At 43.2% G+C, this 264,049-nt stretch overlaps 1 protein-coding gene and 1 long non-coding RNA gene across 40 annotated transcripts; one reads left to right on the top strand and one right to left on the bottom strand.

Moving 5' to 3' along the window:
* The first annotated feature begins 21,490 nt into the window (after positions 1-21,490).
* On the top strand, positions 21,491-248,953 carry EPB41L3 (erythrocyte membrane protein band 4.1 like 3). Of its 38 annotated transcripts, none has more exons than XM_042239487.2 (24): positions 21,491-44,486; positions 157,618-157,817; positions 161,418-161,615; positions 191,243-191,347; positions 192,829-192,871; positions 199,723-199,798; positions 201,943-202,161; positions 202,751-202,838; positions 208,419-208,571; positions 214,368-214,465; positions 215,467-215,642; positions 219,983-220,203; positions 229,415-229,468; positions 231,676-231,711; positions 231,903-231,968; positions 232,446-232,637; positions 241,164-241,865; positions 242,354-242,476; positions 243,071-243,454; positions 244,243-244,374; positions 245,651-245,749; positions 246,177-246,257; positions 246,527-246,643; positions 247,826-248,953. In XM_042239487.2, exons 1-23 carry the CDS (start codon positions 44,375-44,377, stop codon positions 246,635-246,637), a joined length of 3,669 nt encoding a protein of 1,222 aa, XP_042095421.1. In that variant the 5' UTR covers positions 21,491-44,374; the 3' UTR covers positions 246,638-246,643; positions 247,826-248,953. The 38 variants fall into 38 exon arrangements, with proteins under 38 accessions (XP_042095421.1, XP_042095422.1, XP_042095430.1 ...); XM_042239488.2 differs by having other exon boundaries at positions 246,527-246,650; XM_042239496.2 differs by lacking the exon at positions 241,164-241,865.
* On the bottom strand, positions 107,752-111,013 carry LOC105604471 (uncharacterized). 2 transcript variants are annotated; one of them, XR_003586709.3, is made up of 3 exons: positions 110,701-111,013; positions 108,659-108,765; positions 107,752-107,978 (listed from the first exon to the last, which is right to left on the bottom strand). It is a non-coding gene; the product is annotated as an uncharacterized LOC105604471 (long non-coding RNA). The 2 variants fall into 2 exon arrangements; XR_003586708.3 differs by having other exon boundaries at positions 110,954-111,013.
* Positions 248,954-264,049: the final 15,096 nt, after the last annotated feature.

The raw sequence follows: 264,049 nt of genomic DNA, 5'->3' as shown, positions 1-264,049 counted from the left end.
CAGGATTTCTTTCTTTCTCATGGCTGAATAATATTCCATTGTATAAACCCCACCTCTTCTTTATCCATTCATCCACTGATGGATGCTTGGGTTGTTTCCAAGTCTTGGTTATTGTGAGCAATGTTGCAAAGAACAAGAAGGTGCAGATTTCTCTTCCAGATAGTGATTTCATTTCCTTCGGGTAAATAACCAGAAGTGGAATTGCTGGACCATATGGCGCTTCTATTTTTAATTTTTTGAGGAAACTCCGCACTGTTTTCCACAGAGGCTGCCCCCACGTACTTGCCCACCAACAGTGTGCTAGGGTTCCCTTTTCTCCACACCCTCCCCAACATGTATCTGTTCCCTGTCTCTCTTTGAACCCTGTATGGGTGTCCCCAGATTACCTGAAGGTCAGGTATCATTTCCTGAATCACCTAGCAAGATGAAAGTGTACCCTGACCAACATCTAATCAACAATCTAACATTTTACAATCATGCCTTCTCCCTGATAAAAGTTTCAGTTAATCATTGCTTAGCAAGATAACCTTGGTTGGGAAGAGTCTTATTACTGAGGTGTGCCTTTTTTCTTTATCTTAAAAGTCGTTTCACATCTTTAAATGTAGTTTTATGTTATTAAAAACTCCCTAAACACGTCTCATTTCTTTCTGTTCTCCCCTCCATGTTTTACACCTTTGTTAATTACCTGAGGGATGCAGAAAGTAGCATCTCTACTTTAAAAGTGATGTTTTCCAATGCTGACAAATTAGATAGTTGCCAAGTGTTCAAAGGGAGGGAGGGAAAATGGGTAGGAATTAAAAAGTCACACCATTCTTAATAAATAATGAGAAATGTCTAACCGTTGATATGAGTGACTCATCTGAAGGATTGACACCCTAAGTTAGACACACAGTAATCCTGCCAGGGAAGACAAAACTCCACAGCAAGACCTGGCTTCCATATTCCTTGGGGTAAAATGCCAGGGGGTTGCCTGTTTTATTTTCAGGGGAGGCAATGGATGCTTTTATTGGCATCTTGGTGAAAGAATCTTACCAATCAATACTGTGATTTTGTACACGACTTTGGAAAGCAGAGTCTGGTCAGGAAGGAGTCACTTTCCTGGTCCTTGGTCTCCCTGTTACAAGCATGATTGTAAAATGTAGAACTGTTGATTAGATGTTGGTCAGGGTGCATCTGTTTACCCTCCAGCCCAACATGATGCAGAGAAGCACAAGGCTCAGCCATGCCTGCAGAATTCTGGGGGTGGTCTCAGGTGGTCAAGATCAAGCTGGGGCCCAAGGTGACAGTGAAGCTGCTGGTGTTCCCCTGTGCCTAGACTTCTGGTGATCTGGGGAGCAGAGAGCAGACAACCATCCTTATCATCAATATCCATGTGATATTGCTGGATTTGCTGGCTATCTTCCCTTCTATCACCTACTGAAAACAGTAGTGAAAGTATTAGTTGCTCAGTCATATCTGACTCCTTGCGACTCCATGAACCGTAGCCCGTCAGGCTCCTCTGTCCATAGGATTTTCCAGGCAAGAACACTGGAGTAGATTGCCATTCCCTTCTCCAAGGGATCATTCCAACCCTGGGATCAAACCCAGGGCCTCCTGCATTGCAGACAGGTTCTTGACCATCTGAGCCACCAGGGAAGCCCGCTCTCACTTATTAAGCAACTATTATTTCACCTTTTCAAAAATCACCGGGCAAAGCAGATATCAGGATACCATTCTCCAGGTGAGAAACTGAGTTCAGCAGGATGAAATATTTTTCCAGATTCACACGGTTATGAAGTAGTAAGTAGACTGTCAAACGGCTTCCCCAGTGGCTCAGTGGTAAAGAATCCGCCTCCAATGCAGGAGACACAGGAGACGCTGGTTTGATCCCTGGGTCAGGAGATCCACTGGAGGAGGGCACAGCAACCCACTCCAGTATTCTTGCCTGGAGAATCCCATGCACTCAGGAGCCTGGCGGCTCCAGTCCATAGGGTCACAAACAGCTGGACACTACTGATGCGACCAAGCACACAAGCGCAGACAGTCAGAGGCTGATCTCTAAACCCAGACCTTTCCATCCCACTGGGCTACTTCTCACCTGCATTACTGAGTGGCCACTCACTGGGTATAAACAGATCTGTGCACACATATCCTCACCCCCATTTGGCCTCACATTAGCCTGATCCATCTAATTCCTAAATCCACCACATTTCCTTGGAGTTGCTTGTTGCTGTGATAGCTCAGTCCCTTCTGGTTCCCCATGGCTTCTCCCTGGTCTCCAGCAGCAAGCTGAAGAAGGTGTTTGTTTGTTTTTTCTGAAATGCCATCAGTAGCCCCTCCCCCCATTACCTGCAGAATGAGTGTCCAAGGGAGGAATTGTTGTCCTTATTTTGATGGCATTTCAGACACAGGGCTCAAAATAGCCACCGAGCCCATTAACTGAACTGCAACACAGTGGCAAAAAATAAGAAGTTTTGTTTTCTCTGCATTTTTATCTGCTGTTTCTATACTAGCATTCCTTAACTATTACTGAAGATTCTGGTCTTGAAAGAGGACTAACTCTGTGAGATGTGGGAGGTGGGAAAAAATAGACTTTATCTAACTATGAGAAAAGGATCTTGAGGGTTTTTTTAAAAACCTTCCTTTTCTAAGCACCTTTCCCACCTACATTCTAAGTTAAGAAGAATGTTACCAAATATCTCTTCTTAAAATATGTCCTTTGGAGTCTGTGAAATGGCACTGATATAAAGAGTATAACAAGCTTTTTTAAAAGGAAAGGGGAAAAAGGGAGATTTTTTTCCAGGAGAATGTTTCTCAAAGTATGGTCCTGAAAACCCTGAGTAGTAACTGAGACCCTTCTAGTGGAAACCTTACAGTTAAAATAACTTTCGCAACAAAATTCACACATTATTGCCTTGTTTGCCCTTATTCTTTCATGAGTACAATCAAGTCTCCTGGGGGCTATTTGGCATGTAGTGACTATCATTTGACAGCTTGTATTCTGATGTTTTTTAAAACTCCAATTTGGTACATCCACTATGAAAAACAGTATTCATGATCATCAAAAACTTAAAAATAGAACTACCATACAATCCAGTAATTCCACTTCTGAAAATATATCCAAAGGAAATGAAAACATCAACTAAAGAAATATCTTCACCTTACATTCATTGCCACATTATTTACAACAGCCAAGAAACGGAAACCACCTAAATGTCCATCGAACGGATGAATGGAAAAAGAAGTTGTGATATATATTTCTAATGGAATATTATTCAGCCATTAAAGGTGAGGCAATCCTACCATTTGAGACAGCATGGATGGACCTTGAAGGCATTATGCTAAGTGAAATAAGTCAGACAAGGACAAATACTATATGATCTCATTTATATGTGTAGTATAAAACAAACAAAGAACCCAAGATCATAGACAAAGAGATCAGATTTGTGGTTACCAGAGTCCCACGATAGGAAGGGCAAATTGGAGGAAGGAACCAAAAGGGACAAGCTTCCAGTTATGGGTATCCGGGGTGTAAATTACAACATGATGGCTGTAACTGACACTGCTGTATTATATACAGAAAAGTTGGAAACAGAGTAAATTCTAAGAGTTCTCATTATAAGGAGGACATTGCTTTCCTTTTCCTTTTCTTCCTTGTTTTATTTTTATTGTACCTATATGAAAAGATGGATGTGTTCGCTGAACCTACTGTGGAAATCATTTCACAATTTGTGTAAATCAAAACGTCACGCTATGTACCTTAAACTTATACAGTGATGGATATCAGTTATTTCTCAATAAAATTGGAAATAAAATTTTCACTTTTATTTTCTAACATGATAAACATGATTATAATCCACATAAGCAAAATCTCTTTGGGGTCCCGAATGATTTTTTAATATTTATATTTATTCATTTATCTATGGGCTTCCCCAGTGGCACAGTAGTAAGAATCTGCCTGCCAATGCAGGATCCCTGTGTTGGGAAGCTCCTCTGGAGAAGGAAATGGCAACCCATTCCAATATTCTTGCTTGGAAAATCTCATAGACAGAGGAGCCTGGCAGACTACGGTCCATGGGATTGCAAAGAGACAGACATTGCAAAGAGACTGAGCAACTGAGTACACATTTATTTACTTAGCTGCCCCAGGTCTTAGCTGGGGCAGGTAGGATCTTTGAGTGTGGCACGCCAACTCTCAGTTGCCGCATGTGGGATCTAGTTCCCTGACCAAGGATCAAGCCTGGGCCTCCTCAATTGGGAGTGTGGAGTCTTAACCACTGGACCACCAGGGAACTCCCCCCAGTAGTTCTTTAGGAATGCAAAAAGATTGTAAAGCAAAGTCTGTGAGCCGCTATTCCAAGAAACACATGCTCGTTGGAAATTGGTGTCTCATGAAATATCCTGAAAGAAGGCACCATGTCACCAGGGTGGTGACTCTGGTGAAAGTCACGGGAGGAAAAGTATGAATTCCAGTATTCTCAAGGACGCTCCAGGGACATTGGGCTAGGACACACTTCTGGCAGGCTCTCTGTTCACACAGCAAACTGACGAGATGAAAACAAAAGAGCAATGATGGACCTGTGATCTGAACACTCATTCAGAGCTGGCACTGAGCAAAGGTGAGGGAGCTTCGTGGGGAAGCCAAATGACGAATGCAAATGAAAGTGCATGTCCACACACCCTGGGTTCCTATGGCCACACACAAGTCCCTGAAAGCAAGCCAAGGCACTAGGGTCTATGCTGCAGCCTCTGTCTGAGTCCAGAAAGGGAATCAGAGGCAAATGCTATGCCTGCCTGGCACCGGCTCTTCTTGCCTCCAGATGACAGTTGTGGAGGAAAGCTGCCTTTACAGAGAGTCCACCTGGCCTACCTCATTGAGGATGGTGCTCCTAGAACAAGTGATGGAATTCCATCTCAAGGCTGCCTCATCACCTGTCTGGCAGAAGCAGCCTAGATAGATATTCCTTGTGCCATCAAACAATACCACATTTTGTGGTTTTGTTTGCGCTCAAGGTTGCAATTATCTGATAAGAAGCAGCATTTATGTGCTAATTTCTTTGAAACTTTGGGAAGTTGAGAAGTATAAAGTACCTACTCTTAGAGGAAAGCAAAAGTTGTCTGCTGGTATTGATGGATGTACTTTATAGTGGCAGCTTTCAGGACTTCCCAGATGGTCCAGTGGTTAAGACTCTGAGCTTCCAGTGCAGAGGGCATGGGTTAACTCCTGGTTGGGGAACTAAGACCCCACATGCCACAAGGTGCAGTCACAAAAATAAATTAATTAGATAAAATAGATAACCAATAAGGGTCCACTGTAAAATAAGTATGTGTGTGTACTCAGTCACTCAGTCATGTCCAACTTTTCATGACCCCATGGACTGTAGCCTGCCAGGCTCCTCCATCCATGGGATTTCCCAGGCAAGAATACTGGAGTGGGGTGCCATTTACATTCAGTCAGTTCAGTTCATTTCAGTTGCTCAGTCATGTCTGACTCTTTCCGACCCCATGAATCGCAGCACGCCAGGCCTCCCTTTCCATCACCATCTCCCGGAGTTCACTCAGACTCACGTCCATCGAGTCCGTGATCCCATCCAGTCATCTCATCCTCGGTCGTCCCCTTCTCCTCCTGCCCCCAATCCCTCCCAGCATCAGAGTCTGTTCCAATGAGTCAACTCTTCACATGAGGAGGCCAAAGTACTGGAGTTTCAGCTTTAGCATCATTCCTTCCAAAGAACACCCAGGGCTGATCTCCTTTAGAATAGACTGGTTGGATCTCCTTGCAGTCCAAGGGACTCTCAAGAGTCTTCTCCAACACCACAATTCAAAAGCATCAATTCTTCTGCGCTCAGCTTTCTTCACAGTCCAACTCTCACATCCATACATGACCACAGGAAAAACCATAGCCTTGATTAGACGGACATTTATTGGCAAAGTAATGTCTCTACTTTTCAATATGCTATCTAGGTTGGTCATAACTTTCCTTCCAAGGAGTAAGCGTCTTTTAATTTCATGGCTACAGTCACCATCTGCAGTGATTTTGGAGCCCAAAAATATAAAGTCTGACACTGTTTCCACTGTTTCCCCATCTATTTCCCATGAAGTGATGGGACCAGATGCCATGATCTTCGTTTTCTGAATGTTGAGCTTTAAGCCAATTTTTTCACTCTCCTCTTTCACTTTCATCAAGAGGCTTTTAGTTCCTCTTCACTTTCTGCCATAAGGGTGGTATCATCTGCATATCTGTGGTGATTAATATTTCTTCTGGCAATCTTGATTCCAGCTTGTGCTTCTTCCAGCCCAGCATTTCTCATAATGTACTCTGCATAGAAGTTAAATAAGCAGGGTGACAGTATACAGCCTTGACGTACTCCTTTTCCTGTTTGGAACAAGTCTGTTGTTCCATCTCCAGTTCTTTTTTTTTTTTCCCATGTCTAGTTCTAACTGTTGCTTCCTGACCTGCATATAGGTTTCTCAAGAGGCAGGTCAGGTGGTCTGGTATTCCCATCCCTCTCAGAATTCTCCACAGTTTATTGTGATCCACACAGTCAAAGGCTTTGGCATAGTCAATGAAGCAGAAACAGATGTTTTTCTGGAACTCTCTTGCTTTTTCCATGATCCAGCATATGTTGGCAATTTGATCTCTGGTTCCTCTGCCTTTTCTAAAACCAGCTTGAACATCTGGAAGTTCACAGTTCACCTATCAATATCACAGTAATCCAAGTCTATGCCCCAACCAGTAATGCTGAAGAAGCTGAAGTTGAACGGTTCTGTGAAGACCTACAAGACCTTTTAGAACTAACACCCAAAGAAGATGTCCTTTTCATTATAGGGGACTGGAATGCAAAAGTAGGAAGTCAAGAAACACCTGGAGTAACAGGCAAATTTGGCCTTGGAATACGGAATGAAGCAGGGCAAAGGCTAATAGAGTTTTGCCAAGAGACCGCACTGGTCATAGTAAACACCCTCTTCCAACAACATAAGAGAAGACTCTACACATGGACATCACCAGATGGTCAACACCGAAATCAGAATGACTATATTTTTGCAGCCAAAGATGGAGAAGCTCTATACAGTCAGCAAAAACAAGACCAGAAGCTGACTGTGGCTCACATCATGAGCTCCTTATTGCCAAATTCAGAGTTATATTGAAAATGTAGGGAAAACCACTAGACCATTCAGGTATGACCTAAATGAAATCCCTTATGATTATACAGTGGAAGTGAGAAATAGATTTAAGGGACTAGATCTGATAGAGTGCCTGATGAACTATGGACAGAGGTTCGTGACATTGTACAGGAGACAGGGATCAAGACCATCCCCATGGAAAAGAAATGCAAAAAAGGCAAAATGGCTATCTGCGGAGGCCTTACAAATAGCCATTTACATTAGACCACCTTAAAAAAGGCCGGGGGGTGGGGGGTGGGGGAAGAGAGCTCAAACTGTAGTAAAGGAAAGACAATTTCCAAGGCAGGGCAGATGAAATGTGCCAAACCAAATATGACATGGCCTGAAATCAGCAAACAGAGATCCATACTGGGGTAGTAAAATGGATATACAGCTGTACTTTGAACATGAAGATTATTTTAAATCACCACGTGTATAGGTATTGTAAAACTCATCAAAAGACTTTGGCACCCTGGACTGTCCTTGCCTTACTGGGGAGCCAGCTACACAATCTAGCACTTAGCAGCAGCCATCCTTAGTGTCCAGGTTTGACTGCAATGCTTGCACAGCTGTTTGGGCTGTTTGCACTCATATCTAGATATCGGTTTGCAGAGTCAGTATTCTCACACTTGAGTCCTTGAGAGACAGGACCTAAAATCCAGGGCTACAGTTTTTAAAAATAGGTAAAAGGTGTTCTTATTGAGTGACAAGGTTTTCACAATACTTATTAAGTGAAACTAATCAGGTTATCAAGCAATATATAGAGTAAGATTCTATTTTTCCATAAGAAAAATATATATAGGCATAAACTTGTCAGAAGTTTAAAACAGCAAATTTGTTAGTGGGATGGTCTGGGGATGGGAGGTGGGAAGTGTGGAAAGATATACAGGCTTATTTTAAATCAGAAACAGAACTTACCAAACAGCAAATAAGATGGCCTTACATATAAAATGATTTTACGCATCTAAATTTAGTCAAGGAGAAACCAGCAGGACATTAATTATGTTCCAATCATCTAACCAAAATAGGTATGGGCTTGATTCACTGAATTAAGGTATAATTCTACTTGCAAAAGCCTTTTCAAAATTCAGTAAAACAGACAACTCACTCATGTCTTAAGAGAATTTGGAAATTATTAACATTATCAACCAGAGGATATTTTTCTTCAATATTCAGTGAGAAGTCTTTGTAAACATATGGATGCTTTCTATTAATATTTTAAAAAACTTGTTCCAGGATGTATGGTATGTGAAGCAAAAGTTGCTCAGTTGAGTCCGACTCTTTGTGATCCCATGGACTATAAAGTCCGTGGAATTTTCCAGGCCAGAATACTGGAGTGAGTAGCCTTTCCCTTCTCCAGAGGATCTTCCCAACCTAGAGATGGAAGCCAGGTCTCCCACATTGCAGGCAGATTCTTTACGAGCTGAGCCACAAGGGATATAATGGCATTTTAAAAATACTCAATTATTTTGCCCAATGCTAAGGTAAATAATTATTCATCCAAATCATAATTATCAGTATATGATTAGAAAAATTATTCCAACACAACAGGCTACATTAGCATTAAGGGTCACAGTGGTTTTTCTAAACTTTGTGAACCACAAAATGATAAATATGTTGTCATAAAAAATGGGCATGTTATGTAGAATAGCCATTAAAAATGCCAGGAACATTAAAAAAAAAAAAAAAGGCAGTACAGCTCTAGAGAGGTAATGTTTGAGCAGAAACAAATCTTACTTGTTATAATTCTCTCAATTCATGTAAAGGATTTATTCATTTAAAGAGAAAAAGAAACATCAAAAATATAAGTCCTTAACATTACTTGAGGCAGATTTTTCTGACATCAGCCAAGAAGCCAGCAAGTCTCATTGACTGTTTCTATGGTGACGTTTCTGATAAATACATTGTGATGACAATAAAACCATCTGAACAAAGAACAAAATATCTGTTTTCTTTTTATTAACAGATTCTCCAGACCCTTATTTCATTTTTCCATCACAAGAAAAGCCAAATTTGGCTCCTTGACTCAAACTTTATTACAAAGTTATAATAATCAAAGCAGCATGGTATTGGCACAAAAATAAGCCACATAGACCAATGGAACAGAACTGAGAACCCAGAAATAAACCCATACCTATAGGTCAACTAAAATTTGACAAGGGCTCCAAGAATGCGGCACACACATACAATGGAATATTAGCCACAAAAAATGAAATCCTGTCATTTTCAACACTATGGATGAACCTTGGGGACACCATGCTAAGTGAAATAAATCAGAGAAAGATAAATACTATTTTATCTCACTTATATGTGGAATTCAAAACACTGCACTGATCAAAACAGAAATAGAATGGTGGTTGCCAGCGGCTAAGGGCTGCATAAAATGGGAAGATGCTGGTCAAAGAGTAGAAACTGGCACTTACAAGGTGAACAGGTTTCAAGGAGGGCTTCTCAAGTGGCACTAGTGGTAAAGAACCCGCCTGCCAATGCAGCAGAAGTAAGATACATAGGGTTTGATCCCTGAGTCAGGAAGATCCCCTAGAGAAGGAATCGGCAACCCACTTTAGTATGCTTGCCTGGAGATTTCCATGGACAGAGGAGCCTGGCAGGCTATGGTCCATAGGGTCGAAACGAGTCCGACATGACAGAAGCGACTTAGCACGAGTTCCAGGGACTCTAACGAACAGCATGGTGACTCCAGTCAACAACATTGTGTTGTGTGCGTGAAAGTTGCCATGAGAGCAGAGATTTAATGTTCTGGCTAAAACAACAACAAAATGATAGTTTTGTGAGATGAAGCATGTACTAACTGATCTTATCGTGGCAAACACTTCACAATAAATACGTGTATCAAATTACCACATGACACACCTTAAGTGTACACAGTGGTATAGGTTAACCATCTCTCAAATAAATAAGAGGAAGAAAAAGAGCCACCAAATTTGGGGTTCTATGGGAGCCATTTTAGACAAAGTTTGTAAAGGAAAGTCAAAGAAAGTGTCAAAAAATATCCATGACCACATAGGAATTTATGTATACGGCAGGTCTGGCACTTTTCAGTGTTGTTTGTACTATCTTTTTGGATGATGTGAAAGTCATCTGAATCATGTAAACCAGGAGGATTTTATTTCCTCTAAACTCTGATGGCTTAGTGGGTAAAGAGGCAGGCAGGCAGGCTAAGTTGATTCCGTCACGTCTGACTCTGTGAGACCCTAGGCTCCTTTGTCCATGGGATTCTCCAGGCGAGAATACTGGAGTGGGTTGCCATGCCCGCCTCCAGGGGATCTTCCTCACTGGGTAAAGAATCCACCTGCAGTGCAGGAGATACAGCAGACATGGGTTCAATCGCTGGGTCGGAAAGATCCCTTGGAGGAGGAAATGGCAACCCACTCCAGTATTCTTGCCTGAAAAAATCCCCTGCACAGAGAAGCCTGGTGGCCTACAGTCCATGGGGTTGCAGAGAGTCGGACAATACAGAAGCAACTTAACAACAAGGGCAGAGGCACATCCGTTTGGAGAAAATGCATTTCAATCAGGTCTCCTGGGACACAGAGGTTTTGGCAGGAAGAAGAGATGCAAAAGAGGGAACTGGGCCAGTCCTGAGAAGGAGCTCAGGAAAAGCCTGGAGGTGGGCAAGAACTCACAGCCACCTTGGATGCCAAGTGAAGACAGAGCGCAGTGGGAGGAGGCATGATTCCTGGGAGGGCTGGTAGCCATCCCGGACTGGGTTCCTTTCGACATTTTCAAATTTTATCTGGAGTGAACCAAAGGTCTTTGAAAAGGACTAAGCAAAGGAAGAATCCCTGAGCTAGTATGAGAAAAATGAGCCGGAGGCAAAAAGGGTGGGGGCGGGGTGAGGGGGAAGCACCGCAGTTAGGAGCTTAAGACAGACCAGACAAGGGAAGATCAGTTTGGAAACCACAGCAATAGAAGAGGCGGACACCTTAACGCAGTGATCTGGAGGTGATCTGGCCAAACCTGACAGGTCTCTGGTGACTCAGGGGCCCCCAGGAAAAAGCTGAAACACTGGAGGAGAAATATCCTTTTCTCATAGGTTAAAAAAAAAAAATCTGGATTTTTATTTTTAAAATCAGCATTGTTCTTTTTATGGATCAGCCATATGTGAAAGAAGAGAACGCTAACAAGTTTGCTTAAAATCTGATGATGGAGCAAATTTCTGCAGCAAATCCTACCCTTTCAAGTGTCACTCAGACAGCATCTGCCTGGGAAAGTCTTCATAACCTAGTTGCTTACCGTTCCAAAAAAGACCCTCGCGTTTTAGAGACATCTAACACAGAGCTCTGTCACCTTCCTCTTCTGGCTTCTTGGGTCTGGAAAGTTCTGCACAGGCTCCTCACCAGTGGATGGTCCCACCACCCAAATAACTGACAAAATGAAAACAGCCAGGGTGAAGCCAGAGATAGAGACCAACAAGGTCCAGGAGCCTTACTAAATCTCACTTGGTGAAAAGGAACAACACCAACTAGCCACAGGACATGGCTCTTCTTGGCAAAGAATGTGGCTCTGATTTTAAAAGAGGAAGAGTAGAAACCAAAGTAGTGCTCAGTCCAGTTGTCAGCGCTGGCTTAAGGTGATACAGACATACACAACTACCAATTTTAAATCCATCGTATATCATATTTAGAAAACTTCTTGCTTTGTAAAACGTGGCAAAGAATCACTTTTCAGATGATTAGCTCCAATGTATTGCTAAGTTCGCATGCTTTGCCACAGATCAGAAAATAGCCTAAAGAGTTTCTGCATCTAGAGTGTTCTTTTCACAGGCTGGCATGAATCAAGCCAAGGAGTGGGAAACGGCAAGTCCTAAATCTTTAGAATGAGTTGATGAGTTGCAGTTATGTGGGAGGTTTATTGATCAGCCACTGCTGTTTGATATTTTGCAGCAAAGGGCAGAGCTTCCTATGGAAGTTTATGCTCTCTGCAACTTAGTGAAATTCTTATTATAATGGAGAGGTACTTATTTTATTTTATTAGAGTATAATTGATTTACAAGGTTGTGATAGTTTCAGGTGTACAGCAAAGTGATTCAGCTATATGTATATACATATTCTTTTTGAGACTCATATAGGTTATTACAGAATATTGAGTAGAACTCCCTGTGCTCTATAGAAGGTCCTTGTTGATTATCTATCTTACACCCAGTAGTGTGTGCATGTGAATCCCAAGCTCCTGATTTATGCCCCTCCCCACACATCTCCCTTTGGTAACCATAAGTTTGTTTTAGATATCTGTTTTAATTCTGTTTCTGTTTTGCAAAGAAATTCATTTGTACATTTTTTAAAAAATTGAATTGCAAATATGAGTGATATCATATGATATTTGTCTTTCTCTGTCTGACTTATTTCATGTCGCACGATAATCTCTGGGCCCATCCATGGTTCTGCAAATGGCATTATTTCATTCTTCTTTGTGGCTGAGTAATATTTCATCACATGGGCTTTCCTGGTGGCTCAGATGGTTAAGAATTTGCCCACGATGCAGGAGACTCTGGTTTGGTCCCTAGGTAGGGAATATCCCCTGGAGAAGGGAATGGCTACCCGCACTAGTATTCTTGCCTGGAGAATGCCATGGCCAGAGGAGACTGGTGGGCTATGGTCCATGGGGTCACGGAGTCAGGCACGACTGAGAGCCTAAGCAGGAATGCACACACGCATATTCCCTTGTATATACGCACCAGGTCTTCTTTATCCATTTACTTGTCAGTGGACATTGAGGCTGCCTCCGTGTCATGGATATTATAAAGAGTGCTGCAATGAATATTGGGGTGCATGTACCTTTTGGAACTCTGGTTTTCTCCAGATATAGGCCCAGGAGGGAGATTGCTGGGTCATATGGTAGTTCTTTAGTTTTGACTGTACTGGGTCTTCACTGCTGCTCAGGCCTTTCTCTAGCTGCGGCGAGCGGGGGCTACACTCTAGTTGCAGTACATGGGCTTCTCATTGCCTCGGCTTCTCTTGCCATGGAGCACACAATCCAGGGCACCCTGAGTTCCTTAGTTGTGGCGTGTGGACTCAGTAGCTGCAGCTCGCGGGCTCCAGAGCACAGGCTCAACAGTTGTGGCACACGGGCTTGGTTGCTCCGCAGCAGGTGGCATCATCCTGGACCAGAGATTGAAACCATGTCTCCAGCATTGGCAGCTGGATTCCTTACCACTGAGCCACCAGGGAAGCCCCTGTTGTTAGTTTTCTAAGGAACTTCTATATAGTTCTCCACAGTGATTGTACCAATTTACATTCCCACCACTCTATTTTTACAAAAAAAAAAAGGAAAATCATTCTAAGGCTGATGCATGCCGTGCCAAACCTAAGGAGTTCTGGAGGATCAGTGAAGATTCAGTGGTTTTAAGTATTACAGTAGGATTTCTCTTGGAGGAAAAGCTGGTTAGGAGGATGGGCATGTCTCGTACAGGTGTTCCATCCACAGCATCTTCAAACTTCTGATGTTATTCAGTTTCAGTCCTGGATTGAGAAGGAGGAGGCTGGTGATCGTGATGACAGCACACTGTCATTCTTGGGGCTCTTTCTTGTTTTCAAAGCCCTTTCATCAAATTATTTCATTTAATCCTATCTATTCAATGAGGTCTTCTATGCCATTCCCAATTTATCTAAGGAGATTGAGATTCAGAGAGGTTAACCCTGAGATCACACTGCTGGGAAGGAAACAGCACTGAGGAAGAAGCTGGAAGGCATTCCTGGAAATCACAACTTTATTTGACTTCTTGCTTCACGTTTTGAAGTTTGCAGGGTCAGGACAGCAGCAACAAGAGGAAATGATTTTTGCTGCAAAGGCCAGTCTCCAGTTTATGCATCAGGAGGCCACGGATGCCAGCCTTCAGTTTTGCCAGCCCTTGTGTTCGCAAAGATGGCTCCTTAGAGAAAACACAGGAACGTCTGCCTTTCAAAAGACTGCATAAACCAGCTAGGCCACTTCTGCAGAATCCAACATTCACCTTGAAGGCTTTTGCTAATGAGACAAATTTAAGAGAAATAATGCTCTTTTCAACTATCTCATTCCATTAAGGATGTGCTGAACAACTTGAATAGTTAGAATACCTAAAATTTCTATCAGAGCTGTATCTTTCATTTAATTCACTGTATTCTACCACAATATCTACCTGGATACGTTGGGGGGGGGGGGGATTATAGAAAATAAAAGCCACTTTTTGCAATTCCAAATATAAGTCACTGTATCTTATGTGTAGTCTCCAAGCAGAGTCATTAAATAATATAAATAGCAGGACTTTTGTTGTTTTAGTCACTAAGTTGTGTCTGACTCTCTGCAACCCCACAGACTGCAGTCCACCCGTCTCCTCCATTCATTGGATTCTCCAGGCAAGAATACTGGAGTGGGTTGCTCTTTTCTTCTCCAGAGGATCTTCCTAACCCAGGGATTAAACCCTCCTCTTCTGCATTAGCAGGAAGATTCTTAACCACTATGCCACCAGGGAAGCCAATAGTAGGACTGGCCTCAGTCAAACTTGCTCTCTGAATTGTTCTCAAACACATACTCAGATTCTCCTAAAGTATGCGGAACAAGGTACATTAAAAATGAGATGATTAATCAATGACGAAAATTTGTCCGATGTGCAGGAGTTTTCCATTTCATTTTGTGGAAATGTTTTCTAAGGACATAAAAACTTATAAAGCCCAAGTTTGACCCAGAGTTTTAACAGTATAAGAAAGGAATTCATTTCCCTTGTGAGCTGAGTTGCCACTTTGGAAAAAGACAGTGCTAAATATGAATGCCTTTAATGAGTTCCTTCTGCTCCAAGAGACTCTGTTTCACAAGAGGAAAGTGTCCAAAATCGTTTTAATAGACTCCATGATTTGAAAGAATATGTTTCAAAACTTTTGTTGAACTTTTCATTTTGATGCCTGGTGATATGTAATTTCACCTTTTGGCCAACTAAATGGTCAGATGATGGCTATCAACCTTTTGTTTGCAGATTACCTGCTTTACATCCCTTTCTTCAAGCACATAGTTATTTTAAGTCTTTTACATTCTTGATACCCTTTTACTTTACTCTGCTGTTTTTTTAATAATCTTTTTTTAAAGATTTTTTTTATGTGCACCATTTTAAAAGTCTATTGAGTTTGTTACAATACTGCCTCTATTATTTACTTTCTGGTCTTTTGGCCAAAAGGCATGTGGGATCTTAGCTCCCCGAGTAGAGATCGAACCCACGCCCCCTGCTCTGGAAGGTGAAGTCCCAACCACTGAACCACAAGGGAAGTCCCTACTCTGCTTTAATTATATAGGCCTTTCTATGAAACCTTTCAACCATCTGGCTTCGATCTCTTTAGTCACACTGACAACCACTTAACATGTGAATATATCAACAGTTGTAAATGTGTATATGTGTTCCTGGAATTTCACCCATTCATTTAATAAATATTTATTGAGACTCTAATATATGCCAGGCTCTGATATAGGCACTGAGGATACAGCAATAAACCTAAGAGGCTACAATCTCCTTTTTTGTGGGGTTTACAGTCATGGCAGGGGATAGGTTGACTGTAAGTAATTAATAAAAACCATCTATACTATGTTGGATTGTAATGCAAGCTGTAGAGGACAATCCAGCAGTGAGACAGAGAAGGTGTGTTGGAAGTAGGGGGTGTAATTTCAAATACAGCGCCCACAGGAGCCTTCACTGAGGAAGACCTTTGAGCAAAGGCCTGGTGGTGGTGCAAAGGAGGAGGATGCACATCAGGAGCATCTTGGAAGCCAATGACCTTGAGTGGGGCCCAGGGTGGAGAGCAGTAAGACATGAGGGAGAAGAGGCATTAAGACCAAAGGGGTGGTTCTGTTTGGATTTGGAATTTTTATGCTGACAAAGTAGAGGCCATGGAGTAGGGAGCTGAAATGACACAACGTATTTGAAAAGTATGATGTAGGCTGAGGGGCTAACGATAGTCTTCAGTAGAGCCAGGTCCAACACAGGGGACCGGTGATGAGGCTATTATGATAGTCAACACAAGAGATGATGTTGACCTGAACCGAGACAGTAGTGATGGAGGTGGTGAGAAATTTGGATTCTAGACCATGTTCAAGGTGGAACAAACAGGATCTGTTACAGATCAGGCATGGGGTGTGAGAGAGAGGGTGTTATCAAGCATGACTTTGGGATTTGACCTGTACAACTGGAAGGACAGAGAAGTCATTTTACTGATGGGGTATGGTCAGGAGCTGACAGCAGCTCTGGGGGCCCAGGAGCCTGAGACAGAAGAGGCTGCAGGAGCAGGGGGCAGCAGCTGGGGCAATAGGGAGGGGGTGGCTAATATGGTCAGAAGATGCTTACACAGTGGGACCTCCCTGGTGGTCCAGTGGTTTAGACTACATGCTTCCGCTTCAGGGGGCACGGATTCGATCCCTGGTTGGGGGAACTAAGATTCCACGTGCCGCACCATGCAGCCAAAATTTTAAAAAGATGGTTACACAAGGTGAGTCAGGAAAGTAAGTCAATATTCTGAGGGTAATGAGAGTCAGGTTACTCTGTCAGAGAAAAGATTTATAAATAAAGAGGTAGGGCTAGAATGAACCCTGAATGTTTGAGGCAGAATTGGGAGTATTGGTGTGCTATTTACATCTCTAGATAAATACAGGGATCAATTTACCTCTGTATGTTTTCACAGATATATACATATAAATGGCTTGATAGAAAAACAGATGCATAGATATACACACACGTAGCAATAGACATAAACGTGTGTGTCTGCTTGTGTGTGAACATTTGTCACTTACTTCCTTGCTCGCCCCACTGAGAGAGCCTAGAGGTTAGGACATGCTAGTAGCAGTGAGCACTCGGGTGCCCAGATCTCGTTCCTAAATGCCATCCTCTATGAAAAGAAACCAGGGCTCCTCAAAGAGCTCACTGATTCCAAGACTGGGGCAGGGAAAGTACAAAATGAGCCATCTTGATGTGCCAGAAAGTGAGAACCACGGAGGCATGGTCAGAGGGACTGAAGAGCCAGCTTGAAGAGACACCCTCTGGCCAAATCTGGATGTGTGAGCATCAAAATAAATAACGAAAGTAATAATACGATCTGTGGGCTAGAATAAGAATTCATGAGTCTATACTGCCATAAATAGATAAATGCAGGGAAGGGAACTATTGTTTTCATAGAATGCCAATACACAATTGAAAAAAAGGAATGATGCAAATGGGGGATAGTCATTTGGCAACCATCATAGCAGTGGCTGATTCAGGCCAAAGTTATCAATGCCTCTTAAGACTGGTTGAGTGAAGTTTCAATGAGAAACAGACAATTGATGTAGCTTAGGAGTATGTCCGTATACTTGTCAATTACAGGACAGAATACTGACTTCACACTGGAGGATTCCAGTGTCTGACAACCCAGGAGATTAAGGTTATTATCACAATGATGGGATGCTTCTGAGTGAACTGTCTAGAGCAGAGTAGCATTTCTTTGATGCATCCGACAAAAATGCACGACCTGGGTCAAACACGAAGACACATCAGATGGATCCAGGTTGAGGTCTCTGAAATCTACAGAATAAAAAGCATGTCATTTTCAAAGCCATCAAGGGCATGAAAGATGGAAGAACTGTAGCAGATGAAAGGAAAAGAACCGGATGTGTCACTTTCAGGAAACGTGTGAGCCTAGATTGGATTCAGGACCAAAAATGAAAATGAAACATTTTGTGGCAAATTGGGAAATCTGAAGGGATTCTATGGATTGGCTGTACTGTGCTTATGTGGGAGAGAATTCTAGTTTGGGAGAAACATATCCTGGAGTGTTTAAGGATAATGGGACATCACGTCCACACCTGCTCTTAAATGATTCAGACAAAGAATATTGATCATGAGTATCTACCCATCTAGAGAAAGAGAGGTCAATGTGAAATGGCCACATTTCAGAAAACTAGGACAGAAGGACTTACTGAGTTCTTTGTACTATTTTGCATACTGTTTTAAGTTTGAAATTGTTTCAAATCATTAAAAAGTGACTTCATTGGTCCCTGGGCCTAATCCCACCCTTTTACAAGAAGGAAACACTGAATGACATGCTGTGTCATGCTAAGTCACTTCAGTCATGTCTGGCTCTTTATGACCCCATGGACTGTAGTCCACGAGGCTCCTCTGTCCATGGTGATTCTCTAGGCAAGAATACTGGAGTCGGTTGCCATGCCCTCCTCATCATCCAGATCCAGGGATGGAAACTGTGTGTCTTATGTCTCGTCTCTCACGTTAGCAGGTGAGTTCTTTACTACTAGCACCACCTGGGAAGCCCGAATGACACTAGGAACCCCTAAGTTCTGAATGAGCAGTAACACATGAAAAGGATTTTTCAGGTATCAAGTGCCATTCTCCCATTCAAACCGAATACAAAAGTGCCACCCACGCTAATTGCAGCACCTTGGAAAAGGTATTTTGCTGGTAGATGGGGTGGAGCACTGCTTTCTTTTATAAGGAGGTCAGAGGCAATTTGGAGGGTAAGAAATGGTGAAAGATTGTGAAACCAGGTCACATGAGGAAAAGCTGGAAGCCCAGGGCACTTTCGTTTGGACGAAAGAAGTCACACAGGGGATCTGTTATTTGTCTCAAACAATCTGGAGGGCTCTCTTGTGACACAGGGCTCAGACATTTCTATGACTGCCAAGGGGAGGAACAGAACCAGAACCAATCAGTTAAAAAAAAAAAAAAAGGCGTACTGTTTCACATTTCATCATTTCGTCTTCAAGTAAGAAAGAGGGCATGAACAGGGGCTGGTCAGTGTCTCATCACAGGGAAAACACAAGCAGGGTGAGCAGTTGTCAGAAATACTCTATCAAAAGCAAATATGGAAAGGTCTTAGGTAACCTTTAAGCCCTGTTTAAACTCTGTTTACAGTAATAGCTACTATTCACTGCATGCTTCCATCTTTCCACAAGCAGACATTGGGCCCAGCATTGTAGACTGCGCTGCCTCAGTGAGTCCTTCCTACGGCTCCATCACACAGGACCTCTGATCCCCTTTACACAGATGAACAGAATGAGACTAACAACCTGTCCCACTTGCAAATCAAACACAGCACACGGAAAAATGGAACCTGGAGTCAGCCCTGTGTCTGTCTATTCCATAAGCCACTCTAAGTCCCAAGAACTCTCTCATACCTCCTCCTTCCAAATCTTGAGCCATTGGTATGTTCACTGGACCAAAGAGCATCCATTGATTTCTCACACTATTCACCAGTGCTCCAGTTGTATCTCTCCTTGCTTTCTCCGCCACTTGAGTCTTTAGCTCCTTCCCTACTATTAAGGAAAAGCCATCTTGTCTAGTTGTTTGTGCCTGGCCGGCCTGTCAACACATCAGATGCCTGGGTAGACTAATATTAGACAAGAGGCATGTCCCCCATCCCCACCCCCACCTCCACCTCTAATCAGGTATTCCTTCTGGTACTGAATCCAGTTGCACTCAAGTTTGAGGCAAGCCACACGTTCATTGAACCCTCAGTTTCAGCCAGTTCAGGTCAAAGTGTGATGCATTTAGCAAGCATTTAACCTGGAGCATGAAAAGACCTCCCGAGAATGTTTTGCCTCTGAATTGCGCCACCTTAGTCTCTTTGGGTTTCAAGTTTTAAGAAGATGGATAAGGACAGACTTGCCTCTTCTTGAGAAGTAAATGTTAGCATTTGGCTGCCAGGAGGGGAAAAAAAGTGGCTATCATTTTCCAAAGTGAACCCAAGGTGTGAGGATCTCATGAAACAAAATCTGCCTTAAGATGCAAGGAACTGAGGCTACGAAGCAGCATCCCAAGTCACTTAGCAATAAGTGGATAGCAAGAGTCTCCTTAACTGGTGACAACTGTCCCCTGACTTTCTTTAGTGGAGCCTCTTTCCTCCCCCTCCCCCTATTGAGGAGTCTAGAAAGCACAGCTAGAAAGGACCGCGTGCGTGTGCACACTTGTCACGCTTAAGAGTGGCACAACCGCCCTCACAAAACAGAGATATGTCCCTGATGGACTATAAAATGTGCGATTTGGGAAGTTAATTTTGAAATGTTATTAAACTAACAGGAAGTTGGCACTGTACCTCGCTCCCGTAGATATATCAGGGAGGGAGACGTTTCTGGTTGACTGGATCACTTCCTAGAGTGGGATTTTCATCTTTTTATGTTTTTCTCCTCCGGTAGACTTTACCCAAGGAATAGTCCAGAAAGCGTGACTTCAGGAGGTACTAAAATACAGAGGGAAGGGTGCGCATGAATGCCTGGGCGATGGCCCAGGAAAGTCCTGTCCCAGTTTCTAGGGAGGCAGTGGGAGGGAAAAGAAAGATCAGGTGCCCTCTGTTTACTTTAAAGACCCAGTTGTGCAAAACGCAGGCCTTGTGCATGCACTAAGTGTTCTCCGCCTAGACACCGAGGCGCAGAATCAAGCAAGCACGTGGCTGACGCGCTGGGCCTTCCTTCAGGCCTGGGGGCTCGATGGGTACCAGTAGGGGTGAGTGGCTAGGGGCTCCGCGTCAGTGGTGCAGGTTGGGTGAGAAAAGACCCGGATCCCAGGACTTATCTTCGTATTTTAGCGTTTCGTGTGACCCTGTGAGAAGCTTAAGCGGAAACAAGCCTCCGAACACTTAAGGACTCGCATCCCTGCCGCTTCTGCCGTGACTTGAACTCTTTTCAGAAACTGCACAGATTTAATACCACCAAAAGGAGCCGAGTTACCAGGTCCCCTTCAGGCGCGCGAAGGGCTTGTGTCACATCGTCTCTCTCTTCTCCAATCCCCGGCCGACACAAATTGCTCGTGTGTGTGCCCGATCCTTCCCTCCTTGCCAAAGCCCAAGCAGCTCGCAGCACTTGCTGGGTATAAAGCCCAGGGCTGCTGGGCAGGAACCCAGCACCTCGAACGCAGCTCGGCGAAGGAGCGGGGCGGGGCCGAGCGCGGGGACCGCCCGGGCGCGGGGCGCAGCCAACCAGCGGCCGCGGAGGGCGGGTCGGCGCGGGCAGAGGGGAGCGGGCTGTCACAGGCGCCTGGCGCGCGCTGCAGGTGGCAACTTGGAGGTGCCACCGCCGCCGCCGCGAGAGGGCCCGGGTCTGGCGGCCCCTTCCGGCCTCCGGGAGCCCTTTCCCGCCACCGAGCCGGAGATCGGACGCAGGAGAATCCGCAGGAAAAAGCCGCTGCGCAGGGACCCGTGAGCAGCCCTACCTCCCTTCTGCCCTTCCGCTACTTTTTTTCTTCGAGGAAGGTTGTGCCGGCGAGCGGCGAACAGGCTCCGGGAGAGGCCGGAGAGGAACACTCCCGGTGACCCAGGTGAGCGCCTTTCCTCCCCCTATCCCACCCCTCTTCCCAGCCGGGCGCAGGCCGGGACGCTGGCTCGCCCAGTGCGCAGGGGCCGCGGCGCGGGCGCCTGCCCTTGGCTCGAGGTCGAGGAGGGAGAAGGCGAGGAAGGGGGCGAGGCTGGCCCGGCCGGGGGCTGCTTGTCCGGAACCACCTGGAATGCGCAGATACTCTCGGTTGGGCACTTGCGGCGAGGGATGGACGGAGAGGGTCTCAGCGGTGATGGGAGGGCGGGCACCCTGCTTGCCGCGGGCCAGGATCGCCCCCGTGCGCGCCGTTCGGGAGCCGCAGCGGGAGCCGGGCGCGGCGCCTCTGCGAACCCCGGGAGTGAGCGCGCGGGTCCGGCGAGCGCACGAACCTTCAGTCTCTGCGAGACCCGGGCTCCGGTGGACGTCATCCCTCCCGGCCCCAGAACTCCTCCGCCCGTCTCGCCTCCACCCCTCCGCGCTCTCGGCGCAGCCTATTCGGAGATCCGTGCCTTGGCCGGCGCGTAGATGTTGCCGTCACTCCCCTCCCTGCCCTCGCCCGAGTTGGAGCGCCCCGGGGTCCCGCTCCTCTGCCCCGACCGCCCAGCAGCGCGCTGGAGGCGAGTGGGGCGGACCGGTTCTCCGCGCCGAGGGCGGAGGTGGCGCGGTCTCGCTCTTCAGTGCTCCCTCTGTCCATACCACCCGCCCCGCCTGCAGTTTGAACCGCTGGCCCAGAGAGTGGAAACTCTGTAGCCAGATCCTCGCTCGCTCTGGGAAACTGGGGGGCTTCCGGGGATGTTGGAAACCTCGGAGAAGAGGCGAGAGCATCTGCCTCCATCTGGGCGTTTCAGACCCTGCTGTGAATTGGACAGTGGCTCTGACCTCCGTGTCCGGGATCTGGCTTGGGGGTGCTGGCGGCCGTGAGCGTGTATGTGTGTGCGTGTGTGTGTTTATCCGTGAGGCAGAGGTACCGGGTCCGGCTCCCCCTGCCCGGCGGAGACGCAGGGCCCCGCCACCCGTCTTTGCCAGCCGCGCGCAGCTGCACCCAGCAACTCAGCGCTGCTGACTCTTCTCCGCTCCAGCTGCCCGCCCCCATCCCCACTCCACCTAGACCCGTCCGGGGGTGGCTATCATCTGGCCGGAAGGTGCGGACGGAGATCCAGTCTCTCCCGCGGTGAATGGGGCAGGTTTCCAAAATCCAGAGGAATGCTCCTGGCCCGGCTGTAGGGACCTCGGGAAGAGACCGGCGGAGGCGAGTCCGCGCTTCGCGGAGGGTGTCGTATCGCTCGGGAAGCCCGAAGTTGGGGTCGCTGAGCCGCCGAACTGCCTTTGGCGCGTCCGGGTCGGAGGCGGAGGAACCGGCCGGCGGGGGGCGCGCTGCGCGGGCGGTTGGGGGAGGGTGGGGACCAGCTGTGAAGGGCCCCCGGGGCCGCGCGTACAGGGGGGCTCGGCGCCGGTGTGTTTGTGGGGGGTGGGGGCGCGTCCGGGCTGCGTTGGGCTCCGAGGACGCCCACTAGCGCTGAAGTTGAGGTCGGGGTCGGTGCCGCGTGGGGATCGCCCTCGCGGCCGCTGCGGATCCCAAGCAGTAGCCACGCGGCGCGTTTGGCCCCCAACTCCGCCCGCCGGCCGCGGCTTTCGCTTTTCATTCTGCAGAGGTGAAGCTTCTACGCAGAGAAAGCCGGAGATGGCTGGAGGCGAAATCCTCCGGGGAGCGAGGGCGGCGCCCAAAGACGCGGAATGGGAGAACGCGGGTAGCGCAGTGAAACGCCAAAGATCCCCGAGGCAAGGCAAGGCTGGCCCAGGCCAGAGGTCGGGCTCCCGGCCCTGGCCGCCGCTTTCCTAGGGGACGGAAGGCTCCAGCCTCCCGCGCCCTCAGCCCCGGCTCGTGGTCAACTCCTGTGTAATTCCCTGCGAAGTGCACTGGATTAAGACTGGTCGGGGAAGGGGCTAGAAAGCACAAAATGAATGAAAGTGGAAAGGGCTGTAAATCCCAATTTTAATTCCGGCTTAAATCTAAACTCCATTTGATTAGAAACAGACTCTAATCTGGTCGCGCGGGGTCTGGATTCATTTCTGCTAATGATAGTTACTGGAGGCCCGGGCGAGGTTCGTCCTTCCCAAAATGGAATTGTCCGCAGATGGAGGAGGGAAGCGGTCAGTTCACGTTGGTTTGGAAATGACCTTGCAGGCCTTCTCTTATCTGTCACAGGCATTCCCTCCTGGATCAATTACATACGTTCAGAGACTTCATGACACCAAGGGGTTAAAATCCTTGCCTGTAAAGGTAGTTTCCAAGGAGGGCTTTTTAATGGGCTCCTTAGAACTGCAGTAACCCCAGGGAACATTTTCGGTTCCGAGAAGCACGGGTGTAAAACCAAAATTTTATAACTCAGCTATGATGTCTAAGTCCCCATAAGGGAGGTTTCCTCCTGACTGTGGTATAAGTTATTGAGGGCAGGGCTCTGTCTGATTCTTTATTCTCCAGGGCCAGGGATATAGTAGGTGTTCAACAAACACATATGGACTGGTACTTATAATTTAAAATGTTGGCCTGAAAAAAAAACATTTAATAATTTCTAGGATCAATCATTATTAAAAATCAGAATCTTAAACCAAGTGTTATAGTCATTTTGAGGCCTATTGTGTGTAGTTTAGTTACATTTTTTAAAAACCATTTGTGATTGATGAAATCACTTATGAGAATGAGCTTAGGATGTTGCTGTTCTTTAGTCACTCAGTTGTATCCGACTCTTTTGCAGTCCTATGGACTGTAGCCCGACAGGCTCCTCTGTCCATGGGATTTCCCAGGCAAGAATACTGGAGTGTGTTGCCATTTCCTTCTGCAGGAGAATCTTCCCAAGCCAGGCAGGGACCAAACCTGAGTCTCCTACGTTTCTTGCATTGGCAGATGGATTCTTTACTGCTGAGACACTAGAGAAGCCCACTTAGAATGTTAGGAAATTTAGAAATAACAGAATGACTGTTGCATGTTTAAAGCCTCTCTGTAACAGTCTCAGATTCCTCCAGAAACGGAGACCTCACTACTTTCACAAAGGTTCAATTCACTCTAGATAAACTCATTATTCAAATGTTGGGAGCTCAAGGTTGAATAGGACAGGGCCTCTGTCCTCACATGCTGGTTGGCAAGCCAAAAAGGAAACGTGATTTTGGTCCTGCTGTGTAGACATATGGGAAAGTTAAGAGATCTCAGTGCTTTGAGTGACAGCAGCAAGGGGCACCTGACTGAGGACGGTCCTGTGGTTTGGATTTGGAGGAGGAAGAGGACTATATAAACAGACTAATAAGAACTTTTCAGTACTTCCCTGGCAGTCCAGTGGTTAACACTCTACCTTCCAATAGAGGGTGCCCTGGTTCCATCCCCCATCAAGGAACTAATATCCCACATGTTGTGCAGTGTGGCAAAAAAAGAAAAATTATATATTTAAAAAAGAACTTTTTTGAAGCTTTGCCTGCCTGTCTATTCCTTCCTGAGCCATCTCCTGAGCTGTGACACTCACGCCCTCTCTCTCCTCCATGCCTACCCTTCTTCTCTGTAACAGCAGTCTCTAAGTCTATCTGTTTCTTCTCGAAGCCTAAGATTCTTCATGCTACACCTCACCCCGTGTAACCAGCTCACCTCACAGCACACTGAATATTAACATGCTATCTCTGAAAATTAAAAAATGGGGAAGAGGAGCAAAAACTCAAGCAGGGGATGATTTGTGTAGGACTTGAAGTCAGAGCGGTTGGCGGTGAATAGTTCATTAAAAAGATCCAGGGAGCGGGATGAGTCATGGTCCGTTCTGGGCAGCCACTTCCTGGTCTGGAAGGAGAGTAATCATTTTCACCTGCCATGCGGTGAGAATCCATTTATGGCTCCTGTGTTATCAGAGACGCTGGGAAGGCACCGGTGAGAGCGAGCACATAGAACCTAGAATTTCCCAATCAGAACCGGTTAACCAGAAATAGCAAGACCCACAATTAGTAAGAAAACAGGACTTTCCCTGGAGAGCTGCTGAAGGGGCTGGAGATGTTGAAAGCTATTGAACCAACCATGATCTTCACATTAAAGATGGAGGAAACATCAATGGCTGTTATAAAGTTTCTGATTTATCATTTTGCCAGGGAATCATTGAAACGGTGATGGAGAAATCAAAGCGACCACCAGATTGCTGCGGGGAAGATGATCATTGTTTTAATGCTACCTGAGTGAGGCTGCTTTTTTGGGGCAGCTTTTGGTGTCCTGATGACATGATGTAGAAAGCAGGTCAGATAGATGGACCACCTGTGTTCTGCAGGGCCACTGGTCATCAGAGGGCCCAAAGCTAATACTAGGGCTCCTATCCTGGTGGGATGCTGGACAGAATTCAGGACACCAGAGCTAAAAGTACAGTATCTTGGAATCCTCAGTAGCAGAGAGTGAGCAGCTAACTAGGTTAAGAGCAGTGATGTGATAGGGAATGGCACTGCATATAATCAGGGCCGATTAAGAGGGTTTCAGTCAAGTGGAATGAACCCAGATCAGAACCGGAGGAAAGATATGAATGGGCGCAGGAGCGCCTGTAGTACTTGGTGCCTAGGGACTCGGGAACAGAAGGAGGAGGAGAGCTGTCCCATCTCAGTGGGAAAGCAAGGGCAGGAGGTGGAAATCAGAGCCCTTGCTGCTGCTCCTGTATGTTGTTATGTAAGGTCTCTGAGCCACAGCATCTCCATCAGGAAAATGGGGATAAAGATGCTTCCTGGTGAGGAATCAGTACCATGTAAATGCCTCACATCTGGTCTGGCTTCTAGGTTAGCTGCCCTGGCAATAAGCTTCCGGTTTGCTAGTCTAGGAATGTAGGCTGACTGGATGAATTATCACCAGGTCGTTCTCTTCAGCCTCCATTAGAAGTCCAGTCTCACATTTTCAGCTGCCAAGTATCTTCCCTGATAGCTCAGTTGGTAAAGAATCTGCCTGCAATAGAGGAGACCCCAGTTCAATTCCTGGATCAGGAAGATCCCCTTGAGAAGGGATAGGCTACCCACTCCAGTATTCTTGGGCTTCCCTTGTGGCTCAACTGGTAAAGAATCTGCCCGCAATGTGGGAGACCTGGGTTCGATCCCTGGGTTGGGAAGATCCCTGGAGAAGGGAATGGCTACCCACTCCAGTATTCTGGCCTGGAGAATTCCATGGACTGTATAGCTCATGGGGTTGCAAAGAGTCAGGTATGACTGAGCAACTCACTTCCACCCACATTTTCAGCTGCCAAGTAGATATTTTTACCCTGCTATTCCACAGTTACTTGGACTCAATGGATCTCAGCCTTTCATTCATCTGTTTCATGCTTTTCTCCCTTATACCAGTATGTGCCCTCAGTCTCCAGGCAGGAAGCCTGGTCTTCATTTTCTTTGCCTTCCTCTTCTCACGTAGCTCCACTGTAGATACACAGAAATGCCAGTAGTCATGTTGTAACTCCCATTGTCGCTCCCTTCCCCAGTCTCTTCCTGCCTGGACTGTTGTGTTGTCATCCCAGCCTACTCTCATCCCACCCCCTAACCTGGGCTTCCCACTCGGTCCTTTGATTGGACAATTTTGATGACATTGCTACCTGGCTCCAAACCTCAAGTCTCTCCTATTTTCTGATAGCCCTTTCAATCTGGTTCACAACTCTGTGTCCTACATTCAGTGTGACCTCCCACTGGCCCCCAGCAGGAAACCCATTACACCTGTCCAGTTTTTTTTGTTGTTGTTGTTGTTGCACACCTTGGCATGTGGGACCTTAGTTCTCTGGCCAGGGGTCAAACCCACAGCCCCTGCATTGTAGGCAGAGTCTTAACCACTGGACCACGAGGAAAGTCCCTGTCCCTGTTTTGAATGTACATCTTTAGGTTTTGTGTCCACATCCTTTGCTCATCTATTTCTTTCAACCGAGATCCGCCCCCTCTGTATTTTCATCTTGATATCCCACTGGTTTTTCAAGGTCTAACTCAAATACCACCTCCCTTCTGAAGTTTTCCCTGATCATTCTCAGAAGGTCTCCCTTTCCCTTCAGCAGACCTATGCTTCTTCCTCATGCAAATACCATGTTTTTATTCTGTGATGTGTTCCTGTTGAGAACTTATTCATCTTTGTCTTCATCGTTGAGTGGTACCCTGCAGAGTGGAAGCTCCATCACTTTTCATTGAATGAATGATTGTGTCATGAAGCCTGAGAAAGACAATGAAAGAAGGATGCTCCAAACCCAGGTCAAGACGGTAGGTAGGAGGAAGAAGTAGCCTTGATCAGGTCTTTGCAGACAAAGTGGAAAAGAGGCAATTATCTGGAGGGTTCACAAACCACCCTCTACCTCCTTTTGGTCTAGTAACATGAGTAACTCAAGCTTTGGCAGCCGGAGGAACCTGTAGCATTATTGACATTCTTCATTGTAGAAATCAGCTTCTAGTCATGTGAGCTGGACAGAGCTTTCCAAAGCAGGCTGGAGTGTGGGAAAGCCAAGCTGACAGTGATTGGGCTGAAAGGAAACAGATATCCTGGGCAAGATGCCTGTAAATGCTGGATGCAGCCAGAAAGAGGCAAGATTCTCGGTCTGGGACTCAAGAATGTCTGATCTAGAATTCCTTTTAGGAAGCTTTTCATCTGATTCCTCTCATGGCTCCTTGCTTTACAAGATATACATACTATATTATCAAAATCTATAATCATGCATGTGTTCATTAGCATGGGTAGTTGTTTGAATGTTTCTGATGGAGAAGAATGAAAAGACTAGGTCGATCCTCCTGTGTATACAATATATTCGAGGACAGGTGGAAAAACAAGTTATTATAAAAAGCTTGCCAGTTTGCAAGTTCCAGGAACAGAAATGCTTCCAAACAGTCTTAAATATACAAGCTTTCAAACCTGAGAGGATAAATCCATCCTCATCAAATAGTTATAAACAGCCCATTGCACACGAGGAATGAACAAGTAGGAAAAAAATTGGGCACGATCAGGTGCTGAGGTTTTGAATAGTCAAGAATGAGACACTTTATTAAATGATGTTTGAATTATACTCTCAAACCTCTTCTGAAATCTGAGCAACTGGATGATCAAAGTGATGAAAAGCTGTTGTGTCTCTGCTATATAGACTTTAACACATGGTGTTTATATAGTTTGCATACATACATTACAAAATAGAAAAGATGTTGGTCATCCAGTGTGTGAGAACAGTTAGCCACATGTTTGATTCCTATCTAGGACACTGTCCGAACTGGCTAATAGAAATGATAGTGTTCTTTATCACAGAAACAACAACAAAAATACTGAATGGCATCTCAGAGTCACAGTATTTTAATTACTACTCTGATAGTTAAAAAAAAAAAAAAATCAGCATTTTGCCATACAAATTTCTTCATCTCTGTAACCTCCTCGATATAAAAGTCCATCGTGGAAGATTCACAAGAACTAATTCAAATACAAGCAAATATTTGTTTTTTAGGTTTTATTGAAGTATAATTGATTTATACTGTTGCATTAGTTTCTGCTGTACAGCAAAATGATTCAGTTACATGTATAAATGTGTGTGTTTGTGTATATATCCTTTTTCATATTATTTCCCATTATGGTTTGTCTCAGGATATTGAATATAGTTCACTGTGCTATATACCCTTTGTTTATCCATTCTATAATAATAGTTTGCATCTGCAAATGGAAAAAGAAAATATTTTTTTAAACAAATGTGGTTTCTTTTTGGCACTTTTCACATTAGGAAAAAAAAAAATTTTAACCAAAGTACAATTCAGTTAGGAAGATAAACCTACTGATTCTACTGCAAAATGTTTCTGCATTTTAAGATCAAATAGAAATGATTATTTTGTTGATATAACTCCTCTGCATCATTCATGTTGGAAAAATAATGTCACAGACATTTGTCTCTGCACTAAAATAATCCATGACAAATTCACTTAGACTCTGATCTTGAAGTGATCCACATTGATCATGTAATTACCAAGATAATTAGGTAAAACTGCTGCACCTTCTTTTTTCAACTGGGCAGAGCTGATCTGCTTCTTGAGAAAGCAGTTCAGTTTACAGTGGATGCACGAGTAAGCCATGTTTCGCAGGCCAAAGAGCTTAATAACCGTAATGCAACTCACTCTATGGCCACCTGCAATCGAGTTAGTTCTGAATAGAGTCAGATTTCGCCTACTGACCTTAGGAATCCCTGGGGATCACTCCCCGGCTTGTGAAACCAAATTCTTCTGGGCTGCCTGCACTCCACCATTTTCACTTGCTTTTATTCAGGCCACCATGATGTCAAATGATTACATTTGTCATCAAAGATCCCAGATGCACCCAAGGATGCTGTTAAACCCACCCTGACTTGAACCCAATAGAGAGGCGGCCAGCAGGTCACGTGCTCCCAGCTTTCCCAAAGTCTGGATTGAGTACAGGTTCAGTAGAAAAGTGGAGTGAAAGTGTCAGTCATTCAGTCGTGTCTGACTCTTTATGACCCCACAGACTGTAGCCCTGCCAGGCTCTTCCATCCATGGGATTCTCCACATAAGAATACTGGAATAGGTTGCCATTCCCTTCTCCAGGATCCCAACCCAGGGATCAAACTTGGGTCTCCTGCATTGCAGGCAGATTCTTTACCATCTGAGCCACCAGGAAAGCCCACAGTTTCCATGCTAGTAGTGATTGGATCACTACTCAGCTGGCAGTATTATCCTCATGGCTCCGTGAGGTCCAGCATTCAGCCCTTTGTCTTGGAGACACCACCACACAACAGTGCCTCTTGGCAGATTCTGTGATTGAGGTGAAGTGGCTCTTTCACTCAGGACCCAGTGTGTGAACAAGGATACCAAGCTTGTAAGCTTATGAAATCTGTGTGTCTGTCCACGCAGGCGCTCAGTCGCATCCAACTCTTTTCGATCCGTGGAGTGTAGCCCACCAGGCTCCTCTGTCCATGGGATTCTCCAGGCAAGAATGCTGGAATGGGTTGCCATTTCCTACTCCAGGGAATCTTCTTGACCCAAGAATCAAATCCACATCTTATACATCTCCTGCACTGGCAGACCAATTCTTTATCACTGCACCACCTGAGAAATCTTGGAGTTTATCAGATAGTCAATAGAGACCCATGGAAGGAATTTGTGTAAAAGAGTCATATAGGAAATTAGAAATAGAAGGCTTACTCTGGCTGTGGGCGGAGTAAGCTTGATGGCACAAAAGGGCAGAAAGTTAGGTGGGCAACCAGGAAGCTTTTCCACCTTCCACCACACTCCTTGCTGACCTTGGACTTTGAATCTCTTCCCCTTTGATCTGGGTTCTTTCCTGGGAGGCCCCTAACTTTTTCTCCTATGATTTAGATGCTGGAATCTAATCCAGGGCCCAGGTTCCATTATTATTAGATTCTGTTGAATCTAAAACGTAGAGATCTCATTCTTCAAAGGTTGGGTGGCTTAGATACTTTCCTTCATAAATTTTATGAATCTTGGGGAATATTATCATATTTCAACATCATCTACATTGTATTTATAAAGAATGAGTAACGTGCTATTCTTAGTCATTCGCTTTCTTTGGAAAACATATTAAAGATGAAAATGAATTAGGTAATTCAACAGTGAGTAATGCTGCTGAAGTCTATGTGCAACCCAGATGTCAAATCTTTTCACTCAGTGAAAAGTATCATTATGTTCTGATGTATGTCTTATACCTTCAGTATACAAGTATACACTTATCTTTCAGGTTATTTCACATAGTATTTTGTCTTAAGTGTAGTTTTGTCCACTCCCTAGATACAGTTAGGAGATAACTGTGTTTCATGAAAAATAAACAGTGATGTAATTTTCCAGATTGTGGGTTTATCAGCATTTAATTTCCCTGGATGACTGTTTATTCATCTTTATGATGGAGTTACAGCTGCTCCAGCTTTCAAATCTACAATCTAAAAACATCATCATAGATTTTAAAAACCTTTTGTTTTCTAAACCTGATAGCATCACATAAACTTCATGATCGATTTTACACGTCAGCATTATTGAAACATAATTTTGGCCCAAGGAAATGAAAATATCACTTTGCAAGGGTCTGCTATACAAAAATACTAAATTCACTGTATTGTAGAAATGAACACAACACTGTAAATCAACTACACTTCAGTAAAATAAACTACAAAGGAAGCAAGACCAAATACTAAACAATTCTTTAGTAACAATAATAATATTATTATTAGAAGTAGAGGTAGTATAGTTTTGTTCTCTGGATAATTGATCTCATTAGTCTGATGACGATGTCCTATTTTTTGGAATTGGCTCAACACTTTCTTTAACCACATTACCCAGAATTTCATTTTATTTTCCTCCCCTTTCACCTCTCCTCCTAGATTTGGATGGTCTCAAAGATATTCTAAGTAATCTTTACAAAGCCTGGGAAGATGATTTGCTCTCTCCTAGACTCCATTTGGCCTAAGGAAAGGAGGTGCTGGTTACTTCTGGCCAGCTGTTAGTCTAGTGGGAAGTCAGGGTCCATTGGGCAGGGCTGGAATGTAGCATTTGCGACTCTAGCCGTGAGCTGTTTGAAGTTTCAAAGAGCAGCTGGGCAGAGACTTCCCTGGGGGTCCGGTGACTAAGACTCCTTGCTCTCAATGCAGGGGGCCCAGGTTCCATGCTTGGCCAGGGAACCAGATCCTGCATGCCGCAACTAAAGACCCAGCACAGCCAAATAAATAAAAGAACAGCTGGGCTGAGCCACTGGTGACTTTCTATGGGAGTGCTGTTCACTTATTGCCTGGAAATGAGAAGATTTGGGGAAAGTGACCCATTAAATTATTGCTCTGACCAAAAGTATAATTTTAACAAGATTGAGAAATAGGGTTGAAAAATAGAAAAAACGAAACAAGGAAAATAACCATTTCCTCACATTATACTTCACTGTGTTGGATGAAAGTGAGTGCTGGGTATCATGGGTTGCGTAAAGCAAGTTGCGTTCTGTTCACAAAAAATTAGTCAGAGTCAAAGAAATATGCTCTTCCTCTTTCTCTGCCCACTGCTTCTGAATATTGCCCCAGACCTTGCCTCAAAAATAGCAACAACAGGGACTTCCCTGGTGGTCCAGTGGCTAAGACTCGGTGCTCCCAATGCAGGGAGCCTGGGGTCAATCCCCAGTAAGGTAACTAGATCCCACATGCTACAACTAAGACCCTGCTGCTGCTGCTAAGTCGCTTCAGTCGTGTCTGACACTGTGCGACCCCATAGACGGCAGCCCACCAGGCTCCCCCATCCCTAGTATTCTCCAGGCAAGAACACTGGAGTGGATTGCCACTTCCTTCTCCAATGCAGGAAAGTGAAAAGTGAAAGTGAAGTTGCTCAGTCAAGTCCAACTCTTAGCGACCCCACGGACTGCAGCCCACCAGGCTCCTCCATCCTTGGGATCTTCCAGTCAAGAGTACTGGAGTGGGGTACCATTGCCTTCTCTGAACTAAGACCCGGAACAGTCAAATAAATAAAAATAAATATTAAAACAACAACAAACCCAACCAAAACTCTTTTCTTTTTCTGATAGTTTTATTGAAATATAATTGGTCTACAGGGCTTCCCTGGTGGCTCAGTGGTAGAGCCACTGCAGGGGATACAGGTTTGATCCCTGGGTCAGGAAGATTCCCTTGGAGAAGGAACTGGCAGCCCACTTCAGTGTTCTCGCCTGGAGAACGCTGTGGACAGAGGAGCCTGGCGGGCTACAATTGCATGGGACCACAAAAGTGTCAGAGGTGTCTTAGTGACTAACCAACATCAACAATTAACCTACCACACTGTGTAAATTTAAGGTGGACAGCATAATGATTTGACTTACATACAACATGAAATGATGACCCCAGTAACTAGTGACCATCCATTATCTCATACAGATACAAAATAAAAGAAAAAGAAAAAACTTGTCTTCCTTGTAATGAGCAGTCTTAAGATTTATTCTCAATTTTCATATAAACTATACAGCAACATTCAGGTCTTCATTATATGTATCTTATTGTACATTATATCCTAGTGTTTCCTTATTTCATAACTTTGTACATTTTGACCACTTTCATCCACTTCCTCTTTCTCCCCCCACACCAGCTCAGGAAACCATACATCTGATCTCTTTTTCTGAGAGTGTTTTTGAAGCATAATTGACCTACAACGCTGTGTCTGCTCTTGGTGCACAGCGTTGTGATTTGATATTTGATGGCATCACCGACTTGATGGACATGAGTTTGAGTAGGCTCCGGGAGTTGGTGATGGACAGGGAAGCCTGGCGTGCTGCGATTCATGGGGTCACAAAAAGTCGGGCACAACTGAGCAACTGAACTGAACTAATAATAAGTCTAGTTACCCTTCTACACTGCAGGCAGATTCTTTACTGTCTGAGTCACCAGGGAAGCCCCAACATATTATACAAAGATTAATTACATCGTGATTGGTTATATTTCCCATGGTGTAGATTTTACCCCTGTGACTGGTTCATTTCACAACTGAAAGTTCCTACCTCTTAATCCCCAAATTTTCTGAATAGCCGAGAGCCAGATTTTTGTGAGGCTGTCCTTTTATATAGAGCACATGAGAGTGAAAGTGTTAGTCAGTCAGTCATGTGGACTCTTTGTGACCCCATGAACCATAGCCCTTTAGTCTCCTCTGTCCATGGAATTCTCCAGGCAAGAATACTGAAGTGGGTTCCCATTACCTTCTCTAAGGGATCTTCCCAACCCAGGGACCAAACCTGGGTCTCCCACGTTGCAGAGCACATAGTAGGCATTCAATAAATGCAAACAATCCTAAAAACTTGATTTAGCATCATGAACCAGGATGCAAACTCAGCGTGCCTGCTCATGTGTTTTCAAAAAAATTTTAGTGGCTGAGTTCATCAGAGTGATATTTTAAAGATCCTTGTCTCGCTTGTATCTGCAGTGAGGGGGTTGCATTTTCCTTTACACCCAACAGTCAGAGAGCTGTGAGCACGTGTGTTCCACCCAGGCTAAAAACACTGCGCTCAGTTCCAGGTGCCTTCTTGTCTCAATGATCCGATGGTCCAATGGTTTCCTGATTGTAGCCACAAGAAAATTTGTCCCTGTGAAGTTGCTTGCTTGAAATTGATGGTATGGTTCTCCCCTACTCTGCGTTGACTCTTCTCTGCTCATGGAGAGACACACTGAATTCAGAAATTGGCGTTTTGGGGCATTGACCTACCGAAGGATCAGTTTGTTCCTGATGTGAAAGCCAGCATCAGAGGTGTGAACAGGATGAGGTCAGTGACCTTGAACATCCTGAAGCCTTTTATTTTTCAGCTGTGCTCACACAGGATAGAAGCCTGGCTTCAGAAGTCCTGTGCCCTTTTGAAACAGGTTGAGCAATGTTGCCAACAGAGTCTTCTTCTTTTTTTTTTTTTCTTTTTGAGCCCTTGGTCTTCTTTGAAACATTTATACCTCCACCCCCCCACCCCCACCCAACCCCATAAGGAATTGGACTTCCCTGGTGGCTCAGCAGTAAGGAATCTGCCTGCCAATGCAGGAGACACAGGAGACTCAGGTTTGTTCCCTGGGTGGGGAAGATCCCCTGGAGAAGGGAATGGCTACCCACCCCAGTGTTCTCACCTGGAGAATCCCATGGACAGAGGAGCCTGGTGGGCTACTGTCTGTGGGGTTGAAAAGAGTCAGACACGACTTAGCAACCGAACACAAACTCATGCCACAAGGAATGCATGCATATACTTTGACAAGTTTCAGCACTTCTTTTTCTGAGTTATTTTTCAAAGCAGAAGGCGAGCAATGATCAAAGAGCCCTTTAATGGGTGTAGTGCGTTTTGTTTGTAACAGCACGGAAATGCTTACTTTCTTCAAACTCTGGCCTTTCAGCCCTAGGGGTGAGATGACTAGGCTGATAAAAGGCAGACACCTACTTTCTGAATGCAGTCATTCCCCATTTTACAGAAGAATTGTTTTTCCAAAAGTGCATTTGTTAGTATTTGTTTGAAATTTTGAATTCTTTGCCTGGAGAGAAGATGTTGAAAATTATGGTTAGATTTCTAGGCTAGTTCAGACAACTATACTCAGTCTGTGTCATGAGCATATGTTGGAATTATTAGTACCACTGGTGGGACTCAGACAGGAAGCCAGTGGTGCCTCATCATGGGGACAGCCTAAGGTGAAAATCTTTGAATTCGTATATAGCATCCCTTCCTGATTCCTCATTCATCTTCTCCTGCCCGCTTCTCTGGGCTCTGATGTCCACATACTTTCTTGAGTCTCGCTTCTGTGCTTTCCATTAGGCTTTCTTCCCCCAATACACTCCTTGTTCCAATTGTATTACCTTCTTTATTTCCCAAATAAAGATATCATTTCCTTAGTTCTGCTGATCAATCCTGATACTAGTAGGAAAGCCATCTGATTGAATTAACTGTAATTGTAGGTTTGTATGGGATTGATAACCCCATAGCCCTTTCGTGCTATTGCATTAAAAAGGAAAATGTCTCACAGATGGCCAACAGTCACATGAAAAGATGCTCAACACTGCTAATCAACAGACGAATGCAAACTAAAACTGCAATGAGGTATCATCTCACACTGGTCAGAATGGCCATCATCAAAAAGTCTGCATATAATAAATAGTAGGGGCTTCCCTGGTGGCTCAGAGTGTGGAGAAAAGGGAACCCTCTTACACTGTTGGTGGGAATTAAATTGGTACAGCCACTATGTAGAATAGTATGGAGGTTCCTTAAAAAGCTAAAAGTAGAGTTACCATTTGATTTAGCAATCCCACTCCTGGGCATATGTCTGGAAAAGAAAACTCTAATTCAAAAAGAACCCCAAAGTTTATATCAGAACAGTTTACAATAGCCAAGACATGGAAGTAACCTAAGTGTCCACTGAAAGATGAGTGAATAAAGATGTGGCAATATATATATGATGGAATATTACCAGGCCATAAAAAAGAATGAAACAATGCCATTTGCAGCAATACAGATAGGCCTAGAGACTGTCGTATTGAGTGAATTAAGTCAGAGAAATACAAATATTATATTATATCATTTATATGTGGACTCTAAAAAAATAACACAAATGAACTCATTTACAAAACAGAAACAGACTTACAGACACACAAACAAATATGGTTACCAAAGAGGAAAATGGAGGAGGAGGGATAAACTGAGAGTTTGTGATTAGCAGATATACCCAGCCATATTTAAAATAGATAAACAACAAAGATTTCCTATATTGCACAAAGAAATATATTCAATATCTTGTAATAACTTAATGGAAATATATATATATATATATATATATATATATATAACTGAATCACTTTGCTGTACCCCTGAAACTAACATAACATTGTAAATCAAGTATATTTTGATTAAAAAAAATAGAAGGTCTTGTAACTCAAATCAAATACAAGGTGTTGTATTTACTTCAATTTGATTTTTACTTATTTTTTACAAGCAAGGTACTGATGCAGGCCATGAAAATAAAAGTATAAATTAAAAACGGTGTTTATCATCTTATTGGGAGACAAATATATAAATGCCAATAAACATGATACAAAATGTTATGGATTTCTAAAGAGAATTTTATGGAAATATCAAATCTTATACCTCACTGGAGTGACGCAGATAAACTGGCAACGATAATACTGAAAAACAAGGGACTTCCCTGGTGGTCCAGTGGCTAAGACTCCACATTCATGATGCAGGGAGCCGGGGGTTTGATCCCTGGTCAGGGAACTAGAGGGGCTTCCTTTGTGGCTCAAACAGTAAAGAATCTGCCTGTGGTGCAGGAGACCTGGGTTCGATCCCTGGGTCAGAAAGATCCCCTGGTGAAGGGAATAGCAAACTATCTATCCAGTGTTTTTGCCTGGAGAATTCCATGGACAGAGGAGCCTGGTGGGCTACAGTCCATGGGGTCACAAAGAGTTGGGCACAAGTTAGCAGCTAACACTTTCACTTTCCCTGGTGGCTCAGCAGAAAAGATTCCACCTGCCAATGCAGGAGCCACAGGAGAGGAGGGTTCAATCCCTGGGTCGGGAAGATCCCCTGGAGGAGAGCATGACAGTCTACTCCAGTATTCTTGCCTGGGAAATCCCACGGACGGAGGAGACTAGCAGACTTTGCAATCCATTGGGGTTGCAAAGAGTCGGACATGACTTAGCGACTAAACAACAACAAAACAACATCCTAAGTGCATTCTTATAAGTGATTTCACCAATCCAAATAGTTCAAACGTTAAAATTGAAGAAGTTTCTAGAAGTCGCGTCGATCAAGTTACCACGTGCAAAGCTGTCAGGGGGACTTCCCCGGTGGTCGAGTGGTTAAGATCCTGCACTTCCACAGGAGAGGGCACAGGTTCGACCCTTGGTTGAAGAACTAGGATCCCATTTGCCATGCAGTGAAGCCAATAAATGAATGAATGAATCAGTCAGTGAATAAATAAAGTTGCCAAAAATCAGGTGTCAGGGAGGAGAGTTTCAACTGAATCATCATGAGATAGAGATTTCTATTTTTAATCTATTCACGAAGCACAGGCATCTGTCTTCACCATATACACATTCCTTCAGTTGTCTCTCTGTTACATGTAATGGTTACCTAAGAATTGAGCAGCTCTTGGATGGTGGGTTGTGATATGAAGAAAAAAAAGGGGAGGAAACCAAGAAAGGAACTGCCATTTACTGAGCACCTGCTGTGCTCTAAGTATTCTGACCTAAGTGCTGAAAATGCCCTTATTTCTGACCTTTCTTACAGTTCTACCGTGATGAGCAAAGACAACAAAATCAAGGCTTGCCCAGGGCAAGTGACTGGCCCACCCAAAGTCGATTCAAAAAGACAGACTGTCTCTGTGAAATCATACTGGTTCCCTCCTTGCTTTACACCCCTCAAAAAAAGAGAGAGAGAGAGAGAGAGAGAGAGAGAGAAACAGGGAACTATATTCAATATCCTATGATAAACCATAATGGAAAAAAAATATTTTAAAATGTATACAGGTATATAACTGAGTCACTTTGCTATACAGCAGAGATTGGCACAATGTTGTGAAAAAACTAAATTTCAATTAAAATAAATAAATTTTGAAAGGAAAGTTTTAGTTAGATCCACTCCGAAGTTTAGCTTCCCAAGTGACTCAGTGGTAAAGAACCCACCTGCCAGTGCAGGAGATGCAGAGACCTGGGTTTGATCCCTGAGTTGGGAAGTTGCCCTGAAGAAGGGAATGGCAACCCACTCCAGTATCCTTGCCTGGAGAATTCCATGGACAGAGGAGCCTGGCAGGCTACAGTCCACGGGGTCGCAAAGAGTCAGACACGACTGAGTGGCTGAGCACACACGCACGCACTGAGAAGTTTAATTCCTTGGGTGCTTTGCTCAGATGTCTTTAGCATTTTTTATAGGTCTGCCCTCCTCTCCTGACGTTCTACCATCTCAGTCTTGTTGGAAGGCTGGAGCACCTTATCAGTTTTGTTTTGTTTTTTAAGGTACAGACTGGCCCCTCAGTGATGCTGTTCCAGCAGGCATCCCTGGAGAATGCACTTTGATAAGAATATTTGATGTGACCGGCCTTGTTGCCTGGCTGCATTCCATCATCTCCTTCACACCCATTTCCTTACCTGGATATGCCTTAGATCTGTCTTCTCTCACTGATGTTACTAACATACAATTATTTTCTTGTTATTAAAATCATAATCACGCTTTTGGTTGCTATTTATTTCTGGAAATTGCATATTAAGGTAATTATTTTTATCTTGCCTACATTAACAGCTCATAAATTTTACAGTCGTAAATATTAACCCCTTAGCTGCCTGCCTCTAGCTCCTTGGTGAAGAGATAAGTGAGGTTTTTTTTTTCCCTAAGAATTAGGGGAATGCAGAAGGGACTTGAGGATGGATAAAGCTTGCAGCAGCTTCAGAGGTGACAGGTACCAAAAAGCCAATAGAGCTAGCAGAGGGGGTTCGCCGGCAGCACAGAAGGGCTCACTTCCTCATAGCTCGATTGATAAAGAATCTGCTATGCAATTCAGGAGACCCTAGTTCGAGTCCTGGATCGGGAAGATCCCCTGGAGAAGGGATAGGCTATCCACTCCAGTATTCTTGGGCTTTCCTGATGGCTCAGCTGGTAAAGAATGTGCTTGCAATGCAGGAGATCTAGGTTCTATCCCTGGGTTGGGAAGATTCCCTGGAAAAGGAAGAAGCTACCCACTCAGTATTCTGGCCTGGAGAATTCCATGGACCGTATAGTCCATGGGATCCAAAGAGGCGGACACAACTGAGCAACTTTCACTCACTCAGAAGGCCTCACTGAAGTCAGAAAGGACCACCTATCCTGGAAGCTCTATTTCTTCCCACCCCACGGAGCATCCTCAGAGTAGTGACTCTGATCTTGGCTCCCCTGGAATGCGGGCTCCTCTGTAAACATTTCCCACTTGCCAATTAACCATAAAGTGGGTTTCAAAAAATGAGCACAAGGCAGACATTGCACCAGCCACAGAGGGGAAGTTATTCTTTTTGAAAGCAGCCTTGAGATTCATTGTAGGGTGATGAAGCTTTATGTTGGAACTTTATGAATTCATCTTTCTATGATGAATCATTAGAAGGTAGAAAAGTAAGTTGAGTGGTGAGTAATTCTTAACATCCATCACAGGCAGGGAAAGACACTGTAACTGCAGCCTCCAACACATGTGGACCAGACTGATCTTGCTTTTTGGTTAAGACCAGAATCACACATATGGCCCCCGGGGGCTTCTCCTGCATCCTTCTCAGCCTCATCATTTACCCTTCACTATCCTGATTTCCGTTGCAGACACTGCAGTACCCAAGGACCTCTGTCCTTCAATCATTCTTAAAAATGATTGAAGAACCTTTGTTTATTCGTGCATACTTATTGATATGTACTACGTTCAAAATTACAACTGAGAAGTTTTTCAGATATTTGTTTTTAATTCACTTAAAAATAGTAAATTCCATACCATGTGAGTGTAAACATTTTTTAAATTTATGTTTAACTGGAGGTCAATGAACGTGAATATTTTTACGAAAGTTACCTATATTTCCAAAATAAGAATAATTTAGGGTAAAGAATGATACTGCAATTCTATTTAATGCCCAGCTTAAGAGAGTGAATTCTTATGTAGGTTCCTGCTTCCCACTTAGAAACTGAAGGTGAGACCTCATAGACCATTTAGCTTCCAGAAATGTCCACTGTGTGCAAAAGGCAAATGACTCTTTAGTATGACTAGGGAAAGGGCTTCCATGGTGACTCTGGTAAAAAAAAAAAAAAAAATCCACTTGCCAGGCAGGAGACGGGGATTCGATCCCTGGGTCAGGAAGATCCCCTGGAGAAGGAAATGGCAACCCACTCCAGCATTCTTGCCTGGAAAGTGCTATAAACAGGGGAGCTTGGCGAGTCAGTCCATGGGGGTCACAAAATTGTTGGACATGACTCAGCAACTAACAACAACAACATGACTGGGAAAACTGTTTTGATCTCATGGGCCTCCTGGAAGAGGCATAGGGACCTCCCGGAGTCCTGCACCCCACTTTAGGAATAGACTCAGGGGCCTTCAGGGGGTTGGAAATAAGCCTGTAGGGATGGAGAATGAGAAATACGATTGGAAGTTGAAGTTGAGGCTGCAGCATATCCTATTTCAACATTTCTGATCCAAGGAAGGGACTGAGCATCCTTGCTGAGAAGCGGACAATAAATACTCAAGCACATTCCAAAGCCCACTCTGAATTTTTCCTGCTTATTTCCCAAAGGTCTTTTCCAAACATCATTTCATTTCTTCTGCACCATAACTTGATGAGAAAACCAGGACCTTATTCTGCTTTTCCACTCAAGGAAACAGAGATGTTTAACAACTTGCTCAAGATTACCCCAGTTCCTTTAAAGGACCCCTGGACCCACACGTCAGATTCCCCAAGACCTCCCCTTGCTCTGACCCTCTCCCCTCACTGTGAGGTCAACCCAGGCACTCAGGGGCCAGGTTCACAGGGTGATGGAAACTGTGGGCAGAAGGTGATTGAAACCAGATGTGTAAACTCACTTCTGTGACAGTGACTCATATATGCACCTACGTATTCCTTTTCCTGAGTCTCTAGGAAAGAAAAATAGTCAATATTATTTTTATCCACCGAGAGGATCAGCTGTGTCCTTTGGCTATTACCAAGGAAATCTGTGTGTTCTCTCTGGAAAGAAAACACCATTCACTTTTAGAACTAGAGTAGATGAAACCAAATGCTACCCACAAGTCAAGTTCTTAAACTTTTTAAATATCTGGAGGACGTTAGGAAGACCTTGCAGGGGCACTTTGCAAGGTTCCGCGGACTTGGATGGATCGAGGGGGCTGTGGGCTGAGTGCTGACAGCTGGCTCCTCTCTGGTCTTTGCAGGCATGTCTGTCACACTTCATCCAGTGCCCTTTAAGTAACTGCTCTTGTCCCAGACCTGCTGAGAGGAAGAGCAGGTTTCTTGAGTATGTGCTAAGGCTGCTTTTGTTTCACAAACTGCAATATTTTTTAATGCTTTATGCTGAGCGTGACTTAGACTCTTATGCTTTCTTCTGAAGATTGGGTCTACAAGGGGTGACCAAATAGTTCTAGTAATCATTCTAGCAATAGGTGTTTTGTTCTTAAGTGTGGTAATGTGCGGACTCACTGCAAAAGACCCTGATGCTGGGAAAGGTGGAAGGCAAAAGGAGAAGGGGGCGGCAGAGGATGAGATGGTTAGATAGCATCACGGACTCAATGGACAGGAATTTGAGCAAACTCCGGGAGATAATGAAGGACAGAGGAGCCTGGCATGCTGCAGTTCATGGGTTCGCAAAGAGTCAGACATAGCTTGGTGACTGAACAACGATATGCGCATAACATAAAATTTAGTATCTTAATTATCTTTAAGTTCAAGAGTGATACATCCTTTTGCATTGCTGTGCAGCCAGCCCTGAGGACCCTTTTCATCTTCCCATTGAACTCCAACTCCCTGTTTCTCCCTCCCCGCAATTCCTGCCAACCACCATCCTATCACTTTCCTTCTCTAGGAATCTGACTACTCTAAGGACTTCACAGAAGTGGAATCACACAGTATCCATCCTTTTATGTCTGGCTTGTTTCATTTAGTGTAATGTCCTCAAGGTTCATTCATGTGTCAGAATTTCATTCATTTTTAAAGGTGAATAGTGTTCCCTTCTATGTATGGACCATGTATCTATGCATGCATTGACGGACACTTGGGTTGCTTCCACTTTTTGACTATTGTATACAGGCCTGCTCTGAACCTGGATGTCCAAATACTTCTTCGAGACATTGCTTTCAGTTCTTCTGAGTTGATAATAGCTTTTAAAGTCGTGGGCTTCCCAGGTGGTGAGGTAAAGAATCTGCTTGCTAATTCAGACGCAAGAGAAGCGGGTTCGATCCCTGAGTCCAGAAGATCCCCTGGAACAGGAAATGACAACCTGCTCTAGTATTCTTGCCTGGGAAATCCTACAGTCCACGGGGTCGCAAGGAGTTGAACCTGACTGAGCGGCTAAGCATACTTGGTAGTTACATCTGTAAGGCCGAGGCCCAGGAGGCCCTGGTCAAACCAAGGGTCACAGACTTCCTCCAGCGTGACTTTGGCATGGCCTGGCCTTCCAAGGTGACTTCCCTGTGGCAAGCCTGTAACAGATGCTCTGTTTTAAACTAAGCCTGTTTGGGGAGTTCCATTGGCTGGACGTTATGTTTCATGTGGCTTTACCTTGTGAAATTTCTTCCCTAATGGAGCAACTATTATGGCTGATAGGATTGAAAAACAACATAGCCTAGAAATTTTGTAGCCATAAAATTTTTTTCTGGCCCGTATAAAAAGATAATAATAATAAAACTTATTTCTGTGGTCTTTTCATTGACAAATTCAAATTCTGTTCTATGGCTGTGACCTGTAGCACATTCTAAATGAAAGTGAAATTCCTCAGTCGTGTCCGGCTCTTTGCGATCTCATGGACTATACAGTCCATGGAATTCTTCAGGCCAGAATACTGGAGTGAGTAGTCTTTCCCTTGTCCAGGAGCACATTTTAAAATGGGCTAGAATTTATATTCTTAGAAAAGGGATAATTGGAATTATTAGTCAAATGCTTGTGGGAGTATATAAATAATTTTACTGAGTTTTCTGACTTTGATTTTGAAATAGCCTAAGTCTTTACTTGGCCACAATGTGCCTGCAATGCAGGAGACCTGAGTTCAATCCCTGGGTTGGGAAGATGCCCTAGAGAAGGGCATCGTCAACCCACTCCAATATTCTTGCCTGGAAAATCCCACGGGCACAGGAGCCTGGCAAGCTACAGTCCGTGGGGTCACAGAGAATCAGACACAACTGAGTGACTAACACACTTACTTGACCACAGTCTCAAACTCCTCCCCCATTCTAGGCCACATTGCTTTCATTATTTTCATGTCCCTATGCGTTCATACAACTCTTTCGTAGTCTCTTTCTGGAAACGTCTATTATACAACTGTGGCTTGCATGTGTTTTCTCTTATTCGCAACTTATTTGTGCTCTCTTATCTGTTCGTTGAAAGTGTTAACAAGAGATCTCTTTGTGTCTCTCATGAATTATCTACCTTTTCTTTTTTTAAATTTTGAATGGAGAATAGTTGCCTTCTAATGTTGTATTAATTTCTGCCGTACAACTTGTGAATACATATACCCCCTCTTTTTCGGATTTCCTTCCCATTTGGGTCACCAGAGAACACGGAGTAGAGTTCTCTGTCTATACAGTAGGTTCCCATTAGTCATCCAATTTATACATAGTAGTATATATCTGTCAATCCCAGTCTCCCAGCTCATCCCATCCCCTTCTTTCCCCCTTGCTATCCAAAGTTCTTGACCTTGTTTTCCTATAGCAACTTTCACCTTAACCCACTGTGTCTTGGCAATGGGGCAGTTTCTAGAAAGGAGAGAACTCTTACTATCACGCTCAGAATGGGGATGCATTACCACTGGGTGTTGAATTGCTTCTAATCTATGTTTTCTCCTCCTTTTTGCTCCCTGTCTTGCTGCCCCTCGGAACATGGCATGGGACCTGCCCATCATCTGGAAACGTGTTATCTCTGGGCGTGCGACACGGACGATGTGGGTGAGTCATGAAATTAATGTTTAAGCTGTTGATTTCTCTCTGTGTTTGGAGAAGAAGAAAATCGCCAGATGAAACTGCTTGTTGGGAAAATATCTTCAGCATCCTGGTGCCCACATGCGTGCACCCTTTGCGCCTTCATGCTTTGCTCTTGGTTTTCTTTATTTCTGGAAGGAGGGGGTTTGTACGATTTTGAAGAATAGTTCTTTATAACAAGGTGGTTTGAAAATATCCCAAACAGTTTGAAATGGAATTTTCTAAGGCTCCTATTTGGTTGTTTCTATAAGTTATACACCACGGATATTCACAATTACCGTTTGTGGCAGATATGTGTGTTGGTTTTTGTGATGCTGGCATTGTTTCTAATATAAAGGCATTGGAAATGGTACACTGTGGATGTATTTATATTCAATGAGTCGTGAATTTGACATGAAATCTTCTCACTTTAATTAGTCCCACTTTAATTGGTCCTCAAGGTAGCAAGATTCAAAATATCAAACTTTGTTCTTCCAGAGCTGGGCAGTAAGGATGTACTGGGCACCCAGCTATTCCACCTGTGGGACCAGGGAGGGGAGAAAGGGTTGATGTCTCTTGGCGGATTTCTTGCTGTAGAATGGAGACCAGATGACAAGCAGGTTTTGAATACAAAAAGTAGAGTTTTAGTTACATTTCTTTCTAGTTATCAAGCATGTGGGAAATAAGATTCCTCCCCCCCCCCCCCCCCCAAAAAAAGGAGGCATTGATTAGCATGATACTGTAGGAGTGGCTGGTTCAATAGTGTCTATCCATTTTTAATTTCTTTATTTTTAATTGGAGGATAATTGCATTATAATATTATGTTGGTTTCTGCCATACATTAACACGAATCGGCCATAGATATATATGTCTCCTCCCTCCTGAACCTCCCTGCCACCGCCCACCCCATCCTACCCCGCTAGCTTGTCACAGAGCACTGGATTTGAGCTCCTTATGTCATACAGCTAATTCCCCCTGGCTATCTATTGTACATATTGTTCTGTATACGTTTCAGTGCCACTCTCACTTCATCCCACGCTCTCCTTCCCTCACCGTGTCCACAATCTGTTCTCTATGTCTGTATCTCCATAGCTGCCCTGCAAATAGGTTTATCAGTACCATCTTTGTAGATCCCATATATATGCATAAATATACAATATTTGTCTTTCTCTTTCTGACTTACTTCACTCTATATAATAGGCTCTAGGATCATTCACCTCATTAGAACTTCTATCCTTTTTTAAAAAAAAAATGCCTTAGCATGGCTAGTTCCTGGGAAAAAAAAGAAATCCTTTGGGGTATTCTTCTGTAGGAAAATCATTGTCTTGATTATCCATTCCACTTTCATCCTGGGTCTCCCTCTACATAAATTCCAAATAAATTTCAAATTGTCGTCTTAGCCACTTGAGATGCCAGGATTTCACTTGCTGGGAGCAAATGCATGTTACTGTTACAAATACATAATACCATCTGTTATTTCTGGAATCTCTAAAACTATATTGAATGTTAACATGAAATTTGGCATGGATGTTTGTAAGATTTTCTATTCTGGTGTAAGTAATTTGGGAATTTTAATCTTAGACGATTTGGTTGCCCGTAAATATCCTTAGGACTACGTATCATTTGAGTTTACTCTGTTGAGCTATGAGTTGTTGATTTGATGCAATTACCACCTAATCAGCAGTTTTGCCTTTCGGGTTATGCTATGATTTTTCAGTTCCACATCTCAAGTCCCCTTTTGGGATTCCCACTGTGTGTTTTCTTCTGTGTATGTCTATAGGTCTTTCCATTATCCTTCTCATTAACGAGCAGTCCTCAACCTGGCACGCAGGGATTGGTTTTATGGGGAAGACAATTTTCCCACAGACCAGGAGTGGGGGGTGGTTTTGGGATGATTCAAGTGAATTGCATTTATTGTGTACTTTAGTTGTATTATTATTACATTACCTCCACCTCAGATCATCAGGCATCAGATCCCAAAGGTTGGGGACCCCTGTTGTAAATGATAACCTGCTGGACAACCATCCTTAAAATCTCACTTTCTCATCCAGTAATAATAAGTAACTAGAACCTACTTCTTTTAAGTTAATCATGTGCCAAATACTGTGAATTCTTCTTTCTTCTAGGACTCAGAAAGTTTGGAAGATAGCACTGTTTGTGAGATGTTCAGGGAATCTTCTGAAATCTCTGCTCCTAGAAGCAGCAAAGTACAAGCCAGAGTGTTTGCCTGTTTTTTCACACTCGACTCCATTCCAGAGCATGTGTATCCTATCAGTTTCTCCTTTTCTTTCACTTTCTAAGGTTCCCTTCTACTCTATTTAGGAATCTCTGGATGTGTGTGTCATTTGGGCTTTTTAAATTTGTTTTTATTTCATGTATAGAGAGGGGACAGGCTGGGTCTGCAGCCTAAAGATTTGGTCAATCTGGGATCACTTTCTTAAAAAAAAAAAGCTAATGGGCTTGTCACTCGACATGGTTTCTTTTCTGGGATATGCAGGATCAGATACCATCAGCAGCCTCATTTTTGGCATCACCTTCATCCCTTCCTCTTTCCCAGGTGCTGGGCGATGGACTGCACATGTGTCTCATTTAATCTTCATAGCCACATGATAGGAACTTACCTATCATCTGATTTTATGGATGAGTAAACTGAGGTACAACTTACCTGCTAAAAGCCACCAGGGTCCTAGTCATCAACTGGTTTTGTTTAGACACATTTCCTTTTAACCATTTTAATATACTTTTTGACTCTCCTGTACCTTCAAAAACAGAATTTTGGTGCATCTCAGACAGTGTTTTGTCACATACAACTAAATTTGTCTTTCATTTCACCTGGTAGTTATATAAAGCTCTTTCCTTGTGCAGGGGGAAGGGGGATTAGAAAGGGTTATAGTAAAAAAAAAAAAAAAATGAGTCAATCAGTAGGGTGATTTGCCCTATGAAAGAGATTTCTGTTTCTAGAGAAGTTGCTATCCTCAACAGTATAATATTTTGGTAGAACTGATAGTGGTTTTGCAGGAAAAAAAGTCAAACAGAAACTAAATTTGTTTCCCAATTCATACAAAGCCTTGTACCTACAAATTCCATTTAGATTTTCAACTCTTGCTTTTGAGGGTTATTGAGCTTTTAAATCTAATCATGAATACTTCTCTAATAGCTAATTTTCTGCTTTATTAGTCAGGGTAATAAGGCCCTTCTCAAAATCAGAGAGACATGAAAAACGGAAACTTATCTTGGTTAGCTAGCTCTCCCTGCAGTCAACTCCCAAGGGTCTCCATTGAGAAGAATAGGAGTTGATGAAGCCAAGCCATAGACATCTTGGACCAGAAGACTGGGATTTCCAGTTGCCCGAGGTGTGCAGATTCTCCTCACATCTTACCTGGGTTTTGCAACAGCTTGCCAAATCCTTCTTTTCGTCTTTACGCTATCCTTCATCTGGCTCCAGAGACACATCCAAGCTATAAATCTGCCCATGCTTCCCTCTTGCTTTAAACACTCCAGTGGTTCCATCTTGCTTCTGGTCCTGCTTGTCCACCATAGTTTTGCAACAGCCTGGTGAGCATTATCGTTTGTGTGGGTGTCACAGGTAAGGGGCTGCTAATATAAGTCTAAGAATTAGAGCTTAAGAAGCATTTATTTCTAAAGTAAAATAGGCAGTGTTCAAGTTTATCTCTATGGCATTATTGTCTGTACTCACTTTTATTCTGTACTGTTTCATCTGTGTGTAAAATAAAGATCTGTTAATATCCATCTGTGCTGTGTGCTCAGTCGCTCAGTTGTGTCTGACTCTCTGTGACCCCCAAGGACTGTAGCCCACCAGGCTCCTCTGTTCATGGCATTTCCCAGGCAAGGTGCTAGAGTGGGTGCCCTTTCCTCCTTCAGGAGAACTTCCCAACCCAGGGATCAAACCTGCCTCTCCCACATTGGCAGGCAGATTCTTTATCATGGGCCAGCATGGGCCATCTATCTATCAGATGTCATATCTGGCTATGTACTGGGGATTGTATATAAAATCATCAGCCCTCCTTATTTGTCTCATCACCTAGTGGTTACTGGTGTGTAGCTAATAATTCTGTTTACCAAGAATCTCTGTAGCACTTGTGAGTTGTAACTTTGTAGTTATTGACTGGGTCTATGTAATTTTACTCATGGATAATTTATAGGTAAGAAGGAAGGCAACTATCCCTCGTAGCTCAGATTGTAAAGAATCTGCCTGCAGTGCAGGAGACCCAGGTTCGATCCCCGGGTCGGGAAGATCCCCTAGAGAAGGAAATGGCAACCCATTCCAGTATCCTTGTCTGGAAAATCCCATGGATGGAGGAACCTGGTGGGCTGCAGTCCATGGCGTTGCAAAGAGTCAGGCACAACTGAGCAACTAACCCACACACACACAAGAAGGAAGGCAAGGATAGTTGAGGAGAACTCCAACATTGTATTGTATGTAATGATGTTATAAACATTCTGACCCAAATGACAATAATTTCTGATGACCACATAAACATCAAAGTGATGATAAGAAGTGAAACTTTCAAGAGGACGAGTCATATAAATAAAAAGTTAAGCTCTGTACATTTGTTTCGGTAACAATAAATAATGTAGTTGCTCTTCAAGAGTCCATGTTTATTTACTTTTCTAACATTACCCATGAAATCGAGATTTGAAAAAAAAAGATAAAGTTCTTTTTTCAAAATACAGTGTTTTGAAAAATCTTATGTGCTGATGATTTTTCTTATAAAACATCTAATTCTGTGCATAGTAGATAATGTCAGAAGTCACACGTTTATGTAAAGTGTTGTCCGTACCACCCTCGTACTCCTGAAATGTCTGTGCCGCTTTATATTCCCAAGTAATTTTGGTGGAGGTGAGCAGTTGGGAAAATCTGGAAGTGTAGATTGCATGAAAGTCATCTGTCTATGTCTCCATCTATAAAAAGGTCAAGAACAAAGCTCTTTACCATCACCCGAAAGTTTTCCCTGATCCTGTTACCACCTACCAGATGCATCAGCCAGGTGGCTTTTGGCTCCAGGCTTGTGTCACTTGTTTCTCCTACTGTGCCCCATGTGTGTCCTGCCTTTAGCATCCCAAGGACTTGCTTGTATCCATGATTTTTCTCATTTTCTCTCTCTTGCTTTCAACTCCTTCCCTTGTCCTTATCTAGTAATTCCTGCTTGTCTTTTACACACAGCTCCTAAAAGAATTCTGTCCTAATAAGCATCCTCTTCTCCCATTCTCCTGGGTATGAGAATCCATCAGACTCTTTCAGCACCTGAGTGTGTCTCCTTGTATCTTTGCATGTCATAAGGAGTGATGGATTTACCTATATATGTCCCTGTTGTTTTATAAAACCGATAAAGAACTGAGACTTCCCCTTGAACAATTCCCTATGCCTAACACCTAAAATCTACAAGAATGTCATGGGTTATTTCTTGAGGATAGATTGTGAAATGGACATGGATAACCAAGATGTTTATTAGTAGGATATCCCTGAAACCAACACCAAGGAGGAAGGCAGGACAGAACAGAGGAAGAAGTAGTGATCGCTACAAAGGTCTCGGCTCACCCTATGGGGACCCTTAGAGCTGGGATGACCTCCAGGTTATTTCCAATTAGAGCAAGATGGCCCAAGCATCCTAACCTGCTCCACTGGAAGGATGTATGACACAGGCAAGGCAGCTGTCTTCAGTGGAGGCAACTCCACGAAGGGCTTCCTATTGACAGCACTTCGGAAGCTGGAGGATTAAATCGTTTGTTCCTGGAAGAATGTCATAGTGCCCACACGCATGCAAGCTAGCATCATCACTTCAATCATGTCCAACTCTTTGTGACCTGTAGACTGTAACCCGCCCGGTTCCTCTATCCGGGGCATTCTCCAGGCAAGAATACTGGAGCGGGTTGCCAGGCCCTCCTCCAGGGGATCTTCCCGACCCAGGGATCAAACCTGGGTCTCTTTCATCTCCTTCATTGGCAGGCAGGTTCTTTATTGCCAGCCTCACCTGGGAAACCCCTCATCCTGCCCAGTGTAGGGTTATCATGGTGTCCACTGTATAGCACAGAACTCTTGTGACATTGACTGAAGAAGGGCAAAATGCCTGTGAACTTGGGAAACTGGGGCTGAGAGGAGGAAATGAAACACGTGGGTGATTTCTATCTGCTCTATTAATAGAAATGGTTTTAATAAAAATGGATTTTTCTCTGAATAAGGAGATATGATTTTTTAAAGACCCTTTAAGCTCTAAGCCTTCCAGCCCTGAAAGCAGCAAATGCATTGTTTGTGACTGTTCCAAATATTGAAACTTCTGCTGCTCATTCCACAGACATTTATTGACTCCCTGAAAGATACACAGCACTATAGTAGCTGGTGAGGGACCCAAAAAATTGTTTAAATTAAAAAAAAAACAATCAAATATCCAGGAGATTTCAACCCATTGGTAGATAAGGTCATCTAGACAATGGATCACAAAGCAGAGCAGAATGAAACTCTGGAGCGAGATGTCACATGAGCTGAGCTTTGAACCTCCAGAGCCTTGAGTCTGACTCTTCCAGAAAATGGTAGCTTTTACTTTTCTCCCCGAAAAAATATCTCATTTGACTTTTGTAGCCTCTGCAACCAATGACCTCCATTTGTTGAAAAGAGGGGCACTCTTATCACAACCTACAGCAGCCAATGAAAACCGAATCATAACTCTTTCTTCTCTGTTCCATTCCCAGACTCTAAAAATGAAATGATGCTTGTGCCTTGTAGCTGTGGTTTCTGTTGGGAAAAAAAGTCCCCACATGTGGAGCTATATATCAGTTTCAGGGCTGGGCCTACAGAGGCTTATGGGTCTTGCTTGGTGACATTCGCTTCTAATCACTTCTGAGGTTCGCTGTGGGCTGTTGTCCCAACTGGCAACCCTGAGTCACTTGCAGGATGGAGGTGTGCCTCAGCTCATTTCCACTGTGTTTAAAAGAAAATGTCTTTGGGGACTTTCCTGGTGGACCAGTGGTTAGGACTAGTGCTTGGACTGCAGGGAGCGTGAGTTTGACCCCTGGTTGGGAAACTTAAGATTCCACATGCTGTATGAATCAAAAACGAATAGTGTTAAATATTACCAAAAAATAATAGTAATAAAAAATAAAAGAAAGTGCCTTTTCACCTTGCTTTTATAGAGGACTTCCTTTTAATGACTTCTCTGTATATTATATTTCCTTTCTTTCCCTACCTTATCTTTAATTGCTAAGATGGTGACAGTGCTGATGAAGAAGGCATGATTCTCTCTCAAAGGTTTAGTAAAAAGGAAAAAAAATGAAGCAAACTGAATTACAATGGCAGAGTTCTCAATTACGCTTATGAGGCAGTGTTGCTGATAAGGAAGTAGTTAAACATTACTTTGCTTAGGAATTCTTCACAGGACCAATACCAAGTGTCAGCAAAACAAAAAACAATTGATCTATCAAATTCTTTCCTCCTTGGCATATAGAGAATGAGATTATTAGCTTGGCAAAGTTATTCTACAGTCTATTTTAGTGTGTAGCTTTCTCTGCCCACCATTTTTTTCCCTGATGGTCCTGAAGTCCCATATTTTAAAAATTTTAAAACATCAGTTACCCAGTCTCCTCTGCTGACTCTTCTAAAGATGTTACCCTTGAGATAAAGAGAGGAGAGCTGAAGGGCTGTAAACCTGTCGAGTCTGTATTGATCCTTCCTGTTGAATTTAGCATCACTTTCCTGGTATCCATCATGCAGGAAGTAGATACGAGATGCCCAGGTCACCTATCTTTTAGGGAATAATTTGAATATAAGTTTTACTCCATGAGACTCTATCATCATAGTATCAGTACTGGCTAGAGGGCAGCGAGAGAAACGGGGAAAGCACAGTGTTTGGGGGAAGTGTGTGAGTGTATATTTTCTGTGCTACGGGGTGGATTTCACCCCACTGCCATCTGAAAAGCTAACTGGAAAACTCCAGTACATTGTAGCAGAAGGAATAACAGCATCAACGTGGAAACTTGGTATGAAAATAAAAGCTTAATGAGCAATCTTATATGAAAGTTGTCACTTTTAAAGGTATCGAAAAAGGCTCTTATAGTCTGTCCAGTTCATCTAGTCTTTGTTTTAGCCAACAAACAGCTTGAGAACCCAAAGCTCACATCATTTCTCTTCTTTAAAAAAAAAAAAAAAATCACCTGGGCTTCCCAGGTGGCCCAGTGGTAAAGAATCCGCCGCCAATGCAGGAGGTGCGTAAAATGCCGGTTTGGTCCCTGTGCCAGGAAGATCCCCTGAAGTAGGAAATGGCAACTCAGTCCAGTATTCCTGCCTGGAAAATTCCATGGACAGAGCTACAGTTCATGGGGTCGCAAGAGTCGGACGTGACTAGAGACTGAGGGCACGTACTGTCATCAGAGAAGATTACCCACTCCTCAGTGCTGTTCTTCTTTATCCTATTGATTTGGCTTCTGTAAACCATTTATGGTAGCAGAACAATTTGAATTTAGTAAATAATTTGAAAAGGAAAGGAGCGGCTTGCTTATGGACAATATGAAGCAAACGTCAAAAAACATGATATTTGATATCTGTTTTTTATAACTGTTCTCTTTAACGGGTATAAATTCCCAGTTCTGTTGATGCTGGATTCTTCGGGTAGTGCTAACTGCCTCCATGCCTACCTGACCTAGCCTGAACCTAACTCTTGGATTTTCTGGGGAAGAATTTATGTGAGGTCAATGATTTGTACTTGTTCAAAGATTACCGTACTACATAATTCAGCTGTCAGCAGAGCAGGTCTGTCCTGGCCCAGGACTGTGTATAGATCTGGAAAAAAAATAAAATAAAAACAGACTACACAACATTTTACTGCCCAGTAAACTGACAGAATCACATAGGCTATGTCAGCACAGGCTCTGGGCGGTTGGGCAAGGGTTCCTGCTGCTTGTCTGAACTTTGCAGTTCAAGCACGTGGCGTTGGAAAGACAGCCCTGAGATAGCGCAGGGGGAGCTGAACCAGCAATGATGCCCAGGAGATATTTGTGGGGCTATCATGGTGTTTTCATCCAGCAGCTGTGAGTGATGACTAAGTTTGGCCGGTTATCTCTGAAGTCTTATCTCCTCCAGCTTGAGTCCACTGATAGGCTCAAGACTAGACAGAGCCTATTTTTAACAGCAAGTCCTACAGACCCATAATTGAACAAGTGTGTGTGTGTGTGTGTGTGTGTGTGTGTGTTTCGGTTCAGAAGTCACTCCTAAACCGAAGTTCAGATATTCCTAAATGTCTGATTAGGGCTTCCTATATTTCTTAACCATGGACAACATAGAGATTTGAATGTATTTGGCTTTGGTTTTGTTTTACTGCAGTCTAGTTGATTTACGAGGCTGTGTTCATTTCTGCTGCACAGAATACTGATTTAGTTATACAAACATTCTTTTCCATGATAATTTATCCCGGGATACTGAATGTAGTTCACTGTACTATTAATTTGGATATTTTGTCTTTTACTCATGATGATGTTTTCCATCCTCCTCCTTGTTAGTCACTCAGTCGTGTCTGCGACCCCATGGACTGTAGCCCACCAGGCCCCTCTGTCCATGGAATTCTCCAGGCAAGAATGCTGGAGTGGGTTGCCATTCTCTTCTTCAGGGGATCTTCCCAACCCAGGGATCAAACCTAGGTCTCCTGCAGTGCAGGCAGATTCTTCACTGTCTGAGCCACCAGGGAAGCCTGATGATGTTTTGAGGTTTGTCTTTTACTTTGATCTTTTTGAGTCTTGTTTTTCACAACAGTGTGTCTCTAATTGGAATGTCATGGTGTATCTGAGGACTGTGCCCACTTTAGACACAGGAGAACATTAACATTGTCAAAATATTTTTACAAGTGTCCAGAAAGGATTTATTCCCCAATCCCCATTTGCCTCCTCCTCAAAGGGCTGCTGCCTATGGGGTCGCACAGAGTCAGACACGACTGAAGTGACTTAGCAGCAGCAGCAAAGGAAATATAATATTTGCATTGAATTCACATCCTTACAGCTCTTGACTCTGTAGCTTTGTACGTGGTGCTTCTCCATAATAAACACTAATGATCGTATTCATAGTCACGGTTTTTATTGTTAGAAAGAAAAACTCTCTTCTGATGATACTATAGATTTTAAGGATACGTTCTTTAAAAGTGAGAAAGTAAAAGTGCCTTTTGGGTTTTGCTTTCAATTGTTTTTTTCTTTCCCTTTTTAAAATCATTCCAAATCTTGAACGTGGGGCTCCACCTAGTGTAAGTTTTAGGTTAAAAAAAAATAGTATGAATATAAGGAAAGGGCAAAAATAACCAGAATGGACTTTTTTATGATAAAAATGCAAAACAAAAGACAGTGATATTTCATAAAACGCTTTTGTGGTTCCAGATGCTTCACGGAATTTAGGAATGCAGAAGCATTCTTTTTTGTTCCATAGTTTTCCACAAATTCTTACTTTTATACCTTTTTTTAAAAGCAAAAATACATTATAGATGCGTATAAATACAGTTTTAGGTTGTAAACGTTTTTTTTTGCCTATGGTAAATGGATTTAGATTCAATTTTCCAGTGGTGTAACAAGACAAGAATCTTAAATAAAACAGTTCGGGATGTCTTCACAGTTAGTAAAGTTAGAGTTGCTACCTGAAATTGCTTTTTTTTTTTTCTTTTAATAAACAAGGACTTAAATTTTAGGCTAACATTTTAATTTAATACTTTCCATAATATGATCTGATTATATTTTGAAAATATTTATATTGCATCCAGCTTAAAGATTGAGTTTGGTTTTTTAACTTAGTAGCCACTAAGTGGAGTTGTACTACTGTCACTAACATAATTTTTTTTACAACTTTGAAATGATCACTATAGTATAGTGTTCAGTATCTTTATACTTTGTTCTCATAGAGGGGAGTTTGCAGTGCTTATGTCTATTGTCCATGAGTTCCAACAGCAGACTGTATATACGTCTCGAAAGCACCCAGTACCAGACTGAAGTGACGCATACAGGAAACTGACCTAGCTTCACTATATCAACAGCCAAGAGATGCAGAGAGTGGAGAAATGCACTTGAGAAATATGTCCCCTCGAGTGTTTGGATTTTCAGATAGGCAGCATTTTCCCTAGAACTGACCCATGGTGGTTTCCAGGGGAATATTTCCCATGTGCCCCCTGCATGACAGGTGTTGTATATATAAGATGTATCTACTTTTCGTAGCACCCTGTGAATTAGGAACACAGAGCTATTTTACAGAGAAGGAAACAAGCTTAGAGCAGTCAAATAACGTATTCTGGGTTTGAACTCAAGTCTGTGTCTCTACATACTGTTTTTTCCTCTGCATCGTATTACTAAACTACGTAAAATTTCTGAAATCTTTCATGACAACAACTCTTTTTTAAGATTCCAATTAATCGCTATTTTTATTCAAGACTGAATATGTGCGAGGGGGTTCCAAGGGAGTCGATACGATTGTGTCCTTGAGAAACTTTCATTCTAGCTGAAGAGGCTGAGCACAAGTTGTTACTGTCGCTATTTAGTCTCTAAGTCACGTCTGACTCTTCTGTGACCCCATGGACTGTATGTAGCCTACCAGGCTCCTCTGTCCGTGAGGACTCTCCAGGCAAGAACACTGGAGTTGCCATTTCCTTCTCCAGGGGATCTTTCTGACTCAGGGATTGAACCCGACTCTCCTGCATTACAGCTGGATTCTTTACCACTGAGCCCCCAGGGAAATTCTAGATTTCAGGGAGATGAATTCACAGGTCCCAAGTCAGAAAAGAGGTTATATGACAGATCTAGAATGTGGATCAGAGATCCTAGAAAGATGAAAACCAAAACTGGCTTGAGGAGAGGCTGATGGCACTGGGGGCAGGGAGAGGGGAGTTAACAGTAGACTGAAGCTAGACCCCTGGCAGTCTACCGTGGGAGAAGACAGGTGAAACGCTGGTCAAAGCCAAGTCTTGTAGATCTTGCTATTATCTCTGGTCTTATTTAGTTATAGGGAGGGTGGCTGGGAAAAGATATTTCCAAATGCTGGAAAATATATTCCTTAAAAAAAATTGAAAAAAGAAAAAGCTTAGCTAAAGATTTATAGAAAAACATTGTCATTATTAGAACCCTATGAAAGTGACCCTATGAAAAGAATCTTCTCATTGCATTTTCAGAAGCATGACATAATGTTTTTGTTTCAAAAGAACATTTTAGCCACAACAATAAAACTGCCGCAGAAATTTGTCATTGAGAGGAAGGGAAAAAAATCAACAAAACTTTTCATCCTCTGCTTGGAATGAGCAGAATAAGAAATTCTTTTCTCTTCATATCCTCTATGATTTCATGTGAAACTAGCATTGCCAACTAGTCAGACACATTTTTTTTTGTGCCTGTGCTGGTCATCTACCAGTTTTGGAGACCCAGATATCACCACATCTGTGACCCAGATGTGGTCTGCTAATCAGAGGACCCCAGCATCAGAGTATGGTTAGAACCTGGGTCTCCAGCTTGGCAGTGCCACTTTGGGTAGGTCACACCCAGCTTCTGAAGATCTCCATCATGTATACAGCAGGAAATAAAAACTAGATCATTGGTTCTCAAAGTGTGGTCTATGGACCGACAGCATCAACATTGCTTGGAACTGGTTAGAAATAGGTTGCTGTATTTCTAACCAGTTAGAGAGGCCCCTCCCAGACTTTCTGAAGCAAAACCATAGGAGCAGGACCCAGAAATCAGTTCTGACATGTTCTGCAAATGATTTTGTGCATTCTACAGTTTTGAGCCATTAGCTTAGCTGATCTCTTAAATTCCTTCTAGTTTCAATGCTAGAAGATTCTAAGAGTCATGTGGCTCATTCTGGCCCTCAGGGAAATAGTTGTCTGGAGCCATCAGAACAGAGAATCATTTTTCTTTAATAAATATCCAGAAGACAGAGACTGCCACGAGTGGCTCACTGTGTTATTTAACCATTTCAAGCTGTTGTACCTTATTGTTTATTCAAAATATATGTAGGATAGTGATTTTTTTAAATGGATTTTTGGATTATGTTTACCTTAAAGACAAAAAGAGCTGTGAGGATTCTCCAGTGGGGAAGGTGATTGGGAGGGAAGGAGAGCCACATACTATAAGAAGCATGTAATTGATACACAATTTTAAGTGATTCACAGATGTCCTAACATTCATCCCTGGTACTAATTTAGACTGGGTTAAAAACTGACTTGGAAATTTTTCAGTAATTGTTAAGGAAAGTAAGGACATTTCTAGGGGTTCTAAAAGAGACTCATTCAATACATTTTCTCCAGTTTCCATCTGTTTGTCAAATCCATTTTTAATACTTACTGATGGGGAAAGTGCAATTCTGAGTCCTGGGGTGGGATATATCCTATTCTTTGTGGGCTTTCACACTTAGCTGCAAAAGTAGTCAGAACAAGTGCCAAATGGGCCACAGATTTCCTTCTGCCAGAAGCTATTTCAGTGTATGTGTTTGGGGGGGCACGGTTTTCAAAAGAGGCGGCACATGAATTGGCCTTGGAGATGAGCTAGATGGCATTTCCAAGCTGAGATGATGGCAGGAAGGAAAGCTGGAGATCCAAGGTCGTTCAGGAGGCCCAATTGATGGAGAAGCTTTAAACAAAGAGCCCCTGGCTCCTGAGTTTTCTTCAAGGGCTACATGGAAATTTCTAGAAGGAGATGAAGTAGAATCCTTTCCTTCCCTCATTGATGTTAACATGCACAGCTATCAATTCTCTGTTTTAGAGAACTTCTTCCAAGTGATATTGGATCTTAAACAATTGGGCTATACTCCTAAAAGAGCAAGTTATAACCACAAGACTTTTGCCCATAAGACTTTTCTGGTAATTTTAAGCTGTGTTTTTACTTCAGTTTTCAAGAAGCTAATGGAGGTGTGCATGCTCAGTCATGTCCAACGCTTTGCAACCCCATGGACTATAGCCCACAAGGTTCCTCTATCCGTTGGATTCCCCAAGCAAGAATACTAGAGTGGGTTGCCATTTCCTCCTCCAGGGCATCTTTCTGACCCAAGGATCAAACCCGCATCTCCTGCATTAGCAGGTGGGTTCTTTACCACTGAGTCAAGGAAGCCCTCAAGAAGCTAAAAGTTGGGCCATTTTAGAGAGCTAGTCACTAATCATTTGCTTATTCTCAAAGTGCCTTGTGTGAATTGATTAATTCTATGTACTTAACAGGTGCTCATAAGGCATAGCCTTTTAGTCCTTTAACAAGATTTTAATTAATTCTTGCAAGAGCGATAATTTTCTACTCATTTCTTAGACCTTTCCAATTATAATGACAATAGTTGTGTCTTGATGACCTCATGTGGTGCTTCATTTCTTGGTTGTTTAATTTCAGAAGGAGTAGGGCAGTATGAAAGTATCTTCTGAGTTGATTGAATTTTCATCCTTGGTATTCACTGCTAGACTATATTAGGACTTCATTACTGACAGAGACTGCTTACATTCCCTGCAAGGGGAACAAACAGTCTAATCTCCTGGAGTTTGCTCAGATTCATATCCATTGAGTTTGTGATGCTATCTAACTATTTCATCCTCTGCCATCCTCTTCTCCTTTTGCCTTCAATCTTTCCCAGCATCAAATTCTTTTCCAGTGTGTCAGCTCACTGAGCCACCTGAGTTTGGCCACATCAGGTGGCCAAAGTGTTGGAGCCTCAGCGTCAGCATCAGTCCTTCCAATGAATATTCAGGGTTGATTTCTTTTAGGATTGAGTGGTTTGATCTCCTTGCTGTCCAAGGGACTCTCAAGAGTCTTCTCCAGCACCACAATCCAAAAGCATCAATTCTTTGGCACTCAGCCTTCTTTATGGCCCAACTGCCACACCAGTACATGACTACTGGAACCATGTCTGGTGGTTTAGTTGCTAAATTGTGTCCGACTCTTGCGACCTCAGAGACTGGGAACCTACCAGGCTCCTCTGTCCGTGGGATTCTCCAGGCAAAAATACTGGAGTGAGTTGCCATTTCCTTCTCCAGGGGATCTTCCCAACCCAGGAATAGAACCCGGGTCTCCTGCATTGCAGGCAGATTCTTTACTGACTGAGCTACAAGGGAAGCCCAGAACCATGTCTACAGGATGCTAAAAAATCAAACAATACAATGTCTATACCGTTGTCATAGCCATCATTACAATCAACCAGGGAGTTAGAATTACTGCTGTGTGAGCCTCATCACTTAAGTTCGTGTCTCTGAAGCTGGGGCCCTGGTGTTGGTTTTTAACGGCTCCCAGGTGGTTCTCAAGTGCAATTAGAGCTGAGATCTCCTGGTCTTCATGAGACCTGCGTGGCTGTCACATTTGGGCAGTGATGTGATTGATGAAAAGATGTCAACAGTTACAGCCAGAAGGTATGTTTTTGTTTTTTTTTTTCTTTAATGGCAATTGACTTGAAAACATCCAGAGACTCTTACATTAAAGCAGGAAATAACATAGCGTGTCACCAGAGATATGACTCTCCAGGCCCCTGAAGTTCCCCGTGGTGATGGACAGCTGGGAGGGATGAAGCCCATGTGGAGTGAGGGTCTCCAGGGGTGAGGGAGAGCATCACTTGGGCCCTGAGTTCTGTGTTTCTGCTTCCCCATCCATATGCCCCCCGCCACCTCTGTTCTGGGTGAACTGGCTACCTGTTTGCTGCCAGTGCAACCTCCCTCCTCCAACACATTCCTAGGCTTGTGCTGAAAAATTAGATAGATCCAGAACCCCTGAGGGGCTCCCTGGCCAGCCCCCTCAGGATCTCCAGATAGCTGAGGGCCATTCTTGCAATGGCTAGTTTGCAGTCTATCTTGCTTCTCTCTTAAAAAAATATATAAAAATATAAAATTTTTAAAATTTATTTTATCTTTGGCTGTGCTGGGTCTTGTAATTGCACAGGCTTTTCTCTGGTTGTAGCCAGCGAGGGCTACTCTCTACTTGTGGTGCATGGGCTTCTCACTGTGGTGGCTTCTCACTGTTGTGGAGCGTGGGCTCTAGGGTGCTCGGGCTTCAGTAGTTGCAGCACATGGGCTGAGAAATTGTGGTTCCCCAGCTCTAGAGCACAGGCTTAATAGTCGTGGTTCACAGGCTTAGCTGCTCCAAGGCATGTGTGATCTTCCCGGACCAGGGATGGAACCTTTGTCTTCTGTATTGACAGGTGGATTCTTTACCACTGAACCACCTGGCGGCTCAGCTGGTAAAGAATCTGCCAGCAATGCAAGAGACCCTGTTCAATTCCTGGGTCGGGAAGATCTGCTGGAGAAGGGACAGGCTACCCACTCCAGTATTCTTGGGCTTCCCTGGTGGCTCAGCTGGTAAAGAATCCGCCTGCAGTTCTGGAGATCTGGGTTCGATCCCTGGGTTGGGAAGATCCCCTGGAGAAGGGAAAGGCTATTCTCTCCAATATTTTGGCCTGGAGAATTCCATGGACTGTATAGTCCATGGGGTCACAAAGAGTCAGACACGACTGAGTGATTTTCACTTTCACCAGGGAACCCCTTTTAGCTTCTCTTTTAAAGATTGGGATAATTTTCCTAGAGTTTTTTGGGTGGCAAAACGTTTTAGGTAAATTATTGATCATAATAATTAAATAGCTCATTTCTCTTTGTTTTTAAAAAATGAGAGACAATGAGGAAGTTCATTATAGCTTGAAGCATTTTTAAGTCTAGACCATGCCTAGCTTAGTATTCTTTCGTAGGCAATTATTTCATTTTTCTGGCAATTATTTCATTTTTCTGGGAAGGGGAGAGGCTGTAAAAGATGACATCATGCATCTATTTCTTGGTGTTCTCCCTTTCCAGAAAATTGCATATTGAAATCTTTTTAATGTTTTTATTTGATTTCTCTTTTCTTTCACTTCTGACATTTCTTTTTCCCCTATACTTAGAGATCAAAATAAAGGTGAGATTTTCACATAAGTTTTACCAAACACAAAAGACAAATTCAAACTTTTAGCAATCATTGCAAATCCCAATTGAAATTTTGCTTTCCTAATATTTCTTCCACTGTTTTTTCTCTCAAGCAAATGATTCTCATGCTTGCTCACCACAAAAGCTTTGTGGCCTTGGTCGATGTACTTAAGAAGAAGATATCCATGACTGATGAGCATTAGATGTATCCTCAAGTCCAGGGCTGTGAGAAGATAGTAAGCATTATAATAAATTTTTTGTTGAATAAATGATTGGATCTACCATTAAAATTTTTCTTTTTTGCTCAAGATGACTACACAGAAATGTTTCTGGGATGTACATATCCATATATTTCAAACTTAAAATTATTTTATTTCATCATAATAACATAATATTCTTAGCTCACTTGCTTATAGTTGGAAAAAGGCCATTTCCACATTATGGACGGTATATTGAAAACATCGTTATGCACACAACTCTTTTCGCTTTCCATTGCATCTTGAAGGTACCGATTCTAAAGTTGGAATTACTGGGTCCTGGACTGTGGACTTCCCTGGTGGCTCAGCTGGCAAAGAATCTGCCTGCCATGAGGGAGACCTGGGTTTGATGCCTGGGTTGGAAAGATACTCCTGAGAAGGGAACAGCTACCCACTCCAGTATTCTGGCCTGGAGAATTCCATGGACTGTATAGTCTGTGGGGTCGCAGAGTTGGACAGGCTTGAGCGACTTTCACTTTCACTCTTCAGGCTGTGCTCAACATCCTGACTCTTTTTGAAGACTGCATGGTTGCTTCCCAAGTTATTGCACTCCTTTACAGGAATTCATAGGGCTCCTAGCAACTCCTGCCAACATTAGATTTATTATTTTAATTCATGTTTCTCAGCTCGGTAAGTGTGAGATGGTACTTTATTTAAATGAGTGCTGTCTTCGTTGTCTATGAGGCTGAATATCATTTCAAAGTGTCTTAATTTTAGTGCCTCTGTGTGTGAGCCGCATTTCACTCTTGTCAAATTGAGGTTAGGTATTATCTTAAGGGATTTAAGGAGGTATTTCTAAGAGGCTTACATTCATAATATAGAGAAATTTATTGTGATCATTGCAGCTGTCTTGATTTTCATCTTAGTTCTCATTTTTGTGTCCTACAGAATTATTTTATTTCATTATGTTAAAGCCACTAATAGATTATAAGAGTCAAGCAAACTCTAGCTGCTCTCCAGAATTAAACTTCTCCATCTCCCTCTCTCCCTATTTCCGGTCTCTCTCTCCACCTTTTAAGCTTTCATTGGTTAAGCTTTTACATCTTAAGGACATTTCATGGATGTCATGTGGGGGGACAGAATCAGGAAGGGAAGAAGGCTGTGTGTGGTCTGCCTTGCCTGGGCATTCAACCCTGGATGGTCTTTTTCTAATTATAAGGCCCATTGCTGTTTGATTAATTTCTAACTTCTCTGCTTCTTCCTGATAATCCCTGTTTCTCAAAGTTGCATCAAAGTATTCTTCTTACTAATTGATTTCTACACATAGTGACAGATGTGAGTTACAATTCATTTCCAAGATGTATGTCAAAGTCTCTTCACTGAATTTTTTAAATGTTATAAACCCAAATCTGTAATTTATTCACATTTGCTCAGGACACTTGAACAAGTTGAGTTCTTGCCATTGTTTTCTGTGGATGTAAAAGGCTAAAGAATTGTGAAGGTTCTGAAGATGTTAAAAAATGACTGTAATTACCTAGGACACCAAGGGTTTGAATACCAACTGTTTTTCCAGCATCTGCCTATAAATATATCATGTTGTCAGGCTTCATGGAGCTCACTGAATAACCAAGCTGCCAAATAATTATCTTTGGAAATCATTTAAATGACCACACAGGAAATCCTATTTATCTTAAACAGTACCACACACAGAAAAACACAATGCAATATAATTGTTGACATTTAAGAATATTTAGACCACTGATTCATAATGCACGATCCTTGAATCTTTCAACTTCTCTGCCTAACATGGCTTGGTCAAATAAATGACTTAAAAATACATGACATATGACAAAATGCAGAATTTTGCTCTGGATGAATTATTGAAGTACAGAACAAACACAGTTTAGCTATCTATTAGCTTCATCTGTGGATGTAGCCATCAGGACTGCTCCAGGAAGCAGGAATGAATTTCTCCACGCAGCTATGAATTTCAGCAGGGAATTTTATAGACGCCAACAAGAGATGTTGAGGCACCAAGACCAGAAGAGGAGGGAGCCGTAACCACCCCAGGCTGACATGGTGAGGGGAGGAAGCTTTTGACAGCATTCACTGTGAGCGGAAGATTAGGAGAGAATGCATCCAACAAGAAAGGTGCCAACAATATTTCCTTCCAGTTTAGGTCCCCACACAGCACTAAGTAGAGTTCCCTGCGCTGTACAGTAGGTTTTCATGCAGTTCAGTTCAGTCGCTCAGTCATGTCTTACTCTGCGTCCCCATGAATCGCAGCACGCCAGGCCTCCCTGTCCATCACCAACTCCCGGAGTTCACTCAGACTCACGTCCATCAAGTCGGTGATGCCATCCAGCCATCTCATCCTCTGTCGTCCCCTTCTCCTCCGGCCCCCAATCCCTCCCAGCATCAGAGTCTTTTCCAATGAGTCAACTCTTCACATGAGGTGGCCAAAGTACTGGAGTTTCAGCTTTAGCATCATTCCTTCCAAAGAAATCCCAGAACTGACCTCCTTCAGAATGGACTGGTTGGATCTCCTTGCAGTCCAAGGGACTCTCAAGAGCCTTCTCCAACACCACAGTTCAAAAGCATCAATTCTTCAGCATTCAGCTTTCTTCACAGTCCAACTCTCACATCCATACATGACCACAGGAAAAACCATAGCCTTGACTAGATGGCCCTTGTAAATAATGTCTCTGCTTTTGAATATGCAATCTAGGTTGGTCATAACTTTCCTTCCAAGGAGTAAGCGTCTTTTAATTTCATGGCTGCAGTCACCATTTGCAGTGATTTTGGAGCCCCCCAAAATAAAGTCTGACACTGTTTCCACTGTTTCCTCATCTATTTCCCATGAAGTGATGGGACCAGATGCCATGATTTTCGTTTTCTGAATGTTGAGCTTTAAGCCAACTTTTTCACTCTCCTCTTTCACTTTCATCAAGAGGCTTTTTAGTTCCTCTTCACTTTCTGCCATAAGGGTGGTGTCATCTGCATATCTGAGGTTATTGATATTTCTCCCAGCAATCTTAATTCTAGCTTGTGCTTCTTCCAGCCCAGCGTTTCTCATGATGTTTCTCTGCATAGAAGTTAAATAAGCAGGGTGACAATATACAGCCTTGACATACTCCTTTTCCTATTTGGAACCAGTCTGTTGTTCCATGTCCACTTCTAACTGTTGCTTCCTGACCTGCATATAGGTTTCTCAAGAGGCAGGTCAGGTGGTCTGGTATTCCCATCTCTTTCAGAATTTTCCACAGTTGATTGTGATCCACACAGTCAAAGGCTTTGGCATAGTCAATAAAGCAGAAATAGATGTTTTTCTGGAACTCTCTTGCCTTTTCCATGATCCAGCGGATGTTGGCAATTTGATCTCTGGTTCCTCTACCTTTTCTAAAACCAGCTTGAACATCTGGAAGTTCACGGTTCACCTATTGCTGAAGCCTGGCTTGGAGAATTTTGAGCATTACTTTACTAGCGTGTGAGATGAGTGCAATTGTGTGGTAGTTTGAGCATTCTTTGGCATTGCCTTTCTTTGGGATTGGAATAAAACTGACCTTTTCCAGTCCTGTGGCCACTGCTGAGTTTTCCAAATTTGCTGGCATATTGAGTGCAGCACTTTCACAGCATCATCTTCCAGGATTTGAAATAGCTCAACTGGAATTCCATCACCTCCACTAGCTTTGTTTGTAGTGATGCTTTCTAAGGCCCACTTGACTTCACATTCCAGGATGTCTGGCTCTAGGTGAGTGATCACACCATCGTGATTATCTTGGTCATGAAGATTTTTTTGTACAGTTCTTCTGTGTATTCTTGCCACCTCTTCTTAATATCTTCTGCTTCTGTTAGGTCCAGACCATTTCTGTCCTTTATCGAGCCCATCTTTGCATGAAATGTTCCCTTGGTATCTCTCATTTTCTTGAAGAGATCTCTAGTCTTTCCCATTCTGTTGTTTTCCTCCATTTCTTTGCATTGGTTGCTGAGGAAGGCTTTCTTATCTCTTCTTGCTATTCTTTGGAACTCTGCATTCAGATGCTTATATCTTTCCTTTTCTCCTTTGCTTTTCACCTCTCTTCTTTTCACAGCTATTTGTAAGGCCTCCCTAGACAGCCATTTTGCTTTTTTGCATTTCTTTTCCATGGGGATGGTCTTGATCCCTGTCTCCTGTACAATGTCACGAACCTCTGTCCATAGTTCATCAGGCACTCTATCTATCAGATCTAGTCCCTTAAATCTATTTCTTACTTCTACTGTATAATCATAAGGGATTTGATTTAGGTCATACCTGAAAGGTCTAGTGGTTTTCCCTACTTTATTCAATTTAAGTCTTAATTTGGCAATAAGGAGTTCATGATCTGAGCCACAGTCAGCTTCCGGTCTTGTTTTTGCTAACTGAATAGAGCTTCTCCATCTCTGGCTGCAAATAATATAATCAATCTGATTTCAGTGTTGGCCATCTGGTGATGTCCATGGGTAGAGTCTTCTCTTATGTTGTTGGAAGAGGGTGTTTGCTATGACCAGTGCGTTCTCTTGGCAAAACTCTATTAGCATTTGCCCTGCTTCATTCCATATTCCAAGGCCAAATTTGCCTGTTACTCCAGGTGTTTCTTGACTTCCTACTTTTGCATTCCAGTCCCCTATAATGAAAAGGACATCTTTTTGGGGTGTGAGTTCTAAAAGGTCTTGTAGGTCTTCATAGAACCGTTCAACTTCAGCTTCTTCAGCATTACTGGTTAGGGCATAGACTTAGATTACTGTGATATTGAATGGTTTGCCTTGGAGACGAACAGAGATCATTCTGTCGTTTTTGAGACCGCATCCAAGTATTGCATCTTGGACTCTTTTGTTGACCATGATGGCTACTCCATTTCTTTTGAGGGATTCCTGCCCACAGTAGCAGATATAATGGTCATCTGAGTTAAATTTTAGTCCATTTTAGTTTGCTGATTCCTAGAATGTCAACGTTCACTCTTGCCATCTCCTGTTTGACCACTTCCAATTTACCTTGATTCATGGACCTAACATTCCAGGTTCCTATGCAATATTGCTCTTTACAGCATCAGACCTTGCTTCTATCACCAGTCACATCCACAACTGGGTATTGTTTTTGCTTTGGTTCCATCCCTTCATTCTTTCTGAAGTTATTTCTCCACTGATCTCCAGTAGCATATTGGGCACCTACCAACCTGGGGAGTTCCTCTTTTGGTATCCTGTCATTTTTCCTTTTCATACTGTTCATGGGGTTCTCAAGGTAAGAATACTGAAGTGGTTTGCCATTCCCTTCTCCTGTGGACCACATTCTGTCAGACCTCTCCACCATGACCCGCCCATCTTGGGTGGCCCCACAGGGCATGGCTTAGTTTCATTGAGTTAGACAAGGCTGTGGTCCATGTGATTAGATTGACTAGTTTTCTGTGATTATGGTTTCAGTGTGTCTGCCCTCTGATGCCCTCTCACAACACCTACCATCTTACTTGGATTTCTCTTTCCTTGGACGTGGGGTATCTCTTCATGGCCGCTCCAGCAAAGTGCAGCCGCTGCTCCTCACCTTGGATGAGGGGTATCTCCTCACCACCGCCCCTTCTGACCTTGAACGTGGAGTGGCTCCTGTCGGCCTTCCTGTGCCCACGCAGGTTTTCATTAGTTACCTGTTTTATACATAGTAGTGTGTACATGTCAATCCCAATCTGCCAATTCATTCCACCCCCCACTTCTCGCCTTGGTATCTACATAGTTGCTCTCTACGTCTGTGTCTTTCTGCTTTGCAAATTAGTTCATCTGCATATGTCTTCCCTGGTGGCTTCGTTGGTAAAGAGTCTGCCTGAAATGTGGGAGACCTGGGTTCAATCCCTGGGTCAGGAAAATCCCCTGGAGAAGGAAATGGCAACCCACTCCAGTATGCTTGACTGGAGAACTCCATGGACAGAGGAGCCTGGTGGGCTACAGTCCATGGGGTCACAAAGAGTCAGATGCTTCATCTGCACCATTTTTCTAGATTCCACATATAAGCGATATTATAGGATATGTTTTCTCTTTCTGACTTACTTCACTCTGTGTAACAGTCTCTAGGTCCATCCACATTTCTGCAAATGGCACGGTTTTGTCCCTTTTTAGTGCTAATATCCCACTGTATACATGTACCACATCTTCTTTACCCACTCCTCTGTTGATGGGCATCTCAGTTGTTTCCATGCCTTGCCTATTGTAAATATAGCTGCAATGGACATTAGGGTGCATGTGTGTTTTTGAATGATGGTTTTCTGGTTATGGGTTTATGACCAGGAATGGGATTGCTGGGTCATATGTAGTTCTGTTTTTAGTTTTTTAAAGAACCTGCAAACTGAATGGTCCTTGGAGACATATGCAGCCCCTAGGAAGCACATGGCATCATAGCCAGGAGGAAACCCAGGGAAAGTACCCCAGCCTATGTCTCCTCTACTTCAGTCCTGATGCTGTCTCTTAAAGTCAAAGTCAACCCGAGCAGAAGGTCAGGCAGCCTGAGTGATGGCGCTAGGTCCTAGGAGTAGACCCTCACCCCATCCCCAACTCCCTGGTATGGAGGCATGTGGAAAATGGATCTGGGTTCCTATGGGGAAATAATTAGCATGAAAGAATTTTGAGTTCCCTTTGAGGATAAACACATTCAGAAGAGCAGTATACAAGAGAATCATCTATCTTTTAAATAGATCTCTACATGCATTCAGAGAAGGCAATGGCACCACACTCCAGTACTCTTGCCTGGAAAATCCCATGGACGGAGTAGCCTGGTAGGCTGCAGTCCATGGGGTCACGAAGAGTCAGACATGACTGAGCGACTTCACTTTCACTTTTCACTTTCATGCATTGGAGAAGGAAATGGCAACACACTCCAGTGTTCTTGCCTGGAGAACCCTGTGGACAGAGGAGCCTGGTTGGCTGCTGTCCATAGGGTCGCATAGAGTTGGACACGACTGAAGCGACTTAGCATGCATGCATGCATTGGAGAAGGAAATGGCAGCCCACTCCAGTGTTCTTGCCTGGAGAATCCCGGGGATGGGGGAGCCTGGTGGGCTGCCGTCTATGGGGTCGCACAGAGTCAGACACGACTGAAGCAACTTAGCAGCAGCAGCAGCAGCAGCAGCAGCAGCTACATGCACTGGGGCTTCCCTGATGGCTCAGTGGCAAAGAATCTCCCTGAAAATGCAGAAGACGTGGGTTCAGTCCCTGGGTCAGGAAGACCCCCTGGAGAAGGAAATGGCAGCCCACTCCAGTATTCTTGCCTGGAGAATTCCATGGACAGAGGAGCCTGGTGGGCTACAGTCCATGGGATCACAACAGCAACAACGACTCTAATGCATAATGTGATAATAATACAAAATAGTATTAGAATATAGCTTCTTTAGAACCGTTAATATAGAAAGAAATTCTTGTTAAATCTAGTGTTAATGACCCAAGAGGAGACTTAGTGACCGACTAGCACCAATAGTATTTGCATTACTTGTTTCAAAGATAAATATTTAAGCTCTTTGAAAATTATTTGAGTAGCAGGAATAAGTAGAGAGATGATCATGTATTGTCAACAGCATCCACTCCTTGTAAATTACAATTGTAGACACCGATTGGGCGAATTTATAAGTCAAAAAACAGCAAAAACTGAAATTAAGCTACCCCTAGCATACTTATTTATTTTTCTCTTTCTTTTGAATTTGGGTTTGCATGTGTTTCTTCAAAAGTTCCACATAGTTCTCCAGAGCGTGAAAGGGTCATTCTATTAATCGGGGGAAATTGCACCTTCCTCTACACAAGGCAGCCATTGATTGTACAGTAAGAGTCACAGAGGCCTGCAGTCCAGTATTCTGAGTCATCGTTTCATGCCGGACTTAGCATTATATTCATCTTTTTTCATTCAAGTCAGCCTTCTCTTTGAAGCTGTGTGCCTTCGATTTTAATTTGCTACAGATTTTCACTTTGAAGCAGATGAAATACTTCGATTCTTTGGAATGTCTCACACTTGGTGGTTAGGAGTTATTTTCATATATTTATTGATTACAGTAACTGAAATTCTCCCTTTTAGGATGGGAAAAATATAAACTATGACTCAGGGAAGGTAATGAACAGTTACTGAGCACCTGTCACATGCCCGTCTTTTCATCTTTCTCTTTGTTCTGTATCCTTCATTTTATTTCACAAAGAAGTTTGGAATAATTTTTGTTAAAAGGTCACAATCTTTACCATAGCTCTATGCAGCAGGTACCATTCATTTTACTTTTTTAAATGAGAAGAAACATCCAGAGAGTTTAAGTAACTTTGTAAAGCTATAAAATGAAGCTGTGTATGTGTGTGTGTGTGTGTGTGTGTGTGTGTGTGTTAGTCGCTCAGTCATGTCTGACTCTATGAAACCCCAAGTTAAACCTTGCTATCTCCCTAATAAAAATGAGATGATCTGCTAATATTAAACTCAGTACCAGAACAGCATCAAAATATACCTGATACCCCCTATCAAAAGCTTTCAGTCACACCTATTTCAATGGGATGGATTTTACCACAGCAGATTCATTCAGGGAATTTTGGATCTGCCATGGAGAGCCCCTCGCTAAGCCTTAGTGATTGAATCTAGGAATTTAAGGCCTCAACTTTTTGCCAGTTTATGCCATACCCTCATTTCTAGTGATTGATAGGTAGAGAACTTATAGACATGTTCCAGGGCAGAAACATGCCAGATAAGCATGCGAGAAAGGTTAATCTGAGTTTCCAAAGGTGTTTGTCCTCTAAAAAAATACAAGTGAACTGATTTACAAAGCAGAAGCAGACTCACAGACTTAGAGAACCAACATATGGTTGCCAGGTGGAAGACTGGGGAAAGGGATAATTAGGGACTTTAAGATAGATAACCAACAAGGAGCTACTGTATAGCACATGGAACTCTGTTCAAGATTATGTGGCAGCCTGGATGGGAGAGGAGTTTGGGGGAGAATAGATACATGTATTTGTATGACTGAGTCCCGTCCTTCTTCCCCTGAAACTATCACAACATTGTTAATTGGCTATTAGAAAAATGTAAATGTTAGTCACTCAGTCCTGTCCGACTCTTTGCAAACCCATGGACTGTAGGCCCACCAGACTCCTCTGTCCATGGAATTTTCCAGGCAAGAATACTGAGTGGGTAGCCATTCCCTTCTCCAGGGGATATTCCCAATGCAGGTAATCAATCAGCTATACTCCAAATAAAAAATATACTCCAAAAAAAAATAAAATAAAAAGTTTAAAAAATATATAATGACTCTTCAACTTTCAGCTGCTATATGATCAGCCTATCAATTTAATAACAGCTTTGGGGGTAGAAAACACTGTCACATTGAATATACAAATCAGATTCACATCCTGATTTCAAAGATGTTGAAACAGTCAGAGAAAAAGCACATGTTAGAAATGAGGAAACAAAGACTTCCTGGTGACGTCATTTTCGGAAGTAAACTTGTTCCTTGTAGTCAGTAAACTTGTTCCTGGATCCAGATGATACTCTGGGGGAAAAAAGCAAAGAGGAAGAAGAAGAGCCGTTGATTTTGAATTGTGCTGCCATGGATAACCTACTAAGATGGTGATTCTAATGAGTAAATGGGTCACGCCTGGGGCACTGTGTCTCCTGGGCTGGTTCCCGAGTCAGTAGACTTGGATTAAAATCAAGACTCAACCACAGTGTCTCTGAGATTCCCTGGGCTTTGTATGTACAGTGGGCAGGCAAATGGCTTTCTTGTGAGACTGGTGGATATTTGAAAGAGCTCACCTCGGTGGGTTACCTTGTCAGGTGGTCAGGACTGTTGTACACTTTTTACGATGGTTTTATGACCTATTGGTCTCAGCCACACAGCCTAGGAGCCAAACAGTAACTAAAAGAGTCAGAAAAGATTATTTCCCTGATTCATCCCTTTGCCTGAATCTCAGGAATTCCAGAGTCCTGCCCAGATTCTCCTTTTCTATTCCCCTCCTTTTTTTCTGGAGTATTTAAGGTGCACTTCTTGGGCTCAGGGTCCTTAGTTACCCTGTGGCATCCACCACCTTCCCCTCTGCTGCTCTGGGTCCCTGCCATGACATCAGCAGCGGCTCCCAATTCCTGGGAGAGGCCAGCCACTTCTCCAGGGACCCTTTGCCGGGTCTGCTGAAACTGCAGCATCAGTACTGCCAAATTTCACATCTGAGAGATAGTGAAGGACAGGGAAGCTGGCGTGCTGCAGTTCTTGGAGTTGCAAAGAGTTAGAAACCACTTAGTGACTGAACAACAACAGGGGTCCCCAGGGGCTGCTTTGAGTTGGCACTTACACTTTCATGACAGTTCCTGTAATTCCAGGGAACATTTACGTTTTAATGAAAGGTTAAAATAAGTGAAAATCACCACTCAGGTCTGACTTCCTGCTCAGTCACAAACTACATAGAATCAATAAGTCATGTAACTATCGGGGTCTCAGTTCTTCCTTCCTAAAATGAGGGCTGGAAGAGCTTATTTCCTCGGTCCTTCCCAGCACTGATATTCTCCGCATGAAAACCATTTTGGCTGTTGTAAGAAAATACGAAGCCACATTTGTCGTATTTAGAAAACATTAGTCTTAGAGCCTCCTTAAACATATACTGTTTAGCATTTTAAAAGTAAGCATCTGTTTGATGTTGGGAGAAATTAACTTGTAGGCTCCAGATGTGATCCTGTTCTCCGTGGAAACATCTATTTAAAGCCCACGTCTCTAACCAGCCTGGAGGCAGCTGCCAAGATCTCTTATGTTCCTTTACCTGTTTTCTAGTCTTTGCGGGATGAAGATTTTGTGATGCATTTCCTGCTCTGTTGGCTTATTTTTTTCTGTGTTGAGAACTTTTTCTAGCCTGGGATCATTCTCAATCTCCCACTGCACTTCTTCTGTGATGTAAAAACAAAATGTAGTCACTGCGGACCCCCATGGCCTCAGGATTCAGTGTGAGACCCCAGTGATCTTTGGATCTGAAATCACACTGGAGGGCTTTCTACTGAGACACCATGGAGCAAAATTTTCTAGTTTGATGTGAAAACTCAACATTCCAAATCTTTAGTCTCTTTTGCTTTTCTGTTTCTGCCTTCTCCATGAAAGGTACAGGTTGTTTAAAAAAAATTCAGTGGAGTCCATTTGAAGATCTAATTGGTTTTATTCAATGATTCATGAATCGAGAGGCATCCCATCTGACATAGTTAAAAAAGCTCCAAGGAGCTGAACCAAATGGGAGGGTTTTATAAGCACATGGGGTGGGGAGAAAGAAAGAGCAGACTCCCTTACTTCCTTTGGGGGTGGAAAATGGGCTGGTTATCAGTGAATTACCTATTTCTGCTGTCCAGGCAAGTCTAGATGGACTGGTATAAGATTACAGACCTGGGAGAAGCAGAAATTGCAAGAAGGTTGGGATTTGAGTCTTGATTTGCTGACATGAGGCTTAGCACAGGTGACTCCATTTGGAGTCTGTCTTCTCTATTTTTTAACAAGGTGAAACTACAACATCCTACGTTTTTGGAAACGTTAAGTTTTTGTGTTTTGAAGGTCTAAGTGACATTTGGTAGAATGTGTGTGTGTGTGTGTGTGTGTGTGTGTGTGTGTGTGTGCTCAGTTGTGTCCAACTGTTTACAATCCTGCAGGCTATACCCCACCAGGCTCCTCCATCCATGGGATTCTCCAGGCAAGAATACTGGAGTGGGGTGCCATTTCCTCCTCCAGGGGATCTTCCTGACCCAGGGATTGAACTTGCATCTCTTGCATTGGCAGGCAGATTCTTTACCACTAGTGGCGCCTGTGTGGTTGATGGACTGTCCCAGAACTAAATAATGAAGTGTGTATGTGTGTTTGGGGGATGGGGGGAAGCGGTGATTGGGGGAAAGGGAGTTCCATGCGCCTTTTCCCTGGCTTTCACGTATCTTAGAGATTCAGAGTTTGTACAGGCTTCTGTTGTTTTTGTTTTTTGAGCTTTTTTTTCTTTTTTGCATTTTTGTATCCCACTCCCAACTCACATACCCATCTCACTTACTTACATCAACAGCAAGTACTGGAAATTGTAGCCTATTTACTCTTTCATTATTCTCTGGAGCCTCTAGCTTTTAAAATCCAATTTGAGAGAACGTTCTTATAACTGAGCCTAAACTCATAGGAGAACTTCACATTGAGACACTGTAAGAGTGTGTGTGTGTGTGTGTGTGTGTGTGTGTGTGTGTTGGGTGCTCAGTCGTGCCCAACTCTTTGTGACCCCATGGACTGTATCCACCAGGCTTCTCTGTCCATGGAATTCTCCAGACAAGAATACTGGAGAATTGCCATTTTCTTCTCCAGGGGATCTTTCTGACCCAGGGGTCAAACCAACTCTCCCACACTGCGGCAGATTCTTTACAATCTGAGCCACCAGGTAAATGCCCCAAACTAAAACCTCCAAAAATGAGATCTCAGAAGCCAAATTTAGGAAGTCTAGACTCTCTGTGAGTGATGATAATGGTGAGTCTTATTTTTTATAATATTAATGGCTGCCATTCATTACGCGCTGGTTACATTCCAGATTCCATCTAGTATATATATCACCAACAATTAAGCAAAATTTTTCTTCGCTTTTGTCGCAACAGAAAGACTTAATAGATTTTCCCTAATTTAAAGAGATATGGTTACAAATATTGATGGCTTCACTTCCACTAAGTTGCTCTGTGAGGCAGGTGTGGGCCCGGCCCTGAGGAGGAGCAGAAAGTGAGATGCAATGGGAGGCTCTGGTGCCCAGGGGTGTGAAGGACAGGCCACGGCGGGAAGCACGTGTGAAATCACCAGCAAGGATTGTAACCGGGAGCCCCAGGATGGGCGTCATGGACCAGCTGCTCCAAGGGAATCACGTCTATTTTAAGCCAAGTTGCTTCTCATATGGATGATTCAGTGACATATGCTGGAGAAGGGAAGGGACACAAGGGTTTTTGAAAATAGTTAATGAGTCTCGAGTAGTGCCAGAAAAACTAGGCAACATTTTGTGTGTTTATGTCTGTATATATGATTGCATGTGTGTGTGTGTTCACCTATGTGTCTATACATGTGTGCTTGTGAGTATGTATCTTTTGTTATGAGTATATATACATATGTGTTAATATGTGTGTGTGAATATGTATGTCTAAATACAGGTTGTGCTTGGGTGTGTGTTCATGCATATGTGTGTATGATGTGTGTCTATATGTATATGTATGAGTGTGTATTTATATATGTAGTGTCCATGCACATGTGTGTATCTATACACATGAGAGTACATATGGATATTTGTGCTGGTACTATGTGTGTTTCTGTACATATGTGTGTGTATTAGTATCGCCACCATTAAGAGCTTGGACAATGGAACGAGAGGCAACTGGATTCAAGACTTCCATCATAATTGTATGTCCTCTGGGAAATTTCTTGACCTCTTTTTCTTACAGTCAGTTTGTCTTTAAATTGGAAACAATAATAATTCATGCCTTATAGATTGTAGTGAGGGACATGTCAAAAAGCATTGGTAGTGCTCTGGGTGATAAGCAGATAACAGCATTAAGTCATCAGGATCACCACCTTTATCATCATCTCAAGTCCTTGCGTCCTAAGGACACTGAGTCTGTGAGAGTGAGACAGCCCCCTCCAGTTCAGGATGCTAGGTCTGGTTGGTCTGTGTACTGTTCAAAAGTGTCTGTTAGACTGGTGATATCTTTCTTCTCTTTCAACACAACCTGGCAAAACTAAGTTGATTGGTTCTGGTTATGACCTGCAGACAAGGTTGCTCCATCCTCATAGATGAATGGGAGTCAGCTGCACTGTTTGTACGTCTCTAGCTGAAAGCAGGGTAGTGGTCTCTGTTCTGGTGGCAGTGGGGCTTCAGAGTGTGCTGAACCTGAATTTGAGTCCTTAATGCAGCACTGTATGACTTGGACCCAATTTTTCTTTATTTGTTGGGGTTTTTTCTTGTTTCTTTGGGTGTTTTTAGGACCTCAGACATACAAACTGGGCTTCCCAAGTGGCGCAAGAGGTAAAGAACTCATCTGCCAATGCAGTAGGCATAGAGACGCAGGTTCAGTCTCTGGGTCCAAAAGATCCCCTGGAGGAGGGTATGGCAACCCACTCTGATGTTCTTGCCTGAAGAATCTCTTGGACAGAGGAGACTGGCAGGCTACAGTCCATGGGGTAGACACGAGTCAGACACGACTCAGTGACTTAGTATGCACACTCTTGTGTGAATTAGACTACTAGTAATCCTCAGTCACTGATACACTCCAGTTGGTGTTTTCTCTTTATTTCGTTGTTTTCTAAATGCAGTAAGACCTGTGAGGGGGTTTCCTAGGTGGCTCAGCAGGTAAAGAATTCATCTGCAATGTAGGAGAGACCCGAGTTCGATCCCTGAGTCGGGACGATCCCCTGGAGGAGGAAATGGCAACCCACTCCAGTATTCCTGCCTGGAGAATCCCACAGACAGAGGAGTCTGGCAAGCTACAGTCCGTCGAGTCACAGAGTTGGACACGACTGAGCGACTAAGTATGCAGGCATACAAGACCAATGAGACCACCTCCCCAAACAAAAGCCAGGATTTGACAGTGACCTTCACGTAACCATTAGGTCATTCCCTTAATTCATTCCAGCTCCACCTGCCCTGACTTCATCCTGAGTCTCATGTTTGTTGCTCCTTTTCTTTCCTTTCCGTGCGCTCTCACTGCATTCATAAGTAAGCCAGAAGGGAACCTTTTCATTATAATCCTCTTTTACTTTCTGTAAAGGGTATAATGTTGCATGTGATCCTGTGAAACTAATTTTTTATTTCAGAGATTCATCTACATGATGATACACTGTACTACCTTTGTTTTGCGCTATTGTTTAATATTCTAATGTGTGAAGCATTTCATAGTGTATTTATATGGTCATTTGTTGACGGGGCATTTGTGTGTCTTCATAACGTTATTGTTTTAGAGAGGGCTGTTTTGACATTGAACATAAGTCTCTGTGCACATGTGTAAGTTTCTTGGAGAACAGTACAAAGGTTTCTTGAAAAACTTAAAAATAGAGATACCATATGATCCTGCAATCCCACTCTTGGGCATATATCCAGAGAAAACCATAATTTGAAAAGATACACACACAAAAAAGGAAAAGATACATGCACCCCAGTGGTCATGCCATTACTATGTACAATAGCCAAGACATGACAACAACCTAAATGCCTGCCAACAGGTGAATGAATAAAGAGGATATGATACACACATGCAATGGACTGCTACTCGGCCATAAAGAAGAATGAAATAATGACATTGGCAGCAACTTGGATGGACCTAGATCTTATCATACGAAGTGAAATAAACCAGAGAAATACAAATATCATAGGAAATCACTTATATGTGGAATCTAACCAAAAAAAGATACAAATGAACCTATATGCGAAACAGAAATAGGCCTATACAAATAGAAAACAAACTTAGAGTTGTGAAAAGAGAGTGGGGGAAGGGGTAAATTAGAAGTTTGGGTTAACATGTCCACAATGCTGTACATAAAATAGATAAGCAACAAGGACCTACTGTTTAGCACAGGGAACTATACTCCGTACTTTGCAACAATCTATAAAGGAAAGCCTGGTAGGCTACAGTCCATGGGGTCGCAAAGAGTTGGACATGACTGAGCGACTTCACTTTCACTTTCATAAAGGAAAAGAATCTGGAAAAGACTTGTTGTAAATATACATATAACTGAATCACTGTTCATCTGAAACTAACACAACATTGTGAATCAACTGTACTTCAATTAAAAATAATAATTGGAATTGAAAAAGAATTTCTCTTGGGCAGATGTGGAATTGCTGCATCCTAGGGTGTATGAATGTTTAACTTCAGGACCTAGAACCAAACGGTTTTCCAAAGTCAGTTGACCTAATTTTCACTCTCATTGGAATGTAGGTCCATAGTCCTTTAACACTTGTGGGACTTTTTCATTTTTGCTGATTGGTTATCTCCCTGGAGTTCTATGTTTCTCTGACAATTAACAATGATGAATACTTCTTACGCTTACTGGCAGCTGTGAAATGTCTCTTCCTATATTTTGATCACTTTTCTCTTGGGTGGTGATTTTCTTACTTGTGTGTAGGAGATGTTGAGCAAGTTACTTGACCATTTGGAGATTATTTTTGCATCTAAAGATGGGGTTGATAGCTCAGTGTTCAGGGGTGGATTTTGGATTCATGTTTATATAACGTACCATAAGTACTAGCCTAGAGCACAACAGATGATCAGAAAGAAAACTTCTTGCTTGTTTCTTGCTCTCTCCCCACCGCCAGCGCCTCCATTTCATAGACTAGATTTGTTGGAATTTGCCCCATTTACTTAGTTGGAGAATCTCTGCTTATGGGCCTGGCCAGTGTAGCCCTACTAATATTGTTATACTTTAGAGATTGAACTCAGATTCTCTTGGAAGAAATATGGGGAAAGAAGGTTAGAAGAGAAAAGCTTCAGTACAGTCTTTGGTAAAATAAAGGAGAAAAAAAAATCAGCATCATTATTCCATTTTGCTTTCAATAGCTCTGTTGGTATGTTTAAACTGTGTGTATTAATAAGCATGGGCCTCCCAGGTGACTCAAATGGTAAAGAACCTGCCTGCCAGTGCAGGAGATGTGGGTTCAATCCCTGGGTCAGGAAGATCCCCCGGAGGAGGAAATGGCAACCCACTCCAGTATTCTTGCCTGGAGAATCCCATGGCCAGAGAACCCTGGTGGGCTACAGTCTGTGGAGTTGCAAAGAGTCAGACATGACTGAGCATGCAAACGCATTAATAGGGCATTGAAGAGACTTCCTTGGCAGTCCAGTGGTTAAGACTTTGCCTTCCAATGCAGGGAATGCAGGTTCGATCCCTGGTCGGGGAGCTAATATCCTACAAGCCTCGTAGCCAAAAAAACAAAACATAAGACAGAAGCAATATTGTAACAAATTCAATAAGACTTTTTAAATGGTCTACATAAAAAATCTAATTAAAAATATGGCAACTGTGGGAAACTAAGGATTTATAAAATGCTCATTTACATATTTACGCTGAAAATTTGATACAAAGAAGAAGACTCTATGATGCCCGGGAGCCGGCGGTCCTAGGATGCCCTCTGTGACTTGTGGTGTTCTCTTTGCTGCTGCCACTGAAGCTGCTTCACAGCACTTTTCAGCGCGCTGCACAGTCATGCAGAGAAGCTGCAGAGGGGCCGGGAAAACGACTCGGAGATGGGTCTGAAGGACACTGTGGGATGCTGTGCAGTGATTGCTTCCTGCCCCTGGCTTGTTGTTTCGAGCTTTGAATTCAAGGAGAGTAGCTGGATGTGATCGGATAACAATTGCCTTTACTTCCCTGGATCTGTTTGTGTTTCGTTGAGTCTATTCCTGGAGGAATAGAAGCCAGGATGCCTGCACTCCGGTCACTTTGAAACTGCTGCACTGCAGCATGCCATCCTTCATCTGCCTCTATCTGTGCTCAAAGTCCCTCTTAGGATTTGGAGGTAACGTTTTTGTCTTCCTAACATGAATGTGTGCTTATGAGAAATGACCATTTATTAAACTCAGAACAGGATAAATGTTGAAGCAAGTCCACTTATAAATTCAACCAGGGAAATGTGGAAATTCTTCTTTAGTGCCTGAAGCCTCTGAAAACACTGGTTCATTTGTGACTTTGTTAAGTTGATTGTTCTCTAGTTTTTCTTTGGTTGGAAGGCTTTGCTTTTCAGTTTTTAGCAGGAAAACCTGGACGTGAGAACCGATGGGGTTTAGCTACAACGTCATCTCACCTTCCTCTTTATCCTTCTTAGTCTTTGCCAATCTGATTCATCAAAAAGTCTTTGCTCAAGGACACACACTTAGAGTTAGGAAACAGCTTTCGGTCATTATGGCAACTTCCATGGAAGAAGTGGTTAAAAGCTTGAATGTGCTCCAAAGAGAAGAACGCCACAGGCTTACACTCAGGCTTTGCAATTCACAAGTTGTAATTCGTTTTTCTTTGTGCCAAGAATTACACAGACTAGAATAGTCAAACGTAACTTAAATTTATTCTGGAAGTAATAGTAAAACAACTTCATTAAACCATGGATGACACCTACACCTCAAAGGGAGGGAGCTGCCTGTCAGTCAAGCCAGGGATCTATTTCAGGCCAGAGAGTCTCACATCTGACATTCTCAGGGGTTTCTGTGGGTCTTTTGTGGATCACTGGGAAAATGAATTTTAGCAATAATTAGTTTCAGAAGTAACTAATTAGCAAGGTATGTATACAGAAGCAGCAGGAAACTCAGAAAGGTTTCTCTGCGGGCTCTTCTCTTGTTGAAATCTTTTGATCTTGACATGTATTTTATCAAGTGAGTTCATAATATTTCCAAAGGGGGCTGTTTCCTGTGTCACCCACCTCATCCTGAGAGACAAGGGGCTTTGACTGAACAAGAACCCAACCCCTTTCCTGCCAACTACTGAGTTGCTAATCTCTCTTAATTCTTTCCTTTTCTCAGAATAACTTTCAAGAACAATATTATTATCTGGGAGATTTTGGTGTGATATTTTGAATATTATCTATATTTTGCACCACACTTTATTTTTCTTTGAGTGTCTGTTTCTGAACTATTTCTCACGTTTGTTTTCAACGAATCCAGAAAGTTTTGCAGGACTATACAAAAATTAACCTTCTAGCATGGAAGTTACTGAGAAAATAGGCCTCCCTTAATAGAGCCATTTTGCTTCAAATGAACCTTTTGGTTGGAAATTGGTAATTTTTTGCAACTTGCTATTCAGTTGCTCCATCATGTCCCATTCTTTGCCACCCCATGGACTGCAGCACTCCAGGCTTCCCTGTCCTTTACTATCTCCCAGAGTTTGCTCAAACTCACATTCATTGAATTGGTGATATCATCCAACTATCTTATCCTCTGTTGTCCCTTTCTCCCCTCTGCCCTCAATTTTCCCCAGCACCAAGGTCTTTTCCAGCGAGTTGCCCCCTTTGCATCAGGTGGCCAAATTATTGGAGCTTCAGCTTCAGCATCAATCTTTCCAATGAATATTCAAGGTTGATTTCCTTTAGGATTGACTGGTTTGATCTCCTTGCAGTCCAAGGGACTCTCAAGAGTCTTCTCCAGCACCACAGTTCAAAAGCATCAATTCTTTGGCTCTCAGCCTTCTTTACAGTCCAGCTCTCACATCTGTACATGACTACTAGAAAAATCATAGCTTTGACTATACTGATCTTTGTTGGCAAAGTGATGTCTCTGCTTTTTAGTACACATAGTGTGTGCCTGATTCCTCCAGAATAAACTGACAGCACTTGAGAAATGTTGTCTGCCTGTGGGCTTACTAGAGACTCCTTGCCCAGGAGTTTTATTGGTGGCTGGTCCCATGGACATCCTCTACCACATTCCCATCAAAATTCCAGGCTCCTGGAGGAAAGTGGGTATTCGGCATAAGCCATGTGGTTTGTACCAACAGTTTGGGCCAGGAGAGTCACCTGATCAGTTGGAAGCAGAGGGAACTCTCCCCCTAATCCAAGTTCCCAGGTAGCAGCCAAGGGGCAGTCCTACAAAGAGGCCTTTCTAAGGAGAGCATATCAACCTTGCCATGCTCACACTTCTCTACACGGGATCTATTGAAGGTTATTGAACAGCTACAGTGACCTTGAAAACTGTGGTTCGAAAGATTTCATTGGAGCGGAGTGGAGAACAGAGTGGAGTAGTTGGTCAGACACTGGAGCCAGGAGACTGGAAATAATCTAGCCCAAATCTCAGATGTCAGTGTGAGAATAAAAAGAGGAGGGATGGTTGGTAGGAAGAATAAACAGGTTGAAGATAAGCAATGAAGGGATAGGAAGTGGTATCTAGGTCTGGGAGATGAAATACCCAGAAGGCTTTTTTTCTGGTAGAGGAAGATTACTTAGGTAGAGCCCCTGGATGGGAAGGGAGACATTCTGAATTCTGGATATATTGATATATATTATCTATATTATATTACAATTTATTATATATCATATTTCCTACCTACTGGATGAGAAGGGAGACATTCTAAATTCTGAATATATTGATATTTATTTATATTATTGCATACCATATTTATAATATATTAAGGGCTTCTCAGGTGGCACTAGTGGTAAAGAATCCTCTTGCCAACGCAGGAGATGCAAGAGACTCAAGTTTGATCCTGGTTTGGGAAGATCCCCTGGAGGAGGGCATGGCAACCCACATATTATTTATATTAATATATATTATTCATATTATTTATATCATATATATTATTCATATTGTATACAACACATTGGAGAAGGAAATGGTAACCCACTCCAGTGTTCTTGCCTGGAGAATCCCAGGGACGGGGGAGCCTGGTGGGCTGCCGTCTATGAGGTCGCACAGAGTTGGACACGACTGAAGCGACTTAGCAGCAGCATACAACATATTGTGAAAGTGAAATCGCTCAGTCGTGTCCGACTCTTTGCGACCCCATGGTCTCTAGCCTACCAGGCTCCTCCGTCCATGGGATTTTCCAGGCAAGAATACTGGAGTGGGGTGCCATTTCCTTCTCCAGGAGATCTTCCCAACCCAGGGATCAAACTCAGGTCTCCCACACTGCAGGCAGACACTTTAACTACCACCTGAGCCATCAGGAAAGCATGTATTATTACACATAATCAAATTATATGTATATCATATATTATAAAATATGAATATTTTACCACCAATGAAATACATTCAAGATATTGGTAAATTACATTAGAAAAACTGATTCTAACTTGAAATTCATGTCCAAGGTATGTTTTTATGTCATGAGTAGACAATGAGAGTAAATCACATAATAAAATAATTAGTGTTGAGAGGAAAATTTAAATTGTATTAGCTGTAAAGGACACACTGTTAACAGACATAATTTTAACCTAGAAATATTATTAATGTCATTTTAAAGTATTCTATTTTAGGCAACTTATTTTAGCATTTTATTCTACTTACCAGTCATTAACAATCGGAATCCTGTACCCGAGCTGTCTAACCTGGTCGTGATTTTTTTAAATATAAATAGCTCTTGTTTTTTTTTGTTGTTGTTGTTTCATTTGTAAGAAAGAAGTATTGTGTGAACAGTTCCTTAGAGGTTTGTTTGCTACAAGGTATAGATTTCTGGTTGGAGTTGATTTAGAAAAGAAACATAGGAAATGGAGTCTATTAGGGGAATGGGAAGTGATGAGGTCTCTCTGGTCATTGAACCAAATTGGTGAAACAATGTATGTGTACACAGCTTCTAAGAAAAACTCTCTTCTGACTGATTATCTGTACAACATGGGCAGATGCCAGCTGCCTGGGAGAGTATCTGTGCTGTGTCTCCAGTCACAGTGGCTTCTGAGAATCCAGTTATATTTCCTCCCCATAGTTACTACCGTAAATATCCTAATCCTATTTATTGATTAGCATATAACTGCTTTTGATCAGACTAATAACCACTTTACTTAACCGGAGCAACGTTCTACCTTCCCTATTTTTTTTTTTTTTAATGAAGGTTCTCTCTCACTTGCAAGGGCAGAAAATATAGTAACAGGTTTGGGATCATTTTTAGACCTGCCCGTGTTGGGGAACACGTGTGATGTAGGAGCAAAGCTGCTTCATAAACACGTCCTGTGGAGATGACATTCTCGTGTTATACAAATTGGATGTGTCAGGATTTTAAATGTCACTCTGGGATTTAATGTGAGAAATTCCTGACTGGCATTTTCTTGACTTTCCTTAGAAGTGACCCCGTAGTCACAGAAACTTAGTTTCAATTCCTTGCTGCTCAGATGTGAGATTTTTCTCTTTCCTTCTTGCAAGTCCAGCCCCCACCTACTCCTGTTCCTCAGAACTCTTGCCATCTTTGAATGTCAGGACCCTCATGAGTCGGGGGCGGTGGATAGATGGGGCATACTGAATCCTGTTTGCCTTCACAAAGTAGAGGCCTAAAAGCAGAAAAAAGACTATCTTTCTCTTCCATGCAACTATTTTGTTTGTTGCTAATTCTTAAAACTCATATCCCGTATTGCTCTAAAGCACTTTAGTTAGGCTTCCCAATTGTTCACACAGAATAAATGGTGGAGGAAGTCAGGGTTAAAAGACGATACAGGAAGGAAAAAGCAGAGCGAGGACCAGGTGAGTCTGAGAGGTATGTACCTTCATGCCTTTTGGACAAGGTAGGTTGCAGGTTTAACTCCTTCAGGGGACGTGAAGAGGAAGACATGATGTGTGACAGATCTGAAATATCGTAAGATAAAAACCCCAGTTGTCCTGCTCCTGAAACCTGAGAGGGTCTTCCAGCTGCTCTTTAAGGGTAATGTAAAGGACAATGATTCACCAGCACCCTGTAATGGACAGCGAGACTCATACGGCTGTTGGTTAGGACTTCGTCAGTAGATGCCGCACAAACATACATGAGAAGGAGTTCTAAACAGACCCCCAATTCCCAGGACATTTGTTGTTGTTCTGTTGCTCAGTCATATCTGACTCTTTGTGACCCTGTGGACTGCAGCACACCAGGCTTCCCTGTCCTTCACTATCTCCTAGAGTTTGCTTAGACTCATTCCATTGGGACAGTGATGCTATCCAACCATCTCATCCTCTGCCATTTCCTTTTCCTTTTGCCCTCACTCTTCCCAGCATCAGGGTCTTTTTCAGAGAGTCACACCTTCGCATCAGGTGCTCAAAGTATTGGAGATTCAGCTTCAGTATCAGTCCTTCCAATGAATAATCAGGGTTGATTTCCTTTAGGATTGACTGGTTTGATCTCCTTGCAGTCCAAGGGACTCTCAAGAGTCCTCTTCAGCACCACAATTCAAAGGCATCAATTCTTTGGCACATAGCCTTCTTTATGGTCCAGCTGTCACATCCGTACATAATTACTGGAAAAACTGTAACTTTGACTATACTGACCTTTGTTGGCAAAGTGATATCTCTACTTTTTAAATATGCTGTCTAGATTTGTCAGAGCTTTTCTGCCAAGGAGCAAGCATCTTTTAATTTCGTGACTACAGTCACCATCTGCAGTGATTTTGTAGCCCAAGAAAATAAAATCTGTCACTGTTTCTACTTTTTCCCCATCTATTTGCCATGAAGTTATGGGACCGGATGCCATGATCTTCATTTTTTGAATGCTGAGTTTCAGGTCAGCTTTTTCACTGTCATCTTTCACTTTCATCGAGAGGCTCTTTAGTTCCTCTTTGCTTTCTGCCATTAGAGTGGTATCATCTGCATATCTGAGGTTATTGATATTTCTCCTGGCAGTCTTGATTCCAGCTTGTGATTCATCCAGCCCAGCGTTTCTCATGATGTACTCTGCATAGAAGTTAAATAAGCATGGTGACAATATACAGCCTGGACGTACTCCTTTCCCAATTTTGAACCAGTCTGTTATTCCACCTCCAGTTCTAACTGTTGCTTCTTGACCTGTGTACAGATTCCTCAGGAGGCAGGTAAGGTGGTCTGGTATTCAGCCTAAGAGGTTAAGATTTTTCTATAGACAAGAGGAAGGTGGAAGACATGGGGGGAGGGGGAGGTCCCTTCCAGGAAGGCCCCATAGGGTCCTGCTCAGCTATGGAAGGACTGAGTTAATTTTTTCTACTCAGATTTAAGGACACATCCCTAAATGGGTGGTCACTGTGGCTTCACTTAGGTATGATATAAGGGAGGATCCACAGCAGGGAGAAAAATCCACTTCAGACCAACATGGAACCTGATTCTAACTCAAGTTTCTTACCTTTATAGCAGTTATCTGGAAAAGTTAAAATTTTGGGGTAAGAGTCATTGAACATCACATTGCCCAGAAATGAAATGTCATTAAAATCACATTATGTTTTGCCCACTGGAAAAGAAGTCCTAAAATGCATCATGCTGAAATGCAATTAATTACCCAAGAGCTATGGATCCTCAGGGGCCTAGCATTTGGTACAGAACAGGCTGAAAAAAATAAACTCCAAGAAATGATGCTTAAATTTTGATCACATAGCAATGTGATCATTGCTCATGTCAAAATAGAGTCTAGCCAACCTAGAGAATGTTTGCATTCCTTTCTCTAAAAGAAGAATTTTTTAATAAGCAGGTCAATGTATTTGAAAATGGAATTTTATTTGACGTGAACTAATGGCTCAATGGTGAGGAAATTTAGAGCCAATGTGTATTTCTGATGCCTCTTGGAATGTTTTCAAATGTGTTCACAACCACTTTTCTCAGAGTACAGGACTTCAGAATGCTGAAAGTTTTCCACTTTACCCTGCAAAATGTGCTAATATAAGAGAGAAGTCCATTTCAAAGCAATGCACATAATTTAAATTCTCCATGTGTACTGGACTTATATTCAGAAAGAAAGAAAGTCTCTATAAACTTGGCATTTGATAAGAAAAAACATACAGACTGTTCAACACAATGAAACCTATTTTATTTCAAGGATTACGAAGCTCGATGGAAAATGCTGATAAGCTTGCTTTTCCATAATGACTGCAGCCTGCTCCCTCACCTCTGACATCTCTTGCCACATCTCTGTTGCCAGGCAACAGCAGAGAAATAAAACCTGTGTGAGTAAGGAAACTTCCCTGCATAAGGGACTACATAAGAATGACCTGTATTCTTGAAGCTGGTGAACCACTTATTTAGAATTTTAAATGCATTTTTTATGTTAAAAATATTATCAATAGCAATTCAGTACCCCAGACAGCTGCTATAAGTCTGTTTAATTCTTGATGCCCTTCCAGGATTAAAAAGTAGCACCTTTTCTATCCAGAGTGAACATGACAGGTAGTAAATCCCTCTACCTCCAGACAGCCTCCTTATAAGAATTATAACAACTGTCCCATAACCAACAAATAATACTCTTTTTAAAGACTCATTAGTAACTCAAAGACAAATATCATATAACATCACATATGATGATATGTAGAATCTAAAAAAAAAAATGACACAAATGAACTTATTTACAAAACAGAAATAGACCCACAGCCATGGAAAACAAACTTATGGTTCAGTTCAGTTCAGTTGCTCAGTCGTGTCCGACTCTTTGTGACCCCATGAACTGCAGCACGCCAGGCTTCCCTGTCCATCACCAACTCCCGGAGTTCACCCAAACTCATGTCCGTCGAGTCGGTGATGCCATCCAGCCATCTCATCCTCGGTCGTCCCCTTCTCCTCCTGCCCCCAATCCCTCCCAGCATCAGAGTCTTTTCCAATGAGTCAACTCTTCGCATGAGGTGGCCAAAGTATTGGTTTTCAGCTTTAGCTTCATTCCTTCCAATGAACACCCAGGACTGACGTCCTTTAGAATGGACTGGTTGGATCTCCTTGCAGTCCAAGGGGCTCTCAAGAGTCTTCTCCAACACCACAGTATACTTAGGTAAAATTTTGAACCAATTCTAACATTGACTACAATTTTTGTTTTCTTTTATTAGTTACTGAGTGTGATATCAATCGTGATTTAGATGTTTGCATTTCTTTTTAATTCTATCAGTTTCTACCATGTATATTTTTAGCCATATTGGTTATATACAAATTAAAAAATTTTAGATATACACTTGGATTTAATATTTTCATTAATAAATATCCCTTTAAAAGCAAAAAAGTACCACAATTTAATTATGCCTAAGATTTGGTACGAATTCATGCATTGGAGAAGGAAATGGCAACCCACTCCAGTGTTCTTGCCTGGAGAATCCCAGGGACAGGGGAGCCTGGTGGGCTGCCATCTATGGGGTCACACAGAGTCGGACACGACTGAAGCGACTTAGCAGCAGCAGCAGCAGCATACCAATATATTGCCATAGGGAAATATTTTAAGAATTCCAACTGGGGACACACGATAAACATCTTCCACTTAGAGGCAGTGAAAGTAGGCTATTGAAAGCTGTGTGTGCCTGGGAAATAGAGGAAAAGAAGCAAGGTTTTCACCTCTGGGTGAAAGAAATACACATCTCTGAGTTAGTCACCTAACCTAGTGTTAAGAACTGTGTAGTAAAACACAATTGCCCCTTAAGAGGCCAAGAACATGCTCACCTCTCACCTGTCCCTCTCATCCCTCAGGTGGGCTACTCATTCACAATGGGGGCATCACTAATCTGAGAACTGTGTTGTATGATACATTACACTTCAGCAACATTTTAATCGAATTGTTCACAAGCCCTGCTGACTCTTAATTGCTGTTTTGGCCATGCCCCCAACAGTGACAGTGATTCCAAATTAGAAAGTGAGTGATTGGTAGTAAACATTTGATTAACTTCATACAATAAGTACCAATACTTGCTAGAAATATTGGGAGGTAGCTGACCACCCTCCTTAAAATGACACCATCAAATTAAAAATGATCTGCTCACCAAAACAAATTCTGCTGTTATTATTTTGTTTCATTTTTTTCCCCTTTAGATTGCTTCTAGATCTGAAGGGCTAATTTTGAGAATTCCTCTTCCAGATTACTGAAAATTGTGCTAAAAAGCTACACAGTCCCATTGAAAGAAAACATTACCCAATCAAATCTACCGATTGTAATCAAGATACATTTTATAAAATTGTATTTGTGGAAAAGTTCCATTGTTTGTTGTTGTTGTTGTTGTTTAGTTGCTATGTCACGTCCGACTCTTTGTACCCCGTGGTCTGCAGCACATCAGGCTCCCCTGTCCTTCACTATCTCCCAAAGTCTTCTCAAATTCATGTCGATTTAGCTGGTGATGCTATCTAACCATCTCATCCTCTTCTGTCCCCTTCTTTTGCTGTTAATCTTTCCCAGCATCAGGGTCTTTACCAATGGGTTGGCTCTTTGCATCCGGTGGTCAAAGTATTTGGAGCTTCAGCTTCAGCATCAGTCCATCCATTGAATATTCAGGGGTGATTTCCTTTAGGATTGACTGGCTTGATCTCCTTGTAGGAGCTTGCATAATCGGCACTAAACTCATTTTTTTCAATAATTCAAGTTTTTATAACTGAACGTCTTAGTTTTCTTTTTCTCATTGTTTAGCTTGAGTTTCTTATAGAATTTCTGAAGTTCAAAGCATGCTGTGGCTATGTCAAGGCTCTTTGAAGAAGTGGGTAACACACAACAACATATTCAATAACAACTTCTTAATTTGGAAATCCGGGGATCTGAAAGTATGGACTTGAAGAACAAAAAACTTTACGTGCTTCCTCCAAGAGAGATCCTGGGAATGGTCTATATATATATATACTGCTAGGAACCTTACTGTAACTTTGTTAGTCTCTCCTCTTGTTGACAAATAATCAGTATCACCCAGAGGTGTTTTGCATTTAATCAGGGCTGGAGTATACCCCAGGGAGCACCCTAGCAAATGTGGAGAGACCTCTGGGAAATCTAGATCCATATTTTCACATCTAGTGTTTCGAAAACATTCTTTGATATTCAACAAAGCCTTTCCTTTCTCTCATATTTGACTGTTTTTCTTTGTAACCATCCAGAAGAACTGGTATAAACCACAGTGGAAGGAGAAGGGCAGCTTTCGAGCATGGATGGGACAGTACTTCATTGAGGACCAGTGATCTTCATACTTTTTGCTTCTATGCCACCTAGACAAAGTTTGAGAAACTAGGTACCCCTTGTCTATTTTTAGGCTCATATCTAAATGATTTTACACGAAATGTTTTCATGTCAAATTTAAGTGGTTATACCGCACATGGTTTTATCTATCCTGCATATATGATACTTTTCATAATCAAACAAGTACATCACTCTTCTATACGTGTCTTTTAAATTCTGTAGCAATCTCCCTGACCCAGGGATCGAACCCAGGTTTCCTGTGTAACAGACAGAATTTTTTTACCATCTGAACCACCAGGGAAGCCCCAAGAATACTGGAGTGGGTAGCCATTCTCTTCTCCAGGGGATTTTCCTGACCCAGGGATTGAACCTGGGTCTCCTGCATTGCAGGCAGATTCTTTACCGTCTGAGCCACCGGGAAAGCCCTAGCAATTTCCTGCTGGTCAGCTATTTCACAAGGACAGGAACAAGCTTTTCTTTTGCAGATATTTTGCATCATTTCTTTTTCTCCTTAAACTTTAATTTTTTTTTCCTACTTGCTCCATAGAATATAACCCTCATATGGTATTTTTATGCTTGAAAGTATTTTATCGATTGCCTATTATAATTCTCTGCAAAAAAAAAGGGTATGTAAATTGAAATTTGAACTTCATTTTTCACTTTATGTGATATAATATTCTGTGTTTGACCTACTGTGCAGCACAGGGAACTATACTCAATATTTTATAATAACCTATAGGAGTGAAGAGTCTGTAAAAGAATATATATATTCACTTTGCTGTACACCTGAAACTAACATATTATAAATCAATTATACTTCCAGAAAGAGAAAAAAAAACTGTTGTATAATATCACTTCTATGTGGAATCTAGAAAAATGATACAGATGAACTTATTTGCAATGCAGAAATAGAGACACAGACACAGGGAACAAACATGTGTATACCAAGGAAGGAAGGCAGGCGTGGGATGAACTGGGGGATTGGGATTGATATATACAAGTGAGTGCGTGCTAAGTCCCTCAGTTGTGTCTGACTCTGTGTGACCCTATGCACTGTACCCCGCCAGGCTCCTCTGTCCATGGGTTTCTCCAGGCAAGAATCCTGGAGTGGGTTGCCAGGCCCTCCTCCAGGGGTTCTTCCCTGCTCAGGGGTTAAACCTGGGTCTCCCACATTGCAGGCAGATTCTTTACTATCTGAGCCACCAGAACATATACACACTGCTATGTATAAAACAGCTAACTAATGAGAACTTACTATATAGCACAATGAACTCTGTTCAGTGCCGTCTGGTGAACGAAATGGGAAGGAAATATTACTGGCACCACTCTTGTGGGATGGATTCTTCCCTATCTTTCAGCTCACAGCGAGTGCTGTTAACAGCTTCCTCCCCACACCATGTCAGCCTGGGGGTGACAGAGTATCCCTCCTCTTCCCGTCCTGGTGCCTCAACACCCCTTGTTGGCTTCTCTAAAATTCCCTGCGTTATTTCTCTGAAATTCACAGCTGCGTACGCCTCTTGCTTCCTGGGGCAATCCTGATGGATACATCCACAAATCAACCTAATAGATAACTAAAATGTGTTCCCTACTTCAACAATTGAGCTAGAGCAAAATTCTGCATTTTGGCATATGTCGTGTTTTTCTTAGAAGTCATTTATTTGACCAAGCCCATTAGACAGAGAAGCTGAAAGATGCAAGTATTATATGTTATGAATCAGTAGTCTAGTCTTAAAATATCAACGAATTGAACTGCATTATGTTTTTCTGTGTGTGGTACTGTTTAAGACAAATAGGATTTCCTCTATGGTCATTTAAATCATTTCCAAAGATAATTGGTGGCTTGGTTATTAAGTGAGCGCCATGAAGCCTGACAACATGACACACTCGCAGGCAGATGCTGGAGAAACTGCGTATTCAAGCCCTTGGTGTCCCAGATATTTTGTAGAATGTCCCTCCATTTGGCTTTGTCTCATGCATGTGCTCAGTCATGTCCAGTTTTTTACAACCCTATGGGCTACAACCCGCCAGGCTCCTCTGTCCCTGGAATTCTCCGGGGAAGAATATTGGAGTGGGTAGCCATTCTCTTCTCCAGGGGATCTTCGAAACCCAGGAATCGAACCTGGGTCTCCTGCATTGCAGGCAGATACTTTACTGACTGAGCCACCGGGGAAGTCCCATGTTTCCCGTGAATAGACTGAGGTCGTGCATTTGGAGAAGAACCTACGCAAGTGACGTGACCTCTCAGTGCATCATGTCAGGGAGCCTGTGACCTCTGTGTTAACATTATTGACAATGTCAACTTTCATCACCTGAGTTAAGGTGGTTCCGACTGTAAGGAGGGTAACACGCATCCATCTGTAGTTAACAAATATTTGTGGGGAGATATTCTGAAACTTAAACTTTCACCCCCTAATTTTGGCATTCATCCATGGATCTGGTGATTTTTCTATTTCCCTCATTCATCCTACAATTATTAGTTAGAATTCTTCTGTAAGAGTTGTGCCCTCTCCTATTTCCACCTATTTAGTCAGTCATTTATTTATAACGGTATGGAGACATGGATATTTACTTGATTCTTTGGGTTATACTCCAGTATCATCCTTATTTCCTTTTTGTTCAATTGTTCCAGTCTTGGCTCTTAGGAGCTCCCATGTCCCTTCCATTATGCCCCCAACTTATTTTTAGGCACTTTCTTTATGGCTCAAAAGATGCTGCAGCCTCAGCACATGAAGCACATTTATATGGTTTTTAATTATGTATCCTACTTGAAAATTAAAATTTCTCCTTGGACATCTCATTCAGTCTATCACTAGCCTTTTAGAAGGGTCTTGTGAAGGATTTGCCATGTGTGGCCATAAGAAAACCGCAGAAGATAATACATTCTTTGTTCTTTCCCCCCAATATAATGTCTTGGAAATTACCATGTTAAGTATGGAACATAACATTTGAGTCACATAACAAGGCCTGCCATTCAATTTCCTTTCAATAAACATACAGATGTTCCCTTCCTGATCAATGTACCCAAACAAATGTAGGGTTTTTTTTCGGAATGGTGCAGTGGGGTTTCCTGCAGTGTTCTCCAGAACTAGGATCTGCAGGCTTCATTCCCCTACTCAGACAGACTTTGTACTTCACCTGAGGCTTTGACTTCGTTCAGTAACAGGTTGTCTCTTCCTACAGAGTGAATTAAATTTGAAAAAGTTAAAATTAAAAAGTAACTTTTATCAGGCAGTTTGTGTTGCCAAAGTTGTTTAGTTTTTCTAAATGCTTCCCTGGGGGAACTGTTTCTAAACAACCAATTTTAAGTTAGGAATAAGAGTTCTGCATTCTTTTTTTTTTTTTCTCCTATATTTATTTATTTATTTGGCTGCATTTACGTCTTAGTTGTGGCACTTGGGGTCTTCATGGCATCATGTGGGATTTCTATTTCGACACCCAAACTCTCTAATTCTGGCACACAGGCTCAGTAGCTGTGACACGCATGTGGGCTTAGCTGCTGCTCGGTGTATAGGATCTTAGTTCCCGGGCCACAGATCAAACCCACATTCCCTGTATTGCAAGGTGGATCCTTCAACACTGGACAGCTAGGGAAGTGCCTGTTCTTCATTCTTAAAGTCACTGCATCTAGACTAGTATAGACTTTGGATGTCCTCTTCACTCCTTCACTCGTCAGGCAGTTGCTATGCAATTAATCAGGGGAACCCATCTAATTTTAGGTTGAACTTTAATTAGCTCTTGTGCTATCACTATTTTTATTTCACCCTTTTATACAAACACTTTAGATTACTTTCAGCATTTCTGAAACTCAAAGTTGGGGAAAAACCTGATCCAACACACAGACGCCAAGAGGATTTGCAGGGAGCATCTTGGCGGGGTCACTGGAGGTGCATATATTTTCGTGTCTGGATGGGTATAGTAGAGTTTGAGCCAAAGATCAAACTAAGATGGCAAATAAAAACTAGCCTACCTATAGAGGTAGGTGAAATAGCATGTCCGTGCTTTAGCATGCATAAAGGCAAATTTTAAACTATAATATCTAACGTTGTGATATAGGTGCAACATCATGAAATTTTCTCTCATCTTTTTGAAAACTGCTAATTATGTGGTAGGTGAAAAATATTTTATTTAGATCACATACCAAGAATCTGAGGTAGTTATTAAGCCATCAGTAATATTGTTTAGTATTCATTAGTTTTTCTAGAGAAGCAACCAAGTAAATACTGCCTGATTGATATGAACTGCAAAAAGATTTCAAATTAATCCGAATAACCATGAATTTATAAACACTGACATCCATAGGTTCATTTGTAGACTGATTGTTTGGAGCTCAGAAGACAGACTGTTTCAGTGGTTGGCTTCCCAGGTAATTGGATGGAGGTCTGTTTCATCCCTTTGAAGAACGGATTGTTGTTGTTGTTCAGTCGCTAAGTTGTATCCGACTCTGCGACGCCATGGACTGAAGCATGCCAGACTTGCCTGTCCTTCACTATATCCTGGAGTTTGCTCAAACTCATGTCCATTGAGTCGATGATGCCCTCCAACCATCTCATCCTCTGTCATCCCCTTCTCCTCCTGCCCTCAATCTTTCCCAGCATCAGAGTCTTTTCCAATGAGTTGGCCCTTTGCATCAGGTGGACAAAGTATTAGAGCTAAACTCTAGTATTTCAGTTCTACTGAATTGATGTTTTTTGCATGGCAGCTATGAAACTTTGCTTTGGGGATCCTATCTCTGGTGAGAATTCAGTTAGCTAGGATTTCACAGATGGCTCCTATATAAGATTCTCCTGGTGTCCTAAGATGGGGGAGAAGCAGAGCTCTCTTGGCAACAGGGACTTCCTGTAACTGAGGTAGGTCCTCCAGGTACCCATAACTTTCTCTCTCTTTCCGTAAAATTGATGTTCTAAATTAGGAACCTAGGGAAATTTTTCTTCTCCATTAATTTGAAAATAGGGCTGTTAAAAGTCCAGACTTAATGATATGAGAACATTTCATGATAGGAAAACATCATCATCTATTCTCCTGATCAACTTGGGAGTAACTGTGGCTGCCTTGACTTCATAAAGATGAAACTGCTGCCAAATATTTTGAAGATCACAAAGTTCTCCACAGGAAAAAAGAAATGTATATTCATCTTCATAAGGAATGCATGCCAAATTTTTCTTTTCCGAGGTACTCTACAGAAATGGGTCCTGGAAACTTTTTACTTTAGAAACTATCATTTAATTAATTTCAGACACTGTGTAATGTTGGCAAGGAAAATTCTTATAAAGTGCAAAAAACTCCTCAGACTTGATGTAGTCTAATTGAATTAAAGCACCACTGCCCAAGACTAAGTACCTTTGTAGAATATGAATGTCTGTCCTGTGGTGCCCTCTCCCAGATAATGACCCTTCGGGAAATGAATGTATTTCTACATCAATATGAATAATCACAGCTAACATTTATAGTGGGTTTCCTTTGCCTTAAACACACTAGGAAGAGCTTAACATATTTGATTCTCAAGCAACCCTAGGAGGAGGGTGATTCCCACTTTGCATTCAGATCACTGAGGCCTTAGGGGATAATTTACTGGGCTTCCTCAGTGGCTCAATGGTAAAAATCCTCCTGCAAAGCAGGAGACACAGGAGACATGGATTTGATCGCTTGGTTGGGAAGATCCCCTGGAGTAAGGCATAGTAACCCACTCCAGTATTCTTGCTGGGAAATTCCCATGGATAGAAGAGCCTGGCAGGCTATGGTCCTTAGGGTCACAAAGAATTGAACACAACCGAAGCAACTGAGCACTAGAGATTCCAGAGTCAGGTTTAAATGCAACTCTTAACACCTAGTCTGTGCAGCTTCTACATAATTAAATTTAATCTGTAATTATTCTTCATACTAGAAGCTCAAACCCTTCCTGTAAAAATAACAGTAGCTGGATACACATCCCATTCTCTGTTACTCATTTCTGAGATTTTTGTAGGCTCATTTCTGCTTCCCATTTGAAAGGGTCTCAGACCCTCTGACACTGGAAATTTCTGTCCACTAGCAAAGCCCTGTTTCAAGGCCCCAGGTTCTAGTAATCCTGCATGGTTATTGTAGGGTTCTATGTTTGCATGGATTACAGAAAGCTTGGCCATTATATGAAAAAAAAATTTTTTTAGCAAATGTATCGGAGAGCATTCATTCAAAGGAATGCTGTCTTCTTGTAGAAGGAGAGGAAAGAGCTGTCAAATAAACACTTCTATGCAGACAAGTGCAGTTCTATCTGTAAGATCTTGGTTGTGACCTTGGGTACAGACTGAATTTCTCAGGTGTGAGATGGTACAATATAGATTTAGGAGTTTTCTGAATCTCAAGTGATAGAGTGTATGTAACATACTTACCGAGTGCCTGGCAGATAATAGGCTGTCGATAAATGAGAGCTATGTTTGTGAGTGGAGATGGTTCTGTGGCTCAGAGTATTTTTGGAACTGCTTTTTTAACTTCCTTCCAAACTAGTCCATTAAACTCTTCTAAGAACTCAGTTGAATGTGTTTATAGTTAGAACTCCAGGTTTGTGTCTTTCTTTCTTTTTTTTGATGGCCAATGGCCCTGACCCCAGTTGATCTCTTTATTCATTAGTCTGGTGCTAAATCATTTTGTCTCCTTCAAAAAAATATATCTATCTTCAGCAACATGAGTATTTGTAGTTTTTGATGGGATTTCCAGATACTGACACATGCTCTTGAGAACATCTCAGATAAGTGCTTTAAAAATGCTTCCAGCAATGGCGGCAAGACTGGGGGAATAAATGTGTTAGGAGCAGCACAGTGTTAATATATAAGCTCTTGGCTCCGAGTAGCTATGACTTCCTGCATTTACCCCTTTCCATCGGTCAACAGAACTGAGTCAGATTAGCTATTTAAGGGCTCCTTGCTGCTTCTTCCTAGCTCCTCATGAACTGGATATATTAGTTCAACACACCTCCCAAAGGTTGAGGGTTTCACTGGTGGCTCAGACAATAAAGAATCCACCTGCAATGCAGGAGACCTGGATTTGATCCCTGGGTTGGGAAGATCCCCTGGAGAAGGGAATGGCAACCCACTCCAGTATTCTTGTCTGGAGAATTCCACGGACAGAGGAGCCATCCTTCTTTACCTTATCAAGTGGGCTGGTTCTCCAGGGGCAGTTAGCTCTGCCTCTCTATCTTGGAGCCCACAGAGGTGAGATGGAGGGAGGGAGCTGTCAGGAACCTGTAGGCTGCATTGGCCAAGGAAGCGTGGCCAAAAGGTATGAGTGTGAGCTGCCCTCGTAACCTCATTTAACGCCATCACCGTTCTATGAACCTAAGAGCTCACTAAGTGCTTTCTACATTATTTCATCCAGCCCTTTCAATGGCCCTTGAAGCAGGTTAGTCACTCAGTTTAGAAATGAGAAAGCAGATACAAAGAGATGAAGCACCATGGCCCAAGCCAAGTCAGGCAGGGCTCTGGTGCATGGAGGAGTCAGGGGCTGACTCCAGGCCCGATGTTCTGTCCAGCATGAGGAGCCAGGGCCAGACAGAGAGACTCAGCATCGGCCAGGCTTCCCCGCAGTCCATCCCTGATGGCTGTACCGACAGACAGCTCCTCCTCGCCTGGTCTTTAATTCCTCTCCCAGGATTGATCACTGACACGGAGAGAGTGAATGTGAACCAGTGGCGAAGCTCAGAGGCTGATGTGCTGGGCCAAGGAAGAATTGCATCACTCTCCCCAGTCTATGGGCAGCATTTCGGGTGGAAGTGTTCCTGCTCCTGCCACACCACTGGGAGAAATAGCAAGGTTTTGGTACCTGCTCAGTCCCTATGCACAAATGATGTGGATGAATATTTAAGTGCCCATTGTGAGCCTTACTTGTGTGTCCAAGATCCTAAAAGCCTCGTGGAGTCCAGGTTTATGCATTTGCTTTTTCTTTGTATCAGAAGTAGTGAGCCCCTCGCCACCACCTGTGCAGACGCCTAATCATCATGGACCATACCATCTCCAATGACGAGAGCCTGGTGACGTTCATTTATCATAAATGTTCATGAGCATCTCCCACGTGCCAGGCAGTGTGCATGGTGGGGACACAGCAGTTGAGGAGAAGCAGGCTGGGATTTCATTCTAGCAAAAAGAGAGAGCGTTTCTTCAGTCATACCCTCCCTGCAGAGCTGCAGTGGTGGCACTTTTGGAGGATCTATGACCCAGTTATGGAAGCCGGAAAAGAGGAATGGAAAGCAGCTGGTCTGCACAGAGCAGAGGAAGGGCACATGGGTGAGGAGCTCGATGAGAACTCAGAGCACTGAGGCTGCAATAGAGGGAGTTGTCCTTGCCCTGAGAACAGTGGGCTGTTCATGTTCTAAGCAACCCACTTATGTCTCTGAGTGCTCGCTCTTATCAGGGAAACTGGAGACTGGAGAACAGACTGTTCCAGTATGGAGAGTGGAGAGGGGAGATGTGCACAGATCTGGGAGATTCAGGTAGAATGCAAAGGACATAGTAATAGAGTGGGTAGAGGAGCTGATGGGGGGTGAGGTGCCAGGAAGACCCAGGGTTTCTAAGAAGCATGGCTGGGGATGGTGGCATCATTCACTAAGCCCTCTAGTGCCTGGTGCTAGGAGTTATTTCAGAGTTTCTTAGGGTTAATGTACCATGCTACTCATATTGGAAAGTACAACTATGAGAAAAATATACCCAGTTTGCTCACAGGGCTTGCAATCTAATGATGTGGGGCACAGGGAGTAATGAAGATACTCTGTCTCCTAAGGTTTGTTTAAAGTATGGCTGTGGCATAAACTTGGCAATGTAATACACAAGGACACTTCTTTCAGAGTGGGTGGGAGGCCACAGACCTTTGTTGCCCTGGTGATGGAAGAGGCTGGGGATTAGAAGACATTCTTGGCAGGTGAAGCATTGATCTGGTGACCTTTGAACAGGCACCATGAATCACTGAATAAAACCAAAATGCAGACCACATGGAAAAACACAGTACAGGCTTCAAGCTTGGAATTACAGAATGTGAGACTCATCTTTCATGGGTATGCCAAGTGCAATCAAAAGAAGTGAGCCATTTATCGGGAGCAAGTGGGATGAGAGTGATTTGTGAAGATGGAGGGGGGTTTGTAACTTCTTATCCTCCAGAAGCCTCTTAAAAGTATTCACTGACTGATCATGGTGACATCTTTATAAATATCACCATGGCAACCATGGATGTGAGAAGCAGTTCTAGCCTGGACACTTCTGCTCCAGCTGATGCGACAACACCCACTGCGGTGGTCATCCCCATTGTTTGTGCAGATGAGCAAGGAGGGTCCCACCTGGATCCTGTGACATTTTCTTTTGTCCTGAGAAGACAAAGTGCTCATTAAATCCTCCCTGATGTTAAGTGGCATTTGGGGTGGTGGCTACACCATTCTTGACTTTCATCACTGAGGATGTGGTAAGAGGTGCACCCTGCTGATGTCATCCGTGTTGGTTCAGGGTGAGGATGGGGAGCCTTTCAGGGTGGTTAGGAGACTCTGCCCAGATCAGTTCCACCACTGGATCTGGAGGAAGTATGTTGCTTGTAACTCTGCGCACGTTTCCACCATACGTCCGTTCCTTCTCATATTTGGTTTCATCCTTCTGAATCTTTCTGGTGTTCAACCCCAATCCCAGGCAACCTAACTCTGCCGTTCTGTACTTCCTGCCCTTCTGATCACTCTTCTCCTCAGAGTCCCTTCTTTTATAATCCCTGCTCCTTTCTTCATTCTTTCGTTCAACAAATACAAATTGAGAGCCTTCCCTCTGCCAGGCACTGTTCTCTGTGACCGGGACACCCAGGGAATAAGATCCCAGAACGCTTGCCTTTGTGGGACTCACATTGAGAACGTAATCAGTAAGGAAATATTGGGTGTGACAGATGCAGGATGCAGGGTGGGAGTGTTGGGTCAGTTTATAATCAAGTCTGCCGTTTACAATCAGGCTCTTTGAGGACACGGCATGTGATCAGATTTGAAGAAGATGGGGTGTCAGCATATCAGAGAGAGGAACTGAGCGTGGGCTGTGCCTGGCTTGTTTGAGGATCTGCAAGGAGCCAAAGTGAGAGAGACAGGATATGTGGTTGGCAGAAGAGGCCAGAACAGTGAGGGCAGAGGATACAGGTCTAGAGGTCTTTGGGGGCTTTGAACACGAGTGACATGATCTGGCTTGTTTCACCAGGATCACAGTGTCTTCCATTTGGACAATGACAACAGAAATCTCAGAAAGCCAGAAGAGAGAAATATGATGACACTGTTACAGGAACCCAGAGAGGGATGGTGATGGTTTGCCCCAGAGTGCTAGCAGTAGGTGTGATGAGAAGAAAGAAAGAATGTGAAGTCACTCAGTCATGTCCGACTATTTGCAACCCCATGGACTGTACCCTGCCAGGCTTCTCTGTTCATGGGATTTCCCAGGCAAGAATACTTGAGTGGGGTTGCCATTTCCTTCTCCAGGGGATCTTCCCAACCCAGGGATCAAACCCTGGTCTCTCGCACTGCAGCAGACTCTGTACTGTTTGAGCCACCAGGGAAGCTGGTGTGATGGAGAGTGGTGGTGTTCTGGTTATATTGAAGGTAGCACCACTAGAATTCACTCACGGAGCAGAACTTTCCCCTTTGGCCTTTTTCCCAAGGTTGATATAGAATACTCTTCTTAAAATAAAAAAAAAAAGAATACTTTTCTTAGTAAAATAGATCCATCTCGAAAGAAGAAAGTGAAGTCGCTTGGTTGTGTCCAACTCTTTGCAACCCCATGGACTGTAGCCTGCCAAACACCTCTGTTCATGAGATTTTCCAGGCAAAAATACTGGAGTGGGTTGCCATTTTCTTCTCCAGGGGATCTTCCCGACCCAGGGATCAAACCCGGGTCTCCCACACTGCAGGCTGACTCTTAACCATCTGAGTGACCAGGGAAGCTGGAATACATGGATCCCACGTGGGGAACAACTTTTTAAATTTGTTAATGAAATTGCACTGAACTGATGGAATTCTTTAGGAACAACTGGGCACTGTGGTTAAGAGCACAGGCTCCAAAATAAAATTACCAGGTAGCGGAAATGGCCTTCATAGCTAATTCAGTGTCTTCTCATTATAGTACATATTGTAGTTACTGTTTTTGAAAGTCAAAAAACACAGAGAATGCCAGTTTCATGAGATTTAACTAAATATGTGTGTGCGTGTATGTATATGTGACTGTAGAGTTGGAAGCCTTTGGGGTCTAGCTTGGGAGTCAGACCATCCAAGTTTATATTCTGGTTCTACTGGTCTGGTTATGTGACCTTGGACACATTGTTGAACTAGTTTCTGCCTCATTTCCCCCTTCTGTCAAATAGGGACAATCATAGGATCTATCTCATGATGGCGAAACAAGGTAGTCTCATAGACTAGCTCGTAAAACAGTTGCTTGTACAAGGCAAAGGCTCCATAAATTTTGGCTCTTAGTAAAAAATCATGATCACTGAGCTGGGCACATGTTGTAGAATCCCAATGTGTGAACACCCCTGGGGGAAATCACTAGCTTCAAATCATAAAACATTGATTATATTTATTTAGACACAACTCCCTACTAGACACCTCTGATCACATACTGGAATCTTCTATCATCCACCATCCAAGATACTCATGAGTGTACAAGTATATTTTCTCTACTTTATGCAGGAACTTGGAATAAAACCATGAATGATATTTTTTCCTTTGGGGTGTTTGAAGAGTTGTTGAAATTCTAGTCATGATATTTAGTGTTATGAGCTCTTTATGCCTGTTGTTAAATATGCCAGCATTTTATTGACACATTACTGTGAAATGGGCAGCCAGCTACAGTAATAAGTTTCCCCTAAAGAGTGCGAGTATCAACAAATCTAATGGCAGGCACTACCAAGGAAACTGAACATGTGTTCAAAAAACAACTAGCTTCACAGAGGATAATAGGTACATGCATGTTTGATCCAGTGACTTCTGAAGGTATAAATAGGTGGCTACTATTAATTTTGATTTTCATGGTATCCTTCTTTTGAGAAATTCCTTATATTGTTTAATTTTGTGCTTTGGTCTTCTCTTACTCTTTTTTCTCAACTCTGCCTATCCTTAAAAACCACTTAAGAAATGTTTAAAAATATTGATACCTGCTCGTCATTCCCCAGAGGTTCTTATCTCATTGGTTCGGGGGTGGATCTCAAGCATCAGTTATTTTTTAAGTATTTTTAAACTTTCATCATGAAATATTTCAAATGTACATAGTGTACAAATAATTATAATAAGGCCACATGTATCTCTCATGCCTCCATCATAATGAACTTCAGTTGCTATTTTTTAAAATCTCCCCTACCTGATTCTTCCAATGCACCACCATGGTTGAGAAACATTCTCTCTTCTAAAAAGACAGAAAATGGGAGAAATATTTCAATGGATATTGATATAAAGAGAAGCTGAAATTTGTTCAAGGTCACACAACAATTTTAAAACATCATTCCATACTCTGTTCATCAAGCCATAGTGGCACTCATGAACATGTATGTTGTATGGCAAGTGTGTGCCTGCTTGATTTTGTTAAAGAGTGGAATAGTTGGGAAACTTTCAGAAAAGAGCTTAGAAATATAATGGTTTCCCATTTATAATCCTTGTACCTTGACTCAGACCACATTGTGGCCATCCACTTAATGCAACTCAATTAAACATAACTCAGAGATAAAGGTCTGATGAGCAAGGGTGGGACAAGTGGATTAGAGCTGATGGATCAGAGAGGTCAGGTAGGAAGGGAAACAGTGGTGGAAATTGTCTTCAGATTCACACAGAAAAAGCAATGAACCAATCACAGATTAATCTCAACCTATAAAAGAGTTTTGTAGGCTATTCCATAGCATATACGTATATGTATAGTGGTGGTGCTTTAGTTACTAAATCGTGTCCAACTCTTGTGACCCCCATGGACTGTAGTCCGCCAGGTTCCTTTCCAGGCAAGAATACTAGAGTGGGTTGCCATTTCCTTCTCCAGGGGATCTTCCCAACCCAGGAATTAAACCCACAGTCTCTTACATCTCCTGGATTGTGGGCAGATTCTTTCCTGCTGAGTCAGCAGGAAAGCCTCGTGTGTGTGTGTGTGTGTGTGTGTGTGTGTGTGTGTGTGTGTGTCTGTGTCTGTGTCTGTGTCTGTGTGTCTGTGTGTCTGTGTCTGTGTCTGTGTATAAAACATGTATATGTAATATGTATACTGGATAGTTCAGTCAGTACATCTTAATGAAGTTAAGATTTGTATTGCTACCTCAACAGTGAAGAATTGTGGGCAAGCTCTAGTTCCTGCATGGCAAACACTTGGAAAACAGTTTGATCTCAGGGGTAAACAGGACTTTACATATGATCTCGCCAAACTGCCCATCTGTAAGAGGAATCTCTTCTGGGACATTACTGACAGATGTCATCTGGTATCCAGATGGAGACCTTTGACCCTGCCAGCTGGAGAGTCCACTGCTCATAAGCCAGCAGGTTCATATTAGGATTTATTATCTTTCATTGAGCTGAAATCTCACTTTTTAATATACCTTTAAAGAAAGAAAATACTTCTGATGTCCCTCATGTTGTCATATTTTTGTTACTTAAATATATATATATATGTAAAACTAGATTTAAATTTCTCATTCTGTAGGTCTCATGAACTATAAAACCAAAGTAACCTTACAACTTGATATGAAAAATATAAGACCCATAAATTAACAACATATTAATGGCTACCCACCCAGTATTCTTAGGGCTTCCCTAGTGGCTCAGATGATAAAGAATCTTCCCGCAATGCGGGTGACCTAGGGTCAATCCCTGGGTCTGGAGGATCCCCTGGACAAGGGAATGGCTACCCACTCCAGTATTCTTCCCTGGAGAATTCCATGGACTGGGAAGTCTGGTGGGCTACAGCCCGTGGGGTTGCAAAGTCAGGCACAACTGATTGACTAACACTAATGGGAATAATGATCTTGTTTTTCAGAAACAAAACCCCTCACTTTGTGCTAAAGGATAAAAAGATGTATGTCTAGTCAATTTGTTTGCTTCGCTAGCTTTCACTGATCAGCACAAGGGATACCTGTCTGCATATGTATGTTCTAGCAAAAGGTATGAATACTTTAAAGTTTCTATTTGCTGGATTTGGGAGTCAAATCTCAAACTTAACCCAAACTGCCAGCAATTAGTTCTCCATTTCCTGTTTTTAGGAGACATCCCTTGGCAACTTTGTCAGGATGTTTTGCCCACTTGGAAATTAAGGTCAGAGTTGTAGTGTTATTGCAGTCTTCAATAAATGGGCATCTAATCTAATTATTGCTGGAACTGGGTACAGAACAATCTTTCACTGTTATTTATTACTGTACTTACTGCGAATGAACTGCGGTTGCAAATTGACGCATACGACAGGATCCAAGCAATAACTCTTACGGCAAAATGTATGCTGACTATGATGGCAGAGCCTCCTTATAGTTCTGCTTATCTGTGTGGCTGAAGGAGGCTGTCTCTCGCTTATCTCTGTCCCACCTTCTATAAAACAGCTATGCAAATAATACATCAACCTTGTCTCCTGTGTCATTATTTCTGTACCCTGGTGTCCTGGACCAGTGGTCCTCAAAACCAAGTGTGACTTTGTGTCAGCTGGGGAGCTTGTTAAAAGTGCCTGCTCTCTGGTCCCCACCCCAGGGGTTCTGGTTTGCTTATCCTGGGGCTGGACCCAAGAGTCTTCCTTATTAACAAGCACTCCGAGGGATTCTGATATAAGTGGTGTGAGTGCTTATAAGCTTTCCAAGATTATGGTTGACACGGAAATAAGAAACTTAAACTCTGCATAAACCACCTGAATCTAGAAAGTCTGGTGTCCTCCTCAGATTTGCATCATCTGCAAACATGCCCTTCTTGGATGTTCTGACAAGTGCCTGATAAACATCTTGAACAGGAGAGAGTCAACAGCGGAGTCTTTAAAGATGGCTTTGACCTATTAAGCACCAGATTTATTTCAAGGGACACAGATATTCTAATGATGTTTTCACTGATGCCCAGAACATTCTGGAAGCTGTGGACTATTTTCAGGTTGTTAAATATGCATGGACAAGGAGGCAATTGAAAATGGCAAATACAAGTCCTGGAAAACAGGAGTCAAATCAAGCAGCAAAGCTGACATTTTTCTTGGGAGTAGTTATAGGTGCATACTCCTTAACGTACAGAGTTAACTATGGCCTGTTTGCCTAAAGTGGGGAACATAAACCTGCAGAGTCAACAAGCTAATAAACCAGACATCCGAATGTGTCATATTACCACTTTTTTTTCTTCCTCAGTTCATTCTTGTTAATTCTGGTTAGGATGAAATAGACTAGCTGGCTAGGATTACTTACAACTTTACAGGAGACTAAGGGGTTTGCTGGCATTTATTTCATGTCTTTTGGGGTGAAGTGGTTAAAATGTTATGTGTCTTGGCATAACCCAACAGTGATCATCTATTGGGGTATCAATATGGTCTCAGTGAATTACAGATCGCCAACTTCCATTATTTATATTTTGCCATTATAAACAAAATGCCCAAAGATAAGATATTCTTAATGGATTTTTATTTTTACTTAAAGGAAAGAGAATAGTTATTGAGCATTTAAACTTTATAAAGGGAAGGGGGGTTCAGGATGGGGAACACGTGTATACCTGTGGCAGACTCATGTTGATGTATGCAAAACCAATACAATATTGTAAAGTCATTAACCTCCAATTAAAATAAATAAATTTATATTAAAAAAATAAACTTTATAAAGAACTGAGGATTAGACTAACCCTTAAAATTTTATCATTAGAAATTATGCTGTTTATTTACAAGTGCTGAGATTACTTTCTAAAGTTTACTACAAATGGAAAGTAAAAAATTATTTAATAAGGGTATATTTTAATACAATGAAACTTACATGATATGTATTAGCCATGTCTTTTTGACTAATATTTTTCCAAGAGTACAAAGATAGAAAGGAGGAAAATATGGAATTTTGATGAATAGGAATGATTTTTAAGAATGATGTGCTAGCAGCCTATTATACAGAGTGAAATAAGTTTGAAAGAGAAGAACAAATATCATATACTAACGCATATATATGGAATCTAGAAAGATGGTACTGATGAACCTATTGGCAGGGGAGCAATGGAGACAAAGATATAGAAAACAGATTTGTGGACACAGGGTGGGAAGTAGATGGTGGGACAAATGGAGAGAGGAGCATGGAAACATAAATACTACTGTATGTAAAACAGATAGGGGGAATTTGCTGTATGATGCAGGGAGCTCAAACTGGTGCTCTGTGACAGCCTAGAGGGATAGGATGGGATGGGAGGTGGGAGGGAGGTTCAAATGGGAGGGGACATATGTATATCTATGGCTGATTCATGTTGATGTATGTCAGAAACCAACACAATATTGTAAAATAATTATCCTCCCATTAGAAATAAATAAAAATGTTTTTAAAAATAGCTGAATAAAGGAGAGGAAAGAGAATAAGTCTTCAACATTAAAAAAAAAAAATGATGTGCTAGCAGGTCTAAACTTGCTCCCTCTCATATGTACATATCTTTACATAGTTTGCGCTGCATTTGTACTTGCGTTTTAAAATTTCGTTCTGCATCTGTGCTCTGCATGTACACAGACCCCTGAAATGATGTATACAAACTCAGAATGAAGCATCTGGAAGCCTTGATAAGCTGTTAACTTGACACTATTCTTAGAACCCAGAAACTCTCAAATGAATTTTCATTTCAGAAGAAGAAGCTTGTTGCTTCTGAATTATGCATTCATCCCTGGATTTCCCTTATTTATGGTCCCTGGTAATGCCATGGCTGAAGACTTTGTGTCCTCTTTTCAAGGACTTGATATGCAATTCAGGTGCCTGAGATTATCATGAGCATAAAATAAGCCTCAGCTAGTTACTGCGAGGGTTGTTAGCATTTTACTAGGACAACTGATGATGAGGAACAGTCAGCCTAAAGGACTGAAGGGCATGGAGTTATTTTTAAATACCACATGCTTTCATGAAAGGTGGTCAGAGATCATGGACAGGGGTGCACGCCTGTTACAGCGGCCGCATCTGCCAGGTTTGGTGAAGCTTCAGTCAGTGTTCTCCCAGTCCTCCTGCTGGAGGGCAACGTCCTGGTGGGTTCACTAGACAGACTCTCCATCATCTCTTCCTGGAGCCTTGTTGATGAGGCTGTCATACAGCTGGTAAATGCTGCCTTTGCCTTGGCCATCAGGCTGGAGTTATCATCGCTCATCAGGTAGCATGGTACCCGTGCGTACCACGGAGTCAGCATGCTGTTGATGCTCGTGGATGGATGGGGGCTCGTGGGGAATCCTGTCTCTACAGTTTGGGATGAAGTCACACACATACTTTGCCTAAAGTGAGCTGTGTCCCTTTCCTCTGGACCGTGGCTAGAATTCTGGATAGCTTGCTGGCCTTTAGTGATGTATCTTCCCTGCGTGCATGCATGCTCAGTCACTCCGTTCTGTCCAATTCTTTGTGACCTATGACTGTAGCCTTCCAGGTTCCTCTGTCTATGGGATTCCCCAGGCAAGAATACTGCAGTGAGTTGTCATTTCCTTCTCCAGGAGATCTTCCTGACCCAGGGATCAAATCATGTCTCCTGCATTGCAGGTGGATTCTTTACCCACTGAGCCACCTGGAAAGCCTGTATCTTCCCTACAAGAGAGCAATCTCAGGAAGCCCATTGTAGGGTAAGCCTCTCTCTTAGTGGGAGAGACCAGAAGGAACTAAGACCTGGGCTGGAGTCATGGCATGGGGTCATTCTTGCCCCACGTTTCATGGATTATTTCAGCATTTCCTGAATGAACACAGAAAATCTGGAATCTGAATTCTCATGCCAAATCTGCATTCACTCTGGGACTGTATGAAAGGCATTTCTTTGACCCAAGAACTACTTTTCTGTAACCCATTGAAGCAGCACCATGAGGGGTCTTACACAGACAAGAATATCAAATTCTCTGGGGTAGAGTGGCTTTATTTTTGATAGCTGGAGGGATGTAGAGTGTTCATTAGTGTTTTATGAATAGCATCACCTTACCTTCTTTTTGCTTTCCCCTTCTCTTTTCCAGGTGGAAGAGCTCCTTATTTTATTTCCGAAAGAGAGTTATAATTCCTAAGTGTAATCTTTACATTATTGTTTTTACTCAGCAGGTGTTAATATCTGATGGCTCAGTGGTAAAGACCATGCAGGAGACATGGGTTTGATCTCTGGGTTGGGAAATGGCAACCCACTCTAGTATTCTTGCCTGGACAGAGGAGCCTGGTGGGCTATAGTCCATGGGGTCACAAAAGAGTCAGATACTAAACAACATTAATATGTGATAGCGTCTTTTTATTTTGTGGAACCCTATTGGCCACCTCATGCGAAGAGTTGACTCATTGGAAAAGACTCTGATGCTGGGAGGGATTGGGAGCAGGAGGAGAAGGGGACAACAGAGGATGAGATGGCTGGATGGCATCACTGACTCGATGGACGTGAATCTGAGTGAACTCCGGGAGTTGGTGATGGACAGGGAGGCCTGGCGTGCTGCGATTCATGGGGTCGCAAAGAGTCGAACACGACTAAGCGACTGAACTGAAGTGCTTTTGAAACATAAGCATTTTGGAAATAGTCCTTTATTTGTGAGGAAAAAGAACCGTCCAAGTGACAACTTAGTTCTTTATTCCATGTCCATTTATTCATTTAGCAAAAGTGTTCACTGCTTGCTTGCAATGTACCCAGTGAGGCACTGTGGGGAGACAGATGACTAGCAGCGGCTTTGGCATGATATTCACAAGGTAGAAAGAAGAGTGTTTATTACAGAGATACAAGCAAGTACTGATGAGCTAGCTCTGTGATGCTCCTGAATTTTTGTTTGGCCTTTCTTTTTCTCCACATGTGTCCTAGGAAAAACAAAGAAGAATACCATAGAGCCTTGGTCAAGCCCAAACAGTTTCATAATAATCGCTTCCCAGGTTAACTATTAAACTAGGAAGCAGTATGGTTTTTACTCCAAATTTTGAATTCATGCAGTATTAGGAAGAATAGTTAGGTACTTCTAACTTTTAAAACTAATGTTTAGTATTTGAACATTTTCTCCCAAGAAAATAGACCTTCATACACTATTGCTGATTTTTTCCATCACTAGAAAGACCCAAGATTCATCAGTCAGGGAGAAAGCGGTTCACTTTCAATTAAAAAAAAAAAAGCAAAAATACTGCAATAAAATGAATGAAAATATGAAACCATCTGTATCTCCAGTGATAATGCCAATGCAGTGTATACTGTAAACAATACAATTTGTTCAAGTCCACTTTAAAGGAAAGTGGTTTAGTGTGCATATATAAAATAGGAAAAGAAATCCTTTCTTTATTCACAGATCTCATATGCAACACACACCGCTATATATGCACAGATGTTACATATATGTGTATATATATCTCTGAACACTCTTGTGGCCCCCATAGGAAATGAACACAGGTCATCACCAAACACAACCAGTGTTTGAACAGTTACCTTTGTCTGTCACTTAAAAGACAGTTCAGGTCTTTATCTCTGGTCCTTGGAACAATGCCATACTCACCTCCTGTCTGCCCATCCTTTCTAGTATTTGCAGTGTTATCAGAATATTTTTCCTGTGACATGACTCAAGTCACATTTTCTTCCTCAAAATTTCTCATAGCTGCAAACCTATAGAATGCAGGCCCATAAACACCACAGAAACACAGGAACCACAGTTTTCCAACTCTTGTCTCTAATACAGTCTGAAAAATGCCCCTCCCTTTTATTCTTTTCCATCAGGTTTATTACAGGACATTGAATATGGTTCCCTGCACTGTAGAGCCCTCTCCCCTTTCTATTGCCATCTTCCCTGTCCTGGAAACACCGGGTCACGGACAGACCCGGTTTCGAAGCTCTGCCGCAGCCATTTAACTGTGCACCACGTATCTGGCACTCGATAGTAAACGCAGTACTTGTGTTAATCCATTTTTTCCCTCCCTGAATGAGTCGGTGAGCTCCCAGAAAGGTGACTAGAAGTATTTGGAGAAGCCCTTTAACATTTTAATAAATGTGCCTTGGTTACTTGGCTAGGGCTGTGATATTGCGAGACAAATACAATAATTTCTTTTGCCTGCAAACCACTACCCTCCCCCCGCCCCAACCCCGCGCCATTTCAGTGGGAAGCGTTATCAATTATGACTTCCCATTAGGCCGGGAAGACCACCTGTAACTGCAGCTTTAGGTTGGGGATGGGGAGACGGTGGGGAGCAAGAGGCTGCCTGAAAAACAGGAAACCTCCCTCAACCTCTAATTCAGATCTTCTCCATTAACTTAGTCTTTCTGGGACACCTACCCGATGCAAAACGCCGCCAATTTGATTTTTTTTTTTTTTCCTTTCAAAAAGGGGGGGGGGGGGGGGGAACCTGCAGTCCCCAAGCCAGTAAATAACTCACCTGAAGGTCAGGTACGCCCTCCCCCCACTCTCCCGGGGGTGTCTGGGAGGGGTGGGGGTGGGGGGGCGGATAGAGAGCCCGGCAGTGATCGCAGTAGAAACGCGGAGGCTCAGGCGATTGGCAGCGGTCTGGGAGGCGTCCTCCCCAGCCCGACCCTGCGCCGGGATGGAGAAGGCGGAGGCGGCGGCACTACGGCCCTGAAGTCCCCAGCGCCCCCTCCCCCGCGGCCGAGCCGGGCCGGGCGCGTCCCTGGGCGTGTGCCCCGCCGCAGCCCGCGGAGCCTCCCGAGTCCCCTGCCAGGGGGGTGGGGAGCGCGGCGAGCGCCCGAGTCTGCGGCTGCCTCCCCACGCCCGAGCCTCCGCGCCGCGCCGCGCCGAGGACGCGCGCCCCAGCCGGTCCCCCCGCCGCCGCCGCCGCGCGCCCGGGCCCCCCGGCCCAGCCCAGGTAACTTTTCTGCCTGCGGGGCTGCGGGGTCCAAGGGAGGTGCAGGGTCGCCGGGGGCGCAGGGCTGGCCGGAGGCCGGGGGCAGGCGCGTGGCTGCAGCGCCGCTCAGCCGCGCGAATCGCGGGAGCCGGGCACCCTCCCCGCCCGGCCCGCCGGGACCCCCGCGGGGACCCCCTCCCAATAGCCTGGCCGAGCCGGGGCGCCGCGCCGGGGGACGTGCCCACTTCGCCCGCCCTGCGCTGCAGCATCGCGGGGCGGGCGCGCGGCCCGAGCCCTGGCCTCCGGCCCGGGGGGCCTCCCCCGGAGCCCCGGCCGAGAGGGGCGGCTGGCCCCTGCTCCGTCAGTTTCCGAGCCCTCCCCCCGTCCCGGGCGCCATGTTTTGAGTTACCCCTCGGGGTGGGGTGGGGGCGGGGGCGACACTGCGGCGCCGCCCGGGGCGCGGGGAACGCTGCGCGCGGCGGCGGAGGGTCTGCGCGGGGCTCGGCAGGCGCGGGGCCGGTAAGGTGCGCTCGCACAAAAGCATCTGCGCTCCAAGCGGCCGCCGCTTTTATGTAACTTGTCCGCTTCGCCGAAGTGGGGCGGGCGGCGGCCCCCGGACGGCGGCGGAGGCTGCAGCGGGGTGGCCGGGGAGGGGGAGGAGGCAGCGTCCTCCTAACGGGGTGCGCAGTTGGGGTAGGGGGTGCTCGGGCACCTGCGGGGCCGGGGACCCGGGGGCGGCGCAGCTCACCTGGCGTCCGTGAGGCTGCGCTGCCCCGGGAGGCGTGTGCGCGGGCGGCGCTGCGGCGGCTGGGGGCGGGGAGGCCGGGGCGCGGGGCTCGGGACCCCGGCAGTCGGGGTCTCCGCCAGTTCCAGGCGAGTGTTTCCCGGCTCCTGCCGCGGGGCCCCCCGCCGTCTGGGGTCTCCCCTCTTCTCTCGCCCTCCTTCCCCTCCTCCCCCCCCCCCCAAGTTCACGGCTTCTGCAATGCGGTGGGTGTGGTTACCTATTCTATTGCCCCTGTGGTCCTTCGCCGCGGGAGCCGTCTCTCCTCGGTTTCCAGATTGCCGGATCCCAAGTTGTCTAGGGTTTTTTTCTCCTTCAGTCCCAGCCCAGGGTTAAAGTTGAGATGGTTGCAGAACACATAGAAAGATAAAGAGAACATGTGTTGTTAATTACGCCTGGAGGCCGGCCTGAGAAATCCTGAGAGGGCCAGGCAGCCCTGTCACGCGTCGCTTGCATTTCGGGTTTAACTTGGTGTTTCAGCTTTTTTTTTTTTTTTTTAACCTCAGTTTGGCGGAATTGTTTTTGCAGATATCCCGCTCGTCCTTTTTTTTGGGGGGGGGGGTCCTTTTTAGGGTCTCTGGGGCGGCCAGGTGTGCGTTGGAGTTTATCCTGGTAGCAATAACTTTCCTAGTAGAAGAGCCATCAGATCAGACCAAGCACTAAAAACAATCTTTTTGAATTTTACACTGATTTTTAATGTCTCAAACAAAAATGGTAAACCTCCATTTATCATCTGGGAACCCTAGACGCAGTAATTATACAGCAAATTGAGCAGAAAAGCCCTATTAAGGAAAAAGCGCATCGAGTTTGAGTAAACTCTGGGGAATGGGAGGTGATTCGTATCTTGGATCAAACAGCTTTTTTTTTTTAATGCACGTTAATTTTGGTATCAGACTTTGAAAACTTTAGTTGGAGTAACAAAGTCATTTCGAGAGGAAATAAATTCCATATTGAGAAGCCTGACTTTAATTTGTTAATTTCAGAAGGCATTGATGAAAATAAAATAGCTGAATACTAAATAGTCTCATTTGCATTATGATTTTCTAGTGGTTTAGAAAAGCAACATACCAGATGCACCAGTTACTGCAGTTTATCGAGCTAATACACTTTAGGCAAATAATTTTGGCAGCGCAGAATGTGTTTTCTGAATGATTTCTCAGTAGGAAAGAGTGGCCGCTTTATTTAATGTGTAAACCCCTTGGAGCTGAAGGATTGAGAAGATGGAGGTCAAAGGTCAGTATCTCAGTGAGCTGTTTACATTTCATTTTTAAGTCATTTCTTCTGTACCAGTGCTATTTAGGTTAAAAGCAGGTTTTGTCAATTCTTGTACAGTGCTTGGACTTGGGCCAACTTTGAATTGTGTTGAAATAGGAGACCTGGGATTTTTTTTTTTTTTTAACTTGATCAGAAGCTCTCTTGTCCATACATTGGTCTTGAAACATTGGTCAAATGCATTAATGGGCTGCCGAAGGAGAAGGGAGGCAACTGTTCATGGACCAAGAGATGTTATGATGTCAGTATTTTGTGAATCCTTCCTTGATTTACAGTTTGTTGGATTATTATGGCAGGAACATACTTTCCAGGGTATTTAAGTTAGTGATTTTTTGGAAAAAAAAAAAAAAGTCTTAAAATTCACAAAATAGAATTCATGTCCTTTCCAGTAAAATAGAACTCCAAGAGTGAGCTGAAAAATAAAGACATGTTTCTTTTCCTTGAGAATTTGACTCTCATGGAGAGAGATTACTTAAGTCCTGGAGTTCCTTGGTCATCTTTCCTCCCCAGCCTCTTCTAAGGATCCAGCCATTGTTTTCCTGTGAATGTCAGCTTTATTGTGAAATAGAGACTTACTATGGAAAACCATGACTCAGGTTTATCTCTGGCACCGCTTCCTTTAGAGAGATCTCTGATGGTATCACTGCAGCATCTTTCTTTCGAAAGGCTACACAGCTGCTAGCTTGTTGAGAATTCAGCAGGCACTCCTGGAGAGCTCTGCTCTCATTTGATTCCTCTTGGCTGCAGAGAATTGTGTGCTCAGAAGCAGGGACTGGAGCCGTGAAGTCACTGCCCTGCCCTGTCTGGTGTTGTGACATCACTATGGCTCAAAGGAAACAAGGGTGGGGCAGGCAACACCAGACGGTCTGAAGCATCTGCCGGCGTTAACTTTGCCTGATCCATGAATGAGGCTCTCCTTTCTCAACTTGAACTGCACCATAAGGTATCGTTTGAAGCATGAGATATGGATGCCAGCCTGCATGGGAAAGTGTGTTTCAGAGATTAAGAAAGCAGAGCGTTTGTGTGTGTATGTGTGTGTGTGTGCAGTAGTAGAAATGATTGACTCTTCCTCCTATTAAGGAAAATATTGTTAGTTTTTTAGGAGGGCCATTGAAAAATCATACTTAATTATCGGGTATCTATCAATGCAGAGAATAGAGCCAGTATATTTCTTACTCTTTTTGTACCTAAGTAGCATTCTTGCTAAATTCTTTGTGTAGGTGGTTAGTCTTGTCTTTCAAAAGTGTGTGGTGTGGTGTCTGTCGAGATACAATCTCTTTCTGGGTAGACAGTGTTCTATCTGATGTATTTTCCAGTGATGTGTTTGCAATTGGAAATTAGAAAAAAAAATGGGGAAAAGAAAGCAAGAGGTTTCACAAGTGTAGAAGATAACCTGCAGTGATTTGGGGTCATTGATTTCTGTGTAAGTTTTTGGTCTATGTGTAGACAATTTTATAATTTATCACTTTTGAATTCTCTGAACTGAGCATTCTAGTGCAGAGATGATCCCAGACAGGCCGCACCCGAATTTGTAATAAATCAGTTTCCTGTGGTGATTCCTGACTTGAATGTGATGTGAGCATAAAGGAGACCCACAGAACAGCTGCAGCCTGGGGTCTTGCCACCTCTTCAGTAAGATGACTGACCTTTTCTCATGTGAGAATATTATGTACGTGGGACCTGTGAGCAGTTCTTATTTAACCGTGTCACTGTCCAGAACACATTGCCAATGCAAAAGGGAAGGAAACCCCCCCCCCCCAAAAAAGGAAGGATAGCCCAAATAGAGAAGTTGAAATTAAGTACCAGAACTGCAGCTCAGTTCGTTGAAATGTCTTTGGTGTTGCATTTTTAGACTTAACCATGATTGGCTAAATTGCACACTTCACAGTTGTAAGCTTCTATTAGCGCCAAACCCCTAATTCTTTGGTAATTTGCAGTACAGAGGAAAAAGCTGACAACTTAATTTTTAGATGGCTGACATTTTGATGCACTGTTCTTATAACCCTTCCTTACAGACTTGAAAAAAGAAAAGAAAAAGCAGAAAGGTTTGTATTTAATCTAGAGAACAGTTGGGATACTTCCTCTGCCTCATGCACTGTTTTTTTCTCTCCACTTAAACTGAATGAATGCCTGTTCTTTGAAGGGACTAATTTTCCTTTTGCTTGGAGTTTCATTCCCAGACCAGCACAGGTCTAAACTCGTAGGGTATTGAGTAAATATTTATGGAATTGGATTAAGAAGTGAGGCCACATGTGACTTATGCTTCACTATTAAAAAATAGTCGACAAGGCTTAAAAAGCATGGCCACTTCCTTAAAAATGAGAATGTTCAGACTCTTGTATGCAATTGTTTCTAACCACACAGTCCTCTTCCTAACGAGTTTGCTGCTCTGGCCACAGCTCAGATTAGGTAGGTTCTAGAGGTTTTGTCTGATCCAAGAAGAGAATACTGCAGGTACCGTGAGAAAAAAGGACGGCTTCTTTGAGAGAAGATGGGCAGGCAGCCTGCCTCCCTTTCTGCCATCTCTAATTGGTGTCATGGGGACATCAGTAGAGCAGATGTACTCAGAAGAAGGGGAGAAGGATCAGATGGAGGGAGACAAAAGCTGAATGAGGGCTGGGCCATGATATTGATCTTGATGTTGAACTAAGAAGAGAGAAACTATTTTCTCCTTAAAAATTTTTTATTTTAATGTTTTTATTGGAATATAATTGCCCTAAGATGTTGTGTTAGTTTCTGCTGTACAGTGAAAAGAATCAGCCATATGCATACACATCTCCTCCCTTTTGAGGGGATATATACATACATATATCCCCTCCCTTTTGAGTCTGCCTCCCACCCCACTCCCCCATCGCCACCCTTCTAGGTCATCACAGAGCCCTGAGCTGAGCTTCCTGAGCTTTATAACAGCTTTCCATTAGCCATCTATGTAGATCTCTCTTCTTTGGTCATTTTTTTATAAATGTTGTATTTACATTCTCCAGTAGTGACTTTCTCTGTGTTTTAGTCAAGCCCCACATTTCATCCTTTCTCTAAAACAAACCTTTTTTTTTTTTTTCCACATTTGCACATCTCTGAAATTGGGATATGTCTTACAGTTGCTCTCAGCCATATGGCAGAAAGAAAACTGGCAACTGAATTCATTGATAAAGACGAAGACATCAAAAATTGGAGATTGGGTGTCAGTTGATTGGAAGGAAATCTTGGAGACATAATGGAGCATGCATAAGAAATAGCGCATCACCCATGAAGAAACATAGGTGGTATTTACTGTGTAAAGGCATAGACCATGGTAACTGAATCAGCATGCAATTTGAGAAAGTTGGATTTTGACCTATAATAGAATTTTTTGAATACCTTGGCTAGTTTATTTTGTTTCTCTTTGTGCATGCAGAGAATATGTAATTAAGTGTAAAAGAGTTATCTAAATAACTAGAAAATTAAAATTCCAACATATGAGTCACCACTTAATTGGCAGAGTGCTACGTATTGTGTTATTTCTTAGAATTAACAGCGTCGTGAATTTTATCAAGTAGGGTTTGTCACTTGGCTACGCTAATTTAAAAAATACTCTATGATATTCAGTGCTTATTCACATGCCCCCTTCTATGTATTTGGTAACTGAGGTGCATCCCTTTGTAGGAAAAATCTATTGACCGGTCTTCATTTTCAAGTTTGGCTTTTCCATTTGGGTCCTTGGAAGATAGTTGGACTTTGACTAGTCATTGAGAAGGCATTCCAGATAGAACACTCTGAAAGTTAGGAGGCCTCAAGGTAACTGGAATGTAGTCTTTACCCTGCGGAGTAATAGGAGATGAGTCTCAGGAGAGTGTGTGGCCGTACGGCGAATATGAGACTAGACAACATTTTGCGCTTTGCTAGGTACTAGGGAGCCATTGAGAGTAGTGGAGTAGGAAAGACAGTGTTCATCTGGTGATCAGTGTAGGGTGTATTGGAAGAACATCACCTTTTGTTAAAAGAGTAATCCAAAAAATTTCAGAAATTGTATGTAATGCTGGTTCCTCTCAGCGATTGGTATTTTGGCAACTCACGACATATTTTTTGTGATCATATTTAGTCAAAGCTTAATTATTACTTTTGGACTGATTAGGGTGGAAAATGAAATGTTCAGAAGATGGAATGATTTTCATTCCTGTTTATCCTTCCAGTTAAAACCTTTCTGTTATTTCAGGTATTAAGAACAATGCATACTCCTGGTAAAATATTTTCTAATAATATTGAAAGACAAGCAGAAGAAACTGCACTGTCTAGAGGCTACTGTTAATAGTTGTGCTCAGTTGCTCAGTCGTGTGCTCCTCTTTGTGGCCTCATGAACTGTAGCCCGCCTGGCTCCTCTGTGCGTGAAGTTTTTCTGGCAAGAATACTGGAGTGGGTTGACATTTCCTTCTCCAGGAGATCTTCCTGACCCAGGGACTGAACCCTCTTCTCCTGTGTCTTCTGCACTGGCAGGCGGATTCTTTACCGCTGGCTCCACCTGGGAAGTGGCTAAAACAACAGCAATAACAGCATGTGTCTTGGAATCTGACAGCCCTGGGATGGGCTCCTCGGCTTGCTGGGTGGTCACTGTGTGACGCGGGTCAAGTCTCTTCACTTCTTGACTCTATTTGATCACTTACAAAATGGCCGTAATGTTTAGATCCCGAGGTTGCTGCTGCTGCTGCTAAGTCACTTCAGTCGTGTCTGACTCTGTGCGACCCCATAGACGGCGCGACCCCATAGACGGCAGCCCACCAGGCCCCCCCGTCTATGTAATTTTCATTTCAGTTCAGTTCAGTCACTCAGTCATGTCCGACCCTCAGCGACCCCATGGACTGCAGCCTTCCAGGCTCCTCCGTCCATGGGATTTGCCAGGCAAGAGTACTGGAGTGGGGTGCCATTGCCTTCTCCCGAGATCCCATGGTTATGAGGGTTAAACGATGCAGTACGTGCAAAGCACTGCACATAGTACCTGGTACATCACAAGTGTCTAGTTAACAGACAGAGACTCCTGTCGTTGTTTAGCTGATGAGTCATGTCCGACGCTTTGCAACCCAATGGACTGTAGCCCGCCAGGCTCCTCTGTCCACGGGATTTCCCAGGCAAGAATACTGAAGTGGGTTGCCATTTTCTTCTCCAGGGGATCTGCCCAACCCAGGGCTCAAACCTGAGTCTCCTGCACTGCAGGCGAATTCTTCACCACTGAGCCACCAGGGAAACCCTACTGGCTAGTGTCTTAATAAAGATAATACACTGGAAATAAATAGTCCTAATGATTGTGAGAATGCTTAGCGTGGAGGAAAGACCCTTGTCTGGGTTTCTCTATGGCTGATCCATCACTTACCACTTTTGTAGCCCTAGGAAATTAATATAAAATGTAAAAGGTTAAGGAAGTAGGATTAAGGGTTAGTTTTCTTATCTGTTAAGTAGGGATGATAATCATGTAGTGTAGTGGTCTGGAGTATGAAATGAATGTCTAATTGAAAATATGTGGCTCTTTAATACATCTTCAGTTGAGGTTAGTTTTCTCTCCTTATGATGAAGAATAGAAAAATGGAGTGAAGTCAGTGAAGCAGAGATGCTTCTATGAGAAAATGTGATCTGCTAATCAAAATCAGGCTGAGTACTTTGGGTCTTAGAGATATTTTCAAGATATTATGAGTTTCTTAACTTTCATATGGGGGCAACAAAAGAAGGCATCAATTTAATAGGATCTGAAAATGAATTCATTGACTCAGCAGACATGAATTTGAGCAAATTCGGGGAGATAGTGAAGGACAGAGGAGCCTGGTGGGCTACAGTCCATGGGGTTGCAAAGAGCTGGATACAACTGAGTGACTCAACAACAAAAGCAACAGCAAAGAAAAATGAACTCAAGAGGGAGCTTCCAGGGGGCTTCCCTGGTGACCCAGTGGCTAAGATTCGGCGTTCCCAGTGTAGGGGCTCGGGTTTGATCCCTACTCAGGGAACTAGATGCCACATGCCGCAACTGAGAGTTTGCATGCTGCAGCTAAAGCTCCTGTATGCTGCAGTTAAGACCTGGCACAGCCAAATTTAAAAAAAAAAAAAAAAAGAGGGAGCTTCCAGTCCTTGGACCTACAGTTGTGATGCAGCCTAAGGGTCTTCAGAAACTTGTCTGACCCTATGGCCCAGTCTCAGTAGAGACCCAGCAGGTCGCCACCCCCATCAGAGAGCCTTTCAGTTCTCACTGTGCCTTCTGCACATGCCTTCAGACAGCCTCTTGGAGTCACCTCTGCTCTCCTGGAGGCTGTATTTCAAGCTGGGGGACCAGCAATACACAAAGAGGATTTCAGATTGGGATGAAAGTTCTGAAGTAGAACCAGGTCACAGTGTTGATGGGTGTAGAGACCTGCTTCAGATACTGTCACTTGGAGATGGTTAACATTTAGTTAAGTCCTTCCTTCTTGTTTGCACCCTTCCTCTGCAAGTGAGACATCAACCCTTAGGTAGTGATCGGTGCCAGGCAAGAATCACATCTTCCATCAGCTGCGTGTCTTTGGGCCTCGTATAGCACCTGGCTGTGGTCCCATGCAGGCTCCTCTGTCCATGATTTTCTCCAGGCAAGAACAGTGGAGTGGGTTGCCATTCCCTTCTCCAGAGGATCTTCCCAACCCAGGTATTGAGCTCAGGTCTCCTACATTGCAGGCAGACTGTTAACCATCTGAGCCACCAGGAAAGACTAGCTACTGAACACATAGATTTTATACTCACCAAGCCCTCTTTCTTGTACCGTACCTTTCTTGTGATATGATTTTTACCGAGATCATGTATTCTTTTCTTTCTCTTAAGTTTGATTTCTTGAACCTTCCCACTCAGTGTGGGCTTAACCATGCATGAAACTAATGGAGCCTATACTTAAGTTTAAATTCAAACTGTATCATCTTATTCTTAGAGAAGGTTTCCCAAATTTGTGTAAGTGTCAGCGTTTATGAAACCTACACCTGCCTCTGATCTCAATCTGTATTAAATCCCCCCTTTTCTGAATTCTTATTGCAACTGTGGTTCACCCGAACCCAGAACTTTACTGTGTCCCAGTTCATCAGTTCATCTTCTCGTGCGTGCACACGAAAGGTGTCCAAAGACTTGGATTTGTGATTTGACTAAAAAGCTTCTGGACCTCTCAGAGATGTAAATTCTCATGTAGGAGAGTAGAACAACCCTTCCTTGCTGTGGAATCACCCTCATGTTGTTCAGTCGCTCAGTTGTGTTTGATTCCTTGCAACCCCATGGACTGCAGCATGCCAGGCTTCCCTGCCTGTCCTTCACTGTCTCCCGGAGTTTGCTTAAACTCATGTCCACTGAGTCAGTGATGCCATCCAACCATCTCATCCTCTGTTGCCTCCTTCTGCCTTCTATCTTACCCAGCATCAGGGTCTTTTCCAATGAGTCGGCTCTTTGCATCAGGTGGCCAAAGTGTTGGAGCTTCAGCTTCAGCATCAGTCCTTCCAATGAATATTCAGGGTTGATGTCCTTTGGGATTGACTTGATTGATCTCCTTGCAGTCCAAGGGACTCTCAAGAGTCTTCTCTAGCACCACGATTCGAAAGCATCAGTTCTTCAGTGCTCAGCCTTCTTTATGGTCCAGCTCTCACATGTGTACATGACTACTGGGAAAAGCATAGCTTAGACCAGGTGGATCTTTGTCAGCAAAGTAACGTCTCTGCTTTTGTCACCGTCATGAGCCAGTGGGGATTTTCCATTGATCCAGTCCAATTTTCAAGCTGTAAGATATAGAATATGATGATAATCAGTGGTGTTTTTTTTAGTGAGTTAGGGTAGCAGACTTTAGTTGAAGGAACATCTTGGATTTCTTCCGTGCTTTGCTCCCACCGTCCTGTGCCTTCATTCCTTCTCCTGATGATGAAATACATCCTGAGGACTTTGCATTAGCACTGTGCCAGTGTCAGCGACAGAGCAAAAAGGAAAATAAGCAACAGCCACTCGCTGGGCTCCCCCAGGGCACAGGGCTGTCACTGCCTGTGAAAGGGGCATCGGGCTCCAAGTTCTGCCCAAGAAGCTCACCACCCAGACTTGGGATGTGGTCCTGGCAGAAGGGAGTGAGGTCTAACCTGGACCTGGACAGTGGCCAAGAGTCAGCATGTGGCAGAGAAGAAGGGGAGGGTCTGGTAGGATCCAGAGTGGACTAGAGAGAGGCTGTTTGTGGGGTGACTGACCAGCAGGTACAGAGGCCAAGGGGGAAAGGATGCTTAGTCAGACATGGTACAGGACTAAGGGATGAGACTGGATCCAGGAAGAACACTGGGGAGGTGACGGTGTTGCAGAGGTCCATGGGGTCCTCAGGACATGCAGGGAGAGATGTCCGGTAGCCTTCACGCCAGAGCGGTCCAGCTTCTGGATCAAGATGGGGACTCATTAAAAAAGGATGCTATTAATGCCTTGGAAGCTGAGGCCCAGGAGAGGGTGAGTGAATAGGGTGGGCGGAGGAGGAGGGAGATAGGGGACAGACACACCTGGAAGCGTGTTTAGAAGGAGCAGTGCTCAGGGCTCCTGGGCACCCAGGAGCACCAAGGCAGTCTTGTGCCTGCGACAGCTTTGGTTCAGCTGCTGTGACATTGGTGCCTCCTCACGGGGACTCAGAGAGCAGGACTCATCTCCTCTGGGAGCACCTGGTGTTTCTACTTCCTGCTTTCCTCGGTTTGGAGGATGGAGCGAACTGCTGGAGGTAGAGGTCGGGGTGGGGGCAGCAGGAATTGGGGGAGCCCATGCCCCCAGGAATCTTTGCCACACACACGCCTGTATATGTGAGGTCCTGTTATCCACGGTGTTTTATTTATTTTTTTAAAGAAGTATATTGAGAAGCAAAGGTGACATTGCTAAAAATGCCCATCTCCTACGTGGATGAGGGGCTGTGTCTAAGGTGATACTGGTGACGGTTTAAAGCATTGAACATAGATTTGCCCTCTTCTATGCAGCCCTTGTCTGTGGACCCTAAAAGGCTCTAATGTGTCGTTTGAGAGCTAGGAAAGTGATGGCAGCTTTTCCAGTCCCTTAATTTGTTTCCTGGCTCCTCGTACCAGAAGCGTTTCCACCAGTGGTAAAATATTCTTGATCACAGCAAATTAGAAATACTGGACAGCCTTGTCCATTATGTAGAGATGCATGTCAGGATGACCCATGGATGGGTCTTAACTCAGATCTCAGAGAACGTCGAGATGGGGGTGACGATCTCTCTTAGAAATAGTGTGTGATATTTCTGATACCTGAAAAAGTTGAATAGTAGATATAGTGACCACCTCTATATCCCACATCCAGTTTTAAGAGAGAAAGCATTCTCCCAGATTGCTTACTTTCCCTGTGTTCTCCTCTGCAGTTGTACCTGCCTCCCTCCTAGGAGCAGCCGTTCTCTGTGGCATCACTAAATTATTTGTGGTGGTGTTCACATTTAACCAACTTTATTTTTTTTTTTAATCTTTAATTCTTACATGCATTCTGGCGATTCAATTCTTACATGATAGTATACATGTTAGAATGTCATTCTCCCAAATCATCCCACCCTCTCCCTCTCCCTCTGAGTCCAAAAGTCTGTTATACACATCTGTGTCTCTTTCCCTGTCTTGCATACAGGGTCATCATTGCCATCTTCCTAAATTCCATATATATGTGTTAGTATACTGTATTGGTGTTTTTCTTTCTGGCTTACTTCACTCTGTATAATCGGCTCCAGTTTCATCCATCTCATCAGAACTGATTCAAATGAATTCTTTTTTATGGCTGAGTAATACTCCATTGTGTATATGTACCACAGCTTTCTTATCCATTCATCTGCTGATGGACATCTAGGTGGTTTCCATGTCCTGGCTATTATAAACAGTGCTGCGATGAACATTGGGGTACATGTGTCTCTTTCAATTCTGGTTTCCTCGGTGTGTATGCCCAGAAGTGGGATTGCTGGGTCATAAGGTAGTTCTATTTGCAATTTTTTAAGGAATCTCCACACTGTTCTCCATAGTGGCTGTACTAGTTTGCATTCCCACCAACAGTGTAGGAGGGTTCCCTTTTCTCCACACCCTCTCCAGCATTTATTACTTGCAGATTTTTGGATCGCAGCCATTCTGACTGGTGTGAAGTGGTACCTCATTGTGGTTTTGATTTGCATTTCTCTAATAATGAGTGATGTTGAGCATCTTTTCATGTGTTTGTTAGCCATCTGTATGTCTTCTTTGGAGAAATGTCTATTTAGTTCCTTGGCCCATTTTTGGATTGGGTCGTTTATTTTTCTGGAATTGAGCTGCATAAGTTGCTTGTATATTTTTGAGATTAGTTGTTTGTCAGTTGCTTCATTTGCTATTATTTTCTCCCATTCCGAAGGCTGTCTTTTCACCTTGCTTATATTTTCCTTTGTTGTGCAGAAGCTTTTAATTTTAATTAGATCCCATTTGTTTATTTTTGCTTTTATTTCCAGAATTCTGGGAGGTGGATCATAGAGGATCCTGCTGTGATTTATGTCTGAGAGTGTTTTGCCTATGTTCTCCTCTAGGAGTTTTATAGTTTCTGATCTTAAACATTTAGATCTTTAATCCATTTTGAGTTTATTTTTGTGTGCTTAACCAACTTTAAACAGTGTCTTGTACCTGTCCCTCTGCAGTTTTGTCCATCCTGTCGGCTCCATGACTTCCAGGAGCCCATGGTGTAGTTCTTGAGGGTGAAAACTGATGCTTTAACCAGTGTTCATGGCTTCCTCACCAGGCCTTGAACAGGATTGTGCTTCCCACCTCAGAACATGGTACAACCCTGTATCTTCATGCTCTGTATCCCCGGATTCAGCCAACCATAGAATGAAAAATACTTTTTCAGAATGCTCTAGAAAGTTCAAAAAAAGCAAAATGTAAATTTGTCCCCAGTAGCTATTTACATAGTACTTGCATTGTATTTACAACTATTTACATAGTATTTCCACTGTGTTAGGTGTTACTGAAAAATATTTTTTAAGAATGTTCCAGAAAATTCCAAAAATCAAAACTTGAATTTGCCCCCAACAACTATTTACATAGCATTTGCACTGTATTTACAACTATTTACCGAGTATTTCCATTGTGTTAGGCATTGTAAGTAATCTGCATGCTCAGTCGCTTCAATAGTGTCTGACTCTTTGCAACCCTGTGGATTGTAGGATCTGCTAGGCTCCTCTGTCCATGGGATTTCCCAGGCAATACTGGAGTGGGTGGCCATTTTCCTCCTCCAGGGATCTTCCTGAACCAGGGAATGAACCTGTGTCTCCTACATTGCAGGCAGATTCTTTACCTGCAGAGCCATCAAGGAATCCCATAAGTAATCTAGAGATGATTTAAAGTCTGTGGGAAGATGTGCAGGGGTTAAGCAAATACTGTGTCATTTTACAGGCTTCCCAGGTAACTCGGTGGTGAAGACCCACCTGCCAATGCAGGAGATGAGAGTTTGATCCTTGGGTCAGGAAGATCCCCTGGAGGAGGGCATGGCAACCCACCCCAGTATTCTTGCCTGGAGAATCCCATGGACAGAGGAGCCTGGCAGTCTACAGTCCATGAGGTAGCAAGAGTCAGGCGTGACTGAGTGACCGAGCGTATGCCATTTTACGTAAGAGACTTGAGCTTCTGTGGAATTTGGTATCCGAGTGTGTCCTGGAATCAATCACCCCTCCCCAAAACAGACACCAAGGGATGAGTGTCCTTGCTGCCCATCAGCCTGGGACATCCTGCCCCAGCAGGTCTACACAGCTGCCTCTGCACCTGTGCCCCATCACCTGTCACCCCACCCAGCACTGACTCCCTGCTCTGCTTCCGTTTTCTTCATATGAGTACATGTTTTACTTGTTTGTGTCTGCCGTGTGCCTCCCCCAACCAGAGCATCTGCTTCATCTGTTCTAGGACTTAACATCTCTTCTGTTCACCATGGACCCCAGCTTTGAGAACAGTGCTGCTCAGTACCCAGCTAACTGAAGGAGTGTTTCAAGATACGATGTATTAGGAATTTGCCACGTTTTTATTGTGGACTTTTTAGTTGTGGTGGTTTGTCTATTATGAATAAACCTACATTGTACATACGTGCAGAATTCTTTTCTTTTTTTTTAGAAAACAAACACATTTCATTATCAATCCAAAAATAAAAGAAGATGTGAGCTTATGAAGGAAAATTTTTTATTGATCCATCTTTTGCCTTTGATCTAGTGGATGCGGTTGTGTTCAGAGTGATTTAATGCTGAATTGTAAATATAGCTTCAGTAAGTGAGGCCCCCTGATGGGAAAAGCTGGCCTGGGTGGCCCAAGGGATCTTGCCAAGAGGTGAAGGAGCCAGTGTGTGTGTACCAGGTCGAGACCATCCTGCTCTGAGCTGTGAGTTCAGCCATGCTTCCCAGGGCGACAGTTGGGTTCCAGTCATTTTCAATTAATTTGGACTTGCAGTTCTTTATGCTCATTAGAGTATCGTAATTTTCCCCCTCCTCAAGAATTAGCACTTCCACAATCATCTGTACCATCTCAGACATGCCATCTGGCCTGCCCCCTTCTTTCCCTTCCATTATTAGTACAGTCGAAGGTAAACACGTTTTTTTTTCCCTTCTTCCTTACCGATGAATATTCCATTTTCTTGTAATTTGGAAGATAATTCGTACACCACTCATTTTCACTCTTTGTATTCAGTGCTGGAAAACCAAAGCATGCTTGGTTTCCTGGGCTCTTTAATGAAGCATCAAGTCGATAGTGAGGTTTTATTTATTTATTTTATTTTACTTAACAATACTGTATTGGTTTTGCCATACATTGACATAAATCCGCCACGGGTGTACATGAGTTCCCAATCCTGAACCCCCCTCCCGCCTCCCTCCCCATATAATCTCTCTGGGTCACCCCAGTGCACCAGCCCCAAGCATCCTGTATCCTGTATCGAACCTAGACTGGCGATTCATTTCTTACATGATAGTATACATGTCTCAATGCCATTCTCCCAAATCATCCCACCCTCTCCCTCTGATAGTGAGGTTTTGATTAGACGTGCATTCTAATTAAAAACAAATGATAAATTTCCACTTGGACTGCCATAGAAAATGATTCCAACATATAAGGATAGTCATGGTATCCTATCAGCAAAATCATTTATAACTTGGTTTTGAAGAATTTCTTATCCAAAAGAAAGCTTTCATGACTGCCCTTTTCTCTGCTTCTTTTATTGACAGTATTTTTCTCTGAATCTGTGTATCATGTCTAGTCTTGCAGAGGGTGGAAACCTGGAATTTCTCTATCCAGGTATTCCAGAAGTGTTGGTGAAATGGAATGGTCTCCCTCCATTGGGAAATTGGTTTTCCGTTATGTTCCTTTCTTCTTGATGCCAGCAATGACATGTTCTTGGATGAGCCTTTGAGTTCAGGATGGTGAGTTGAGTGTGCCTGGTTGATAAAGGGGAGCTGACTGAGTGGTAAAGCAGATCAGTTCAGTTCAGTCGCTCAGTTGTGTCCAACTCTTTGTGACCCCATGAACCACAGCACACCAGGGCTCCCTGTCCGTCACCAACTCCCAGAGTCCACCCAAACCCAAGTCCATTGAGTTGGTGATGCCATCCAGCCATCTCATCCTCTGTCGTCCCCTTCTCCTCCTGCCCTCAATCTTTCCCAGCATCAGGGTCTTTTCAGATGAGTCAGCTCTTCACATCAGGTGGCCAAAGTATTGGAGTTTCAGCTTCAGCATCAGTCCTACCAGTGAACACCCAGGACTGATCTCCTTTAGGACGGACTGGTTGGATCTCCTTGTAGTCCAAGGGACTCTTAAGAGTCTTCTCCAGCACCACAGTTCAAAAGCATCAATTCTTCAGTGCTAAGCTTTCTTTATAGTACAATTCTCACACCCATACACGACCACTGGAAAAACCATAGCCTTGGCTAGACGGACCTTTGTTGGCAAAGTAATGTCTCTGCTTTTGAATATGCTGTCTAGTTGGTCATAACTTTCCTTCCAAGGAGTAAGCATCTTTTAATTTCATGGCTGCAATCACCATCTGCAGTGATTTTGGAGCCCAGAAAGATAAAGTCAGCCACTGTTTCCACTGTTTCCCCATCTATTTCCCATGAAGTGATGGGACCAGATGCCATGATCTTCGTTTTCTGAATGTTGAGCTTTAAGCCAACTTTTTCACTCTCCTCTTTCACTTTCATCAAGAGGCTTTTTAGTTCCTCTTCACTTTCTGCCATAAGGGTGGTGTCATCTGCATAACAGGTTACTGGTATTTCTCCCAGCAATCTTGATTCCAGCTTGTGCTTCTTCCAGCCCAGTGTTTCTCATGATGTACTCTGCATAGAAGTTAAATAAGCAGGGTGACAATATACAGCCTTGACGTACTCCTTTTCCTATTTGGAACCAGTCTGTTGTTCCATGTCTAGTTCTAACTGTTGCTTCCTGACCTGCATACAGGTTTCTCAAGAGGCAGGTCAGGTGGTCTGGTATTCCCATCTCTTTCAGAATTTTCCACAGTTTATTGTGATCCACACAGACAAAGGCTTTGGATAGTCAGTAAAGCAGAAATAGATGTTTTTCTGGATAGCAGCTTAGGTATTCTCTGATGACTGCGGGCGTGGCTAGCTTGCATCCCCCACCCCCATCAGCCCCCAGCGTCATTCCTCCTGACGTGCATCCATGCATGACCACACGATAGTTCTCAGCAGGACGCACAGGTGCCCTGCCTCTGGCTTCTCTGGTTTTAGGCGGTCTGATAATAGCCATTACTCAATTTGAAGCCATCATTTCTCAGCATAGGCAGTCTGGATTCTGTCTCAGACCCAGATTAGCAAGTTGGATGCTCTGAAACTGCTTTAAAGAGTTTGTTAATCATTGTTATGGCTTTATAAAAAGTGAAATGGAATTACCTGATAGACCAGTCTTGTTTCTTGGCATTCTTTTATCTGATACTGGAAAGAGGATGATGTTGAAATCCCGTTCAGTAGAAACAGCATCACCACAGTCCTCAGAAGTGTTAAATGTGCATTGACTGTTTCTCCTATGGAAGGAATCTTCTTGGGAGATGTGCTGAGGACAGTGTGGTTATTTAAATGCATTTGTTTCATTTAGGGTCGGTGATCCTGTGGCACTTGCTGCTGTGGTTGTTCAGTCGCTCAGTCGTGTCTGACTCTTTGCAACCCCATGGACCACAGCACACTAGGCTTCCCTGACCTTCACTGTCCCCAGAATTTGCTCAAACTCATGTCTGTTGAGTTGGTGATGCCATCCATCCATCTCGACTTCTGTCGTCCCCTTCTCCTCTTGCCCTGTATCTTTCCCAGCATCAGAGTCTTTTCCAGTGAGTCGGCTCTTTGCATCAGGTCACCGAAGTATTAGAGTTTCAGCTTTAGCATCAGTCCTTCCAGTGACTATTCAGGGTTGCTTTCCTTTAGGATTCACTGGTTTGATCTTGCTGTTTTAACCTATTTATCATTAATTGGATTTCACATGACCAATTTTTAGATATTTCCTTTTTAAAGAGCACTTTGATTGTGGAAACATTGGGTTTGAATTCCTGGAAGATACTGTACGTGGAAGAACAATTTTATTATTTGTCTTATTTGATGGGCAGTGACCTTGATAACAAATAATACTCTGATGGAAAATGAATTCTTATACTTGGGCCTTTTCTAACCACAACAGTTTAACTCCTGGGAGGTGCTTAACCACTCTGACCTGGCTCCATCCTTGCCCTTGTGAGGCAAGCAATTTAGCTTGATTGTCTTCCGTGATTAATGCTCTGTGACTCAGAAACATATCCAACTTTTTCAGCTCAGAAATAAATCTGCTGACCTAGTTTATTAGGCCTCGATTGCTCACTCCTTGATTTGAAGCATCCATCTTTGGGGGGCATCTCTGGTTTGACACATTTGAAACGTCATTGGTTACTACCTGTTGTTAGTGTGTCGGGACACCCAGCAGGAAGTAGGAAGTGCAGCTGAAGAGCCGGGACAGGAAGGACCTTGACTTACCGCAAAAGATGAAGCAATCTCATTCCTGAGCTGTGCTTGAGGCTTTCATCCCTGAGGACATTGTAGGTTGGGCTATGCTCATTTATGACACTTGGGGAGCACAGTGAAAGGGGTGAAACACTCCCTCCCGGTGTTTCCCTGAAGCCCAAAGAGCAAAGCTGGGGGATAGCTAGCCACGGGAGGAAGGGACCAGGTATGCTCAGCTGAATCCCCCTCAATGCAGAGGAAGGAGGGTGAGTCCTTTCTAAGGAAAAACAAAAACCATCCTGTGTGTTGGATGGACCTCATGGTTGAAGCTAGGACGATCCCACGGTCAAGTGCAGCAGTGGTCCTGCAGGAACTCATCGAGGAGGCACCTGCGGAGGCTTCCTCCGACGTGGGATGTCCCCAGTGCTCTGCAGAGCCTCCTTAGGGACCTTGAGCAGGGGAGACACAGCTGGTGGCTTCAGTGCCTTCTCTTGACAAAGCCAGGCAGAGGCCCCACCCTCTGCTCTTAAACATACGGGGCATTGGATTTGTTGTCTCACAGTTCTTGGTTGTAAATGCTAAGTGACTCTTTTGCCTGAGAATTTTTGAAAAGGAAAAACGTGGGAAACAGCCTGACGTATCAGGAGTCCCTGAGATGTAGGGTGGATAGGAGAACAGGGCTAAAGAGGAAACGGTTTCTTCCTCAGCAGTCTCCCCGTCTTTACTGGGAGTTCCGGGCTGTGTCACCATCTTCCCAAGGGCTTCCCGCAGTCATCTACCTCTGCAGATGGGTCACGCTGCCACATGGATGGGCTTTCCTAGCAATGAGCTGTGTGCTTTCACCAAAAAACAAAAACAACTGTTGAGGGTTTGTTGTTGTTTCTGCCCTGTTTTCCTCTCTCAAAGCCTAGCGTGAGTTGTTCTCCCTGCAATTTTTCTGTCTGATCAACCCTATAATTTTATTGTAATAATTCTCCTCGGGCTGTCACTCGACACACATCCAAGCAAACACGTTGCCTGCTCGATTGCCCAACAAATGGGTTCAGACACTTGAGCCTCCTCTTACTCGTGTCAGCTTTTCAGATATTTGTACCAAAAGGAAAAGCTCAACTCTTTTCGTTTTAATCCTCATTTTTTATTTGCAAATGCGTGTCCATGTAGAAGGGTGTGTGTTTGTATTCTTTCTAAGTAGCAAAAGAATGTTGTTGTTCAGTCTCTCTTCTCAGCCCCGTGGACTGCAGCACGCCAGGCTTCCAAGCCCCTCACCATCTCTCAGAATTTGTCCCGGTTCGTGTCCAGTGAATCGATGATGCCATCCAATGATCTCAGCTTCCTTCGCCCTCTTCTCTTGCCCTCAATCTTTTCCAGCATCATCAGGGTCTTTTCCAATGAGTCAACTTTTCAAGTCAAGTGACCAAAGTTCAGCTTCAGCATCCGTCCTGCCAATGAATATTCAGGGTTGATTGCCTTAAGGATTCACTGGTTTGATTTCCTTGTTGTTTTAACCTGTTTTATCATTAATTGGATTTCACATGACCAGTTTTTAAATATTTCCTTCTTAAAGAACATTTTAATCATGGAAACATTGAATTTGAATTCCTGGAAGATATTGTAAGTAGAAGTATTGAAGCTTCAGCATCAGTCCTTCCAATGAATATTCAGGATTGATTTCCTTTAGTGAAACAATGGAGAGACCCTCAAAGGTCCTTTCAGAGGGGACTAATTGCATGAATGCTCACTCTCCTAGGCTAGGGTAACAGGCAGTATCAAATACAAGGAGATCGTTTTCTCCACCTAATAAGGAAGCTGTTAAGCGATAGTATTCAAAACATGTTGCTTATTCGTTATTTCATTCAACAAAGATTTACCAAGTGCCTATCATTGAGTGCCAGGCATTTTTCTGGGAACCAAAGATAGAAATAGAAACAAGCCAAGAAAAAAAAATCCTTGGTGTCCTGCAAGTTATACTCTAGAGGTGAGAAGTAGAAAATAAACCATAAATTTGTTGGTGCTCAGTCTTGTCCAGCTCTTTGTGACCCCATAGACTGCCGCCTGCCAGTCTTCCCTGTCCTTCACTGTCTCCTGGAGTTTGCTCAAACTCACGGTGATTGAGTCAGTGATGCTACTTATCCATCTCATCCTCTGCCACCCCCTTCTTCTTTTGCCTTCAGTCTTTCCCGGCATTAGGGTCTTTTCCGCTAAGTCAGCTCTTCTCATCAGGTTGCCAAACTATTGGAGCTTCAGCATCAGTCCTTCCAATGAATATTCATGGTTGATTTCCTTTAGGATTGACTCGCTTGGTCTCCTTGCTGCCCAAGGGACTCTCAAGAGTCTTCTCCAGCACCACAATTTGAAAGCATCAGTTCTTCAGTGCTCAGCCTTCTTTCTGATCCAACTCTCACATCTGTATATTACTGCTGGAAAAACCATAGCTTTGACTATATGGACCTTTGTTGGCAAAGTGATGTCTCTCCTTTTTAATATGCTTTCTAGCTTTGTCATAGCTTTTCCCCCAAGGAGCAAGTGTCTTTTAATTTCATGGCTTCAGTCACTGACCGCAATGATTTGGGAGCCCAAGAAAATAAAATCTGTCACCGTTACCATTTTTTCCTCTTCTGTTTGCCATGGATGCCGTAAATTACAATAATGTAGGATATTCAAGGTCTGATGAGTGTTTTGGACATAACAGGGGAGAGAAGGCGGGGGGTGGGAGGTGGACTGGCAGTTTTGAGAGCATGTAGCACTCTGGGAAGCCTTCAGGGAAAGATGCAGTTGAGCAAAGCCTGAAAGGGGAGTGGGGCATGGAAGCCGATGGTGTGGAGGAAAGAACATCCCAGGATGTGTGCGCTCTTCATAGACTGACTGTTGCTGGAGAAGAGCAGAGCTTGTCCAAGCATGAGCCCTACGGCTCCCCAGGGTCTGCAGACCACTGAGCAGTCAGAGGGGAAGGAGAGACCGGGAGCCTGGGGCCAGGAATCCTAGAGGAGCCACTGTTTGGGGGGGTGGCAAGACGGGGAAAGGGGGAGTGACGGCTGTTCTCTGCATGGGCAATGGAGACAGTGCAGTGCAGAGTTGTGTGTCCAAGGTGCTTCCATTTTGTTTAAAGGCAGGAGTTGGAATCCATGTCGGTGTTTGATTCTGCCGGGGGCACTTCTGGGGAAATACCCAAAATACTTGATATGCGTCTTCCAGGGAGGCCAACCCCCTGGGGCTCCAGTCAGGGGAAAAGGAGACTTTTTCAGTTTAAAAAGAATCAGTTTTTAAGCTGTTTCCATTATGAGAATATTTGAATGGACAGCAAGCCTTGCCTTTCCCTCCTTGGCTCTGCTTTGAGGGGTTCTTCTTGTTGGATCGTGCCAGACCCTCACGTGTCACACTCTGGGGTGTAGCGGGTGCCTCCTCTCATTCATTCATTGCCTCATTCATTCATTTACTCACTCACATGTGCCAAGGACTGCTTCACATGTGTGGTGGTGGTGTTTAGTCACTCAGTTGTTTCGGACTCTTTGTGACCACATGGACTGAAGCCCACTAGGCTCCACTGTCCATGGAATTTCCCAGGGAAGAATCCTAGCATGAGCTGCCATTTCATTCTCCAGACATGTTTGGCGATGGAGCCATAAACCAGAGACAAAGCCACAGTGTTTGTCTTGAGAGCAGTACCCAGACCTCCTCCCTACGCTCATTCCCACTGAGTTTAAGGAGTCCGAGGGCCCTTTGGGATTCCACTAAAATGTTCTCATGCTTATTCTGCTGTCAAACTTCTATAGGCAGTCCTTAAAGCCTGATTATAATTTAGGGCACTAGTATCTGTGTGGAAAAGGTTCCCGGGTGGCGCTAGTAGTAAAGAGCCTGCCTGCCAATGCCGGTGACTTGAGAGGCAGCTTCAGTCCCTGGGTCACGGAAGATCCCCTGGAGGAGGGCACAGCAACTCACTCCAGTATTCTTGCTAAGAGAATCCCATAGACAGAGGAGCCTGGTGGGCTACGGTCCATAGGGTCAAAAAGAGTTAAACACAACTGAAGTGGCAGCACACACGCATGCATCTGTGTGGAAAACGGGATTGGGGCTTTCAACAACCAGTTTACAGGTTACATTTTGGAATGTGACAAATTGGCTTTGGGCAACTGCCCATACACTGGTTTTAACTATTCCAATCAGCAGATTTTGTTAAACAGTCTACTCTTGGTTATCTCTGCCTATGGACATTTGTAGTAGTGTGAATATATGAATTTTGATGGCTGAATTTAAAAAAATAAAATCTATCATTAATTTTTTTGCTTAGGCAAATCTTTCATTGTTATTAGAGTACAGTTGCTTTCTAATGTTGAGTTCAGTTCAGTTCAGTCACTCAGTCGTGTCCGACTCTTTGCCACCCTATGAATTGCAGCACACCAGGCCTCCCTGTCCATCACCAACTCCCAGAGTTCACCCAAACTCATGTCCATCGAGTCCGTGATGCCATCCAGCCATCTCATCCTCTGTCATCCCCTTCTCCTCCTGCCCCCAATCCCTCACAGCATCAGGGTCTTTTCCAGTGAGTCAACTCTTCACATCAGGTGGCCAAAGTATTGGAGTTTCAGCTTCAGCATCAGTCCTTCCAATGAACACCCAGGACTGATCTCCCTTAGAATGGACTGGTTGGATCTCCTTGCAGTCCAAGGGACTCTCAAGAGTCTTCTCCAACACCACAGTTCAAAAGCATCAATTCCTCGGCACTCAGCCTTCTTCACAGTCCAACTCTCACATCCATACATGACCACTGGAAAAACTATAGCCTTGGCTAGACAGACCTTTGTTGGCAAAGTAATGTCTCTGCTTTTGAATATGCTATCTAGGTTGCTCATAACTTTCCTTCCAAGGAGTAAGCGTCTTTTAATTTCATGACTGCAGTCACCATCTGCAGTGATTTTGGAGCCCCCCAAAATAAAGTCTGCCACTGTTTCCACTGTTTCCCCATCTATTTGCCATGAAGTGATGGGACTGGATGCCATGATCTTAGTTTTCTGAATGTTGAGCTTTAAGCCAACTTTTTCACTCTCCTCTTTCACTTTCATCAAGAGGCTTTTAGTTCCTCTTCACTTTCTGCCACAAGGGTGGTGTCATCTGCATATCTGAGGTTATTGATATTTCTCCCAGCAATCTTGATTCCAGCTTGTGCTTCTTCCAGCCCATTGTTTCTCATGATGTACTCTACATGTAAGTTAAATAAGCAGGGTGACAATATACAGCCTTGACATACTCTTTTTCCTATTTGGAACCAGTCTATTTCTACTATACAGCAAAATGAATCAGTTATACATATACATTTGTTGTTATTCAGTCGCCAAGTAGTGTCCAACTCTTTGCGACCCCATAGGCTGCAGAACACCAGGCCTCCCTGTCCCTCACCATCTCTTGGAGTTTGCCTAAGTTTATGTCCATTGAATTGGTGATGCCATCCAAGTGTACATATATCCCTTTCTTTAGATTTCCTTCCCATTTGGGTCCCCACAGAGCATTGAGTAGCGTTCCTTGTGCCCTACAGAAGGTTCTGATTAGTTAGGCAAATCTTGAAATGAATTTACATTCCCCAGCTTCACAGGGCTTCCCAGGTGGCGGTAGTGGTAAAGAATCTGCTGGCAATGCAGGAGACGCAAGAGACGCGGGTTCCATCCCTGGATTGGGAAGATCTGCTGGAGAAGGAAACAGCAATCCACTCCAGTATTCTTGCCTGGGAAATCCCATGGACAGAGGAGCCTGGTGGGCTACAGTCATTGAAGTTGCAGAGTGTTGGAGATGACTGAGAACACACACACAAATTCACAGGCTCTGATACCCAGGACGATAGTCTAGTCACATGCTGTGGAGAGCGGTTCCTGGCTGTGCTGCTGCTGCTAAGTCACTTCAGTTGTGTCTGACTCTGTGCGACCCCATAGACGGCAGCCCATCAGGCTTCCCGTCCCTGGGATTCTCCAGGCAAGAACACTGGAGTTGGTTGCCATTTCCTTCTCCGGTGCATGAAAGTGAAACGTGAAAGTGAAGTTGCTTAGTCATGCCCGACTCTTAGTGACCCCATGGACTGCAGCCCACCAGGCTCCTCCGTCCATGGGGTTTTCCAGGCAAGAGTACTAGAGTGGAGTGCCATTGCCTTCTCCGTCCTGGCTGTGCAGTGATGAGCATTTCTGGTTTAGGGAGCCATGGAGTGTGAGGAACACTAACAGTTATTTCCATCAAGGATGGTTTTAGACCTCTTTGGGGAGACTGGAAAGAAAGAGCCTCAGTTTATAGAAACATTCATGTGGGAAGCAGCTGATAGTGTCAGGAACCAGCACAGACTTCCTAGTGCCTCCTTGACTGCGTGACTTCCAGTCAATAAAGTGAGAACAGGAGTCCCCAGGAGCCCCTACCCTTCCTAGAACACGGGTGGTCAGCAGGGTCCTTGATTGCATGGGAGGGCTGGTCCTCAGCCCATTCTTTCAGTATCTCCTTAAAGTATCCTCTTAATTTTGTCTGGCATTTCAGAAGCCCACAGTGTGGCTGAACCTTTGGTCTTAGCTGTGGTCTTGAGCTTTCAATTTGAAGAAGCTGGTGGCAAGTCCAGTTCTCAGCTGTGTCTGGGTATCAGTCGCCCAGGAGGAGAGCATCCATAGACTGTGTAAATATCCACCCCATAAGTGGGGCTCCGGTGTGGTCCACAGACCAGAGGCACCTGCAGCATCCAAGATGTTTGTTAGTCGGGAGCATCTCGTTGCCCTGAGGACCCTGCCTGTACCAGCTATCAGCTTTGGGGGCATCTCACTTTTTATGGGCACTTGAGTTTCGGTCCATTATAACAGTACTTTCTCTAGGCAAGGAAATAATGGTTTTCAGGAGTCTGAGGATGACCCTGGACACAGGCTTCCCCCTGCCAGGACAGCAGGTTCTTCTCCTTTGGGAAAATCTGCTTCTGTGCCTTTGTTTCCTATGAATATTGGACCAGATCAGAGGGTTGGTAGATGGTCCTCTGTGTTTGGAAAAAGTTACTTATTTTCTTAAGAATTAGGCTGCTTTTTGTTTCAAAGACTTACTCCAGTGTAAAGCTTGCTCCCTCTTTTGACTTTTTGACTTAATATTCTCGTTTCTGAGACAGTGAACCCGGATGCTTTTGAAATAGGGTGGGATTTTCATCTCCCTTCTCTTAGTTCCTCCTTGCTGTGCTGTGTTGGTTCATCTTGACGATGATTCCTGGAAAGGAAAATTATATAAAAGGCCATGGGAGCTGTGGTATCGGCTCCAGTGCTGATGCTCTCTGCAGCTTTGAATCGGAAGATCTCTCCTATGGTTTTGCACTTCCTCATTTTTCATGCTGAGTCTCAAGTCCCCAGCCACGTGACTGGCTCAGTACATTTGAAAGCAGACACTGCTCTTAGAACAGATCTGTTCATAGCTAGTGGTGGAAGAATTCCTGTTTGCTGCCCAGTCCAAATTCCAATCCGTGTTCTTCCAGCAGCTCCGTCTTGAAGAGGACATTTTAGGGGCTGGTATAAAGCACAGCCCTCTCAGCTCCCCTAGCAGCCTCCACTGAGGCAGCTGGGGAGTCTAATTATAGGCTGGGAAGCCCCTGAGGAATTACAGAGTGTTAGCAGAAGGCTGGCGTGTAGATGACAGCTGTTTGCCTGGGGCACCAGGGAACCACAGTGTAGAGAGAAGAAAAACGCAGTGTCCTGTCCAGCAGATGTTGGCCTTGGACACTTGTAATAATTACCCTCCTTGGTGTTAGCAAAAGTGCATCCGTGGTCCGTCACTGTAGTGGTTCTGGCTCAAACCTTGTGGGCAAGAGAACACGTCCCTTCCCTTGATTGTTCCAAACTGTGTGTGTGAGACATTTGACTCTTCCGTGTCTTGTTGATTAAAACATAGTGTAGGAAATCAACGTTCTAGACCTATAATTTGGAATGTCAGGATATTCTGGGTGCAGCTGTGCCCTGCCTACACTGATAGATTCTCGGACCTAGGAAATCCCACCTTCTTGTTGGAAGCATATGGTGTGAGAAATATTCCCCTCTATTAAAAAAAAGAAAAAGAAAACCACCAGGCCCAAAGTCATGCCAAGAAAGTGCTAATGAGTCGTCGGAAGGAATGCATTTCTCAGGCTTAGTGTTTTTCCTAAGAGGGTCATATGAGAATATATTGTTTCTCTGTAACTTTCTTTAGTATTTTGACATTTCTTGATAAAGATAAAAGGGATACATACATTAATAACATGCGGTGCAAATAAGGCAAGGTTTGGCTTTTAAAGAGGAGAAAACTACTTTGGAAATGAAAGGAATGATTATTTGCAAGTAGACTATAATGCTTATGCATGGGCTTCCCTGTTGGCTCAGCAGCAAAAGTGCAAGAGGTGCAAGAGATGTGGGTTTGATCCCTGCACTGGGAAGATCCCCTGGAGGAGGAAATGGCAACCCACTCCAGTATTCTTGCCTGGAGAATCCCATGGACAAAGGAGCCTGGCGTGCAACAGTCCATAGGGTCACATAGAATTGAATGTGACTGGGCAACTGAGCACACGTGTGCCCATAAAGGGAGGAGGAAAATGTTTTTCAAGCGTGATCTTTTCGTATAACGTATATTTTTTACTATTTATGTAAAGACATACATAATGTCTTATGTCTTATACATAATGTCTTATGCATGTCTTATTTTGGTTATGTTGTTGAATTACTCTTACAAAAAGTGCAAGAACACTTCTGCCATTTTTGGTTGGCCTCAGATATAAAGATATGTATTAACTTTTCCTGTTGTCTTCTCCCGTAAAGGGAAGGCGAACCCCACACGTACTCAGCGGCGAGGACTGTCTCAGCAGCTGCTCTGGTGTTCTGCTTCAGTTAGGCTGAGGCAAGAAGGAAGAAGTGCCTCATACTGAAATAATCATCGCATAAGGGTTTATGTCAGCAATGTCACTAAGAGTTGTAATTTAATACCCAAGACACATGGAGGGAAATGCTCATTTTCTTCCTCTTTTGTAACCTTGTAATTATGCTTTTGCCTCTGTATTAACCAAACCAGAGTCAATAATGACTCTTTTATTGAAGTGAAACTCAAGTTTTAAAATGCAACTTTAACTTTGCTGTGTCTTTTTTTTTTTTTTTAATCATCAGATTTGTTGTGCATGAAAATTATCTTGATTTTCTACTTGGCATAAACCATTAAAACTATAGATGCTACATTCTGGACATACTGGGCCTAGGAATCTGAACTGTGAGTGATAAATAACAGCTAGTGTTTGAGTACCTAATGTGGACTTGTATGTGCCAGAATGTATAAATCCTATGAATTATCACATTGAATTCTCATAAGCTGGCGAGATAGGCAGACAAGATTAATATCCCTGTTTAGTAAACTAAAACTCAGAGAGGTTAAGTAACTTTCCCAAAATTACACGGCTGATTAATCATGGAGCCAGCTGAATCCATGGTGGAGTTTGTCCCCTCTCTGTTGCATTGGGTCTTTATTACAGATAGAGACCCATGAATGGCGTGAACAGTTGGAAAAAGTCTGACAATTTTCTAGGCTGCCACCTTCAGTTTTATCTGGTCATCCCATCCTTTCTGTTTTCCTAGGTCCTTGCAACCCAGCACAGACATCCCTGGCCTTCTCTTCCCTCATTGCACCAGATGTGCAGCCTTTATGCTCTGGGTTAGGAGAGGTGAGGCGATGCTGCTTTAACAACCCCAGATCTGCACCTTAAAGATTCACTTTTGCTTGAGCTCCATGTGCGTCGTGGTTTGGCAGGAGGTCGTTACCCAGGGTAGTAACTGAGGGACCCAGGTTCACAAGGACATCCTACAATGTGCCTAGAAAGAGGTGGACAAGCGTGACTTGGGGGAGAGTTCTGCCAACTGCACAACCCAGTGCCCAAACAGGAGCCCCACACAGGCCGCCCACTGATGCCCGGGTGCCTTTCCTGATGTGATATCCCTTGTCCTGCCACGGTCTGTGGATCCTTTTTCTGAAGGATACGCTCCTATCCCCTTACCAGAAGCTCCAGCGTTTTTATATAGGTGTGGCATAAACGGGCATGCTGTTTGGAACTTGGGGGCTAGAGGTATGTCTTGAACCTGCATTCGCATAGCCAGCCCTTTCTCATTCAGGTTATTGGTGGGAGAGTGTGATGACTCTGATTCAGCTTCTGGTGGGAGTTGTAAATGATGGAGGTGAGGAGGAGAGCTGATGCTTCCCATCCCGACTCATCTCCATGATGCTGTGATTATTTGGGCCCTCATAATTTGCTTGGATTGCCGTAAGATGGTCTTCACTGGGTCTTGGTCTACTCCCTAACCCATTCTGCACCTTCTAGCCTCTATGATGCGTCTAATGCACCAATCTGGGCTGTTTACTGCAAGGCTTAACACCTCAAAGTATTTTGTGGCAGCCTGGATGGGAGGCAAGCTGGGGAAAGAATGGATACATGTATTTTTATGGCCAGGTCCCATCACTGTTCAGCTGAAACTGTCATAACATTGTTAATCCATTATATGTGTGCTCAGTTGTGTCCTACTCTTTGTGACGCCATGCTCCTCTGTCCATGGGATTTCTCAGGCAAGAATACTGGAGTGGGTTGCTACTTCCTTCTTCAGGGGATCTTCCCGACCCAGGGATTAAACCCATGTCTTCTGCATTGGCAGACAGGTTCTTTTCCATTGAGCCACCTGGGAAGCCTAATTGGCTATACCGTAGTACCCCCATAAAAGATGGAAAAAACTGATACTACAATCCAGCTTCCCCTGATCTGTATTATGGGTTAAGTGTTTGTGTTCTAGGAGTGCGGGTACCTCCTGACCCCAGTCTGGGTTGATGATGGTGAGCTGTAAGTAACTTGTTTGATGTACTTAGCTTTTTTTAAAATGATTATCGTGTAGGTACAACATGTTGTTTAATGGTAAAAATCAAAAGTAGGCCAAATTAACATGAAAAGGTGCTCAACATCACTGATTATTAGAGAAATGCAAGTCAAAACTACAGTGAGGTACCACCTTACACTGATCAGATTAGCTGTCATTAAAATGTCTACCAGTAACAAATGCTGGAGAGGGTACGGGCGGAAAGGGAACCCTCCTACGCTGTTGGTGGGAATGTGAATTGCTGCAGCCACTGAAAAACCTTTTTGCCTTTGAATAGTCTTAGCGCTTTCATTCGGAGAAGGCAATGGCAACCCACTCAAGTACTCTTACCTGGAAAATCCCATGGGTGGAGGAGCCTGGTAGGCTGCAGTCCATGGGGTCGCTAAGAGTCAGACACGACTGAGCAACTTCACTTTCACTTTTCACTTTCCTGCATTGGAGAAGGAAATGGCAACCCACTCCAGTATTCTTGCCTGGAGAATCCCAGGGACGGGGGAGCCTGGTGGGCTGCCGTCTATGGGGTCGCACAGAGTCGAACACGACTGAAGTGACTTAGCAGCAGCAGCCACTATGGAGAAAAATATGAAGGTTCCTCAGAAAACTAAAACTAGAATTACCATACCATCCAGAAGTCCCACTCCTGGGCATATATCCAGAGAAAGTGAAAGTCACTCAGTCATGTCTGACTCTTTGCAACCCCATGAACTGTCGTCTGCCAGGCTCCTCTGTCCATGGAATTCTCCAGGCAAGAAAACTGGAGTGAGTTGCCAGTTCCTTCTCCAGTAATCCAAAGAAAACTATAAAAAGATACATGCACTCCTATGTTCATAGCAGCACTATTCACAGTAACCAAGACACAGAGACAACCTAAATGTCCATGGACAGATGAATGGATCAGAAGATGTGGTATACCATTATACACGTGATAGATGCACTTAGAATGAAATATTGCCCAGCCATTAAAAAGAATGAAATAATGCCATTTGCAGCAACATGGATGGACCTAGAGATGATCATACCAAGTGAAGTGAGTCAGAAAGAGAAAGATAAATACTATGTGATGTGGAATCTAAAATATGAAACAGATAAACTTCTATATGAAACAGAAACAGACTCAGAGAGAAAAGACTTGTGGTTGCCAAGGGGGTTTGGGGTTGGTGAGGGAAGGGTTGGGAGTTTGGGATTAACAGATACAGACTGTTGGGTTGATCCCAAAATTTGTTTGGGTTTTTCCATAAGATGGTGCAGAAAAACCCAGATGGCCAGCAGAAAAGAAAAGAAAAGAAAAACCCAGATGAACATTTTGGCCATCCCAATATTATATATAGGATGGATAAACAAAAAGGTCCTACTGTATAGCACAGGGAACTATATTCAGCATCCTGTATATTCATCATCCTGCAATAAACCATAGTGGAAAAGAAAAAGTAGGCCAGGTCAAAAATAAGGTATCAGAGCCTTATGTTTTCAGGACTGAGCATATATTAAGAAATGTTACTGAATGGGTGGATAGTTCGGAATGAAGGGCGATTATAGAAAATGATTTGAATAATTATCTTACAAATGGAAACAAAGCAGACTAATGGCAGAACAACAGAAATCCTATTAGTAAAAATTTGCCCAAAGTGCTTTGGAATGGAAGGTGAGCAGCTTGGTGCTAGTGCCCCCAGTTAAGCATATTCAGTTAGGAGCCTGCGACTTGACTTTTTGATCTCCTTCAGCTCCTTTCAGGTGAGCATGATTCCCCAGTAGCAAACTGTGAAGTAGGAAGATTAATGCCTCCAGTCCTATTTACATTTCCAACTGTTCTTTCCTCTTGGTACATTGAACTCTGTTCCCTGCCAGTTCTCTATGTCTGAGTCTGTTTCTCGTAATGGGGTATGAGGAAATCCATGGAGAAAATAGAAAGATGAAAACACAAATACTCTGCAAAAGGTTTAGCGCAAATGGAAGAGATTTTAGTGGGAGGTGTGTCTTCTGCGATGGTCAGTGTTAATAAAATATTAGACTTAGTGAATTGGTCTTGTTTTCCCCATGACCAGGAGGAGAGCATAGCTTGCAAAGTGGTATATTTTTCTTTTTTCTTTTTTTGCTTGTTTTTTTTTCATGACTTTTGGAAGCTGAATGAAGAAGACAAAATATTTTTAGGACCTGATAAGGATTGTGTGTGTGTGTGTGTGTGTGTGTGTGTGTGTGTTAGTTGCTCAGTTGTGTCTGACTCTTTGTGACCCCCATGGACTGTACCCCACCAGATTCCTCTGTTCGTGGGATTCTCCAGGCAAGAATACTGGAGTGGGTTGCCATTCCCTTCTCCAGACCTGATAAGGATTAGACTCTAGTAATTATGATTTAATAGTTGTGGTTCCTAGATTACCCAGGACGCTTATTTTCACCATCTCCCTGGCTGATGGAGGGCCTCATTGTCCCGAGTAACCTTTGTCTGAATTCCTTTTCCTTATCTCCCTCCTGAGAGAGTCCTGAGAAGATAATTATCTCCCAGGCCCAGGTTTTCAGCGGAGTTCATGTAAGCAGGTTACTGGAAATGACAAGTGCACAGAAATGATATATGCGGCTGTGATTTTTTTGACAGACTAGCCAGGAGAGCGTTGAGCCTCTTCCTTAATTTGGTTTATTAATTATGAATAGATTAGCACTAGCGATCCTATAAAACTCTAAAGGAAAAGATAATATTTCTATAAATTTCAAAGAACTTTGCCCAAGTCCTCTTTGGATTTTAACAAAATTCATTTTTTTTTTAACTCCCTAATATTGGAGTACACTCTAACCAGGAAATAGTAACAACAGGAATTGATCCACTGGTTTAAAAAAGATGGTCCATTTATTGAATGCTTCCTATGTGTGTTGAGCTGTGTTAAATGCTACTCTATATACTTTATTTTATATAATTCCGGCAATCATAAGATGTATTTTATCTACATTTTATAACTGACTAAAACTGGATTCCTAGAGTTTGAGTAACTTACTGAAATTCACAGAGCTGCAGTAAGTGACAAAGCTCAAATTTTACATTATCCATTAGGTTTGAACACCTTAGCTAGAGATCAGTAACTGTTCCCAATTGGCAAAAGTGATTAACTTGAGCTTATTAATGTCTCCAAAGTATCTTAAATGTTAAGGTTGTTTTGCCTTTTTTTGGTTAACCCCCTTGAAAGAGAGGAGACTCCTTTCGGATCGTCAGTGCTGAATTTGAGGTGGCTGATGTTCAGTCAGTCACTCGGGTGGGTTATATTCTGCCTTTTGGACCTCATGCTGATGTTCTGGGTGAGCTTTGGTTGCTCCATGGTTCTTTACAAGTTTTGCCCTGGATGGATCTCCCTTCAGCAGAGCCTCATAAGGGAGACAGGTCTGGATGTGGGAGGGGTGGCTCATTCTTCACAGCACTTTTTTGGATATCGTGGACATTTTTGACATCTGGATCTTACACAGAAAGGAGTGCTCCTTTTTAGATAGACATGGAGCAGGTGTCTTCTGCATGAAACAGGGGTCCTGGTTAGTGTACAAGACACTCTGCCCTTGAATAGCATGGGTTGGAAGTACTCAGGTCCACTTACAGGCAGATTTTTTTTTTTTTTACTTTATTTTACTTTACAATACTGTATTTGTTTTGCCATACATTGACATGAATCCACCACGGGTGTACATGAGTTCCCAAACTACAGGCAGATTTTTTTCAGTGGTACATACTACTATTTTGGGGTTCCTGGTGGCTCAGCTGGTAAAGAATCCACCTGCAATGTAGGAGACCTAGATTCGATCCCTGGGCTGGGAGGATCCTCTGAAGAAGGGAATGGCAACACACTTCAGTATTTTTGCCTGGGAAATCCCACGGACAGAGGAGCCTGACGGGCTACAGTCCATGGGGTTGCAAAGAGTTGGACCTGACTGAGTGACTAACACAGCAACTTACTGCTGTTTCAGCTGAGGTTGGTTGAATCCAGGAATGCAGGACCCTGGATGCTCAGGAGGAACCCAGTGTACGGAGGGCTGACTATGGTTATGTGTGATGGGGCAGGGCCCCTGTCCCCTGCATTGTTCAAGGGTCGGCTGTGCTTTTAACTCTAGCCACACTCCTGGGTTGTGCGGTGGCCTGGTCTCCTTCAGCTCCAGCGTCCAGACTACCCTGCAGACTCCAGGCATTTGGGGACCATCTTCAGAGGTGGACTTGAGGAGGGGGAGTGTCTAAGAACATTCTGAGAAATTAATAAGAAAAACAACAATCACGATTGCTATAGTATATTGAGGACCTACTACATGCCAGGTGTTGTATATACATTTTTAGTCCTTATGGTGACCTCGTAAAATAGATGTTCACTCATTTAAAGATGAAGAACCTGAAATGCGAGAGGTGACGCTACCCAAGCACTCAAAATTAAAAGGAGACTGAACTAAATCTTAGCCCAGGTCTGGTTTTCTTGACATTCAGGATTGGGTAGATACGAGGGTTTTAGTCATGAGGGCTCTTCTTAAGTAAAACGTTGATAATCTGTGACCTCTTCTGTTAGGCAACCAAGACCCTGACTTAGGGTGAGAACTCAGCAATTTTTGTGGAATTGAATTGAAAGCACAGGCTCAGGGCTAGTAAGTGGTAAGATTTCATGAAGGCAAAATCTGAATGAGGTCTCTGAATTGTAATTAGCAGGGTTTTTCTTCCTCCCTTTTCTGTCCACCCCTCTCGTGTCTGTCAACTGTCCTCTCTTCATGGGGACCCCATTTCAATTTAAGGGAGGTGCTTTTTTGGAAAGAAGAGGAAGTAGGATTTCCTCAAAATTTAAGAAGTCAGTTGTTCTCAACCTTACTTCAGTCATCATCATCACTAATACACACAGATAATATTATTTCCATCAGTTGTTACTTAATAGTCTGTTGGAAAGAAGATTGAGCATGACTGAGGCAGAAGAATGTTAACTGTTGTGGGACAGACCTTGGAATGAATCTTGCTCTATTACTGAAGTGAAGGTCTTAACGTTTGAAAGCATACAGTCTGCACGTGCACTCTGTGTAAACCAGCGAAAGCAAAACAACGTGTACATACGGGAGATGTGAAACACAGGAAGGGTGCTTCGGCTTACACGGGCCAGAGTAAGCCGAAATTGAGGGCCTTGACGAAGGCCGATGACCTGTTGTGATCTGTTGTCATTTCTGCCTCCAGATAGAGTTGCTTAATAACTTGAGGGGCTTCCCTGATAGCTCAGTTGGTAAAGAATCCACCTGCAATGCAGGAGACCCCCGTTCGATTCCTGGGTCGGGAAGATCCGCTGGAGAAGGGATAGGCTACCCATTCCAGTATTCTTGTGGCTCAGCTGGTAAAGAATCTGCCTGCAGTGTGGGAGACCTGGGTTCGATCCCTGGGTTGGGAAGATCCCCTAGAGAAGGGAAAAGGTACCCACTCCAGTATTCTAGCCTGGAGGATTTCATGGACTGTATTGTCCATGGGGTCGCAAAGAGTCGGACACGCCTGAGCAACTTTCATTTTCACTTTTCGCTCTATAACTTTAGTGCTGTGAATTTTCTGATTGGGCCACTGATTAACAAACTTCAGTGTGGCGATTACCTGGGTGCTTATTAAAACTGCAGAAATGCTAGCTCACTATTCTCATTCCGGTCTGCATTTTAGAATCCCAGAGTGGCGTTTAAAAATTAGGTAGGCTTAAGACTGGCCACCAGGGATTCTGGTTGAATTGGTGGGCATTGAACCCAAGCATCTTGTGAGGAAGATTCTCTGCACCGGTGGTTAATTCTGAGGACTATGGAAATTTACCAGAGCCCCAGATGATTCTGATACATGTGCACATGGTCTGAGTATCGTCCTGTGCTTTAAGCCTTCACTGGTTTGCTTTATCTACTGAATGGTGGCACTGGGTTATATTAGTGGCGGGTAAATAGGCATATTTCTGAAGTGTTCAATTATTTTAGGACAAGTCCTTTAAAAAAAAAAAAGCCAATTTAAGATACTAGGATAGTCACCTAGCAGACAGATTATTTTAAAGATGCAATAAACATATTTTTAAGGGACTTTCCTGTGGTCCAGTGGTTATGAATCCCTTTTGCAATGCAGGTGACGCAGCTCCCATCCCTGGTCGGGGAACTAAAAGCCCACATGTCACAGAGCAACTGAACCTATGCACCCCAACTAGAGAGTCTGTGCGCCACAGCAAAGACCTGATGCAGCCAAAAAACCCCACATACCTTTAAGAAACAATGCTTTGGGAATCCCCTGGCAGTCCAGCGGTTAAGACTTCACCTTCCAATGGAGAGGGGTTGTGGGTTTGATCCCAGGTAGGGGAGCTAAGACCTCACACGCCTCAGGGCCAGAAAACCAAAGCATAAAACAGAAGCAATATTGTAACACATTCAATAAAAGCTTTAAAAATGGTCCATATCAAAAAAATCTTTTTGGAAGAGAAGCAGCAATATTTTGTTGATTTGTTTTCTTCTGGTTATATAAATCATACTTTTGTACAAACTCTGAGAAAGACAGAGTTGGCCATCTAGAAATGATCTCTCAGCATTGTGGTTTCTCTCTTACACACGTCTTCGCTTGGTGAGCCTAAATGTTGGAAGCCGCAGGCTTCGTCCACAGCCTCTCCAGGGTTAGTCATTAGCGCTACCCTCTCCAGCTGTCTGGCTTCTGTCGCTCGCCCATTGCTTCCAGCAGAAAGCATTGCTTCCCTGCTGTCAGAGAACAGTTTAATCTATCTTCCTCTGTCCTTTCATTTTTCCTACCCTACTTCAGAAGCATCAGTGGCTCAGCTGGTGAAGGATCATGCTGTAATGTGGGAGACCTGCGTTCGATCCCTGGGTTGGGAATATCCCCTGGAGAAGGGAAAGGCTACCCACTCCAGTATTCTGGCCTGGGAAATCCCTTGGACGGAGGAGCCTGGCGGGCTACAGTCCAAGGGGTCACAAAGAGTTAAACATGACTTAGGGACTAACCACCAACAAGAGTAATTTTCACAACCTGACCCTGGCAGAGTCTGCTTTGAGAAAACCCTTTTTTATTGTAGCTTCTTTATGTATAAAGCTGCCAGTTAGATTTAGTTTGCTTTCACTTTCAACAGACAAGTGAAAGGATTTAAAACTAATTTCATTGTGAAAAGTGCAGTAATTAAAATTATCAACATTTGAAGTGAAGCAGGTTTGCCTGTGATTAAACCTTTTCTGGAGACCTAGACTGTAAAGAATGTAGGTAAATTTTTAAAGATGAACTTCGATTCAACCTTTCTGTTTTTCTTCAAATTTATTTTTGTCTGTAGGGTTTTAAGTTAATCCCCATTGAACTGGAAATGTGTGGATTTAACAATTGAAAGAGCTGTTTATTGGCTTAGTTCCCCCTTAGAGAAAAAGCATATAAATGAAACAGCACACCTGTAGCCATTCAGTCTTGTTTTAGTACATTGGGTGGGAAATTCAATCCCCCTAATTGGAATCTGGAATGCTGGAGAAGACTGTTAATGAGAGTCCCTTGGTCTGCAAGCAGATCAAACCAGTCAGTCCTAAAGGAAATCAACCCTGAATATTCATTGGAAGGACTGATGCTAAAGCTGAAGCTCCAATACTGAAGCCACCTGATGCGAAGAGCTGACTCACTGGAAAAGACCCTGATGCTGAGAAAGATTGAGGGCAAGAGAAGAAGGGAGTGACAAAGGATGAGGTGGTTGGATGGCATCCCCGACTCAGTGGACGTGAGTTGGAGCAAACTCAGGAGATGGTGAAGGGCTAGGAAGGCTGGCATATTGCAGTCCATGGGGTCGCAAATAGTTGGACACGACTAAGCGATTGAACAACAGCAGATCAGAATCTGCCATTAGAAGGCAGCTCCACTGGGCTGTGTTTTTATCTGCTGAGTCACCTGAGGGGGGGGGGGGCAGGAGGGATGGTGGCTGAGCCAGTCTCTGAAAGCTTTAATTACAAAGGATTCGAGGTGCAAATGGAGAACCTCTTCAGTGCTACAGGCACCAAGGGAACAGCCCTGGAGTAAAGAATCCTCTTATCGCTCCTTCAGAAAACTGGACCAGACACTGTCTCTAAGCAGCTCATCTGTGTGCCAGGGAGGTCTTTTAAGAACATTCTTTGTAGTCTCCTTCCATTGCTAGCATAGAGATAAAAGCTAATGCATTATGGTAAGAAACAGAATAATTCAGTACTTGGCCTCACATTTGAATTGAAGTTTGCAAAGACTCAACAACCTGTCAAAACTCCCAAATGTAGAAGGATCCAGAATGCCAGAGAAGCTCCCATTTCCTCTCTTACAAGAGTTCTGAACACTTAATTAATGGGGTGGGGGTAGGGGGTGGGGCAGAGACTCTATGATATGGAACTGTGGTGAAAACCAAATTCTATTAATTTGGCTTTGGAATACCTAAGTGTCAAGACAATGTCAGGATTAAAAAGGGAAGCTGGTCGAATTTAGCATATTCTACTCGGGGAAGAGCTGAGAGCCTTCAACTTGTATTTGTTTCTGTTCTTGGCAATAAACCACAAAAACAGCCCCGGGTTTTAGGAGTCAGACTCGATTGGATCTGAGTTCCCAAGACATTGTTTGTAGACGCGGGACTTAGAGGTTCAGTCATTGTTCACACGTAGGCATTGTTGCAGGGTGGGTTCCAGACACACAATAAAGCATGTCACACAAGTTTTTTGGTTTCCCAGTGCCCTTAAAAGTTACGCTTATACTACACTGTAGCCTGTTAAGTGTGCAATGGCATTATGTCTTAAAAATACTATACAAAACTTAACTAAAGACACTTTATTATTAAAAAGTGCTAACCACTATCTGAGCCTTCAGTGAGTCATAATAGTAATATTAAAGATCACTTATTACATTGTTGTTAACCTCAGGTTCAACTGCTCACCATTCAAAACCAATCATTTGAGAAGCGTCAGTAGAAAGGAAAAGCGCTTTAAGCAGACAAGTCAGCAATCTGGGGAGAAGGTGGTCTCTTGTCCACAGACCAACTACGGAGATTCTGCTTAGCCATGATAGTGGTAGTTTGAATCACTTGTTGTTCAGTTGCTAACTTATGTTCGACTCTTGGATCCCATGGACTGCAGCATGTCAGGCTCCCCTGTCCTTCACTATCTTCCAGAGTTTGCTCAAATTCAGGTCCATTGAGTCAGTGATGCTATACCTAACCATCTCATCTTCTGTCGCCCCCTTTTCCTCACTTATATGGGAGGATAAGTGAATCACTTAGATGGGGCATTTCTTTTGGGTTTCCTTCGGCCAGTCATCTTTCTTTGCCCAGTTCTGAGTCTGTGTTTGGTTCATCTCCAGGTCCTTCCACGTGTACATGCACCTCTTTAGTCAAGATGGATTCCAGCGAAGAGGGCTTTGGGTAGGTTGGCATCACTCCTTTCTGACCTCCACAGCGCCTTTCTGTTCGTGTGTAGTCAGGAAGGCCTCCCTGACCTTGACTTTCTTGAGAGTGAGGAATGTGTGATCTTGTTATCTGGCCAGGGTTCAGCTGCTTCTCCTCTTCAGCTTAGAGTATCTGTGCACAGAGGACAGATTCTAGCTTTTCAGCTTGGGCCTGTCTATCTCCTGCCTCAATCCCTAAAGTGCTGACAACTCTAAAGAAAAGCCTGAACCCTGGCTTCTCGGCCAGGTACCCCCAGATACCAGAGGGGATGTTGTCCCTCACTGAGTGCAGAGGTTGGGAGTTTTAGCCATGACCTTTTCCCTGTTTTGAAAACGCATGGTTCTAAGGGAGAGAGACCCATTTCAGAAAGAGCTGGGGAGCTCTCCTGGGTGGTGGTTTAACGGCGCAGAGTCTGACTCTGTTTTAATTTATTCACTCTCTCTGGTTCACACCTCATTTCTCACAGATGCAGAATCAGATGCTGGGTGGTAGAGAAATATGCTCCCTATTTAAGGTGCCAAAGATATCTTTTTGCTAATAAGTTCCTCGTCGAGGCAGAATTGGCCAGAAGAAACACGCCATCTCCTTTTCTTTCCTGTTTAGATTGTAGCCGTGGAATTCTGAAAAGTTTCAAACAGTGGAGTCGGACAGTATGTTGTTGGTGTCTTGTCCATTTGAGGCCCTCCACGAACAACACTTTCAAAGTTGGAGCTGATTACAGTCTAGGCTCAAATGGATATTTGAGGTTAAAGCCACTATCAGTGGAAAGTCGCAAATTGTTGAGAATCTAGAAGCAGGGTCAGTACCATTCATATTTTCTCTAAAAGCAACAATGATCTTTTTTTTGTTTTCCAGAAATAATTTGGTAACCTGGTATAGAATTCTAAGAGCTTGCAGTCGATTAGAAACTAAAATTGTGATGTTATATATATATATATATATACACACACACACATACACATATATAGAGATAAATTAAGTAGTAAAGATAAGTGCATAAAGACAAGTAAGTAGTAGGGAAAATAGTCTATAAACCAAAATGTAATGTTACAGAAGTTTAAATTTATTAATGTTTGATTTGCAATGAGTGAAGGAATAAAGGAGCATTGTGGAATTGTAGATGATCACATAAAAGAATGGCTTTGAAAAGCTCTCCAGTTCTGAAATAGGGACAGAAGGCTAAGGGTAGGTTTAATTGCTATCACTGAAATGCAGAACTTGTGTAGAATAAAGAGGTCTTATCCGAAGCAGAAACTCAGACTAAAACGCAAAAAACTCATTTCTCCGTTTGGGTGCATCAGGTCTTAGTTGCTGCACGAGGGATCTTTGTTGTGTGGGCTCAGTTGCTGCACAGCATGTGGGATCTTAGTTCAGCAACCACCGATCAAACCCGCATGCCCTGCATTGCAGGGTGAGTTCTCAACCTCTGAACTTCCAAGGAAGTCCTCCAGAACTCAGATTTAATTGTTGGCCAGTGGTGGTTATTATATGACCTTGGGCAAGTATGACTTCCCCGCCTCCATCTGTCCTGGGAGGCACCATCCACTGCATACCTTGGGTTCCCTGTGAACAAGTTCCTTTACTTTCTCAAGCACCACACCCTGTTAATTACAAAATATTAGGGAAAGCACAGAAAGGCGATGAGAAATTACTCCAAACTCAGGAACCTGCTATGCATTTTGCAAATTGAATCTTCCTTTGAGGAAGCCACAAGGCAGTATTTTCTAATATTGGCATAGAGGTGAGAGTTAAGAAGCAAATAATGCTGTTTGAATGGCGATCCACACACACAGGATATAATGCCAATTTCTTCCTTAGAAAGAATGATTTATGCTTAGCAGTAAATGAAGAGAATGTTGCTAAATTTAGCTTGCTCTCTTAGACTTCCCAGGATTCATATTGACATAAGGGCTGTCTTTTTGCCCTTTCTGATGTATTTCATTGGTGGCTGAAATTTCCATTTTGATTTAATTTTTTCCCTATCACCCCAAGGGTTCTGTGGGAGCATCTCTGGCTGAGGGAAATGAAGCCGTGGTCAGTCCTGAACTCTGTTTCAGTGATAGGGAACACAAATGCATGGCTGTAAACAGAGTTCGTAGGAAACAGAATTCAAATATTCTAACTCCTAAAAATAAATAGATGTGCTTGGCACTTTCTTATCACAGGAAAGCTCCTTAAAATATATCTGCTGTGCATTGACTAATACATTCAAATGCTTGTCCAAGTGAAAAAAATGTAAATATGTTGTGAAAAGCGCTGCTCTGTGTTTGGTAAGGTGGTTCTAGATCCAACCTGGGCAAGAGAAGGTTCATAGGTCAACAACTTAGTCATTTAAGTTAAACCCTTTGATAGGAGCAGAAGTGTTCTACAAACTTACTAGCACCTCTTTGCTGACAATGACAGCGTCTTGGTGATAATCACATTAAAATCTCATGGAGACTGAAATTCTTAGCCAGGTTATGTGTGAAATGAGCGTATAGGTCCAGATGCCCTTTAGCTATGAGCTCGGTACCCAAATGAAGTCTAGAAAGCCATGCTCTACGCCCAGGGCCAAACCTTTTCTGTGTTAATCTGCTTTGCTAGGAAGACTGGAGCTGTCACTTAGACCAGAAGAAGACATTCATTACACATGCAGCCAGCCGTTGCGTCTCACCTGAATGTGCTTAGAAACGATGGATAATGCTGTTGGGTTCCCTGAAGATCTGCATTAGAGATGCGGCAGCGCCCAGAAGAAGGACTGAAGCCTCATCTTTGCGTGTGGCTGGGCTCCCTGCCTAATGAGCGCATAGTGTGTGGGCTTCTCACTCCCAGGGGTCCCCGTGCTTATAAGAGACCTAACAATGCTAAGCGGTTGTGTCTCCCAGCTAGCCCATCTCCCCTGCCTGCACGAGGCTCAGATCATAGCTTCCAATACCCTAGAAGGCACCCCTGCCCTTCCTTCATCTCCTCCCAGCATCTTCTCTCACCTGGACGACTGTAACCTGCTCACTGCTCCCCCTGCTCCCATCCTGGCTCCCTCACTCCAAACCCAGCATGGTCTTTCTCTCTCTAAAAAAAAAAAAAAAAAAAGCCCACTTCTTTCTTTCTTTCTTGTTGGCTGCACTGGATCTTCATTGCAGTGCACGGGCTTTCTCTAGGTGCAGCAAACGCAGGCTACACTGTAGTGGCGGTGCACGGGCTTCCCTTGTGGAGCACACGCTCTAGAGTGTTTCGGCTGTTTTAGTTGTGGCTCAGGGGCTTAGTTGATCCCCAGCAGGTGGAATCCTCCCAGATCAGGGATCGAACCCTGTCCCCTGCATTGTCAGGCAGATTCTTAACCACTGGACCATCAGGGAAGGCCCTGAGTCGTCTCTTAAAAAGCATCAATAAGACCCTCTGACTGCTCTCCTTAAAATTCTCCACTGCCTTTAAAATAAAACCCAGCTTCATATGCTGGCTTAGCAAGGCCCCAAACCCCACTTACATCACCTACTTCATGGTGGCCCTCTCCCTGCACCTTCTGAGTCCCAGCTCCCGACACCAGCTTTTTGTTCCTCAGCCATGGGCTTCTCATTGCAGTGGCTTCTCTGTTGTGGAGCACAGGCTCATTTCATCCTTAGAGCCTGGGCACTAGGCTTCTGGAAGGCATGGTCCCAGCCCCCGTGCCTGATATTGGAATGTCCCCTCCCTGGAGAAGCCCTGCGGGACCACCCAGCGTCAGCAGCCACCCACCCACTTGGTGTGTGCTCTGACTCTCTGTGGCCCCATGGACTGTAGCCCACGAGGCTCCTCTGTTCATGGGACTCTCCAGGCAAGAATACTGGAGTGGGTTGCCATTTCATCCTCCAGGGGATCTTCCCAACCCAGGGACTGAACCCAAGTCTCTTGTGTCTCTTGCATTGCAGGCAGGTTCTCCACCACGTGCCATCTGGGAAGCCCCACCCAACTTCAGATTCACTCATCTAATACCGCCTCCCTGGGGCTGACATCTTTCATTTCTCTGTCTCTTCCAATTAGAAGGCAGGCTCCCCTAGAGCAGAGACTTGTTTGTCTTCATCTCATGTGTCCCCAGGCCTCACATTCAGCACATGTTTGTGGAAGGGATGGATTCATGAACAAAACAATGACATAGCCAGTATTTCTAACCTTAGCTGATAAATGCCCAAGCAGAAACAGAGAGACTTGGCCACTATGTGCAGCTGCGTCATTTCTGAATGTACAATATCCTTGGAAGTATCCAAGCAATCTCTCGGACCCTTTGGGCCCCTTTCCCCACTGTCTGGAGTTCAGGAATCCAAGTTTGGAGCCGTCCTTGCTTTTAACACAAGGGTCGTAGTGCAGGGGTACTCGAGCAGAACTGAGATTGCTTGTTCTGCCACTTGCTTTATAGACAGACCTCACTTGCCAGCAGCTTCATTGTCTCGGGAACTCGGCCTCTCCTCCCATCAGTGGTGTCACTGAATTCTGTTAAACTCCTTTACCAGCACAAGTCCCCTTTCCTCTAGAGGGGGAGCCAGCTGTTCCCTTGGTTTTATAGAAATGTATTCAGAGGACTGTGGAAGCTACACAGTATCCTGGTATTTCAAAGATATATTGGAATTTTATACCCCGGCATTTCCCATCAGTTGGATTTCAAAATGTGGACACATGTTGATAAAATGGACACTTCCATAATCACCATATCTATTTTCTTTTTTAAAACTTTTTATTTTGTGTTGGGGTATAACCGATTAACAATGCTGTGATAGTTTCAGGTGAACAGCATAGAGACTCCGCCATCCCCGCCGTCCATAGACATGTTTCCATTTTCCCCCAAACTCCCCTCCCGTCCAGGCTACCACATAACATTGAGCAGAGTTCCCTGTGCTATATACAGTATATCCTTGTTGGCCATACATTTTAAATTCTGTTTTCTAAACTGTATTTGTTTTTCTGCTCACACATAGAGGTAAGCATCTTTGAACTTGAAAAGCTAAAAAGTTGCTGAAAAAATTATTTAGGGTTTTCAAGTATATTCAGTAAACTAAGAGATTATTTCAGTTTTTTAGGATTATCTGGTTAATGTCTTGCTTTGGTGAATTAAATCAAACTTGAAGAGAGTCAGATAGCTGATGAAGCCTTGCACTTGTACAGTGGCCAGGAGGCTGGTTTTCCCACCAGAGTGTGAGCAGTTGCTGCCCTAGGAGCTTCCTGTTCTTGGAGATCAGTTAGTCTCCGTCCTCACTTAAAGGACAAAATTTCCTTAGACCTCATTGTTAATGGGCTTCCCTGGTGGCTCAGCAGTAAAGAATCCTCCTGCCAATGCAGGAGACTGGGGTTCGATCCCTGAGTTGGGAAGTTCCCCTGGAGAAGGAAATGGCAACCCAATCCGGTATTCTTGCCTGGGAAATCCCATGGACAGAGGAGCCTGGCAGGCTACAATCCATGGGGTCACAGAGAGTCAGACACAACTGAGTGACTACAGCCACCGCCACCATCATGCTGTTCATACAACAGGATCTCAGGTTTCAGGAATCCTAGAATTTCAGCCTCTTAGAACAGAAGGAGAAGCCAGGTTCTTTGAGGTCACAGAACCTGTGGGAGGGTTGAGGGTGGTTGCTGCATGGCTGCCTGCCCCTCAGCGTCCTGCCTCATCCTTGCTCTTATTTGTCCCGATTCCCCTTGTGTCTTCTTGAAGTAGCCTGTGATCTTTGATTGCTTCTAAAGCTAGTCCTTTAACTTGAGGTTGAAGGTTAGCGATTATCTTTTTTACCCAAGGTGACTTCCCATGAGCCTGCCCCGCGGGCTGGTGGACAACTCTTGGCTTGAAGCAGATTTCCCGCAGATAAGAAAATTCAGTGACATTTTATTAAAAGATACAAACCTAGGATTTTTCCTGTAGGAGAACGTTAATTACTGCTTGAGCCTTTTTTTTTTTTTTTAAATAATTCTTTCCAGAACATGACTGTAAAGAAGAGTAGAGAGGTAGCCATCCTGGAGGAGCGAAGATGGGGTTGCAGAGGGTAGAATGCAAGGTCAGGAGCAGTTGTTAGGTGTGTGTGGCTGTGTTTAGTGGATACTGGGGCTTTTTTTTTTTTTTTAATGCAAATAGACTCCACTATAATTACCATTTCTTTTGGGAGTCATGGAATAAATACAGCCTTGAAAAGAGGCATCATGGAATACAGTTTGTTTCTTGAAAAGATAAAGAAGGCTTCTCTCACCATCATCCCAGTGCATGTAGTGAAAGTCCTTATACCAGTTTTGAAGATTTAGAGTTTCTAGGATTCCAAACTTTTTTAAGCTGAAGCAGAACACAGTTAACAAGGTAAATTTAATATAGAGAAAAGGCACAGTTTAGCCAAAGCTGAGCATAAGCGTTTTGTGCCACTTTCTGTTTGTGATCACAGGTGATGCTGTTCCTTCCAGTCACCGAATGGTTGCTAATTATAGGTCATACAAAATTAATCTATCAGAAGAGAAGGGAGCAATAGTCATCTTTAGTGAGTTGGCAAGGATAATGTGCAATTTTAAATGGCAGGGGTCATCTAGGAAAGCAAAGAATCGAGTATAAGAAAAAGAAAAACAAAAGCACTGTAAAAATCATGGAAATCTAATACTAAAGAATGTTTTGGCACTTGGGTTTGATGGAGATGTACATTATAGAATTATTAAACTAATGACCTAAAGTAAGAAGGACCATATTAAGAAGCTTTGATTTTAGTTGTTTGCCATTGAAAAATCAGTTTATTGCTCACTTATATTGGCATGTGAATAGGGAAGGAAGACTATTTTCAAAGTTCTGAAATTGAATTTACAGGTTGAGGCCATTGATACAGTTTGCTCATAGGTGCAATTTGACCTTATGCCCTCTCAGATATTGGAATTAAATAGTGATTCTAGTGAGATTCCAGAATTTTAAAACCGTACATTTTTAAAGTTTCTTACTTTCTGTCTCTCAATAGCAAGGAAATTTTATTTTATTAATATTAATCAAAAAATAGCAATGATTTGTATTTCTTTTATTATATATTTAGTGTTAGGGGAAATGATATGACGAGGAAATATTTGACAAGGGCGTAGGATTTTATTTGAAGAGCAGTTCTATGATAAATGTGATATATGCCAGGTCAGGTATTAGTTATTCCTAGGCAGAAAATAATGGTAGGTTATTTCACTATTTAAATAGCAGATAGGTGATTCCTGGGCTCTGTCCATTTTGCATTTTTATTCAGCCTTTGTGGAGCTGGCTCTTTGCCTTAGGGACAAGACATGGAATTAAAGACAAAAACCAGGTGCTGAGTGATTTCATGGCTAGAATAGTAGCAGTCAAAATTGGGATATTTCATTATGAGTTTTACTTTTCTATTTCATGTAGAGTGAATCCCAGGCTAATTTTATGTTTAGAGAGATTTTTATCTTAACACATATTTGAGAAGATTTGCAGCTTAGAGAGTGAAGAACCTGCCTGCAATGCAGGAGATCCCAGGTTCGATTCCTGGATTAGGAAGATCGCCTGCAGAAGGGACTGGCAGTTCACTCCAGTATTTTTACCTGGACTATCCCATGGACACAGGAGCCTGACAGACTATAGTTCATGGGGTTGCAAAGAATCAGACTCAACTAAGCAACTAACATACTTTCAAGTCTAGAGTACATTCATATGAGCTGTATATACCACAGTTACATGTGTGGGAAAAAACGCTTACATTTAAAAAATAGTAAGGAAATCCGGAGAAGATAGTCAGAGAGGTGGCAGGGGGTTACAACATGTTTATCTCTGCTTCTAAACCAAGAGCAGGGCTTGACTCATATCTGGTACTCCCTGAAGGTTGGGCAAGTTGAACTGATTATTAGAATGACTCCTCCCCTTTTAAAAGAAAGAATTCTGCTATAGTCTCTGAATTACACAATCACCACCTCTCCCTCCCCCTCCACTGTTTTTTCTGTAGACTTGACACTTTGTATTATAAGCTTAAAAATGAGAATATCATATTTACCTTCAAGATTTGCTTGAAAATATAAAATGTAAGAAGGAAAAAAAATGTATTAGTTTTATGTAGATCCCTGGGTGGCCCTGCACTTGGACTTGGTATTTACGTTTACATGGTAACTAAGCAAATGCCAGGTTGACAGGTCTTTTATTCAACAGGCAGAATAGCTGGTGATGGTTAAAAGTAACCTAAAATAGAAAGCACCACATTTAGTTTATAAAGATAGATTAGTATTTATAATGTCTCCCTCTTCAAAGTGTTAACCATCTTCCCATGTGTATTGTAAGAATAGGAATTAAATGATGGTTTTACTATGGTGTTTTATTAGGCATACAAATTCTACACCATATGAGCAGGTGTACTATTTGCTTAAAGTGTGACACTAATTCTTTGCTTGAGATATTTTTACCATAAAATTGGGATTAGGAAGGGAAATTATATGATGACCTGCAGTATTCATTTTTGAAATATTTACCATACACCTGAGATGAGAAATTGCTTAAAATTACATGGTGACCAGTGGTATAGCAGCTCTCTTGCTTAGAGCAAAAAAACGGCTTTAACTAGAGCAGCATGTCTATTAGTAGTAGGGAAAAGGTAACAGCAGGGAATAGCTTATTTAGATGTGATCATGCTCAGTTCTCCCACTTGGCAGATGTGGAAACTGAGGCACAAAATACTAGTGTCTTGAAAAGTAAGTTATAAGAACATGGCGGTTTTATTTTAGAGCGTCTTTTTTAGGATGTAAGAGCAGATTATTCTGTATCAAGATCTGTTGTTTGAGTTTCTGATGGAATATGAGATAGACTTCTCCTTCAGCACTCAAGGGAAATGAGGGGGAGCTGAGAAGAAACCTTTGAGAGTGAACTTGTGATGAGCAGGAGAGGGGATGCTTTCTGGCTTCTCTCCAGCCATGGCCAGGGCTGGTGTGGTCCAGTGTGAGACAGGACCGGCAATACTTAAGAAGCTGCTGTTGTACTGTGGTCGCTCTTTCAGAAGGGCATAACAGTTATGGGACATTACAGAGGAAAGACATTTGTTCCAGGAAGAATGGATGGATTCAGGGCTGTGGAGGGGCAGAGCGGGGTCCCTGGGGATGAGGAGAGAGTGAGAAATTATTCCATTATTAGATAGATATTAGATTAGATATTAGATAGATAGATATCCTTCCCAGAGACTAAAATGTGTCTTCAGCTGATACTGCAAATTCATGTTTCTGAAATTAAACATCTAAGTTAGGTAATTATTAGGATGGTAGTGTCATTTCCCTGTCATCTGTGGTGAAAATCTAATAGGGAAACCCGTGATGGCCCCAAATCAACTTGACTACTAGTTAAATGTGCATTTTGCGCCGTCGACGGGCACCCTTGCCAGTGGTGAACTTGACAAGGCTGCTGGGTCTGTGTTGGGTTCTTGGCCTGTCTCCCTCTTCTGGGTGCTGGTTCCCCGAGTGATAGGACCGTCCCTCTCTCTGCCTGCAGAACAATCGACCATGACCACCGAATCGGGATCAGACTCGGAATCCAAGCCGGAGCAGGAGGCCGAACCCCAGGAGGCGGCGGGGGGCCAGGGGGCGCAGCTGGGGGCGCAGCCGGGCCCCGAGCCGGCCGCCGAGGAGCAGCCCCAGGCGCCGGAGCAGTTCGAGGAGGCCGCAGCGCACAGCACGCCTGTGAGGAAGGAGGTGAGCCCACATCGCCCCGTACCTCTGCCATTCCAACCCAAAGCATGAATGAATGAATGCTGAGCTTTTCCAGGCTTTGCTCTGACCTGGATCTCTTAGCACTAGCAGGAACGTGGAGGGTGCAGGGGAGGGGAGGGAATCATCTGCTTGTCCTCTTCTGTTCCCCGGGCAGATGGACACTTAAGCTGTTTTAAGACTTTCAGTGAATGACATTCCACAGCCTTGCTTGGTAACGCCTTTCTTTGATGAAAGCAATTCAGCTCACACTGAAATCTGGACTGCGGGTCCACTGTTTTATCTGAGTTTACAGGGAGGCTAGACCCTGAACTGGCAGCTGTACTTATGCTCCCAGTTGTTTATTTAAGCCTCTGGTGGCTCAGACAGTAAAGAATGCGCCTGCAATGCAGGAGACCTGGATTTGGTCCCTGGGTCCAGAGATCCTCTGGAGAAGGGCATGGCAACCCACTCTAGTATTCTTGCCTAGAGAATGAATCCCCATAGACAGAGGAGCCTGTTGAGCTGTAGTCCGTGGGGTCACAAAGAGTCGGACATGACTCAGCGGCTAAGCATGTACACACTAATTCAGAATTATTCTAATGTTTCCCTGGGGGCTACTCTGACCTTAAGGTTACCAGCTGTCCCTAGTAGGTGTTCAAGCTGCTCTCTTTCTCTCTGCCATGGACATATTCAACTTTGTTACCTAAATGTGTTTAAGTTGTCATAGATAATGTGATTATTCCTTTTAAAAGTTTTCCTACAAAATATAAAGCATGATTTATATCTGGGCCTTGAATGAATCCATATTTAAATTTTTTTGTCTTCAGACTTCAAACCTGGAATCCATATGTTTTAGGATGCTGACTCATGGGTTAAGGGAATCTGGGAATCTCTATATATGGTTGACCTTTTACAGGTTGAAAGTGTCTATGTCAAGCCAGAAATTCTAGAGGATGTCAAAAGGAGACATGGAGTCCCCATGCCTTTTTTTAAAAACACAACACATAATTCTAACATAAAATTATGTGTTGACAAGCCTGATTATTTTCTTTCTTTTCTCATGGTACTTAAGTTCTGCTTTTAAACTCTATAAAGAGTCATGTTGGAACTTCCCTTGTGGTCCAGTGGCTGACTCTGCGCTTTGAAATGCAGGGGGCTTGGGTTCGATTCTTGCTCAGGGAACTAAGATCTTGCATGTGGTGCGGTAGGGGGTCAAAAGGAAAAGAGAAACATGTATTTTCATGCTCTGTCTGATCTCTCGTTTTGTGAAGGGAGCTGTGGGTTACCCTTTACCTTTTGTCAGGTAGACTCTAAGGAGCAGGTGTTGTCATCCCTTACCTTTTCTTTTTGTGTAGACATGATGGTGGTAAGGTTTTGTTTGTTTGCAGATCTTAAGCAATTTTAAATTATTAGGCTGGATTTTTCTATCCTCTTCACTCTGAAATGAAATAAACATGAAAGTGGGAGAAGAGTTTCTATACCCAAATACAATTAGACATACATAGTTAATAAATGGATTGACTTTCTATACTCAGACATTGGAAACTAAAGAGAAATGTGACTCTAAACCACTTATCTTCTATGGTTATCTCAGTGTTTCCAGAACTCTTTTCAAGTCCTCTGGACGTCAGCTTGCTCATTTACAAAATGGAGAGGTCAGAAAAGAGAATTTTCTAAGAACGTATCTTTCTTTGGACTTTTGAGAGTGTATTTACAGACCAGTAGAAGCAGTGGTTGGGCCCATGGGTTGAATACGCATTGGTGGTAATCTAATAGATAGAAGAGGGGTTGAAAAAGTCACTGGAGAGCAGGGCATGGGGAGATTCCAAGGGGATTGACTCAAGGGAGAATGTTACTGTTCTGTAGGATCGCTCCCTCTTAAAGTTCTGAGTCTAGCTTGGACTGGACTGTTAGGCTTTGAAAGAAGATTAAAGCCTTTGAGCAGATTTGATATTTTCTTATACTGGCTCTTCACAATGAAGAGGCAGGGGGGAGCAGACTTAAAGGATTATTTTTAATTAATTTCAGTACTGCTAGCTTCATTGAATTGCTGCTGCTGCTGCTAAGTCGTTTCAGTCATGTCCGACTGTGCAACCCCATAGACAGCAGCCCACCAGGCTCTGCTGTCCCTGGGATTCTCCAGGTAAGAACACTGGAGTGGGTTGCCATTTCCTTCCCCAATGCATGAAAGTGAAAAGTGAAAGTGAAGTCGCTCAGTCGTGCCCGGCTCTTAGCGACCCCATGGACTGCAGCCTACCAAGCTCCTTTGTCCAAGGGATTTTCCAGGCAAGAGTACTGGAGTGGGTTGCCATTGCCTTCTCCGTCATTGAATTGAGTTAGAGCTAAATCAAGTATTTTAACAGTTGTAAAATTACTGAGAAGATTAATACTTGAAACTCTGTAGGCTTTACAGTTTATAAGATACCTGGTATGTTTATGGAGCAGTGTGGGTCATGGAGTAAAGGACCTGCCAAACAGCTCGACCCAGTGAATGAAAGAAGCAGAATACATTAGATTCAATCTTAGATGATTTAATTACTTTTAAGGCTTATACTAGCCAACGCTTTTGTTTTTTTCTAATTGAAGTATAGTTGGTTTACAATGTCTTATTAGTTTCAGGTGTACAGCAGTGTGATACAGTTATACACACATTTTTTTTTTTTCAGATTCTTTTCCATTATAGGTTATTACAGGGTAGTGAAGATAGGTTCCTATGTTGTATGGACTTGTTGCTTATCTAGTTTAATATATATATAGTAGTGTATGTTAAGTTGCTTCAGTTGTGTCTGACTCTTTATGACCCTATGGGCTGTAGGCTTCCAGGCTTCTCTGTCCATGGGGATTCTCCAGGCAAGAGTACTGGAGTGGGTTGCCATGCCCTGCCTCCAGGAAATCTTCCTGACCCAGGGATCGAACCCGCGTCTCTTATGTCTCCTGCATTGGCAGGCAGGTTCTTTACCACTAGTGCCACCTGGGAAGCGTGTATCTGTTAATTCCAAATTCCTAATCTGTCCCCTCACCCTTTCCCTTCTGATAACTATACATCTGCTCACTATGTCTGTAAGAGCCAGTGCCTTTATAAAAAGTCAGGAGCCCGAACTTCCCTGGCAGTCCAGTGGTTAAGACTTCACCTTCCAATGAAGAGGGTGCAGGTTTGACCCCTGGTTAGGGTGCTAAGATCCCACATGCCTCAGAGCCAAAGAACCAAAACATAAAATAGAAGCAGTACTGTAGCAAATTCAATAAAGACTTTAAAGATGGTCCATATCAAAAAAAAAAAAAATCCTTAAAAGTCATTTGTACCCTTCTTTGCTTGGGCGAAACTTCATGGCATTCACTAAGAACTCAGCACTTCTCGTATGAATACTTAATTCAAACTGAAAGAAGTCCCTATGGGTACATTCAGGTGGCAGAAATTATTTAGGTGTACCTGTTAGTATTATTTTTGTATATGTGTATCCATTCCTTATGTCCTAATTCAGACATCTCTCATCCTGTAGGAAATAGAAAATCCTGTTTCTACAGTGTCCTTTGATTGCCTGAGCAATGCAATATTTATTTCCTATCTTGCAATGAAAACTGTCCATTGTTTGCTCTCCACAGGTCACTGACAAGGACCAGGAGTTTGCTACCGGACCTGCCAAGCAGCTCGAATATCAGCAATTTGAAGACGATAAACTTTCTCAGAAATCATCTAGCAGCAAACTATCTCGATCTCCATTGAAGATTGTCAAAAAGCCTAAAAGCATGCAGTGCAAAGTGATACTTCTGGATGGATCAGAATATACCTGTGATGTAGAGGTAAGTGTATATTTAAAATATTATTTTTGTCCCGGATATTGAGAGCTGGGACATATTGGTCTAAAGCATGCAGGATGCCTCTTTGTTTTTCCAGATCTCTGGAAAATTACTCAGACCCAGTTTCTAAATACAAAATTATTTCCAGTCTCTCTCACAGGGGATCAAATTACTGAAAATACTTGTCCCCAAAATGTTACAATCTAGAGAAAAATGTGATTTTATTTAAAAAAAAAAAAGACAAAATATCTAATACTTTCCACGGTAGGAAAAACATTTTGGAGGCCTCTAAAAGATCAGGTTTTCTTTAATATCCTGACTGTGAGCTGTCATTGAAATGAATTTTACTTTTTCTATTTGCATTACTTATGGCGGGGTTGTTAATTGGAGGAAACTTATAGATTTCTGTACACAGGAGTGGTAGGGTAATTTGAATGGTGAATGTCCTTTTCCTGCTTGGACAATGAATAGGAACTGCAGCTCAAGTGTAAAAGGGTTTTAAAATTCACATCTGCAGCTCAAGTGTAAAAGCATATGCTCCTCTGTGCTCTTTCTGTAAAGAAAAAAAAAAAAAAATTCCTTCGAGAGAAAGGGCGGGTGAATGACTTTTATCAGAGATGTGTGGCCAGACCACGGTAACAGCTGAGAGCAACGTGGGCTGTTGAGAGCGGTAGAGACACGGATGGTTGCTGAGTATCGCGAGAACACAGGCTGGGTGAGAACTCGGGCGGGAGCTACAAGTCCGCCAGGTCCACCACCCACCATGCGCTGCATCTTCTCCCCGCGCTGAGCTGGGGGAGATCCCCATTTTAGATTTAATATTTTCGTTTAAAGAGCTGTTCCTCTGCCTCCAGCTGCCTGCCCTTGGTCCTTCGCACATCCCTCTGCTTAAACCCCGCCCACCACATGACCCCACTGGCCCCCCCTTCTGCCAGGGGTGCTGAGAATCTGTACCTGTGTGTGTGGTTGTTCATTTCAGACACAGCCAGCACCAAGCCCACCTGACGCCCCATATTCTCTGCCTGTAACCCCTGCCTCGTTCCTTACAGTCTGCGTAATGCGCTCACGCACCAGTGCTTTTCTTGGAACAGAAGGTTCAAATCCATTTCACATTGATAACATCATGTAGGGTGGGGATGGGGTTGCATTACCAAATCTCTACAGATTACTGGGACATAGAAAAAATTTTTTAATAAACTCTTAGATCAAAAGTGATTTCATTTATCATGTTAGAGATTTTTTGTCATCCTGTAACCTGACAATTGTTAGTGGGTTGCTTAGTGAAATGGGCTTGTCACCGACCGGTTGAATAGGAAAAATGGTTGGGGAGTGAAACATGTGTTCTGAGGTTTGCCACACACAGATTCGTTTGCTGCAAGTTTGCCTGCTGCTTCTGATGTTACCTAATTTCTTAGCCCAAAGTGTTCAATTATTGATTCAGATGTTTATTCTGGAAATGAGAAGATCCAGTAATATACTCTTGCCTGGGCTTTACTATGAAGCTTAAAGCGCATTTGTAACCTTTAGCAACGTTGCATTTTTCCAATGTGGATCCACCTTCTGGAAAAATTTAAGTCAAGAGAAGCTTTCTTCCTTAACTTGAGGGTGAGTCTTTCTACTGAATTATATTTATATAATGGAGGAAATAGGGTTCCCCGGCAATCCTCTAGTCAAGACTACCAGAGTTTTCTAAAGAACAGTCTGGAAGAAAGTGGATAGTGTTTCACACAGGGAGAATTCCAGCAGAAAGCACAGGTGCATCTGTGGAAACTAGTAGCTCTGATGCTTCCAGTGCCTTTTCCTGTTCTAAGACTCATGGAGAGACGAAGCACAGAACTCTGGAGAAGCAGGATTACCACCCCCAACCCCTGTCCCCAACTCAAGCAAGTGAATTAAGAATAGAATGCAGGAGACAGTAAGAGGAATACCCCCCCTTTTTTTTTGCGTTGAATAAGACCTCAAACAAGGCATTTTATTTTAATGAAATCTCTGTGCTGTTTTTCCTCCCTGGCTTATTTAATGCCTTTAATGTTTCACCGTCAAAATCAACAAGGCTCAGTTCGCCACGACTGTGTCATGAGAATTTATAGTTGCCAGCAAAGGATCCCCTGCCAACACACACACACACTTTACCTGTACCTGATTCTCTCTTCTTTTGATGGTAGAAGGTAGCTTTTTCCCTTGCCCAGCAGTGCTGCAGCAGAGGGAACCCAGTGACCCTGAAAATCAAGATACAAGAAGCCTTTGCTCTCTGAAAACAGTGACTTCATGAAGTGTACAGATCCCACCTCCACTGTTTTGATGGGAAGCCCTTTCCAATTGTGCTGGATTTTTCAAATTTCCCTCCAACAGCAGCCATAGATCATTGTAACATTGGGTGTTTTTCCATTTGAGAGATGTATTTCCTCAGTCATTTTTTTCAAACTCTTCATCATGACTATCTAAAATATAAAAAGAACTAATTACACATAAAATATAAGAACAAAAATCTGATGATCAGCAATTTGATATGCATGTTTGGGCAATGTTTGCAGGCCAGAGGATTGTCACATTTGCCAACAAAATCACCAATGGTGCCATTCTTTTCCTGTCATTTTTATTGGACCTTTAGAGAATGCAAGCTACTTCCTATGGCCAGTATGTCACCGTCATCATTGCTATTTAGTTCTTGAACATGAATTTTAAAAGAGAAAATAAACAGAAGTACCAGTCACAACAATAGAGGAAGTGGTGCTTATCATGTTTATTTTATTTTAATTTCACTCTCATTGTTTCCGTCTGATTAGCATACAGTGTATTTTCTGATGACTATCCAGTTAGAAATGTTTCCTCTTATTGGACACCATTTTCATCTAGTCTGATTTGGTTTTAGGAAAATAAAATAGACATGGTTTGAACTTTGAATCCATATTTCATCCATCTTTTAAGTCATTTTCAGGTGTAGTTTGGTTTGTTCTCCATAAGAAACCCAACAGGTGGCAGAGTCCCAAGCTTTACCTCAAAAGTGGCAGAAGGTAGACCTTGAAGGCAGACTTTGTTTTTCACAAGGTCCCACTGTGTTGCTGGTTTAGTCGTGAGCAAGACCAAGTGCTTTTGAGCCCCAGGTAATCCCATGTGGGGTTGGAATCCAGGGGATGATGCCCGTAGGTGAAATAACTCTAGCCTCTCTGGAGAGATCTTTCCATCAGATTTGGGCAAATACAGAAGGGACTTAAGTATAGCAGTAAAACCTTAAAAGCCTGCAGCTCAGACATCCCCCCAAGTTTGGCCATGCCCAGAGGCCTGCAGGTTGATGGACTCCATGACTAAGTACTACTCAGATCCCTCCAAAATCCAGAGTGTTTTCTCCAAGATGCACTTCTTGCTACTATTCAGAGATGCTTCCAACGGACCAGAGAGGATAAAGGAATATTTTGCCCTCTAAATATGCTTTCATCACCTTCTAACTGTTAGGAAGGGGCTGTTTAAAAAATGTCCAAATACCCTCTCTTGCTTGGGATCCAATTAACTTTCCATATCATGCTTCTGTTTCATGTATTCTACTCACAGGGGTTTAGTTGGAAAAACAAAATCACTGTCTGAATTTTCCATCTTCTCTAGGTCACATGATTAAAATGCCTTATGGCCCCTTTAGAAGTTCTTGGAAAAGTGTGTGTTAGTTGCTCAGTAGTGTCTGACTCTTTTGCAACCCCAGGGACTGTAGCTCCTCCACCAGCCCCCTCTGTCTGTGGTATTCTCCAGGCAAGGATACTGAAGTGGGTCGCTATTCCCTTCTCCCAAGCATCTTCACAACCCAGGAATTGAACCCATGTCTCCTACATTGCAGGTAGATTCTTTACCATCTGAGCCACTAGGGAAGCTCTTAGAAGTTCTTGATTGGACAACAAATAGAATTGCGATTATGCAGAAGGTTGAATAGAACACCTGTTGCCTTTCATGGAAGTTGTAGTTGTAAAAAATAAAAGATAAGAATTTTTTCAAACTAGTACGAGTATCATTCACTCAACTACTACGTAATTCAGAGGTTTTGATTTTGTATAATTGTGTAAATTTGGATTTAACCTCTCAGTGGGTTTCTGTTCAACTATATGTTTTACTACATCAAAACATGTTACATGCTGTGACCAAGTGGCCCAATCTTGCAGCTGAACCTTCCAGCCTGAAGACCAGTGGGCTCCTGACCACAGAAGGGCTTTAATAAACTCAGCTTCCCTGTGCAGTGACTCTTTGAGCAACCGCAGGAACAGTGGCACACGAGGACTAACTAGTTAGTTAGTTAGGACTAACTAACACGAGGTTAACAGGCACCTTCTTATTTACCTGACATAGTCAGCATGCAGTCTTCCCCAAGTGTTCAGATTTGACTTCTTGAAGGTTTAAGAGAAACAAACTCTTTTACTAAAAGTGTTAAAAACTTTTCTCCTAGTTTTCATTTCAAAAAGTAACAGGGAGGGGCCACAGCCTCCCAGTCACACAGCTCCAGGCTGATTCAGGATCCCAGGACAGGAGTCTACGCCACTAGTTGAGCTTCTTTAGCCTCCTTCCTAGAGAAGGCCCTTGATTACAGCTTCCAAACATCTCTTGAGGAGTTGTTTCCACCAGGCATCTCATTCACATCTCTGTATTTTGTAGAAAACATTGATTGATTTGTATATGGAAGGTACTGAAACAGTTTTTAACAAGGGGATGCATCATTTGAGTCTTAATTATGATTTGTCGTAATGAGCCTTCTTTTTTCTTGTTTGCAACCATTCCAGTCCCTAGAACTGACATCACACAGTGTGCAAAAGATGACAAGGAAGACATTGATATAAAGCATTTCTTGAGGGTCTGCAATGTTCCAGGTGCTGAAAACCAAATGAGACAAAGACTTCAGGCTTAGACAGGGTGTTCTCTTCCTCAGGACTCACACGGTTTTAGATCTGGAAGGATCATTGGAGATAACTTTGTCTCCTGTCCCATTTCACCGAAGAGGAAGTAGGCCCAGAGTAGTTAATGTTATGCCTGAGGATACACAGCCTGGAAAGGACCACGAAGGGCTAGAGCCCAGATCTCCTGCCCTCTGCTCCAGAACTCTTTTTGTTGTTGTTCAGGTGCTCAGTTGTGTCCGTGAACCCATGGACTACAGCATGCCAGGCTTCCCTGTCCTTCACCGTCTCCCAGAGTTTGCTCAAACTCATGTCCATTGAGTCAGTGATGCCATCCAACCATCTCATCCTCATCTAAGAGACAGGTTGAGTTGATGGAAAGGATGTCATCTTCTCAAGAGTTCTTAAACCTAATTTCTCAGAAGGACCACCAAGGCCTTGCTTCTGGCTATACTATCATGAAATAAGATGCCCTGAAAGATACCTGCACCCCTATGTTCATAGCAGCACTATTCATAGTAGCCAAGACATGGAAACAATCTAAATGGCTATTGACAAAGGAATGGATAAAGAAGTTGTGGTATATATATACAATGAAATATTACTCAGCCATAAAAAAGAATGATATAATGCCATTTGCAGCAACATGGATGGACATGGAGATTATCATACTAAGTGAAGTAAGTCAGACAGAGAAATACAAACATGATATCACTTACATGAGGAATCTTTAAAAAGATAGAAATGAACTTATTTACAAAGTAGAAAGAAAATCACAGACATAGAAAACTTATGGTCACTAAAGGGAAAAAGAGGGGGGATGAATTAGGAGTTTGGGATTAAAGTATACCCATTACTATATATGGGTTTCCCATGTGGCATGATGGTAAAGAATCCACCTGGCAGTACAGGAGATGCAAGAGAGGTAGATTTGATCCCTGGGCTTGGAAGATCCCATGGAGAAGGAAATGGCAACCCATTCCAGTATTCTTGCCTGGAGAATCCCATGGATAGAGGAACCTGGTGGGCTACAGTCCATGGAGTTGCAGAGTTGGACACAACTTAGCAACTAAAACAAAAACAGCAACTATTACTCAGTTCAGTTCAGTTTAGTTCAGTCGCTCAGTCGTGTCCGACTCTTTGTGACCCCATGAATCACAGCACGCCAGGCCTCCCTGTTCATCACCATCTCCCGGAGTTCACTCAGACTCACGTCCATTGAGTCCATGATGCCATCCAGCCATCTCATCCTCGGTCGTCCCCTTCTCCTCCTTCCCCCAATCCCTCCCAGCATCAGAGTCTTTTCCAATGAGTCAACTCTTCTCATGAGGTGGCCAAAGTACTGGAGTTTCAGCTTAGCATCATTCCTTCCAAAGAAATCCCAGGGTTGATCTCCTTCAGAGTGGACTGGTTGGATCTCCTTGCAGTCCAAGGGACTCTCAAGAGTCTTCTCCAACACCGCAGTTCAAACACATCCATTCTTCGGTGCTCAGCTTTCTTCACAGTCCAACTCTCACATCCATACATGACCACAGGAAAAACCATAGCCTTGACTAGCCAGACCTTAGTCGGCAAAGTAATGTCTCTGCTTTTCAATATGCTATCTAGGTTGGTCATAACTTTTCTTCCAAGGAGTAAGCGTCTTTTAATTTCATGGCTGCAGTCACCATCTGCAGTGATTTTGGAGCCCAAAAAAATAAAGTCTGCCACTGTTTCCACTGTTTCCCTATCTATTTCCCATGAAGTGATGGGACCGGATGCCATGATGTTCGTTTTCTGAATGTTGAGCTTTAAGCCAACTTTTTCTCTCTCCTCTTTCACTTTCATCAAGAGGCTTTTTAGTTCCTCTTCCCTTTCTGCCATAAGGGTGGTGTCATCTGCATATCTGAGGTTATTGATATTTCTCCCGGCAGTCTTGATTCCAGCTTGTGCTTCTTCCAGTCCAGCGTTTCTCATGATGTACTCTGCATATAAGTTAAATAAGCAGGGTAATATACAGCCTTGACGTACTCGTTTTCCTATTTGGAACCAGTCTGTTGTTCCATGTCCAGTTCTAACTGTTGCTTCCTGACCTGCATATAGATTTCTCAAGAGGCAGGTCAGGTGGTCTGTATTCCCATCTCTTTCAGAATTTTCCACAGTTTATTGTGACCCACACAGTCAAAGGCTTTGGCATAGTCAATAAAGCAGAAATAGATGTTTTTCTGGAACTCTCTTGCTTTTTCCATGACCCAGCGGATGTTGGCAATTTGATCTCTGGTTCCTCTGCCTTTTCTAAAACCAGCTTAAACATCCGGAAGTTCACTGTTCACGTATTGCTGAAGCCTGGCTTGGAGAATTTTGAGCATTACTTTACATTTCATCTCACGTACTAGTAAAGTAATACTCAACTACTACTACTGCATATAAAGTAGGTAAACAAGAGCACCTACTGTATAGCACAGGGAACTCTATTCAATATCCTGTAATAACCTATAATGGAAGATAATCTGAAAAAAATATTTTTTTTCAGTTTGCATTACATGAGAAGCTAACACAGCTTTGTAAATCAATTCTACTTCAATTGGAAAAGAAAGATATTCTGTGAAGAGTAGAACTTGAAAGCAGTACTTTTTAATTTTGGGTAAGAAGGGGAAAACAGCTGGGGAAGTGTCTTACAGAAGCTCTTCAAAGTGGGGAAGGGACCAGAGCTCCAGCTGATCTCCACTCCTTGCCAGAACGAAATGACTGGGAGCCAGTTGTATAGTTGTTGCGTGTCCTACTCAGAGTGGAAAGGCAAGTCTGATCTGGGACCCTCACCATCCTTTCTGGAGAGAAACACTTTCCACAATACAGTGATCTCTTCCCCCAATCTTCCTGATCAATTGCCAGTTCATTTCATAATTACAGCATTTCCCCCATGAAAGACAGGTTATAATTTTCAAGATTATAGCTCGTCTCCTTTTCGTTAGCATTTAAATTGATGCCTTTCTTTTTCCGGCCATAGTCTGGGCTCTGTGGGAAGTTTAGGGAGATCGCTACTGGCATCAACCACAAAATGAGAAAAATCTTTTCAAAGTTAGTTCATAACCTGGGAAAGTGTCTACATGGTGGATCATCTCTTGAATGTGATACCACTTTTTTGTTGTTGTTACCTTCAATGTCAGAGGCAGGTGTCTTTGACCTTGTCCCTTCTTGGACAGCAGAGCTCAAGTCTTGTAGAACAGCAGGTTCTTAGGGTCGAAGGACGGTATAAACTCTAGTTCAGTCCTGCACTCACATTCTAACAAAATGCAGAGGTAGGTTCTGGAAGCCTGGAGGACAGTGATATTAAAGTCCTTGTCTTAGGGACACAGTAAAATAGTCACAGAAAACCAGCTTGCACACAATTTTGTGGTGTCTGTCCACATACCAGCTGATCTGGTCTTAGAGGGAAGTGCACACAGTCAGGCAGCAGTTAGCGTCAGGATTTGACTGCCATGTACACCTTATAGTCCAGCGTCCAGTTGGCACAGGAAGAGAGCTGAATATGAGGATCATAGTTTGAAAACCCAGAGAAGGCAATGGCACCCCACTGCAGTACTCTTGTCTGGAAAATCCCATGGACGGAGGAACTGGTAGGCTCCAGTCCATGGGATCACTAAGAGTCGGACACGACCGAGTGACTTCACTTTCACTTTTCGCTTTCATGCATTGGAGAAGGAAACAGCAACCCACTCCAGTGTTCTTGCCTGGAGAATCCCATGGACAGAGGAACCTGGCAGACTTCAGTCCATGGGGTCACAGAGTCGCACACAACTGAGCACGCACGCACAGCACAGCTTATCACCTAATAATAGAGTAAACGCTGGAAAGTATTTCTTAAATCTGAGAAAGTGAATTTCATTTTGACTCTCCCTTTCTAGGCTTTTTTTCCCCCAACCTGGAAAGAAGATTATCCAGTGTTTCCATATGAGCTAATCATTTATCTGGCAGTTGGGGAGATGCTGAATGATTTTATTAAATATGAACAGGAAGTAACTGCACTCAGCACCCACTTGTGAGGACTGAGACACTGACCTCAAACAGGAAATTTGCTTTTCTCAGGCTGCCCGGCTTGAACCTGCTGAGATCAGACAGAAGATGTGGCTAAGGGTCTGTTGCTGTTATGCCAGAAATCAGTAGGTGTTTAACAACCCTGAATAGGTGCTGAAGATGATTAAACATACTCCATATCGGGCTTTCAGCACTAGCCTCCCCTAATGAGCCAATTCCCACTTTATGGTGAGTGAGGAGGCAGTGGTCCTTGGCGTTGATGATGAACTCCTCAAAGTGGGTAGGAAAATCTATTAGCGAAGGTGTCCGACTAAGTCACCCACTTTTCTTTCACACTTGATCCCTTCAGAAGTCCCTTGTTCCACTTAGCCTTAATTCAATACAGTTTCCAGTTTCTTCCTTGGTAACTCTGAGTAGTGTTATTTGAAGAGGTTTCTTTACTGTTTCTTTTTAAAAAATCAGAGTTTAGTTGCTTTACGATGTTGTGTTACTTTCTGCTGTACAGCAGAATGAATCAGCTGTACATACATGGTGTGTGTGTTTGTGTGTGTGTTAGTCGCTCAGTTGTGTCCAACTCTTTGTGACCTTATGGACTGTAGCCTGCCAGGCTCCTCTGTCCATGGGATTCTCCAGGCAAAACTACTGGAGTGGGTTACCATTCCCTTCTCCAGGGGATCTTCCCAACCTGGGGGTCAAACTGGAGTCTTCTGCACTGCAGGCAGATTCTATGCCATCTGAGCCACCAGGGAAACCCCATACATATACATAATATGCCCTCTGTTTTGGATTTCCGTCCCATTCAGCTCTTTACCGCAGAGCATTGAGACCACACAGTTTTGAATGTCTTAAAAATGCAGGTTTCCCAGGTGGCTCAGATGATTAAAGAATCTGCCCGCATTGCAGGAGTCCAGGTTCGGTCACTGGATTGGGAAGATCTGGAGAAGGAAATGGCAACTCACTCCAGTATTCTTGCCTAGGAAATCCCATGGACGCAGGAGCCTGGTGGGCTACAATCCATTGGGTCGAAAAGAGTCAGACATGACTTAGCAACTAAACAAGAACAACAGCAACGAAATGCAGGTCATCTGTATTTGTCCTTCTGTAGCAAGTAGAGAATAGGAGAGTCTTTGTGAGCCTGTTATCCTTGAGGAGTTTTGTGATGTACTGGGTTTTAAGGCAAATAACCAGGGACAATAGGAGCAACTCAGAAAAAGGGAAGAAGTGGAAATCTAGTCAGCTCACTTCCATGTCATGCTGAGACAGATTCTCTGCTTTTGTAGGGAACTTTCTCTCTTGCCTGAAGAAATTGGGAGTGGCTGTTTAAGGCACGTTTCTTAGATTCTTCTTTCTTTTTTAGGATCTAGGTTTTGAAATAGGGCTGCTGTATAAAAAGCATGACTCCAAATCTTTAGCTGACTGTAAATACCTCCCCACAAACAAAGATTCCTCCGCAGTGGTTCATGCTGTTAAAAATGGTATGCACATGTCCAATCATATTTTTGGCAGATATTTATTATTAGAATGTGTTGGCTGACTTTCCCTGCAGTGATACTTAAGTCTAGTAGCATTCACTTATTTTATTTACTTATTTTTACGTTTCCAGAATAATTCTTATTGTACTCAGGATATTTACACAGTTCTCTTTAGAATTTTGGCAGATGAGGAGATGAAAAAAAGCACACAGAGAGAATGTGAAACATCAGGAGCAGCTGAGAGTGGAAAGGGAAGGCCAAGGGCCTGCCAGGAAGGATGGGCTTGACCCACTAACAAGGTTGGGTACTTGCACATACTGGTTTTCTGTTCGTGTGGATGCCCAGTCTTGTCTGACTCTTTGCAACCCTGTGGACTGTAGCCTACCAGGCTCCTCTGTCCATGGGATTCTCCAAGCAAGAATACTGGAGTGGGTTGCCATTTCCTCCTCCAAGGGACCTTCCTGACCCAGGGATTGAACCTGCTTCCCCTGTGTCTCCTGTACTGCAGGCGATTCTTTACTGCTGAGCCATCCAGGAAATTGGTTTTCTAGCTGTACAACACGTTACCATAAACTTGGAGATGTAACACATCTCATCTCACATTTTTTGGCTGGATTGTTCAGCATCTTATAGAGGAGAAGTCATGTACTTCACCGATTGCATCTTCATCTAGAGGCGGGTCTAGGGGAAGATGCATCTATGTGCTTTCTGGTGCTGTTGGTGGAATGCATTTCCTTCTGGTTGTAGGACCGAGGACCCCTCTTGCTGCCTGTCAGCCAGGGACGACTCAGGGCTGCTGAGTTTGCTGTCAGTCCATGAGGCTTCGTCTGTCCCAGCAACAGAGAACCTCTCCCACCCACCTTAGAGTCCTCTACATTCAAGTCTCCCTATTCCCCACCTTCTGCTGCCAACTGGAGAAAACTCTCTGCTTTTAAGGGCTCAGCTGATTAGGACAGTGTTCCTATCGAAAGGTCACTGGTGCCAGTTAGTGTAACCTAACTGTTAGATCTACTCTGTCTGAAACCCCAGGGATCAGGCGGGGTGTATACACCAGGGAGATGAGAAATCACAGTAGGTGATGGGCGCTTCTAAGGGGTTTTGCTTTGCGGACTGGTTGACCATTTGTGTTTTTAAAAGGTACTTCTACTAAATAATGATTGAAACAGGGATGCTAGTTGGCAAGAGTTGCTGAGGACCAGAACCAAGATGGTGACTAGTGGGACAGAGGGGAGAGGATGGATTTTGAAGAACTACCCTGAACATGAGCAGACATGATTAACTGCACGTGTGGGCAGGGATATAGGGAGGGGAAGAGAGGGTAATAGCATCCTGATAATGGCATCCACATTTGTAGACTACAGTATAAGAAGAAAAGTGCGTCGGGGGAGACTAATGTAAACCTGTTGAATTTGAGATGCCTGGAATATGAAAGTGGCAATCTACTATTGCAGTTGAATACGTTGTTTGACCTTTGGAAGAGCTGGTAGGCACTGTGCGAGCCAGTACCATTTACAGTGAGTCACACAGGGGAGTGAATGAAATGGTGCAGATGGCCAGTGAATGAGTGGGAAGACCATTGACAGTGGAGCTCTGGGCAACGCTGATGCTTGAGTTGGGGTGGGAGTGCCTTGTCCAGCTTCCCCCACCCCACCCCCAGACACTCCTCTACACGCAGCCCCAGCCTCTTCGGGCTGAACCCCTGGCTTAGGAACTGGATGTGCTCAACCCCGTGGGGACATTACAGTAGTGATTGTGATTGAGCGTTACGGCTGTTCAGTCGCTAAGTCGTGTCCGACTGTTTGCCACCCCACAGACTGCAGCACGCTAGGCTTCCCTATCCTTCACTGTTTCCCGGAGTTTGCTCAAACTGACGTCCATTGAGTCAGTAATGCTGTCTAGCCATCTAACCTTCTGTCACCCCCTTTTCCTTCTGTCTTCAATCTTTTCCAGCATCAGGGTCTTTTCTAGTGAGTCAGCGCTTCTCATCAGGTGGCAAAAGCATTGGAGCTTTAGCTTCAGAATCGGCCCTTCCAGTGAATATTCAAGGTCGATTTCCTTTAGGATTGACTGGTTTGATCTCCTTGCAGTCCAAGGGACTCTCAAGAGTCTTCTCCAGATCTATCATTCGAAAGCATCAATTCTTCAGTGCTCAGCCTTCTTTATGGTCCAGTTCTGACATCTATATGTGACTACTGGAAAACCCATAACTTTGACTAGATGGACCTTTGTCGGCAAAGAGATGTCTCTGCTTTTTAACACATTGATTAGGTTTGTCTTAGCTTTCCTTCCAAGGAGCAAGCATCTTTGAATTGTGGTTGAGTAATGGGTCTCCTTCAAAAAGGTTCAGGAGAGACTCTCCACAGAGAAACATTCCCAGTCTCACTTTCTAACTGCCGTCAAGGCATGGCGCTACTGAAAGCAGAAAAGAGGAGGCCATGGAATGCCGCAGGGACCGTCCGTGGAGAAATAGTGTCATTCACTGTAATTGATTCTTCTTCTCCCTCCTGTCCGATCCAGTTCTCCCTATATTTCTTTAATTTGGCTTTTTGCTGTCCTTTGTACATTAGAATTTCAGTTACACAAAGTGATAAGGACAATAACGTTACATTTCCTCTAAGGAATGCCTGATCCCTGTTTCTTGGAACACTTGAACAAGACAGGGGACTTCCCTGCTGGTCCAGTACTTTTGACTACATCTTGCAATGAAAGGGGTGCAGATTTCGAGCCTGGCTGGGGAGCTGAGATCTCAGAATCCTCAGGGCCAAAAAAACCAAAACATAAAACAGAAGCAATATATATATAACAGATTCTTTCAATAAAGACTTTTAAAATGATCCACATCAAACTTAAAAAATTTAAACAAGACTGTTAGGACTGGGCTTCCCAGGTGGTGCTAACGGTAAAGAACCCACCTGCCAATGCAGGAGACATAAGAGACACGGGGTTCGATCCCTGGGTTGAGAAGATCCACTGGAGGAGGAAATGGCAACCAGTATTCTCCAGTATTCTTGCCTGGAGAATCCCATGGACAGAGGAGCCTGGCAGGCTACAGTCCATGGAGTTGCAAAGAGTCAGATATGACTGAAGCAACTTACCACACTGCACTCAGGACTAATGTTACTTCAGCATACTGTGTCATCCTGTGATCATTCAGTAACTGTGAAGGGGTGGTGTTATTCAGGAAGCTCTTTTAACTCTTTAAATCTCAAATTAGGAAACAGTACCCTCTCCCCACCCCCACCCACCCAGTGCATAGTCTGCAGTTTTCCAGTTCAGGGTTGTGGTCATGGCCTGCTGTCCATTCAGGAAATACCACCTCCTCCCACGTCTTCCCCCTCCTCTTGGTCTAGGGCAGATGGGCATCTAAGCTGAGCCCAGCTTCCTTCTCTCAAGAGCTGTAAAACCACGGATTCTTTTCCTCTTCAGTTCTGTGGTGTGTAATGACCAGCCAGTTCACTTTCAGGTTTTTATTTGACTCTTCTAGACTAGATCACAGATTTTAAATTGCGGGATTCTCGTTGGAATGCATCACAGTTCTATCAAGAACGTTAGCTTCTCATAACCTGGTATGCTATCCCTTGTTGGATTTCTATTGTGGATGTTTTATCTCTAGATAAATGGAATTTGGGTCTTCCTTTTGCTTGTCCTGCCAAGACTCATCTATTTTGTTAGTGTTGTCTAGTGACTGTTTCCTGTGGTTTGGTTCCAAGATTAGATACGAATGGCCAGATTAGATACTAATTCATGCAAGGTTTTGATCAGTGGGGGGTTTCTTCTCCACAACAAACAAGGCATCTTTGCTGTATCAGAATGTATGTGTCTTATCTGACAGACAGCTGTGTGTAACTGGTATGCACATTTGGGGTCACTTTCCAATAAGGCGGAAAGAAATGCCAATCTCGAAGTCCTGTTTGCACTTAGGAATGCACTTTATTCATCCCACTGCTGCTTGTAGGCATGAGTGATGGTATGCGGACGGACAGTGAACACAAGGAATTGGTTCTTAGGATGGTGTTTGGAAGGAATAAAGAGACTTGTTATTTCTTATGGAATGCCATGGTGACAGCAAATAAAGTCCCTAAAGAGCCGCCACGTTCTTTGGGGAAGTGCCCCTAGGCTGAACTTGTCAAACACATGGGATGCTTTTCAAGGATTACCCGAAGCAAAATACTTCAGTTCAGGTCTCCAGTTATTCCTTAAAAAAAAAAGCACTGTCCAAAATATCTTGTTTTGACAAGCTTCCTTAATAATACGAGGTCAAGAATTCATCATCATAGAGGGAAAAAAAAAACCCACTCAAATTCTAAAGGTACTTTGTTTCAAAAATACATTTTATTTTAACTTGGGGTTTCTATGATGTATACTCAGCCATGTTCTTAAGGTATTTTACAGACATACATGTAGGCTTCCCATGTGGCTCAGTGGTAAAGAATCTGCCTGCCAATGCAGGAGACACAGGAGACTCGGATTCAATTCCTGGGTTGGGAAGAGCCCCTGGAGAAAGAAATGGCAGCACACTCCAGTATTCTTGCCTGGAGAGTCCCCAGGAAAGAGGAGCCTGGCGGGCTACAGTCTGCAGGGTCACAGGGAGTTGGACACAACGGAGCACACACGCATTCAGAGACATACATGGAATATAATGAGAAGAAAATAAATAAGCAGAAAGTGGCACCAAGAGAAAATGAGAGGAAGAAGGTGGGAAGAGATGAATCCATAAAACCCATGTTTTGAACGCTCGCCTCACAGTGTCCCTATGATAAAAACACCCCAGTTGTTCACTGGAAGCCCACTTCTTCCACTAACATTACTCAAATCGGCAAACCAGCAGGAATATGCCACCCTGACAAGTGCGATGCAGGAGCTGTAAAAAACGTTCTCTGGGACTTGGTCCTGGAGGAAGGGATGCTTGAGAAGCTGTCTGAAGGATGAGGGATGGTGTGATGCGGGGAACCAGAGTGTGAAGCTGGCTTGTGCGGACTTGTTTGCAGAAGGAATCCAGGGGGAGTGGGGAGGAACTGGAGGAAGGTTGTGTGACGGAGCAGGGGGTCAGGGGCTCCTCCCCGCCATCACGGGCTCTGACTTCATCCTCACGCTGGCTGGCTGTGCTGCTGGAACTGAATCCGATAGCCAGCTTCTGCTCTTCCCATGTGGGTTTACTCTCACAAAGATTTTTGGGGTATATACAAGCAGAAGTGAAAATACGCTTGATAACATCTTGGGGTGACCTCCTTGGAATTTCACTTCCCGTCCCCTCCAAACCCCTCGGACCCCAGGCATCCTGCTGCCCCACAGTCCTTATTAAGCCAGGAGGGAGCCAGCAGGACTGGCTCTGAGGATCAGCCTTCAAAGAAGGGGGAGCAGGGTTACCCGAGTCCTGAAGAACTTCCGAAAGTCCCTCAGCCTCGAACCTCCCAGTTCAACCCCAAATGCTAGTAAGGTCCAGGAAAGATGGCTGCTTTCAGGCGAGCATAGGAAAATAAGCAGAATCATCTGAACAAAACTGTAATATTTGACTTTTTGCTTAAATAGGACAGTTTTAATTTTCCTGTCAGTGAAAGAATGTTACAGCTCTTTGTTGGGGTAAAAGCCTGTACCTACTTTAAAAGCCATTCGTCTTCTGGATTCAGTTCGCCTTGTCATTTCAGTTTTTCTATGATTGTTATTCTGTTACCATTTGCTAATGCAATTCATGCTTTAAAAATAAATATAACCACAGAATGCAAAGAAATCACCATCTGAGGTTCAGGTGTCAGCAGAGTGACATTCTCCGAGGTTCAGTGAGCTCTTAGGATGGCTGTAGGGTGAGGGGGGGACCTCGTGTATCCCAAGGGGGCAGGGCGGGTCTGGTTCTAGAACGGTCCTGGCCTCTCTTCTGTGCGGAGCTGAGCAGGCTCCACCCGCCCCTGCCCCCAGGAGCAGGAGCTGACAGGCCAAGGGATTAACGCTGGCTTTTCACGATTGCTAGCTCAGGAGCATTAAGCCAGGATATCCCTGATCCAGAGCGGATGGTCCAAACCATCTGACCTTGGGCGTGTAGACCTGGCAGTACCCAGGGAGTCTACACAGACTACTGCTTGTGTCCAACAGAGCTGTAGAACATATGTTTGTAGGGTCAACAAGTTTGATGATTGCAAAGACTTTTCCCCTGCATCTACTGCATTTAAATGCTAATCTGAAAGATGATATGCTTTCAGTGAAGGCCAGACTGATCCTAAGGATAGTTGAAAGTATGATCACCTATCCTGTTTTTTTGCCAGACATTTCTATTTCCATTATAGCTTTTTCATAGGTTACACAATTATTTTAATTTAAACCCACAATTTTACTGGTGAAAGGATATAATTACATTTTTGAATTATGAGAGTGTGTGCATGCATGCTAAGTCACTTCAGTCATGTCTGGCTCTTTGCGACCCCCTGGACTATAGCCTACTAGGCTCCTCTGTCTATGGAATTGTCCAAACAAGAATACTGGAATAGGCTGCCATGCCCTCCGCCAGGGAATCTTCCCAACCCAGGGATCAAACTCTCATCTCTTACATCTCCTGCATTGACAGGTGGTCCTTTACTGCTAGCGCCATCTGGGAAGCCCCAAATTATGAGAGTAGTTTCTGTAAGAACCCTGAAATCTTCCTCTGTGTGCTTGCTCACAGCCTTGTCCTATTAATTGGAGGAGACAGTTGGTGAAAAGGACACTGGTTCACTTAAGACCTATTTATTTAAAGCACTGACTGTTATTATTCAAGTTTATTCATCGCTGCCTTAGCAGTGATTCCCAGCCATTTTGGCTCCAGGGACCGGTTTCCTGGAAGATAATGATTCCACCGACTGGAGGGGTGGAGATGGTTTCAGCACATTCAAGCACATTGCATTTATTGGGCACTTTATTTCTATTGTTACGTCAGCTGCACCTCAGATCATCAGACATTAGATCCTGGAAGGTGGGAACCCCTGCTGTATAGATTTGAAAAGTGACCGTTGTACAAATTTATACTTGTTAAATGTATAGTATGAAAAGTTACATTTTCACTGTCAGCATCTGCGTTGCCTCCAGGTTTTTACTTGAACAAATGAGTTATAAATCACAATTGGGGATTTTGTTTGAGTTTTCTTATTTTCGGAGAATTGTCTTGGAAAGTAGTCATATATAGATGTGAGTTGGACCATAAAGAAGGCTGAACACTGAAGAACTGATGCTTTTGCATTGTGGTGTCGGAGAAGACTCAGGAGAGTCCCTTGGACAGCAAGGAGATCAAAGCTGTGAGTCCTAAAGGAAATCAACCCTGAATATTCATTGGAAGGACTGATGCTAAAACAGAAGCCTCAATACTCTGGCCACCTGATGCAGAGAGCCAACTCCATTGCAAAAGATGCTGATGCTTGGAAAGACTGAGGGCAGGAGGAGATGGGGTGACAGAGGATGAGATGGTTGGATGGTATCACTGACTCAATGGACATGAATTTGAGCAAACTCAGGGAGATGGTGAAAGGAAGTCTGGAGATGGTGACCAGGAAGTCTGGCATGCTGCAGTCCATGGGGTCTCAGAGTCAGACATGACTTAGTGACTGAACAACAATGATGGTTCCCAGGAAGTATTTCTCAAAGTCCCCTGTCGTTCTGAATTAGGGCCTGTGGTTCTTTTTTGTGATTCCGGTTTAAAAGTTTGTGTCTCTCCGTCATCCCTCTTCCCCAGGCTTCCTTCTCTGCATTCACTTGGCACTCATTGGCTTAGTGACTTGAATCCCTAGCAGATTAACAGCAGGAAATGTTGTCTGACAGTTCACTGCCAACATCTCATACGTGTGATGTGAAACTCTTTGTACAAAAGCGAGCCCAGTGTTTTTGCTGGCCAAGAAAAAGCGTGCTTCACCGGAAAGCTATTATCGGCCACGGTACTCGGCTCTGAGCACAGAAGTCTGATTTCAAACAGAATGAAATGGCTACAACAAATGAAGGCAAAAACAGATTGTGGCTGAAAGAAAAAGACATCTTTCTAAAAGCAGTGCAGGAGCTTCATATGCACGAAGGGCTTCTTGTATATGTGCTGAACGTGTTTTTGCAGAGAATTTCAGTCAAACCTAGGTGGGCTCTCCGCATGTGAACTCTCCCTTCTTGCTCTGGCTGTGCTGCAAGCTGTATCTATGATAATTCGTAACTCTCATGTTTGGCCTAGGATGTACCTATGTGTGCCAGTATACCCAGTGTATGTTAAAAACAGCTTTGTGTTTGGGTTTGCACAGGGTAATGGAATGTTCCCTTAGTTTACTGATAATGATACTGCTTTCAGCCATTTCCCCCTTTGACCTGTAGAGTGAGATTTGTTTTTCATGAGAGATAGGGGGTGATTTCACTGCAGATGAAAAGGCTTCAGTCTCTCTTCCAAATTTCAACATTAGAAACCCTGAATTTGCCAAAAAAAAAAAAAAAAAACCACCAAGGAAAACAAAAAAAGGAAAAACAACAGAAAAGAACCCTGAATAAATTGGATTCCCTGTGATAAGGGCCAACTGATAATCACCAGCATTGATTGGTAATGGCTTCTCCTGGGCTAAGCAATCTGTATGCTTTCCTGTGTTTCTTATTTTTTTAATAAATTGATGGAAGGTCTGCATTCAGTGCTGCTGTGAAGGTTCCTTGGTCATCAGGTCGTTTTATGTTTGGGGTTTTTTGCAGGGGCAAGGGGCTCGAGGAACATAGGATCTTAGTTCCCCCACCCAGGGATGGAACCCACACGTCCTGCAGTGGACGTGCAGAGTCTTAACCACCGCCAGGCCTCCAGAGAAGTCCTTTCCTGTGTATTAATTAATGCGACAGTCTTATGAGTAAGGACCAATATTATTACCATTTTTAAGGAAGGCAGTGAAGTTCAGAAAGCTTCAGTGACTGTCTCACCTCACAGCCAGCTAGTTGTAGAGCCGGGGTCCAGTGCTGGGGCTGTCTGATGAGCCTCATTTAGAATGGAATGATAGGGAAACAAACTTGAATTGGATAGGAGTAATATCTTTAAAACTGCGTCCTAAAGATATTTACATAATGCTCGATGAATTCCAGTCTCTAGACAGTTGAGACATTAGACAACTGTCTAATGTCTAGACAATTGGAAACAAATTACTGTTTTGTTTAGAAACTAAGCAACACCAGGATGTGGTTCCGAGTTCCTGTTTGCCACAGGCCTTTCCAGATCATCACTGCTAACTGAGCCGAGTTTAAGAAAATGACGTAAATAGAATAACTATTGATGGACTTATTAATGTTTAAAAGAACTGTCATGGTTTTCTGAAAAGCTGATTGCCTGTGAATTTAAAGCACACTCTAGTGAGACACATAACGTCTAGGCAGAAAAAAATTCGTCTCTGCCTCTCACATCAGCCCTCCTTGCATTTGCTGTCTGGATCACACTTGGGATTTGGGCTTCCCTGGTGGCTCAGCTGCTGAAGAATCCACCTGCAATATGGGAGACCTGGGTTCTATCCCTGGGTTGGGACGATCCCTTAGAGAAGGGAACGGCTACCCACTCCAGTATTCTGGCCTGGAGAATCCTGTGGACTGTATAGTCCATGGGGTCGCAAAGAGTTGGACACAACTGACCGCCTTTCACTTCACTTCACACAGGCTGGAAGTTTCCATTAAGTCCTGCCCCTCGGGGCATGGATTCTGGCAGTAGTGATGGGGATAATGGACTTCCTGCTGTGCTTATTAAACTTGGCATTGAAAGCACATTTGAGAAGGAAAGCCCCAAATGGAAGTAGATGCACACAGGGCAGCTGGGGCCACGTAGCTCTTCTCAGACCTTCCCGGCCTCAGAGCTCTCCCAGGGACTTAAGACTATTGTCACAGGCCAGACACCGTCATCATCTTTTATTCATGAGTTGACCATGGACTCTTGCTATTTTCTAAATGTAGATTTTTTTAAAAAACCAACAACACTTAAATTTCAGGGCAGACAGTATTAGAACATTTTTCAAACAGAAAAGGGAAAGCTGAGGAAGAAATGACTTACACGGAGTCTAGGTGTCCGATTCAGGCTCAAGCTCCAGCCAGGTCAGTTTGTGGAGCTCTTTCAGATGCTCCTAAATACCAGGCAAGTGGTGATGCCGTCATTTAGAAATTAAGAGAATTCCATTTGACCTTTAGAAGTGAGGAGAATGGAGAGGCATTCAGTGAGGAAATATGCAATTACAGAAGGAAGCATGAAAAAAGAGATGGCATTTTGCAACAAGACTAATCCAAGGTAATGTGAGGAGAAATTCCTCCTTCAGATTCATGCCAGGAGCACTTATTAGGAACATATGTTGAATGCTTTTGGTGTTTAGGGCATTCTGTTGGGGACATTAAAAAGGGTGTCCAGTTTCCTGTCCTTGGGGGGCAAAAATGCAAGTTCACAAAGTGCATTAGTCCATGGGAAGGTATAATTTGCAGGAGAAAATCAGCAGTCTGTTTGAGGAAGATACATGGTGGAGAGATGGAAGTGCTTATAGGGCTGGTGCACCCTCAAATTTCAAACCAGCTGAAACAAAGGTACGGAAGTGTCAATTTCCCTGTAAGTTCTCAATATCGTATATATTTCCTTGTATTAACACACGTGGTTTAGCCTAAGCTATGACAGACCTAGAGAGCATATTAAAAAGCAGAGACATCACTTTGCTGAAAAGGTCCATCTAGTCAAAGCTATAATTTTTCCTAGTCATGTACAGATGCAAGATCTAGACCATAGAGAAGCCTAAGCGCCAAAGAATTGACTCTTTCAAACTGTGGTGCTGGAGAGGACTCTTGAGAGTCCCTCGGACAGCAAGGAGATCAAACCAGTCAATCCTAAAGGAAATCAACCCTGAATATTCATTGGAAGAACTGATGCTGAAGCTGAAACTCCGATACTTGGGCCACCTGATGCTAAGGGCTGATTCATTGGAAAAGACCCCGATGCTGGGAAAGATTGAGGGTAAGAGGAGAAGGCGGGCAGCAGAGGATGAGATAGTTGGATGGTGTCACCAACTCAATGGACATGAATTTCAGCAATAGTGAAATAGGGAAATAGTGAAGGAGAGGGGAGCCTAGTGTGCTGCAGTGGACACAACCGAACAGTGAAATGTAACAAGACTTTTTTTTAAGTGACAGTTTATAGAAATGGACACACAGATCCTGAGGAGCCTCAGGGATGTACCCGCAACCTTGGTGCTGCTGGGTTTGTTTCCCCCGCCTCACCCCGTGTCCCCCTTCTAAGAAGTAGGGACCACTGATTAGCTACACTTCTCAGGCAGGACGACAGTCTCTGCCTCATTTTCTCCGTGATCATGCAGCTTCAGAAAATAAGAACTGCAGCCCATCTTCTCAGGTGAGGACATTATACTTGACTTTACAAATTTCTCTAATTTCTGCGTTTAGCCTTTCTTACCGGCTGACTCATAGCTTTGTGAGACTGAAAGAAAAGACAAATTCTATTGAAGTTTTGTACTGAGATTTAGTACAATTGGGGCTCATGTTTGGGAACACAGACCAAGCCACAGTTTCCAGGGACTTTTAGGAGGACGTGTGTACAGGCAATGGCACCCCACTCCAGTATTCTTGCCTGGAAAATCCCATGGACGGAGGAGCCTAGTAGGCTGCAGTCCATGGGGTTGCACAGAGTCGGACACGACTGAAGCGACTTAGCAGCAGCAGTGCACACGTGTGGGCTTCCCAGGTGGCGCTAGTGGTAAAGAATCCACCTGCCAATGCAGGAGACATAGGTTCAATCTCCAGGTGGAGGAGGGCATCACGGCCCACTCCAGGGGTCGTATTCTTGCCTGGAGATTCCTGTGGACAGAGGAGCCTGGCAGGCTACAGTCCATAGCGTCACACAGAGGCGGAGGCTACTGAAGCGACACAGCACTCACACACGTGCACCGAGAGCAGCTCCTCCCTCCATCCTATCCCAGGCTCAGAACCCTGCATGTGCTTGCTCCTTCTGGTCTCCTCCCTAACGTGCTGGGCAAGATGTGAATGCCTCTGCTCAATCACAAAAGAGGAAATCAAGATATTTCTTAACCCACCTGGGTCATTTTTTAGTATGGTATCAGGTTCTTCAGTTAAAGTCTATATGTTTTGGCTCTCCCAAGGGAAAATGCCACCACTTAAAAAAAAAAAAAAAGTCAAACATTTTTAATTTTGTGTACCTTCTTCATAGTTTTCAACGCAAGTTCACTGTTTGGTTTGTTTACTGGTTGGTTTTATAGTTTGGTGATTTAACATTGCTCATTTGTATCATTTTATTTCAGCATTTGACTGGTTTTTCATTTCTCGAGAACTTAACGATTTTAAGAAAATTTATTGGAAAGGATATCTTAAGATTTTAACACTGTCTGTATGTAAATAAAGTTTATTATCATGTAGCTATCAGTGTTGGTCTAAGAGGCCTGAAAAAACTGTTAGGAAAAAGTTACACATTTCATCAAAAAAAGAAGCATTGCTTTGGAGTCATCTTATTTAAGAGTTTTTAAATTGTAAACTTAATATAAGTGTACCTTTCAACCATACCTGCAAACCTTGAAAACCTACAAAGACCATGCTCCCACCTTCAGAAATTCTGATTTCTTTGTCCTGACATGGGTTCCTGGATATTGGTATATTTTTTTACTGTTCCCAGGATCCAAGGTTGAAAACACTAGGTTAAATTATTGCTTCTGCAACATTGGTTATGATATGCTGGCAAGAAAAATTTTACGTAAATTTTCATCACATTACCTTTTTAATCTCTTGATGATATTTGACCAAAATGAGGTTCCATAAAAAGTATAGGAGGGACTCTCCTGGAAGTCCCGTGGTTAAGACTCCATGCTTCCAATGCAGGGGCATGGGTGTAATCCTTGGTAGGAGAACTGAGATCCCACTTGCCATACATCATGGCAAAAAAAAAAAAAGTATAACTGGCTTGATAGCATGAAGAATGTCTTTATAGTTGGTTGGGGTAAAAGGTGATGCACAGACAGATGGCTGCAATGTAAGGTGGAATGTGGAAAGTGCCCTTTTGGTACTAGACGTGCTCAAATGTCCAGAGACGAGAGACATCACATTTGGCTGGGAGGACAGGAAGTGCTGTAAAGAAGTGGCACTAAAGAAGTGTTGTGAAGGATGAGAGTTGACAGCAAAAGGCCAGGCAGAGCATTTAGGGACATTTAGAGCTTCACTAAGGGCAACACCCGTAATGGACTGAAACACATCAAGCCTGATTTACCCCCGTGAGTTCATAGTGATAACATAAGACAAAAATTCTGACTGGTGACTTTTAGATGATGCTAGGGAGCCAGCTTGTCTTGAAATTGAACAGAGGAGAAGGTGCGAGTGTTGATCCTGGCTTCATCAAACTGTCACTGGATATATAATTTTGACAAAGAGACTCTCTTTGTAGACATGCTCCAGCTGATCATTGGGGGAGCAATGATGAGGACTAGAATATTCCCATCTTGCCATCTCAAATCGATGGGTCTAGGGCAACATTCATTAGTGACTGTGCTTCCGAGATGGCTTAGTGGTAAAGAATCCACCTGCCAATCCAGGAAACATGGATTCAATCCCTGGATCAGGAAGATCCTCTGGAGAAGGAAATGGCAACCCATTCCAGTATTCTTGCCTGGGAAATCCCATGGACGGAGGAGCCTGGCGGGCTATAGTCCTTGGGGTCGCAAAGGAGTTGGACATGACTTAGCAACTAAACAACAACAAAATATTACAAAAAACGCAGGAGTCACTGTATGCCTCCTGATGAAATTTCACAGCATCTTTTATAGAAAACAGTCAAATAAGAATTCTTGTCAAGCTTCTAGATTTTACTGTCAGTTTACAGGAGATACAAAAGACAGAGGAATATGTTAAATTACACCATGAAGATGCAAGCAGCAAGTCTAGACTGATGGACCTCTGCAGGCAAATGACCTGATTTCCAAAACAAGTTAATTTCAACAGGAAAACCAGGATAAATGGAAAGCTTGCAGATTCAGAGAGACTACGGAGATATGACAGCCTATTGCAGTGTATGGGCTTATCAAAGAAAATGAAAATCTTTGAAACAATTGGAGAAATTAAAGTCCTGACTACATATTTGGTGATAGTATGGACTGATTGCTAATTTTGTTTAGATGTGATGAAGGCATTGCAATTATATTTTTTGAAAGAGCAGAGTTACATGCTAAGATAAATAGAGACAAAATTATTTGCTTAGATGCTTACAAATAACTGGGGGGTAGGATGAGGGGAGCAAAACTCAGATGAACCAAGGTTGCAATCTTCAAAAGGCATTTGTTAAAACTGGGCGATAAGTACACAGGGTTTCATGATACTGTTGTCTCTACTTTTGGAACTGTTTGAAATTCCCCAGTCCTGAAACATTTTGAAGTTAATTTTTAAAACTTGTTCCTCTAAGCAGACAAGTGAAAGTGAAAATAAACATTTTAATATAAACTCCCCAGGTGATGCTGATTGATAAGCTATGCCTTGAGAACCAGTGTTTTACAGACATAAAAATCTTGGAGTAACTTTGACTTCAAGAAGTTTCATTAATGTTGCAGAAAGACTTGTTTCATCTGCTGTGTTTGAGTGGCGGTGATGGCTGTATCCTCATCTTCTCTATTAGAAATCCAATTTTAAGAGGAAAAAAGGGTCAAGAGAGGGCCCTTTTTGGTTTGTTGTTGTTTAATCACTAAGTCGTGTTCAGCTCTTTTGCAACCCCATGGAATGTAGCCCACCAGGCTCCTCTGTCTATGGGCTTTCTCAAGCAAGAATGCTGGAGTGAGTTGCCATTTCCTTCTCCAGGGGATCTTCCCAACCCAGGGACTGAACCTGTGTCTCCTGCATTGGCAGGGAGATTCTTTACCCACTGGGCCGTCTGGGAAGCCCATTGGTTTGTAACTGCAAAGCAAGCTCAGCATTTTGTGATGTTCATGTGTTAATAGTGAAGGGTTACATGAACTGTGAATGCATTTGTGTCAGAGACATGACTTATCAACTCCCAGGAAACAGCAAATGAGATTTAAAAGTGTTGTGTCTCCAGTTAAGTAAATTATCCATTGATTTTAGAATAACTCTGTCCAAAAAAACTTTTTTTAATCTACTGAATTCTTGACTCATTATGGCAATATATAAACACACCCCATGAAAATTAGGTGCCTAGATTTGATCACTTCATGAACATCCTTTCTCTGGGAACCAAATATTTAACATAAATTCTCTAAAAGTTCCGGGTGACTATTGAGCTTTAGTCATATTTTAGATATTGTTACCAAAGATGCACATGATGTCAAACATGGAGAAATAATTGACTTGAAAAACTTGAATAATATGCTAGAAAAAAATCATCTGCGTAAAAAGAATCAGTTTAGGGGAGGTGAGAGTGATTACAGAGGGGATCCTGTGTGGGGCTGGAAAATAACCCTGTTTTGTGTCCTGTCTCGACTCCAGCCGTTGCCAGGGTCTTTCCCTTTACGTGTGCAGAAGCCATGTCTGGGCTCTGGGGCAGCAAGCTGTGATCATAGTGATGTTGGCCATGAGCACAGGGGCCCCACAGCCTCGAGTCTGTGATCACCTGGCTCCTTATGGAGTCTTTCATTCTCAATCAAGGATGAGCAGGAGAAGGCCCACATAACATGAGAGGCCTTTCTGGTGTCATCCAACTGGCTGGCGGCTATGGTGAGATTTAGTAGATAGGAATTTCATTGTTTACATATAACCATCTGTAATGAAAGTGAACGTCACTCAGTTGTGTCCAACTCTTTGCAACTCCAAGGGCTATATGCAGTCCATGGAATTATCCAGGCCAGAATACTGGAGTGGATAGCCTTTCCCTTCTCCAGGGGATCTTTCCAACCCAGGGATCAAACCCGGGTGTTCCGCATTGCAGGCGGATTCTTTACCAGCTAAGCCACAAGGGCAGCCCAACCATCTATAGTAAGAGAGATCAAACCAGTCAACCCCAAAAGAAATCAACCCTGAATATTCACGAAAGGAACTGATGCTGAAGCTCCAATGCTTTGGCCACCTGATGTGAAGAGTCGATTCATTGGGAAAGACCCTGATGCTGGGAAAGATTGAAAGCAGGAGAAGAAATTGACAGAAGACAAGATGGATGGATGGCATCACCAACTCAATGCACATGAGTTTGTGCAAACTCTGGGAGATGGTACAGGACAGGGAAGCCCGGCATGCTGCAGTCCATGGGGTTGCAAAGAGTCAGACTTGACTTAGCAACTGAACAACAACGACATTATAGTAGATTCTAAACAAACCATCTTGGTTCTTAGAGCCAAAACAGAGAGAAACAAATTCCCCCAAACCCCTTAGGGTTAAGAATGGACCACTATGTTATTGTCTTAAAAACTGTTTATTAGTGAAAGCAAAAGAAAGTTATTTTGCCCTGAAGCTGGTTATTTCTATGTGGAAAAAAAAAGAAAGGACAAACTAATATGAATATAGAAATTTGTGGAAAAGGAAGCCTGAAAAGAATTTTGTGTGTGATTAAATTTAATTGTGCACGGGGATGATCCAGAGAGATGATATGGGGTGGGAGGTGGGATGGGGGTTCAGGATTGGGAACTCATGTACACCCGTGGCGGATTCATGGCAATGTATGGCAAAACCAATACAGTATTGTAAAGTAAAATAAAGTAAAAATTAAAATAAAAATAATAATAATAAAACAAATTTAATTGAATGAATTTTAATACTGTATTAAAGGTGTAAAATAGTGGAAAACTAAAAAGTATATGTATGTTTGTGTGTGTATAGAAATAAATAGTGTTCAAATATGTTTAAGAAAAATAGTCTATTCAAGAGAAAGCTGTGAGTCACTGTTGTTCAGTTGCTAAGTCATGTGACCCCATTTTTTCACCCCATGAATTACAGCACACCAGTCTTCCTTGTCCTTCACTATCTCCTAGAGTTTGGTCAAATTCATGTCCATTGAGTCAGTGATGCCATTGAGCTATCTCATCCGCTATCACCCCCCTTCCCCTTTTGCCCTCAATCGTTCCCAGCATCAGGGTTGTTTCCAATGAATGAGCTGTTTGCATTAGGTGGCCAAAGTATTGGAGCTTCAGCTTCAGTCCTTCCAGTGAATATTTAGGGTTGATTTCCTTGCTATCCAAGGGATTCTCAAGAGTCTTTTCCAGTAGCACAGTTTGAAAGCATCAATTCTTCGGTGCTCAGCCTTCTTTTTGGTCCAACTCTTACATGGGTCATTAATAGAAATCAAATGGTGAGGAGCCAGAAAAGTAAGAACCAGCTAGCACAGTGGTCTCTGCCTGAGCTGGCCTTTCCACCTGTTAAACAAAAGGAAGAAGACAGATCATTAAAATGATGTCCAAGGCTGCCTGCAGCGTGATGAGAATAATTCTTCCACTGAGGGCCTGGCTGAGGTCCGCTGGGTCAAAGAAAGTAGAAGTTTCTGTAGAGGAAGGTTTATTTATTTAATTGCGTTTGTTTTTGCTCATTGAGAAAGTACGTGGCCAGACACTGGTGTTTATTTGTGTGTGTGTGTGTGTGTGTGTTGTATATATTGTGTATTGCTTAAAGCAATAAAAAAGAGCAGGGTATTTTTTTAATTGTTTATTTATTTTGGCTACACTAGATCTTAGTTTTAACATATGGGATCTAGTTCCCTGACCAGGGATTGAACCCAGGTCCTCTACAGTTGGGAGTGGGGGTTCTTGACCACTGGACCATCAGGAAAGTCCCAGAGCAGGATATTTTTAATGTTGTGTGTGTGGTGAGTTGCTTCTATCCTGTCTAACTCTTTGCAACCCTGTGGACTGTAGCCCGCCAGGCTCCTCTGTCCATGGGTTCTCCTAGCAAGAATACTGGAGTGGGTTGCCATGCCCTCTCCAGGGGAATCTTCCTGACCCAGGGATCAAACCTGCATCTCTTATGTCTCCTGCACTGGCAGGCTGGTTCTTTACCACTAGCACCGTTTTAGTACTAAGGATGTTTATCAGCCCCACAAGGAGCCGTGTTTGTTCTCCTACAACAAAGAGGCAAACTGAGTCCTATATTACATATTCTGCCACTTGTCAGTCACTGAGGCTGATAACAGCTGATGTTTGTGGGATGCTCGATGTGTGTAATCATTGGACCAAGTTTGAATGCTTTTGTTCTGGGAGATAGTGAAGAACAAGGGAGCCTGGCATGCTGCAGTCCATGGGGTTGCAAAGAGTCAGACATGACCGAGTGAATGAACAACGCTGCAAAGAAGCAGATGGCATCAAACCCATTTTACAGACGGAGAGAGGTCTGCACAGATGGAGGGGACATAAGGAAGATTCAGAATTAGGTTTATCTGTTAAAGCCACTGACATAGGCAGCAGCGAGACTGCCTCTCTCATCTAAGTCTTCTGAGCCTCTCTGTTCTTATCTCTTAAACTGGAGATCTTACCAATGGAAGCATCAGAAGAACCAGTTTGTGTTTTTGTGTGTGTGAAAACTTTATAATTTACTAAGAATTTTTCAGAAGTAACATGCCATTATTTACAAATATAAAATTTAAACTAGCAGGCGGCATTTTGTTGTCATACCATTTACTCATATCCGTTGAGTGTTAAGCAGTTTTGCTAACATGTAATTTATTTTCATACATTATTAAACTTTATTCAAATACAACATTGATTATTTAGCTAGCTATAAACCAGGCTTCACTTTTCTATCCTAAATTTATCTTTTCTCCTAAATAGTCATGCTTGAGGGGGCTGAGTAATTTCCAATATATTTGCGGTTGCACAGTAATACATACCACTTACAGATCTTCTGAATACTTTCTCTTTTGGCATGCGCATTGTTTATCAATTTTCTTATTTTTCTCTTACTGCATTAAATCTTAAAGACAAATATGCTTAATGTACAAGATGTGAAATGTTGCTGCTATACAAACAAAAAGTAGTTTAGCTTAATTGCTGATGGTTAATCCATCTCAGATTCCAAGGCCAAGTTGAAAGAGCTTTGAAGTCTTACATGAAAACATAATAGATACTGTGTATCACCATAAATTAAGCTGATGGATTTTTTTCCCCAGATGATTGCCTTTTTACCAGGCAAGAAAACTGGAGTGGGTTGCCATTTTACTACTCCAGGTGATCTTCCCAACCCAGGAATCGAAGCCACATCTCTTGCATCTCCTGCAGTGGCACCCCACTGAACTGATCACACCCACTCATCATTTACTGAACAGTTACAACAAGCAACATTTTAAAGTGTACCCGTTTTAATGGTAGCAATTGAAGAACTTTTTTGGTAACTTGTTTTTCTGTTTTGTTCTTCATAGAAACGCTCCAGAGGCCAAGTGCTGTTTGATAAAGTCTGTGAACATCTGAATTTGCTAGAAAAAGACTATTTTGGGCTTACATATCGAGATGCTGAAAACCAGAAGGTGAGTGGTTCAAAGCAATAGAGAATCTTCTGGCTTCAGCTGCCCTTCACTGCAAGAAAGGGAACTGAAACTGAATCGGTAGATCATCTTCTCCACCCGCCCCTCACACCCCTACACCTCACATTTACTGTCTGAGGCCCTAAATGCTGTTTATCACCTTATTTCTTCATGAAGGAAATTATCGACAACTTCCTTCCATCTTGAGTCTTTTGGAAACAGGAAGTCAGTGTTTCTGCTCTTCATGCTTGAGTTCTTTATGCTTCCAGAAGAGCATTTTATATAGTGCTTTGGGGAGGGTATGATAATATTTCAGTGGATTTGAGCCGCTGAGAATCAAATACATTGATACACAGAAAGCATGTTCACTGGATGCTATCTTATTGTTAATTCATCTTATTATGCTTTCATATTCTGGCTACATCACAATATGAGGTGGGTCTTGTCTTAGGTATCCAGTCTGCCTCTGTAGACTCTCACAGCTGGTGCAGCCTCTTTAGGCCTTTTCCTCATTTAGCCTCTCAACCACCTGAAAAATGAGGAAGAAGAAATTGTCTCCTTAATGCTGGAAACCGAGCCACCACGATTGTGTTCATAAATGTTACTTGTTTGGTTGTCATTCTGTGAATCATACTTAATCTTGACTGGATTCACTGGATGATGTCTTAACTTCATCATTAAATGCCTATGTGTTCTGATGAAGAAAATCATAAAGTCTCAAACAAGTGTTTGTTAGGAATGCATTTAAGAAGGTGCTTTAAAATCTATAATCACAGAAGTCACTACATGGGAAGCTGACCAGCTCGGACATCAGTGGGGTCACGTTACACGTAGCCAACTCTATGTGTTCTCAGGTTCTATATCTGCAGATTCAACCAACAGAAGATCAAAAATATTTTTTTAGAAAATTCCAGAATGTTCCAAAAACAGAATTTTAATTTGCTGGTGTACCAGCAGCTCTTTCTATTGCATTTCCATTGTATTAGGTGTTAGAAATAATCTAGAGATGACTTCAAGTATGTGAGGGGATTGCATAGGTCGTATACAGATACTGTGCTGTTTCATATCAGGGACTTGAGCATCCCCAGATTTCAGTGTCATCTGGGGTCCTGGGACCAATCCTCTGCAGTGACTGGGGGATGGCTGTATCTTCAGTTTTTTCTCCTCATTTGTTTGAACATAGAATCCACCATCTTTTCTACTCTGTTTCTATGCTAGCTTGAATCCCTGAAGGCACTTGTAAAAGAATTTTGTCCAGCCTAAATCCTGCACATACACGCATCTTCTCAAGAGACAAGAGCCTGGGCCCTCTCGGGACGAGTGAAGGCAGCTGGACATATTAGGGGCAGGACCCAGCTGGGGCCCCTTCCAACAGCCATTCGCTGCTCCCTCCCAAATGCACTTAGCACATGTCTCTACCCACTCAACACGAAATCATTTCTGTTCTTCTCTGATTCATATTCAGACTCTCGCTTCTTTTTCAGAACTGGTTGGATCCTGCTAAGGAAATTAAAAAACAGATTCGAAGTAAGTTCTTTTGGATTATTTTGTGTAGAAATGGGAGGGAGATTTTCAAACCGTGGGCTGATCTGAATTAGTACCTCATACCCACGTGGCTGGTGTGGGTACAGTATTTTGAAAGACAGATTGAGATCTCAAGTTTTATTTTTGGCAGGTTTGTCTGGCTCAGATACCCATCATCACCCTTTATGAATTATTACAACCTGGGAATAAAATGACATGACTTTTGACCTAGTCCCTTGCCTGTACACAGATGTGAGATATGATTTAATCAAGTGGTGCCCCCATTGACAATCATTTTAAAGTTCCAAACTTAATTATTAATGTTATATTATGCCTAACCAAAGTATGAAAGGCAAGCAGTCAAGCTAGAAGTAACAGTCATTTAATAACAAGTCAGATTGAATTTTACTATCTGATGATAGCTTCTTTCCTTAGCCCCTAAAGGCAAATTAAGAAATGCACATTTCACATTTCCTAATGGACAAAACAACTACAGGAGCAACACAGAAAGTTTAAAACAGGTAACTAATAAGTATTAGACAGGGTGCTAAATCTTAGTAGTAATTAAATGCTAATTAAAATGAGACCTTTTTTCACCTATTCAGTGAAAATGGCACTGTAGCGTAGGGAGTTGAGAATGAGGAATTTTTTTTTTTAACCCTTTTCTATAGCTGTTGCTTTTTGCTATGGATAAACGGTAAAAGATAGATATTCTTTATACTTTCAAATAACTAGTTAATTTTTTCAAGCAGTTCATTTTTTATCAATAAAACCTAGTTTAATTTTCCAGAGCGAAGATTTTAAAATTTTAATAATTCCCTGCACTGGCAATTTTGTACTTAATTGGGAGAAATATAACCCTTTAAGAAGACACTTTTTGTCAATATTTATTAGAGTTTAAAAGGTACTTATTCTTTGACCCCTAATTTTACTTGTAGAAGTGTTATCAGTGTATGCGTTAGACAGGAGTATGTGCATATGTACATGTAGGAAAGTTCATTGTAATACCACTGGCATAGCAGAGAACTGTTTCAACTTAAATATCCATGTATAAGGAAATGATTAAATCGATAATGAAACAGCCATACCTTGAAATACTAGGTAGCTATTAAATAGAATGAGATAGAATATAGTTTTAGCTCTCATTAGTGAGACCTTAAAGAAATAAATCATATTTGTTTAAACAGAATTATGCATAGGGACTTCCCTGGCAGTCCAGTAGCTAAGACGCCACGCTTCTGCTGCAGGGGGTGAGGAGGGTTCAGGGAACTAAGACTCCAACGTGCGGTGCAGTACTTTGCAGCAAGACAGAGTTACGCATGTATATAGGTATGTGGATATTTGGGAAGAGCATGAATGTTATTAATAGTAAATACCCCCCAGAGAAATGTCCCTGCAGGGTAAGGGGTTGAGAACAACTAATTTTTTCTTTAACCCTTTTCTGTAGCTGTTGCTTTTTACTATGGATAAATGGTAAAAGGTAGATATACTTTATAATTTCAAATAACTAGTTAATTTTTTCAAGCAGTTCATTTTTTTTTTGTCCATAGAATCTAGTTTAATTTTCCAGAGCAACTGATTCTATTTGGAGACAAAATTTAAGACCAGTTTATTAATAAAAACATCATTCCCATCGAAGTTGTCAACAGTTTACTATTAAAAGAGAAACAAATCTTTCTAGTGCCTTTGAATGTGTTGAGACCTCCAAATACCCGACATGCAAAGAAAAAGTAATTAGTAGTAAGCAGTTTGAAATGGTTTAATGCTAGGTAATATCTCAAAATAGTGAATTTTTCCTTAGATAGTAGAGAGCCTGGAATTATTTGTACAATGAAAACATCTTTACCACATTTTTTAGAAGAATTTGGTTTGGTGTCATCGCTAACAAGAAACTTTGATAATGAAGTAGTTCAATAAATTGGGATTGAAACCAGGGAAAGCTACAGGTGTGATAAGTAGGTAAAAACACACCTTTATCCAGAGAGGTCCAGTAAAAACTTTAAGATGATGAATATGTTCTGAGAACCTTTTTATGGAGTTATTAAAAGCAGATGTGCTGAAATATATTTTAGCATTTTGTGTGCTTTATTTAAGTTCTTTATAGTCACCTAATTAATAAATTACTATTTCATACTTGGGTGATTTATAGTCACAAAGCACTTTGAAAATATATTAAATGTTCAAGGATAAATCACAGTACTGTTGTAGGAAAGGCTGTATATATCAACAGGTAGTTTTTTGCTGTTAATGGAATTCTTTTTTTTTTTTTTCCTCTCTTTATTTCCCATTTATCCCTTCTCCTACCTTTCTTTCTAAGAGACAATCTAAAGGGACAATCAGACATGAGATTTAAAGGAAATTTTCCTCATGTAGATTAGACAGTGTTTGTGACAGCAACATAAAACCAAGAGATAATCGTGCAGACAGAGGAGGCACAGAAAATTGGGATTTTGGGGAAATGGAATTTGGTGTTTTTATCTATATTTCTCATTGTTTCCTGTGTACTAAATACCTTCTTTCCAGCAAAGTTACATTCTGTTAGTATCAAGGCAGGAAAGTATTATCAGACCTCATGTAATTATTATACAATCACCTTCTCTTCTAAACACACATAATAAAAGGATATTTCCATTATTTTTATGTTGTTAGGCCCACAGTAGTTCTCTAGCATGAGATTTTTAAGATAATGACAATCTAGCTGATAGAGATTTTAAATCACAAATTTATGAGAAATAAAATGTTCTGAGCCTGTAGAGTTTGTGCTTATAAAAAATTCTTATTCCAGTCATCTTTTACGCCTAACAGATCTAAAATTTCTGAATCTACTATCTTAGGATATAGTGTGTTTACAATATAGTGATTTCATGATATAGAATGTATGATAGTCATTTATGCTATAAACGTAGTATATTTAGACATTTTAAGATTTGGCAGGCATGGAAGACTAAAGTTAGAATTTTTGCATAATAATGAATTCTCTTTAGTTTCAGTTTTCTAATTATCATAAATTTGTAATTTAAAAGCCTATAACAGTGTTATAGAATGTCATTTTTATGCATTGAGACTCCTCCAATTCCGAAGTTTCTAACCAGAGTCATCATCTGAGCAGATTCAGGCTCACAGGCCTATTTATGGCATAACCATAGCTTCTCAGTGATTTGTTCTTACCAAACTCTCTGTGGGGATATGTATTTCAGTTTAAATCTGCCTTGCATATTAATTTCAAATTTTATGCCTCATTTCACTGGATTTTTTCCCCTTGATTATGGTATAGGTTATATTTTCTTTAAGCTTTCCCACTTTTCAAAATAATGTCCTATGAGACCTCATTGTCATTTGAGTTATAGTCTTCAGTTCAGTTCAGTTGCTCAGTCATGTCCAACTCTTTGAGAACCTACGGACTGCAGCATGCCAGGCTTCCCTGTCCATCACCAACTCCCAGAGCTTGTTCAAACTCATGTCCATCGAGTCAGGGATGCCGTCCAACCATCTCATCCTCTGTTGCCCCCTTCTCCTCCTGCCTTCAATCTTTCCCAGCATCAGGGTCTTTTCCAATGAGTCAGTTCTTCACATCAGGTGGCCAAATACTGGAGCTTCAGCTTCAGCATCAGTCCTTCCAATGAATTCCTTAGGATTAGTGATTTTCAAAGTGTGGTCCCCAAGACCAACTGTATGAGAACCATAAGGGCGTTTATTGAAACCAAAAGTTCCTTGGCTGTGTTGCAGATCTCCAGAATAAAAACCTCTGAGTGTGGAACTTGTTGTTCTTCAGTCACTAAGTTGCGTCTGACTCTTTGTGACCCCATGGACTGCAGCATGCCAGGCTCCTCTGTCCTTTACCATCTCCCAAAGTTTGCCCAAATTCATGTCTGTTGAGTCAGTGATGCTATCTAACCATCTCTTCCTCTGCCGCCCCCTTCTCCTGCTGCCCTCAATCTTTCCCAGCGTCTGCGTCTTTTCCAGTGAGTCAGCTCTTTGCATAAGGTGGCCAGAGTATTGGAACTTCAATTTCAGCATCAGTCCTTCTAGTGAATATTCAGGGTTGATTTCCTTTAGGATGGACTGGTTTGATCTCCTTGTGGAGATCAGAGCTATGGAGTGGAGTAGAGTGGAGCCTAGGGACCGGCATTTTTACCAAGCCCCTCAGATGCTTCTCAGGCCCACAGTCCTTTGAAACTCACTTTCCTGTAATGAGGATTTTTGCATTGAAATATCTTGCTTCTATTTTTATTACCTCTTAGTTTCCAACTTACAGTGTTTACCCTGAATTTATTATGAGTTTGTTTAATTACATTGCTAAACGATTCATTGGATTCACTTTGAAGTGGATGAAAATTATAAAAGAGCAATAAATCCATTTCCCATAACTAATCCATTAGCTTTCATTCCAGTTGCTTGGGGGTGAGCCAGCTCCCATTGTAAACTTCACTGTTGGCAAGTGTTCTGTTTTAGCAGGAGGTGAACAGGGATCAATAGGAGAGTAAAATCAAACCAGATTATTTTTAGAATAACAGGAGGACTTTTTCGAGAACAGGGGGGGAAATAATCACTAAGAATATATTTGATTGACAGATATGTTATGACTTGTAACTCTTAGAGCCAGTGTTTTGGGAATATTTTCTGGGTGGTTTAGAAATGACATGAAACACCCAGTAATACCTGGTCCCATACTAAGTCCTTTGTAAGTCAGCTTAAGAGGGATCCTTGCCAGGTGGAAGTCTAAATGTAATACGAGTGATAACGTCGAGAACAAACCAGAATTAATAAATGGACCATGCTGTCAGTGACAGAAACGCAGGTAACCTGTGCAGCCTGATCATGAGCTACTCAAGCAAGAGAACAGTGCAAAAGCTAGAGCTGGTGTGCACTTTTCATGCTGGCACTTTTCTTGTGAATATTTGGGAAGAACTCTGGGAGAGAACGGAGAAGGCACTGGCACCCCACTCCAGTACTCTTGCCTGGAAAATCCCATGGACGGAGGAGCCTGGTAGGCTGCAGTCCATGAGGTCGCGAAGAGTCGGACATGACTGAGCGACTTCACTTTCACTTTTCACTTTCACGCCCTGGAGAAGGAAATGGCAACCCACTCCAGTGTTCTTGCCTGGAGAATCCCAGGGACGGGGGAGCCTGGTGGGCTGCCGTCTATGAGATCGCGCAGAGTCCGACACGACTGAAGCGACTTAGCAGCAGCAGCTGGGAGAGAATGGAACTTCCAGGAGTCATGGAATGAGGCGGCAAGGTGGGGTGTATTAGAAGTCTAGGAAAGAGCTTCCCTGGTGGCTCAGTGGTAAAGAATCTGCCTGCCAATGCAGGGGTCATGGCTTCAATCCCTGGCCCGGGAAGATCCCACATGCTGAGGAACAACTAAGCCCCTGCGCCACCCCTGCTGAGCCTGTGCACCCCAGCTGGAGAGTAGCTCCAGCTCAGCACAACTGGAGAAGGCCCATGTGTAGCAGCAAAGACCCAGAGCAGTCACAAGAAAGAAAGTCTAGGAAAGTGTTTGAAGCATAAGGGTGGGACTGCAAGTGCACAAATCACAGAGCAAAAGGAAGAGCGAGGCTCAGAGGAAACGCCTCCAGCACCAAAGCTGGGAGACCCAGAGGCTCTTCTCTGCAGCCATTAAGAACCAGCAGGCCCTTACAGTGTGCTTACTGGGTGGAGAGAACAAATGAAAACAGTTCCCAGCCAGGAGCACCCAGGCCTCGGTAATGTGCCACGTTAAAAGGTCAAATGGAAAGAGCAAGATGAAAATATGTGACAGGGTGACCACCAAGAGAGTAAATGTAGAAAAGAAGAAAAAAAATGTGATTTTTTTCCCCACATTTAAGGTAATAAACCCAGTTAGGTGTATATAAGTAGTGAAAGTGTTAAGTCGCTCAGTTGTGTCTGACTCCCTAAGACCCCATGGACTATGAACCGCCAGGCTCCTCTGTCCGTGGAATTCTCCAGGCAAGAATCCTGGAGTTGGTAGCCATGCCTTTCTCCAGGGGATTTTCCTGACCCAGGGATCGAACCAGGGTCTCCGCATCACAGGTGGATTCTTTACTTTCTGAGCCAGAGCTCAGGGAGGCTTGCGATGTCTCACATAAGTGTGTAGACCGGCCCGAGAGCAGGTGCCAGTGAGCTGATGTCTGGTTGACCTGCTTTCCCCCTGGAGAGGCCAGAGGAGATCCTAGAGGAAGAGGAATGGCAGCATGCAGTGAGGACCCATCCTGATCAGGGGATGATGAGGAGGGGTGGGTTTGGGAATGCACAGAAAATACCCTCAGTGTCACTTCAATCAGAAATTTCCCCGAGGAAGAAGAGAGCTTTCCAAATGACCCATAGGGCAAATCATCCCTTAATATGGGGACAGCAGACCTTCCCTGTAAAATAAAAATGTTTTGAATAGTCCCTTGACACGTATTATTGAGGATCTGACCTGTAGAAACAAAGCAGGCAAGACAAGGGAAACGGGGTTATCTCTGCAGTGTTGGTATGTGAGCTCCCCAGAACTTCAGAGGGTAGATCCAGTCAGCTCCAGACTTGTCCAATTGAGGCCTTTCTGTACCGGTTACTATTTTTCCCTCTTCCCAAAGCTTACCTTCGTCCATGAGAAAGGGAGCAAGTTTAGTCAATTTCCATGCTGGTCGGAAGCTCCAGTAAAGGATTTACTGGGGGAGAAGGCTAGAGACTGAATGAAGTTGCCGTGTTACCTACGGATTTCACTGAACAGAAAAGTCACCATTTTCCATGGATGATTCAGAGTTGCCAGTGAGTGAGTGCTTAGAGTTAGGACAGCTCTAGCTATCAGTTAGTATAAGTACAAAGGGATTATCTGCAATTTTGTTATAAATTTTTTCTCCTCTCCATAGGTGGTGCTTGGCACTTTTCGTTTAATGTGAAATTTTACCCACCAGACCCTGCCCAGCTCTCTGAGGATATCACCAGGTATTTGAAAGTTGGTTGTGAAAAAGACAGTCATGTTGGGGGCTGTGCTTCTCTTAAATTCCGTGGAAGGGAGCAGGCTTACACCTGGTGAGCCTCTTAGTCGTCCACGCCCAAAGGGCAAACAGAAGACAGCTGAATGGGAGCAAACATCTGATAAGAAGATTTGCCGAATGGTATCTGTTCACAGTTGAGTCTTTGGTGTTAAGCTGATACTTCTTCTGCCTGACCCTGGTGGGAAAACACACGGAATTGAGATGCTGTCATCCTCCCACTACAGTCAAATTGGATGGGATTCAGCCTGAAATAATATGGCAACTCCTGGTGCTCCTGCTTTAAAACTGGGAAATGTGTCTTCAGATGCGTATGCCTTTGTATATAACCGTCTGATACGTTGGTGGGTGTTTCGTGTATTTGTGTATGTGTACACACAGGCATGCACACACACACAAATACACATAAACACATGCACATTTAAGAGTTTACCTTCCGTGCCTTCTGTATACGAGGAAATGATTCATTTGTTTTGGGGAAAGAACGTTAAGAAAGGAATATCGGTCTGGCCCGGTGGCTGAGCTTTGAGTGTAAGGAAGAATCTCTTTATGAAGTGATCCTGGGTTTGCTGCGTGTCTTTTTAGGCCTCTTCGAGTGCTTTCTGCTTTGAAGTCCCAGGTCTGCTCACTGTGTTTTATAGTAAGTTTATAAGCAGTCAGAGTGATACTGCACAGTGTGGCTATACATCCTTCTTGGCAAGCTTTTCAGGAAAGAGAAATTACTCAAAAAGTTTCAGTCACTTGCTATGATGAAAAATAATTCCAGTAGACATGTCGGAGAAGAGGAGAAACTAGTTCCAGAAGATTTCTTTTATATTTACATTAAATCAAAGAACAATTTATAATTTCTTATTTATATATACTTTCTAGTAATGCTGAGGGACCATTTAATTGTGGCTAGTTTGTGGTTGGACAGCCTGTATATACTTGGATATGGAATCTAGTACAGGATTCCTTTCTACTTACATCATGTTTGTGGTTGTTCAGTTGCTAAGTCCTGTTCAACTCTTTGTGACCCCACGGACGGCAGCACGCCAGGCTCCTCTGTCCTCTACTCTCTCCTGGAGTTTGCTTAAATTCATGTCCATTGAGTCGGTGATGCTGTCTAACTGACTAGAACCTCTGAAATTTGTAGAAATTTTTGTATCTAGATTACACAGCATTTATATCATCAGCTTTTAAAGCCATATTGAGAGAGGACCTTAAGACTTAATCATAGCCCTCAGCTTTAGCAATTTGTTTCTAATGTGAAAAGTGCAAGGTATATTTTTTATCATTTATACTCATATGCTGGGCCGTGAAGAGTATCATTAAAATTCATCAATGTTCCCATTTACCATGGAGTCTTCTGCAATTAGTGTTATATCTGTAACTCTTAGAAGCAAAATAACAGAAGATAAAAATCAACTATTAATGGAGATATTTAATATTGGCAAAATTATACAGAAGGTGTTCGGGTTTCCCCCAATTTAAAATTGTTTACTTTTAGTGATGAGATTTTAAGTATGAATTCTTCAAAGTTAGTCTTCCTAACAGTTGAATAAGTTATCTACATTTTTAAAAATGAGACTTTAACACAGGAGAAGGCATCCACTCTAAAGAGACCCTCATTTCAGGACGCAGGAGGTGGCAAGCCATGTTTGTGATGGCACAGCCATCCTATGCCTTGGTCCTATGGCAGGACCTTTCATCTAAATAGCAAAATGAGTCTTCCTTTAGGCTTTGGGGTCTCATCATTATATTTAAGAGCACTGTTTTAATATTAGAATTGCCTTCCCCCTACCCAGAGAGTTTGACCTTCAACATTACCCTAATGTTAGAGGAACAGTCTGTAGGTTTCCGTTACCCTGTGCATCATGAATGCATCTGTGTTTGATGACAAACGTGGAGTTGCCACTAGATGCCCTTAAATGTTACATTTTGTGGCCAAGTATATCTTCCCTTGGTATGGAGAGCCAAATAGAGATGCTGGACAGTGTGTCCCAGCAGATTGTTCCATGGGGAGAAGTTGCTTGCTGCCCGCTTGGGACTGTGCGGGCTCCTCTCCAGTCTCCTGACTCTGACTTTCTGCCTCCCCGCTCTGGCCCCCGGAAGGTACTACCTCTGCTTGCAGCTACGTGACGACATCGTGTCCGGCAGGCTGCCCTGCTCCTTTGTCACGCTGGCCCTGCTGGGCTCCTACACCGTCCAGTCGGAACTGGGCGACTACGACCCGGACGAGTGTGGCAGCGACTACATCAGCGAGTTCCGCTTCGCCCCAAACCACACGAAAGAACTGGAAGACAAGGTCATCGAGCTGCACAAGAGCCACAGGTGAGCGGCAGGGGCCCCGAGAGCATCCTGTCTGAGCTGTGCTCGGTGGGTGGGCGTCCCCTGCACCGCCTGCTTCTCCTGGGACCTCCAGGTTAATGCCTCAAGGATGGGACACAGTGGAGTGAGGTTCTGGGCCTGATACATTTTGGGTGGTTGGTGGTTCCACTCCCACTTGGGATGTCCTTGTGCTGTTTCAGCTAAAAATCATTTTTCTGATACTCTCCCCCACACCCTACCTCCCTTAGAGCACAAATCAGTGTCTCTGTGGGAACTTGCATGTGAGCTAAGCGGGAAATATTACAGCCCCACCAGGTTCAAAGGCTTCCCTGGTGGCTCAGACAGTAAAGAATCTGTCTGCAATGAGGGAGACCCAGGTTCGATCCCTGGGTCAGGAAGATCCCCTGGAGAAGGAAATGACAACCCACTCTGGTATTCTTGCCTAGAGAATTCCATGAACAGAGGAGCCTGATGGGCTGCAGTCCATGGGATCACAAAGAGTTGGACACGACTGAGCAACTAACACTATCTTTCACCAGGTTTATTTAAAAAAAAAACAGTGTTGTAATTAATACTTTTCATTTCTTATCAGAGGAATGACGCCAGCAGAAGCAGAGATGCATTTTTTGGAAAACGCCAAAAAACTCTCCATGTATGGGGTCGATTTACACCATGCCAAGGTATACAGTTTAACACTCCAGACTTGCTGATTTCATGGAAGTGTGTACAAGGCCCAGTTGTCACAAATGTTGTGTGCTAAGTTGCTATGTATACCCTTGTTCTGGACGTCCACCAGGCAGTCAGTAAATTCTTGTTAAATTTTTAAAACTCTCTATAAAGTTTGGGCTTCCCTGGTGGCTCAAATGGTAAAGAATCTTCCTGCAATGTGGGTGACCTGGGTTCGATCCCTGGGTTGGGAAGATCCCCTGGAGAAGGGGATGGCAACCCACTCCAGTATTCTTGCCTGGAGAATTCCATGGACAGAGGCTACAGTCTGTGGAATCACAGAGTCGGACACGACTGAGCTACTAACACTTTTACCTTCATAAGGCTTAGATGCCGTGACAAAGAATCAGCACTTTGAAATAAGAGGATTATTTTGGAGTTCAAGTAAAGTTAGCCAGCAGGCTAAGTCGCTGGGTGAGTTGTTGAGGCTGTATCTTGGTTCCAGGGTCTCGGGAAGAGAGAAGTTGGGGTTGGAAGGTAGGCAGGTTAAGGTTGGGGAGAAAGTACTAGCTGCTTTTACTCCCTGTCACACTTTTTCTGGAATCTTTGTGTTGTTCAACAGTGAGAGAGTGAGCATTGGAATGTTAGTCTGTTATCTAACAGCTATGAATAGAAGTGCTGTGGAAGCAGAGGCTTTCCTGAAATCTTGTATCTTCAAAGCACAGAAGATGTGTTAGGCTCTTAGAGATGGATTCTGGTCCTTTAGTAGTGTTGCGGAGATCCATGCTTGAAATCGGGGGACAGCTGCTTCTGACTTGAACTGATGCAATGACATCCTCCTGGGTGGGGGACATGCCTTGACTTCCGGTGCACAGAGTGGTATGGTCTCACGGTCCAGACATCACAAGAACGTGCATGTAACAGGCTGCCAGGCAAGCAAGCGTCGTATACAGTCAAGCTTGGGGCCAGTAAATGAAGAGGGTTTTGGCAGGCTCTGTTCAGGCAAACATCTCAACAACGCTGGGGACCCCTGGGAGGGAAATACATGATCTGTACTTTCTGTTGACGCTGCATTTGGAAAGCTGGTAGGTTTAGAATGAGTCTGGACAAGATAATAGTGAGGAGCAAATGAGCGCCGTTCTGATTGGGTTTGTCTGTGGATCATTTGTACATCACTCAGGATGAGCAACTTCTGAGGCCCAAAATCCCCAGCACGAGCAGGATCTCTGAGACTTGGCTGGAGCTACACCAGGGGATACTGGTACAGCACAGCCAAGAGCACTGACATTTGTGCGTAATCACAGCAGCAGGTGTAGCTCTGTTTACTTGCCAGTTAATTATTACAGGTTTTCACTTACTTGACACTCAGACCACATAGCGTTTTGTAGTTTTATGTCAGCTATAAGGTAGGATGAGGAGTTTAAAAAGAAAATAAGGACACGCACTAAGATTGTTTTTCTCAGAGTTTTTCCCTGCATGGCCAAAAGATAAAGAAACGAGACAAAAATGAAGGTAGCTTGGCAATTGGAGTGAATCAAAAGCTATTTTTGATACATACGATGACTCACTCACTACCCAGGGAGAATAAATAAATGAAAGATGAGGGCCTCTGTTTAGAAGGGCAGCTCAGGATGTGTCACTGTTCCTATCGGGAAAAAATGAAGCCACTTAGCATGGCTGTAACGACTAAATTAAAATAGATAGCTGGTTTTTCATTCGATAATGTGATTTGAAATTAGGCCAATTAAAAAAGAAAGAATTAAGGAAGTGCCAGTGCCGCCTGTGATAGGATTTCATCTGAATACTAAGTATAACAAACGATATGGTTATGGACTTCATTTTCTGCTGCAACTGCCCTCCATCATTTCAAGGAGGAAATTTACCGAATTACATTAAAGCTAATTTCCGGTTACAAGTGAGATGCTTCTCTTCTGGGGATGGTATCAAAAGGCCCTGAGTTTTAACACCTAGTTAGAAATTCTGAACTGTGATCTTGGACTCAACAGCTCTCAATGAAGAATAAATAACCTACATTAGGTGAAGGTCCCTTGTTTTGGAAAAACCTATTCTTAATGCTTTTTTTTCCTTAAGAAGACTGTCTCTGCTTGTTGGTCATTTAACATCACTCTGAATAGACTCTGTCAGAGGTGTTTACTTCATACAAGATTTGGAAATGTAGATATAAATCCATATTGGATATCCTGTGGACCAGGAGATAATAAAGGACGGGGAAGTTGGAACAGTGCTTTTAGATTGAGGGATAGTAGATTTGTTTATTTTAATTGGGACAGGCTGAGACTGTCCAGGTCTTCCGTCAGTGCTCCCTGCTAAACACACGTCCCCAAACACATGATTATAGCTTTCAATACAGTTTGCAAGTTACTGCCTAAATGCTATGGGCTGCAGCAGAAACCTAGATATCAAAGTGAAAGTGAAAGTCGCTCAGTCATGTCTGACTCTTTGCAACCTCATGGACTATACAGTCCATGGAATTCTCCAGGGGATCTTCCCAACCCAGGGATCGAACCCAGGTCTCCCACATTGCAGGCAGATTCTAAACCAGCTGAGCCACAAGGGAAGCCCCTAGATAGATATCAGAAGTATCCTTTTTTTAACCAACAAGAACCTGTTATATAGCACTGAACTCTGTTCAGTGTTATGTGGAAGCCTGGATAGGGGTGGGGTTTAGGGGAGAATAGATACATGTATATGTATGGCTGAGTCTCTTCCCTCTTCACCTGAAACTATCACAGCATTATTAATTGGCTTTACCCCAAAACAAAAAGTTCAAAAGAAAAAATAATAATCCATTTTTTGGTTGTCGTGTCTTTAATGAAATGGACACATTCATCCAGTTTTAAGCCCTGCTTATTCCTGACATTTTCTTTCTTCATTTGCTTTTTCTTCCAACCCATCCATAGTAGTTTAACGTGTGCTAGGCAGGTGCCGTGCTGAGCATATAGGTCACTGAGATAAACAGAGCAGGTTCTCCACCGGCCTGGGTCAGGGGGAGGAGGAGGAGGAAGGGGAGTTTGGGGCAGCACATTTGCCTGGGGTGTGCTGGCCGCAGTAATGATATGGGGCCACAGGAGAAGTGAGTGTGTGTTTAAGGCCCCACAAATAGTTTCCCACCTTCTCATGGTTCAAAGACACTCATGAGTGATGTAAAACATAATAATGGAAGAGGTTGTAAATGTCCAAAGGCGTGTTTCCTAGTTCTTCATCACAAAGACCGTGACTCAGGAGACCTTATTCCAGCAGCCCTGCTCAAGTCCGCACGCACGTCTGCTTGAGGCCTGAGGGGTCACCTGGGTGGTCCCGAGAGCAGATCGTCTGGATCTAAGCATCCACCGAGCCTGCTACGTCCAGTGTCAGGTTGCAGCTCTGTAAATTGCCCTTACAGTTACAGCCCTTGATAAATGGTGGGTGGTCTCTGGTCTCTGAATTCCCCTGAAATCTGATTACGTTGTCACATCCTGCCCTCAGTTCCTTCCGCCTCTGTAGAGTGAGGTCGTGTCTAATGGAGCGATACGTTTCCAAGGAGAAATGTTTCATTTTAAGTCAATTAGATTGTATGTGTAACCTCACCATGCCCAGAGAGGGACCAGAATACTTATTTTTGACTCTGGAAATGTTCCTCCTGTGCTTTGTACTGGCGAGACTTAGGACGTCGGTCCACCCACCCCCATAGGGATGAGTCAGAAGCCCCTGTTTGGATACTTTTGCGTCTCTCTCCCCGCTTTGCTGGGGCTGCAGTGCCTCAAAGTGAGACCGCCCTGACGATGACATGTCCCCAGACCTCAGCTTTGCCTCTGCATGACCCTGTTTTCCAACAACCAGTGAAACGGGTGGGGGGCTCCGCCTCACACACAGCCCCGCCTTCTGAACTTTGTCCTTAGCCCACGTAGGACACCACGGATACTCACTTATCCCTGATCTCACCTGAACACAATATTGAGGGTACACAAACGGGTCATGAGCTTCACATAACATCTCTGATGACCCCCGGGACCCCTCATCACACCTCCCTAGGAGATGACCTAAAGATGTAGGATACAGGTAGCTAAAGCAAGTTGCAAATACAGCACGATCCCCCTTTTGTTTTAAAAGAAAAAAGGCCTAGGACTTCCCTGATGGTCCAGTGGTTAAGACTTCACCTTCCAATGCCGAGGATGTAGGTTCAATTCCTGCTTGGGGAGCTAAGATCCCCACATGCCTCACAAAGAAAAGCAATAATGTAACAAATTCAATAAAAGACTTTAAAAACGATCTGCATCAAAAAAATCTGTTAAGAACAAACCAATACATATATATTAAGTGCATCTATATTTTTTGTATGTGAACCACGTGATTAAGAGAGCACGACTGGGCAGTGAGTGTATGTTGAGGGCCTGTTGGGGAGGAGGTGCACAGTTTAAAAAAACTATTTTATACTCAAATTTTATAATGGTATATTAAAAAATCAAGGCTCTTTTTAAAGCAACAAACCCCAAAACACTCCTAGGAAAGGATGGGGCCTGTCTGCTAGTGTCCATATTAGTCAAGTACTGGCCCTGGAAACAGGCTGCCCATGTTCAGCTGGGATGGACGGCTAACCTGTCTGTGCCTTGGTCTTCTTGTCTGGAAAGTAGGAGTAATAAGAGCAACTAGCTCAGAACAATGCTAGTGAAGATTAGTAATGTATGTAAAGCGGTCCAGCCAGGCCTGGCACCCAGTGATGAGAACCCAGGCTCTGAACACCACTGCGATTAACACACCTTCACCTGGGTGACCTCCTCTATGTGCAGTGTGGACGTCGTAAGTCCAGGATACCTGGGTGAATAGAGTTTCCACTAACAGATCTCCACAGCAATGAGTATCTTCATCACAAAGCTATTATTTAGTGGTAATGTGTTTTAAATGGCTGCAGTATTTTTCATACTTAAATCAGAGCTACAGGCAAGCCTTTTTATAGGTTCTAACCTGGAGGCTTAAATAGTGTACCCAGCCATAAATGGAAATAGATGAGTTGCTCATCCTTCATTTTTTTTTTTTAAATCTTTTCTTTTGTACTGGAGTACAGCCGATTAACAATGTTGATAGTTTCAGCTGAACAGCCAAATTTAAAGCAAAAGTTCCTCAGTTGTGTCCGACTCTTTGTGACCCCATGAACTATGCAGTCTGTGGAATTCTCCAGGCCAGAATACTGGAGTGAGTAGCCTTACCATTTTCCAGGGGATCTTCCCAACCCAGGGATCGAACCCAGGTCTCCTACATTGCAGGTGGATTCTTTACCAGCTGAGCCGCCAGGGAAACCCAAACAGCCAAGGGATTCAGCAATACATAGACACATATTACATTTTAACTGTTTTTCTAGATGACCATTTTTGTAGATGCATTATTATTTTTCTCTATGGCTTTGATATTCTAACTTTGCGTTCTAAAAGGTAGCATGTTTTTAAATCCGATTTAGGCCTCTGTTATCATTCATTGATCTCTATTCTTGTGCCATGTATCACATGATGCAATTGCATTTAATTTAAAATATACTTTGATACCTGATAAGCCTAGGACTCCTTCATTACCATTCCTTGTTTCTCGCTGCTATTTTTCAGGATTCTGAAGGAGTCGACATCATGTTAGGAGTGTGTGCAAGTGGTTTGTTGATATATCGTGACCGACTTCGCATCAACAGATTTGCCTGGCCAAAGGTTCTAAAAATTTCATACAAACGGAACAACTTTTACATTAAGATCCGGCCAGGAGAGGTAAGTAGACCCCAATTTGCATGTACGTTGGGAAGAAAGTTACCAAAGAACCGACAGAAAATTTTTCTAAATTTTTTTAGTAGAAATGTACCTGGTCAGCAGCTTTATTAGGATAACTTTGTGACAGTAGATAGTCAATAAAAGTATTTGCTATAAATCTTTAAGAAGACTTCAGAAGTGAAAATTCATAATTACATAGTTATTTGCACCCATGGACGTTACTGTAGCGGCTCAGTGGTAAAGAAGCCGCCTGTCAATGCAGAAGTGGGTTCTGTCCTGGGTCAGGAAGATCCCCTGGAGAAGGAAATGGCAATCTACTCCAGTATTCTTACCTAGGAAACCCCTTGTACAGAGGAGCCTGCCGGGCTACAGTCCATGGGGTCTCAAAGAGTCAGACGTGACTTGACGACTGAATAGCAGCAGCTCTATTTGTAAAATATTCAATAATAAAAAATAAAAGTTTGTCTATTTAATCCTAAACCAAGAGGTTTTAAGACTTTTCTGATAAGATTAATGAATGTGAAAGACAAAAAAAATGATCGAACAGAAGTTTAAATCCCCTGCTCACATGTTTGGAACTTGGCAGGACATAGTGAGTTATAGCTAACTGCCTAAGAGAGTTTATTGTAGGTTTGTCCAAAAAACAGTAGTGCATACAATCTTATCTTCCCTTTTTATTGTTTTGTTCTAATTTTCCCCCACTGCATACATTAATTGAGTGATTTTTTTCCTTTTGCATATTTTAATGTAAAAGCAGAATTCATGAATAATGTTTTGTATAGTTTTGTGCTGTGGTAGAAAAGAAACTTAGTTGCTAAACCTCTTTGTGAATAAAGAATAGATTTCTTCCCCATCTGTCCTGTTGTGCTGTCTCTGCGTCCTCCGTCTTTGTCCTCCAAATCTGATAGCATCCTAAAGGGAATAACGTAGAGGTAGTGTGCTTCAAAGTAGAAGAAAGATTAGAGCAAGCAAAACTGGGTGTAAATTATGCAAGTTCAGTAGCCTGATGCATTTCTCCTCTTTTGTTTTTCAATCAGAGAGACTAATGAAAGAATCAGAATTATTAACTCATCTTTGCTCCTTAGGCAGAAACATCCATGATTAACTTACAGCCTCCTTAGTGGTTCCGTATCTATTTCTTGCCAACATTGTACTTGTTCAGTCACTAAGTCATGTCTGACTCTTTGTGATCCCATGGACTGCAGCAGACCAGGCTCCTCTGCCCTCCACTGTCTCTTGAAGTTTGCTCAAATTCATGTCCGGTGATGCCATCATGTCCAGTGATGCCATCTAACCATCTTATCCTCTGCCACACCCTTTTGCCTTCAGTCTTTCCCAGCATCAGGGTCTTTTCCACATAATATATAGTAAATATCTGCTATTATCGCATAACAGATAATACATATGTCCAATTTCTAATTAAAGTAGTTAATATAATGGAAGTAATCCAAGCCCTGATTTCAGCTCATCTAGTCTCTACATTTTCTGGTAGAGTATAGAATTACCTTCTGTCTTCGAAATCAACTTCTCCACGGGTGGAAAATGCAATTTCGAGCATCACTATATGGAATATAATGGTTACAGTAGTTCATAATACTATACTGTATATTTGGAATTGCTGGTAGAATAGATCTTAGAAGTTCTTATCACAAGAAAACAAGATTGTAACTCTGTGCGGTGATGGATAATTAATTTGCCTCATGTGGTAGTCATTTCACAAAATGTACAAACATCAAAACATTATGTTGTACGTCCGAAGCTAATATAACGTTGTGTATCAGTTTCATTCTCAAAAGAATCAGACTATAAAGCAGGCAGTCGTGTTTAATGTAAATATAGAGCCAAACTTTTATTTGAAGACTGAAATAATCTATAAGTTTTTCATACAAATACATGAAATTAAAGTCATTTTTTATATTTCCTTAAGACTGTATGTTATGACCAAGATATATTTGATTTATGGAGCATTTATTAAGTGAGAATCTTTTATTGCCAAGAACTGTGTTGGGCCAGCTTCCCAGGTGGTGCTAGAGGCAAAGAACATGCCTGCCAGTGCAGGAGACGTAAGAGACTCTGGTTTGATCCCTGGATCAGGAAGGTCCCCTGGAAGAGAGCATGGCAACCCACTCTAGTATTCTTGCCTAGAGCATCCCTTGGACAGAGGAGCCTGGTGGGCTACATTCCAAAGGGTTGCAAAGAGTCAGACACTAGTGAAGCGTGAATATTCACAACCCTGAATATTCATTGGAAGGACTGATGCTGAAGCTGAAGCTCCAATACTTTGGCCACCTGATGCAAAAAGCCGACTCATGGGAAAAGACCCTAATGCTGGGAAAGATTGAGGGCAGGAGGAGAAGGGGACGACAGAAATGACTGGATGGCATCATCGACTCAATGGACTCGAGATTGAGCAAACTCTGGGAGATGGTGGAGGACAGGGAAGCCTGGTGTGCTGCAGTCCATGGGGTTGCAAAGAGTGGGACACAACTGAGTGACTGAACAACAACTGTGTTGGGCATTGAGAATAGAAAGATAAATGTGACCTTGTTCCTGTCCTGTTAGGGAGTTTCTGTTTCACAGAGAAACAGACTGAGACAGTTGGAATCACAGAGTCATGATCCAAGTGTGATCGTATTCCATAGACTAGGAGTGAGTGTAGTGAGGGGCCAGAAGGGCAAGTCTGAGCAGTGCATCTGGGGACCGCCATGAGCCTTGGGAGCTTTAAACTGGGATGTGACATACTCGGTGGATATTTTGGGATGAGATTCAGTGACTTAGTAATGTGATGTGATGGGACCTAAACTAGGGCGGAGGCTGTGGGAATAGACTGGAAAGAGCACATTTGAGAGAGAGAGGTTTCAGAGGCAGAGGCCGTGGTCCTGCAGACAGGATGCAGGAAGGATCGAAGGAAGAAAGAAGAGAGTCCAGGAAAATCAGAAGCTTTGGGTTTGCATGAGCGAGGTTGATGGCAATGATATTATTAGATAAGAAAGAAAAGTAGGAAGAATTTCAGAAAAAAAAAATTGACATTTCTTTGCAACAGAGTTTTAGGTGATGGTGATCCTTGCATAGTAAGAAATAAAAGATTTGAAGAGTGTCATCAACTGTATAATACATTTTATTCAAGGCCTTAGGCCTGGAAGAAATTACCAAAGAACAAGTAATTCTTATTCAATAAGGACAAGCTGGGGAAAGACCCTAAAACAAAAATTATGGGTAGTGCCACTTTTTCTTGGCCTTTTTAGCTAAGATCAAGTGTAGTATAGGGACTTCCCTGGAGGCTCAGTGGTAAAGAATCTGTCTGCTAACGCAGGAGATGCAAGAGACACGGGTTCGATCCCTGGGTGAGGAAGATCCCCTGAAGAAGGGCTTGGCAACCCACTCCAGTATTCTTGCCTGGAGAATCCCATGGAGAGAGGAGCCTGGTTGGCTACAGTCCATGGGGTTACAAAGAATCAGACACAGTTGAACAATGGAGCGTGCATGCACATTCATGCGTGCGCGCACACACACACCACTTTTTAAGGGAGGGGTTGGCCGAAGGGGACCAGAGGCAGATGAAGAAAAGCATCCAGAGAAGAAAAGAACAGCCAGAAACAGTCATGGCTAATACATAAGGATGATGAGATGCAGTGACTGTGGTTCACCAGCAGTACCAAATGGGGCAGAGGAGCCTCTCGGATGGGAACTGAGAAAAGTGGGTTGAACTTGACAGGCAGGTCCTGTCGTGACAGTAAAAGCTCAGAAAGGAGTGAAGACCGGGCAGATGGCAGCCAGGTGAGAAGTGGACTACAGCGGCTTCTCCTCCTGCCCCTCAGCCCTGATCCTGGCTCTGCAGAAACAAGCTCAGAGAACGTCCTCCCCGCCCTCACTTTTTACAACCATGTTTATAGGCTGAGAAGAAAGGATGAGAAGGAATTACTGGTGACACAAAGGCTCCAAAGAAGTTGAAAGAAATGAATCCAAAGCCCAGAGAAAGATAAACACTCAGAAAGTGCCGGTCCTCTCTCATCCTTGTGCTGAGGAGACTCTTCCTGTAAGACCCCTGCCCTCAGCATTGCAGTGTGTGGTCCTTCAGCATAGCGTGTGGTCCGTGTGAGATGCAGGATGAACACGTGGAAGATGGTTTAGTCGAGGTCCCTGATCCTCTGGTCTGTCGGTTGACTGGGTCCACTGGGTGGGGTGAGTTCCATGACCACCCCGTGACCATCAGAGGGAAGGAGAATTTGAGGAAAGCAACTGCATTTACAGTCACCCATGATGTTCTCCCCATCTCCCCTACCTACCCAGTCCCACTCAACGAACAAGGAAGAGAGGTCCAGCATAAGGAAAGCTCACATGCCTTGCACAGGACCCCTCCCTTGGTTCTTTGCCACATAATTTCCTTTTGCTGCTGATTATACCAGTAGTCTGGTGGGTTTGAGCTCTTTGGGGAAGGCTTTACTGTTTAAGATGATTGCCCTCTGGTGGCCTGATGGATCCTGTCTTCAGAAAAATTTTTTTAAATCATTGAGTATCTGCCATAATAATATGAAAATCTGTTACTCAGGAAATTAGCTATTTCACTTTGGAGTGAGTGTCATCTCAAGTCTACATGCTAAAAAATTTGAAAATACATTCTCCCAATCCTTGATCTTATGCAGTCGGGCCTTCTTATCCCAAGGTTCTGCATCTGTGGATGCAACCAATCATGGATCAGAAATATTCAGCTAAAAAGATCCCAGAAAATTCTGAAAAACTAAACATTTGAATTTGTTGCAACTGTTTCCATAGCATTTTACACTGTACTTAAATTCTTTCCCTAGCATTTATATTGTGTTAGGCATTATAAGTGATCTAGAGATGATTTAAAGTCTGTGGGAGGGTTGTGTGTGTGTTATATGCATATACTAGGCTAGTCTGTGTGAGAGACATGAGCATCGATGGGTTTTGTTATCCAGGGCAGCCTGGAACCCATACCCTTGGATCTTGAAGGACGAGTGTAGATAGTGTTGAGATGTTAGCATCTAACATGGTAATCCATGTTGTTGTTGTTGTTGTTCAGTCACTCAGTCGTGTCTCTTTGAAACCCCATGAACTGCAGCACACCAGGCATCCCTGTCCTTCACTATCTCCCAGAGCTTTCTCAAACTCATGTCCATTGAGTCAGTGATGCCATCCAACCATCTCATCCTCTGTCACCCCCTGCTCCTCCTACCCTCAATCTTTCCCAGCATCAGGATCCTTTCCAATGAGTCATCTCCTCGCATCAGATAGCCAGAGTATTAGAGCTTCAGCTTCAGCATCAGTCCTTCCAATGAACAAATAAAATCAGCAATATGTATCATCGGATACATAGAATGTATGCATATTTCTAGACCAGATACAAGGAGAGAATGTCATCCTGAGGGTGCTGTAGACGCTAAATGTTTTATTCATTTCTGTGTGTTCCAGCTGATGTCATGATGTCAGAGAGAAACCATGAAAATTAGGCTTAAAAGATCAGGACAAATTGGTCTCTGGAAGGAATACAGATTCTCTTGTTTTCTGCATTTAGTTTTCATAAGATTAATCCTTGTACATGCAATATTTACTACATGCATAATGTGGTTGTCTGTACCTGCAGTGTTTTGAGATTGATATAAGAAGACTTTTTTTAATGAATGAATGTGTGTAGCATGAAATCTGTATATAGCAGTTGATTTAGGGAGTAGAGAAAAATTTATGGGTGGTATTTTTATTTTGTATGTTATTTGCTTTCATGTTATTTATGACTCCAAACTTCACTCTGCTCTCCAACATTTTTTTAAAATTTAGTTCGAACAATTTGAAAGTACCATCGGGTTTAAGCTGCCAAACCATCGAGCCGCCAAGCGTTTATGGAAAGTATGTGTAGAACACCATACATTTTTCAGGTGGGTGGAAATCACTTTGGTTTTGTCCTAAGGAAGTAGGGTGATTGGAATCACCTTACTGAAAAAGGTGGTTAGAAAGAAGAACACGGCAGCAAAATTCTTTCTGTCGTTCAGGTTTGTTGCCATCAGATGCCTTGATAAATCCTAAAGATCTTCTGACTAAATTTGAAGGGTTTTCCTTCAGCTGTCTTATAGTTACCTGTCTTATCACTCCCTTTATTATCTTTAGTGGCTTTCCCGATTTTTATAGGATGTCTATTTCAGATGACCAGTCCATTCCTTGCTATTGCAATAACTTTTCAATACCCTCAACTCCTCTGTTCACCCACAGTAAAGCTGTCAGATTTGTGTCTACAAAATAACAAATTATCACTGTTCACCGATATCACCTACTTAGTTGCTCACTGGGTTTGTAGAACCACAGACCCTCCAGTTCCATGGGATGGTCAAGTTCACCTAATCCTGACTCCACCCCCATAGCATGTCTACAGCATCCCTTGTTGATACACACTGTGTAAATTGACTTTTTTTCTTGCAAAATCAAATTCATTGAATTGCAGGTTGGCTGTTAAGCCTGTGGTGCACAGAGCACTTTTTACCTTTCAGAACAGAGTAAGAAATTAGCATTCTTGGGGCTTCCCTGGTGGCTCAGTGTTAAAGAATCCTCCTGCCAATGCAGGAGACACAGTTTTGATCCCTGCTGCAGGAAGATCTCACTTACCACAGAGCAAATGCACCGAGCCCATGCAGCACAACTGTTGAACCTGTGCTCTAGAAGCTGGTAACCAACTGCTGAAGCCTGGGTGTCCTAGAGCCCATAAGAAGCCGCCACAACGAGAAGCCCGTGCACTTCACCTAGAGAGTAGCCCCCGCTCCCCACAACTAGACAAAAGCCCACACGGCAAGGATAACCCAGCACAGCCAAAATAAATAAAAATAAGTTAGCATTCCTAATACTTAGCCTAATCATCTTTCCGATGCTTTTCCTTGAATCTCTGTAGACTGTTGTTACCAGAAGCGCCTCCAAAGAAATTCCTCACCTTGGGTTCCAAGTTCCGTTACAGTGGCCGGACACAGGCCCAGACCAGAAGAGCCAGCGCGCTGATAGATCGTCCAGCCCCATACTTCGAGCGCTCGTCCAGCAAACGTTACACCATGTCCCGCAGCTTGGATGGAGGTAGGTACCGCTCGTAAGGACTGCTAGTGGCCACCAAGTAGTGTGAGACCATAGTGAGCCTTTGATGGACATCGTTGCTCTGGGATAGTATGGAATGAAAAGCACTTGTTGGTCTTTGACCAAATGGAAAATTTTAACTAACCCCTAACCTCAAAAAAACTTGAGGGACTTCTGCTGGCAATCCAGTGGTTAAGATTTTATGCTTCTACACAGCAGGCACAGATTCGATCCTAGTCAGGGAACTAAGTTCCCACATGCCACATGGCATAGGCCAAAAACAAAGGTGCCTATGTGAGTCTGGGGTCTGCTGTGCTATGCTTAGTCGCTCAGTCGTGTCTGACTCTTTGCAACCCCATGGACTATAGTCCCCTGTACTCCTCTGTCCATGGAGGATTCTCCAGGCAAGAATACTGGAGTGGATTGCCATGCCCTCCTCCAGGGCATCGTCCCAACCCAGACATCAAACCCAGGTCTCCCACATTGCAGGCGGATTCTTTACTGTCTGAGCCACCAGAGAAGCCATGGTAGGTTTATGTAAAATCACAGAAAAGAATGGTACTTGGAGAATGAGTCAGCTTTTGTAAGCTGGCACCCTGAATTTGGAGAAGGATGCTCTTATTCTTCAATATAGGAATCACATACTTACACATCATTTGCTTCTCTCGCCAGCAGATCTTAAATGATTATCAAGTTTATTTTAGATCATTTGGTTTAGAAAGAAAACTGCATTAAATGTATCTCTTGTTCTTTTAGAAATGTCAGCAGTGAAATATGACTTTTATCTGTCAGTGAATAATAGCTTATAGGAAGGGTGACATTCAAATAACAGTGAAGGGCTCCAAGTGACCTCCTCCTGGTTTATATGAATCACTCCAGCAGATGGGCTGGGAGGGTGGCTGTAAATGCTCTCCACCTTTAAGTCAGGTGTGTGAGTATGGTGGGGAGAGAATCACTCAATCACTTAAGCAACATTTTTAAGGCATGAAAGGGAGTCTTTAGCAAGTTTCTGCATCATGGGGCAGTTTTCTGTGACCATGTAGAGTTACACACTGGTGTGCTTTTCTGCTCTAAGACGTGGCAGCTGAACTCAGAATATCTGTATCCTCAGAAGTGAGATCCACAGAGGAGAGGCCAAATATAATTGCTGTGCCGCGTACAGTGTTTTGTGTCAGGGAGTTGAGTATCCACAGCTTTTAGTTGTCCTCGGAGGTCCTGGAACCATCCCCTCCAGACTCCACAGGATGACTGTGAGGCTTGACTTAGGCCCCAGGCCTCTGTCTCCTAACCCAGAGCTCCTGAGATGTGTTATAGGGACCTTGTCCTGGATACATACAAAGTGATGTTTCTAGAAGCATGAGTATATGATTTTAATAATAAGCAAAAGCATAAATAGAATCACAAGTTATTACAGATGCCTGGGATCACCTCCCCCTTGACCTTCTCTGCCTTCAGCTCACTATAAAGTCTCAGTCCTTCCTTCCCTTTCACCAACCCCTGATGTGGCTGTTGGGGTGACATACTCCCCGGATTTCTTGACTTAAAAGGCTATATTGCATTGATGTTGTTAGAAATCCTGATTCTGACTGCAGAAGAAGATACAAATATGAATGAAGTGAGATAAAGAATCCTATAATGCTTTATCTGAATATATCAGTCCATGGAATTCTCCAGGCCAGAATTCTAGAGTGGGTAGCCTTTCCCTTCTCCAGGGGATCATCCCAACCCAGGGATCGAACCCAGGTCTCCTGCATGGCAGGTGGATTCTTTACCAGCTGAGCCACAAAAAGAAAGCCCAAGAATACTAGAGTGGATAGCCTATCCCTTCTCCAGCAGATCTTCCCAACCCAGGAATCAAACCGGGGTCTCCTGCATTGCAAGCGGATTCTTTACCAACTGAGCTATCAGGAAGCCCAACAACATGAAGTCATAATTTATAACTCTTAATTCTTGGCTCTATCCGTTGAAGGGGCAAAGAAGCCATGATATCCAGCAGTACTGAGCACACTAAGTGCCTACATCTTACTTTCCCAGTGTGTCCCCTGCCCCCGCCACCGTGTTCTGAGCTTATGCCTATGTGGATAGAGAGAAAGTTAGAAAGATATATACCAACGAGTTTGCAGTGACAGTGGAATAAGGAGGGTGGGCAGTGAGCAGACTGAAGAAAAGAAGAGAAAGTCTGTGTAAATTGTTATGACTTGCTGCCATAACCAAGAGCTCCTTTTGCAGTTTTCAGATTCTAATGACGTGAATGAAAACAGTACACATAAAATGAAAAAAGACTGTATTTTCCCAATGGAGTACTTTATAAAAGTTAATAGAGGGAGTCAAACCTGTGCTATTAGTGCTCTATTCTTCTTATAAGTTCTGTTAGTGAAGTGGGAAGAATGCTCACCTGGTGTAGATAAACCCAGACCCGCGTCCAGACCTGTTCCCTGTACGGCAGTGGGCGAGTGGCTGCCCGTCTCCAGGTCCCAGGTTTAGGCGCCGTCTGTAAGGTGGCATCATGGCCACCTCTGGCAGGGCTGTCGCAAAGAGTGAATAAGACGCTGGTGAAAGTGGTCTTATTCCAGATGTGACCCTGAGACCTCCGCAGGTATATTGAGGGTCATTCTTCAGGCTCTTGTGAGCGGGCCTAGGAATGTCAGTTACCTTTCCCTACCTTCTAGAAGAGTGTTCCATTTTTAGAATCTCCGAGAACCAAGCTTTTGGGAAACACTGTTTACTAGGACTGTTTGAAGCTGAATTAAGTTCTTTGAAAGTTCGCATTCACAGTGGCACCTTTTCTCTGTATCGTCTCATCTGCTCTTCTTTAAAGCATCTGGGTAAACTGGTGTGTGTTCTTTAAGTCAGTGCTGGAGGAGCTCATGTAGAATCAGAGCTTTTTCCCCTGAATGTCCTTCACGTGGTTCTGTGATGTGAACCCAGGGGGACACATTTGCTGTGAATGCTGTTTTTCCTTGTGACCCTCTGTGCAATGGTGATTGCTGAGAAGACAGAAGCCAAGCGTGAAACCAATGTACTAATTCCGTGCTGTGTCTCTCTCTCTCCCCCTGCCCAAAAGTGACGCTAGTATGCGTTGTCTCACTCTCTGGGGTCCTGCCGGTTCTCGTATGTTTTCTGTGCTGCTGCGTGGGGGACCATGGCTGCATGTTGCAATAGCTACTGCTTTTTGCAAGGTTGCATCTTCCATGAGAAAAGCCTCACAAGCCTTTTTAGGATACTGTGTCTCATACAAGCTTTTTTGTCACTAGATGGAGATGCAAAATATCTTAGTGAAGGTATTTTAGTGAAATGGTTTACTAGTCAAAGGATTTCAGAGTTTTTTTCTTAACGTTTATGTCTTAAACTCCCAAAAATATGAAACCAGATTAAATTTTGCCTGTGATTTGAAAAGCAGCCTTTCTAAATTTTAGTAAATGTTATGGTACCTAAAACCCTTAAAGAATGAGTAACAAATTTCAAAAATTTAACTAAATCAGGTATCTCTTTCACTAAGACATTTTAGCTGGGAGGAAAGGCTGGATCTTACATCTCTTACGTTTGCATGCTTTGCAGTTGCACGAGTTTCGTTAGCAGTGTTTGCCTTCCTTTCCCCAAATACCAAAGATGAATGAATGTATGCCCATTATGGCAGTCTTTTTAAAACTCAGTGAAAATTAAAAAACATTTCTGCACTTCAGTTGAGCAGAGTTGCCATCCGAATTGTATCATCTCTGCTGAGATGGCTACTTTTCAGTATAACTTAGGTAGCTTTTATATTATAGCAGAGAGAGACTTTTCAGCCACTAATAACAATAGTAGTAGTAGCAATGGTAATAACACTACAAAAAAAGTTCAGTGCTCCTCAATGACTGGCACTTCCAAAGATGTGTTTAAAGTCAAGTGTAGTAGGGCAGTTGTCTGTCTGCTGTTAGTTGTGGAACTTGCCTCTGAGTGCCGCTGCCCAGCTGGTTTACTCTGTGGGTAAGAGGCTCAGCAGTCACTCAGTGCTCCCCTCTTCCCACTCACATCCACCCTCACACACGTCCTTACCAGAGAGCCTGTGAGTGGATGCACACTGTGCTGGTGGCTTCAAGAGATGAGCATTGAAATCACGCTTAGACGCAGTTACAGGTGACAGGAGTATGACACTGCGGTGTTGCTTAGATGAGAGTACCTGTAAGGCTGATGTGTCTTTTGAAGAGAAACCTGGTGCTTTATGGGGGTTTTTTTGTGGGGTTTTTTTTGTGGTTTTTTTTTTTTGCTTTTTTTTTTCCCTGTAATAGGACAATGGGTGGCGTCCATCCTTCTTCTGACTTAACTATCTCAGACTTTATTTCTCCAATTGTATCTGCTTTTAGCGTCAGTGAATGAAAACCATGAAATATACATGAAGGATTCTGTGTCCGCTGCAGAGGTTGGTACTGGCCAGTACATCACCACAAAGGGCATGTCTCAGACCAACTTGATCACCACTGTGACTCCGGAGAAAAAGGCCGAGGAGGAGCGGGACGAGGAGGAGGACAGACGGAAAAAGGCCGAGGAAGCCACGCCGGTAGCTGCCGTCCGGCACGAGGGAAAGGTACATCTCCCCTCTGCCTCCCAGGGCTCCTGCAGATTCTAAAGAACTCCTGAATGGTGCTGAGAATGGGAAGCAGGAATGCGTGCATAAGACTGAGGCTGACTCATAGCTCAGCGTTAGTCACATTCATACTATCAGTCTTTATTATTTCTTCTGTCCACAGTTTTCCTCTGAAAGATCCCTTTTTTAACTTTTTGAAACTTCTTGTTGAACGACTTAGGTGCTACGTAAGACTTTCAACAGCTGTCCTGTCTGTAGATCTTAAAAATACTTTAGGTGGCATATTAACCCATTTATTTGTGTTTGGGCTTACAATTCAGAATTGCCGCTAAAGCTGTTTTCTTTGTTTCTGGCCCCATTCTCCTACCCAAGGGCTGTGTATTTTTCTAGACGTATAGTATTGACTTTGACATACTCTTGACTGCAAGTAACTGAGTGACCACAGCTTGCATATTCGTACACTGTTTTCTCTCTTAGTCTTTGATTTTAACCTCATCATCAAAGTAGCTAGTGGATGTATTTTGGAAAAGGGTTAAGGCAGACTTCTCAGGGGAGATGGAGGGTGAACTTGGCAGTCATTTCTCTAGGGTGTTTGATTCGCTGAATTCGGTCACTTCATTTCATCTGAAATTCAATTTATTTTTTAAAAATAAACATTATGATTATTTCTGGAGCTCCAACACTACAAAGCAACTTTTTGAGAAAATGAAAGTCAAAAACACATGTAGATAGCATCCTTCTGGTTCCAGGTTATGTATCTTGCAAAACAGTTCCCATAAAAGTCAAAAAACACAGTAGGTTTATATGTATTAATCATGGAAACCCAGGAATGTACAGGGAGAAAGGAAACCGCAGAATAAAAATACTGTATAACTTAGAGGTGATGCTAAAATCGGGGTAAATTTGACTCAAAAGTGCTCTTTTGCAGGTGGGCTCTTCAGATGTAGAGGCTGGGGTGGGAATTTCCCCTGGGGTCTGTAGAAAATACTTTTGGTAAGAACGTAACAGTGACTTCTGAACAGGCAGATTAGCAAATGTATCATCATTCTGCTTATGATAGAATATCCCAGTAACCCAGTGCACATCCCTTTCCTTAGGGTAAGATTAACTTATTTGCCAAACTCAAATAAAGACAAGACATAACAACAAGGATATCTGGCTCACTTTAGCTACGAAAATGTGCATTGTTTTGAATTTCGTTTTCACACACCTCCTTTTCAGTTAAGATGGGTTTTAACTAGGTCTTAATCAGAAGATGATGATATACTTGAAAACCAGTGCATCCCATGATTTTTGGAAGTTGCCCAGGCTAACATTCCACTTTCAGGGATGTGTAAATAATATGAAAGTATTAGTTGTAGTCGTGTCCGACTCTTTGTGACTCCATGGACTACAGCCCACCATGTTCCTCTGTCCATGGTATTTTCCAGGCAAGAATACTGGAGTGGGTTGCCATGCCCTCCTCCAGGGGATCTTCCTGATCCAGTGGTCGAACCCAGGTCCCCTGCATTAGCAGGCAGATTCTTTATCTTCTGAGCCACCAGGGAAGCCGAATAAGATGAAGTGCGCTATTAAAGTAAATGACTTGTCCTTTGCTCCTGAAATGATCCACTCCTACTTTATTGATTTTAAAAGATCAGGGATTTGTTTACATGAGATGGAGCCCTAAGCCGGTGTCACTTGGTGCTGTTTGTGCCACTGGAGAATAGAAAGACAAAGGAAACTGTGGCTGTCAGAGTCAGAGCGCTGTGACCCAGATGCCTTCTGAGAGGCTGGGGCCCAAAGCTCCTGCTGCAGCAGCTGCATGCTGCCTCCATCCCCCCACCCCTGCCACCACAACGCTGTTTTTAAAAACCACTCTTTAAAAAAAAAATTAAAAACCCACTCTAATCAGCCATGTAAAAGATTAAGCCATAATTTCATTTTTCTCCATCTTCAAAAAGGAACACAGCACTCTTTTTATTTTTTTAACCAAAATGAAAGTGTGTTACTGAAAACAGTACTTAAACAACTGGTCTCTGATTCATTTGAGAGTGTGTTTCCCCACTGATGATCACCACCGGTGATGGGGCAGCCTTCTGAGGGCAGCAGTTCTTAACTTTTGCATTATCCTCAGTTCAATGAGATTTGTGCAGGGTCTTGTGTAAGATACAATGTTTAACATCAAATGTGAGTATTAGGAAAAGACATATTTGTCTGATATCAAAAAAGAGACATTTCTGCATTGTAGTAGGTCCATGCTATCATTTTATTTGTGCCTTTTCTTACCCTCTGCCTCTGTATTTACCAAGTCAAGGTTGGATAACCGCCACAAAGCAAGCTGGGTAGTGTCCATGCTATCAGGACACTAGGCAAAAACACACATGTGCGTATATTCATGTACACACACACACACGTGGAAGTGCGGTCATCTTCAGGCTCCAGGAGGCCTTGTCTTGAACTCCTTGGTGGCAGCAGCCTCTACACTGGACCCCAGGTCCTGTTTGGCTTTTGCCTGCTTCCTCTCCCCTCACCCACCACCCACCCTACCGCCTCGCTCAGCAGTCTCCCACCACCTGCAGAGAAAGCTGGCTGTGGTCACAGAGACCATGGGACCAGGGAGGATGTGAAGAGCCTCATATGCCCACAGAACCCTGCACAGCCCTCCCTGGGAGCAAGCTCATGGTGATGCTGGCCTAGATCTTCCTCTTAAGGACTCAAACCAGGCAGATGAAGCACACCACTCCTCTGCTGAGAAAATGCAGAAGACTGGGAAATTGTGTCTTTCTGTTACTTATGGATCACAAATAATACAAAGTGAACATTGATAAACCACATCACAAGAAAGCACAGTCTTTTTGGCTAGTTAGCTTATTGAAACCACTTCTTCAAACTCCTCCGTGTACACCATGGGTAAATGGAGCCAGAGGAGGAGTTTTCAGAAGAGCCTCGGTTCTTCACAGAGACTTTGTGTTCCTACTGTGTTCACTATGGATTTCCCTGATGGGAACTGCTTACAGATAGGAATGGGGCCAGAAACTTCTTGATTTGGAAACCCACCTTGTTTTGGCTATCATTGAGTAACCAAGGAAAGGTGATGCTGGAGATTTTGCTTTAAAGAACTGCAAATTGGATTCACTGTCATTTTAATCCAGTTGAACCCTCACGACAGACCTAGTAGCCGGACATCAGGAGAAGTTATTGAAAGTCTTGGTTTTAAGTTATCAGAGTTATATTTTCTCAGCATCCTAACCATTCATGGAGTTGTTGGTCTAAACACAAGTTTTGAATTGTATGAAACATGTAGATATTGAGATTTCCCACAGATATCTTGCCCTCCAACCTTTTTTTAAAGCCTACCCTATGTTTGGCTTGAGGGTCTAATGGGGAAAACGATGCCCTTTGTGGGAGCATTGGCATGCACCTCGAATGCTTGAAGATTCATGAACGGTCCCAGTGCTGAAATTCTTGTTTTGACGATTTTATATCGGTACCCATAAGAAAATTAACTAATTGCAGTTTTCTTTTTGTCCTTTTGCACCTCTGTTTGCTGCTTTCTGTCTCTCTCGCTGTCCCTCACATCAGTCACCTGGGCTTGGCACCGACTCATGCCCCCTGCTCCCCCCATCAGCCCACCGTCCCCCTGCATCCCCCACAGGGCTCCGCAGGAGGTGTAAGGAGAACGGGCAGCCCCCGCCGGGGGTCGAGCTGACCCGAGAACCCTGGTGCCAGCACGGGGAGCCCGCCTCGGACCATGACGGCCGAGGGAAGCCGTGCCCAGGGGACCGTGATGTGGCTCTCGGCTACAAACCGCAGCCGGGCAGAGGGGCCACCCTGTTTTCCTTCTCCCTGCAGCTCCCTGGGTCCTTCCCCTCTCTCCTGGATGACGATGGCTACCTGTCCTTCCCCAACCTGTCCGAGAGCGCCCTCCTGCCCCAGAGCCTGCAGCATTATCTCCCCATCCGCTCGCCCTCCCTCGTGCCCTGCTTCCTCTTCATCTTCTTCTTCCTGCTCTCCGCCTCCTTCTCAGTGCCCTATGCCCTCACTCTCTCCTTCCCTCTGGCTCTGTGCCTCTGCTACCTGGAGCCCAAGGCGGCCTCCTTGAGTGCCTCACTAGACAATGACCCGAGTGACAGTTCAGAGGAAGAGGTGTGTACCTCGGCATAGAACACATGTCCCTGTCATGTTTGGGGCTTCGGTCCGAAACACTTGGTAGACGGCTGCTGCGATAGTGGTCCTCCTTTCAGAGCCTCATTTACCGTCTGTGCCACTCCGTGCAGAGGTTTTGTGTGCCGGGGATGCACCCCCCCAGCCCCGGGGTTAGGCACAACACCATGTGGACGCAGCAGGCTAAGCCCGGCCAGAACCGTGCTGCCACCCACCACCTCCTGCGAGTGGGAAAGCACTCAGCCATGAGGCAATCATACATAAATAACCCATTTGCTCTGTAGGAACTCAGGGGCAAATAAAAGGCTCTGTTTAGTTACCGTTTAGTAAAGGAAAGGACACAGAAGACAGATAAAGTAACTTTTCAGCTAGATGAGGTGAGGTACCGAAACGTGTCCTGATGCAGTGATGCTCTGTGCTGATACGCGCCTGGTAAAGGATGCCCCAGGTGCGGGGAAAGGGCACCGCCCTCGAGGGTGCATCACCACCAGGGTGGCTTTCCAAGGTTGTGAGCACCTCCCTCTCCTCCCTGGAGGTTCTGAAATGCCCCTACCACTCTTTGACGGTCATTGCCAGACTGTCCTTGTGACTCCCGGAGGAAAGTCCAATCCTGTGGTTGTGTTGAGTCAGAAAGACAGGCTGGAGCCATTTAAAACACCCAGTGACATTAGTCATTGGCAGGGTCAGAAACAGGAGCAGAAAGAGCTGAAGTTGAAAACAGTGGTTTTCAAACACAGTGGGGGAGAAACTCATTTTAGGTTTCTGTACACCATAAAAATGGGCTGAAATTCCTTGAGCACCAGCAATGCCAGATCAGGTATTGGGAGGCAAGCATGCTGTCAGGCCAGCGTGAGCCCCAGATCCACCCACATGGGGACAGTCTAGTAGGTGAGCCTCTGGGGCTGGCAGCCAGGGAAGGACTTGAGCCTTCCACCTCCATACCTGAAAGCGGGCTGACCCCCATCCCTCATCCAAGCCACTGGGGCAGGTGACGAGGTAGCTGGTAGTTTTTCCTTTTAATTGCTCCGCTTCCCACCACTGCACTGGCATGTGAACAGCCCAGCGGTTTCCCTTTGTGCGGCCTTCAATAGACGCCAGGGAAAAGCACAGAAGCTGCCAACAGGCCTCTGGCTGACACCCCTCCTCCCCCGCCCCCACCTACACCTGCCCCCAGCTCCTCCAGCAGTTCTCTCCCCACAAAACAAGCGTTTTGTGGCAGGAGACAAACTCGATACACCTAGCAGTTTAAAAAAAAAAAATCACAAAACAGCACTTTAAAAAGGAAAGAAAGTCTATTCAGGTCTGTGCTCAGCTAGAATGATAATTCCAGCACACCTGTGAGTGTATAGCATTGCGAGGTGCGTAAGCATCTATATTTAGTGGTATTATGACCATTTCTTTGCAGCAGCAGGGAAAAAATGGTAATGATCTGAGAGATGTTCTAAAGAAAAGTTTAGTCTTTCAATTTGATATTGCCTAAGAACCCTTTGCAAGGTTCTTGGATCCTATATGACTTTGATCCAAATCTTATCTGTTATAGAACTATTTTCACACATGGAAAATATTTTAAGAGAAAAACCGCTCTAAATCCTAGGCTTAAATATCTGTTTCTCACAGTAGAAGCATTATCAAACAATGTAGGTCTAAACGTATAGCCTTTTAAGAACACAGTATCTTCTGCAGAAGCTGTTTGTACTATTAACTGGTTTCCAACCTGGACATCATCTATTCCTTTAGCAATGGAGTTAGTCATCCAGCTCACAGAAGGCAAAAAGATTGGCGTTTTATGTTCTTCTGCATTGTTAAATAACTGAACTTCTATGTAGCCAACCACACAGATCTTGTGCCTAATCCAGGGTATACATCTTGTTGTAATCAGTGCATGAAAATTAATGTTCCACTTGGGCATGTCTGCGTTACATCAGCAAAACAAATCACAGCACTTAGTCCTCGCAAGCTGGTGGCAGCGTGGCTGGCGTGTCATAAACCCTCCTTGTTCCTGCAAACCCCTGAGACCGTGAACCAGCTCTGGCCTCGGCAGCCTTCCCGGCCACCCATGACAGCCTCCTGCCACATGACCTCATATTTGGCCATCTGTTCAGTGTCACCTCTTAACCCCAAATGTTAAGAGCTATGTGCTCTGGTTCAAGCTGAGCTAGAATACTCAGATGTAGGTCATTCAGTTAAAAAAAAAAAAAAAAATCTCACCATTTGTTGGCACGGCCTGTTTTCTTCCCTGGGCCTCAAGCACTTTGGCAGCAAAACCGGGTGACTTTGTAACATACAGTTCAGCTCTGTCACTTTCATTTTGCAAAATCGCTAATGACTGGAACGCTTTTAAAATATTTTTACATCCCTGCTTACATTTGTCGCGTGTGGCCGTGGCTTCATTAGTCCCAGACCTTCTCAAGAGTGAAATCCAGTGTAGAGAGTTGTAATCCTTTCCAACTGTAGAGCAGTTGGCCAGTTTTTTCTTTTGTCCTTCTAGAATTTGGCTCAAATAAGGAGGGGCTGAATACTAAATCATCTCCATCTCTCAAAAGATAAAAGATGAACCTAGTTCACCATAAATTGTGTGTCAACTTGTGAAGAATTTTTTGATGATGCCAAAAAAAGGAAATGGAATAAATCTGGAGGAAAAGAGTGGTCACCTGATTCAACATCTTAAATTGTGTAAACACATCATATGATAGTCGATGGTACACCACACACTTGGCAGTCTTACTTAGTCATGCTCAGTTGGCCAGTCCTGTCCAGCTCTTGGCAACCGCATGAACTGTAGCTCACCAGGCTCCTCTGTCCATGGGATTCTCCAGGCAAGAATAGTAGAGTGGGTTGCCATTTCCTGCTCCAAACTGTTGCTATAAAAGTTGTTTTATTCAGCCTTTATGACTTCAGTCTTTAACTGTTTATTGATCAGGTACTATGTTTGTTGAATGACTGACTGGCTAGGTTCTAAGTAGAAAATTTAAAGGAGCTTAAATGTAGCCTAAGCTACTATTTATTTGTGTATACCTAGGCAAAATAACAGTAATAATTGTGACACGTTGGGTTGGCCAAAAGATTTGTTCAGATTTTTCCATAACATATTACAGAAAAACTCAAACAAACTTTTTGGCCAACCCAGTATTATATTCGTAGCAATATTTAAGATTTCATAGGCATTTTTAGCTCTGTGTGTGTCGGGTAATATATAAAGGCTTAGTATCAATTACCTGATACAGTTAGGGCTATTAATTTCCCTATTTTCCAAGAAGGAAGTGGGAATTAAAACATGAAACATTCACCTCATGCCGCAGAGTTAAATAGCAAGAATTAGAGCTGGTGTCATTCTGACATGAGACCCCTCCCTCTTATTATTAACTGTGGTGCTAATTCCAGTGCCAAGATGCTTGGAATGCTGCTGAAGTGAATTCTAAAGGCACAGGGGGAGTAACGTAAGGGGGAAGAGAAATACTTTGAAGAACGTTTGAGGCCTTTGACACAACTAGTTAGCCCTCTGAACCAAGTCATTCTTACTTGTTCTTGAAAGCCTAAGGTTTCCTTGAGTTGTTCCGTACCTTTCAACAGCAACCTGCCTCTGTCTTCCTAAATCAGACTGGCCTTGCCCTAGACTGTCAGTTGAAGGCATGCTAATGCGCCAGCAGGGGTCACCTGATAAGAAAATTAATAGCCACCCACCGCCAGGTGTTGCCAAGATAGTTAGGTCATGACCGCTCTCAGTGTGGTTTCTTTACCAACCTATTGGAAAGGGTTTCCTGCCCCGCTTAGGCACGGGAGCATGTTGCCAGGATGGAGACCCAGGTGCCCAGGGCAAGCGTGAGCTGACAGTTCCTTTTCTTTCAGGAATATAGGAATTGAAAACTTAGGAGCAGGTCAAAAAGTCAAACCAGCCAAGAGTTGTGTCAACTTAACCATGTCCCAGCCCTCCCTCTTGATAACCCATGGTCTTTGCAATGAAAGATCTAAGAGACAGATTCACAACCTTAGAACCCCGAGTTTTGATTGTCATTTACAAATTATTAATCACACAGCTTCATTCAAGGGAATTTTAATAGTTGCTAGTTTCAAAGGGAAGGTCAGTTGCTATTATGTGAGATGTTTAGGTCTCCATTTCAATGGCCATGCCTCTTCTCTCCTCCAGAAAAAAAAAAATTTATAAAAGTGTTTGTTCTAAATCATAAACATCTATAAAACAGATTAAAAGTCAGTCCTGAAATTCCTATTGTAATTCTCCTGTGAAAACCTAGGCTCTATAAAATGCTGTGCTTTGTTTTATTTGTTTCCAACTAAATGTCTCTCTCCCTCCCTCTCTCCTTATTTTTCATCACTATGATTATTATTTGCTTCATTTGAATGTTTATTTTGGAACAAGATATTCAAATTCCATACTTTTATATACCTCTTGCTATTGGAGGGTGGGACAAAGTAAACAATATATAGTCTTAAAAATATCTAGTTACCAGTGCTGCTTGTGAGTTAAGTCACACTTTCCATACGTAAAACATAGGCCAGAGTCACTGGCATGTGCTTTTCATAATTAAAGGGTAATGCAGATAGCCTGATGGTCTTAGAGGGATGTAAATTATCAAAAGGATATAAAAAATGAGGGGCTGAAAGTCCAGTGACTACTACAGTAGCTTTTTATTTAAATGTACTTGTTTATTTACCTTTCAATTGTGACCTATTGCACTAGAATTTTTTAAAAGTATATAAATTGCCATTTTATTTGCATTTAACAGTTTTAGGTCTTTCTTGGGGTTTCTGTTAAAAGGGCGGGAGAATGACGCAGCAGCAGACATGGCACCCTGGCTGATGCACGTCCTGCAGTTCAGGCGGGCCGTGTGCCGCTGGTCTTCCTCCCAGTGTCTCTGCTGATGGAACCTGGCTCTGGCCTTCCTTTGGCTTTTGTTTGCACCTGCATTCTTGTGGGAAGGTAGTGCAGTTTTACAGGGCACAGAGAAAGGGACTGGGCTCTCGGACCTGGACATACCCGCTTTGACCAGATGATTTGTTTTCTCTTCCTGCCTTTCTCCTGGAACCTGATCACCTCTGCCATCCACAGACGGACAGTGAGCGCACAGACACGGCAGCTGATGGGGAAACCACCGCTACTGAGGTTGGTACTCTAACTGAAGGGCTCGGCCAGTTGCCTGATGAAAATGCTCTGAGGGCTAGCTCTGTGTTTATTAGCAGCTTGCATTTAGCATTTTGGCATTTAGAGTGGAGAGAAATGCTATCTTAATAATGGGAGTTAGAAATATCCTGCCGCCTAGACTGCTGGTTCTTAAACTCTGGCCTGCATCAGAGTCACCTAGAGTTTTCTATTCGCATTCAGAAGAAGGTCTGGGGTAGGCTTAAGAATTTACATTTCTAACAAATTCCCAGGTGACAGTGACTCTGTCGGTTGTGGGGTTGCATTTTGAGAACTCTTGGCTAAACTGATAATACATTTTAAAAAATGTATTCCCTTAACCCACAAGTTTAAGTATGATAGCCATAATAGGAGGGGAAAAATATAGGGGGAGAGTCACAATTAATTTAAGTAGCTTGTTGACTGAATACAAATACATTTTAAAATCCTAAATGGTCAGAATGCTTATTAAAATTATAATACTTCTCTTAACTCATTTTTTGTAGGCTGGATATAGTCTAGGTTACTCAAAAGAAATGAATTCCCCAGGGAAGAGAAAATTAGCAAATTACTGTTAGTACTTTATGGGAAAAAAGAAAAATTATCATATTGACCAGTGATAGGAGAGAAACTGTGCTATTATTTAACTTTATAAATTTTTAGGGTTCATTAAATATGTATATGACTTGTTTTTTAAATCTTCTCTATCAGCAACTAATTAAGATATCTGTAAAAAACAATATTTATTTCTAGCAATGGAAATCAAGATGTTCATTTCCTAAAGTGCTAACAGAATTTATTTTTCACTTTGCTGTAGTGTTTACATTAGGTTGTTTTTTACGTTATCCAATCATAATATTTTCTAGTTAGGTATTTAGGAAGAAGTAAAAATAAGTAGTATTTACACATCATTTCATTGAAAATATGTTCAGGAAAACATTTCAAAATGGAGTTTAATTGTTTTTTTCCTTTGGAAATGCCAGAATTCAATTCAAAGCTTGGAAATCATCATTTGTTAATTTAAAGATAATACTGGAGAATTATTAGCAGTTTCTTTGAGGCAGTCACATATAAACTGATTACAGTATAATCATTTTCTATGCCAAATATCCCAATTGCATCTTAATTTTGTGAGAATTAGTTACAGGTAGCTACTGATACATTCAACAAATTTCATTGTAATCCTAACGTATGCTATAAATGAAAAATATTTTAATAATACTACTTTAAATTTTCTAGCAGTTTTAAAATTTGTTTTTATTACATTTGAAGCATGCAAGTGAAGACATGTAACATAGATAGATTATGCATTTTAAAAATGAAACGAAGAGCTATGAACCCACCACCATTGTAGAGTCAGCATGCCACCAGCCCTCTAACGCTTTTTATAAATACTCCCTCTTCTTTTTTCTGGAGCTGGTTGTAACAGTAGTGCAGAGTGGGGCGTTCAGGTTAGACAGTCTAGTCCCCATTGAAACCAGACAGACTCATCTTGAAGGCAGCCTGCTCCAGTATCACCTGCTTCTCATCCATAACTTCACTCTGGACCTCCTCTTGTGGTTGATTTTGGACTTGAGGGAGGTTTACTTATTTATTTATTTTAATTTTCTTAGTTACCCGATATCAGCCTTCTCCTCTTCCTAAATTTGTTTAAAAGTATGTGGGCTTAATAAATTCAAGGTTTAAAGAAATTTTTTAATGTGAGAACCTTTGTGTTAAGTTCTTTGTGCCTTACTTCTCTAGTCTACAAATTGGGGATCATAATAGCTAACCTCATAGGATTATGGTAAAAATTGACTCAGAGAGAGCACTCATCATTGGGTATTCATAGCCGTTTGGTGAATTTTAATTTTGATGTGGCCTCTCACACTTCCTGAACCGTTTCTAATGTAAGGACAACCCGTCAAGTCCTAGCTGTCACCTCCCACGCAGGGTGTATGCTTGTCATTCTTGGAAGTCTCCAGGTTGAAGCGTCCAAGACCCACCGAGCAAGGAGTCCTTTGCTTTCATCATCTTATTAAGCTTCATAATTCATAAGAGAACATTGTGGTTCACATATAAGAAAGAAATATCCTCCAGTGTAAGCGTAGACAAGTGTCCCCGTATAGCTGGCTTATCTAGACCCCATCCTTCCATCTCAGAGTCGATGGCATGGTAAGACTTTATCTCCCACTCTTTCTTGATGCTGGCAGTCGGACCAGGAGGAAGATGCAGAGCTCAAGGCACAGGTAGAAACTCAAAATGGAACAAAAGCCAAAAAAAAAAAGCAGCGCGTTTTAAGTCACTGTTGGTCTCCAGTGTTCAGATCTTCCAGCATGCTCCGTGGCGGTGACCGTGTGTTGATGCCGTGCTCAGGGTGGCACCTGTTTTCGTGACTTATCATGTCCCTTACCTTTCCTTTCTTTTCCACTTTTTTCAGAATAGTCTGATTAAGCGAATAAAGGGTGAAAATGTGTATGTCAAACATAGTAATCTTATGTTAGAGGTTGGTATTGGTATATACCAGTGCATGCTCGTGTGTGTTGGTATTCCTCCAGGGGCACACCTGTGGGCTTGTACCATGATGCATGAAGGGTGTGTTCTCACCTGTGACTACATGCGGTTGACTTCTCTGCTTCCTTTGATTCCTTCCTGTCTCCCCAGATGTAGATCCCCTTTCCTGTGTGTGTATTTATTTTAATTCTCTGGTTCCGTGTGAATTACACTCTTTACAGTCGACCTTTGAAACTTTTGATTTTTATGCTTGTGTGATGTAGATTTTGTTTTCCCTCGCTTTTCCTTGGAAATATCACATTTTCACCAGAGTGTTTGTGGTAGTGTCATGAACCCTGATCAGAATTTTTTTTTTTTTTTTGACTACTAATGCGATAACGACCTTACTTTTAAAAAGAGAGCGAGCACGTGCGGAAAGGAAATCAAATGTAAAACATTGACTGTTGGATTCTCTATGTTCTGAATATAGGAGCTAGATAAAACCCAAGACGACCTGATGAAACATCAGACCAATATTAGTGAGCTGAAAAGAACCTTTTTAGAAACCTCCACAGACACTGCCATCACGAACGAGTGGGAAAAGAGGCTTTCCACCTCCCCCGTGCGACTAGCCGCCCGGCAGGAGGATGCGCCCATGATCGAGCCGCTGGTACCTGAAGAGGTCGGTATTCGGGCATCAGGTTGCACTCATCTTCTGTTCACTAGTGTTGCTCCTCTACAGGGTCTTCAGGGAAGGGATCTGGAAGGCTTCTGAGTATAGCCTCTCACCCCTTGTCTGTGTATAACCTGTAAAATGGTTGGGTGGCCAGGGAGCGAGTAGTCTCATCCCATGGCGCCTTGGAAGGACACTCTGGTGCAGGGCTGCTTGTTCTAGATTGCACAGCTAAGAGACTGACCTATTGTATGAATTAACTCACTGTCACTTTTTCTGAATGTACTTTCGCTGCCTGAAGAAATGCCCTGAAGGCCCATAACTGTTTCTCATCACTTGCAAGATGAGGCCTGTTGAGATGGTCTAATGTTTGACTGAACATTGTTCTAGAGTTGATAACATTTCAGGACATATTTTCCTCTGGGAATACTATGCCAACCTTTTACTGGTATTTGGCTTTTATTTATAACATATATATACATATAGTTTTTTAAAAACCAGTTATTTTAAGTGATATATGTAAACATTTATATTATGATTTATAATCAGTTTTTATTTAATTTTTAAAAGGGAAAGTAAAGGCCAGATTTTTGTTTATAACATATATATATACAGTTTTTTAAAACTGGTTATTTTAACTGATTTATATATATAAGCATTTATATTATGATTTATAATCAGTTTTTATTTGATTTTTAAGAGGGAAAGTAAACACCAGAGGTCTTTTTGAGTAAGAGCTTTCCGCATAGAACGAATACTCTCTTTAAATGTTCAGCGAGAAGATTCAGCTGGTGTGACTTAAAGGCACCCCGATGTAGGACCCAGAGCGGCAGTGGTACTAATCTGACTGTAGACTAACAAACATGTCATCTTTCTTTGTCTGTCTGTCAAAAGAAGGCATTTTAGAAATCAACTTCTTTCTAGCATCACATTGATTAACTTCTTACCAAGATTCCTTTCTTGAAAGACATTTGTCCAGGAAGATGGGATAGAACAGAATAAAATTAAAACTTAGGCCCTTATGGTAGAAAACTCCTTTTTAAGCAGGAGTCTATATGCAATGCTTAGATATTAGTCATTTTCTAAACTTCCTTTGAAAGCTATTTATCTAAAGTGACCATAATCATGACTTTCTTGACAGTTCCAGTCCCACTTTTTAAAAAATGACAAGGTGTTATCTCCATTTCAGTCATTTTGAAAAGGGCCTTTTTATGCAGAATAAGTGAAAAGTCTGGTGACCAAAATATTCTTGTACCATTGGTGGTGGTGGTGGTTTAGTCACTAAGTCATGTCTGACTCTTGCGACTGGATGGACTGTAGCCCACCAGGTTCCTCTATCCATGGGATTTTCCAGCCAAGAATACTGGAGTGGATTGCCATTTCCTTCTCCAGGGGATCTTCCCAACCCAGGACTCGAACCCAGGAATCGAACCAGGTCTCCTGCATTGCAGGTTTCATTCAGATTGTTTAGAGTTTCACCACAAAAAGTTTCAGATTTTCCAGATTGATTTAAATATTTTAGTTCCTGCATTAGTAAGACTGTCATTCATGAGTTATGGTCAGATTAGTTTTATCATCATTGATCAAGTTTGATTTACCCTATTTCTTTTTTTCTTATTAATTTTGTTTTTTTTTTAATTGGAGGATAATTGCTTTGTAATGTTGCATTGGTTTCTGCCATACAACAATGTGAATCAGCCGTAAGGATACATACAGCCCCTCCCTTTTGAGCCTCCCTTCCACACCCTACCCCATCCCACCACTCTGAGTTGCCACAGAGCACCAGGAGCTCCCTGTGTTTTACAGTAACTTCCCAGTCGCTATTCTGCATATAGCTTACCCTATTTCTATAAGGGCTGGACATAAGGAAGGACACTGGCTCTGAAGATGACCGATACTGGATTAAGTTACAAAAGCACAAAATAAATTGCCACTGAAAATGTCAAGCCTCTCTTCCTCTGCTGTCACTTAAGGACTTGGGAGGTAGCAGGCTCTCTGAATGGAGGTTCAGGTAGTTTGCTTAGAAAAGTTAGAGTGGTGATAATAAACTAGGGACTGTAGAAGTCTAGGCCATTAGACCAGTAAAATAAAATTTTTTCACTTATTAAATCCTCTAATTCTTAGAGAATAACATTGATGATCCCACCAGGCTCCTCTGTCCATGGGATTCTCCAGGCAAGAAAACTAGAATGGGTTGACATTCCCTCCTCCAGGTGATCTTCCTGACCCAGGGATCGAACCCGTATCTCCTGCATTGCAGGCAGATTCTTTACCGCCTGAGCTACCAGGGAAGCCCATTGATAAATCCAAAGAACTTTGATGACTTGAAGAGGTGATGGTTGGAAATACTGAACTTGACATGGATATGGCTGCATATCCTTGCCTTGTCCTTGTTGATGCAGAGAAACTACAATAGACCTAGAAAGGATTTTTTTTTTACTAAAGGATTAACGGATGGAGGAAACACATCCTCTGCAGAAGAGCAAGCGCTTGGTTTCCATAGCCCAGGCATCAGCAACTGACTTAGTAACTGCGTTTAAGTGTCTGTTAGATGAAGACTTGCTGGATGTAAAGAAGAGCTTCTTAAAAACAGGGTTATCAACTCTGTTATCAAAGGGGCTCTGAGAAAGCAGCTCTAAGTAGCCTCAAGTCCCAGAAGAGTGGTCCTTCCTGGGCTGGGCAGTCAGGGCTGTGCCCACTTCTCTTGCCCTGGGGCCTCCCATCTAACACTCCTCCCCAGTAGGATGACACCCAGTTTACACTCATTTGAGGGCCCTGAAGACAGCCCTAAGGACTACCCTGCAAGTTCTTATCCTTTAAATTCTTCTTCATTTCTATATTCAGACTTAACATGGCTTTCATTATTGGTTGTGTGAAAAGCACAAAAGGTAATTGTGTCCTCCCAGCCAGCTAGGCATATGCAAAGCATATTTGTTTAAAAACACGTAAACAGAAGATATTCATCTTAGAGGCGAGGTATTTTTCTAGATAAATTACTCATTTGATCTTACCCATTCGTTTAATGTATCTCACTTTAATTAAACAGTAATTGGCCAGTTTTAAAAAGAGGTCTAATTATTTCTAAAAGGTATTTAACTTAATTTTTTAAAGTGACATCTCAAAGTAATACTATTTGTGTCAGAAAGGTAAAGGAACTTTGATTTAGTGACCCCAAGCTTAGTTGGATTTTTTTTTTTTTTTTTGGCAATCTCAGTGATACAGTGTTGTTTTGGAAAGATAATATAATGACCCCTGATTTTTAATGAACCATCTTTTTTCTTTAATCTATGGTGGTCGAACCCTAAGTAAACCTATTTTGCTACCAATTTATGAACAATTAAGCAAATTAGGGGTTGGAAATAAAATGAGTTAGTAATGGGATCATATTCTTAGAATATAATGTATGTTTAATGTGAAGTGTGAATTTTATTGCCAGTTGTTTCGCATTTCAAATGTTTGAGTTCGTAGTAGACAAGAGGCCACAATGTCCCAAAGAAGCAAATGATAGCAAATCCTCCTGAACTTTGTAAAACAGACAAACCCGCACATAGAGCCCATGGAATGGACGGTAGATGGATGAGATGTGAAGGGTGTCGGGTACATCTTCTGTCCACAGATACGTCCCATGGCAGCCTTTTTGTGATGCAGTCACAGGCCTAGTCCATATCAGGGGAATAGTGAAAGTGTTACTGGCTCAGTTGGGTCCGACTCTTTGCAACCCCATGGACTGTAGCCCGCCTGATTTCTCGATCCATGAAATTTTCCAGGCAAGAATACTGGAGTGGGTTGCCATTTCCATCTCCAGGAGATCTTCCTGACCTAGGGATTGAACTCTGGTCTCCCACATTGTAGGTAGATTCTTTACTGTCTGAGCCACTAGGGGAATATTCCTTCATGGTTATATGAATACTGAGAATTTCCACATTCTAACCACAGTGCAATACAGGGTAACACTTATACATTGCCAGTGCTGTCCCCTTTTCTAAGGTGGCAGGCAATTTTACTGATATATAAGCTTAGCACAATCAACCCTCCCTATTCATGGATTCCAGATTGTGCACATTCACCTATTCACTGAAATTTATTGTAATCCTAAAATACTAAACATTTTCATGATAATTTGCAGACAGGTGCAAAGTGGTTAAAAGATAAACAGTTGCTCAAGGCATCCTCAGATAAGGCTCAACAGGTAACAAGTCTCAGGTCTGATACTGTAAGCACGCGTCCTTTCCATAGCCTGTTGAATGCCACGTTTCTGCTTTTTTATGTTCTTGTTGGTGATTTTCACTGTCTAAAATGACCTGCAGGCACAGCACTGAAGTGCTCTCTAGTATTCCCAAGTACAGGAAGGCTATGGTGTGCCTTATAGGAAAATATGTGTGTTAGGTAAGCTTTGTTCAGGATTAAGTTACAGTACTGCTGACTGTAAGTTCGATGTTAATGGATCAATAATATATATTAAAATAGTGGTCTTTAAACAAAAACACACATAAAACAAGGTTATGCATTGATCAGTTGATGAAAATTTCATGACCAGAGGCACCCAGGAACCTGACCCAGGCTTTCCCCTAGGAGCCATGGTTCAAGCAGTCACTAGTCCAGTGTTCACTGATTCAGTGTTCATGGCAACTTCATAGACCATAATTGTCATGAATACCTAGAATCAGCTCTCTTTATGCATTTTTCTGCTTTCTTGTCCAAGTTTACTTTTGCTAGGTCTCAGATGGCCCTTAAATTGGGCAAAAAAAAAAAAAAAAAAATCCATTCACCATGGATCATCTATACATGCTAGAGAGAATCATCTTTATTATCTGAATCTGACTTCTGTGACTTTGCATTTAGACTTTGGGGTGCAACTCTGGATGCATATTACAATCACCTACAAGACTTTTAAACTACTGATACCTGGGTTCTGCATCAGAGTCTGATTTAATCAGAGGCGCACCTCACACATTACCCTTACTTAAAAGCTCTCCACAGAATTGTAATGCACAACCAAATTTGAGAACCCTCAACCCAAGCAGAAATGAAAGTCACAGCTCCATAGAGACCCTTATGAGCAAGTAACAGCTCTGTGAATTTTGCAGGCCACTATAGGGCCTTGTGTCCCAATTATGACATAGACATGAATGTTTAAGTAACTAAATGAAATAGAGTGTGCATCTGACTCTGTCTTGAAAGTGAAGTCACTCAGTTGGATTCGACTCTTTCAGACCCCATGGACTATATCCCACCAGGCCCCTCCATCCATGGGATTTTCCAGGCAAGAGTACTGGAGTGGGTTACCGTTTCCTTCTCCAGGGGATCTTCCCTACCCAGGGATCAAACCCTGGTCTCCCTCATTGCAGGCAGACTCTGTCTTAACCCCTAGTAAATGTCTCAATCATTAGCTTCTCTTTATCAATACCTCTTCACTTCTCTTTAGTCAAACTCACTGGGTTGGAGTCGATCATGCATAGGATTAATGGTAAATTTGTACCCTCACGTTACCCGTTTCTGTTATAGGGTATGCACAGTTCTGAGTGCGGACCATGTGGACATTTTTAATTACAGACACAGACGTTGTTAAAATTAGTTGATGTCAGATAACAGGATATGCTGAAAACCACTGTTTTCCTGCTGCTGGGTCTTTTTTTTAAGCTTTCATCCTAGGAAAAACATTTAGTTCAGTGATTATAATTAGAAGCCTAGTCTTGGTATTCTGAAAAGTACCTATAATTTCAACCTTTCCTTCCTGTTTCTTATTTCTGTTGGAAAAAGAGGCTCTGATTGAAAGTTTAAAGCATAAATCCACATTTAATGATTCCACAGGGTACAGTTTGTCTCTTCCAATATCTTTCTCCAAAATGGGGCGGGACAGAATTTTTTTTTTCCCCTTCAAAATGTCTTCTTTGTTCCTTATTTAAAAGGAGCATCTGAGAGCAGTGCTATCAGAATCTGTCAGCAGGCCCTTCTGGAGAACACTCCAGATGCTCCTCTATAACCTCTTGCAGGAAAATGATTAAATAGAGTACTGAAAGCTTTGTAAACACATACACAGGAATTTTAAATACCTCTGATAAAATTATACTGTTTAACAAACAGCAAGAAGGTTTATTTTCAAAGTTCCATTCATCTTGATACTCTGAACTCTGTTACTATTTTTAAATTGCTTCACCAAAATGTCCTTTCTATCACTATTCTGTGGAGTTTTATTAGCTACTGAGCCTGTACAGAGAGACAGGCTCAGTAATTATTGTATTGTCCCTTGAATTACACATTTTTAATACTAAAGAAAGAAATTAAAATAGATGAAAGGAAAATACCTATTTTAACATGACATAATGCAGTGTTTTTCTTAAGTTTATATGTTAAAGACGAGTACGATTTGAAGTACTTAATTCTTCACGAAGATATTCTGAAGCTGACTTTTCAGAATTACTCACCATGTTATAAAAGTTCAAATAAAGCTATAATCTTGAGTATATTTTATGTTTATTTGTAGAATAAAGACCTCAAGTAGGCTGGGTATTTCAGATTAGTAGGTAATACAATGATCCGTATTCCCTTCCTCTGCATCAGGCAGCTCTTCAGTGCAGAATATGATGAAGAATTTGTCAGAAATGGAAGTGAGGATTTATTCCCAACTTATTTTTTTTAATCTTAGCATTTTCATTGGAATACTCATTTCTACAGTATTGCAGATGACAGCCATATAAACACCTATTGAGACGCCAGGAAGTCCTTTATTCCACTCTTGCATGTTCTGTGTTTGTAGAAATGAGAAATGTTTGAGTTCTAAAACCACCAGAGAGTCACAGAATAATCTGTTTCACTTCGGAAATAATTATTCAACTTTGACATTAATTTTCCAAATTAACAGACAGTAATTCTTCTGGGGAAAAAAAAAATGAATGACTGTTATATGTGTAGCACAAGAAAAGAGCTCTCTTCCTAACTTGATTTTTTGGAAACTGTCTGCTTCCTCCTCTCCCATCCAACCCCCTTTATTCAAACAGACTGAAGAAGAAAGGGAGATTTCAGAAAGGTTCTATTTTTGCAGCAAGGAAGCTCTCCATTCTTTGAGTCTCAGGTAAAAAACAAACATTAAGGAATCAGAGGGAATTGCTCCTCAGATTTCAGTGTCATTCAAATATCTTTAGTTTTTTCTTTCTTTTCAAAATTTACCTTGCTTGCCACCAAGGTAGGTATATCATTTTTGCCTAGATTCCTGGGAGGGAAAATAGGGAATTTTCTTACTATTTTAGTTATCCGTTAGCCATCATTTCTTTGTGGCCTTTGCTTCTCAGTGATTATGTCTGTGTTTGGTCATTGAAGCATTATGATTATAGTTTGTAATGATATTATTGGGCCTTTTTGCTGTCTCTCTCACCCATAGAGCCATGGTAATTCAGATGACCTTGATTGACTTTGAAAGTTCTGAACTTTTACTGGTTTTTCCACTAGCAGAGTGTGACACAGAAAATTCAGGAAGGAGACTCAGCAATCTCTGTGTTTACCTCTCGTCAAATCATTTTCCAGAAAACTGTCCCGTCGACCCTAGAGGTTACTTTTCAATTCATTTCATTTAATCCAGCACCAGTCTGTAGATGGGTCTGTCATCTTCTTTCTTAAGCCCCGCCCCCTCCAATTTTAGCTTCAGGCTTTCAGGCAAGGATAAATAAGAAAGTAAAAAACATCCGAGATCAAAATGTAAAGCAAGGCATTCCCCTGCTCCTGGCTTGGTTTCTCTTCCCTCTGTAACTTGTTAGACTAAGTCACCTGCTAACCTCTCCATAGGCTTCCCAAATACAGAAGTTTCATAACTCCCATTTCTTCTGCCTTTTTGGAACTAACACTAAGGAAAGTGGCAAAGAAACTCCTGAGACAATGAACTTTGGTTGTAAATAAGTTCGGAACAATGTGCAGACAAGTATAGCCTATTTTTTAAAAGGCTCTGAACAATGTGCTAACGGTGGGAAATAGTTCATTACCATGCCTGGAACACAAGTGCACTCAGTATTTATGGATAATAAGTGCTAGAGTGGATTCCAGCACCCATATAAGGAAATATAATTCACAAACACAGAAAATGATTTTCACAGAAGTTTGTGGAAATGCTGGCACGTACTTTGTGAGAACAACAGATGTGAAGTGCAGTGTTCTATTTTACATGGAAAACAGTCTTTTCTGTGTCCACCTAAGTAAAGCTGAATAACATGTACAACAGCTTCAAAAAGGTTTTATAATCTTGAAATACAAAATGACCAGACATTGAGTACAAGATCAGATATATTCCTTGCAAAATTTACCACTAAAGTATTTCAAGAAATCTGAAATTGCAGGTCTGCAATAGATCATACTCTGAGTTGAAGGCTAGAGTTATCAGATGAGAAGAGATTGCAGCTGTAAGTAATAGATCACAACCCCTGCCCTGGACACTCACCTCCCAGACCGAGTGTAGCTCTCATCTAGATTGCCTTTTTTAGAGGATTCTTATTTTAGAAATGAAATACCATCAGAATTTCTAATTTAGCTTTTATATTTCAAATATAGGGCACAGAGGATTGGGTTATTGTAGACAAAGTGCCCACTGAGGTAGCTGATGGTGATTCGAGAAAGACTGTGACGTACAAGGCGGTGACCTTGAGCAGTAGAACTGGTGACATCCCCACCGACCTCTTAGGATCGAGCACCGTGGAAGTGCAGAGCTTCGAAGACTTGGCCCAAGAAATGCACTTGAAGGAAGAGAACAAGCAGAAGATATACACTCTCGGAAAGTCCTATGACACCGTGTCGGGAAAAATTGTCACGATGACCGGAAAAGGCAGAGAAGGCGAGAAGGTGCTGTCGCCCTCCACTGTGGAGCGGGGACTGGCCGAGTCCATAAAGACCCCCCTTGTCCTGGCCGAGTTCGAGGTCCTGGGAGCTGTGGCCGAGGACAGGGCCAGGAGGGGGGCCGAGGTCCACACCCCGAAGCGGAGGCTGTCGGAGTCGCTGGCCCCCATCAAGGAAGCCGAGTCCCGACGGCAGAGCCCAGAGGACGATGCTGTGGGGAAAGCCCAGGTGCCCAGGAGGGATGCTGGCCTGGAGGGCCCGCGACTGGGCCGAGCGGAGCCCGAGGCCGAGGCCTTGAAGGTGGGGCCCTTTGGTCCCCGCAGGAAGAGCCTATCCGAGTGGAGGTACTCGCAGGAACCGGCCGTCACCGTCGCCACTGCCCGTTATGTCGTCACCAAGTCGGCCGCATCCCGAGTCGTGGTAACCGGGGCCGCCTTCGGGCCGCCGTTTCCGATTCCAGCATGACTGTTTGCAGAGGCAGCCCTTCCACCCCAGCCTTTCCGTTTCTCTGGCTGTTTGGCTTATGTTGAGAGCCGCCAACCCAAGCTTTTTGGTTGTTTTCATGGTTAAAAGTCACCACGCGGTCCGACGTGCACCTTGAGACACCTGCCGTTTTATTTCAGCTCTTGTCCCCGAGGTGGGGTGGTGCTGCCGGCCTTGCGGGGCAAGGAAAGGATCTGCTTCACCCAGCACCGCCCCAACCCAGGAACTCTGTCCGCTTTCCCAAACCAGAGCCCCTGCTCACCCCGATGACTGGCTGTTTTTGAGTTCCCCTCCCTTTCTGTAGCTCCCGCCATCCCTCTCCCTGGGTCCCACACCCACCGTTGTGTCTCACCGGCTGTGAATGTGTACATGCCCACGTGTGTCCCAACCACTGTGCCTGACTCTCCATTTCTCTGTTCACTCAGACCAAACAGACCTCTGGCGAAAAGCTCATGGACGGCTCAGAAATCCTCAGCTTATTAGAGTCCGCGAGAAAACCGACAGAGTTCATAGGCGCGGTCACTTCCACTTCTCAAAGCTGGGTGCAGGTGGCCGTTTGTTTCCATGCCCCGTGTCTCTGCTCTGCCTTTTTGCCTTTTCTTTATGCCTTTTTGATGTGTGTGTGTGTGTGTGTGTGTGTGTGTTTTCTGTCCAGGTGGCTCTGCCTTAAATACCTGAGAGGGTCTTCACTTCCACCCCTCTGTGCCTTCCCCACATATACATCACATGTCTTCAGTTCCATTACAAGAACATACTTCAGATGTTCAGAAAGTAATCTTGCTGACACATTTTAACAGCATTTAATTTTTAAAGCATCTTATGTCATCTGTTAGGTCTGAAGAAGCCGCCGAGACTGATAGGCATGTGTCCCCATGCTTTCGTTTTGTTTTGATTTTTAAATTGCATTTTATACCGCACTCTTTCTTTTGCAACATCCCAGAGGAGCAGCACAAGTTTGAGTGTGTGTTTCGGGGTATCAGAGATTCTGGTGGGGAGAATGAAAGCTGAATTATACTTTCTGTAAGTGCTTCTGGGTATAAGCACAGATACCCCAGTGAGTGGCTTCTTTTGGTTTTTTTGCCTTTTGACCTTTGCTTGGTGGAAAGTCATACTGATGCCACAATTTTTTTTTTTCCATGCAGAAAACAGAAGTCAAGACGGAGTCCAGCGATATAGAGACAGAAACAGCCCAGCAACCCCAGCCACCTAGTGTGGAGAAGGTTGTGCAGGAAACGGTGTTGGTGGAGGAGAGACATGTAATGAATGTGCATGCGAGCGGGGATGCTTGTTACGCAGCTGGAGATGACGCAGACACTGCGACCCAGGCAGCACCTGCTGATGCTTCTGGCGCAAAAGGGAAGGAGGGCTCAGCTCTTACTGAGGGGGCAAAGGAGGAGAAAGGGGAGGTGGCCGATAAAGTTGTTGTGGAGCAGGACGAAATGGCCACTGTTTCCTGTGAGCCAGAGGAGGAGCAGAGTGCAGCCGTCCACGTTTCAGAAACTTTGGAACAAAAACCTCATTTTGAGGTAACTAATAGTTAATATTCCTTGTAGCACTAAAGCAAGTCCCTAAAATTTAGTTAAGTGTAAAGGCGGGGCTACGTGTTGATAATTTTCTTCCTTTTCCAAGAGCAGTTTGTTTCTCCTCTTAACTGCCTTCTTGCATGGCAACTGTGGGTCTCCGTGCTGGTTTCCATCTTTGGGATCACATGCAAACATAGATAATGATGATTAATAATCTACAGTTCCAGGAAATAATTCTTACTGTTGTAATTACTGTAATTGGCAGTAAACCTGGGAGATGCATGGCCAGCCAAGATATTAGAAAACTTGATAGATCTATTTCCGATCAGTGTACTTATCCAGAAGGGCCACAGCCAGGCTTGCCCAGGCACCAAGTGCTAGAGTTTATTCTTTGTTTTCTTTTACTGAGATCTCAGAAGTATATGTAGGCAGGGGTGGTTCAATGTCTTATTACTTGCTCCTTTTCTCTAAGAAGTTATGGAATAAAAGGCTAATTTATGGTTTTCAATCTATTAAAATTAGTTCTTGAGATAGAAGAGAGGGAATATAAAAATGTGGGTGTTTTTTCAATTTCCTTCAAAATGTTTTCCTTTACCTGGAACATTCCATATGAATTCTGGGAAACTCACATATATCTGTTGTATGCCTCATTCCCCAACTTACCCCCATGTAAAACATAAACATTTATTTCATACTAACCTGTGCTTATATAGCCACCAAGAGGGGAGGGGGAAAATATATGTGTCTGTGCAAAATTTAAGAACCACTCTGCCTCCTTCCCGTTGGTGTAGTCTTCAACTGTGAAGACAGAAACCATCAGCTTTGGCAGCGTTTCACCAGGAGAAGTAAAGCTAGAAATTTCTACCAAGGAAGTGCCGGTAGTTCACACAGAAACAAAAACCATAACGTATGAATCAGCACAGGTAAGAGTCTAAGAAGCCCAGAGCCCTGGCACCTGTTTCACCCCGTGCATGCCTTCGTGCACCTGAGTGTAATTAGTGAAAGTGTTACTCAGTCATGTCCAACTCTTTGTAGCCCCATGGGTTGTAACCTGCCAGGCTCCTCTGTCCATGGGATTCTCCAGGCAAGAATACTGGAGTTGAGTAGCCTTTCCCTTCTCCAGGGGATGTTTCCAACCCAGGGATTGAACCCAGGTCTCCCCACATTGCAGGTGGATTCTTTACCAGCTGAGCCACAAGGGAAGCCCAAGAATACTGGAGTCGATAGCCTATCCCTTCTCCAGCAGATCTTCCCGACCCAGGAATCGAACCAGGGTCTCCTGCGTTATAGGCGGATTCTTTACCAACTGAGCTATGAGGGAAGCCAAAATGTAGGAAGAGGCTCAGAAATCTCATCTCCCTCACTGTTTAGATAAGGAAAAGCACTAGTTCCACCGGCCCCTGCTTACACTTCTGAAGTCATGCTTTTTTGTGTTTTTGTTGTTTTTAACAATAGTGACCATTTAGTAAGCCTATTATGTACCACATACTCTACAAACATCCCACATAAATCTCATAAATAAGGCGGTGGTGGTGGTGGTTCAGTTGCTAAGTTGTGTCCAACTCTGCAACCCCATGGACTGCAGCACACCAGGCTTCCCTGTCCTTCACTGTCGACTCTCTCCTGGAGTTTGCTCAGACTCAACATCTGTTGAATCAGTGATGTCATCCAACTATTTCATCCTCTGTCGTCCCCTTTTTCTCCTGCCTTCAATCTTTCCCAGCATCGGGGTCTTTTCCAATGCGTCAGCTCTTTGCATCAGGTGGCCAAAGTATTGGAGCTTCAGCTTCAGCATCAGTCCTTCCAGTGACTATTCAGGGTTGATTTCTTTAGGATTGGTTGGGTAGAATTTTTTTTTTTTTCACTTTTAATTTGGCCACGCAGCACAGCTTGTAGGATCTCAGTTCTTCTTCCAATGATTGAAGCTGGACCACTGCAATAAAAGCATCTAATCCTAACTGCTAGACCACCAGAGACCTCCCAACAAGGATTTTCTTATATTTTTATCTTTTGAAGTCCTGGTTTTAATGATAGTTCACAGCGGCCATGTTTGGTCCAGTCTAGAGTCAGTGGCAGCTCTCAGGGCTATCAGGGAAGCACAGTGATTGTGCAGATAACTAAGTCATCACCATGCCCTCAAGCAACAGAGCGGGCATCCTGGAGAGATAATGTGTCGTGTCTCCCACTTGGCTTGCTTAGGTCGATCTTGGTGCTGACTTGGAGCCAGGTGTGCTCATGAGCGCGCAGACCATCACATCTGAAACCACCAGCACCACGACCACCACCCACATCACCAAAGTAAGTGGACTGGGAACAGATCCAGGGAGGTGTCCGTGCAGAACCCCCAGGTTGCGCTGCACCTGCAGGCACCTGCATGAATACCAGGATGCCAAGCACTGCCTTGGAGCTCTCACAGCTGCTGTTTATGATGCCTCCATCCTCACCTGCCGAGTTCTGCTTAGGAACATGCATTCAACACCCTTGGCGTAGCACTTAGCTCCATTGCTTCGCATATGACAGACGTTTCAGAAACACCAGCCAGCCAAACCCAAAGGGATCTATTCTGTCTTTGCTTCTGAAACTAACAGTTGTAAATAACTGCCATAGGAGTCCATGTCCACTTTTAAAGAATGAATGAAGCTACTTAAAGCCGAGTCAGCATTTTCTACCATTTCCCCCAGTCAACAGGGACGGTAACGTCGTAACACTTGTCTGTTGCTTTCAGACTGTGAAAGGAGGCATTTCAGAGACGAGGATTGAGAAGCGAATCGTCATCACTGGAGACGCGGACATTGACCATGACCAGGTATCTCGTGAGAGAGGGTGGATACCCTGGCAGGGAACCTCGAGAAAGACCGGCTGGCCCTACTTTGCCCAGAGCCATCCTCCTAGTCCAGCCTGTAGTCAGTTTTCAGAATTAACTTTCCAGCACACAAAGTATAAGCCCCTTGGCAGTCGTTGTACTCCATTTGTGAGTTGTGTAGATAGATCTAGCTCATGAGTCTCCTCCTTGCTCTGACCATGCATGTTCCACCTCCTTTTTGTCTCTGCCCTCCTGTGATTTCCCGGGGATAGGCGCTGGCTCAGGCAATTAAAGAGGCCAAAGAGCAGCATCCTGACATGTCAGTGACCAAAGTAGTGGTCCATAAAGAGACAGAGATCAGCCCGGAGGATGGAGAAGACTGAGCCCAGGTAAGAGGTGGGTGCTGCTTCTCCAGGCTTGGCCTTGGCTGGCATGTGGCCCGGGGCCTCCCTCTCTCCCTCCCCTCACCTCCTCCTTTTCTCCTTTTTCTCTCACTGGCATTTGCAGGGCTGGATATCAAGAGGATGGAGAATTGGTGTGTGGATACTGGTTTGTTTGAGATTTAACAGGCTCCATGCTATGGACTTTTGATGTCCCCCCTGCCAGTTAGAGGATAAAGAGAAAGCAGAGACTGCTTGCATGGTCCTGCACGTCTTCCCTTTCAGTCCATGCTCCTCTCATTAGCCAGGTCTGAAAGGTCGTGTTTGTTGGATTTCACTGGCCATGTAGCCTAATCAGCTCTAATATGGTTTTGTTCTGAGAGGTGCAATTTGTGTGTTCCAAACACTAGGGAAATAAAATGATGCCCATTCTAATGCCAGCATTATCCCATTGTTAGCTTCCTCGTCAACTGTGTTTGGTTCTGGCCTGTTTATGCTTTTGTTTTGCTTCGTTTTACAATTTGAAACCAAACCACTCACTCTCACTGTGGATGTCATCTATTTTCCTATGTACTTTGGGATGGTTTTTTTTTTTCCCCAGAGTGTAGCACTGTGTCTCAGGAGGAGGCAAAAATGCAGTCTTGTGGTCCTGCTTTCCTTCAGGAAACGCATGCCTTTCCAGCTGCTGTTTGGCCAGCATCATAAGCAGACAGCATCTCCTGTGTGTCCTCAGACTTGTTATGCATACTAACCCACCTGCAAGAACTTGATGAACACTGAACATGCTTGGAGGGCTTTGAATGCTGAATGCAGCTCCTTGCACACTTGGTTATGTAATAAAAATCTTTTAAATGCTCTACCTGTGTAAAGGAAGTTAGTTCTCTAACATTGGTTTAGAAACCTAGATTGATAAGTAGCCTCTCTCAAAGGAAGAATGTAAAAATCACTCATCATATTCAAGTTAAGAAGGAAAGCAAAAAAAGAAAAAGTTTCTTTTCAGTGCAGTCAGCAACTTGGGTAATGATGAGGTTATTTCAGAAGAAGCCTGTCCATGACATACACTGGTGTTTTACAGTATCTTGTCCAGAAGAGCATTTAATAACCTTGTGAGATACTTGCCACCTGACTTCAGTCTGAGGGAAACTCTCATGTATTTTCAAATGAGTAACTGATCAAATCTCTCTTCTACAGGAATAACCTAGGCTGCACACGAAGCCAGTTATGCAAACCATTAGGAAAAAACAGAGTCTATATGGCGTTCCCTCTTCTAACCCACTGACTTGTATCTGCCCATGGACAATTTCAATCCAGAAGAACTGACTTTGACCATTTGATAAAGACACTGGCAGAGAGATCTTCCCATAATAAAGCAATCTGAATCAGCACCACTAAACCGATATTGCATGAAGCAACGATACAGTTACAAAAAGAGCAGCATTTTTACTTTTCACACCGTGTCTCCGTTTTCGGCTCCACCTGCACGTTCATAACCAACAATACAAACCGTGATCTCATGTAACACATACAGCAGTCCATGCCTTTCATAGCTGATGATGATTAAAGTCTAAACAAAATTGCAGTTTCTTAGGTGGCAAATCTTTTGTTTACAGATCAACAAAGATTACCCTCAACTGCTAGAAGCTGTCTAGGTCCACTGTGTCAGGTTTTTCCCAGATTAGATGTGCCAATAACCGAGTTTATTCAGTAAACAACTTGAATCTTGTTATTTGTTTCCTCTGGTTTATTACTCTCACCCATTAATGGTAATGACTCTCCGGAAATATTTAATGCTCACAATCCTGCTTTGTGTAATCTAATTTAATTCGTTATAAGGTAGTACTGATTTTAGCATATTAATGTGATTTCTTCCCTGTCATCTGCTTTGGTCCGTGTTCAATCTGGAAAGCTTCCCAGGGTACCCTGACAAGTCCTAAATATGTAAAATGTCATTATTTTGGAAAGAAAACCTGTATTTTTGTTAGTTTACCATAATGATGAAACTTCACTCCAGGAAAACTCGTTGGGCTTCAGTTGCTTTTGTTTCCTTTCTTCATTTCTCCTTCCTTGTATTTTTTTTTTTAATTTTCTTTTTTTACTTGAAAAAAGTGTTTTATTTCCAAATCTGGTCCATATTTACAATCTAGTTCAGAGCCAAGCCTTAAACTGTACAGAATTTCCACTGTAATTAAACTATTTAGCATTGAGTTATAAATAGCCTTCAAGAAGATATATTCTCCATTTCACTGTCAACTGCATCGCACAGCCCCTGGTGAATGTATGTTTCCGCATAGCAAAATAAAAATGGTCAATGCATTTAAATCTCTAATTCTCTACGTGTAATACTTTCAGGATCAGACGCATTTGGCCCAGAGCTAACATTTGCATGACATCAAAGGCCTCATTCATCTGCAGGATAGAGAGCGCCTGTCTTTTTTCCAGGATAAAAAGTACAGAGAGATGGTGAACAAACTACGTGTAGATAAACGTTGGATTGCCTATGGAAGCCTGGAAAAGTACAGCGAGTATCACAGAACCTCGTTTTCACCATTTTTGTTTTTCTGTTAGAAGGGAGGCTCTGTTGAAAACCCAGTGCTTCTGGAGCCTTTTAATTCTACCGGAGAGACACCTCTGTCTTGCATTAGCACCAGAGCTGAGCAGATAAGGAGGCCGGTCTGCAGGGCCCTATGTGTTCCCGTGGCTGATTCACATCGAGCTCCTCGAGTGCTGGGGACTAAGAATCAGACTTTCTGTTGCCAGCTGCCCACCTAACTCCTGAGTGTATCCACTGGCACTTCGTCCCTCACTTCCCAACTTTAAAAAAAAAAACACCCTTCATTAAATTTTTTTTTCCAGAAAATTATTAATATATTTGACCACATTTATTGTGTTACGTTGCTCAGTTGTGTCCAACTCTTCACAAACTCCTGGACCGTGTCCTGCCAGGCTCCTCTGCCCATGGGATTCTCCAGGCAAGAATACTGGAGTGGGTTGCCATGCCCTCCTCCGGGGGATCTTCCCAACCCAGAGATCGAATCTGTGTCTCCTGCATTGGCAGGTGGATTCTTTACCTGGGAAGCCCTATTTGACCACATATCTTAGCCCTATTGAGGGAGTCAGATTCTTATCATTTCTCTCTGAAGTTCTCAGTCTGTCCTTACTGTCAAGACTAACTGTTCATTTTCGGAACTGAAGCATCATTTTAATTGTGCTTGAAGCCAGTCCAAAATTGTCTTGAGAAAAGTTAACACTTTTACTGATAGGAAAATGACAAGTGGCCTCCCAAAGATGCCAGCACCTGGTCTGCTGACTTTGTATCCAAGTTGTACCTGTGTTCCTGGTTTTATTTATTTTTCTGAAATTCTTATTGAGGTATAATTGATGTATATTATTTTCAGGGTACAATATCATAATTTCATATTTTGTATATGTTGTGAATATAAACCCCCCCGTAAATCCAGTTACTGCTGTCGCCATACACAGCACAATTTTTTTTCTTGTGCTGAGAACTTTTAAAGTTTACTCTCTTAACCTTTAAATATATGTTAATAATATGGTATTAATTATTACAGTCACCATGCTGTCTGTGTTTGCTGTGTTTACCAAACCTAGCATTTTATGTTCCTCTGCCCTCAGCAGTAAGGGCTTACTCATTTTTATGAAATTATACATTGTCAAGGAAGCTACATGTTCTCAGCTTTCTTTTCCTTCTATCATGCTTCTCAGACTTTTTCCAGCTTCCTTCTACTATTCCAAATCACTGTCACATACTGCTGTCTCTGACCGCAGTGCCCACTTCTAGTACCGAAATCTGTATCTGCTTTCCATTGCTTTATAACATGACAAACCTAGACAGCATATTAAAAAGCAGAGACATCGCTTTGCCAACAAAGGTCCATATAGTCAGGGTTATGGTTTTTCCAGTAGTCTCATATGGATGTGAGGGTTGGACCACAAAGAAAGCTGAGCACCGAAGAATTGATGCTTTTGAATTGTGGTGTTAGAGAAGACTGTTGAGAGTCCCTTGGACAGCAGGGAGATCAAACCAGGCAATTCCTAAAGAAAATCAACCCTGAATATTCATTAGAAGGACTGATTGTGAAGCTGAAACTCCAATACTTTGGCCACTTGATGTGAAGAGTCAACTCATTGGAAAAGACCCTGATGCTAGGAAGAATGGAGGGCTGGAGGAGAAGGGGACGACAGAGGATGAGATGGTTGGATGGCATCACCAACTCAGTGGACATGAGTTTGAGTAAACCCCAGGAGTTGGTGATGGACAGGGAGGCCTGACGTGCTGCTGTCCATGGGGTCACAAAGAGCCGAACACAACTTAGTGACTAAACAAGAAGTCTAAAAGACCCTGTCTATCACACTTGCAGAAACTGAAGAATTCCACTCCAGTTACCTACTTGCCTCCCAGAAAATAAATGCTTGCTTCTCAATTTGCTCAAAAATTCAGGTCCAGGGTCATAAGAAAACAGGAATTTATGAATCTCTCCAAATGAGCAGAGCAAGTTACAAACCTGAAGGCATTGTGGTCCAGCCTACTGGTGACCTGTGTACAAGCCTGTGTGCCTGCTCACTCGGTCCTGTCTGACTTTTGCAACGCCATGGACTGTCACCTGCCAGGCTCCTCTGTTCATGGGATTTCCCAGATAAGAATACTGGAGTGGGTTACCATTTCCTTCTTCAGGGGATCATCCCAACCCAGGGATCAAACCTGAGTCTCTTGCATCTCCTGCATTCTTTACCAGCTAAGCCGCCCAGGAAGCCCCTTGTGCTCCAGCCTACTGATGACCTGCTGCTAAGTCACTTCAGTCGTGTCCAACTCTGTGCGACCCCATAGACGGCAGCCCACCAGGCTCCCCCGTCCATGGGATTTTCCAGGCAAGAGTACTGGAGTGGGTTGCCATTGCCTTCTCCACTGATGACCTGGACTTCCATGCTAATCACATAGTGATGTGCAGAAACATTTGTTGCGGAGTTGCTGAGTCCTCCAAAATCTTCATGATGTTTTCTCTGGAGTCACAGAGCGAATGGCTAAGACCAGGCAATAGCCCTCCTTCCACGCTTTCTGCCCAGTGGAGCCGGCGTGGAGCTCAGCCCAGGTGTGAGGCACAGCCTTCATGGACACCTCGGGCTCCTTCTGCGGTGTTGGGATTAATGGACAGAGCTGCATTGATGCTGAAACTTCACTGCCCCAGCGAGAGAGGCGGGCAACACTAATAATGGGATTTTCTGCAGCTTCACTCTCCTGGAAGAATTTTTCCATCCTCTATTCTGTGTACATGCAAAATCACTTCAGTCATGTCCAGCTCTCTGCGACCCTATGGACCATAGCCTACCCGGCTCCTCTGTCCATGGGATTCCCCAAGCAAGAATCCTGCAGTTGCCATGCCCTCTAGGGAATCTTCCCAACCCTGGGATCGAACCCACATCTCTTACATCTCCTACATTGGCCGATGGGTTCTTTACCACTTGCACCACCTGGGAAGTGACCTCTATTCCCTATTCCTTTCTGATTTCCCAGACCACCATGCCCCTTCTGCTGGGCACTGTGTGTGAGTTCATGCAACCTGTAGAATTCTTCCATTAATTTTTTTAAACAATCCATTTCCTTCATTCTTTCCAGCACGTCTATTATGTTATATTTTCTAAATCAACATCAATTGTAGCTATTTTTTGAAAACCAACGTGGAATCTACAACGGGACTCTAAAATGCTCCTAACTTACAAATGAGGGTTATAGGTACCTCCATGAAATTCTCCCTTATCTTTCTCGCTATGGTCAATTAACCAGTGTCAGAAGCGTCTGCTGTGACTTGCTGTAGAGGTGGCCTCATATTTGTTTGTTTAACTTATTTGTTTAATTGAAGGATAGTTGATTTACAGTATTGATTTGATTTCTGTCGTACATCAACACAGCCTCGTGTTTTAATAGGTATTTACTCACTAAGTAGAATTGGGTTATTCCAGTTTTTGGTAAATGCATTTTTGTAGCAGGTCATTGGTACGTGTAAAATTGTCTTCTCAGAAATGACATTTCATTTTGCCAAATCATTTCTTATCAGAGCTGATTAATTCTGAGGAAGAGCCATGGAGTTAATGCTTCCCCAGGAGTGTTACACACAGGCACACCCACAATAGCCTCTTATGTTTCTTTGAGATAAGTGTAATCTTTTAAGGGATTGGACACGTTGTTGCATTGCAAGCTCAAGGGAGAGCTTATCAACCAAGATAATATGTGGGTTTTCATGGCACCCCACGCAACAAGGAGGAACCGGAGTATTCTGGGGCTGAATTCCAGGCATAAACACTCTTCTTGAACAATACTGAAATCTAAGTGATCCCTGAAGACATGCAGTGACAAAGAAATGCACGTTTTAATACACTATGATTTTATGATAATCAGCCAAAACACCACTGTAAGTCTAAGCTGTGGAAGGGTGCAAAGCAAAAGCCACTTCTTGTGGGAGTGTCAGTTGCAGATTTGCAGTAGAATCAAGGAAGACAGGTATTTTCGAGTTTTTTACAAACTTTTGACCCAGCAAATCCGCTTCGGGAGATTCTTCCTAAATCCAGCACAGAAGTTTATAGAAGTTAATGTACCATCCTGTTTGCCACAGTGTTACTCATAAAAACCAAAGTGTTTAAACAGTAAATATTCAGCAAAGTGGAAAATTTATAAGTAATGGTATTTTCCTAAGATGGAAGACTGTACAATGCCCAAGAATTGTAGAATACTGACCTGATAGAGGAATTAATCCTAGTAAATGTAAAAATAGGTAAAACAGTTTATACCTGATGCTGAGCAGGCAGACATACTGTCTGTGCATAGAAAAGACAGAAACATCAGCCAAAATGGTACCAGTGGTTTTCAGAGGAGAGAACATCTAATGATTTTCTTTCTTCTTTGTGCTGTTGTATTTCTCCTGTTTCTTCAAGTGTCTGTCACCTTTATCATATATATATATGATGTATATATCATATATATATATATAACCATTGATTTGGGAACAGTAAGAAATGTAAATGAGAAATTTGGAAAACTGACTTTTTCCTGGAACTTCAAAGCCATTATTACCCTCACCAAATGTTACAGATGCTTTGTTCAACACGGATTTCTTTAGCCATGCTCTAATTAGAATGGTGATAGATGAGTTTCTATTACAGATAATAAAGCTATTTGTAGTAACACTCCATGCGAAATCTTTCCAAATGAATAAGGTTTGCTTTGTATGAATACATATTTGTGATTCAGGAAGTGCATTTGCTTTTGATGGACAGTAATTTAGTATACTGTGTAAGTAATTTTTAAGTGTTACCACAGTATAATTGAAAGATAATGCTTCTCTGGGTGTGCTTAATTTTTACTTTCCTCTGCATAAAGCTGTCTCTCACCGGTGCTGTCTTTTTTTTAAGCAAGCATGGCTTAAAACAAAACCAAACTCAAACACTGGACCCAGCAACCCTGCATTCCACCCCTTTTTTGTCACCTTAAGGCAATGACTTGAGCATTTGAGCCTTGGTTGACTCAACATAAAAAGGGAACAACAGCCAATTACAAAGGTTGTTACAGCGAAAACCCTTTGGTTCTATGACAGTCAGCACCCTATAGAAACACCTGAGAATGTTCTTTGTAAAACAGAAAGCAGTAGTTTGATGTAATGACCTGATTTGTCCCCCACTTCCCACCACGCTGGGCATCCCTTATTCTGTACATGAGAACACAAACTGATTTATCTCAGGAAGAGCAGATTGCTTTTGCTTGTGAAAAAAATAGCCCTCTGCTTGGGCTGCAAAAATCTTTTCTTGTTAGGCTTCAAGCAATGAGAAAGACCCTAGCTAGGATCCTTCTCCATATCCAGGTCAACATTCACTTTGTTCAGAGGGGCAAAAAAGATGCACAGTGCGTGATGACCCTCGTGCTGAGTTGATATTGTCCATGAAACCACGGCTATGAGGCAGCCAGCTCAATGTCTTGCAATGTTCAGCATGAAACCAAAACTACACACACAACCATCCCAAGATTCTGACATGGCTTGTCAGATAAGGTGTGAGTGTAGGGTGTGCACATATTGGTGGATTCACTATATTAATTTTTTGTGTTGGGATTTTATATTTGCAGGGGCCCTTTTTGTATGAATAGAGAGTTGCTAAGTGACAATATAGAACATGCTTGAGGTGCTGCGTTTCCAATACCTTTCCTAGGGATGCTCTCCAAGGACTAAGAAGAAATTCACAGGCAGCTCAAGCTCTGTGTTTTCTGGAGCAGTGGGTCTTAAGCCTAAACATACATTAAAACCACCTGGGAATTTGTTTTTAAAGATGCTACAGTCTGAGCTACTGGAGCATCTGAGTCCTGGTCTGGAGGTGGGGCTCAGCATTACTATTATTTAAGAGATTGCAGATGAATGCCATGGACAGCCAGTGAGGGGTGGGGCACTGGTCTCAGAAAGATATCTCAGACCCAGCATGCATTGGAACACATGGAGTTTCCCAGCAACTCCATGGGTCTGGGGTAGGACCTGAGAATGAGTGTTTCTAGCAAGCTCTCAGATGCTTCTGATGCCTGAGGTCCAAAGATGGCAGACACTGGGACAACTTCTGGTTATTCTGGTAGAAGGAGCACTGATTTAGGACTGAGAAGAGCTGGGTGGCAAGTTTCTTAACCTATGGCAATCCATCTTCTAGAAAAGGAAAATAACTTATCCACATAAAAATTATTGTGAAGATTTATTGAAACAGTATTCTCAGCATCACTTAAGGAATGTTTCTAGTGCTGAATAAGCCTAAGGCAATACTATGATCTCCCCACATATTGGGAGCCTGTGACAGAAAGCGGGGGTGGCCCCTTGAGCATTAAGAAGCAGGATGGTCAAGTGATGAAGGCAATACAAGTACCACCTGTAGTCAGGATGGAAATATTAACTCCAGTCCAAGAAATTGTAGGGCAACAGGAATTGCCTTGGAAATACTGATAAGAATCACCAAAGTGACAGTTTACAAGGAGGCACCAAAAATAATTTTTAAAATATTGCAATGATGCCCCACAAAGTGCTTCGGCATTGTTTATAATCACCCAACACAGGCTCAGAAGGCCTTGAAATAAACTACACTAGAGAGGAAGAAAGTCATGGCCACTCAGAAGGATGCTTGTAAAGAGGTGAGCAGGCAGATGAAAGAAGCCATCTGCAGTAGATGTGATGGGAGGTGCTGTGGTGATGAGTGATGGTTGTTTAATCACTAAGTTGTGTCCAACTCTTGCGACCCCGTGGACTGTGTGTAGCCTGCCAGGCTCCTCTGTCCATGGGATTTCCCAGGGAAGAATAGTGTAGTGGGTTACCATTTCCTTCTCCAGGGGATCTTCCCAACCCAGGGATCGAACCTGCATCTCCTGCACTGGCAGGTGAATTCTTTACAACTGAGCCACCTGGGAAGCCCGAGTGACAATTAGCCCAGCGGAGAAAGAGCATCTCTTGAGTACGACAGGAGAAGCGACTTTGGAATTGATCCTTAAGGTATGCGGAGTTCATCAGACATCAGACAAAGGAGTGGGGATGGAGGGTGAAGAGCAGGACTCAGGAAATAGAAGCTTCTCACCAGGAACAGTTTGTAGGTCTGGCACTTGATGCTTCCAAGTAGCCATCTGCTGCCAGTTCTTCCTCTGCTCTGCTAACTCTGGGAACGTTAACCTACATGACAATTTAATGGAGACCATCAGAGGTGTAAGGGAAACATCCCAAGAGAGACGATGCCAGTACAAGTGACTGAGGGTCACCAAAGGACTACTGATTGCAACGTCCGACCCCAGGAGGAGCCGTGGCTGAAGTCCAAAGGCAGGGCTGTAGAGGGAAGGATGGGGATGGAGGAGGGGGTTTTATAGCTTGGAGCGGGTGATGGAGGTTGTGGGGAGTCTCCTCTCTGGAGGTGATAAAGGAAAAACAAAACGTCCAACAGTGTCAGCTCTGGGGACTGGCTTAGGATATCCAAGAAATTTGGAGCTGGGTTGAATTTCTTCTAGCTTTATAATTCTAGATTTATATAAGTGGTAGCTTGCCATGTAGGGAAAGTTTAAAAATAGGAAAACATGTTCTTCAAGTGCAAGGAGAATTATCAAAACTATTTAAAAAGATAGAACTAAGAAATTCAACAGAATTTTTTGGTAAAAAAAAATATTGTTTAATTTTTTTATACCTATTTCTCAATTACCAGAAATAGGTAGGACAGTCTGATTAGTTTATGCCATCCTTCATACCTGACTTAAAAGTCTGACAGTACTGTGTGATATACTTAATACTAATAATACTATGAATAATTTCTTTGAGAATTCAAAACACCTTTTCAGAATTTTTCCATGTATCAGAGTCTTCATATATTTCTCCTCACTACACAGTGTTGTGGAGACAGGAGGTGAAGGAAATGACCCCCACTGACCTCAGGACAGATTCTTAAAGTTGCTTTTTGGAATAAATTCCTTGTAACAGTCTGTTTTCACATGACTCTCAAAAAAGTACAATATAAAATTTATATGCAAATATTAGGTGCTTTGAATTTTAAAAAACTTGAATTTAAGGTGGAGGGGATTTTCCTACAAAAAGATACAGAGGTGATCCATTTGAAGCATGACATTACCCCCCTTCTGTCTGGAGAGAAAATTATCAGGAGTGTCTGGGGAAACTGAACCAGCTTTAGGTCTTATTGGTATTGGCTGGGATGTTCTGTTGGATTCTAAAATACAGTGAAATTTTGGCACAGTGGTAAAGAATCCACCTACCATTGCAGGAAACACAGGTTCAATCTCTGGTCCAGGAAGATCCCCTGGAGAAGGATATGGCAAGCCACTCCAGTATTCTTGCCTGGAAAATCCCATGGTTAGAGGAGCCTGGCGGGCTACAGTCCATGGGGTCCCAAAAGAGTCGGACATGACTTAGGGACTAAAACCACCATCCTTAGGGACAAAGACATCCTCAAACATCCAGGGTGAGACAGCTTGACTTGCTTGTATCGAAATCATCTCTCAGCTTTCTTTAAGTCATTTCTGAGAAAGCAAGAGTTTTCCATCCATCAGGGTTAGCAGGTGGGAGTCAATGGAGGAAGGGAGTGGGTTGGAAGGTGGGAACTGGGAGCAGAGGGACCAGCCAGCACAGCCTGGATCTGTGCTTGGAGCTACCTAGCAGGAATTAAAGAGGCTGCCGCAAACCCAAGACCAGGTGACAGGCACAGGTAAGAGCACATGAACATCGGCGGGAAATGTTGACCGGGGCGAGGTGAGCTTGGAAGGTTGCGGAGAAAGTCGGGCTTCCTCCTGGACATGCAGGATCCAGCAACTTACGAAGGACTGGCTGCTCTGCATGTAGCTGACTTTTGAGAACTCTGTTATTGGCATGTTTGCTTGTCATTCCCCTTCCTTCTAAAAGTGATCTGGCAGGAGTGGGAGACCAGGGGGAGGCGGAAGTCCAGCCGAGTGTGCTGGGCAGTTGGGTGCCCATTCATAAAGGGCTGGTGATAAGTGGATGTTATTTAAGAACGCATGACTAATGTCTAGCTGTCATTCCCTTGCCATGCTCCATGAGACGCCCCTGCTGTGCCCAGAATGGCTCCTACAGAATTTTTTGACAGGTGCTCTATTTTGTAAAGAATGAACACCTGACTTCAGCCCTTAGAGACATGAAAAAAGAAAAACGCAAGCACCATTTATAAGGCCATGCACCATGAGAGGTGACTTGTAAGTCACCCCTCCTACACACACGCAACTCAGCCCTTTGCTGACAGCTCTAGCCATCTCCCGATGCCCACCACACCTGTCTAGGATGGCTTTTCCAGAAGCTTCCCCATCCTGTTGATTTCACTTAACCCCACCATAAGCAGTCTTTCATTAATGTCTCAGTCATCCTCTTCTGCGGGTGCCATTTGTTCCCACAAGAACACTTGATCTGTACAACCAGCTCTGTGATGCTGGGCAGTTATTTAAGCTCTTTCTTTCACATCTTCAGGTGGAGAGTTGTAAAGGGCTCGTCTGAACCATGTCAAAATGACAGTACATGACCAGCTCTGATCTAAAAAATGGCAATGTCATTTGCTGTGAGAATGACTTGAATATAAAACAATTCAAATAGTGCCCAACAGACTGTAAGCATTCCTTTCTAGTTATGATGCTCGTGGATGTGTCCTAAGTCGCTTCAGTCGTGTCCGACTCTTTGCACCATTATGGGATGTAGCCTGCCAGGCTCCTCTGGCCATGGGATTCTCCAGGCAAAAATACTGGCCTGAGTTGCCATGCCCTCCTCCAGGGGATCTTCCTGACCTAGGGACTGAACCTGTGTCTCTTACTCTTCTGCATTGGCAGGAGGGTTCTTTATCACTAGTGCCACTTGGCAAGTCCCTATGATGCTCAGATGCTATAAGTGATCTCTTTGCCCCACAACAGCAAGTCTGTGCTGCCTCTTCCTCCCCCATCCCAGGTAGACACCCCTCAAGTAGTATAGGGCTTCCTCACCCAGCCCAGAGGCAAAGTCAGACCTTAGGAAGGAAAGGTGCTGCTTTTCAACTCCATGGCCCTGTTCTTCTAGTCTCACCCACCAGGGACTTCCACACCCACCACCTGCTCCTCTAGCACAAGGGGTGCCTGGCATCTTGGCACAGAATGTTTTCATAGAAATGCTCTGCTTAACAGGAGGGTTCCATCACTGTTAATGAAACTGTGGGTGAACATGGGTTAAATCTGTTTCACCTGTAACCTCACTAATTGTGGCTGGACAAGGTTCACATGTCCTCCAGCTGCACAGAGCCTGAACAATGAGATGTTTGACTCAGTTCTCTTCCAGAGTCTTAGACCAGCTGTGTCTAGCTGGAGCTGAACTGGTTGAGACTGGATAGGACCACTGACCCTCCATCTGGGCATGTGCGAGTATCCCGCAGCTTGGTGACCTTTTGACTTCAGAGGGTGGAAAACTCCACCGTCAGACTGTGCCAAGCACCTCCCTTCTTACGGTGCACAGGCCTGTGGCTGAGCTGCACCTGCGCAGAACGAGGAGGTCCCACCTGCTTCTCATTACCTTTCCCGTGATCCCTATGCTCTCTGAACCTGGGAGGCCAGCTCACCCAAGGAATACCCTAGCCCCTTTCTTCTGGGAGCTGCATCTGAGGCTTTGTTCTCTTTCTGCGTTAGGCTGCCTTGTGCACAAGTCCCATCTCTGCTGCAGAGCCTGAGGGCTCAGTGTTCAGCCCACTGGGCGTCAGGCAAAAGCAAACCTCGTTCCTTAACGTTAATCCTTTACTCACGTGCAGTTGCCCTGGTAAGTGGGGTTCTGTGCACTGGCCTAGAGGCTCTAGAACCTTTGTGTAATTTTGGTATTTGGGAACTTATGTTTTGAATTTCAAACTTTTTACAAATAAATGTAAGTTGCAGGACTTGGGGAAAGGGGTGTTGAGCTACCTGATTGACTGACTATGACCCAAATCTAGAGCAGAGCTTAAGTTGTCCAGGACTGGATCAGGGGAAGGGGGTGATTTTCCGTGGGTAGGAACACTCCAAAGAGGTTAAAACATACATGTGTGCGTGTATGATGCCCCCAGCTGTCCTCACTCTAATTCTTTGCAGCTCATTTATTCTAAATCTGTGCTTCCTATGTAAGCTGTCTCTTCTAAATAACATCAAAACCTCTCGGAGGTCCCTCTTTAATGTCTAGACTTGTCATAAAACTTTTGCATCCTGCCTCTCAATACCAGATCCCAGCCAAGTCCTAGGTCCTTTCGCCTTTGAGTTTAATTTAGAGCATGTTTAGGAAAGTGAAATATTAAAGAACTGAAGCAGACCTGTAACTATGAAGAATTAAGACAAGTTAAAGGTAAACATTTCTATCCCTTTTTGAACTTCTGGATAATATGCTGAAGGACAAAGGAGGCAAAGGAGGTGGCATCTTTTAGGGGGAGGGGGTCTTAAAAAAGGAAGGGGACACTTCTTTGGTGGCTCAGTGGGCTAAGAATCTGCCTGCTAATGCAGGGGACACAGGTTCTAGCCCTGGCCCAGGAAGATTCAACAACAACTGAACCTGTGCTCTAGGGCTCGTGAGTCTCTGCTACTAAGGCCCCGCGCCCTAGAGCCCATGTTCCCCTACAAGAGAAGTCATAGCAGTGAGAAGCCTGAGCACAACTAGAGAAAACCTGTGCGCAACAGAGACCCAGCGCGGCCAGAAATAAAAATTACAATTTAAAAAAGCGGAGGGGGGATTTTCCTGGTGGTTCAGTGGTTAGGACTCCATGCTTTCGCTGCTCAGGGCCGAGGTTCAATCCCTGACTGGGTAACTAAGATCCCACAAGCGGCAGCATCTCCCCCTACCAAAAAAAGAAAAGAATGATACTATTGAGGCCAACCTTCCCTTACTTTTGTGACATCCACTGTCAGTTTCCCTACAGGCACACTCTGTTGGCTGAGCATCCTTCAGGGGTCCCACTATTAGAAAGATCAAAGATTTGCCTGTTACATCAGCAAAATACATTAGGGATGAACTCCTAACAAGGAAAGCATTGGGCTCATGGGGAATATTAATTAATTTAAAGTGGAAACATTTTTTCCACACTGTTGATAAGAGATGGAAACCCACCACCCCACCTGTACTCTGGGTATAGGGTGAGTGGAAGGAAGATAGTAACAGCAACGTTAATTCAGACAGAATTCAACAAACATAATTCACAGGGTTCAATTCGCAGCTGGTGCTGAGAATGAAATTATTGCTGTTGTTGGTTAGCTACTAAGTCGTGTTCAACTCTTTTGCAACACCATGGACTGTAGCCCTCCAGGCTCCTTTGTCCACGGGATTTCCCAGGCAAAAATACGAGAGTGGGTTGCCATTGCCTTCTCCAGAGGATCTTCCCGACTCGGGGATTGAACCCAGGTCTCCTGTATTGGCAGGATGTTTCTTTACCACTGAGCCATCTGGGAAGTGTGGAATGAGATACGAGCTGATAAATCAACTGACCCAGTTACCTTTTTCTTTTTTGCCTTTGAAAACTAGTTTCCCCCTTATCAATATCTACGTTTTGCACTGTTAGATAATTGTGTACTTATAATTTTGATTTATTTTTTTTACACAGAGAATGTGTGTGCATTTCCAAAGTCTATCTTAAATGCAAACTTAGCATACTCTTACATATTTTAAGAGTATATAGTTTTGCATATATAAGGCAACTCAAATATAATTCCTCTTCCTAATTCAGAAAATACCAGTACCGGATTGTAGAGTCTCTCAAGGCATCGTCTGCCTTATGGAAATTTAGCCCACTCAGATATCACATGCGTTCTAAATTTAAACATCATCAGATTTGTATAACATTTCACTTTCCAGTGTATTTGTGACAATGTTGTAAGACACAGCTACATTTCAGGGGTCATTTTGCTCTACTTTCAACAGTTCTGTCAGGAGCTTGAATTCATTCGGGGGAATGCTACCTAGTTTGATTTCAGAAAAGCTGTCATCCAGTATGGAGCAGCCAAAGGCTACAGGGTATTTGGGGACCAGAAGAATCCTTAGTGAGCTGCCTCCTGACTCAGTGTGAGGATGCTCCTCACTGCCACCCTGAGTCTAGCCTTTCGTAAAGCTCAGAGACTCTGGGTATGATGACTTTAAGGTGTTTTTTCGTTAGCCTCAGCTGTTGAGCTGTATTTTAACTCATTATTCACTCAAGGAATTTTTGCAGAAATTAATGCCTGTGGCTGGTGAATTGTTAGGTAAGTGAATAAAGAAATGTCTCTGCTCAATGTTCGGATAACAAAAGACATCTTATAATACGTTGTCTCTAGTTGATAATATGTTGGAAGTTAGCTCCAAACTGCTACTCAAGAAGTGTGGCTTAGGCTTCCCTGGTGGTCCACTGGTTAAGAATCCGCCTCGCAATGCAGGGTACATGGTTTGAACCCTGGTCTGGAAGATTTCACATGCCACAGGGCAAGTAAGCCCATGCGTAACAATTACTGAGCCTGAACACCCTAGAGCCCATGCTCTATAACAAGAGAAGCCACTGCAAGAAGTCCACACACTGCAACTGGAGACTATCCCCCGCTTACTACAACTAGAGAAAGCCCACATGCAGCAACAAAGACCCACCGCAATAAATAATTTTGTTGTTGCTTTTCTTTTTGTTGTTTTTCATTGCCTTTTTTAAAAACCACAGTGATCACAAGTCATTTCCAATCTAGAGGTAACTGCAAACTCTTAGCAACCTGAAGAGTTTGGAAGGAAGCTCAGTGGTGTAGTTTTTTTTTTTTTGTAGTTATTTTTAGATGCTTTTATTAGTGTGCCTAAGATCATGGCATCTGGTCCCATCACTTTATGGCAAATAGATGGGGAAAGAAGTGGAAGCAGGGACCGATTTTATTTTCTCAAGCTCCAAAATCACTGCTGACGGTGACTGCAGCCATGAAATTAAAAGATGCTTGCTCCTTGGAAGGAAAGTCATGACAAACCTAGACCATGTATTAAACAGAGATGTCACTTTGCTGACGAAAGTCCTTATAGTCAAAGCTATGGTTTTTCCAGTAGTCATGTACAGATCTGAGAGTTAGACCATAAGGAAGGCTGAGCACCAACAAATTGATGCTTTTGAACTGTGGTGTTGGAGAAGACTGGAGAGTCTCTTGGACTGCAAGGAGATCATTCTAAAGGAGATCAATCCTGAATACTCACTGGAAGGACTGGTGCTGAAGCTCCAGTGCTTTGGCCAACTGATGTGAAGAGCTGACTCATTGGAAAAGACCCTGATGCTCGGAGAGATTGAAGGCAAGAGGAGAAGGGAATGACAGAGGATGAAATGATTGGATAGCAGCACCAATTCAGTGAACATGAATTTGAGCAAACTCCAGGAGATAGTTAAGGACAGGGAAGCCTGGAGTGCTGCAGTTCATGGGGTTGCAAAGTGTTGGATATGACTTAGCGACTGAACAACAGCAAATCAGTGTGCCTGACTTTATTCCTAACAACTGTTCTAGCAAATCACAGTGCATATTGTTCAATTTCACATTCTTACACCGTGATGGGGACTTTTAATTTAAATAAATAAGCACCAAAAATAAATAAATAAACATCTACCACAAGTAGTAGAATAGTTATATAACAAGAAAACTTACCCTGGAAACGCTTGCATAGCAACTAAAGAGCAATTAGTAGTGCATCTGCTCATATAATCCTAGTACATTTTTAAAATAAAGTTGTTCTCCCAGATCACTGTACCTTTTAAACAGGATTTGCTTATGTTTTATTCATATTTATGAACAATATAGCACCTTATCCCATAATGTGTGTCATTCTGGCAGTTTTAGATTATTTAGTCAGGTATTTTAAATAAAAATAAATTTAATGTCCACTTAACGGCAGTAGTAATAGATATTCCCTAAGTTCAGTTCTAAAATATTTTTCT

This window comes from Ovis aries, chromosome 23 (genome assembly GCF_016772045.2).
Source record: "Ovis aries strain OAR_USU_Benz2616 breed Rambouillet chromosome 23, ARS-UI_Ramb_v3.0, whole genome shotgun sequence".
Lineage (NCBI taxonomy): Eukaryota > Metazoa > Chordata > Mammalia > Artiodactyla > Bovidae > Ovis > Ovis aries.
This window is presented reverse-complemented; position numbering and strand designations above follow the sequence as displayed.

What these genes read in the sequence shown, in the direction of transcription:
- EPB41L3 (XM_060405430.1), top strand. Translation starts at nt 44,375, where the DNA reads ATGTTTTCTCCTCCTTTTTGCTCCCTGTCTTGCTGCCCCTCGGAACAT. An exon ending in GCACGCCTGTGAGGAAGGAG is followed by an intron (nt 157,818 to 161,417) that starts GTGAGCCCACAT and finishes TGCTCTCCACAG; the next exon opens with GTCACTGACAAGGACCAGGA. An exon ending in GAGCTGCACAAGAGCCACAG is followed by an intron (nt 202,162 to 202,750) that starts GTGAGCGGCAGG and finishes ATTTCTTATCAG; the next exon opens with AGGAATGACGCCAGCAGAAG.